Genomic DNA, 288,358 nt, shown 5'->3' on the forward strand with positions numbered 1-288,358 from the left:
ATGGGGACAACAGCAGTGGGGAAAAATGGTTGTCAAGTCTTTTTGGTATGTTGGTATATTATAAATCATTTCACAGGGAAAAGGGAGGCTTCTGATAAATCATTTCTCAGGTTTTTGTTTTCTTCATTCCAAAGATTAAACTTTGAATTCAAGTTTAATCTTTTTCCTGATTGTTTTTAAATCTTTCTTAATGTTGTCGGAATACAGTCCAATAGAAAACTTTTGGTAGAGATTCAGTATTATTATTGTCTTCCCATTTATGATCCACAAATGTATTTCTGCATTTTCCAGTTTATGTCTCTGTTAACAGTAATGGTCTTTTTAGTGGTTTTAAGAATGATTATTCTCAGAAAAATGCTTCATTCTCTATGAAGCTTTCCTATACTGAGTGTTATTTCTGATAGGCTGGAAAACAAATGGACACAAAGAGTATCCTTACTGAGATAGCTAGAATTAATTTTCCAGTAACAGAGGTGAACCACATATATGATATAATGCATGCTTTTGTACTATAGTGAAGCATTTGGCTGATAAAAGATTGGAGACATTTTCTTGATCAGTAATAAACCTAATTCTGGAGTCTACCCTTCTTTTAATAAAAGGAAACTGCGATTGTCTTTGTAGATCTTTTTTGTCTTGCTTCCGATTAATTAAATTTATACAAATTGTTTTGTTCAGATCCTCTGCCTTTTTTTTTTTAATAAGTCAAATTATCGCTTCATTGCTTTGCAAGTTTTTTTCCTGCTGTGTTTTTCTCAAGGCAGAAGATGTAACTGCAGCTTTAATAGTGTGTATCTGTGTAATGGATAAAAAAAGAGATTGTGAGGAAATTGGTACAAGTAAAGTTGTAATTCTTTGCGCTGTTTTTCTTTGCTTATCTAATGACAGCTCTTTCAGCAGAATAGACAAGCTTTTATGTCCTACAGCTGTATCATGTGACTGCCTTACTACTTTTAGCATATTTCCTGATAAATTCCCAATATTACGGAACAGCTTTTGTTCTAGAATAAAGGGGTGTAAAGGCTACATGAATTCCAAACCAATTTAGAGAGGATTTTTCTTTGTCTACATCCTGCCTTTTTAAGCCAAGTGTGCATTTTTTTTTGTCATAGCCATTTCATTTTGAGGTTTTGAAATTGATTTATTGTGAGGCTTATAAGCTCTTGTGATGGCTGAGACTTTAAAAAAAAAAGAAAAAAGAAAGGTATAGAAAACAACATAAACCCAAACCAAACCCCAATGAAACAATTAACAACAACAAAAACAACAGGAAGAAAGGAAGTTTTTCAGCCTGGAAATCTTGCAAGTTAAATGAGAGACTAATAAATACAGACAGGTAAGAAAGAACAAAGAGACATGGTGATGATACTGATTTGCAAAAAGGGGCAGGGGGTAAAAAATTGGTTCAGGTATTTGCTGCAGCCTCTTACGTTCTTACATTCTTGGTGTAGTTTCATACACTGTTTATAAAGGATGTGGCATTGGATTATATCTGTTTTTCATTTACACAGGGAAACTGAATCGGTCTGGTATTTAGAGAAAAAAAATGCCTCCTTAGGGAAGAAGTGTTACTTCAAAATTCCCTCCTAAGACTGGATCATTCATGGTTACCTCATATTCAGTCATTTGAATGCCGTTTTTCTTTCTGTTTTAGTTGTTGGGAGAGTATGGGTTAAGGTAAAAAGAGGTCAGTATAACTGAGTGGAGGAAGAAACCTTAACTCAGAGGAAGAGGCAGCCATGAAAGCAATCAACAGCTGATCGTGTAGTGAAACACAGACACTTCTGCTGGAAAGAGAAGCAAGGGCCATCTAGCTCAACCTTCCAGCAGAGCTGGGCTATGGCCAGCACTAGTGCCAGTCTCCAGGGCCCCTGGCTGGTCTTGGACACTTTTGAGGATGTGGAGGTTTCATAACCTCCATGGACAACCTGATCCAGGGATGATGCATTACTGTCTGAGGGAAATGTTATGTCAGCCATATCTTCCTCTTCAGTGTCATCTGTAGGTTTGCTAGGTAGAAGAGTAAAGTGTAACAGAGTGATTGAAAGGATGCAAGAGATCAGCAAGAGCAAAAGGCTGAAAATTTTGACATTTCTGAAGTGAATTTGACCATGATGAGAGTATTGAGATCATCTTTTGAATGCACAGGAAAATAGTTACTGCTGCTTTTTTCCAGATACAGAACTTAGGGGGGTGGGGGGGAACCCAAACCTAGGCTAGTGTATTCTTAAGGCATTAGTATTTATTGTAGGGAATAAGATAAAGATCCTGATCTCCATCCATAGGTTCTTACTTAGTTTACTATGTTTCAGAAAAATCTGAAGTGACTCTTGGGCTCGTGTTCCTTAGTCCCAAACCAAGAATCTGTGAATAATCCTCAGACCAAGCAATGCAACTTGTAGTAACTCTCTTCTCTGACTGATGCTCTGCCTAGGTGTATCTAGCCCATGTTCTTGCTATGCTGTCTCAGTGGGGCTTTTTTGTTTCTTTGTTTGTTTTTTAATTATTATTTTTATTTCTGTCAGCACATTTTCAGAAGCCTGCTGAGTAACACATTCTGCAAGGATGTGAAGGATGCGGACAGCATGGATTTAGTCTCCGCAAGTTCAGGAGGCAGTTGAACATGTTTCTCTTTCAAGCTAAGCAAGTTGTTTTGCCAGGTGTTACACGAAGTGAGGGTAGTGTCTTCTGTCTTCAGAGTTCTTATGGTAGTTTTAAAAAGTGATTGTCCCTATTAAACAGGAAGGAGTCCTAAGCACGAAGAGCAACTCACTGAAGTCCTAAGTGCCTAAGTTTTGGCGAGGATTTGAAACGGTACTCCTCCCCTCTTGGCCTTGCAAATACAGTGAGGTAAATGTATTAATTATTATGTTGAAATTATTTCAGAAGCAAGAAGTGTGTTAAACCTCTCCATACTTGCTTATCAGTCCTCAGATTAGCATAATATTCTCATGTGCTATTCCAATTGTTAGTGTTAAAACTCACAGTTGATCTGCAGTTTAGCAGTTGTGATTATAGGTAAGCACCTTGTCTTCAAGCTTAAATTTTTAAATCCATGAAAAATCAAGGAAAGAAGTAGAACTTTTCAACACATCAGCTCTGTTTCCGAGGGAGGCTGTTCTGTGACTGTCAGAATAGTATGATTAAGTACCCAATATGTATTACGGCCATAAATGTAGAAATGAAAGAACTTTTTCTGTTGTGTGTTGTTGAACCTTTCAGGTCTTGGTGGAAGAAAAATAAAAGACATTTAGTAATTAGCTGTGTACCAGAAGTACAACTTTGTTTGCCATAGTACTTGTTAAACAAACCCACGTTTGCCAACTCTTCCGGATAAGGAGAAGCCTTCACTGTAGATGCTGATGGGAGTACTTCTGTTTGCAGAAGACTGAAATTCCAATGTATACTACTCAGAAGATTAATTTTGTCAGAAACTTACATGATACTTTTCTGTTCCCATGTAGCCTTAACTTTGTAAGTTAACTATTTATGCTTTTTTCCCCCTAATGTAGCACTGTCATTTGCTGTCCGTTTCTGACCTGATGAAGGGCTTGTGAGCCAAAAGTTTCTCTGTGGGGTCACTTGCTATCAGTTGGCTTAACAAAAATAATATTTTTTCACTGCAAACTTCGCTTCATTATAAAACACAGTCTTTGTTCTGCTAGGGCAGTGATTCAGTGGCATTGTAGTAGGATTCACTGTACTGCCACAGCAGACAATGAGAATATGAAAGCTTTGGGTGTGTACAGCTAATTAGATGACATGGATTTGGACAGGCACCTAATAATTAGAATTTAAAAGTAATATTTTTTCATATAATTATGTTTTGTTTTCAGTTCTTTGCTGAGAAGCTTTTCATTGGCTGTTAGTAGTTTAGATTCTGGAATTTCATGAAGAGATGTAAGTCATGTCATCATTGGCTTTCACACATAGAGCTCTCACTATTTTTATAAAATGATCTCCAAGCTCAGGATGCTACCTGCCTGTGGAGTAACTTGTTTTAAGAGTCAATTTAAGCAAAGGAAAGAAGCTCTGATTGCACATGTAGCTAGCCATAATGCTCTACTGTTATTTCTGCTGCCAGGGCTACAAAGATGTTGAATTAAATATAAAAACATGGCAAGTATTTTACTATCTCTACCTTCATTTATAGTAAAACCTACCAAAGTGTAATACTTAAATGCATTTTTTCAGTTTGATAGTTATTTAGATCAACAATCTTTTGTTGATGGTCCTTTTCCTTCCCAAGTACTCGTGAGAACTTGGTACTGAAACTGTTCAAGTTACACTTGTTTCTGTTTGATCCACTTATTTAAAAACAAAACCACTGCTGTGTGTAGGATTTATCCCTCTTACCTGCTTTTTTTCAAGTTCCTGACATGAAACTTAACTGTATGAAGATTATTTTTACTGTGAAAGAATTGATTTGTAAGATTCCTATCACACAACACATATCCTCCCATGTTGTTCCCCAGACAGTGTTGTAAGATGGTCATCTCACTGTTAACCTCCTCTCTCAAGCTGTGGCATAGCTTTTAGGGGTGTGTATTTTCTTCTGTGAGTTCATTCTCTGTAATATTTTACTGTGTTGATGGATGCAGAAGAGGCAAAATAATGTGCATGCGGTGAAGCTTCTAAACTTGAACTCATTCCTTGAAATACCAGGTTTTCTTCCATACTTGATTTGTCAGGATTAATAAGCAAACCTGTAGGGTTAGCTTGTGAGCATTAAACATGAAGGGAAATACGATGACTAATACATTAAAAGGTAGATAAGGAGCCATATGCTAAGCTGTCTCTTCGCTGTAACCAGGCCCCTTTCCATTTTATCTCTCCAGTTCGCTCTGGAGCACTGAAGGCCAGGTGGTCATTAGGACCTGTCTCACATGCCTCAGGCTCTTGCGTTTGATCTGCTTGCTTTATTGCTGTGGTCTAAATATTGTTATAATTTTTTATGTGTACTGATTTTTTTTTTAATTTCTCTTAGCTTGTTGATTGGAAATTGTGATAGTGAGAGTATAGTGAATTCAAGGTTTGAGACATTTAGAAGTCTTTCTGCTTTAGCAGTATATAGAGCAAAACCGAGCAAATGTACCTGGAAATGCACAGTATTTGTTTGAGTTGCTGTGGGAGCTGAGTGTAAGGACTATTAAAGAACAATGCTGGCAAAGAAACAGCTCTTCTGGGGTGTAAAAATTATTATAGCCTTTTATTAAAAAGTCTGTCTGAAGATCTTTGCTGAGATTTTTATATTGAGCTTGGCCTGAAGAAGCTGAATCAGTGGAACTAGAAGGATCCTCGCCATGCTTATGTGAGCAGGGAAGAGGGGATGTAAAATATGTTGCCTCGGCCATAATGCCTGGGTGATTCCTTACCCTGATGGAGGGAAGAAATCGGATCATACCTGTAAGACTTTTTTTTTTTTTTAACATCTTATTATTCAGATTTGAGTGTTAGTACTGCCCTTCATACTGGGGAGGGTTTTTTCTTGCTTGTTTTGTTTTTGTTCTGGAATATCAAATATGCTGTTTGCTTTGTGAAGTACTCAGGTTTGAGGTATTTTTTAGTTGCTTTTATTGTTGTTGTTGTGTTTGGTTTTTTTTTTTGGTGCTTTTCTTTTTTTCCCTCTGATGGTTGGTTGTTTTTTTTTTTGTAACTTGTATTGAGATGCAAACCCAGGATAGCATTGAGAGATATTTCTAGGTGTACTCATGGTGACAGTTTTATGTTTGCTTCTTCATCATCTTTCACCATTCTTGACATAAGTAACTTGGGGGGGGGGGGGGAACCTGAGCCATATAAAGGAAGTGCACACAGGACTTAATTGACTGTACACTCAGAAATCAGCAACTTGTTTGTAACAGTGATGTTATGAACAGTAGGATTGCATCTATGTCAGTATTGCAGCTTGCAGTACTGTTCTTGCTGGCATATCTCTTGGTTCTGGCAGGAGAGGAATCCAGATGCAGCCACTGGAAGTAGAGCACAGTTGATGACAGCCTGTGGTCATACACAAGATGTATTTACAGGATTACTCACAAAGCCCTTAGTTTGCACAGGTCAACAATGTTATTTTTAATTAAAAATGTGTAACAGTATAAAAATAATTAAACCATAGCCAAGACAGTTGACTACAGGCCATATTATGCTGACAGTAAATATCCGCATGCTTGTAAGAGTAAGATAGGTGTCTGATTTAAGTTATGTCTTGAGATGTCAAATTTTACCACTTTCCTTGCAACAGGAGTGGAAAGATGTGACAACATTGCTAGAAAGCTGACATGAATGTTGTCACTGCAGTATCATCTGTCAACAGGAATTGTCTTTGAAGGAATACACTGGTGTAAGCAATTTTGCGTAGTTTTTCTTTAAACAAACCACGAAGTCCTACCCCTAGTGTCAAGACAGTTTTTCACTGTTTCTACCTTCTGCAAAAAATGCAGTTTTATGACTAGCCGTATTTTTTCATTAGATTCTAGAACTTAGCTCTTTGCCAACTGTTTTTCATTTACATATACCATATTTCAGCAAAGCAGGTACTGTCTGAATTTCTGATTTTAGCTGTCAGATGTGAAACCACCAGAAGCTACTATATATCTCCATAGAACACATATAGGAAAATAGCTAACAATATTTTTGAAAGAGCTTTGCAGGAATGCATTACTAGTAGTAGATACAAAATTAATAGAATAATAATGAGTGACCCAGAAGCAATTCTGGGAAGGCAGTAATCATCAGCACCATTTAAGTTGCACCTTTTCTCCTTCCTGTTTCCTGACTTTTCTGGCAAACTAGGTCACTTTGTGTAGATCAGGTGCACTAGTGACGATTCGTTATTCAGCACAATAGATGTTTCTCAGCTCTCTGGAAGCTGTGCAGTGTATAGATTGAGTGTGGCAGCCCTTAGTTGTTTTTTCCATTAAGATTGACAGAAGTAAAGCAGTATTTACCTCTGCTAAATAGAAAGTTAAAATGAGTTACAGAAAAAAAAGCCCAACTTGTTGGTTGTGTCTACTAACATGGTTTGAAGCTGAAGCTAGTTAGGTTCTCCAAGCTGGAGAAGAATTATACTGGCTCCTCAGCTGCAGGGAGTAATCTTGCTGTTGGAATGATGGAATAGAAATAATGTTGTTATCCTCCATGGGTATTGCTTTGTATCTTGATCATTAACTGCTGCTATAGAATTTCTAGCAGTTTCCCAGCAATGCATTTAGTTAGTAGTTTTAATTTCTGAGTTAATCCTGTATTTTTTTTAACTTGCTTGTATGTATGTATTTAATTCACCAGGGTGTATGTTTCTTTTATTGTAATCTGAGCATAACCTAAGGTTTTCAATGAATGTATTGCTGTTTCTTGTTTCTGAAAGCTGCCCTTAGCCTGTTTCTCCAAGTCAGCTTCCTTTTAACTTTTAGTTAAACCTTTCTTCATAAGTGATGCGCACTGCACTACTTTCAGTATGGTGTCTTTCAGTGATGTGCACGATGTCTCAGGGATTTAATTCTTTTAGCAGTTCTTTTTTTCTTTTCTCATTTCTGTGTCATTTTCCTTTTGGAAGTCACATAGAACTGTGATGGATTTTCTGGCTTTTGTAACTCCTGTAGGGATATTGAATCTGAAAGCGTTACTAGCATGCCTTTCCACAGAAAAAATTTGAGCGAGATCCTGCATACTGTTCGACACCAAGTCTGGGACTGCATTTCTAATGGCTTCCCTAACCGTCTCTTCATGAAATTATTATTGTAGCGCTGAAAGTTTCTTTTCTGCTTTATGTCCCAGTGTGATACTTGCCTGATATTCACGTATATTTGCCGTTACAGTTCCGTTTCCTCCCATCAGTGCCTCTGTGATCTCTTTCAGTATATCATAGGTAGTCAGAGCTATCATTCTGTTAAGTCAATTGATAGTACAAATGAACTTTGAGCTGTTATGTTTGGATTCCAGAACACAGAATGATTTACTTAAGTCTTCCTTCTTACCAAAATTCAGTCGGAGGCCAAATACTCCCCTGGACCCTTAATACGGACACCTGAGAGCTGAAACTATCTACTTACAAGACTTCATTCAGCTTAATACCCTATTGTAATTCCATTTAAATAGCAATGTATCAAGTCTGAAGTCTGTTACAGCTAGTTTACAAGATGTGGCATTTCACAGGAACTGGACAATAATTACAAGGTACTTCAAGTTTATCCCTATTCTGTCACAATTGATTATCCATTTTCTTTTTGAACACAAACTCTTGATGTGGTGGGGAAAAAATGTACTCACTGTGGACATCTTCTGAGCTCTTCTTTACTGTAATCATGTACTTGTAGATTCTTGTCATCATGCTCAAATAGTACAGCTATCTGAAGGATGTACAAGGTGAGAGTGAATTGCATCACTAATTGAAATTAACAGGAGTCCCTGACTCTCTTTATTCAGACATCTGTTGGCTTCCATGCTCTAGTTAACTCTGCATGTATTTGTTCAAAGTATTGTCCATTCAGAATGATATATTACATCTAGTAATAATTGACTGGTATTTTAATGCTAATCTGTGCTATTCAGCTCCTGGGTCTAATTACTTATTGTTCAGGGACTAATCAATGGTGATTTTTCTCCACCTCTCCCCTAGATTATATGTACATGTTACAGCTCTTTAAAATTCAAAAAATTGCTCAGTTCCAAGAATAGGATGCTATTATTGTGCTGTTGGCTACTTACTTTCAATATATATTCATTTTCGTGGTGTAAAAGTACACTTTTTGAAGCATGGTACTTCTGCTAGGGTTTTTGTTTGTTTTGTTTAGCTTCAGTTTAAAGTGTTAATATTGGTAGTAATGACAGCCCCTTTCCTGTTTCTACATTTGACACATACAGAATTTGTGAATAAGAGATTGCTGCAATCATAATGTGATATAAGTATTGGCATGGGGATTTAGAGGGGTGGTAAAGAAATTTTCCTAGTACACCCCTATTAATTCAGTGGAAAGTACTGGTGTGCTCAGCTGAGAAGCCAGTAAAATGAGCCAGTATTAATGAGCCTACTGCAACCAGAAGGTATAATAATAGTTATTAAATAAGAAACAAAACAAAACCAAAAGATGATGATAAACAAAAGACAAAGCAAACTTTAAATGCACAAATAGCTCCAATGCTTGACACTTTAAGTGGCTCTATTGACAAAGTTGGACTGTACACGAAAAATAAATGGAGAAAACTCCAGAAGTCCATAGTTCTGCAGAACTAATGGGTTAGGGGTAACTTTTTCACAGCATTCATATTTGAGTCGGCTGAAACTAGCCATATGTTTTCTGTCTTTGGTAATTTGTTCTTTGCACAAGAAAGCCACCTACGTTTTTCTGAGGAAGAAATCCAATGCAAAAAAGATACTATTTCATGTTGGAAATGCTGAAGCCTAATGCTCCTCAATTGAAAATAGCATACAAAAAAAAAAGGCACAAAGTTTTGACATTTACTTCTGTGTTTTTAAAAAGCCAGACCCCTCCTTACACCATGCCACACTGAAACATAGTATGCTAAAGTGAATGTTCAAAAAACACTTTGAGAAAACAGGCAGATTTTTTCTTTTTTTAATATGTTTGTTCTGACTGACCAAAAATGTTCTGTATTTGTTTTATCTTTTTGGGAACCCAAAAGTAATATTTGCATGTCTGGAGATATAAATATTTGTAAATTGAAATTTCCTACCTTATTTGCTAATTTTTCTGCTTATAAATATCCAGTGCTTTAATACTGTCTTATATAATATATTCACTGAAGTTTTGCACAGCACCGTATTCTAAACTGTGTTATTCTGGATCCCACCTCTATCTTTTCTGTCATATGTCTTAATACATAGTGAGCCCACAGACCTGTGAGTTTAGAAAGGAAAGCTATAACTTCTATTTTTTGCCTTTAAAATATTTTCAGTTATTTTTATACAAATTAAAATTAGTGTAATTTTCTTTTCAGAATTACATGACTTACATGCTCTTGGAATGTTTCTGATGCTAAATTTCTGCCTGAGTAGTAAATGTTGCAGTGTGATAAGTGTTCCTGCATTTTTCCCATGCACGTGTTTTATTCTAATTCGTAACTTTTTGAGTACTTGGGAGTGAAACAGATTTATGATTTTGGAATAAGAAAATTACTTCTTTTTTTTTTTCCTGCTTTTCAAATATTTACTTCAACAGAAAATGTTGGAATGAATAATAGACGTAAAAGGTGGGAAATAAACTTATTAAGCTGTAATTTGCACTTTCCTGAGTATGTCATAAAAGTATCTTGTATATTTATTTGCTTTGTTACACTTTAAATGTCCTAGCTGTTATAGCTACATACCTTTTAACAATTGTTGTATAGCCTAATAAATATAAATATATGAAAGTTTTCCTTGGCATCCCATTTGTATTTTTGTCAGGCTGTTATTTCTATTCATAGTAACATCCTGAATAACAGACCAATTTTCATTATATATAGCAGTAGTCCTTTCCTATAATCATCTTATTACTTTTTATTCTGAGATAAATTGCTTCTTTAGGTTACTTCCTAAAACCTTTCTGTTGTTCTGGTGACTAAAAAACTAAGTTTTAGCTTCATTTGTTAATTTATCAGTGAAACTTAGAAGCGAAAGATACGTGGTACATCTGTCCAGTAGTGAAATACTGTGGTTACTAATAATACAGACCTTTGGAGGGCCAGGTTGGAAGTACATGCCGCTGTTCTGTGCTGCTGCTTACATTAAAAGTTGTAGTTGTGACATATAAAGCTTTTGGAATCAGTATCCCATGGATTTTCTCTTTGTTGAATACATCACTGTTCTCAACAAAAATTCAAAAATTCAGAAGTTGCACAATGACTATAGTGATGACTTGTCAATGAATCATTGTGCTATTCAGATACTTGCAATGATTTTGACTGCTGGTTTGTGAAGAGTTAGAAATTTTAAATGGCAAAACTTGCTTTTTTTTTGTATTTCTGTCTCTTTGGGAGAAGTTTTTCACTACTTGAAAAACAGCTGAGGTCTCCCCTAGCTTAGGTGCTTTCTATAAGCCTGAAAGTTAGGGCTAAAGAAATTTTTGATTATGAAGGATCCATTTACTGCAAAAAAGCAGATTTTCTTCTGAATTAGCCTTTTATCTTAAAACTTTAACCAATGCTTAGTAGGTTAATAAGATGGGCAATGAGCTCCCTCAGCAGGTTGCTTTCCTACCTTGACCCTTATGATTTCCCTGTATATAACCTCAGTACTCTTAATCTAAAATATCAAGTTGGAATCTATATCACAAAACTCTGAGAATCTTTTACAGCTGATAAGCGTGATGGCAAATATGTGAATACAGCGATGACAGCTATAAAAGTGAATTTAAAAAAAAAACCCTCTGTAAGTCTTTCTCTGACATGAAAATTGTAATATGCTGATAAAGCAAAAAAGCATAATTGTTTCCTGAAACAGTGCACACGATTTGGGATTACTCTGAGAACTATTGATTTTAAAGTTCATGAAGAGTGTATGTAATCAACGTAGCAATTTGACTTCTTAATTAGACTAGTCCTGTGAGAATTGTGCTCCCCATACAGTATGTTTATGAATTTAATCAACCAGGCAGCAGAAAGAAGAAAAACAATTACAGATACTATCTATTTTTTAACTCACAAAGGAGCAAGAACTGAAATACTGGAGCTCTTGCTTCTGTGGTAATTAAAACATGGCTCTAAATGAACAGAAATTAAAGAAAGTACCCTGAAGAAATCTATTCACACAAAATAAGGTCTGTGGTAGCTAATATATCAAGAAAGGACAAAAGAAACACTTGGACTTTAGGACTGTGCCATCAAATACTAGCTACCCGCTGGACTAGTATGCATCACTTTCATTTCTTTTTCACTGGGGATATATCAAGTCACACGCCATATGTGGGGTGTTGGAGTTGTCATGGCAAGTCAGTCTGTTGTCCACAATTAAAAAATAAAATAGTTAAAAGTGCTGTTGACTATCAGTTCACATCCTTAGATTTGTCTTGCTTCTGACTGACATTAATGTTAGTAATTTAAGTTTGCCGTTTGTCCTTTGTGTATGAAGTGCACTACATTTTTGTAGTGAAAACAGCTGGAAACAGTAGTTAGATTAAGCAGTACCCAGAACTTGGTTTGTTATTTCTTCCATTTCCTCTGTTTTCCAGTGAGTCAGTTGTTCATTCAATATCTGCTTATGACTTGAAGATTTCAAGCTCTGCGGTTAGTATTAAAACTTACTGTGTTGGTAATTGTACTGTGTTCTGTGAACATACTGCTACAGTGGTTGAGTAGTAGTTAGTCTGCCAGGTGGCTAAAATCTGTCTATGGTTAATTATTGCCTTTCCTTAGGAGAGAGGTTTGTGCATTGGATTTCTTCTTGTCTTTGATAGAGAAGACTTAGATTTTTGGTTTTACAGTATGCTTATGTTGAAAGCTTGAGTTCATAAATGCCTGTTGAGTGAGTCTGGATGATTTCTAGGTTGGTCAGGAGTGTATGCCAGAACCTTTTACAACTAGAAAACACTGGTTTTGCACAAGCAAACCTATATCCTGGGGCAGACAATTCTACTTTGCTTTTGGAGTGGAGTTGTTAGTTATGTTAATTTATTCCAGAGTTCTTTTACTGTCTTGTAGCTATACTTAAGCTAGACCACTGATCACCTAAAGTTATGGACTGAAACCTGCTACTCGATACTATGCCAGATACAGAGCAGAAGACAAAATTTACATTCTCATAGCCATCATTGACCTTAATCTAAATACCCAGAAGTCCAGCTGTAAATCAAGCCTATGAGTGGTTTTCATTCTACCTTTTTTTCAGTTGTTGAATCCATAGAAAGTAGTTGGTATTATATGTGAAGGGAAAGATATTTATTAATTTATTTTTTTTTCCTTTGTTTACATCTAGAGTTTTCCTTTTCCTTATTTAGCAGTGATTTTTGAGAGGGAGTGTTGGCAGTGATGGGGCAGTTGTACAGCAGGCTTATGGGGCCTTTCAGGAAGCACCTAATCAAAATGTAATTTTTGGATGTAGTATAATCTTTGCCATATTTGAAGCAGTTTAATAGTCACATTCTATTATTTTTCTTGGTTACACCAATTTTGCATAAAATATGGACATTCCCTACTAACAGTTGGAGAGAGGCTTTCAGAGTTTGAAACAGGAAATCTGGTATAGTATTTTGAAAGTGTTTACTGTGAGCGATGAATTCCTCTTTAAGTAAAAGGCACCTGATGGCAGCTCTAAGAATTAGAAATATTTTGTTAATTTGACAAGATCATACTGATGTATGATGCTAGTCATTGACACAGCCACGTGATCATGAAACCTGCATGCCTATGGACATGTATGCACTCACTGTCATGCTTGCTCTCTGGTCCATTGACTGGACTCTGTCTTGGAGTTCAGAAGCAAGTTTTTGAATATGGACTATATAGGCCTTTTCTATTACCATTCCAGGTAGGTTTGCTTTAGTGCCAACTATGTTAGTGGTGGGTGTTTGGGTTTTTTTTTTTGTGTGGGTTTTTTGGGGGCTTTATTTTTTTATTTTTTTATTTTCCCAGTGGTTTTTACTTTTCAACTGGGACCTGTAATAAGATGATAATTTCATTTCTCAATTTAGTTCCATTTCAAGTGAACTATAACAGGAAGACAGCTTTCAGCCTCTACAGATGACGTGGAAAATATGCTTGATGATGTGTCTTGAGGATATTTACTTAAGTGCAGCACAGTGATGGAGCTTTGAGAAGCAAAGCTTTGAGATGCAGAATTTGATGTCTGAAGTAATTAGTGACAAAAGCCTTGCAGCTTTCACTGTGGAGAATATTAGCAAGCTGTTGTGCTCCAGTGAGGCAGAGTGGAAAACTACTAGTAAGTAGTAAAGAACAAATGCTCTTTAGATAGTGAGAATCCACAAAATGTGGATACCTAATTGCTGAAGAGTCTGCATGTGTGATGGTTGGTCTGTGCAGTTTATTTGCAGTTTATTGCCTGCTCTGTATCCTCTTCTGTTGAAAGAGACATAGCTGGAGCTATGTGGAAGAGGGCTACTTTCCTCCAGATGCTAAAAAGTAGCTTGGGTAGAAACCCTGGGGAGGAAGGGAAGACTGCTCCATCAAAGCAAACAGCATCACATATTTGCCTGGTGAGAGGTTTTGATAGTGCTGGTAGTTGGAGCAGGTAGCTGGGGACTGTAACTTAGCTGCTAAAAAGGCTTAAAACAGGTGGTAAGAGGGGCTTTTGGAAGCAGGCAGGCTGTGTGTCTGTGGGTTCAAGTTTTAAAGGTGGTTAGAAAAGTCTTCTGGAAGATTGAATAGAAATGGCCTGGAATTTGTTATAAACCAGAGGGTTGTTGGAAGTTCAGGCTTGGTCTGAGACCTGTAAAAAGAAACTTGCTGTGCTGGGAAGTGGCACAACAGAAGACACCTCTGCAAAAATTTCCATTCAGCTTACTCTATAGAACAAAATTGCTTTGTTCCAAGATTTCATTCTAGCTCACTTTCAAGTGAAACCCTTTCATTGTAATTGATGACTTCAACTTAAAGCAGTAGGGCAGCTAAATCTGCTTAAATCTCTGGTAAATTTAATAGGCCATTACAGTGTGCAGTAGTAGTTTTTAGCACCCTTTCTTAATTCTAGTAAACCTCTCTTGGTCTTCAGAAGCCAGCTACAGGAAAAGGTTTAAAAAGCCCAACTATTGATTGTATTGCCATGTTTTCAGCGGCAAAATAGTAACTTCAGTTAATGAAACAGAATATATGCAGTGTAGGAGCAGTTTGAAATGCTGGTATTCCTTAAGTATTTTTTAGGTATTTGTTTTTTATTTTGGTTCTTCTCCTGAGAATGGGGAAAGTTGTAAACCAGTCTTCTTGTAAGTGGGAAATACAAAATGAGAGGTACAGCTCACTTCATAGAGAACTGCAAAATTTGAAAATTTTTTTCAGCTTGAGTGACATGCAATGTCTATTTTATATAGTGAATGAGGGTGGTTGAGATTGGGATTAATTAAAAGCAAAATTTACCAAAACTGGGAAAAAAGCTAGTACTTTGAAAAATCTACATACTAAAATTCAGGTGATCACATGAAATCATTTTATTGAAAGGTAATTGAAAAACAAGTCACAGAATACTTACTCCTGTAAATCCTCTTCCCTGGTTTTTATGTTAGCTTTAAGATTTATTCTTTCCCCCCACAATAAATAGGGCATTATCGGTGCTGATGAATGAGAGAATTGTTACTTTCAAAGCAACAGGCATTCAGACAGTACTATGCAATGACTTTGTGGATCATAACAAAATACTGTGTAGGCATTTCAATTCTCAGTGTTGGAGAGAAACCTCATATAGGTCCCCTATTTTAAAGCCAGGGATTAGTCAGTTTTTAACATTATGACAGAGTTGAGTTTGGAAGGGAGCTCTGGAGCTTGTCTAGGAGAACTCCCCTGCTTAATGTTACCATGAGTAGATTGCACAGGGCTGTGTCAAGTGATTTTTTAAGTATATATGAGGATGAAGAGTCCATAAGCAACCTGGGTGACATTTTCTGATGTTTGACTAAACTGACAGTAAGAAAAGCTTTTCTGATGTTTAACTGTAAATTCCTGTATTTCAGTTTGTGCCATTTCCATGTGTCCTGTGACTGGGCAAGAGCCTATCTCTGCCTTTCTTTTATGCATCCCATCAAGTATTTATAAATATGGATAAAATCCTCCTTAGCCTTCGCTTCATGCTACCTGCCCCCATCTCTCTCAGCTTCTCCTCATACAAAATATGCTCCATTCCTTTAGTCATCTTTGTGGCCCTTTGTTGAACTTGCTTCACTATGTCCATGCCTCTCTTGCACTGGGGAACTCGGCACTCCAGCTGTTTCTCACTAGTACTGAACAGAGGGAAAAGAGCACCTCCTGGCTACGTGCTGTGGGCTACCTTTGCTGTGTGCTGAGCACATATTGCTGGCTCATGGTCAGCTTGTCCACCTGGACCTTTGGGTCCATCTCTGCAAAGCTGCTTTCCATCTGGTCAGCCCTCAGCCTGTACTGGTGTCTGGCAGTATTCCTCTTCAGGTGTAGGAAGGACTTTGAACTTCCCCTTTGTTGAACTTCATAAGGTTACTTTTGCTCTTTTCTCTAGTTTCCTGTTTTCTCTAATTGCTCTGCCAAGTTTCCTCTGAATGGCAACACAACCCTCTAGTGGATCAACTACTTAGTCTTGCTTTCAGGTCATTCTCTCTCACCTTGCAAGTTATCAATGCAGATGTTGAACAGTATTGGCTCTCATATTGACACCTGGGATGTGCCTTTGACTGGGCTCCAGCTGGACTTGGTGCTCCTGATCCACAAATCGTTGAGCCCAGCTCTTTGAATGGTTTTCACTGCTGATCATTACTATTTTTAGAAGGAGAATTTGATTAATAGTAGGTGTTTGTTAGTGTGAGAAAGGGTTTTTGAGTACACATGCAAATGTGGCAGGCCATGCATAGAGACCAAAATATTTTGCAGAAGGCTATAGTATAGTGTTAGCATAATTCACCTAAAAAACCAATCAGCAGATGCAGAAACCTGGCTTCCTCACTTCTGAGACACATGGGAAATACTTACATCTGCTTCATCTGGCCCCAGATCATCCACTGATCCACTGATCTTTCAGTTTGCTCTTGTTCTCATGCCAGGCCAGGACAGGACATGTTGGAAAGAGAAGAACACTTCTAGTTGCTCTGTGTACACTGAAAAAATCAGCCAGGTTACTGTCATCAGAACAGAGGCTTAAAAAGTTTTAGCCATATATAGGTGAGAATGATGCCAAATGTACCAAGTGGTTAAATAAATGCATTGTAGCAAAGTGATGGGTTGTCACAGATGGCTTTTTGTCATTGTTATTGTAAAATTAAAACCAGTGTGGAATCTTCAAATATGTTCACATAAGAGTTGCAAGAGATAAGAGAAAGGGTGATGTTGGTGTACATATGAAAGATAACAGGATTTCACAAGTTGAATATGAAAATAACCTCATGCACTATGATCCTTAGTACAAACTTCTGAGCTAGTGATAACTGTGTGACTAAAACTCTGATTTGCAAATTCTATATATGCTAATAAGTGGACAGATATGATGTTCTTATAACTTAATTAGGTCCCTTTGCAATTTAGCATCCTGTTGATGTAATCCACATGGATTTTTGTCATCATGTTCTCTTTTGATTTGAGGAATAGGAAACACGAAAGAAAAACTGAGTGTTGACATGTAAGGCATCTGATCTAATTGGACAGAACAAACTGAATGGGTTGTAGTTTATTCTCATTCATTAAAAGTTGTATTTGAAATTATTGGATCTTTATACTTTTTTTTTTTTTTTTTCCTGTGACTATCGTGTATTTGGAGGTTAGGACAGTTTCCATAAGCTGTGTGTGCTTTCATCTAGGTGAAAAGTAGGGAAAAGAGTTTTCTGTTGCATATTTGTGCTTATAGTGGGGGCACAAGGATTCAACACTTCATTGAGTAAACACAGATTAATTTCTGCTTTTTGAAATTCTGCTTTGGGTCGATTTAATGTGTACCTAAATTTTATCTATCAGTCAATAGACATTAATCTGTATTGCATGAAAGATTTCAGACAATTGGTCAATTGCTGAGGTGAGCAGCTCGAGGGAGGACGCCTTCAACACCGGAGCCGGGGAAGCTCAGCGTCCAGGAGCCTCACCTCAGAGCGGCAACAGCCACCGAGGGAGCCTCAAGTCCTCGACAGGACCTGCCCGGGAGCCGGCAGCTCAGCTCACGGCAGCAGCTGACTCACACGGGGCGGAGCCAGGAGGAGCGGCACCAGCCCTGGCTGGGTAAAAACCTGCCCCAGGGAGCGAGAGCGGCCAGGAGTGGGGCAGTTGGAGCGGTGTGGTGGGTTCTCGCCTTATGACCAGGGTCCGGTCCGGGAGCTCTGCTCTGGCTGCCCCGGTTGTGGCCAGCGTAGGCACCCAGACAGAGCCGGTGAGAGGGGAGGCTGCAGTGCAGAGCTCGGGGTGTAGAGAGTGCCTGCACCGGTCTGGTGAGGGGAGGGTGCGCAATGGGCAGGGCTGCACTCGGTGCTCTCTGGTGGAGGTCCTTCTGCCGCAGCTTCACCTCTACCTCATGAAGGAAAGAAGGAGGCCGTTAACCTGGGAAGCTGGGAATTAGTGACAAAAAAAAACAAAACAAAAACAAAGAAGGAAAAGGACAACCAAAAGCAAGGGGCTTCCCCCTAAATCCCGTCTCCACGCAGAACCGCTTTGCTGTCCTGCAGGGGGCTAATGAGGAAGCGCACCCGAGCCAGAAAGAGCCGGCTGATGCACTGCTAAAGAAGATCTCTACGGGTGCTGCTAGGAAAAAGCGGCGGGTCGTAGTAGCAGGGGACCCTACACTGAAAGGGACAGAAGCACTTGTCTGCCGGCCAGACCCCATCTCAAGGGAGGTGTGTTGCCTACCAGGGGCACGGATCAGGGATGTGGCAGAGAGGCTGCCTGCTCTAGTAAGTCCCACGGACTATTACCCACTCCTGCTGATACATGTGGGTGCTAGGGACATAGATAGTAGTAGCCTGGGGAACATAAAGAAGGACTACAGAGCCCTGGGGGAGGTGGTTAGGGGCTCTGGAGCTCAGGTGGTCTTTTCATCAATTCTCCAGGGTACAGGGGAGGACCTAAAAAAAGCTAGGAGGATTGGCCAGGTTAATAACTGGTTAAAAGGGTGGTGTCATAGTCAGGGGTTTGGGTGTCTTGAACACAGGACCCAAGCTTGTAGGCCAGGTCTAGTGGGGGCTGGTGGAGGTGGTCTGATGATCAAGAAGGGAAAGAGCAGTTTTGGTAGGAGGCTTGCCAGACTGGTCAAGGAGGCTTTAAACTAGATGTGTTGGTGGAGAAGGGCATCATTCCATTCCAACACACTCAGTCAGTTGCCAGAACCTATAATAAATGCTCAGAGCAATGTGGAGATATCCCAGCCACTCCAGTCAATAAGCTGGCTTCAGTTGGAGCTCGGCTCAGATGCCTCTGTACAAATGCCCATAACATGGGGAACAAACAAGAGGAATTAGAGATGTGTGCACGTCTACAGGGGTATGATATAATAGGCATCACAGAAACATGGTGGGATGGCTCCTATGACTGGAGTGTTGGAATGGAAGGTTACAGGCTCTTTAGGAAGGACAGGCCTGGCAGGCTGGGAGGGGGAGTTGCCCTTTATGTTAGGGATAGGCTGGAGAGTATGGAACTCTGTCTGGGGACAGGTGAGCAGTCCACAGAGAGTTTGTGGGTCAGGGTTAAAGGGAATATAGCTATGGGAGACATTACTGTGAGGATCTGTTACAGACCGCCTGATCAAGGAGAACCTGTGGATGAAGCACTCCATAGACAGATAGGAAAAGCCTCACGCTCGCAGGCCCTTGTTCTCATGGGTGACTTCAACCACCCTGACATCTGTTGGAAGGACGATACGGCCCAGCACAAGCAGTGCAGGAGGTTCCTCGATTGTGTAGAAGACAACTTCCTTCTGCAAGTAATAGAGGAGCTGACAAGGAGAGGTGCCACGCTTGACCTCGTGCTCACCAACAGGGAAGGGCTCGTTGGAAATGTGACGCTCCAGGGCAGCCTTGGATGCAGCGATCATGAGATGCTTGAATTTGAGATCCTCAGGACAGTGAGAAGAGCGTGCAGCAAGCTCACTGCCCTGGACTTCAAGAGAGTAGACTTTGGCCTCTTCAAGAACCTGCTTTGGAAGGTTCCATGGGATACAGCCCTAGAGGGCAGAGGGGCCCAAGACTGTTGGTTGATATTCAAGGATCACCTGCTGCAAGCTCAGGAGTGTTGCATCCCAACCAGAAGGAAGTGCAGCAGGAGGGCCAGGAGACCTCCTTGGATGGATAAGGAGCTCCTGAGGAAAATTCTGTTGAAAAAAGAGGCTTATTATAAGTGGAAGCAAGGACAGGTGGCATGGGAAGAGTACAGGGATGTTGTCCGAGAAGCTAGGGACCAGGTTAGGAAAGCTAAGGCTCAGTCAGAATTAAACTTAGCTAGAGGTATAATAAAGATAACAGGAAGGGATTCTACAGGTACATAGCAAATAAAAAACAGACTAGGGAGAATGTAGGCCCCCTCAGGAAGCTCTCAGGAGAACTGGCTACACGGGATTTGGAGAAGGCTGAGGTTCTGAATGACTTCTTTTCTTCGGTCTTCACTGCCAAAGGCTCTGACTGCACCACCCAAGTCTTGGAAGGCAGATGGAGGGACTGTGAGAATGAAGACCTTGCACCCACTGTAGGAGAGGATCTGGTTCGAGACCATCTTAAAAGTCTGAACGTGCACAAGTCCATGGGTCCTGATGAGATCCATCCGCGGGTCCTGAAGGAGCTGGCGAATGAAGTTGCAAAGCTGCTGGCCGTCATATTTGAGAAATCATGGCAGTCAGGTGAAGTTCCTGATGACTGGAAAAAGGGAAATATAACCATTTTCAAGAAGGGGAAAATGGATGACCTGGGGAATTACAGACCAGTCAGTCTCACCTCTGTGCCTGGCAAAATCTTGGAGCAGATTCTCCTGGAAGGCATGCTAAGGCACATGAAAATCAACAAGGTGCTTGGTGACAGCCAGCATGGCTTCACTAAGGGGAAATCCTGCCTGACCAATTTGGTGGCCTTCTATGATGGGGCTACAGAACTGATGGACAGGGGTAGAGCATTTGATGTCATCTACCTGGACTTGTGTAAAGCATTCAACACTGTCCCACACAACATCCTTGTCTCTGAATTGGAAAGACATCAATTTGATGGATGGACCACTCAGTGGATAAAGAACTGGCTGGATGGCCGCACGCAAAGAGTTGTGGTCAATGGCTCAATGTCCAGCTGGAGAGCAGTAACGAGTGGTGTTCCTCAGGGAGCGGTGTTGGGACCGGTCTTGTTCAACATCTTCGTCGCTGACATGGACAGTGGGATTGAGTGTGCCTTCAGCAAATTTGCCGATGACACCAAGCTGTGTGGTTCGGTTGATATGCTGGAGAGAAGGAATGCCATCCAGAGGGACCTTGACACACCTGTGAGGTGGGCTGATGCCAACCTCATGAGGTTTAACCATGACAAGTGCAAGGTCTTACACCTGGGTCGGAGCAAACCCAGGCACAGCTACAGGTTGGGCAGAGAAGAGATTCAGAGCAGCCCTGTGGAGAAGGAGTTGGGGGTGTTGGTTGATGAGAAAATGAACATGAGCTGGCAGTGTGCGCTTGGGAAGTTTAGATTTATATAAGGAGGAAATTGCTTCCTGTTAGGGTGGTGAGGCACTGGAATAGGTTGCCCAGGGAGGTTGTGAATGCTCCATCCCTGGCAGTGTTCAAGACCAGGCTGGACGAGGCCTTGGGTGATATGATTTAGCGTGAGGTGTCCCTGCCCACAGCAGAGGGGTTGGAACTAGATGATCTTAAGGTCCTTTCCAACCCTAACGATTCTATGATTCTATGACACAGTTCGGAATTACTTTGAGTTTTTCGTATTCTATATGCTGTAAAAGCAAGGCCGTGGGACTTCATGCAGAAATCCAATATATCTATGTTTGTTCATTATGGGATAGTAGTTAAGGAATCAGTGACTTGGCAGCTATGAGCATGACACCTAACTTTAGATTGTCATCACTATGATTTCATTTTTGTCGTGCTTCAAGCTTATGAGAGTGGTTGCTGTTGGTGTATTTTGTACTCCTGATGGCTGTGTTTGAAACCATGTGGAGAAGGTTAATCGGTAAATGCTATAGGAAGGCTCAGGTTCTGCTTGCTGTGTTGTGGACTAGGAATGTTTTAGGATTTTTCTTCATGTGATTTTACTGAAATTTGGAAATGGAAAATCTGCTTATAGTTGAATCACCTTCCTTATTTAAAACCATTTGAGTTATAATGGAATTACTTGTATAAATTGTCAGAATGTAATTAATGGGTCTTTTCATGGTTTTCAGTTCATGTACCTTCATTCAGTTCTTATACTTTTGTTGTGTCTGAAAGTTTGCGGTTCAGCAAATAAAATATCCAGTCTTCAAAAAGAGACTTTTGCTTGAATGGCCTTGGCACCCCCTAATCCAGTAGTGAAATTACATGGTAGAATTTCTGCGCAAATCTTGGGCTATTTTGCAAACTTGAAACCTTTGGGAATTTATTGAATGTGCTGTCATTATTCACAGTATGGTCATGTAAAATGGTAACTATGTCAACTGCAGATTGTTGGAATGGAGGGTGAGGAGAGAGGTTTATGTGAAAGTAGTAATATCTTTGGCATACAAAATGTCCTTGCAGAGCCTCCTCAGGTGAAAATATTATATAGGTATTTTATTTGTGTGGTGTTCTTCTGTTTTCTGGTGTCAAGGAAAATTAAACTTCCCATGGCTAGTCCACTTCTAAGTTTATTTTAATTAGTGCCACAGGTTTTAAAAAGAGGTTTATCCTATGTCCCTCATAATTTAAGGCTTGTGGAATATTCTTAGTACTTTAAAGGCATTAACCCCCTAGAATTTAATGCAGTGAAAACTGCAGCTATGAAAATATGTGGCTTAACATCTTGGTGTCTCTTTTAATTTTATTATATTAAATTAGAAAACAGTAAAAGATCAATGAGACAAGGAAGGAACAAAAGCTTTTGAATTTTGAAAAAAAACCCATCAAATAAATGTAGGTAAGTGGTAAAGTTACTTAAACAGAAATGTACAGAGAGAATATTTCAGTGTGAAGCAAACACTTGCAAGTCTTTTGAGAGCTTCTACAACTATTGATACTGTATTAGATATCCAGGTTTTCCAAATTTTTTTTGTTGTTGTTGTGTGTTGGGTTTGGGTTTTTCTAAGTGGAAAGGTTTGTGTCTTTGAGTATCCTAATGCATAGAACAAAATTGTTCTAAAATTTGTTAAAAAATTTCAAAATTGAATCTGAATATCTAGTGTCTGATCGAAGTGTTCTAACTGTTAAGATTATCTTTGCCTTCCTCAGTATGCTCACTGTGTCTTAAAGTGTTTTGTGCATCTTTCTTTAAGTGTTAAAGTCCCAGAAGGGTTTGGGGCTATTATTGAGTTTTACACTGTGCCTTCTAAAATGTGCTGCCATTCTGGTTTATACTGGGGACAAGCTAATGTTCATAGTATCATTGGCCAAGTCAGGCGTAGGAGCTATGATGACATGACACAGTTCTCTAATGTAGTGATAGGAATGACCTTTAATTCCCTTTTACATTGTCCTTGTTAACTAGGAAAGCAGTGAAAATTTTTAGTTAAGGAATGTGGTATCCAGTACAGAAACTCCAGGCATTCTTTATTTATAAATTAGTGAACTGTGAGATATATTCCAACACTTTGCAGGTTCCAGCTATGGAACATATTCCACCTACTTGCAGAAAAATGTAGCTTTTCCTAGTTGTCAGTTGTAACTCCTGGTAATAAGGATTTGAGCAAACAGTGGTGATGTCATTACCTCAATTTACCTGTAACCAGTGTCAGCACTGAGCTGGCATTGCAGTTGCCCAGGGCTATGGTGATAAAACCAAACATTTCCAAATAGGATACAGTCTAGAGCTTATCTTCTGAAACACCTGCTCCTTCAAAGTTGTCTACATAGATTAAGAGTCAAAGATAGACTATAAATAATCATTGAATCTCTACTGCGGAAGAATTCTATCAGTATGAAATGGACTATCATCTGTACTGTCACACAAAAGATACTGTAGGTCACAAAAGTGGTTTTTGTCTATTGCATGGGTTTGTCCAAATTGCTATGCTCTCTTCCTTTCTAATACTCTCACCTTAGTCTGCTGTCAGAAAGGGAGTGGCATGGTGAAGTTGAAAGCTCATCTATTGAGCTGTTTTCTTGAGGGCCAGCCAGCAGCACTGACTTAATGCAAACGAGGGTTAGTTTTGCTCTGAGATCTAGTGTGAAGTGGTATTTTGTCATACCTGATGGTAACCAAGTTTTAAGATTCATTTTGAGTTTTTCTTTTGATATCCTTTTAACCTTTGGGTTTCTTTTGCTGTTATGTATAAAGCATAAATATGCATAAATTGCTTTTAAAATAAATGCTTGTCATCAATTATCTCTTTTTTATCATAATTTTTTTTTAATCTTTGACTTTGATTTTATGGTAGCATTGGATCCCAGATTGAAACCAGCTAATGGATTTCACAGAAAAAAGGCATAGTTACTATGGCTACACAGCAGCCTGAAAGCTTAAAAGGACAAAGGATAAATGAATACAATGCTGGCTGCTTAGCCATTTCTAGAATAGATTCTAATAATTTAAAGGCTTTGTGGTCTTTCAGACACTGTCAGAAAAGACGGGATGTTAGTCCTTTAAGAATTTGTATTTTATTTTTAGTTTAAAGCATTACTTTTAGAGTAGCATAATTGAAAGTTACTTTTGAAAACATCTTCTTTTAGCCATATATCTGTCGCATTTAATGAAACTGACAATTGCTGATTATTTTATCACTGATATCTTTCCTTTGGTATTTCAAAATGAGTGGAAATCTAGTCCTCCTATGGTCAAATAAACACAGTAGTTGTGGTTTAATGAAAACTTGAAGTAATGTACTTTTATAGCTTTCACTGTAGTTTTTCCTGAAATGATTTTACTTTTGATTTTCTTATAAGCCAGTCTGCACCTTTAAGACAAACACTTTATATATAGTAAAGAATAATATCACACATGCATGGTTAGGTTCATACAATTAAGAAATTAAATTACCAGGTTTTAGTATCACCTTAGTGACTGGTGGCAGAACTGCTACAGCATGCCTTTGCTTGAGAAATAAAATGCATTAGAAGTCATAAATTTACAGATTACCAACTCAAGGGCATATCTTAATGACCTGTTAAAATAATACAGAATAAATTTTTTTTAGTGTGTAATGATAAAATGCATGTGTTGATCACCATGAATAGCTAGAAGTTCTATCTACTGGTAATTACAGGCAGTGGACTTTGGCCAATGGGTAGTAGAAAAATATTGGGAAGGCAGCAGGCGAGCTTATCAGGTGGTTTTGTAAAGAGGTATTTCATGTACTCTTTTTTTTGAGGCAGAGGGCTCTTACTTTTTGTATTTTGGATTTATCTGTCCAGCAACATCTGCATGTGTTTGTAAAACAACCTGGAGTAGCTGCATATGGAATGGACCAGCTGAGCTGTCCTACTGTAAGATCTGTACTGTGCTCCATAGAAATGCCACATTTGCTACGTTAGTCCATAGTGTCATTTATGTCTAAGACGTGCAATGAAGACTTTCTACCTAAACATATCAGAATTATTGTACAGAACTTCACCATACGTATCAGCAAACTGGACTAATCTGTAAAGCCTGTTTGGGCCAAATTCCAAGATGAGCAAATTCCCTTCAAAAAGGGAATGCATGGGAAAACCCAAAGAGTAACCCAAGTAAACATATAGATAAAAGTAGGTGATGACAGTAGAAAACTACTATGGGAGTGTCATCCTGCTGTTTATTGTTGATCTGAGATTGCATAAATATGCAGTAGCCCTTAAAGTAGCTCTAGGTTATAAACTACTATAAACTAAAGTAGAAGTAGTGTAGAAACTAAGTAGTGTTCTAAACTAAGTAGTGTAGAAGTAACACAGTAGTTCTGATTACATTTTAAATCTCCATAGGGTCTGCTTCTCACTGCTTCTTGTGGTTTTGGACAGACAAATCTAAAACAGAGATACCAAACTTTGAAAGTCAGTAGGCCAGTTTTCCTGACTTAAGACAATTCTTTAAATTACAGTTTGAGCAACACCTTCTGTTACAATTTCACTGAGAACCAGCGTGATCAAGATTAACATGGTATTTACTAATGGTTTGGGTTTTTTTCTTTTGAGTGCTTTCTTTAAGAGAGCTTTTCAGAAGATCTTCACTTAAAAATGAATGTTGTGTATTTCTACTGCTTCTTAAAATAGGGAGAGTGAGTTCTTAAGCTACTCAGGTAAAATACAAGTTACTTTTAGGAAATCGCTCTTATTTTATCTTGCATGAGAATATTAAGAAATTTTCCTCTTATATATATCTGACTATTGTAAAACTGAGGATGGGTATTGGTTTCATTCATGTAGGTTTTTTTGTTTGATGAAATACTCTATTTATTTATTATTTACTTAAGTACTGAAAAAAAGACGCTTGAAATTCAGGAGTGGATCAGTTAGAAGTGCTTTAACACAAGGCTGGGGCTATGTGATATTTGATGTTGCCATGGGAAACTGCTTTGCAAGAACATTTGCAGAGCAGATGGACCAAGATAAATAAAACAGATACAGGTAGTGAATAGAAATTGTGTAATGTTCTGTGAAACAACAGGAAAACATGAACTCTGTGTAACACAGTGCTTTGATTTGTCCTTTTTAATGGGTACACTGGTAGCTTAATTTTCAGAACACAGTTCTTTATAGCAAACTTGTTTTCCTTTAGATGGGGTAGTATATATTTGTGCTGTTTGGTCTTATGCCATTGATAAGCAGCTGTCTGATATGAATAGTTCATTAGTGAAGGTTTCCTATATATTTTGATTTTTCTACTAATCAGAGAAAATTTCAGATTTATCTGCCTCATCTCCTCTGTTACGTGAAACCAGTAATCTCCTATCTTTGTGCTGTACTACCTTTGGGCTAACTTTTAAAGTTACATCTAAGTACACAAACATGGAATGAAAAATCTTTGCATTTCATATTGTTATAATTCTGTTAGCTTCACATGTTCTTGGCTATTGAGAGCTCTTCTGTAACCTTTACCTTTTAGCTTGATTTTAAAAATAGTTGAGATGCGTACTCAGCTTTTTTTATGACTAGAGTATCTTTGAGATTATATGTTTGGCACAGAAGTTTATTTCCTTAACATGAACACAGAAGATACTAATGTAGCTATATACATGCAACATGCCTTTGTAAGAGTACATATGTATAGAAATATATACACTCTATGTTTGTTTAACATGTATGCTTTGTTGTCTCAGTGTATAAAATAGGCATGTGCTGTTTAATTTTCTGTAAGAAAATAGGTAGAGAATTGGAGATACAATTTGTAGTCATATCTTTTCAACAACTGAAATTCAAACTTGTAAAATGAAAAAGCTTCTGGAAAAGTAAAAGCTTGATCTGCTCTCTTGAAGGTGTATGATTTAAACTGCTGAATGATTTTTTTTTTTTTTTCCTAAGTAATATATTGGTTTTAAAAAATCTCTTTGGACCCTTAATTTACAATCCAACTGTGCTTATGTTCTTCATGCATTACAGAACTTACTCCGTGGACTGATTTCTCCGCATGCAGTGGAACAGCTCTTTGAGTGTCATATACACATGAATGCCAGCATAACTGTGGGTGTTTTTCATTCAGTATGAAATGCCATGAAAATACCATACCACTGAACACCATACAGTTGATTCATGTTTTTAGAGTGCTTGTTGACAGATTTCTTTTGAGTGGTCAGGGTAATGGTTCTTTTTTTTTAGGTATATATTTCCATTATGAAAGAAAATGCGTTTCATGTATTTTTTGTTAATCCGTTTAAAATATCACATGTGACAATCTGCCTGAATTGGATACTAGTATCTGAATTTCTTCTATTGCTTTTACTCTATGGTAGTAAAGTCTTGCCATTAATATCAGAGAGGCCAAAAGGCATGTTTGCATTCATTAGAACCAGGGTTACTATATGTTGCTAGTTTTCAATGTTAACCTTTCTATGCCTTTTATACAGCTAAAGCACAATGAGGTTGATTGTATTTTTTTATTTCCCATGCATTGTGGAGAAGAGATTTCATAGGTGATTAATTTAAACTTTTTTTCAATTTATTTTAAGTAGAGACTAGTTGAATAAAACACTTACAGAATCACAGAAGTAGTGAGGCTGGAAGAGGGACCTCTGGAGATTGTCTGGCCCTGTGGCCAAAGCAGGATCACCTAGAGCACGTTGTTCAGGACAATGTCCAGTTAGGTTTTTAATGTCTCCCAAGGGTGGAAACCCTTCAGCCATTTTGGGCAACCTGTGCCATTGGCTGATAACCCTCACAGGAAGAAAAACCCCAACTCTGTTTAAATGGGATATCTTGTATTTAATCTGTGCCTGTTGCCTCTTGTCCTTTCACTGGACTCCCTTACTCTCCCCACCATCAGGTATTTATAAGCATAGATAAAATCCTTCTGAGCCTTCTCTTCACAAGGCCCCATCTCTCTTAGCCTCTCCTCATACAAAAGATGCTTCAGGCCTTTAATTACCTTCATGCCTTTTTGCAGGACTTGCTCCAGTAAGCTCTCTTGAACTTTGCAGCCCAGGAACTGGGCACGACATTCAGGAAGGCTTGCCAGTGCTGAGTAGAGAGGAAGGATCAGCTCTGTAAATCTGCTGGTGATACTCTTCCTAATTAGTCCTTGTTGTTTTGGGCCTTCTTTGCTGTGAAGGCACATTGCTGGCTCATGGCCAGCTTGTGGACTGCAGGTCTTTTTTTGCGAATGTGCATGGGATTTTTCCTGCCAGGGCTTTGCAATTGCCCTTTGTTGAACTTCAAGAGGTCAGTTTTTGCTCTTTTCTCTAGCCTGTCAGGTTTCCTCTGAATGGCAACACAACCCTCTGGTGTATCAACTACTTGCAAATGCATCTGTGAACTTGCTGAATGTCCATTCTGTCTCACCTTGCAAGTTATTAATGAAGGTGTTGAACAGTATTGGCTCTCGTATTGATGCCTGGGATGTGCCTTTGATGACTGGCCTTCAGCTGCACTTCGTGCTATTCATGCTCTATAGAATATTCTTATTCTATTTCATGTTTCATCAGTTTGTCAGGGAGGAGACAATGTGAGACAGTGATGGAAGCATTGTTGAAGTCAAGCAATCCTTGTCAATTGAGTCAGCCTTCACATTGTAAAAAGTGATCAGGTTGGTTAGACACAATTAGCCCTTCTTGCTTCCACACGCTTACTTCTCCCAGACACCTTCTTGTCCTTTTTGGCAATGCTTTTCAGGGTTATTTTCTCCACACCTTTTCCAGGGATTGAGGTGAGGCTGTGACTGGCCTGCAGTTTCCTGGATCCTCCTTCTCACCCTTGCTGAAAGTAGGGGCGATGTTTTATTTCTTACAGTCCTCAGTACGTCTGGGGGGATGGATCTGTGTGTGTCCAGTTTGTTTAAATGCTTCCTGACCCGATTACCCTTCATTGAGGGAAAATCTACCTTGCTCCAGGCTTTCCCACTGGTCTCAGGGATGTGGGATTTCTGGGTAGTGGTTTTAGCAGTAATGAGTGAGATGTAAAAGGCATTCACTGTATTGGCCTTCCTCATATCCTTTGAGATATGTCTGCATCAGCAGACGGTCACCGTTTTCCATAGTCTTCCTTATGCTGCAGATAACATCAGTAGGAACATTTCCCATTCCCCTTCAGTTTATGTGAGCTATCCTGCCTGTGTCTCTGATCCCAGTGAAGTTTCCAGCTGCATGCAGAGCACTTAATTCTTCCTGTTCCCTAATCTGTGTGCATTAGGATAGAGGCTCTTTGAAGAAGTACAAGAGCATGCTGATTTCTCAGAAAAGATAGGATAGCTTTCACCATTATTCTTCATGGTGGGCATTTCCCTGTGCATGTGGACACAGTTAGGGTGGGACCCCTTTAGCCCTGTACTTTTTGTTTATGAATTTCCTCCTGTTCACATTGCCCCGTACTCTTTGCTTGCTAACCTGATCCTTTACTTCCTCATTTCATTGCTTGTCATCCTTTCCTGCTCCTGATAATTCCTACTTTGAAACTGTCATCGCTGGTTTGGCCAGCCTGTTGGAAAAAAAGAGGTTTTTCCCCTTTAGGTTGATACCATGTCTGCTAAACAATCATCTGTCCACAGGTTTAGCTGGCTTGGGTCTTTCTGGACAGAGCTTTTAATTGTTGCCGTCACAAGACAACTATTTTTACATGTTTTTGGTATTTTACTCTTTGTTTTGTGAGCAAATATTTGTAAAAACATTGTTAGTGAACAGATTAAGTGTTTTGGGATTTTTTTGTTTTATGAAGTTTTATTCTTGAATGGTATTCAAGACAATACCATATGGGTTACTGGCTGTGAAAACGCTTTTTCCATTAGTGTGGCTGATAGAAGGAAAATCATTTATGGTTTTCCTATGCTCAGGTAGATCAGGGATTAATCTTGAATTCACCTTAAATCAGACTGAGAGTCTGTAGAAAAATGAATGGGAATCAGTATCTGGTATAGGATTTGATAAAGGTTATTTAAGACTACCTTTTAGTTCCAGAGTTGCTATTTTAGGTTGTACCATCTGGAAGATACCAGCACTTTTTTCTTTTATTAAGTATACAATATTTCAACATGATATAACTGGTTTTACATGCGACTTGTTTCTGTTTGTTCTAGGAAATGAACCCAGGAAGTAATGTGAAGGGCCATGTGAAGCTCTGTCATAGCAGAAATTTTCTAAAAGATTGCTTTACCTGTAAGTTCTTTTTAGTTATTAAATGTTAAATTATATTCATACTGCTGGAAAAAAGGGGGTTTATTTTGGCATTTTGACTTGCAGCTTGATTGTGAAGAAAACACTACCAAGTGCCTTATGTTTAATGCCTCCTATTATTAACTTGCTGTATTTTAGTAAAGAGCAAACAAACATTTTTCCTCTTCTATTAAGGTTTTAAATCTAATGAGCAAGATTTTCATGTTGAGTCACTATAGGTTATGCATCCACTGTGACGTGTGTAAAACTGCAGTAGGTAATTTTTCAGAAATTCTTTTAAAAATGAAAGAAAGGCAGAAAACATCCAAACCTGTATGACAGTGTGAAACTTTTACACTAAAAGTTCTTTAGAAAAGATTGCCTATGCAGATGCCTGCTATGACTCAGACCTCTTTGGGGGTCGTCGTCTTTTTTCCAGAGTTGTTAAGTTATATAGTAGTGCCCTTTACAGTTGTGCCACTTCTTGTGCCATTGCACAGCAAAGCCCAGTTAGGAATTTAAACTATTTTTTTTCATATTGACTGTAATTATCTACATCAAAATACTTCAGCAAGTGAGAGGCATGAACTTGTCCTCCTAGTAATACTGCAATAAAAATATTAGAAGATCTCTTTTACACAAAGAACCAAAAGCATTAGACTATGGCTTTTGGCATATTTCATGTAGATGGTGGCGGGGCTGACAACAGAATTCAGAATTTGGTAATCCCAATAAAGAGTTATAATGTGAAAATATATAAATATATGCTTAGAAAGTATATCTTGACAAAGATTGGTAGTTTACAAGCTAGAATTTAACCAGTAGATTAATTTTCTCCCTTGTGTAGGTAATTAATGTAGCTTAACAGCATCTATTTTGCAAGTTCCTGTAAACTACAAAAGGGAAGGTACTAATTAAGACTGTTTGAAAGCTGATAGTAGCTGTTTAATACTTTAAAAATAACAATTTCAGATTTTTTTTTTTTCCTCATTTAGTAGCCTCTTTTTAAGTAGCAGCAACTTCTATACCTGGGCAGCTTAGGTAATTTAGTTTGATATTACCTGCAACCAAATAAAAAATTTACAAACACTAGTCTTCCACTATTCAAGCTCTTCATGAAGTGTCAGAAAATGTCCTGATATTTATTTCTGATTTTCTTCTAAAAGTGCTTCTTTGACTTCATAGTTCTTTACTATACTGTTATAACTTGAAACGTCACAAATTAAGGGCAAATACAAGAACATCTGTTAGAAATTAGAATCTTAGTTCGCACTTCATGTTGTAAAGTAAAAGCTGAACAATATTGGCTTCATTCTGTTAATAATCACACAGTACTGATGAAACTTCATCAATTGCCCTGTGTTATTTTAAATGTATTAAAATGACTGAGATGATGAAGCATTTCCTTTGGTTTTATCAAAGAATTTGGGAGAGGATATTCCAGGATATTTCAAGGAGACTTTTATGATTAGTCAAGGAAGAGAGATGAGGAACTGCTGCTCTGATAGTGCTGCCTTAATGACTGGATTTGTCAGATTTTCAGTATTATCTGGTAGGCTTAATTATTTAGCACTAGTCAGGCAAGTGAATTTCCATTATCCTAACAGTAACCCAAAACCAAACAAACTGAAGTGTGATTGAGTTAGAACTGGCTAATTCATTTCAACTTTGTCTTCTCATTCAGTTGCTCTGTTTGTCTCTTCATTTCTCTCTGAGAAATGCAAGTATTTTATATATGTGTGTGTGTATATATATACATATAAGTTTGAATGCATGAGTGTGTGTTTCAGAGCTATTTATACTCAATGAGGATAAGACAACATTTGGGACAAAAGTACAGAAGTGACTGAGAAAAAACTTAGGTGAGAACATGGTGAAAAGTCTTTGACAGGATGCAAAAGCTGAGTGTCATATTGCATGCTGAGCATTGAAGTACATTTGTAGCTTCCCGGATAACAAATGCAGTACTTTGAGTCCTGTAAATATGCTTATTTTCATGTGATTTAGTAGCTGGACTGAATTTGAAGACAAAACAGTAGAAAAATGTTTGGGTTTTTTTCTGATCTAAATGTTTGCAACATTGTCTATTACTGTATAGTTACAGGCAATTCTGAAGTCTGGTAAAAAACCTGGCAATATACAAGTACAGAGGCATATTTTATTCCCTTGGCATAAGAACTGACATTATATTTACTCCTCCCAAGTGCCAGTGAACCTCTTTCTGGTACATGTATTGAGCAAATATTCACGTACACCAAAGGTACCACAGTCCTTAACTTCATTGCCAGAATTTTTCCTATTATATAAGGCATTCTTCTCTTGGTATAGCTTCAGCTTTCAGAACCATTGAAGATACTTGTGTACTTGATGTAAAAATTGTTTATGTGGTACCACTCTTATATGGTGTAGCAGGTTGCTTTGAACCCCAGGAATCTGAGAGTTTTGGTGGGCTAGAGCGAAACCCCCCTGCCTGTACTCCTTAAAGAGATTCACATAGGCCAAGAAACTGTTGGTTTTTAAGAAGTACTGCTACAGACTGTTTTTGCTAAGCCTGTTGCTCAAGAGTTATAATAATTTGTCATTGGTCCTTACCACTAGTGGGCATTTATGCATTTTAATCTGCACTTGTGGTGTTTGTGCTGTCTAATGCCCTGGCAAGAGTGATCAGAACTTCTACTATGTCTCTTTGCCAACACACTGACTGTGTATTCTTTCATGCATCTGGATCATATGCAGTGGAATTATACTGGGAAGAATGCACTTCTGCTTCTGGTATATCTGTATTGAAATGCTATCAGTACCTTTATTTCTTTATAAATTTTTTATTTGTGCAGTTTTGACCATAGACATTTGCAGATGCTGAGGATATTATTGACAGTTTCTGCAGAAAATTCTTATGGGGTAATCTGAACATGAACAAGCTTGTAAGCACTGATTAGACATATATAATAGTGGTTTCAGAAGATTGACATCAGTTAATACAGATTTCTTTTAAGCATTAGACATACAGGTTTTCAGTAAGTCTACCTACTTTGGCAGCATGCTTAAGAGAGAAATACTGAGAAGGAGACAAGGTTCTAGAGATTGTTGATTTAATAAGGGCCTGATAAAAGTAGTATAAAAGTAATAAAATAAGATAGTTCTTGTTTGGAATAACTTCTGACTGGTACTATGTGCAAGCTAGAAAGAATAATATGCCTTATTCAATTAAATAATGCTTGGAGAACTATAGACAAGCAATTCTGGTTCTGTTTTCTTTGAATTCTCTTCTGAATTGGTTGTAAATAAGCTAATGAAGCTGTGACATCACTGTATTTTCACAGATGGCTGGAATGGCTTATTTCAAGTCCTCCTATACACCTCTATATTTAGTGCTTAATCTATTCTCTTCTTGTTAAGGAAGTGGGAGACAGTATCACCAAGAAATGTCTGAAAGCAGTATAGATGCAGCTTCCTACTGAAGTCTGCAACTGACTTTATACTTCACATACTCAATTATCATACTGGTGTAAACAGGCAAGACAACATGAGGAGGAAAAAGGGTATTGTTGCTACATATACTGAGCACAGATTGCTACAAGAGACAGAAATCTAACATTTTTTAATGACGAGATAGTTCCAGCTAATTTGTCTCAAGTCTTTGATATAAAGAACTCCATGTCATTAATTGTGATATTCATAGACTCATGCAATAGTTAGGGTTGGAAAGGACCTTAAGATCATCTAGTTCCAACCCCCCTGCCGTGGGCAGGGACACCTCATGCTAAGTCATATCACCCAAGGCCTCGTCCAGCCTGGTCTTGAACACTGCCAGGGATGGAGCATTCACAACCTCCCTGGGCAACCCATTCCAGTGCCTCACCACCTTTACAGTAAAGAACTTCCTCCTTATATCCAATCTAAACTTCCCCTGTTTAAGTTTTAACCCGTTATCCCTTGTCCTATCACTACAGTCTCTAATGAAGAGTCCCACCCCAGCATCCCTATAGGCCCCCTTCAGATACTGGAAGGCTGCTATGAGGTCTCCACGCAGCCTTCTCTTCTCCAGGCTGAACAGCCCCAACTTTCTCAGCCTGTCTTCATACGGGAGGTGCTCCAGTCCCCTGATCATCCTCGTGGCCCTCCTCTGGACTTGTTCCAACAGTTCCATGTCCTTTTTATGTTGAGGACACCAGAACTGCACACAATACTCCAAGTGAGATCTCATGAATGCAGAGTACAGAGGCAGGATCGCCTCCTTCGGCCTGCTGGTCACGCTCCTTTTGATGCAGCCCAGGATATGGTTGGCTTTCTGGGCTGCAAGTGCACACTGCCGCCTCATGTTCATTTTCTCATCAACCAACGCCCCCAAGTCCTTCCCCGCAGGGCTGCTCTGAATCTCTTCTTTGCCCAACCTGTAGCTGTGCCTGGGATTGCTCCAACCCAGGTGTAGGACCTTGCACTTGGCATGGTTAAACTTCATGAGGTTGGCATCAGCCCACCTCACAAGTGTGTCAAGGTCCCTCTGGATGGCATTCCTTCCCTCCAGCGTATCAACCGAACCACACAGCTTGGTGTCATCAGCAAACTTGCTGAGGGTGCACTCAATCCCACTGTCCATGTCAGTGACAAAGATGTTGAACAAGACCGGTCCCAACACCGATCCCTGAAGGACACCACTCGTTACTGGTCTCCAGCCGGACATTGAGCCACTGACCTCAACTCTTTGTGTGCGGCCATCCATCCAGTTTTTTATCCACTGAGTGGTCCATCCATCAATTTGATGTCTCTCCAAATTAGGGAAAAATATTGATTAAAGTATTTCTGTTACACATTTACTTTATATGGGAATATTCCAAATAAATCAGTATTATAAAATTGGCTGTCACAATACACAGAAAAGTAACTGTATAACTTACTGAGTAACTGTATAACTTACTGAGATTTGTAGATCATGGTAGCAGTTACTTCATGTTAGTATCAGTTTTGTAATTCTTATGTTTTTCTTTCAAAATGAATTTGCATGTATTATTTTAATTAATGTTAGCTGGTAAACAAATAAGAAAACAGAAACCTTGTCATACCTCTTTTTTTCCCCATGGGTGGATTGTTCTGTGTTCAGCTAATCGCTATCAAAATAACATTTCTGTCTGGTGCTTAAAGTTAAAATTTCAGGTATCTTAACATGTTCTATGAAAAATAAGTAGTAGTGCAAATTCTACTTCTATTTATAGATACACAAAAATTTCTGAATATAGCCATTCATTTTGACAAAGTTAAGAGCACAAGTGTTCTGTTTACACAGACAAAATGGTAAATTAGTCCTCTTTATGAAGGACATGTTTGCTGGTGCAGTGACAAGAGTTGGTCAATTTCTCTGAATACTTGCCTTGCTGGATTTCTGGAGCACATAGCGTTTTCTCTTATTCTTCTCATGCCCTCTGAAAAAAAGATTCGACTGAGATTACAGGGTTGGGTCACTGGTGAGAGTCCAGTGCAAGTATGGCAAAAGGTGAAACTAAGACAGTTGAAAACCAAAAGACGCTAACGAAATCAGTAGTAAGAAGGTAGAGTGCTGTATATAGGAATTGGTGAAGAATAGCACAGTTTTTTTTTAATTTTTTTATTTTTTGTAGAAGATTCCAAGACCCTAAGAGCACATTAATTTCCAAGCAGTGTCTTACACAGCTTTAAATAAGGTTTCAGTTATCACTGGAGATGAATCTTCCATTGCACTCCCCATGCCTTTCTTTTATCTTTTTGAACTAAACTTAGAATTAACTTTAGTATTTTAATGGGCATATGTTTTTGTGTCAGCTTTTGTGAACATATTTAGGAGAATACAAGTTTTAGTTGTATCATTTTTTAATATTGTAAACATCTTCCTAATCATAAGCTATGACTAAGCTATCTTTGCCATATAACAGAATTATTGTGAATGTCTTTTCTCTTTTGCTTTATTACTAATTTTTTTATTAAAGAATATACTGAGGAATATAAATTGATATATCTGAACCAATGACCCTAAGAAATAACAACAGCTATCCCTAGTGCTGCTTGTTAATTTACTTTGCTGAGGTATAATTTCATGCCTTGTTAAAATTAGTCGTAACTGATTTGCTGAGGATGAAACAAGGGGACAGGCTCAGTGTAACAATACTTAATACCTAATTTCCAGCAGTAGTACTGAAAGCAGTGGTCAGGAAAAAATGTCCTGTAAGTTAAGTGTGATGACATGGGAAAGAGTATCGATACAACTAAACTGAAATATTTTATCCTTTAGGGTCAGTATGCAGTCATTCATTAGCTGCTGAACATAAGGAAAACTGAAGAATTGTGCAAGCTGCCTTGGAAATTGAGGTTGATAGCTTATTGTGGAATAAGCAATGCCAAATTTGAAAAAGTACTGGTCAGAAAAAAAGAAATAAAAGACACACAAATAGAAGAAAATAAAGTGATTGCAAAGAATTCTCAGGAACTGAAGATAAGGTACTTGATTTTGTGAATAGAAACAAAACTGAGCTCCGTTGGGAGAGAAGGGAGGGAATGGTATAAGGAGTACTTCTGACTAGAGTGTTTTGGGTTTTTTTTTTGATTGGTCTAATGTTTTTCATATTTAACTTAGTTTATTTTCAGTGTTCTGAAAATACACATTAATTCTATAATTCTTCTTTATCAGTAAGAAATTTCTGGTTAATTATGTATTGGTTTACAGAATGTGTGGGTAGGAATTACGAATGCTTTGATTCCCTCGTTTAGCATGGTATGGTTATAGTATATGGTTCCAAATTATGCAACAAGATTGGGATTCACAGCCCCTCTCAGGCTGAGCTTGTGCCTCTCCCTCTTGAGGTGACTGTCTTGACTATGCTACAGAAGTAGCTTGGAAGGGAAGGAATGAGTGCTGTTATGCAGCCTCTCATTTATACTCCACTTGCTTATTATACTTGTAGGATATTACTCCACAATTAGTCTGTTAGTAGGAAAGGATACCTGGAATTTAGAGCCAGTGAAAATAATCTTTGCTGAGTCTGTTTGCCCATAAATGTTTGTCTTGCAAACAAGATTAACACACTTTAAAGCAAGAGTCATAATGGTCTTGGAAAAAGTGCTGAGAGAGTCCTCTTTAGCCTAGTTCACACCACTTAACGGGTACAGCAATTTTGGATGAGATACAGTATTGTTATACTGTATACATCTCATACTAGGCTTCGTGCAAACCCCTCTTGTTTAAGCTTCCTAACAGATGAAAGGTTTGGCTCCTGTATTTATAATCTGCACAGTGTAGAGGCATTGTACTATTATAGAGGTGTAAGAGGTGCAGCAGAAAGCCCTCTGTGGAACTTTGTGAAGAGCTTGTTTTGACCCACTGAAAGCACAACACCCCTGAGAAACCTCATGTGGGTGGCGAAGCACCTTACAGTTTCTTTCTTCATGTTGCCTATAAGTTGGTGTGTTTTGTGTCTCCCTCCTCTAAAGGCAGGTTTAAGGGTGACCATCTTGGGAGATGGCATTCTTCAAGGTCATTCTTGCCATAGTCTACTGATACAGTCTGGGTGACTCTAACTATCTTGGCTCTCTGTGCCTTCCCCATAGCTACAGGGGATAAATACAAGTATTTATTATGTAATGAACCAAAGACAGCACTGTTTTTGTTTGTGGCTGATTCATACAAGAATGATCTAAGGATTCTCCATTCCTGCTGTCACCTCAGTAGTTTCCTGGAAAAACGTCTTAAGTTCATGGCTCTAAACTCGAATGTGAAAGGCAAATTCATACTTCTGTAATGATTTTGATTGCAGTTTATTGTTGTAGTCTATTTCAGATAAACTTACACTGTATGAATCATGAAAATTTACTGGCTAAAAAGGAGTAATAATGTGAAGAGGTGATTTTGCTCCAGAACTAGTTCTGCATTAATGTCAGGTCTTATGTGGCTGGTTTTTGTTTGGTTTTTTTTTTTTGTTTATTTTTATATCATGCATGCATTGTAAAAACACTGCCTTTCAGCTATGCAGTAATCTCTGATAAGTTGCGTGTATTTTTAGATTTTGTATGACTTCTGTGCTCAGGCTTTAAGGTATCATTTTTATACAGCTCTTTGTGAATAGTTTCAAAGTGACCATGAGTATAAGCAGAAGGTTTATTTAAGCAGAAAATAAACTGAAGAACAACATCAGTAATGACCGTCAAACTGGCAGGAGGAGAGTGGAAATACTGATACGTTTCCTATGTGCATTTCTCTTTCTGTGAATAATCACAGTAAGAAGTCAATAATCTAAAGGTAAGCAAGCAAACAAAAGTAGTCTGTTCTGCTATCTACAGTTTTCTGTTAACTAGGAGCTAGGAAGTATTAACAGTTCATGGAGTTTTTTGCTTGACTAGCCCAGCAGTGTACATAGTATGTATTGTACAGAGCTGCACAGATCTTGAGAAAACAAGGTTCTGTGAATTACTGCCACCTCTCATTACTAGCATACTGGGCCTTTCCAGGTTCTGTTATCTTGTTAATTAGCGGTAAAACTGGAAAAATACTGTTGGTAGGTGGTATTTGTGTTTTAATAGCTAAAATAAATAGTTCTAAATGGTAGTTTGTAGCTAGAATTTCTAGAAGGTACACCCTGCAATGTTCCTTGGTCATCTGGTTGGGGTCATGGCTGAATTACATCTGTGCGTTTCCCGCCTGTATGCAAGGGTACCCTGCCAAGGCACCTAGCATGTGGAAGAGAGGAGTGGTGGGTTTTTTGAAGGGAGAATCTGGGACTGTTGCTACATTCCCTGTAATACACAAGTGGCCTATATACATTGAACCCTTATCTGGAGTGCTTAGGGTCCTGAAGGCAAACTCTAGCAGTTTTTTGAATGAACACCGCTGAAAGTTTGAGCTACAATGACTTGAATCCTTACCTGTCTCTCTGCTGTATCTCAATCTAGTGATCTGCTTTCATTGCAACTTGGAGAAGATCATGTAGGGCTGCATTTACATTTACGTTTGCACGGAGAGACAGATGCGTATACAGTTTCATATAGTTCAGGTTTAGAAGTAGTATACTGCTTGCAGGTGGTGCCTAGTGTCTTCTGACCAGATGATCTGGACTCCAGGATTAGGTAGATTACACAGATACTTCTTTGTAGAAATTCGGAAGGTACTGGTCCTGGAATGTTTTTTAGCATTCATTCAAGAATTACTACTAGAGTGAAAATTTCCATTGATTAACTCTTGTGTAAAATGTCCATAAGGTTAATTCCTGAGGCCAAGTTAGCACTGATGAACCGCTGTTAATTTCACTGGGTATGAAATTTGTCCAGACATCTGGTGTAATAGAGGAGAGTAGTTGCTTTGAAGTGTAGGCTTCATGCACTTTAAGTAGCTAAGGTGAGATGGTACATATATACTTTCCCCAGTGTTTATTAGTCAAAGAAAAAGGATTGCAGCTCTTCTGCCGCCAGGTATACTCACTTGGTAATGGAAGTATGGGTGTGTTGTACTGGAACTGGTTTTGTGTAAAATAAAGTTGAAAGCTGATGTTCAGTTCTTAAGATTACAAAAATAAAAATGAAAGAACATTTTTCTAGACTGAAACTTTTGTTTTGGAAGAGGTTGTGTGTATTTTCTTTTACGTTTTTTGATATTTTTCTGTCTAAGCAAATCACACTTTTAAAATGGAGCTAAATTTACAAAATATAGAAGACCTTTGCTTAAGCAGAATTATCATGAGAGAAATGGATGTAAAAAGAAGCCTTTTTTTTTCCCTGGAAGATTTCCATAATTTATGATTTTTAAAATAATCCACATAAAGCAATTTTCAAAGATGTCACCATGAGTAATAATTATATTTAATATATACGTTTAAGTACAGCTGTGATAATAATAATATTATTGTGAGGTGAAGTGTCATGTTAAAGACTTTGAAGCAGGAAGATGTGAACTCATCTGGGGAGATGTGTTCATAACCAGTAATAATTAAAAAATATTTTATTAGCTCTTACAAGTCTCATCTGAGATCTAAATTTAGATTTAGCTAATTTATCCTAGAAACTCTTCTTGCAACAAAATGTCTAGGCGTCTTCTAATTCTTAATGGTTTTGTGGCCTTAACTAACTTCAACTGAATTCTTTGCTCTAATTTTGTGCCTTATGATAATTCCAGTATTTTACAATTCATGAATTTTCTTCCTTACAATTTCTTTTAATAGGCACTTGCTTTCTGTCCTCACAAAGTTCTTAATCTAGTTTTTCTATGTATCTTTTGTTACTTTGTCGTTGTTCTTAATCATTAATCTCCTCCAATTAAACAGTCTGTCCTTTTCATCTCTTGTTTCTGCAAGTGGAAGTTTTGAAGATTCCTTACTCTTTTAGTGAACCTAATGGGGTGGGAGTGTCATGGTGAATATTTATGACTTTGTAGCAACTGTCTCTGTGAAACTGTGACAGTTTTCTCAAAAAAATGGAGAAAGCGAGTACATTAATAGTTTTACGTTTTGTTTTTGTTTTTTTTCTGTCTTGTATGGGGTTTGGTTTGTTTGTTTGGGTTTTTTTTTTTTCTTTTTATTTTTGTTCATTATTTTTGCAGATTCATCTGCCTGAGTATCCCTTCCTTTTGTTGGTTATACAAAGCTTTGATTTGGTACTATTAAGCTGTACCTACAATATGCTTACTTTGTTTATGCTAGAATGAGTCATAGCAATAGTTTGTCTTGTTTATTGCAATAAAAATACCCTAATACTCATGCTAAGCATTGAATGCTTAAACATGCAATTGTTTTCACAATTAATTGTGGCCTCTGAATGGAAGAAAAGATAGTATTTGCATAGATTGAGCACTGTTGCTATTGCAAGAAATGGGAAGTGGGAAGGGTAATAAAGCTTCTTTGAAATCAGTGAATTTGTTCTCCTTTTGATATTTTTAACAAAGCATTGGCTGTTCGTGGTGATATTCCCTAAAAGTTCAGATTTTAATAAGACCAGATTTCTAATTTTCTAGATATGACATGCATATAAAGGTATTTTCTTTTCCTGTAGGAGTGCCTACTGTCTAAATACATAAAACCCACATGGCTGAAAATAAGGTTTTACAGTTACAGAATTTTCTTTAAGCATAGCTTATTTGCTCGCCCTTTTATCCCTTGTATCCTGATTGAAAGAATATTTCTGAAACACCAGCTTACAATGAAAGTTGTAATGAAGTGCAAAAAAAAAAGTGAATACTAGTTAAATGAAGAAATCACAACCATAACTGAACAGATAGCATACGAAGGCAGGCACTCATATGTGCATCCTACTTACCGTCATCCACTCTAATTCAGAGGGCCCCTTTCAGCTTTTGCTTACACATATACCACTGGGGACTCAAGCCTGGGGGAAAGTGGGGAACTTCAACACTTTTCTAAAGCAAATATAGTTCCAAAAACTGCAGCGCCAGGGCTCCTGATCTAAAAACAGATTTGTACCTGCTATTAATTGGATCCAGGGGTGGACTTAACAGCATGCAGCCAAAAGGGAAAATTTTATCTGTGCGTCACAAATGTAATGAAACTTCTTGACCCAGTGCCACTAATAGCTCTGGCTTGTTTGACACAATCTCTCATAGCTTTTTTTTAGGCTAGCAGGACAGCAACATCTTACGGCTGTGAAAAGTATTTCATTCTTAGCTGGGTAATGGGAGAGAACAAAGCTGCTTCATTCATTGCTTTGAGTCTTGTAGACACCAGCTTTTTAGTCTTGCTGGTAAATGTGTGTTATTGTATTGTTATTATGAGTCTTACTCTCTGTTGTGTCCGTTCTGGTTTCCTTATATCAGTAAGCAGAAATCATCTTGCGAGGAGTCATTTTTTTTAACTGCATTTGCTATCTGAAATGAGAATTTCAGTGGGATGAGAGAGCTATGGGTTTTCATTTAAGTTTACTGCTTATGCTGGAAAAAGCCAGTGGAATAAGTTTAGGTGATAAAATATGTCGTTAGGGGGCTGTGGAATATTGGAGGAGGTGAGCAGGAGCAAACTAGGAGAAAGTTCTACAGTCTATGAGATAGAATGTTATTTTAAGGTAAATGATCCTTAAAATACTAAAATTTGCAAAGTGCTTATTAATGGATGATGCTAGAAAAAGTGTTAATCAGAACAAGATGTGCTTCATTATTTTTTGTAAATATTTAAAGTTGTGGTCTTTGTTCAAGGTGCTTTTATACTTACCCTTCTGCAAAATATGGACATGTTGTGTATGCATCCTTTTCTTGAAGGAATTTAACAATTCAAAAATACTTTCCCCGCCTAATGTTTGGCTGAAATGGAGATTTTGTTAACTTTAGCAAACGTTTAGTTTCTATTTCAAAATTATTATTTTTTTTTAGTTTTTGTTTGACCTGAATTGGTTTCATTGTTTTTATGAAACATGTTTGATATCTAATGTGTCTTTTTTTTTTTTTTTAAGGTAAAACTGATACTTACTGAATTCTGTTTAAAGATAACCATATGTTGTTTTTTACAAATATCCGTTGGATTTCCCAACAGTTTCAAATAGTTTTCACTGATGTATTCAATGGTTATCACTTACGTATACAATTGTTTGAAGACATCACCGATGTATATGCCTATTTTTTTGTGCATTGAAGAAACAGGTTTTCTACACTTACTAGCTGGAGTTTGTGTAATACGGTCTGATATCTACATATAGTGTGTGCTTTTGAGATCAATGCCACCCTTGTGTTTTTGCCATACTGAGTATCTTAATGACAATGAAGATACATTCCCTGTTTGCAATATTTATTAGTAGACATTACTAGAAAATATCTGTAAGCTTATGCTGTGAATGTGCAGCTTTTCATAGTTTCCCACTGAAAAAAAGCTTCTTAAGGGGGAGAGGAAAGTTAGAATTCAAATACATATGCCAGTTTCCTTTTGCATCATTTTCAATCTGTGTATTGACCCAGTGTCAGTGTATTTTTAAGAGTAGACCTTTGCTAAGGAAGAAGCCTGTGATGCTCATGCCAAGGCTGTGATTTTTCTCCCATCTTCAAGAGTGGATTTTAAAATTCAGAAGTTGATAGATTGGAGTGATTTTCACCTTGGATGTGTTACAGTGTAATCGAGCTTTTAGAGATGGGGTGTCCATGTTGCTCAGAGAATAAGAAATAGCCTTGCAATCTGAACTAGTGTGAACAAATGATTAACATGCTTTGCAGTCCTACAATAAGTTAAGCTGATTAGTGTGTAGAGAGGCAAGTATCATAAATGCCCAGTTTCCAAGTAGCTGTTTAACCCTGATGCTATGATGATAAGAATCACGCAAACTATTGGAAATCTTATTTTCATAAAGCTGAGCTTCATAAAGGTGGGTTTTCTTTAGCAGAGCATAAATGGTAACTGAACTGTTGCTAGTGTTGGAAGGCGTTGTAACAGTAAATTTGAAGAACCATGAAATTCAGGGTTCTGTGTATATATATATATATAAAAATATATGTATAGGATATATGTTTTGTGTTGTATTCTTACACTAACTTCTAAACAGGGATGAATTTTACTCTTTAGTGATTATACGTGCAGAAAACAGTTGTCAGAGTTGTGTCATCTGTCCTTTTCTAGCTACCGATTGTATGCTGACAGAGGCTTTAAAGGCTTTTATAACTGTTATTTTACACCCCAGCTTTCTAGAGATTCTTAGAACTGTCATGCTGTAAAAATGTGTGTGTTAGCTGCTAATCTGGTAAAATACTCAACAATGTAAAATGAGCTTTTTGTCAATATGTGATGTGAAGAAACTGGTTAGCATTATGGCATATGATGGGGGTAGTATGTCTTGCTTCAATCCTGAAATTGTTTTTATTACCTGTTTTTAAGAAGGAGATTGACAAATCTGATCCTTTGCTAATTTAGGCTTTTAATAACCTCTTCTGACTCTTTAAAAAAAGTGCAGTATTCAGTGAGACAAGAGAAAACTTTTATGTGTCCGAAAATGTTCTTGGGAAAGATGTCTTCAGAAAGTGTACTGGAGAGTGACTATAATATTTTCCTGATTGTTGTTGATTGACATGAGCAAACTTGTGCTCACCAAAGGTAAAATACTTGTGCGGAGAAGCTTGGCACCCAGAAGTGCTTAGTGGAACTTAAAGGAACTGTAGCTAGTACTGGGTCTTCTCAGGTTGGATTTATTTCCAGTGCTTAAGCATTGGTGTGATTATAGAGCTTTTCACAGTATCCTTACACTGCACAGGACATTTCTATAAAACTTGTTACTTTTATGAGGTATTGAAGAGAACTCAGCTATTTGTTGAAGCTTGAAAGAATGGATAAATGTAATAGCGTATCCCATTTAATCTTACCTTCCAAAGCAAAGCATCCAGGTAGAGATAAGATGAAAGTATGATTAAATTAATCTTGCAGTGTTTAGAAAGCTGGTAATGAATAACACAAAGAAATATATTAATTAAATCTGCGGTAGTATTGTGTTAAGTGCTTTTAGGTAAGATTATAAACTTAATCTCATGTTTTTTCTCTTGTAGTTTAATAACACTTTTGAATTCTCTCTATCTGGGGAAAATGAAGAGGGATGAAGAAGAAAAGGCTTGTTTATGTGTAGGAAAATGCTGTATCACACATTCTAAACTGAATTATTTTTATTTAATCATAAATGTATTCCATGTTTGTTAAAGAAACAACCTTTTCTGATTTCATTAAGCTTCTCAGACATGCAGACTTTCAGCCAGGGAATGTGCTTTGTTTTGAACCCAGTCAACGATCCCTATAAAAATGTTTAATTAACTCTTTGCCAATGTCAATATAGTTCTATTATACTCAGAAGGCAGGATAAGCTCCCTCTGGTGGCTCATTTACATTGACATTCTGTTCTTTCCTTTAGTGCGAAGAAGGCTGCTGACCCCAGGTATCAGTCAGGTATCAGTTCCTTGTGGGCTTACGTTTTAACTGAAAAACATCAATAATTCTTTTTACAGAATGAAATAAGAGCATTTAAATTCACAGCAGTTTCATTTTGTTAGCAAAATAAATGAAGTGGTACAAAGTAAACAAATAAAATCGAATGACTTCCTTCTAAGTCTAAATTGCACAATACGTGAGTAGCAGTAACTTAGGAGTGGCACCCACTTACAATATCGCTTACTCTTAAACTTAGGAAATATTTGGATACCAAAAAAATTATTCAAGAATGTGAAGTCTATGGTTTTAAAATGGTTTAATCCTGTAGCTGAACTACAATTTTGAATTAAAATGAATTCTGGCATGAGAATTCATTTAATCTATTTCATAGCAGTAAAGAGAAGCATTTAAAGAGAGTGAGCATACCTGTCACTTATGTGTAGTCATCTTAAAATTATGAAGCCAGGAGACTTCATGGCTCAAAAACCACCGAGTTTAAAGTGAATTTGCCACCTCTGTAATGTTAATTTCCAGAGATCCTTTCAAATTCCACATTGTTGTAATTTAATGGGATCCTTATCATACTGGCAATGAACCGTTCTCTCTCTGAAGCAGTGAGAGAAGTATCAAAGCCAAACAACATGCAGACTGCGCAGAATGTTAAAAATTTGGTTCGATACAGATTAATTCTTTTTTTAAGCTATTTTCAATAAAGCTGATTACTGAATAGAATATAAAAAATTCAGAGAAATTATGGTTATTGGATTATGAATATTTAGCCAAAGGTAAAATTCTGTCCAGCTGTTTCTGAAGTAAAGGAAGGAAGAAGGGATCACAGGGGATGGGAATAGGAGGGAAATGGAGGTATTGTAGGTTTATAAAATAGGGATGTAAAAGAAAGTGACAAATACAGCATAATCAGCAACAGATACCTGTAGGAATTTGAGAAGAAATGTATTATAAAATGTTTTGAATGAATATTCATTTGCATTTTTAAATTAGTATCTTACATTTTTGTACGTTAAACGTTCTAGCAGCTGAGGCTCACAAAGCAAGTAATCTTTAGCAAACATGGAGAATCTCTAAAAGTAGACTTTCAATATTCACACAGATGGACATGTTTGTAAGATTTTATTTTGATGACAAATTGTGCGTTTTTCTTCATTGACAAATAATGATTGAGAGCACAGTTCATAGTATAATCTCCAATATACTGTGCACCTGCATGTCTGTGTTAAAAACAAACAAACTTGGTCTTTTAATTATATGTTGCCAGTAACAAAAGCAGTTGGGTTAGCAAATAATAATTTCCTATTGTGCAGGTTTTTTGGAACAGTTTCCCACTGTGTCCAAGTTCAGCATCTCCTTGATGTTGGTGGTCAGAACTTCCAAGAAGTGAGATGCCTAATTTTTTTGTAATATACTTTTTAATGGCATAGGTTCACTGTGGAGGAAAAAGGCCCACACCACTTCATCATTTAAAAAACAACTAAGCATATCACGCTCTTTAAGGTCTTTATTCTGGGTAACTGAAACAGACATAGATGGGATTAAAGAGATTATTGGTTAACCTAGAAATGTCTGACTTGAATCTCAAATTCACATGATTTAAAATGCAGAATTATTGGCACAGTGTCAAAAGGCAGGTTGACTTGAAGTTTAACTAGACAGGGAAATACACACTACAGAAAAGGTCCATTTTAGTACCTCAATACCACTAGTTTTCTATCAGTGCTTTTATCAAAGAGGTAAGTGATTATCATGACAAAGCAGAGCCAGGTTTCGAGATTCTTAATCCTGTTGTTCCTCAGAGGCAGGAAAAGAATTTTTCTATAGCTTTAAAACTTTATTAAACTTGTAGGGATTTTCTTTTACATTATAATATAGTTTAAGACTAACAGCTAAACCTTGCCAGTCTGGTATCTGAGATTTCTTGTCTTTGAATACTCTTAGAATAAATTTTTGAATTACAGCTGTCCTCGTAAACAGGTGCTTGTCTTTTTTGCCTGATGTATATTTAAAATTCAGAAAAATCTCCCTGTGTATGTTGGCAGCTGTTTAAACTTGCATTCAAACTAATTTTGGAATATCAGAGACTAAAGATGGAATAAACATGTCAATTATATATTTAAAAATTTGTAAAGGAACTATGTAAATGGCAATAGACTTAATTTTGTTCTTTGTAAATTATTTTGTAACTGGATATATATACAAAAAATACAATAAATACAAAAATGTGCACACATACACATGCCTTGCAGCATCTGTAAACTCCTATTACAGTTATGATTATTAATGCATTTAATAAACTTTTATGTTAGAGCACGTAGTAAACCTTAGTTTACACTGCCATCCCAGTTTTACTGGGTAAACCACAATGACCAGTGATGTAAAACTGGGATGGCAGCATGAAGTAGATCCTGGTTTATATCTGGCTAGTCTCCTTTAAGCTCAGTTAACTCAGACTGAGAAACAGAAACTATAGTAGTGGAACAGTGAGTCAACAATATTTTAAATCTTTCCCACATGGCTTTGCAAGAAAATCCAGCAAAAGAAAATAAGAAAACTGTATATAATTCCATTATTTCCTGTTAGAATTCCAAGTGCAACAGCATACAGCTAGCAATAAACATGATTTATTTCAAGGCTAGAGTAACTTTTTTTTTAATTGACCACATATTAAAACATTGTTGAATTTAACTTCTGATCTAATTATTTCTTTACTATTATTTTTTTTCTTGTTTTCTCAATATTTGTGAAAAATACTAAACTTTCTAAAGAAGTGTTAAGAGTTTACTTTCTTCATATCTATTTTTGTAATATAGCATCTGGGACATTCTTATGTTGTTTTGCATTTTAGGGGGAGGAAGGAATGCTGAAACAGTTTTCCTTCACATTTTGCTTCTTGTAACTGAGAGAACAGAAACTGTTGGCTGGGACAAGCTCACAAAAATTAAATTACTGTAAAGGCATGCTGTTTGTCTTTGGCTTCTCCGCCTGAGCTTGCTTCTGGTGATGTCTTGGGAAAGAAAGAGCACAGCAAAGAGTTAACTTTTTACTATACACCTCAGAAAGGCACATTTGCAATCCCTCCCAGCCTTGTCCTCCTTGTTACACCTCATTCGCTCACCACTGCTCTTCAGTTCAAGGCAGATCCTTTGACCTAAGCAGATTATTGTAGATGCATGAAGGACACAGCAAACTAGCTGTGCTTTTGAAGGAGGAGGATTTTGGCTCCAAAATAGGACACTAAGCTTTTCAGCCTTATGCTGCTTTACCTAGTCTGCACAAGGCAGTGTCTCTGGGTGCTTTGTGGACTCCTGTGGAATCGGATGGGAAACAAAAGCAGAAGTGGCAGCTGCTGCAAATGTGGGAGCCTGTGCCATTAGAGGGAGTCAATTGCTAATGAGGGCCTGCGAGACCTGGGTTTCCTTGGTTTCCTTGACAGTTATTAGGTAACACAGAAATTGAATTGTCTCCCACAATGCTCTTGAGTGATAGTGAGGCAACGGGGTGCTCCAGGGATGCAGCAGAGGAGTTATGACTTGCAGCAACTCATCACTCTAAGCATGTGAAACCCTCTGGATTATTGTGCCTTACTTCTTTCTTTGCTGTTTCTTGTTTGTTTGCAATTTGTTTTGCTTTTTTTTTTTTTTTTTAATGGAAGACCCTGGCATGTGCTGCATGGTTTCTCAAACAATATTTTCCCCTTTTTATTTAGAGCTGAGCTTGGCAAAGCAAGGATATGAACAATTATACAGGTGGGCTACTCAGGGGGAATGAAGATATAAGGCATCCAAACAGGTACTGGCAATCTGAAGCACTGTAAAAATGCCCCTCCAACAGATTTCTGTAGTTCCAGTGCGGGAGACTGCCAGCAATGGGAGAAGTTCAGTGGGCAGAAACAAAGAGAAGAACAAGGAAGTCGAGGTAAGAGGAAGGTTTCGATTTGCTACGGTACAATGAGTCTGCTTTTGGTAGCCAGTGGGTTTGGCTGCTCAGCAGGATGCGATGTGCTGTAACGTTACGCAGTACACATGGGTGCAGCGTGCTTCAGCACACTGGAGCAAGCTCCTGTGATAGCATCTTAACATTACATAGAAAATTAGTGTATTTGAAAAAAAAGGAAATTGCAAACTCCATTGGGAGTGTTTAACATTTTTATTTAGTTGCATGTAGTCTGCTAGTACTGACAGTCATTGTTATAAGCTGTCAAGTAGCAGCTGATTTAGAAACGGTTGGATAAAAAAGTAGTTTTAATGAGATTCCTATCTCTGTTTCAAAACAACAAAAATACCATGCTAAAGCCTTTCTAATGTGTGTGTGGCATTCCTGTATGCATGAGCTCTAAAACTTACTCTTTATTAACATTTAAAAGGCATTAGCATTTAGTTTTATATTACTTGACTGACTTTCTTTGATTCATAAACGTACAAAAGTGTTCCATCAGTAGAAATTGTGTCCTGTTTTTCAGTTAGGAAGACACTGTAGGTTCATATTATATTAATAGGTAGAACAAAAAGTACAGGAAATCAGTGCAATTTTAATGGTCGTCTTACCTGTAGGAATCTCTTTTGCTGTGTGTAGATTAAACGTGCATTGTGCAAGACCAAAAAAAAAGAGGCATCCCTTTGCATCTGAAAACATAAGTAGTCTGTTTATAGACATAGCAGTAAATGTACATAACATAGACATCTGCTTTTTACAGCCATGTTTCTTGTCTCTTGTGTTTTTCTTACCCTCTTGCTGAATGGAAAATAAGGAACTATTGGGAAAACAAACATAATGTCTTTTAAGTATTATCTAAGAGACTGTGTGACAGACTCATCCCTGAAGAAAGAAGTGGTGTTTTAAGTTTCTTGGTTTTTTTTTGGCATGGTTTTCAGGATACTAAGTTCAACAGATGATTGATACTTATACCATGTCTGTGTGATTGGGGAAAAGTATTAGTAAGCTTGCAGGCTTTTTTTTTCTTCTTCAAGATACCCTTTTTTGCTCAATATTTGGCTTCAACATGTTCACTGTGATTATTCTGTTTTTGGTTTGTTTTTTTTTTTTGTTTGATCACCTATGTATAAGCAATGCTTTTCTGAAGTAGTCTCCAGTTGCTTATTGGTAGCACTGTTTTCGGAGTTCATAAAATCTAGGGATTTATGTTCTGAAATGGGAACTTTTTGCTCTGGTTTGTTTTTATTCTTCCACTGATTGGTTTAAGATGAAGGTTCAGGTGGAAACTGTTCTTTCTATTAAGACTCAAGATGTGGAAAGCAGAAGTGTATAATGTTACCTAGCTTAAAGTGCTTTCTTTTTTTATTTGAATATGAGACATGCAACATTCACATAGGGGTAAGATGAGTGTGATAGTTCATTTAGGGGGATGGGAGAAGCGTGGAGCTTCTTAATTGCAATTGTCTTGTGCTTTTGTAGGTGTTTTTCCCTGTGAGGGCTGGGTTGCATAATTTAAGCAAGACCCCAGAAAACAGTCTTCTCTTGAAAGCTGTAGAAGTTACAGCAGAAATGAGCAAATTGGCTGGGATAATTAATTTCCAGAAAGGTCTCTTCTGAAATGAATATTAAAACCCAAACAGCAGCACCAACAACAAAAAATCAAACACACACAAAAAGCCCACAAAGCCAAAAACCAAACCAACTCCACAAAACTCCTAACCAAACTTAAAGTATATGCTGCTTATTGAAATGTATTTGCCAAAGTTCTCTTTGCTGGGCAGAGCCTAATCATCCTGGTCGAATATCTGCTCATCCATTAAGGCTTATGGCTATGATTTATACATTATAGAACAAGTGATAAAGACTAAAGTTTCTGACATAGTATCTATAGTTTATGTAAATTATGATGATGTCCAAGGTTGTTTTGTGGATGCAATTTGGGAGTAGTGAACCGGCCAGACAGAGGCCATCTTATTGTTCAGAAAGAGGTTACTCAGGCTGATGATGGTCTTCTATGCTTACAAGTCCTACACAGTATGGTCCTCATAAAGAGAAACGTCCTTGCTTGTACTCAGTGTTTTCTGTCTGTGTTATTTCTGTGATTGCTTGCTTTCTCTCTTTGAGTAGCAGGCTTTCTGAGGTGAAAGCTAAGTGAAATAGTTAAATCATAGAATAATTAGGGTTGGAAAGGACCTTAAGATCATCTAGTTCCAACCCCCCTGCCGTGGGCAGGGACACCTCACGCTAAATCATATCACCCAAGGCCTCGTCCAGCCTGGTCTTGAACACTGCCAGGGATGGAGCATTCACAGCCTCCCTGGGCAACCTATTCCAGTGCCTCACCACCCTTACTGTAAAGAACTTCTTCCTTGTATGCAATCTAAACTTCCCCTGTGTAAGTTTTAACCCATTACCCCATGTCCTATCACTACAGTCCCTAGTGAAGAGTCCCTCTCCAGCATCCCTATAGGCCCCCTTCAGATACTGGAAGGCTGCTATGAGGTCTCCACGCAGCCTTCTCTTCTCCAGGCTGAACAGCCCCAACTTTCTCAGCCTGTCTTCATATGGGAGGTGCTCCAGTCCCCTGATCATCCTCGTGGCCCTCCTCTGGACTTGTTCCAACAGTTCCATGTCCTTTTTATGTTGAGGACACCAGAACTGCACACAATACTCCAGGTGAGGTCTCACAAGAGCAGAGTAGAGGGGCAGGTTCACCTCCTTCGACCTGCTGGTCACACTCCTTTTGATGCAGCCCAGGATATGGTTGGCTTTCTAGGCTGCAAGTGCACACTGCCGGCTCATGTTCATTTTCTCATCAACCAACACCCCCAAGTCCTTCTCTGCAGGGCTGCTCTGAATCTCTTCTTTGCCCAACCTGTAGCTGTGCCTGGGATTGCTCCAACCCAGGTGTAGGACCTTGCACTTGGCATGGTTAAATGGGCTTCCTAGAGCAGTGAAAGCATCAAGCTGTTTTAGGTCCAGCGAGACATGAAAAAAATGAAATGTCTGAAAGGTCTTCCATTTGCTAGGATAACAGTTATTAGGATTGTATGCCAAATTCTGTTATTTCTAGAGAATTTTATATGATGTCCTTACAGCATCATGAAAATTTATGAAGAGTTCGTCTTCTATCAAATTGCAGAGCTTGCTGCAATGAATGATTTCCAAGTTCACAGTGAATTACGCAAGTCTAGCTGACTTAAGATCCCAGTTGCATATGATTCATGATGCAGCTCATTCTGTAATGCTTTCCTGTAGTTTTTGATGCTCAGACATGCTTTATCTGAAGGTTTTAGTATGTACCTGTGCACACTTACAGGTGATTGCCAAATACTGGTCTGTTTTTTAAGAATATTAAGTGTGGTATGGATTATGAGCCCAAAATGGATATCTGACCAATATTAGGAGTAGAGGCATGATAATAATGGATAGAGGGAGCTTTTTAAGGCAATTTTCTTATGCAGTATCACTTGCAGGAGCAAAAACAATGCAGTCTATTCCTGTAATTTTGGGGTGATTTGCCTCAAGATTTAGTGGAAGTTGTAGCTGACAATGAATTTTGCATCAACTTTAACTATAGAGCTTCTTTGTATGTAATCTAAAGATGTAGTAGGTTTTTTCCGCAATGAAACAATGAAAATGCTTAGGTATAACCAATTGCAGCAGCTCTGCACTACATTCCATATGCAGGTATAATCTTCTGCTAGCTTATTTCACTGATTTTAGGAAGGCTTAACTGTCATTAATGCTACATGTTTTTCTCATAACATTTAAGTGAACAAGCTCTCTTTGTTTCTTATTCTTTTACTGATGTTCTTGGAAAGGGTTGTTGCAGAAACAAAGACTAAAGTGCATAATATGCGATGCATTTGTAGCATGGTGTGAACTATTGAGTAGTTCAGCTTTCTTTAGTAGTTGAGAAAAATCCCAAGTTTACAGTGAAATGTGTAATTGTGTTTCTCTGATGGATAAAAACAGTTGGGTGTCTGTTTTCAGAAGAGCTTTTTAGTGGAACTGTTGTTCAAAGTAAAAAGTCAGTAACCTAAAAATCAAATTATGCCATCCGGACTCCAGATCTCTAAAGTCTTTGAAAACAGGTTTCAGTGCCTTAAGACCAGTGCCGTATTAACATTTGTACCCCATTATATATGCATATAATATTTCAACAGTTATGTTGGACCTCTGGTTGGTTTTCTCTACTATGATAAAAAAGGCTAAAGAAATATATGATTATTGAAGAATGTGGTTGATTAAATGCCTGCGCTGGCTGATAATTTCATTATTTATTTGTGAACATATACAGTGAAGTTCATAAAGTAGCCTCTGTTTAGATTGTCTGTGTACATGCATAGTTATTCTAAAATGAGTTAAGTACAGAAAGAAATTTTTGTACAGTAGAGAAAACTGAACAAGGTGGCAGCTAAGTGAGAATACTGATTAATGTTAACCTTGAGTTTGCAAGGGTCATAGAATAAACTGCCATGACTACTGTGGAAAAAATACCTTGAATGTAGTCTACTCAGAGTGGTACAACTAAGATTATAAACCAAAAAATAATTGTCATGGTATGGCAGATACTTGCTGCCAAAATAAATTTGTAGACACTATGCTTCTTGAGCTTAAGCACTGGCTTTCAAAATGTGTTACTTGAAAATTCATATGCTGTTTTTAAAAACTTTAGCATAATGAACTCTTGTCCGTGGGAAGCAAAAATTAGGTCTGTTTATCTAAGTGTAATAATTTCAGAGTACAAGATATCTTAATAAAGGCACTGACAAGTATGAGTCAATCTCAATTTAGTTACCTTGCAAGAATTTTCATTAAAAGATAAAAAAAATGCCTTTGCAACAGTAATACAGTTTTTGGACACACTCATATGGTAGTACTACCGGCTTGTTATAGTGATGAGTGTGAAGGTCTATTAACCCAAACCTGATATCCTAAAAATGTTGTAAAATTTTATATTCTCTACTTACCATTAACAAATAATGAATTTGCCATGCTATTGTTGCTTTATTTTTAGTTTTGCTTTTTTGTTTGTAACTTAGGTAAATGTTTTTTTGACTTATGAGTGCTCTGTTTCTATAGACACAGTGTATATTGTTGCTCTGGCAGAGGTGATGATTAATATTAGTTTCCTTCACATAATTTCATAGAATGTATTAAAATGTACAGAGGAATTCTCTTTTTCTCGAACACATACAAAAAAATAAGTGCTGCTACTGCTGGGGAGGGGTGCTGGGAAGGACTCTTCATTAGGGACTGTAGTGATAGGACAAGGGGTAACGGGTTAAAACTTAAACAGGAGAAGTTTAGATTGTATATAAGGAGGAAATTCTTTCCCGTTAGGGTCGTGAGGCACTGGAATAGGTTGCCCAGGGAGGTTGTGAATGCTTCATCCCTGGCAGTGTTCAAGACCAGGTTGGACAAAGCCTTGGGTGATACCGTTTAGTGTGAGGTGTCTCTGCCCATGGCAGGGGGTTTGGAACTAGATGATCTTAAAGTCCTTTCCAACCCTAACTATTCTCTGATTCTATGTGCCTCTTTCCCTGTCAGATCCTCACTCCAGTTATTGTACTTTGGCATGCAATTTGCTTCTGCACATTGCACAGGTCTGTTCTGTGAAGGAAATACTGGATCTGTATTCAGGTTCTGTTCTTCAGCAGTGTTTTCATGTTCTACCATCTCAAAGGCAGCAAGACAGTAAGAGATCTGCAACTTTTGAGGCTTTAAATGTTATCAGAAAAATACCTTGACATTCATAGAGAGACTGTGGTCAGTTAGACTTGAACTTGGTGGTTTTGCTTTGTGGTTTGTACTTTAAAAAAAATTGAGTATGTTGCTCAAAATTATGTACGCTCATTTTTTGTGAAGAACCTGCATTTTTTTGTAAGCAGATCTTCTCTTCAAGTCAGAATTGAGACTGAAACCTAATGGTTATTTCAAATGCCACATTAGAGTAGCTGCTATAATTTTTTTTTAAACACCAGACTAGAGTTACTGCTAACATTTACTTTAAAGCTTGTAGATAGTTTGGGAGATGTTGACATGCTTTTTAAGAAAAGGGGCAGTAGCTGAATGTTCTTGATAGAAATGAATTACATTTACCTCTTATCTCACTTCTTACTCGCTTAACTTCAAGTAGATATAACAATAAATTAAATACTTTTAAAGGCAAGTACTTTCTTGTGTGCTAAAAAGAAAGCAGGGCTTATACATCTCTATTAAATGATTTTTGTGGCAGTTGTGAAGTACATACAGGGATATTTGATACTTGATACATGTCTGTAATTAATAAAAACAGTAAAGGTGTTACATGTCTGTTTATGTTGGTTTATTGCCTTTCAACCTTACAGCTAGGCAATGTACTGCCTTCACACTCCCCACCTCCCCTGCCTCCACCACCCCCCCGCCGATTTAGTGCAGAAACATTTGTTAGTGGCTTTGATCACTTTACCACAAGGTGAAATAAGAGTAACTCCTGCTTTGTGAAAATGTCACATGCACTGAGAAAATAACAGATATTTCTTGTCTGGATGGCTTGAGGCATGTGATGCAAGGAATAAAAGCCTTAGAATTCCTGGAAATTGACAAAATTATTCTTCAGCCAGATAGCAGACATTTGTGATTGTGGTGCTGTTTATCTTAAATTCTCTTCTTGAAGTTTCTTAGGTGTAATTGAACAGATAAATAGACATGCTGATGTATTACCTAACATACAGGTGTGGGGTTTTTTTTTGTGGGGGGATGTTTTTTGTTTATTTGTTCTACAGGAAGCATAAGGATGCTTGTTTTTAAGTATAGCTGCCTGGAAAGAGTCGTGTAATTGCAGTCTTTTTAGGAGTTATAATTTTTTATTCAACAAGAGATGTGGGGGTGGGAGAATGGGGAGAGAGAGATCCAGCATATGAATCAGATTACTGATGTACTTTGGCGCATAGTGCTTTTTCTTCATAGTTTGTCTCATTGTAAAGGCCATGTTGGAGATGATTTTACATACAATATATGACAAAATCTCTAATCCTGTCTATTGTCAATACTGTATTTCTCAAAAGACATCCAAGGTTACTCTTTTTTTCTTGAAGTGACCACAATTTGGACTTCTATGCCATGTTTGCATGGAAATCCGCCTGTGTCTGCAGTTATAAGACACTGCTTCCTGGTAAATTCCTTTCATGTAATTTTGTTATGATAAATTGCTGTTGTGTTTAATTGTTGAAGTGTTCCCAAAGTATAGCTGTAAGTCAGTCTGTGATGTGCTTAGTTTTCTTTAAGATGCTTTAGAAAGTTAACTTCTTTATCAGTAAGTCTTCTGACTCCTGTTTGGGAGCTGTTATTATCTGGTCTGCTATGTGGTTCTTGTGACAGTGTGAGAAAGGAGGAGTAATACCTAATACAGGCTAGGTTTGTGCTAATAATTTTGGATCCTTGTTTCTTTTTCATATTTACTTTGCTGCCAGTAAGAAAAAAAAGAGATTGCTTGCTGTACTTCTATTAGCATGCTGTAAGATAATGCCAGTTCTTCAGAGGCTGCTTTTCTGATAGGGTTATGTAAAGGCTACTGGCTACATAGAATGATTGTCACACTTTTTATGCAAAGATGACAGTAAAAGCATATTTCACCAGTATGAGTTGCTGTGTATTGACTATGCATCAAATAACAGTATTGATTTTAAAATTGGTCTTTTCACTGATAAAGGATTTGAAGCTCAATATTTGATATCTGAGTAGCCTCCTTCCTCTTTGTTTCTAGCCAATACTTGCAAACTTCTGGCACATGTCTTCTGATGCTGCTGAAGTTTGACTAGAGAAGTGTCATGAAGAAAGGTCTTATAATTCCTTTTAGTTCTGGAATTATCAGTTCAAATAAATTGAAGGTTTGGACTTGTGGGTGTATTTTCTCTTGCCTACTCTGTAATGGTTCTGAGTTTAAAATATTAGGTTTCAGATTTCATTTGATTTAGATTTCCTTCTAACGTTAGCCTGAGATTTTACAGAGGAAGCATTGCTGTATTAAAAAACGATTGTAATTTTTTCTTGTTGTGTTTTTTTTTTATTTTTTTTTAAAAACATGTAAAACTCCGAGAAACCAAAACCACACACACAAATCTAGCTTTTTTTAATTAGTGGGTAGTTGTCTTGTATTCAGCTATAAGCTTCCATAGCTAACTTAGTTTTCTCAATTACTTAGGTCCTGAATTAGATTAAAACAGTGGCTGTGATTGAAACAGTTTTCAGAATGTGTGTAGTGCTTAAGCCTGGTAGCTGAATGGAGCTGACCTGGAACTGGAAACAGTTCAGGAAGCTGAAAAACTGATTATTTGTTCTAGGTAAATTTCATACTGAATTCTATTATGAAAAATGTTCTGTGACCTGTTCTCTGTTGCAGATTAATTTATTTATTTATGTTTCTGATTATGACATATTGCAAATAAAGTTCAAATGAAAGTTATCTAAGGCAGAACTTTGTTGTCAGCAAAACTTGTGCTCCAAGAATCATTTCAGAGAAGTACTCTCAAATCTAGATAGTGCCTAAAAAGCACATATACCCCTAAAGACAACTCTCAGGCATTGAAAACTGGTTGATTGCAACTATTCGATTAGTTAAGGAACAACATTATAGAGGCTCAAATTGCTTGAGTGTACCGCTAGGTTTGCAAAGCCTGTCGTGCTAGCCCTGCAGGTGTATCCAGTTTTATCTGAATCTAGTTGTCTAAAAAAAACCAAAACAAATGAAAATCAAAAAAGACTGTGTATTTAGGTACATAGTCAGCTGATGCATATAATTATATATAAGTATTATTTACAATAATATTAATTCTTCATAACAATGAACAATACTGAATTTGACCTAATATTTTATTACTTTTTTTACCTAAGGCAGAGCAGACTTTCCCATCTTGAAGGTCTTTCTCAAAGACTCTTTGAATGTAGCTTGTTCTTGTTGTGAAAGTGAAAAATTCTGTGTTGCACAGACAACACATTCAGCTCATGTTATAAGCTTTGGAAGGGGGTGTCCATTATGCTTGACTTCGGTGAATTGTTATAAGCATATTAAAAATACGATTCTAATTTAAATATGTGCACACTTCAACTCAAATGGTGTGAAATCTGTTGTTTCTCCTGCTTTTAAATGAGGCGGTTATCGTGGATCTGCCGAATTGGGATTCTGCTCACAGCAGAGTGCCTCGGTTCAGCACCACGGACATCACCCGGATCCTGGGCTGCCACGCTCCTTCCCGCAGGGGTTGTGCTCGACTGTGGAAACATGGTTTGGAAAACACACATAGGTCCTGTTTAATATTTGAATTTAAGTTAATTATTTTGAAGTTTTCTTCCTTGAGTTTTGTACTATTTCAGTAAAAAGAGAAAAGGTAAGATTCCATACTGGGGAATGGAATTTGACAGTGTAACCTTACTTTTAATGGCAGTGCAAATATTGTCTGTTTCATGTCCTAGAGTGGGATGGCTTACCTTTAATAAGAAGATAGGGGATGGTTCTTAGCCTGCTTTCAAATATAGTAGATCTCTCGACTCTTCTCCTAAGCTTTGAATACACAAGAGTCATGGCCTTCATTTCCCCATCAGCGCATCTTCTTAAATTGTGGCAGCAGTGACACTATGCAGGCAATGGAAGCATTTCCTTGTTTTTTCACTTTATCCATACTGTGGCATGAAACTTTTAAGTCATTAGCATGAAGTCTATATCTTCATTTATCTCACTTATTAGCCATAGTTTTCCAGCTGTCTAGTAAAGGATTATTTGAATGTTAGAAGGATGGGATTATTTTAGCAGCAGTAATAAGAAAACAATCTCTTGGACCAAGTAGATTAATTGTCTGGCTCCATGGAAATGTGATCCAAAAAAAAACATTTTTAGGTACTTGCTGGATATATTTGGGATGACATCTGTATGTTGCTGCAATGTCATGCTCCAGCAGTTGAAAGCAGTTATGGTAATGTCTCATATGACCACATATGAGATAATAAGACAAATCAATTTATTTGTCTTATTAGAGAGATTTTTTGACTAGTGGCAGGCCAGTCAGAGAAAAAAAAAAAGCAAACAAAACTCACACGTGCTGTCTACCATCATTTTTCTTAAAAAAAAACTACCCAAACACAAAAAAAAACCAAAAAAAAACCCACCTCTTGTAGGTTCTTAAAAAGAGACTTTTATGTTTTAGTATTTCTGAGTTTTAAGTATTTCAAATACATTAATTCCATTTGCTTAGGAGAATCCCTTTTTTTTTTTATCTTTTAGAGAAAACTCAAATTCTTGGTAATATTCCCAATCATTTGACTTGTCTAGTTGTAGGCACAGTGCAAATAGTTAATTGGTCAAATCTTGTGAAAATAGTGCATCTTGTTTGTGAAATGTATTCTGTTGATGTGTTTGCCTTTTTGTGAAAGTGAACTGAACCATGCAGTGCTGGTGACTAGGGACCAAGATATCTGAGTATGCCATACCACATGATAGATATAGATAGAGAGGACTGTGATAAGGCCCAAAAATGAGTTTGATAACTGCAAAGACTGTGTGCCTGGGAGGACACTATATTTGTAATGCTGGGTGAGAGATTTAAAGATGGTGGAGCTGCATGAGTGTTGTGAAAGAGCTGTGAAAGCTTTACTGCTGTCTCCCAGTTTTCTAACTGCCTCCAGCCTTTTGCTCTGACTACAAGAGATCAGAGCCAGGGGGGTATGTATTAGCTTTCCCAAATCCTATGTCAGGGCTTTATCACTGTTACAAATAGGCAGCAATAGGAAGGCCTGTTAAAATCTTCTAATGCTGCTGTTGTCTCCTACAGTGAGGAAAGGAGGTCACAGAATGCATAGGGGTAGTGCTGCTGTGAGCTCAGCCTTAACTGCATGCCTTGTCTGAAATGTATTTCAAGTCTCATTAGTGTGGAGTCCTCACTGAAAGCCAGGCTCTGCAGGTAGTGTTGTTTGGCCCTCCTGAGCTCCAGTGAAGGCATGAAGTTATTGCTGGTACTCTGATGGTCCTCTTTATAGAATCCATGACCAATCATTTAATGCATGAAAATAATTTTCTCTTGAATGGTAGGTTTTCTGCTGATTTTTTTTCTTCCCCCCTCCATAATCTATAATGCTGTTCCTGGATTCATTATAACAAGGACTGACTTTGATGTACACCTCACAGCACCCTGATTTGGTTCTAATTCCAGATGTATTTTTCTGTGTTTTCATTTTCCTCATCTGAAATTAGTGATACTGCTTCTTCCGCTTTCATAGAACATTCTAAAATCCCCCAGTGAAGTCCATTTTCTAAGGCATATGGATGCATTGTGTTGTTTCCTGTGTTTGGATCCTGTAGGTAAAAAGTTTCCATGGAAACATTAGACAATTCAGGTTTTACATTTCCCATGTAATCATGAAAGTTCTGTGCATACAGTGCTACTTGGCTTAACCTACATCTCATCTGAAGGCTCCCTATTTTTCCATTTTAAGCTTTGTTTAAAATACAAGTGTTAATCTATTGTATATTGAATGTGGTTGAGAGTCTAGACTACTGGTGTCATTGTCCATTTAAAATTTCTGAATATTAACACATCAGAACTAAAATCATAAATTAGGAGATGTTGGAAGAATAAAAATAGAATTTGATGCAGAACTGTTAAATCTTTTGCAACATATTGGTTAGTATTTATGACCTCCAGGATGTAATTTTGCATTCATGAAATTTTTTGTACCTTTTTCATTGTGTGTTTAAGGATTTTCTTTAGTAATGCAATATTTATTCTGTATTATTTATATGACCATACATAGTATTGCTGGTCTATATATTTAGCAGATAGGTAAAAGTGCAGTTTACCTTAGTTTCACAAATTATTTAAAGATTCTGGTATTCCAGTCACGCTCACATTGCTCATTTCTGATAAATTAAAATTTAGTAGACTGGTCATTACAGTGCTGTCAATACCAAATGCATAAGGAGGAAAAGAGAATCACTGTATGAAAAATGGTGGACTCAAAGATTGTCATTCTGGGTTGTCTGCTTCAAAATATTTCTATCTAAAAAGACAAGTCAAACCATTGAGAATGTTTTTTTTGTATATTTTTACAGATTGTATTATTGAACTTTTTCTCTGCAATCATAATTACAAGACAGTGCAATTATGATTTTAAGCGAAATTTGACATTGCATTCCTTACTTTCAGAGATTTCTTAATACAGAATTCTCTATTCTCCTGAACTGCAGCTGTCCAGGTCTTATAGAAATAAGACAATCAATTTTCTCTCTGAAGCTAATGCAACCTTTATTATCAAATAATTAAGCTCAAATAAATAATTATGATATAACTGGGAACAGTTACTCTGCTGTCGCTACTTGCAATACAGTTCACAGTGCTGCCATACACAAGTGACAGACCTGTATTATAAAATTTTAAGGTAACACTATATTGTCCATTCTGGAAAAAATGGTTAACCTACAACATTTTGCTGAACTCATTTTTTTCCTGAATTAAGAAAAGAAATAAGAGGGAAATTAAATATCGAATGATTGGATTGTTGATTCATATAATGTTTTTTGATAAAATGATTACTTCAAGTAGTATATGTATCTGTGTATGGTATCTTAAAGTGCAGATAAGTCAAGGTTACACATGTATGACTAAAGTTTAATGAAACCTTTTATCTTCAACATGACATCTGTTTTTTTTCTTGGTTGCTTTTCCCTTGGCAGCCCTATGTTAAGACTTCATACTTTTTGATGTGCACAAGCATATTTTGTTTGCCATTCACTTTGTGGCAAAATAGCATTTGGCACTGGATAGAATCAGAAAAGTGGAATATTTAAGAAACAAATAACAAATTATCTATGTCTACTAGTAGTGAAGTATTACTCTTTAAAATAAAAGCAAGCAAACCCTGCTGATGTTGTAGCTATTCTATGAAGTAATTAGTGAAAGTATACTTAGTTCTGAAATCAAATGCTGTGACTGCAAAATAGGGTTTATATATGCTCACATTACGGATAATGAACACTTTGGTAACACTGAAAATGATAATATAATATTATCTCATGGAAATGCAAGTGGCTTTATGTGATATAATAGGATCTTGGAGTTCTCAGGTCTGTAAGGTAAATGCCTATTTCCAATTTTATGCTACTTTAGTTTAATGAGAGAAAACCTAAACAGTATTTCTTTGGTTTTACTCTGCCTGAATTGCTGCAGTCAAAGACGGTTTATGTTGAACTACCATTTCAGATGTCATTTACTGAAGAAGATTCACCTATCGTCTTTTCCCATGATGAAGAAGAAAATAAATAAAAAGTAAACTGTCATGGTGATTTGGCTCTCTTTTTTTCTTTCATTATTTAATTTCCATTTGGTCTGTGTGCTTGGGGCTTCTCTAGTTGTTAATTGTACTGCCTTTTATTATCTAGATTGACTGCTATGTTGACTGCTTGAGTAATTAGGCTTTTTTTAAACGAAGGGGTTAATAAAACCCCCACAACCCCAACTTTAAAATGGTCATTTATTAAAAAAAGAACAAGGAAAAAAATACAACTTAGTATCTGCAGCAGACTAACTTCCTGACAACTTGGTTTCACTCTGAAAGAGGTTACAATTAACTACAATCTGTGAGGTAAAAGTAAATATTCCATTGGCCTGCAAGGGAGTTACAGTGCGAAACTTTCCCTGTTCTTCCTATGGTACAGTAATTTTTCCTCCTTCCGAATTTCTGGTTAGGAATATTGAAAGCTGGAATAATTTATGGAAGAAAGTGTCATGGAGAACAGAGAGCAAATAGAAATTTTTAAGGCCCTCTAGCTCTGCCTACTTACACTGGCAGATTTCAAGGAATTCTCAAATTGTGGAAGTGTTCACAACCTTTCCAGTTTGGGGTCTATGCTTTGAGATTCTACTTATAGTCCCTAAGGTGATAACCTGGCTATGGATGAGGGGTGAGGGGGAAGGTGACATTGCTGCAAGCCTTTCCTGATGAGAGACCCACTGATTCAGGATCTACACTAGAACATCCTAGCTACAAAACAACACCTTCAGCTTTTAAGTGCTGAAATTCACCATCTGTTTCATAATAGGAGAGCCTGAGCTAGAAAGAGATTGTGTCATGGAACAGGTTTGGCGCCCTTATTTTGCCAAAGCTGATCTAAGCGCAGCATAGAAGGTTTGTACTCTGTAGAAGAGATGAGTATTTTAATAAACATTTATATTTTAGCTGGTGCTTCTGGGCATTTCAGCCGTTTTACTAGGGAGAGATGTAAGAAGAATAAGTAAGTGCAATCTTGTCAGGAAAAAATTGTGAGCATTCAGTTGACTGTATTGGTAAAAGGTATGGGAATAAAAAATACGAAAATATACTTAAAAGGTATATAAATGCCTAATTTTGAACTTCACTATTTTGCAAAACAGCAAAACACTTTCACTGGTTTTCTAAGAGAACTGGTCTCACTGTGTGCTGTTTCAATAAAATGCTAGATATTTTCAGATGAGGACGTTTAAGAAATTCATCTGTCATCAAGCATCCCTTTCCCTACTAGATTCAAGTCCCAGTTGATATTTCAACTGAATAAATCTTAGCTGAAGGTAGGCTGAGGTCCTCTTTCTGACCAGAAAGGTGTTTGGATATGAAACACAAATCTGCATACTGCTTCTGTTCTGTACATACTGAGTCTCCCAAGTTTCCTAGGGTTCTATCTAAAGTTAGAAAAGTATGTTGCAGTTTTATTAGTTTGATTTGGTTCCTTTGCTTGTTTGTTTGTTTTCTCCCTGATGGACTTGGGCTGGTTTACATCATTGGTATCTGTTTTTTATCTCATGGGCCTGATCATTTCTGGTTAGTGAGTACTGTATTTAGGAGCTGCTTTGCCAAAATTTGGTAAAATTAGTTCTATAAAAAACATTAGGTCTATTCCATTCCAGGAGTATCTGTATATGTCATATGGATTGTTTTTCTGTTTCAGCAATTTGTAGGGACTTGTCTTTATGGTGATCCCAATGGATTTTTTTTTTTAATGCCTTGTGCAGCTACCTAGTGATAAAACTTCTCTCAAACTGTAACAAATTGAGGCTGTTGGAGATAGAATAAAAGCACCTCCAAGGTAATCATTGGTCTGTATGAGCAGTGTTTACTTGTGAGTGACAGAGAAACAAGTTTTGAAAAATCTGAACCTCTTAAGAAGTATTGTCCAGCTTTACTGCTGATGTAGAAAGATTGAGTTTTCAAAAAAATGTGGGGGAAGGATGGCTGCTTCAGGGTAAAGGACATTTCATTTTATGTACAATGCAACAGGGAACTTTCAGTGGGTGTCATCACAAAGTCAGTTGCATTTGGTATAATATTAGGGCCACCAAAAACCACTTTATGAAACATCGTCCTTCACTTCTGCAGTTGAAAATATTATATCTGAATAGCAATTATTCATCATGCATGTAAAATTGTGGATACAAAAACAGCAGTGCGTGTCACTATGAAAATCAATTGTAAACACTTTATGCACCAAGTACATGCTCCATAAAATTCATCTAACACAAAATAAATGCAGGGGCCATAAAGAAGTGTGCAGGAGAAATATCAGTTCTAAATTTGTGGGTTTTTTTCTGTGTAAGAGCAAAAGGTTTAAAGCTGTCAAAAAGTCCACACTTTGGAGAGCTGGGCAGCTGGTAGAAGGTGTCCCCTGGTAAAAGTGGCCATACTGTTCATGTTAATATTATGAGTTTGTACAACTTTTATGGTTACTGAAGAGCAAGAGTCTGTAGCCTGAAAATGCGAAATGGGTGAAGTATGTGTATGTGCCTACAAGTCTCCAGAGTCTGACTTCTGTATGCAGAAGTCTCTGTCATAGGTCAGAGAATATAGCAATTGTGTAGTATAATTAGAGATGTCCTGATGTCATGGGCATAGAATTATAGAATAGTTAGGGTTGGAAAGGACCTTAAGATCATCTGAACATATTTCTGCAATTGCATTCAACCTTTAGAGGGGGCAAGGGGATGGTGTGGTGTTTGTTTAAATATGAAACTTCAGCTTGAAGAAAGACTGAAATTATGCATAAAAATAAAAACAAAGCAGTAACTCATCAAATAATTAAGAATAGATTGAAAACTCCAGACAGAAAAGAAGGTCATGATCAAACATTTAGAACATCAAATTATTTTTTGCTCATTCTCATCATGACTGCATAAAGCCTGTACCTTTCTTCCTATTTGACTGTCATCAATTAAGCTTCACAATACCTAGTATGTTCTTAGTTTTCAATTTTGGAGTATGAGATTCAGGAAGGAAAACGTGCATATGCTAGTTGTGAAATATTACATAGCTGTTAAATGCAGAGTTGTATTACAGCATGCAGTGTTTGCAGAATTTTCAGTTAACACTACCATTAACTCAATGTCAGATGTCTTTTGACTGCACAACTTCAAATGAGAAACCTATAGACTTGAAATAGGGAGAGTTTATGAAGATTTCTTGATCGTAGCATTTGATGATCCAGTTGCTCCCACTTTTCAGGAAGATAGTTTAAAATTCAGTGGTGGCAAAATGTATTTAACCTGAATGATTTCTCAAGAAATGTTTTATTGCACTTTGAGGTCCCCCAGAGTGCAACTTTTTATTGTTATTTACTAGAAATTACTAATGTGGATTTATGGGAAAGTTCTGCATATAATGCAGGGATCCTCTAGAGAGGAAAAATATGTATTTCAGCAGGGTACCTGCAAGGACAGACCTGCACGCTGGCTTAAAACCATTTAGTAAAAAGCCTGTAAAATTGCTAAACAGGATGGCCATAGTGGTTTGACAGTAATTTCTGTTGTATGATTTATCTTCTATGAAATTTGCACATTCTGCAAGGACACATGCTGACCAAGGCTTCTGCTCCTCTGGCCCTGTTGAGCAGTGTGATAGGCTGAGGGGAGAGGACCCTCTACATGTGCCTGAGTCCTGGCTTACAGCTGTTTTTGAGTAGTCAGCTGTTCCACCTCAGACTCAGCCTTCTGCATGTTTTCTGGCACACACAGATGGTTTCCCACTGATAGGCACCTTTCTCCACTTTTTATTGATTTCTGACGTAGGTGATTGGGTCAAGCTGCCAATTGCTTCATTGCTGCATAGCCCCGAGCTAATCTCTTTGAATTTTCCCCATGTATCTGAAGCCCATTAGTGGTTGGTACCTGGGTACTTTGACTGCCTGGCTTTTCACCACAAAGATGTTACAAGGACATAAAGTCGTATGACTTTTTTTTTCTTTTTCTGTGCACATCTAACCCATGGACCCAGGATAGCCTCACATTTGGAAAGGATTTGGGTCAGCCTCCTCCATGCCAATTATCAGTGTGATTGGTGGACAACTGTCTTTGTTTTTCCAACTTGTCATCTAATTGGTGGGCAGGTATGTTTGAGACCTCATTTTGTCTGAGCAATGCCTTCAGGTTAGCTTCACCCCACGACATACATGCATACATATGTGTGTAGGTATATGTGTGTGCATGCAAACATAAGCAAATTGGCAATTACCATAACTAAATGTTGCTTAAAACTTTACATTATGAATATGGTTTTGTTGCAAACAGTTTTGCTGAACTTCAACTGTTTGGCCCACATGGTCTTTGCTATCTCTCAGCTGAAAAATTCAAGTATAATGGTACAGCTATGCCCCTGAATGAAGTTAGGGAAATTGCTTGGCTTGATTTTGTTAAAGATTTAAAATAGAAACATGCTTAGAGTTCCTAGACTCTGCTTACCTTTTGTCAATAGTACTTGTTAATTAAATCTGCTGTAAACCCCCCCCCCCCCCCCAAATTACTACAGTAAAAACCCTCCAAACCTAAAATTACTGCTTTCCCCTCTGATATGATTCATTTTGAAAAAACATGCAGAATGCCTTGAAAATATATACCCTAAGATTGTCTTGATTGTTTAATTTTTTAGTTCCATCATGCAGTGGCAAAAAATTTAATTTGAGAATGAATTATAACATTATGATTTTTCTTGTGCTCTGAAGTTACCTAAACATAAGGGGAGGTGTTTAGATAGTAAGGAGCTCAAGGTGTATTTTCTTTACTTTTTTTTTCCTGTATGATATCTGCAACTTCTGAGATTATATGTATTTTGATTTTTCTGGCAAGCATCATTTAGTAGTTGTCCTTTCGTAATAGTTTAACATTGAAATAAGTTGTGTGTGTGACTTCTAAGGTCTAGCAGCTGTTAAGATAGCACTGTTAAAATTATTGCATGAGGTAGAAACTATTGAGTTATTTTCATGCTATCCCTTTACTTTCTTACCATTTAATCACAGTAAGTCGTGTACCAAAATTTTGTCTTTATTCAAAAGTTTCTCTCTTCAGTTTGGTCTCATTTCAGTATATTGGCTGTTCTGATAACACAGAGTTTTGTAGTGCTGTGAATTCAGAATGGTGATATCTGCTGTGTAAAGTACAAATTACTGGCTGATAAGGCAATACCTGTATGGAGGTAATTGGTAGGCGTTATTCGCATATATTTCCTGACATAGATTTCCCATTTGAAGCAGTTTTAATACTAAACTGTAGTTTCAGTTTTCATTTCTACAGTGAGACCTTTCATTTTCCATTTTGTCTAATAATACATTTTAATGCTGGTTTTCTAACACAGAACAGTAGTTTAGCAATTTTTCTGACTAACTTCAAATTTTCATCATCTGTGAGACATAAAAGATACTGAGTAGCATAAATTGTATCTGATTTCCCTGTCCTTCCTCTCCTTTCCAATAACTGTGGGAAAAGGCTGTGACAGTAAGCTAGAAGCCAGCAAACATTTGGCCAGGTACACATTTTACTTCATCTTTTATTTTACTTACTAAAATCAGGTGAAGAAGTTGTAAATCAAGCCTGTTAAAAGTCCAAGTGTGCAGATCAGTGCAGGGAGTGCAGGTTTTTATGTTTGTTTCATCAGACATCCTATTATTATATACAAAATCTTACAGTATTTGGGTAGTCATTTGGAAATACTGTGTGACTTCTAAATCTGTTTCAGTATTACTAGCTGTAAAACTTCTGCCTTGCTCTCTTCAGTTGATGTGATTCAACAACTTTAAACATCATCTGCTTCCAAAATGCAGTTTGAAGTGAATAATAAAAATGTAGTTGGACAGGTAAACCAGCAAAAGTTACAGCCCTAATAAAGTGAGAACACATTTGAGAGGCTGATACAGGTTTTACTATAATGCATTAGGAATGTAATACAGGAATGTAATACTGTCATTCTTGCAGCAGTTCCTTACCATGAATCAGAATCACAATAAACAAAGAATGCAATTTTTGTGGTTTTGTGTGCCATTTAATATTTTTTTAAGTATGAAACTTATAGTGGTCTAGATAGGGAACAGATGCATAAAGGTACATTCCTGTTAATTAAAAAAAACCAAACTTTCTGGTTTCTAAACGCCAGATACTGGAGAAAGAAAACTACTGTGGATGAGAAAATAATAGAAGGCTTTAAATCTTTAAATCAGACAGAAACTTTCTGATCATCTTAGACCTCTACACAACAAGTGTAGTTTCTTGAATTCTCTGAATCCTTTTTTTTGTGTATCCAGTGATAAATACAATAAAGTTGATACTACACGCATTTTCATCATCTTCCTTTATTCATAATCACTGTACATAAATACAATGACACAAAGATAAATACCAGCAGTTCTTGCTCAGAAACATAGAAGCAATTAATGAAGAAAAAATGATAGAACAACAACAACAAAAACAATTTAGGGGCAGGAGGTCCATTGTGGCAGGTCACACAATTTTCTATAGCTTTGCTTTAACAGGATCGATCCATTTGTTCTTATATGTGAACATGTATTTATATGAAAACAATCCAGAGCATTTATACGAAGCATAGGCTTGGTCTTAGTAAATTTGTTGCTTGTAACATTTCTTTATAAGAATTTCTATTTTCTATTTAAATTTCAAGTGCTCTCAAGCATCAAGGTCATGTCACGTTGCTACTAAATCATCCAGTTAGTTACTTACTGTCCTAATTAAAAGGATTAAAAGCATAGAAGTTCACTGTTCATTAAAAGAATGTGTTTCAGCTGAGAAAAGTAATGGTGTCAAGTGCAGGAATATTACTTCCTTTTGGAAAAGGTTGAAGTCCTGTGGGAAAATAACTTAGAAAGGATTAAGTGTAATTAGCTTCTTTGAAAAGTGATGAATCTTAAACAATTTACAATATTCCTTTCTTTCCCCCTACACATAAACAAGTAAATGTGTCAATCAGCATCTTTGGGAGTCAGTGGCAGCAACAACTTTTTCATTCCTCTGTTGATTAACAGAATGATTTTACTGAGGCAGATGAAGGGAATATTCAGTAATCCCTGAAGCAGTAAGTAAGGGTAAGAAATATGTAAGGGTAAGGAATAAGTAGAAATTAGGTAAAATATGTTTCTTGAAAGTTTTCTGCTGTTGTTGTTTGGTTCTACTTAGTTTCATTTTGAGTTGGTAACTGTAATCCATAATAATTTATTTTGTCATTAATATCCCATTTTCAGTAAATATCATTACAGTTAATACATAGCAATATCTATGCTGCTGTTAAATATAGGTAGCATAACAGATTGCTGTTAACAACTTTGTTATTGTGCCTTAAGCATTCCTGCTTATGAATTACACTGTTAACCACATTCCATCCTTTCTGGTACTGTACTCATTATTCACTGTTGCTTCTAACATAGCTGTAGAAGCAGCACAATTTATTTCTCAAAACAGAGTAAGTAGATCTCTGACTCTTAATGATTGTGTGAATATGGAGTCCACATGGAATGAAGTAATGGACCAGAAAAACAGTTTCACAGCTAATGCAGAATTCAGCTTCTGCAGCCTCACAAAGAGCATCAAAGTTCAGACATGGAAAGTGTGAAGTTTGGGCCATCATTGTAACGATTGTTTTGTTGCCTTATATTCAGAATGTGATGCGATCCCAAAATCTAGACCAGAAGTAAGATAATAGAATAACAGAAGAATAAGAGGAGTAAATAAAACCCACAATAGTGAAGACATGAGGGCATCGTTTGACTTTGTATTGCTAAGTTAAGTACCTGTACCCCATTTTCAGGAGCTAATGAAAGTTAGCCTCAGATGAGCCAAATACTTTGGTGCCCAAATACTTTCAAGTGCTCTGACAGCCATTTAAGTACTAAATCCCTTTAAAAATCTAAAGTTTTGGCATAGCCATAGTGATCCATTATGTAAAGGAGTAAATTTCATTTGCATTTTCTTTCCCTTTTCTGAAAGTAATGAACTGAATTCAGCAGAGGCATTCTCCAAGCCTAACAGTGCTTAAGATATAGCTTTCTTCATAATGCTAGAATTTAACAACCAGAAAATATGAACAGAGTGAATAATTAAAGAAAGATTGATGCTTATCAGGACACTAAATTCTTCATTTCTAGGCTACTCTGAAATACATTTGCTTCTTTGTTGAAGAAGTAGTTCAGCATGTGCATTCTTTATTGAAGGGGCATATTGAAGAGATTGTATAAGCAGGAAAACCAGTGACAATCTAATTGGTTTGTGGTAGCATATTTCCAGGAAACTAGATTAGATATAAGTACCTTGGGAGGTTAAGCAACCCTCTTATCCCCATTAGTGTAGTTACATAATACACATTTTAATACAGTAAGGCTACTGGTAAACTATAGGAGACATGCAGATTCCTGATATTGCCTTTTCTTTCTAAAAGGCTCAGAAGAGATATATTCCTGGAATATACGCATCAGAAGAGATGTATTCCTGAAACTATAGTTTTCTTCCGTGTTCTCAACGTCTCTTATTGTAGGTAGTTGTAATTTTCTCACTAGCTTGACCTCAGGTTTTTGGCTGTTCTAAAGGAAGGAGAAAGATGTGAACAGTAAGAAATTTTCCTTCCCTTAGAAAGAAGGTGCACAGTTGCTGATATCTGGTCAATCTGCTGTTGGAAACGGGAGGAGGAGAAAAATCATAATTTTATATATTTTATTTTTTTACCATAGTAAGGAAAAGTGAGCTTCTGGGCAAAATCTGATATGACTTGGAGAGGTGTCACAAGTTTTAAGTCCCATGCAAATTGTGATATCTCTGCCTGATGTTACCATGTAAACATTACAAGTAAAATTCATATTCAAGAAACCTCTCATTAAATCTTGTGAGTACAGCTCATACTGTGTGTGTATTAAGACAAAGAGAATAATTGTCTCTGTGTACTGTTCATGCCCCCATGAGTGCAATACTGTCAGAAATGTGTGAACTTCTTAAAACGCCTTTCAGTGGCTCAGTGGAATTATTTTTCTTAATTATGTTTGTCTCGGTTTTAACACTGGCAGTTTTAGTGATCTGACAAACAAGTGCTGTCTCCTTTAGTTTCAGCTTTATTGCTAGGGTTTCACCTATTCAGTTTTTTTTTTCCTGTTTTTCCTTTTGTTGTTTTTTTTTGGATTTGGGTTTTGTTTTGGTTTTTTTTTTTCCATGATAGGACAAGAGGTAATGGCCATAAGCTGTGCCAGGGAAGGTTTAGACTGGGTATTAGGACAAATTTCTCCACAAAAAGGATAATCAGGCATTGGAACAGGCTGCCTAGGGATGTGGTGGAATGACTGTCCCTGGAAGTGTTCAAAAGCCATGTAGATGAGGCCCTCAGTGACATGGTTTAGTGGTAGACTTTGCAGTCCTGGGTGTAACGGTTGGACTTGATGATCTTAAACATCTTTTCCAAACTGGTTGATTCTGTGATTCTGTGTCTGAATCATTTAGAGGGATAGGCATCTGGAACAAAATTTCTTGTATAAAATTAGAATCATTACCTGGCACTGAAATGAAAATTGACATTCAGGTTTGGAAATGTTTTGTGTTATACATTTTAGAATACACGTTTTCCTGATATTCTACTTGATGCTTAGTCATATGGCCAATGGCCAAAATAGTGATAAAGAGGCTATCAGGATGTATCATGTTGGTCTGATGAGGAAGGACTAATAAAACCTGTTTTGATTTTAAAAAGCGGCAGCAGCAAAACCTACAGCCACAAAAACCTGCCCAGGTTGGCTACATTCCACAATACCTTAGAGTGCCTATCTGAGAAGCAGTTCTTGAACATGCAGTCTTCCATGATGGGTTCTTTCAGTATGTATTTACTAGGCTGAAGATGGTTTCCTGCCCCGCTGAGGTCTGTGCCAGCTAAAGTTATTTCAAGTAGTCTGGATTGGCAGAGGGTAAATCATTAATGTTAATGCCTTTACAACTTTTTAATTTACAACTGTATGCATCATTTTGGGGAAGAGTACTGAATTTACCATTATAATCTTGAGCTCTGTATCCATTATGGAATGTATATATGCTTATTTAAGAAGCAGCTAAATTCTTGAAGAGCTAAACTGAACCTTTAAAACCAGCCTGTTTTCTGTTCTTCTCTGATAGATTGTAAGACAGACATATGCTATTGACAGCAACAGCTGTTGATAGTACTAGAAAATATAGGAAAATTGTAACATATATGTAAATTTACTGATTTGTCCTCTTTAGATATGCAGAATTGTACGAGAGGTAACCAAAGATTACGAGTCAACAAAAGTAATTTTCAAATGGGATTGCATATTTTGTGAGTTTGTCTAATTTCACTGTACTGTCTGTGGGATTTTTTGTTTGGGAAAATACCGGATTTTGTATTTAATTCTAAGTTGTAATTTTGTAGGAAAAACTTTTTTTTCAAAGAGGTGTTCAAATATGACAGTGGATCAATGGTTGCTGTGTTTGGAGCTACTGAATTTATTGCTTTAGAATGCAATACTTTTTTTTATGTTTGAAGCTCTCTTAAGACATTTCAAATAAAACTTAGGACACTGCTTCAAGGAGTTTATGTGAACGTTTCTTCCTTTGAGTTCAGTATTTGCTTTGATTTTACAGCTGTATCTTTAAAAAAAAGAAGTTATGCTTTGATTGGCAGAAACAGTTTCCCTGTTTCTTACCAGATGAAGATATTCTCTGTAACCACATTTAGATCAGTAACAGTATAAGAAATGATCTTAAGGAAATACAACATTTACCAATGCATCTGGTTTTATGAGGCTTTGGAGGTTTTATGAAGGGTAGGATGCAGATGTCAAAGACATTAGGCAATTTACATAGTGTTTTTGGTACTTCCGAATAAGAATAAGATGACTTACTCATTTCTGGTGGACTACACTTTTAAGAAGTGGAGGAAGATACTATGTGAAAGGCTAACATTATCCAAGATTTTTTTAATAATGAACTTGTGATTTTGAAGAGTTTATTTGTAACCACATTTTACTTTGTGTTGGAATGAATAAGCCGTATAGCAATCATGATGGTAGTAATGTTATTATCTATATATTTTTTCATCTTTACTTCCCTGCCATTGATCAACATTGTGGCCAGCTGGTTGACAGAGGTGATTTTCCCACTTTAGTCTGCTCTAGTGAGAGCCCACCTGTAGTACTGTTCAGCTCTGGGCTTGTTCAGCCTAGAACAGAGAGAAGGCTCAGGGGAGACCTTAGAGCAGCTTCCAGTACCTAAAGGGGGCCTACGAGAAATTTGAAGAGGGACATTTTATAAAGGCATGTAGTGACAGTGCAAGGGGGAATGGTTTTAAATTGACAGAGGGGAGATTTAGATTAGATATTAGGAAAAAATTCTTCACTATGAGGTTAGAAAGACACTGGAACAGGTTGCCCAGAGCTGTGGCTGTCCCATCACTGACGGTGTTCAAGGCCATGTTGGATGTGGCTTTGAGTAACCCTGTCTTCTGGAAGGTATTCCTGCTCATGACAGGTGGGTTGGAACTAGGTGAATTAGCCTAGCCTAAATATAAAACATACAAAACCTACAGAAATGTCTGAGAATATTATTCCGAATAGTTAAAAACAGTTTCAAGTGTTTGCTGAGCCTCTCAGTCAATTGCTTACCTTTTATTATGAGCTCTGTATTGACTGTCAATTTTACATTGGCATATGCAAACTGATGGATGAGTTCAATCTCAGAGCTTACCTATAACTGTTCCTATATATGTAGGGATGACTGCATTGGTATATATCACTTAGAGTTTTCCAGTCTGTGCTTGCCCTGTTACCTATGATGCCATCATCTATCACACAGTAACTTACTGTTATTTTACAAGTCTCTTATTTCAGCCTGAAGTTTTGTTTTATTGAACTACAAGCCTATGTAGAGTGCCACTGTGCTTTGCAGTTGAAAACAAATTTCTTATTCCTGTTTAATTACTTTAAATTACACTGTTAGAAGACAGTATAAATAAATAGACTTGATTTTGGTCTTTGTGTGCAATTAATATTTGTTTAATACATTCCAGACACCTTGATCTGTGTGAAAAACAGTGGAATTGCAAAGGTACGAAGAGAGCGCTCTGGGTAACATGTTGGTTTGTTAATGTTTTTTTTTGGGGGGTAATACGTGAGAAGACAGGAGTTTCTTTTCAAAGCCCAGGCTGATTTGTCAGCATTTGCATTTGGAAAATTTATGTTATATTCAACATTTCATAACAAACACTGGAAAAGAAATGCTGAGCCTGCAGCACCTTTTTTTATTGCTACTAATCAGAAACAAATTGCAGTATAGCTAAACTTTTTACTACTTAAGTATTTACTTTGTGATACTTAACTGAGCATATCTGCCATCTGAATGTTTAGAGTAGGAGAATATAGGAAACAGGAGGAAGTAAGAGATTTTTAAAGGACGTCACTTTCACTATAGGACTGGCTTGCTGCTGTCAGCATGCCGAATTTGAACACAGATTGCAAGTTGTGGAGTGTGTTACAGATCCTATTTTCGGCAATATTCGTCTACTGCTGAGAAAGTATTAAATAAATCCTCATGGAGGGTGACAGAGAAACACCACAGAAGGCATCCACTAAATGTGATCACTAAGTAAAAAGCACACACCTCTTCCATTTCTGGACTAGTCAATTTTTTATCTTCCTTCCTCAGTTTCTTACCATAAAACATTGAGTAGCACAGATTAATAAAAAACAACTATGAATTTTATCAATCTGTAAATCACTGAGGTATTAATGTACACTTATGACTAGTACTTATAAAAATTTGCCTTACAGAAGTGGCTGTATTATTGCTAAAAGTGCTTGGAAAACAGGTTTCTTGTAAGCTCTGGTACTTGTTTTTCTCACTCAAAACTGTCATATCTCTGGGCACTAACAGAAGTGTTATCTCTTTTTTCCCTTTGTAGTCGTGCTGTGTCCACACAGAAGCTTGGATTTCTTTCCTCATAACATCTATGTGGACATAGTCATGAATGTAAGGAAGAACGCAGGCAGCATATGCAACAAGGGAAAAATAGATCTGATTGTATATACTGTTCCTGACCATTCCTGATTCTTTTACAGCTGGGCCTCTTGGCAAAGTATTTATTTTCCAGGCCAGATTTTAACTCATTTAAAATCTAAGTTTCTCCCCACCAAAGCTGTGCTTTCCTGACAAATCTCACCCTCCTTCCGCTGGCTTTGCATTTGTTCAAAAATATGCCATAAGAAACTGTATTTCACTACTTTAGGGTTTTAAAACTTGAATTAAAGGATTTCAAGAGAATGACAGACAGGAATTAAGCATCAACTCAAAAGCTAAGTGCTCCAAATAATCAAGACTGCCTTAAAGAGCAAGATATTCCAATTAAATGCTTTCTAAGGTGTAGTTTTAGGTAATAATTCTGTTATGATGCTGTCCAGATCATCACACAAGAGGTGTTGTATTTGTTGTGTTTTAATTAGAGTAGCTAGATAGAATCTTTTCAGAGGTTGTCAAACAATATTAAAACATGTAAAGTTGATGCTGCTTCTAGTATTGAGAATGTTATGTCAGTCTATGCCTTCTACTGCATATTTGCTTCCAGTCCTTTTATAAAGAGAGGTTTACCATACTGCAGGCAAGCTAGGCTTGCTGAGTCTTGCGGTTGTAGCAGAGAGAATATGGAAGTCATTGCTTAGAAGAGTGTTCAGGCAAGAAATTTTAGTGTTATCCCATTGTGATACAATTTCTGTCTTTTTTTTTATATTCATTACATGAATACAATTTTTTACTTTGTTAAAATCCTTGATTCTTCAAATGTTGTTCTAATGAGTCAGTGAGCTAATGATTGACAGCATAGGAGAGAGGCCAAGTAACTTTTTTAATGTGTTATCTGAGGCTGACAACCTATTCATTTCTAACTTACATTAATAGAAATGCTTATTCACACAAAACTGAATGTAATTGTTTCACCCTGGAAAAGATTTTGTGTTAGAAAATATTTTTTTTTTAACATGAGCTGAAATCAGGCATAACAACAAGGGAAGGTACATTTATATGGGCATATTAGTCTTTTTTCTGAGAGGAATTGTGGTCTCAGAAGATTATACTCTATGCTATTTTTTCAGCGCTACTGAAAAAATAATCAAACCATAGATGTATCGTTTCAGAAATTAGTGGATGTTTGGTTATAACTTGGGGGGTGGGGTTGTTAAGTTTTTGTGGGGGGGAAATGATGTTGTTGGTTTGGTTTTGTTTCAGTACAGAGCCATAAGCTTAAATTCTGTGATATTAGATGTTTTTAAAAGTTATTGAAGCTGGAGACTATTCAGATTGGTTACTGACTATTTCTCCTGCTAAGCTGAGAAATTTCTTGGCAAACTTTACTGTGGTTTTGTAGTGAGGTGCTTCTTGTTTAATTTTTGGAGCAGATGTTTGTCTTCTATGTGAGACATAAATTGTAGGATGTGGTAGAGGTGATGAAGTTTACACTTTTCATAGCCTTCAAAAGTTTTTGTAAAATCACCAGCTGTGTTCCCATGGGTTTAACACTCAAATGTCCTATTTGTATGATCCTTGAAATTATGGGAATGACAGATTTCATTGAGTCAGTTCTTGAACCAAATAATACAGATTTTCTTAATGAGGTGAAACATAATCTTGAAATATGAGATTTCTGTTTTTTTCAGACTCTTAGAAACCCTTCTTAAATGCATAAGGCCATATGTTCCTCATGCTGTGCAAAACTGTGCAGAGGGAATAAAGCCCGTTAAAAATTGAGAGATCTAGTGGAACTAGATAGCTGAGGAAGATACATAATATTTGTTTGCAATAAGGTTTTGATCTAGAATTAAGGATTAATGAAATTCCTAAGCCACGAAACTTTAAATTTCTATTGATTTTTAGAGGATTACTGACAGCTTAGGTCAGATCTCAATAATGACACATTGCAACCTGGCAAGGACAAAGCTTTTGGGCAAAATGAAACTGCAAGTCTGTCACCCTCCTTTAGGCTTTGTAAATCATGTATAGGGCTGCTTTAGCCTTCTGAATATGGTAGAAGTGGTAAGAAACAAATGTTATTAAGGCAGTTTTTATTCTCCTTCCTTGCAGTATAAAGTGCAGTGTGTTGCAGAGGTGAAAAAGAAAATAACATGCTATACCTATGAAAGACCTCACAAATAAAGTTTATGGATGTCACAGGTTTAAAATGCTTTACCATTAATGAAAATGCCATTAAGGTATAAATGTTAATATCTTTTCTTTCCCGTAAAGGAACCAAAGAGAGAATACTTGAGGGAGAAAATTTTTCTTCCTAATTCTCATGCTATCCAGTCCCAGTAAAGGTCGCCTATTGCATAAATCCAGGAGAAATACCTATCAGAAGCATTTTTCCCTTAAAAGGTGTACAGGAGTGGAAAGAGGCAGACATCTATATTTCACATGAATCAGAAAAAAATAAAGAAACTTAATCCTGAGCTGTTGCCTGAATGATTTTTGTGGAGTTGTAAAACTAATTTATGAAAACTTTGGCATGTAACAATCAGTTTTTCGGTCTGGAATAATGGAAAACCTAGGTAATATGTTGCTAGGACATAGCAGAATTTGATCTACGGAGAACTAGTAATCTCACCTTCGTTCAAATGGATTCACCCAGGAGTGGTTGGGCATCCTTTCACAAAGTTTTCTGGTGCCTCAAGCATCAATTAAGTTTTGCTCAGGTGCAGTGTGGCCCCAGCTGTCTTCATGTGCTTATGCTGTGGCTTTACTAGCAAACCTTTGCAGGCTGTGGCTCCTGGGAAGGGCAGTGCTTGCATGGCTTTTCAGAAGTCAGCTTGGGTGTGGACTTGCTTAATAACCATTTCACACCTAAACTGCTTCAAGTTTTATAACCCATATGGCTACAGTCATGTAAAAAAGTCATGTCAGCAAAAGTAAGTGTTCAGAGCCAGGCTGTCTCTGCACAAAGACCAAATCTGTGACTGTCACAGAAGCACAACTAATTTGTAACCTACATGGTTAATGGTGTGTGGACAATGAAGAGTTTTCTGTGTGCTTATTAATGCTATAATAAAACTTATGAGGAAATTAAAACTCGTATTTTCAAGAAGGATCTGGACAGTACAGTAAACATCGTTTCATGTTCTGCTTTTTTCTCTTCTCTGTTAAGTGATTATTTTGCACTGTGTGTATGAAGTAATGCATGGAAAAGTAGTTTGTGACACTAGAACTAATGAGGTTATAGTGCACGTATAATAGGCTGTTACAATTTTGGTGAGGTTTCTTTTCAACTTATTGTTTGAATTGTCAGCTTCAGTGACTTCCTTCAAATGACAATTTCCAATTTTCAAAACTGGAAGACCCTAATGTAAAACCTTGCAGCTGTCTTCTTTTCACAATAGAAATAGCTCTTTTATTCCTGGCTACTGTTGCCCGAATGAGACATATTTTTGTTCAAGACAGAACTTTCCCTGCTGCTCGTGATTACTTACTTAAATATATTTTTCAAGAAGCTATGACCTGAAGTACTTTGAGAGTCCAACTAAATAGTAATTTCTATTCTTTGTTCATCATACTGTTGACTTTCCACCAAGAACTGTAAGAGGTCAAAGAAGCAGGATTTAGTTTATTAGAATTCTTCCCATTTTCCCTATTACCTGTAATGGTTTAACCCCACCCAGCAACTAAGCAGCCACTTGCTCACTCCCTGATGGGATGGTGAGGAGAACAGGAAAGAAAACTAAACACCAGTGAGTTTAAATAAGAACATTTTGGTAATTGAAATCAAGTAAATAATAATAGAGAAAAGAGAGGAATAAAACTCATGACAGACAAGTGATGCTCAATGCAATTGCTTGCCACCATCTGACTGATGCCCAGCACATCCCCAAGCAGAAATTGGTAGCTCGCAGCCAGCTCCCCCCAGTTTATATACTGGCCATGATGTGCTGTGGTATGGAGTACCCTTGTGGGTAGTTTGGGTCAGGTGTCCTGGCTCTGCTCTCTCCTGGCTTCTTGTGCCCCACCTCACTATCAGAGCATGAGACTGAAAAGTCATTGATTGGGATAAGTGCTACTGAGCAACAACTTAAAAATTGGTGTTTTATCATTATTTTCATGCTAAATTCAAAAGAGACCACTGTACCAGCTACTAAGAAAAAAACCCAACTCTATTCCAGCACAAAACAGGACATACCTCATAGCTATCTGTTTTGGTTTAAACTGATTTCGTTCTGAAGGTGCCTAGCTTAATAATTTTGAAGAACTTTACTAATGTTTTTCCTAAAGGTAGTCACAGCAGAAGTTGCTTGGGCAATCTCCAGTTATTATGTGAAGCCAAAGAGTCAAGGCCAGGTTTCATCTCTGTGTGAGTACTAACTGATCAAAACCATGCATGCAATAGTGCAGAGTAATTTAAGATTTTCTTTTGGCTTTTGTTTATTGTGAATGTATTTATGCTTCACTATTAGCAAACAGTACTGTCAAGCAAACCTATTTCAAATTTTCAAAGCTAATTAAGCCAATTTTCTGTTAATCTGAGATTCCTCATTATAAAACAATAAGAATAGTCTATGGATATCTTAATTCATGCTTGTTGGAAAATAGAATTTGAAATATAAATATCTAGATATTCTGGATCTTTAGAATTAGGTTAAACATATGGCTGAAATTTAGATTTGTGACAACAATAACTCTGTGATGACTTATTTTACAATGTTTTTATCACAGTTACTTCATTAGCAATGTGTAGTTCATCAGTTCTGAATGTATGATTATTTCAAAATCTACTAGAGAGATAGCGATAACTATGGGTTATTTCTGTTAGTAGCTTAGAAATGTTTTGAAGATCCTAATAGATTTTCCTCCAAGAGCTATTGTTCTTAACAGTCACAAAGCAGAAGGATAGAGAAATACCTAAGAAAGATAGAGAAATGGCTAAGAAGTCAGTGGGGCACAGGTACTGGGAGAGTCTACCTATCTTACTTGTCACCCGCCAAGCAGTCTTGGTTTGGTTTGACACAAATTAGAAGATTTACTTGCTGCTTCATTTTCAGGAGAATGTTTAACATATTTACCAGCTGCTTGATGAATGAAGGAAAGAAATTAATTATTCTGTACAAATATGGACTGAATGGTGAGTCTAAACTTTCACAGGGAATTTAAACTGATGCCGTGCTAGGAATGCGACTGAGTATTTCCTGTTAGTTCTTTATCTGAAAAGAAAAAGATTTAAACTTTGCAAACCAGAATTCCCACTACTGTAGATGAATTACTTTATGATAGAAATTTTATTTCAACTATCTATAATCTTAATAGAAGGGGCAAAAATGAGTGAGCATAACATATTTCATGGTTTGGATAGTAGGCTATTAAGTAGAACTATTTTGTTCTGCTGACCTGATAAATTGCCTGGACTGATTAATGGTTATCAATAAAGTATGTCTGTGTAGTATTGTCTTAAAATTTATTTAGATTTAATACAGTCAGCATCCCCTGACATTACTGTGGTAACTACACCGAAGAAAACCTTGATTAGTAAACTCCAGTAGTGTTTAAAGTAGTGTGCTTGATATTTTTCATTTTTGTACATTTTGATTATTTTACCAGTCTCTGAATGTAAAAAATGTACATTCTAGTACTTTTTTTTCTTCCCAGTGTGGGAGCAGTTAGTGGCAAGCAAAGAAAAATGTGTAATTTTCACACTTCTCATACTATGCCTCTTCATACTTGCACTGAGTTTACATGAAGCAAAACATATTTTAATTCCAGTGTTGTTTCTATTTCAGGACTTTTTTTTATACTCTTGTAACTTTAAGGACTTCATAATGCCTTCTGTAAAACTGGGAAGTATTCCTTCTGTATTAGAGGCACTGCTCTGCTGAAAAGCAAATACGAGCTGGCAGCTTCATTCTGCGCTGCCACTCATGGGCTTTTTACTTGGTGGGAGAGGAACTTTGAGATGAATTTTTGCATGCATGATAACAGAAAGATGTATTTCTTTCTGTCTTACGTTCATTTAAAAATCATTAAAAAAAAAAAAAAAAACTATTTCTTTTGCATGATGATGTGATCTTAGATCAGGTAGAGTTATATTCTTAGTTCAAAATCTACTAGCGAGATAGTGATAACTGTAGGTTGTTTCTGTAAGTAGCTTAGAAATGTTTTAAAGATCCTAATGGATTTTCCTTCAAGAACTATCATTCTTAACAGTCACAAAGCAGAAGGATAGAGAAATAGCGAAGAACACAGTTGCTAGGAATAAGAGCCTACCTGTCTACTTATCTACAGCCTCTCTACTGTAATTTCTATTACAGTGCAGGAAATGTAGGACACAAAATACATAATATTAATCTGTATTAACAACAACCGTTAACACTAAGCAAACTACAGTCCCTTGTGTTGTCAGTGAAGACTTAAGTAAATATATACACATGGTATAAATATATTCTGTGTCTGAGAATAGTCTGTCCCTTCCTGAGGACACCCTTTATGTAGCACTTTCTTGGCACAGATAAATGGGTTGTCAGTCTAAACACACTGGCACATCTCTCCTGTCAGTCTGGGGAGGTTCTGATTTTTCAAAATATGACATAGCTTCAGCATGGACACAGGATTAAGAGACTGTCCTTCACTTCTTAACTCAGCCATAAAGAATTGTAAAGTGGATTTAAGAGCTCTTAAACATGCTTATGGAAGTTCAGCTATTAGAAAGTGCCCAAAGACCACTGTCATCTTGGGCTATAAGATTTCTCTTCCTGATGCTTTATTACATACTCTATGAGCATTTAATTTTACCTTTTTTTCACATCACAGATGAGTGTGTTTGACCCCATTATTTGAGTATCTTGTCTGTGCTTTTCTATTTGTCTTTTTCTTATTCCCATCTATTTCCACCCAATTATCAGGGGTCTGACCTGAATTTGCTGTACCTCAGGTGCTGCAAAAACTAAGAGAGGGGCTAAGATCTTCAGTTTTTGCTTGGAGTCTTTTAAAATAAGTACTTCAGTAGCAGTAAGAAGCCTGCCTATATGTAATTATTTTCACCAGCACATTTCTTTTTCCCCATAAGACTACTTGAAATGCTCCATAGTTTTACGAGTGGCTGGCCTGTGGTTAAATACAACTTTTACTTTCAAATTTAGTTTCTCTCTGTTTAGCTTTCTAAATAAGTGTTGAATATGGGCCAACTACCTAGATGTGCTTTTGCATTCACCTGTTTTCTATTATTTCATGTTTCCTGAAGCAATCTTGTTTTCTGTGGAACTATATACAGAGACAGGATCCTTAATAAAATATCATTTGTTGAACTAGTACTTAGCAAGCATGTTTTCAGTCCACTCATACATTTGAGGCAGAGATGATGGAATGGGATTGGGAAATAGTGTACTTACTCCAATTAACTCATTGAGACTTGTAGCATGGCATACATTTCAAACTTGTAAACAAGTTTCCCGATAATGTGCTGAAAATCGTTTTGTTCATATTATATGGATCTGTTGATATATTTTTATGAGCACTTACTTAATTTTGCGATGTGTTGGTTCTAGCAGCTTGCCAGAATTATGTTGGTGAAATTTATTAGCTCTTTCAACAAACATTTTTAGTTTAATAAATTTTTCTGAAGAGGGTTAAGAAAAAAACAAAACAGCACTAGAGTGGAAGGTTGGTTGCTTGCTTGCTTTAAATGAGACAGAGCTTTCATGTAAAAATGCTGTGATTAGAGATGTATATGATAATTAATGGTATAACAAAGTGCTTGAAATGTCAAAGTACTACAAGCGTTAATTAAACCTTAAAAAAACCAAATCTGAATTCAGTGTAAAATATGTGCATGTCTAAATAAAATTTGAATGTCAAGGAACTGGTCAGCTAAAGAAAAGAGGCACAACCTATGTCTCAGCTCAAGAGGCAGTTTTCTATAGGAGAAATGCTAAATGTTTTAATGATTAGAAAAAGGGCACATAGGTTGGTGCTGAAGGCAGAAGCAGACAGGGTCGTTAAGTGAAAAGGGACAAATTTTCAGAAAATAGGGAAAAAAGTGCATTGGGAAAAAAAGATGAAAAAAAGAGGCAGCCATAGCAAGTAATTATGCACAGGAGAGATGCTGCGTCAGTGAACTATATTGCCTGTCAAGGCTGTGGAAGGCTTTGATTACAGATCTTGCTGAATCAAAAACATGGTTATCCTGAAGGCAGCATTTAATATTCAGGTCATCAGTGGTATAATGTATCTTTGGAAAGCTAAGGCTTGTCTGTTACACCTCGTCTTAAAAGGGAGGGAATAGCATATTCATATCACAGAGATTATGAGAAAACACATTATTGAAAATTATGGGGTGCTCAGGTATTATGGGGCACAGCCACACTAAATAGATGAAGGTAACTTATTAAATGACACTGCAAAGCTACTCAAGTTAGCACTGAGCTTATATGAAAAGACGTGACTGCTTAAGGAGGTCTCACACCGCTGTGAGTGCAATAGTTCTCATGAGGGCAAGGCTTACGGCTTAGCCATGTAGCTGCTCTTTGGTACAGCAGTTAAACAGCTTTGGTACCTTTGCACAGGACTGCACTGGCTTACATAGCTGTGCTAGGTCACATCCCACTTCTGCCATGGGCATCGCTGTGCCATGCTATACTGTGTACTGTTGTTTCAACTTCAGTGCTGGTGTTCAGTATAGCCTAAAAGAAAGTGGTATGGATAGTAGCAAAGTTAGAGAAGCTTGTTAGAGCTTGTTAGAGTTAGAGAAACTCTTCAGGGGATTGTCAGAAGCAGAAGTCAAACTTTCTGGGTGGCACATGGTGAGATTTGGCTGCCTGTGCTGCTGCACCACAACCGCAGCAGGGTTGTAACATCCAGTCAGTAAAGGGAGCCAGGGAGCAATGCTGAGCCATTAAGCTTTGTGTTTGTCTTCAGCTGTACGCTCAAGATCTTAGTTTTATGATGTTACATTTTGTAGGTATCCTTGCTGATGTCTTTCTCTGAGGTTCTTTGGGAATACTTGCAAGATGGTGGATACATATTTTGTGCTTAGTGTTTTTTTGAAGTAGAAGAGAGAAGCTGATGCTGTGCCTACTTTGACACTTTAATTAGCAAACACAACAAATAGTACATCTTTGATTTTTTTTAATGGTTTGTGAAAAACGGTGTGTTATAGATGTGATGTGTATGTGACCTGTGTGAATTTTAGCTCGCCGACAGCCATGAGAATTGTGGTTATGATAACTGCATGTCTTGCACTGTTTTCATCTTACAAAGAAGCAAACGCCAATAATTTAATGGGGGGGGAAGTAAATCATTATGGTCTGGTAATATAATGTTTTTATTTCTGTTCAGCTCTCAATATCATTAGTTGTATTCCCTCATATTCCATTAGGTAAGTTTTTATAAAATGTTATTGTTGGATTGGTTTCTGATTGTGTTTAGCTGATTTTTATTTTTAATAAATAATGTTTATAAGGAATTTACTACTGATTAGTGAACAATAAGGTCACATCCACCAATACATATTTGTAGGTATTGTGTAACTGATCAGTAGTCATGAAATAGTTTATTTGAATGCTAGTTGACAGAAGAGTCTGTCACTTCTGGAAACTGAGGTGCAGCTATTTCCTTGTTAAAAACTTACAGACTTGAAATCAGAAGGTGAAACATGATACGCTGTTGGAAGGCGCTTGTTAAAACACTTAGGAATGTTAAGTTGTATGCATCATAATCAAGAAAATTCTGCTATATATTTTGGAGAAGGCTTATGTTGTCATCAAGGATTTACTGTGTATACTACCTAATAGTTGATAAAAAAGCTAAATTATGTTTGATGAAAACTTGTGACAGATCTCCTGAAGGCAGAAAACTTGGATTCCTTTTTAATAAAGATTAAATAAGCTCATTAAATAGTTACAACCCCTGCCCTACTTCTAATATATAACATGAACAACATGGCTTAAGGTCTGACCTCTGCTAGGAAGAAGTCATGGCAGGTGGCCTATTCAGGTTTTTCAGGATAAAGGGATTCCGGTTATTTAAGTTATAAATAATTACTGGCCTACTGGCCTAATGCTGTAGTTACTGGCAACAGCTTAAATAACCGGTCCCTTACGTAAGAAGTATATGTAAACCTAAAGGCTTGTAATTTTATGACTAAACTTTTGAATCATATTACTCTGATAATTCTTGTCTGCAATTTCCAGAAAACAAATAGAAAGCAGGCTTTAAAAGTGAATGCGTAAGTAAAAAAGTATCACTCAATAGCTGAAATAATACTTTACCTGAATGGCATTCTCATTAGATAATAATAATAATGATGGCATAATTATGGGAAGCAATTATTGTTGTGCTGGCTGCTGTAAAAAAGTAAATTGGGAAATAGCTGGAGAAATCGAGTAGAAAACAAAGTCGAAGGATTAAACCTTTCAGGTTTTATGTTTAAGTTAACTTAGTGAAATAAATAGAAAAGTTTTGCTGAAAAAGATAAATCTGGAGAGGTGCCAGCAGATTGGGTAAATATCAGTATGGCACTCTAAAATTAGTGGAATTCTTAAGAGTTCCTTCAAATATTTTAAAATTAAGCCTGAGCCTAATTAATAACAGAACTTTTTAAAAAATGAGGTGAAACATACCTAAATAATACAAAAGAAATACCATTTTAAAGTGTTAACCTACTACTCACCATTTGATGAGTATTTTTTTAATGGTAATGCTTTTATACTATGTTTGTTTGGGAAATAAAATACAAAAAGTCAAATGCAATAGTCAAACATGCTTTTACATACAACATTTATTTAAGCACTGTGAATTAAAAAAAAAAAACACAATAATGTATAACCACATTTTCTTTCATCCTTAAAGAGCAGAAAACACCTTCAGAAAATATTCTGGGTGTGATGGCTCAATTATTATTCTCAAGTTTTTATAAAAAAAAATTAAAAACAGTTTTATCTTGTCTGTATACAAAATGAACCTACTGGAACAGGTAAGAATTTCATAGAAGTGTTTCTGTTAATTTAATTTGCATGCAATGATTGCATTCCTGTTGTTCTGATGTTACTTCTTTTAAAAGATATTCTTAAGACTATTTGAAATTGGGTAAGAAAAATTTAATTAAGAGACCAGCAAAGATAAAGAAGCAGTGGCCTTCTGATATATCCTGTCTTGCAATGGAGTTGTTACAGAGAGCATTATGAAGAACAGTAATATCTAAGCAACAGCATATGCCTTTTTTTCCCAGCAGTGATGATCATCATGTAGTGTAGGTGCTGTATGGCTGAGCTATCACAAGGGCCATATCTGAACTGCTCACAAGCATTAAATTTCTGTGCTTAGGGTTATCAAAGGAGGATGGTTTATGACTGCCCAGAACATATTATTTGGTAGAAGAATGTCTGTTAAAACTAACTCTCTGACAAATGGGAGATACTTCTGTTAGACCAAGTGTGGTCTTAACATGCTTTTGCGTGTGTGCTTCTGACAATCAAATGTGATTTAATGCGATTTTCCTTTTGCTCTTAAAAATTCATTTAATTTCAGTATTAATTATCTAACCTTTAAAATAAGGGTGTTAGTGGTTGTGTCTTTCAGACGTATTAACCTTTATTGGATTAAAAAGAACCCCAAACAATTCTGTCTTAATATTTTACTTTAATAGCTAGGTCTGCCTAATTCAAAGTGGGTTTTATCTTACACCGTAAATACTCTTCTTCTCTAAATAAGCCACGTAAGAGTGAGGTAAAGCTTTGTGAGATAGACTTTTCCTTTTACATGTCCAGAACAAAGTCCATTAAAGACTTTAGCTTCTTATGCCCTGTGCATTTGGGTAACTGCATGCATAACTTTCTGAGTTAGTTAATGCTTTAGTTTCTTGTGGATTTTCTGCTATTTCTCTGGCTTTCCTGAAGAAATCTGCCAGCTGCTTGGTGTGGATTTAACACATGCACTTACCAGTCATGACTTTATTGTTGACTCAAGCTTTGGTTTAAGCTTCTTGGTAATTGTGTATGGCTAAATATATACAAACTCACAAAGCGTGTACTTTGTTCTTGTTCTCAAATCTATGCTTGTTTCAACTTCCTTTGTACTTGGGAATCTGATGCATCTGGAATTTGCATGGAGAGGTCCTGAGGAAAAACTTAGGCACCTTTTCATCACTCACCTGGAGACAGGAACATGCCAGGAGCACATACTGTTGCACTGCTTTTGAAAGTTCGGAAGACAATTCAATGGAGACAGCAAACCTTGGATAAACAAAGTATTCCCAGGAAGAGTAGCTGTGGTATTAAGAGGAAGAGCCTTTTAGAAAAAAAAGTCAATATGATTTCATTGTGAAGGAAAAAAAAGTGAGATTATAAAGGAAAACATGCCCATAATTTTTATATCTTTAGTAATCCAAAAGACTTTTCTTAGAAAGCTTTCTTGTCACTCTTTGAGTATAGTGGTTATGGAATGTTAGCTGCAATAATTTGTGTGCCTATCATGCTAAATTGATTTGTTTTCAATTATTAAACTGTTTTAAGTAATGAGTGAAATTTGCATCCTTAGTTATGACAAAAAGGAATCAATGTCTTGAAGGGCTAAGTACAACTTGAAATACATCAGTGTAACAGAAAAAAACAAAACAAAGATTGTCTTTGGTTGGAAATAATGATATGGTTAATTATGGTATAGGAGCATCAAAATAGCCACTTTATAGTCTCTGAAAATTGATTGGGTAATATAGGTTGTAATTTAAGAAGATGCTATAGTTGTAATTTAAGAAGATGGTATAGTTGACACATTGCAGGCTTAAAAAACAGTTGAAGCAAGTTCTAGAAAACTTGATTACAGTAAAACTAATTCTCTAAAGAGGGGTGCTGATACTGTGGTTACGTTTTTGTAAAGAGTTGATGAAATGACACTTTTGGTAAAGATAATGAAGTTAAATGACAACTCTTTTTTTATCTTTACAGCTAGGGAAATTCATTTACTTGTGCATAATTGGGTTTACTCCTCAAGTAGTGCCATAGAAGCACTTCTTAAATCAGTCATTAATGAATAGGAGAATATGTCTGAATTCAGATTTTTCCATCAACTTAATGCAGAGGTTTTTGATTGTGTATATCCAGTGTATATATACAAAAAAAACTGCTATCATTAGAGTCCTCATTGGTACCATGTTTCTAGGTGTCAGATGGATAATTTGTGGGCGTGTCTGCTTGATTTCTGTTGGTTTCTGCATTTATTTTATTTTAATGAGACTAGTACATAACTTGCTGCAAGTATTAGTCAGGGAGATAACATTTTACTAGCTTGTTGGCCTTTCAAGGTACTGATGTTGCAAGTTTTTTTAATTAAATACTGGACTCAGCAATATCTTAGTTTAGGAGGGCAGATCCTACTCAGCACTTCTGATGAAAAAAAAAGTTATTTACAGATAATTGTATCCTTTTTATGTAAAAACTAATTTCCCCCCAACTTTAAAGAACCACCACTGAACTGTACTTGACTCTTACAGCTGTTGATACAATCACATAAATTCTAATATTAATTCTTTTAATAGATAATTTTCAAAATTGAGGTTGAGTTTCTTATTTGTAAACATACAGATTTAAGAGTTATTGTGCTGTTAATCTATGGCTGCAGTGAATTGTCCTTGTGAAACACAACAGTCACAGGATATTATTGACTAGCTGGTTGAGAAATGCCTTTGACTCACTTGTGACACAAAACGAGCACAAGCTATCAGTGCTTCCTAATGCATTCAGGCCATGAATTCATGTGTGTGTTCAGATTAGAATAACTGATTGGAAGTCACAGGAAGACTCAGGCAAGAGGTATGCAAAGAACAACAGGGACTTCTCTTACCAGAGCTCGGCATTGAAGGCTATTTGCATTCCAATATTTCTGCAGCTCTACTCCAGGAATATTTTGATGATCTCCCAAGTCATACAGTGTGCTTGTTTAGTTGCTGGACAAAGACCAGCACTTTGATTGCTTTTGGGAATCTTTGAACATGAAGAACAAAACTATTTAGCTTAGATAAAGAACAGTATGTTTTATGTTCAGTTTCCTGCTGTTCTGTGGTAGCTCTCGGATCCTGGGAAGGATTGCAAAAGCATAACCTTCTGATGTACTTCATCTTAATGCAGCCTTTGTTGAGGTCTTTGTTACCTGAATCTAATAGTGTTCCTGAATTAAACTTAACTGTTCTTTTCTCTTGCTAGATTAATGGACTTTTTTGGAGGCACTATGCTTTTATTTCATATAACTGACTATTGTTAATACATGATCCTTAGCTAAAATAGGATCTATTTATTTAGTCTTAATATTGTACAAGATGTACTTTAATGTGTAATTCTCAGTGTCCTTTTGCTTGCCTAAATTAGAAGTAAAAGTTGTCTCCCTTGAAAAAGTACTAATAAAGTAAAAATTTAATTAAAAATATTATAGGGGATGATTATTTTTTTTTTTCAGGCAGTTTGAGGTGGTGGTTCTTCAACTGTATGCACAAATTAAAAGTCCTCTTTTCAGTTATGAACTGTACAGTGATAGTCATCATTTTGATTCCTCAGGGCAGAAAAGAATTGCAAATGTTTCCGGAAGGAACAGAATAGGACTGTTGCTATAATTAGGCAATTCCCTGTTTTCACAGGTACAGGCAGCACAGAAAGGATTGATTGATCACTTACAAAAGGGTGATGGTGGTATCACTTTGGAATGGTCTTGTAGATCTTTGGAGGACTGTTGCCGCAGGTAGATGGCATGCACTGATCTTGTACATCAACTGTTCACTACACCTGTGGGTCAGGTAGACGCTGTGGAGCTCTAAACTAACAGGTTTTTAAAAGGTTGTAAAACTTTGAGTACTTAAACTTCTTTCCAGCTGATATTATAGAGGATCTGTTGCAAATTGTTAAAATGCCTTATACCTGTCTTGACTGTGTAGAAACTCATAAAAGTTTCAAGTAGTTACCTTTGTCATACTGAACTACAGCTGTTGCCTGGGGTTTATGTTTTTGTGTTCTCAGGTACTAAGTTCTAAGGAGCATCCAGCTGTTCAATGTAATTTTGTAGAAGATTTAGAATATTCCCTAGACTAAGTTATTTTTCCATTTAATCTGTGATCAAACTCCAGCTTTGCTGCATAACACATTGTATGGTTGTATTTGATATGTTGAGTTGTATTCTCAGGTTAAACTGGCTTATATCCACCCCAAGTGTGAGGACTAGACTCTAGAGGTGGTGGAATTTACACTGCTTCTCCACACTAAGGACATGTCTGGAAGAATTTGCTGTCCACTGAAACATGCAGCAATACTGGTTCATTTCTGCTAAAAGCTCACTTGAAAATTTGGTAGACAATCAGAACCAAACTTAGTAGCCTGACACATAAAGCTATATTAAAATACAAGCCTAAAATAATAAGATAATAATTCATCAGAATTAATAGAATATGAGAAAGGCCCTTCCCTTTCCCTCTTAGTAAATGATTTTTAGAGTATGATGGTTCAAAAGGAAGCCTTAGCTTACTACTCCTGTGAACAGCTGCTCATCAGTAGGTGTAGAAGACTTTTAAACTGACCCTAGAGCTCTAGGAACTTGGGAACCCTATGTTTTATCCCTAGGGTATCTTTTCAGCCACATATCTTAAATATACTAGGTTAATTTTTCTGCATTTGCAAAAAGCATGTTTGTGTGCACTTGGTCCAGAGAAGGAAGTGAATGAGTGACTATTTAAAGTTTGGATTTTGCAGGTTTTTTTTAGTAATAGAAAGTTTGGAAATTTGTGTCCAATTTTGGGAGAATGGTCAAGAAGTTTTCCATCTGAACAGTGCACTGGGGAGAAGTATCTTTTAAATAGTGGGGGAAATATTCTGTATGCATTTGGGGGTGGGGGGGTGTTTGTTTGTGGGTTTTTAATTTTATATTGTAAGAGTTGATTTTGTTGGTTTTGGTTTTTTTCCTACCCAGCTTCAACCTAAGTTTCTAGGCATCTGCAAAAAAAAAAAAAAAACCAAAAAACTGAAAAAGCACAACAGGAACGTACTGATCATGGGAGAACGCAGACCAGCGCTCATAACAAACGAGGGTTTGCAAGACAGTAGATGCTTTGAGTCAGTGGGGATTGTAACTGCTGCTAAATTGGTGACAAGAAGTTTAGTTGGTGTTTCAGCTGGATTTCTCATTGTGAAGCCTTTGCCAGGTTGTATTCATGCTCTGGAGGGCTGAATTCTTGTAAGTCTACAGCTGAAATAATTTATAGTAGAAACAGGCTGCGTTGCAATGTTACCAATGCTTTACTGTCACATATTTTTATCTCATGTTAAAATTTCAAGAGACTGAAAAATCTGTGATTTCACCTGTAGACTCATTCATCCACTCATCTAATAATCTCCAGTGCAATAAAGCTAAGGCTAGTTTTCACTTACTCCTTCCTATCAGTTCCATGAGATTGTGTGGAGAAATACAGCTTTCTGCGTGTCATACTTGGAAATTCTTATGGTAAAAGTGGAAATGGTAGAGTAGTACTTAAAGGAGGGGCTGTACTTCGTGAGAATCAAAACATGAGAAGATGAAAGCCTGCTGTAAACACTAGCATGTCTTGTGTACAGCATGGAGATGTATAGCAGAAAAAAAACCAAAACCCTACTGTCAAAGTACATAAAACTCAATGACATTAAATAAGTGCTATTTTACCATGTAAGGTCTTACTGTAAGGCATTACTGTATGTGTGTTTCAAATCTATTCAGTCTAGTAATAACCTCATTTGGGGTACTGGACACTCAGTCTGGTAAGTTAATCTTTTTGTTTATTATGTTTAATAGTGTTACAGAATGGCATATTTTAAATTTAAAAATGTTATAAATAACCAGATTATAAATTGCTTCAGATGTTGTGGAAAAAAAAAATGCTTGAAGTTATTTTTTGTAATTTATTAGCAACGTTCTGCACTGAATGACTGCATTACCTATTTCAACTGGGAAAAGTAGACTGAAATTTTAAAAACACTTAGGAGGGTTTCTTACACTTAAAAACCTTCTTAGTACTGCTGCATTTGCAGAATGCGTTAGTATTACCTTAAAGGTATTTTGTTACTGTTGCAAACTAAAACTAAGTTCACATGCATCTTACAGTCGGCGTGTAGCATTTACTGCTGGGGTGTGTACATTACTTTGTGCCATTTACAATACATCCTAGTGTAACACTTCAAGATAAGCCAGGTATTCTGATTGTGTGGGCGTGAGTATATATGTGTATGTGTTGATTTGTATTTAATAACTGCTATTGCTTTACAGTTATTTCTAGTTGTTTCAGGGGATGTTGGGTGTTGCATCCAGATGTTATATAGTTTTAGGAGTGGTGCTAGTCTCAGTTATTTTATAATAAAATTCCTTTAAAATGACTTTTTTTTTTTAATTAAAGTGACAACTTGTGGATTTAACATGGAGAAAAGGCACTGTATTTGCTGACACTGAAATAGTATTAATGCATGCAAGGTGTGCTGAAAGTGCATAGTTCTTTTCTAACCTGCATGGCATAACCCTTTGGAGTACTTTAAATAAACATGTTCTTCTAAAAATATGTTTATTACTTTGTTTAGATGTAATTTTAAAAGCTGTTTTTAAAGGCATGCCTCCAGAGACATGCATGCAATAAATTCAAAGTGTCAATGTTTCAGGGAATCTAAATTATTTTCAGAATTTCAGCAATTAAGAAAGGATAAGTGGAAGGAGAAAATGTTGGGCTGGTGCCAAGCGATAGCTCGTAACCCTCACAGACTTCCAAACAGCACAAGAACACCCGAGGTCTCAGGTGATGCTTCACGTAACTCTACTTTGGTGAGTGAAAAGTTGCATTTCATGATGGTGGCATGCTAAGATGAACCTCAGAGGTGTTAACAATTTGTTTTTAAAAAGCTTAGTGTTTGCCATTGATTGCATTACCTCAGTGTGCGTTTGACATTCTAGCTATTTACCCCTTTTCATTGTTTTTTTTGTTTGTTTTTTTTTTAATCCCTTATGTTATGCATGGTCCATTCTGACTTGCATGCTATGTGTATAAATCAGTATTGATGTTTTGTGAATAGTAAAGTCTTTAAGCAGGAAATGTGTCCTAATATGGATTACTTATATTCTTTGTGATCGTAATCAATGTAGTGGCATTTGGTCCCTGATTAGTGCAGCTGGATTTATCTAAAGGTATCTTGTTTGTTCTTTACTCCTGTCTGTAACAGGAACAAAGTATAGTATGCTGGCACTTGTGTTAGGCAGCTGGATTTTAAAAATATCTTCATATAGTTAAAATGATGCTGCAAGAGATGGTTGAGTTTCTGCATGCAAAGCCTTTGATAGTAGATGTTCAGGCAATGTAAAGTCAAAAATTTATGTAGTGCAGTTATCATGAATTGTATGAAGCTGAATAAAGTGACTCATTGACAAGAATGTTAATCCTGCACTTTTTGCTCATTCAAATAAATCTATTTACATCAGTAGACCTCCCAAGGTGAGTAAGAACTGATACTTGAATGTAAAGGCTTCAGACTGCCCTGCGTGTAAGAGCAAATATCATCTTTTTACTTGTTTTTCATCAACTGTATTGACATTTTTAGGCTATGGAAGTAATTATTTGAAACATATTCAGTTAAATATGCCTGATCCAATTTCATGATTGAGTTTAGAATAGGCACAGCATTTCCTATCCTAGGAAGTGTGAGGTTTCAGGAAAAACTGCCCTCCAGTTGTTGAAACACAGACATGATGGCATCTAAGCAGAAAGATGAACAATTTCTTATAAACACTGATGAAATGTGATATTCCAAAAAGTGTAAAGAGAGTTATAAATGAAGAGGCAGTGGTCTGTTTGAAAGTTTTTGAAGTTCTGGTGAAAAAAAGCCCCTATTTAATGTGGCAAAATTATCTTATTAAACGGTAGATTATATAAAATGTAAGTTTCTGTTGAGATAGAGAACACAAAAAGGCAGCACTAAAAATTGCCTATTTTATAGCTTACTTAATATCCTAGATTATTATTATAGCACACTTTCATCTGGAATTCTTTTCTTTCAGAGAAATAAAAGGAAATTAAAAAGCATTGAGTCATGAAAGAAGAAATTTCAAGTATGTTATCCCCATATTTAATTACTATTACTATCAGTATTACTATTTTCTTTTTACATTTTATTTAATTACTATTAATGTTTAGGTATTACTAGTAGTAGGTGCTGATTATTAAGGAATATATTTAGATATATGGAAATTCGATATTTTGATTTCTGCTTGACTGCTAGTCAACATTTAATTCAGTTTGATAGTCCAGAGAGAAATATTCCAATCTACTGGATGGGATTTAGAAGCAATTAGCGGGGAATACAGTTCATAACAGTTGAATATGTAGAATTAGAATGTTTTAACCGTATTAATATTAAAACTTGTTAAAAAATAAGTGCATGAAACTGTATACACTGCTGCTTAGCTGATGAAGTGTGTAAGAAAGCGAAGGATATAAACAACTGGGGAAGATACTGTTTCCTTTAATGATGTGATTGACTATAGAATGATAATCTTCACAATAGGAAATAAAACAATAATATCTCTTGAAGCCTGTCAAGCTTTCCTCTTCATTTTCTTTACTTCCTGCTCTCTTCAACCATTAACTCTTTCTATCTCTCACTTCTGAAGTAAGTGACTTTCAGCATAAGATTTTGCTGGCAGTGTCTTTCCAACTTGTGGGCTGTAGGCTAAAAATCCTTATTTTACTTATGAACACTTCTAAATTGAAATGTTATTTCAAATCAGTTTTGATTTTTCTTTGTAGTCTTAGCCTTTCAATATGGAAAAATTTTCCATTTGCTTTTGAGCATACAGATTTAGCACTGGAAAATGAAAAATAATGAAACAGCAGAAATGTAAGAATATAATAAATTATTTGTAGCAAGTGTACAAAGCCACTTCTGATGACCTATTTAAGTCCCTTCTTTCTGAATTAACCTTCATTTTTCAGTGCATTGCAGTTCCTCTGTGAACGTGGTTCCATTAGTAGGGTTTATCAGGTCTATCTATCTTGTGAGCATAGTTATGGTAGGAAGACACAGCTCTTTGCTTCCTCAGGCTGTAGGTCGCAAGTCTGGGTTTGGTGGGAAGCGAACTGGAATGTACAGTGCATCTTTTTTTTCAGCTCTGCCGTATGCCTTATTTTTCTTGGTGAAAGAAAGAAGGAAGCTTGTGGAGTAGGAAGCAGGGTGTGATCATTAAAAGGTTACACTTTTTTTTTTTCATTAAACAACTAAATGGAATACTGAACAGCAGTGCAGAAATGAATAAAAAATAAATTCACTCACGAAAACACTGAAATAAATTTAAGGATTTTAATAAAATCAGTTATACTGTTTCATTTTATTTGATGTCAAGATGTTCTAGTTTCATCCAAATCAAATAAATTCTGAAATATTTCAGCAAAACTCAATGAAAAATTCTTGGAAACATTTTTCCATTATTATTTTTTCTTTAGTTATAATATTATCCTCAGGCTTTATCATCTTAGCATGCTTTATTTAAAGATTAAATCCTTTGTGTTCAGTTTCAGGTGGAACTCTAGCTTCTTGGTTCTCAGCATACCTCAAAATTTTTAAGCAAATCTATAATGAAAAGAGGCGTAACTTCTCAACAAATACTGTTTATTCTTACAGTTTGTTGGATAATTTTAGATTCAAAAAGGTAACAGCTTTTTTTTTTCTTACTCAAAACAATTTCATATAGTCTATTAAATTGAAGTGGGACATAAAGCTGAATTCACTACTTTTCTGATAGCTAGAAATAATCTGTTTTTCAAGCTGAATTTATTATCTGCTTGTGCTTGTTCACCCTGTAAACGTTGTTTTTCAAATTTGAAGGTTCATCCTTCCTAATATTCTTCCTAAGATTTATTTTTAGAGACCTCTAATACAGCTTTTCAACTTTCCCTTTCCAACATACTGTTCCTGTGAATATCTTAAAAGGTTTTATTCTTGCTCTACTTGGAGCATGAGTGACCAGTTGTACACAGCATTCCAGATCAAGCTTTTTGTTCCTAACTTTAGCACTAATTATTCCCTATCCAGTATCACATTTATCTTAATTAATATTTAATTTAACTAATTAATTTACTGAGTAGATTTAGAATCATTTTATCAATATATTTTTTGTAACTGTTATTTTAGTTTTGAGATGAAACCTCTAGACTATGTTAAGTTTTGATCAGTATATTGACTGCATCAATTCCAATTATTTATTTCTCTGTTCTTTTCCATTCAATTTTTTTTAATTTATTCAGCAAAACCACTTTTTTTTTCCATTTCTCTGATTTTTGCTAGAGTTGAGGAAGAATAGTAATGTTTTCTTCCCTAATTGAAAAAATTCCAGATCTTGAAAGATCATAATTCTGTGCAGTAGTACTTGCAGGATTTCTTTTCTGAAAGTATAATAGGTGTAACTGAAAACATACAATTTTAAATCTTTTCTTCATGAGTCACCTGTCTTTTTACTGACAGTGTCTATACTGTGATTCTGTAAGCATATATATGTATGGTTAGTTCAAACGATTTTGATGTGAATACATTCGTATGTATTAACATCGATTTAACAATTTTACTAGAAGCAGTTCTGTGCCTGCCTACAGTTCTGGTGTCTCAACATAAAAAGGCCATGGAACTGCTGGAACAAGTCCAGAGTAGGGCCACGAGGATGATCAGGGGGCTGGAGCACCTCCTGTATGAAGATAGGCTGAGAAAGTTGGGGCTGTTCAGCCTGGAGAAGAGAAGGCTGCGTGGAGACCTCATAGCAGCCTTCCGGTACCTGAAGGGGGCCTGTAGGATTGCCGGGGAGGGACTGTAGTGACAGGACACAGGGTAACGAGTTCAAACTTAAACAGGGGAAGTTTAGATTAGATATAAGGAAGAAGTTCTTTACTGTGAGGGTGGTGAGGCACTGGAATGGGTTGCCCGAGGAAGTAGTGAATGCTCCACTCCTGCCAGTGCTCACGGCTAGGTTGGATGGAGTCTTGGTGACATGGTTTAATGCAAGGTGTCCCTGCCCACGGCAGGGGGGTTGGAACTAGATGATCTTAAGGACCTTTCCAACCCAAACTATTCTAGGATTCTGTCTTTGCTCAGTGTCTAGTATTTCTTGGTATCCTAATTCAGAACTTGAACATGATCTTAAAGACATGATATTAAGAATCTACGTTCTTAATAGTTATGTACAGCCTGTTCTGCGTAGGGTATGGAATAGTCCTTGATTCAGTACATCATGTTAAACACATGAAGCTAATGGACATGAACACATACTTAATGCTGAGTTGTAGTCATTAGTGCATACTGCTTTTCCCTGTTGTATTCCCCACTAGAATATATGTGGAAGTATAACCATGTGAGTAACTAGAAAATTTGTGTTTGTATATGCAAATGGAGTGCAGAAGCATCAAATAGGTAATTTAATTCTAAGAAGGATTTTTTTTTTTATTTTAATGCAAACAAATGGTACCATTTGCTTCTCCAAGAGAAAGTAAAATATGTTTATGAATCATCTGGTTTACATAGGCAGATCCCAGGTTGCCATGTCTGATCTGCAGATGTTGACTGAGCAAGTTTATAGGAGTTGGTGGTCATTCTAAAATATAATTAACAAACAATGGAGAGTGTTTTTGTTGTGTTTTAAACTTGGCAGGGGAGAGGAGGATCCTAAATATATTCTCTGGTGCTACATATCTCAGCTGGGCTGATTGCCTCCATTTTTCTGGCACTAAAAATTTCTAAGTGACAGGGGTTTTCTGTTTGCTGCTCATGGACATATGAAACTTCTGCAGCATTTCTGTAAAAGACGGCATTTGTTCTGATATTCTTGGACTAAAATTCTTGTTGCCATTGTTCATTCTACTTTTTTACTCACCTCACCTGTTCTTCTTTCCTCAGGTGCTCTAAGGCCTTTTGAGGAGAAATTTAATTAGATGCATATTCATTTTTTGTATTTGTCGTGGTTTAAACCCAGTCAGGTAACTTGTTCACTCACTCCCAGTGAGTGGTGCCGAGCTGACAACAATCGAGGTCCGTGTCCCCTCCCCACCAGGGCTCTCCGCTTCCCCGCTCCCGGAGGAACAGGGAGGAGGATTGAAAAAGTGCAACTCCTACGGGTTGAGACAAGAACAGTCCAGCAACCAATGTACAACACAAATCACCACCGCTACTATCAACTACAACAATGATAAGGGAAAATAACAAGGGAAGAGAATACAATACCACCGGCCAAGAAAACGAGTTCCACCCAGAAGCCCGTGTCCTTCCGGGTAACTCCCAGTTACCCCCCACCCCGGCCATGATGTGCTGTGGTATGGAATACCTCCCTGGCTAGCCCGGGTCAGGCGCCCCATCTTTGCTTCCTCACAGCTTCCCCTCCTCCCTGGCAGAGCATGAGCCTCACAAAGTCCTTGGTCAGGGTAAACATCACTTAGCAACAACTGAAAACATTGACTTCACCAACACTGTTCTCAGGCTGGAAGTCAAAACACAGCACTGCACCAGCTACCACAAAGGAAAAACATGACTGCTACTGCTGAACCCAGGACATTATCCACCCCTTATTCCATACCATTCACGTCGTGCTCAGATCCCACATTTTCAATACACCATCGCTCTCCCACATATATACATCTATATACAAACAGACCAAGAGGAAAAGATCATTTTCTTAGTGCATGGAGCAATCCCTATAATGCTGCCGAGTCCATTCGGTCCATGATGTTCAAAGTTCATTCTCTGTTGGGATGATGGCTGGAGGGAAGTCAGGGCCAGTCGCTGGTGACCTGGAGACATCTAGTTGATGGGCTATAAAAGTATTACACAGCAGGCAACAGCATACAATTGAGTTTACTGGCTGTTTTCCCCTAAAATCAAATCCCCTTGAGGTATACATCGGACTTCCCCATCTTCCCGCATTACCCACCAAGTATATCCAGGTCCCTGAGCAAAAGCAATCCCACGAGTGGGTTTGCCTTTACCTGAAGCAGGAATAATCCAGACTGTCTTCCCCAGCAAATTCTTCATATGCACCACAGGAACTTTTTCCCCCTCTACAATATGTAAAAGTTCTGACTGGGCTGGGCCAGCCCTGTTGGCAGATCCTCTGGTGTCGACCAACCAGGTGGCCTTTGGTAAGTGTGTATCCCAATGCTTGAAAGTTCCCCCACCCATTGCTCTCAGTGTAGTTTTTAACAGCCCATTGTACCGTTCGATTTTCCCAGAGGCTGGTGCATGGTAGGGGATGTGATATACCCACTCAATGCCATGCTCTTTGGCCCAAATATCTATAAGGTTATTCTGGAAATGAGTCCCATTGTCTGACTCAATTCTCTCTGGGGTGCCGTGTCGCCACAAAATCTGTTTCTCAAGGCCCAGGATAGTGTTCCGGGCAGTGGCATGGGGCACAGCGTATGTTTCCAGCCACCCGGTGGTTGCTTCCACCATGGTAAGCACATGGCGCTTGCCTTGGCGGGTTGGTGGCAGTGTGATATAGTCAATCTGCCAGGCCTCCCCATATTTATACTTCAACCATCGTCCTCCATACCAAAGAGGCTTTAACCGCTTGGCTTGTTTAATTGCAGCACATGTTTCACACTCATGAATAACCTGGGCAATAGTGTCCATTGTTAAGTCCACCCCTCGGTCACGGGCCCACCTGTATGTTGCATCTCTGCCCTGATGTCCTGAAGTGTCATGGGCCCACCGGGCCAAAAATAATTCACCTTTATGTTGCCAATCTAAGTCCATCTGAGCCACTTCAATCTTAGCCGCTTTATCCACTTGTTGGTTGTTCTGGTGTTCCTCAGTGGCCCGACTCTTGGGTACATGGGCATCTACATGACGTACCTTCACCACCAGGTTCTGCACCCTGGCAGCAGTATCCACAGTGCAGCAGCCCAGATGGGTTTACCTCTGCGTTGCCAGTTGCTCTGCTTCCATTGCTTCAACCACCCCCACAGGGCATTTGCCACCATCCATGAGTCAGTATAGAGATAAAGTACTGGCCACTTTTCTCGTTCAGCAATGTCCAGGGCCAGCTGGATGGCTTTCACCTCGGCAAACTGACTTGATTCACCCTCTCCTTCAGCAGTTTCTGCAACTTGTTGTCCATGACTCCATACAGCTGCCTTCTATCTCCCATGCTTTCCCACAATACGGCAAGAGCCATCAGTAAACAAGGCATACTGCTTTTCACTTTCTGACAGTTTATTATATGGTGGGGCCTCTTCAGCGCGCACCACCTCCTCCTTTGGTGACATTCCAAAATCTTTGCCCTCTGGCCAGTCCATGATGACTTCTAGAATGCCTGGATGACTGAGATTTCCTGTTCGAGTTCGTTGTGTAATTAGTGCAGCCCATTTACTCCATGTAGCATCAGTTGCATAATGTGTAGAGGAGACCCTGCCTTTGAACATCCAGCCCAGCACGGGCAACTGGGGTGCCAGGAGGAGCTGTGCTTCAGTGCCAATCACTTCCGAAGCAGCTCGAACCCCCTCATAGGCTACCAGTATCTCTTTCTCAGTTGGGGTATAGCTGGCCTCAGATCCTTTGTATCCCCGACTCCAAAAGCCGAGGGGTCGACCTTGAGTCTCCCCTGGAGCTTTCTGCCAGAGGCTCCAGGTAGGACCGTTCTCCCCAGCTGCAGTGTACAGCACATTTTTTACATCTGGCCCGGTCCGGACTGGTCCAAGGGCTACTGCATGAACTATCTCACGTTTAATTTGCTCAAAGGCTTGTTGCTGCTCAGGGCCCCATTTAAAATCATTCTTCTTCCGGGTCACATGATAGAGAGGGCTTACAATCGAACTGTAATTTGGGATGTGCATTCTCCAGAACCCCACTGCACCTAAGAAAGCTTGCGTTTCTTTCTTATTAGTTGGTGGAGACATTGCTGTTATCTTGTTGATCACATCTGTGGGGATCTGTCTACGTCCATCTTGCCATTTTATTCCCAAAAATTGAATCTCCTGTGCAGGTCCCTTGACCTTACTCCGTTTTATGGCAAAACCGGCTTTCAGCAGGATTTGGATTATTTTCCTCCCTTTCTCAAAGACTTCTTCCGCTGTATCGCCCCACACAATAATGTCATCAATGTATTGCAGGTGTTCTGGAGCTTGCCCCTGTTCCAGTGCAGTCTGGATCAGTCCGTGGCAAATGGTAGGGCTGTGTTTCCACCCCTGGGGCAGTCGGTTCCAAGTGAACTGCACACCCCTCCAAGTAAAAGCAAACTGTGGCCTGCACTCTGCTGCCAAAGGAACTGAGAAAAATGCATTGGCAATATCAATCGTGGCATACCACTTGGCTGCCTTTGACTCTAGTTCATACTGAGCGCGTCCGGTACGGCAGCACTCAATGGTGGTGTGACTTCATTCAGGCCACGATACTCTACTGTTAGTCTCCATTCTCCATTAGACTTTCGCACTGGCCATATGGGGCTATTAAAGGGCGAGCGGGTCCTGCTGATCACCCCCTGACTCTCCAGTATACGGATCAGCTGATGGATGGGAATCAGGGAGTCTCGGTTGGTGCGATATTGCCGCCGGTGCATTGTTGTGGTCGCAATTGGCACTTGTTGTTCTTCAACTTTCAGCAACCCCACAGCAGAGGGATCTTCTGAGAGACCAGGCAAGGTGGACAGCTGCTCAATTTCCTCAGTCTCCAAAGCAGCAATACCAAAAGCCCACCGGTACCCTTTTGGGTCTTTGAAGTACCCTCTCTTGAGGTAGTCTATGCCGAGGATGCATGGAGCCTCTGGGCCAGTCACAATAGGGTGCTTTTGCCATTCCCTCCCAGTCAGGCTGATTTCAGCCTCCAGCACAGTCAACTCTTGGGATCCTCCTGTCACTCCAGAAATATAAATGGGTTCCACCCCTTGACAGCTTGATGGCATCAGGGTACACTGTGCACCGGTATCTACTAGAGCCTTATACTTCTGTGGGACTGATGTGCCAGGCCATCTGATCCACACAGTCCAGTAAATCCGATTGTCCCCTACCTCCACCTGGCTGGAGGCAGGGCCCCTCTAATGGTCGTCACAGCATTGGACACTTAAGTCGTGTTGAAAGGGATTATTCTTCGTTATCACAGGAGCTGGAGTAAAATCAGCTCTTCCACTCCATCTGGGAAACTGCTCACCAGAGACTGAAGCCGTAGCTCTCATGGGACGATCAGTCTTGGCCCTTGCTCCCCTCTTCAGTTCACTCACCCGTTCCTCCAAAGCTGAAGTAGGTTTTCCATCCCACTTTGTCATGTCTTCTCCGTGATCCAGCAGGTAAAACCATAGGGTACCCCATGGCGTATACCTCCTGTATCTCCTCTCTCGAACAATAGGACGCCTTTTGTTAATAGCTGAGACGTGTGTTGGTACACGTGAGGAGCTGGATAAATCAGATAGATCGTCCCTCAATTGTTCAAGGTCCTGGGACAGTTTTTTCACAGCTGAGATGATGGAAGGGGTGAGATTGTCTTCGAACTCTCGGAGTTTATGAACCATTTCATCCACTGTTAGTGGTACTATGTCATTCCAGGTTACTGTTGCCAATGAATGGGCATATGATGACGGTGCATTCCGTGTAAGTTTTCGCCACATGGGTCGTGTACATTCAACTTCATCTGGATCTATGGGTGTATCCCCGTTATTCGGCTTGATGTGATAGATCATCTCTACGATGGCCGATTCCCTCAGAGACTGGATGCCTTTGTCTATAGTAGTCCACTTGGCCGAACGACTCGTAACATTGTCCTTGTACGGAAACCTTTCTTTCACAGCTGCCAAGAGCCGCCTCCAAAGGCTGAGGGACTTTTTCTCTCTTGCAATTGCTTTGTCAATTCCCCCTTCTCTAGCAAGTGATCCCAGCTGCTTGGCTTCTGTACCTTCTAGTTCGTGACCATCGGCCCCATTGTCCCAGCATCGGAGTAACCAGGTGATGATGTGCTCCCCTGGTTGACGGGTAAAATCTTTTCGCATATTCCGCAGCTCGGTTGAGGTCCGAGGTCGAGAAGTTACTTCTTCTTCTTCTTCGTGATGTGATGATGACTCCTGATCAGATTCTGGACCGGGTGAATTCATTGGTTCTTCATCTCGCTTCACCCTTTTTGCCTCCTTTTTGCTTGTTCTCTTGCGTACAGGGGCAACCGATACTGGTACGAATTGGTCCTCTGGTTTGGCTGCAGTGATTATCACTGTGGTTTGAGTAGCAACTGTACTTGTTGCTGGGGGTGGTGTAGCTGCTGTGCTTGGAGCTGGGGTAACCGCGCTGTCTGTTGCAGTTGAAGTTTGAGCAGCTGCTGAACTTGCCACTGGGGTAGCTGCTCTGTTCATTGAGGCCAAAGTTTGAGTAGCGACTGTACTTGTCGCTGGGTTGGTGCAGCTGCTGTGCTTGGAGCTGGGGTAACCGCGCTGTCTATTGCAGTTGACGTTTGAGCAGCTGCTGTGCTTGCCGCTGGGGTAGCTGCGCTGTTCATTGCAGCCAAAGTTTGAGTAGCAACTGTCGCTTTGCCCTCAGCTCCGCCGACATTCTTTTCCTTTTGAAGGTGCTGGATAGTGTTGAACAAGGCCCTGTAAGCATAGGCCAAGCCCCAGCACGTTGCCGTGATTTGTCCATCTCTGGTATGGCCAGAATGACCACACACCTCATTTAAGTGTTTTACTAATTCTTCTGGATTTTGCAGTTGTTCGGTAGTGAAATTCCAAAGTACTGGAGGGGCCCACTGACCTAGATACTTGCCCATACTATCCCACACACCCTGCCACTCATGGCTGTCCAGCCTCAGGGAAAATCTCTCGGTCCTCCTACATCGTCGTTTGACCCCAGACAAGACCCAAACCTGACTCTGCTTAACTCTTGAAATCAGTAGTGGGCAAAACACGCTCTGTATGCGTGTTAGCATGGTGATTCCCATCACCATCAGCAAACAAGTCTCAACAGCATTAAAAGGCTATTCAAAAAATTCAAAACTCTCAAATGTAAATGGTCTGGGGGGATGACTGGGAGGGTAAAAGGATGTCTCCTTCACAGGTTGAGCACCTGAGAAGGAGAAAAAAGATGTGTAATTGCTAAGCACCTCCATCATATACCTCCCAAAGTATAAAGGTGGTGACCACACTGGGAACATAAGCCAGATCAGTTTCATGATCAGTGATTCTATTGTATTACAAGTCATTACCATAAAGTACAATGGGACAAAAACCTTAGCCCAAGCCCCACACTTGAAAAACACTAATACAGCAAATACCAGATGGAAGTAAGATACGATATACTGAAACTGTGAGATCAAGAGGAACAACCTTGAGAGCCAATAAATCAGCATTGTGACGAGTGACTATCAATCCAGTCAGATCTGTTCTTATCTCAACCCCTCGTGCCCCACGTTGGGCGCCACAAAGAACTGTCGTGGTTTAAACCCAGTCAGGTAACTTGTTCAGTCACTCCCAGTGAGTGGTGCTGAGCTGACAACAATCGAGGTCCGTGTCTCCCCCCCACTGGGGCTCTCCGCTTCCCCGCTCCCAGAGGAACGGGGAGGAGGATCGAAAGAGTGCAACTCCTATGGGTTGAGACAAGAACAGTCCAGCAACCAATGTACACAAATCACCACCGCTACTATCAATGACAACAATGATAAGGGAAAATAACAAGGGAAGAGAATATGATACCACCGGCCAAGAAAACGTGTCCCACCCGGAAGCCCGTGTCCTTCCAGGTAACTCCCAGTCCCCCCCCACCCCGGCCATGATGTGCTGTGGTATGGAATACCTCCCTGGCTAGCCCGAGTCAGGCGCCCCATCTTTGCTTCCTCACAGCTTCCCCTCCTCCCTGGCAGAGCATGAGCCTCACAAAGTCCTTGGTCAGGGTAAACATCACTTAGCAACAACCGAAAACATCGGCTTCACCAACACTGTTCTCAGGCTGGAAGTCAAAACACAGCACTGCACCAGCTAACACAAAGGAAAAACATGACTGCTACTGCTGAACCCAGGACAGTATTTTACAGTGGGTTAATTTTTAGCTTCTCATTTAGTAAGTTGTATTCAGTATCCATTAATGTTAAGCTGTGGAAACATTTCCTTGTAATGTAGATGTTCCACATTGGGCTCATCATTCTGCATGATGCTGCATGCTCCCCTGCAAGGTAATTGTCTTAACTATTCATTGCTTTCTAATTTACAGGACCAGCCTAAGCTGTCAGTGGCCTCAGTAGCCATGCCACCCTGGGCCACTCTTATTGATTTTTCCTACATTTAAAGCCAATTAGCAGTCGTTACCTGGGTTACCATCAGTTTCCATGTTCTCGCCACAAACGTGTTATAATGACGTAAAGTTCTGAAGACTTCATTTGTGTTTCTTTTCTGTGCATACATAAGCCATTAGAGCAGGGCAGATGTGGCCAAAGCTTTTGAGTAAGTCTCCCCCCAGTGCTCAGTTTCTTCCTCAGTACACACCAGCGTCATTTAATAGTTTAAAAGCAGGGCAGATATTCTACTTACTTGACCAGTGATTGTAGGTAGGCTTCCCTTGTGACAGGCTTAAAATGACAATCCTCACTTCAGTAATTTTTATTTTACTTGTGAAAAGGATGACACATTTCCTGACCAAAAATGTAGGATACACAGAAAATTACGATTACTTTGCATCCGTAGAAAAAACAACTTAAATAGTGGAGGGAAAAAAAAAAGCTTACCTGAAAGGTAGCTTCAGTAGAGCAATTTATTATCAGTAATATTAGTATTATGTTTAAAAAAAGTATTTTTTATTTAGATTTATAACTTAAATGATATTTGTGTTTTCTAGTTAAGTGTCCAAGTGTCTACATTTACAGCTAATTTTATCAGTGGAATTGCAAAGAAATTATTTTCTATAGAGCAGATTGCTATAAGAAGACATTGACAATATTTATTTTTTTATATTCTAGTAACTTTTTGAATAGACTGTACTCAATCCTTTATCCTTTCCCCCAAATAGTTCATGCACCTTGTCTCTGAGAGCAACATGTGTTCATAACATTGGTTCACATAACGTCTGACAAAAAGCTTGAGAATTATTTTTCCAGCAATTTTTAATATGTCCATAGAAAGATTTAGTTAAAAGTATGTAAAGCTCCAGGATATATGATGTAGGGTTATAGACATCAAAAGAAAGAGAAGATTACCAGATCACCATTCAGTTTCTAACTGGAAAATGAGTTCTGGAATATCATAGAATCAGACAGGGCCAAGTAATTAACCTAAGTTTTTTTTAAGGTGAGATGGGTTATTCTCATTTTAGCTCAGCAAAGCCTTCAGTCCCATCATTAACTGAACCCCTACACTGTAATGGGGAAAACAGCATGACAGGAAATATCAAAGAAATGTCTGTTCATTCATTTATTGCCAGAGTAATACCAGCAATGAAAGCTATGAAAAAAAAAAAAAAAAATTCTGTAACTTTATCTTGTAAAAAAAAAAATTCAGGGTTTTACTACATGTTTAAATAAATTGCAAGTTTACATAGTACTCGCATTCCTGAAGACCCATATTTTTTTTTGCATGGTATTTTGCATTCCAGTATTTCTTGAATTATCTCTACTGTGCTGACGGCTATGACAACTGGTCTGATAGTGAGTGGTCTGTGCAACTCACTGCTGTAAATGGAAATGTGTATTCCTAATTTGCTTGAAGAGTCCATACTAATACTATATTCATGTTTAGAGTAAAATATGTGCATGTAAGTTTGTGAAGCAGCAGTTTAGAGCACTGATAGAAAAAGGTAAGAAACAGGATTTCTCTCCTGTATATATGTATATATTTCTTTCAACCCTGCTAGTTTAAATTGTGCTTAATCACATGGGTTTGTGCAGTGTCCACAACAGAATTCATTCTCACTGTTAAGTGGTTTATAAAGTAATTATTACTGCAAAATATACTTACAAAATACTCAAAAAAAAAAGATTAAGAGGAATATGGGGTTGTATGTGTGTAGAAGTGATTTCATACATTCATATTATTATATAAGTTTTGCTACAGATAGGGGTGAAGAAAGAAGAAAGTAGTAAATTAGAGGAAGCTCTACCTCCCTCTACATATATTCCCTCATGTATTCTTTTGCTACACTGCCTTCAGTAAGTCTTTTCAGTGCTACAAATGGTTTGGTGTTGGTTTTGTGGCATAAGAGGCTAGGCAGTGCACCACATCTCTGCATCTAGCTGTTCTGGTGCAATGGGTATGTCAAAGTGTCATCAAGCCATTTCAACCCACATATTCAGCACCGTCTTCCACCCAGCTGTTGGCCTGGTTTTCCTGAAGCATAATGAGTCTGCAAATATTAGGGCTGTCTTGTGAGCACCTAGCTTGTGTAGAAAGTCAGAGTCCTCATTGCATTTCATTGTGGTTCCCTATTTAACAGAGGTATGCTGTAGCACAGAAGATTAAGTAGGGCCTCTTGAAATCTGCAACACATATGAGTCTCCCTTGTTACAAGATTTGAGCACTGAGCTAAGAGAGGCTCTGGACAGAAACTGGATTTTCAAATAAAATATAACATTTGTAGGGAGGCTATTCCAAAAATACTCTGTGTGAAGATTCTGAAATCTAATGTTACTACTCTGGTTTCCAGTTTGCAGCGTCACTGAATACCTGCCATTGCACTGCAATTGTGGTGTCCCTTTTACAAGAAAGAAGAGTTCATCACACATGCTGGAGTGATGCACTGAGGCAGAAAAAAGATTATAATTATTGTGTGGATTAAAGTGTTGACTTGCATTGTATGTAACTTCCAGATAATTTTGTGAAAGTCATTTCTGCTTTGTGATTTCAGCCTCATTAATATGGATAAACATAAATGTGAATAATAAACAATATCATGTGGATAACACTCATTATAAAATTTCACTTACAACTGTTTGGTGCTTAAATCCTGTAGAGACAAAGGTATTAGACTTGTTCTATTGGTAGTGAAATGATTAAATAAAATTGGGTAATGAATATAAAGGAGGAGGAGAAAATATTGTAGAAGACCTAGTAGCTTTCTAGAGATGAATCAACAGATAGGCTAAAGTTTAGTGTTCATTCCACAGGACATGGAGATAATATCATGAACCAGGTGCTGCAGTTTCAGTGGAGTTAGTTCAGATCTTGGTCTTGGAAATGCCAGTCTTACCAATTTAGTTAAAAATGGGTTTGTCGGCAAAGATGGCCATGTGTGGATGCTGACCATATCAGTTTTGTCGACTCTTTTGATTATGAAAGGAAAATGACTATGACCTTGTTAAGCTAATTACATCTGGGGTTAATCTTTTAGTTACTCCCCTTGCCCTTTCATAAAGTACGAGATGGGAGTAATAGGATGAGATTAAGAAGCAGAAATTTAGGCTGAAGGTAAAGAACATACCTGTGACAATGAAATGCCTTAGGCTGCTATGTGATTTTGTATTGAGGGTTACAGGAATCCCATGCCTGAAATTTGGAATGGAAACATTTGCAGATGATATTTATGTAGTTTTCCCCCTGCCTCTGATTTTTTGTGCATGTAGTTTTTTTCCTGTTTCTAAAAGAGATACATCCTCTCTTTTCATAGAATCACAGAATGGTTAGAGTGGGAAGGGGCCTTAAAGAATACCTAGTTCTAACCAGTCTGCCATAAGCAGAGACACCTTCCACGAGACCAGGTTACTCAAAGCCCTGTCTAACCTATCCTTAAACACTTCCAGGGATGGGGCATCCACAGCTTCTCTGGGCAACCTGGGCCAGTGTCTTTCTACCCTAATAGTGAAGAATTTTTTTCCTAATATCTAATCTAAATCTCTCTGTCAGCTTAAAACCATTCCCCCTTGTCCTGTTACTGCATGCCCTTGTAAAAAGTCCCTCTCCAGATTTCTCATAGGCCCCCTTTAGGCACTGGGAGCTGCTCTAAGGTCTCCCTGGAGCCTTCTCCAGGCTGTACAAGACCAACGCTCTCAGCCTGTATCGACAGGAGAGGTGCTCCACCCCTCTGATTATCTTTGTGGCCCTCCTCTGGACTCACTCAAGCATGTCCATGTCCCTCTTGTTTTGGAAGTGCCAGAGCTGAACACAGTACTCCAGTGGGGTCTCATGAGAGTGGAGTAGAGGGGGAGAATTGCCTCTGTCAACCTGCTGGCAACAGTCATTTTGATACAGCTCAGTACATGGTTGGCTTTTCTTGCCCTGGTAGTCCTCTTATAAAATCAATGGAATGAATGAAATGTCCAGCTTCTGGACTAGATCAGTTGACTGACTATGATCTGTCTAACCATTAAGCTTTATTTAACTAGAAGTGTTTAGATTTCATCCTTTGTGAATATTTTGCGATAAAGTGTCTGGTTTCTATTTCTGTGCCTCATATTTCAGATTTTTCTGATTTTCAGTGTATGCCGACCCTGACAATATTTATTTGTTAACCATATAGGTTGTAATTTATGTAACTGAGTTATTGCTTTTCCTAAAATATGGTCAATAGGGTCTTATGTTTGGCTCACCTAGACAAAGAAGCCCCTCAAGACAAACAGAAAAATCTCCAAACCTGAGGTAGGTGCTGCTCTTTGTGTTTCACAAAGAAGCTGTTGAGTACTGTCTAGTGTAATTTTGAGGGTGAACAGAATAAATTTTTGTGAAGTGAAATTTATAGTAATGAGATCATTGAACCAGGAGGCATGTGGATGTTGGTCCACCCAATGGAATCAGACTCAGTGTAGATGAAGGCAACGGAAGCAGTACAGATGCTTCCTAGAGCTCTGTCCTGGGTTCAGCAGTAGCAGTCATTTTTCTCCTCCTTGGTAGCTGGTGCAGTGCTGTGTTTTGACTTTCGGCCTGGGAACAGAGCTGATAACACTGATGTTTTGGTTTGGCCAAGGACTTTGTGAGCCTCATGCTCTGCCAGGGAGGAGAGGAAGCCAGGAGGAAGCAGAGACAGGACACCTGACCCAAGCTAGCCAAAGAGGTATTCCATACCACAGCACGTCATGCCCAGGATGTAACTGGGAGTGCCCCAGAAGGGCTGGTAGACTGTGGGGTTGGAGGAGGTATCGGTCGGTGCTTGGTTGGGTTGGGGGGTGGGGGGGTGAGTTATCAGTCGGCTGGTGATGAGGTGTTGTATTCTCTTCCCTTGTTATTTCCTTTATCATCATTATTATTATTGGTGGTAGCAGTAATGATTTGTGTTATACCTTAGTTACTAAACTGTTCTTATCTCAACCTCTGGGAGTTGCATTCTTTTCGATTCTCTCTGTCCCTCCGGGAGTAGGGGGAGGGAAAGAAGTGGGGGGGGAGTGAGTGAACGAGCTGCCTGACTGGGTTTAAACCATGAGAAGCTCTAAAAGTGCTCTGTGGATAATCTGGAAGTGCTGTGCATTAGAACCATAACTCAGACTTCATGTTTAGTGGGGAAATACAATTTTACTTATTCAGATTTAGGCATATACTATTCTTGGTAAGTGACATTAATTTAGACTACAGTATTTCCTGATGCTGAAAATAATTGAATTTATTTTTTTTATTATGGAAACCTGTGTTTATTTAATCATGTTTGATGTTTGTTTTCTCTGGGTAATATTATTTCAGAATGTGCTAATTGCTTCTCGTAAACTTTGTAATCTATAAATATTAATGCTCATGAAATGTTAATAACAGCTGATAAAAGTGAAATGCAGAAAAATGAGTGGTTCAGTTAATCAATTTAAATTATTTTATAACTGCATAGATAATTACTAAATTGTGAAAACATCAGTAATGATGCCTGTTGAGTGGATAGCCAATTCAAGATACTCATGTCATTTTTTAAGAGTTGATTATCTTCTAGTAACTTTAAATGGCTGTTGATGCTCCCTATCTCTGAAAATAATTTTCTGTAGTTGGAAGAGGTATTTTCACATATGTGAACCTAAAATTTACTTTTAAATCGTTACTTTGGGATTTTAATAAAAATAAGCTGTCTCCCAGAGGAATCAGTTGAAGTCATATGTTTAGAATACCTGAAATGATGCATCTCAGAGTTTGGTGATTTATCAAAGTGTGATTTATAGGTGCAAGGTCTACTTCAGATAGCATCAGAAAATCTGCCATTACTGAAATCTTGTAGTAATCAAGGTTCTACGTGTTCAGGAATTGTTTGAAATAATGAGAGCATGATTCAGGCAGAACTTTTTTCTTTCTTTTTTTCTTTTGCCATCATGTTTAATTCTCCATAAAAGCAGAGACAAAATGAAATGGGAAAGAGAATGGAGGGGGAAAAAAAAGGTATTATTTTTCTTCCAAATACTCAAATATACACCATATTCACAGTTCACCTTAGCTTACGTATTGAGCAGTACTGATGCGTGATAGCATCTGTAAGGCTGAGTATTCACTGTGTTGACACCTCCAACTAAATGCACTTTTTAAAGTGTTTTGTGGGTGCCTACCCTTCTAGCATGCAAGTATGTTTAAAATACACTGTAAAAAAAATCAGACATCCATCATTAATCTGCTGGTTTTGAAGATATGTTCTAAGGAAACTGAATTTTTACTTGCACCTTCACTAACACGAAGCAGAAATAGTCATCTAGTTTCTGATTTTTGTCCTATAATCATAGAATCATTCATTTTTCCTGGATAACAGGTCATGCTTTGTTTCTAAATATAGATATAGGGAATATACAGTATAACATAATAATGTGTGTTTCTTGGAAAACCTTTTTCCTATGATTCTGAAGAAGTGATTACAAGGCAAATAATTCTGCTAAGTATAACAGTAAAATTTGCTGTGGTGCTGCAAGTGACCTAAAAGCTTTTTGTTTAACATGTAGAAAAAGCTTTCATGTAATACGTGTCTACACATAGGGTTGAATCAAGAAGCTAACTCTAGTGCCAGTCTTGAAAGTATGGTCTGTATTTCTTTATAAAAATATTTTTTAGAGGAGCTTTATTATAAGTCCATATACAAAAGAATTTCAGCATTATTTAAGAAATCCTCTTGGAGGTTTTTTTTTGGGGGGGGGGTGGGGGGGGTGGGTTGGGTTGTTTTAGAAGGAAGAAACAAGGTGGAGCACTTGCACCCCTGCAGGATCATGTTGCTTGCTCCACAGTGCCCTTTCTGTCACTGAACTGTGGAAATTTGAAGAACTATTTGCAAAGAGATACTTTTTTAACACTATGTATTACAGTAAAGTGAGTTAATGCTTTGGTCAGTTGGTGCCTGCAATGGAAAATGCATTGCTTATCAGCTTCTCAGATGCATGAGATGTGCAATTAGCTTAGTAATTTTATATATTTAGTAAAGGAATTGGTTTCTTGTAGATTAAAAAAAAAAAATTGAAAGCAATTTATTTCTGTACATGAGAAAATCCAATATGCTTTGGTTATCTATGTGTTTAGTTTATTTTGGGGATGTAATTAACTGCATAAAGGCCAGTCAAAATAGCATCTGTTTGTGCCTATCTACGTATGAGTGCATTCAGAAGTAGCTGTCAAATCGTCCGCGTAAAAAAAAAAAAAAAGGTCCAAAATGTATTTTAATTAAGAAAAAAAAAATCAGTCATCTAAAGATCTACTCATGGTATTAGGAATTTTGTTTCTAGTGGCTGTTGTGCGGAGGGGTTTTGTTTGTGTTTTCTTTTTCATTTTATTATTGCATCGTTCAGTCAAACTCTTTTTTTTTGCCAAAGTATGCACAAAAATGTGGAAGAATATTTTAGAATTTTGCTTTCTGTTAGCTCACAGGGGATCAGACCAAATTCACAACTTATTTTTTTTCCATTTTAAAGCACTATAGTGGGATGAAGGTGAATTTACCTGTGTGTTTTTTGCTCTAAATTGACAATAGAAACCTGCTATGTGAATTTTCCTGTTTATGAGCTTGTATTTTGCTTTAATACAGATTGCCTCCTTCTGAGAAATAGACTAAAGAGCATTCTGGCAAGCTTTCAAACTAGCAGCATAGCTGTCTTAGGAAAGGTAAATATAATTTCGAACTTAATCTGTTAGAACTCTTTAAAAAATTTATATATTCACTTTAATTAAAGTAATGCAGCTCTGAGCTTTTTCATGCATTTTTTTGTATTAAATATAGTTTAAAACCAAAGACAAGTGGAATAGACTCCACTGTATAAACTGCTATTGGGCTTTATTTAAAATAATAAGTGGAATGTATTTGTTTACACTCAATATTGCTAAGAATGTTTCAAGACAGTTCTCTAATACAGCTTAGTAGGCTTCTCTTTTTCCCTACAGGCAGTATCTAACTTGATGCACAGCATTTTATTTTTTCCCAAATAATTACAACAGCTTTCCTACTAAATAACATCTGTGTTATAGCAAAACTGTAAATGGTGGTGGAGACATTCTTGCTCAGGCAAGCTGATCACTTCTTTCAGAGCTTACTGCAAACTGTAAGTCTTAGTGCTTAGACTTCTTTGTATGCCTTTGTAATGAAAACCTACACTATGGAATCTCTGATGTCATGATTCACAATAGATCTTTGTGCTTTTTTCTGCCTGATTACAATTTTTAGGTAAAAGTGTTGTAAATAAAAAAAAACTCCAAGATGAGCAAACCAAAAATCAGTAACTTGTGATACAGCAGAATAGTGTAAAGCTTTGTGGGGTTCGTTTTCATTATGCAGAAACATTTCAGAATCCATTCAATTGCCTTGGACTGATTTCAGCCACCAGAAAATGTAACTACTTCAGGATTTATTAGCTGAGTGTTTACATTAATTCTAGACCATCTGAAGCTGCTTCAAGGACTACATCATTACTTTTCTTTATATAAAACTAACAACTTAGACCATTTGCATTATTATTTTAATACTTAATTCATAAATAGCTTGGGAAAGGACTAGTATTTACATTTCAGGCATGAGAATTAAACTACCGTTAAGTTTCCTGTGCTATGATAAGAAATGAGGAGATGAATACTTTTTCTTTCTTCCTAAATGGGGTGTGTGAGGGGAATCAGCTATGTGAAACTAAAAATCAAGGCTGTTCTACATTCACTCCTTTCCCCTTCAACCCCAATACTAAGTGAAGCCCAAGACTTTGAAATGACAGCTTTTAAAACACATTATTTAGAAAGCCGAGAGTGAAGATTGAATGTATTCCAATGCATTTGACCTGTAGGTTATCTTTAAAACAGAATTTAAAAAAAAGATTCAGCAGGGTGTCTGTGAATAACATGTTTGCTCAAGAAAGCTTATTATTGTTCGCTAATAGCCTTCCAGCCACTGCCTTTGGTTTTGAATGGCCTCAGGTAGATATATTAATGAAAATAGTGTAGTTGCAACTGCTTTTTTATCTTCAGTAAAACCTATGATGTCAAGAGATTTCTGTGATGAAAGCTTCACAGTCATCAAGTTGGTTTTGACATTTATGCAACTGCCTTTTTCTAGGAAACATCCAGTTTTGTATTGTGTTCTATAAGGCTCACCTTTTGAAGACAAAATGGATTTTGCTTTGTCTTGTATGGAATTCAGTTTTTTACTAAATGAAAGTCCAGTGATAGTTCAGTTCCTTTGCTTAGAAAATGTTTTTTAATTGAATTTCGAAAGTTCAGGTTTCTCTTAAGATTTTAAGTTTTCAGAATGGTTCTAAGTTCTTGTTTTAAATAGTAAAAACTAAAACCTTCCAGTACAGTTTGCACTCGAAAAATCACATTCAGAATATGTATATGCAAGAGTGTCCTTACTGTTTTCTTCCATTTCCTGTAGTGTAACACATTTGCAATTGTGTGCATCTGTCATCCCGGTTCTAAAGGTTTTTTCAGTTAGGAGGGAAGTATTCTAGGATTTGGCCTTTCAAATTTCAAAGCCTCAGTAATGATCAGCATAGATTCATAGCTGTCTTTTTTGGGGAGAGAGAAGGATTTTCAACACAGTTTTCTACTATTTTACCTTTCACCTTGTCAACTATATATGAATTTGAAATATGCTTAAGCTCACAGTTATGCTGGTTTTAAGAGGAATAAAGTTATAAAAGAGCCTTACTTGTACTCAAAGCTTAAATACTACACTTCAGAAAGATTTTTGTTCTGATTTGAAAAATCTTGTCTAATTATCAGAGTAGAATAGATTTGGGCAAAACTGTTATTTACAAAAATCATCTGTAAAGGTTCAGTGATTAAAGATTCATCACTCATTCTCATGGTGCACCCAACTCTCCTTTTTCATCCAAGTAGTCTTCTTGGTTGCAAAAGGATTAATTGCAACCAAGGATGATCTTGTCTGATCCAAGAAAAGCAAACCTGGGCTTAATCAGTATTTAGAGATCAGCAAGAGACAAGAAAGTAGGTCTACAAAATAGGTCTTTTCTTATTATTATTTTTGTTTTTTTTCCCAGCAGATATTATGATGTGGTTTTTAATTTATCTTTTTCAAATACATTGTTCTGAAAATGCAAATCAAGACAGTTCACTATTCATTACTGAATTCTTGGACATACAGCAGTTACAACGTTCATTTTCATCTGTTTCACTTGTTCTCATGTTAGGAAGTAGATACAGCTTATATATAAACACTGAGAAGTATCTAACATTACTCAGTATTGGAACAGGCTTCGCAGGAAAGTGGTGGAATCACCATCCCTGGAAGTATTTGAAAAGCGTGTAGACAAGGCCCTCAGTGATATGGTTTAGTGATGGTCCTGGCAGTCCTTGATCTTAAAGGCTTTTTCCAACCTTGTTGATTCTATGATTCTGTGTAAGTATGTAATTCAGATGAAGTTTTACTTCTTGCTATAGCTGCAAGTGTCATTTCTTTATGAGGCTCATTATTATACAATGTAAGACATAAACTGCATTTTTGGTAGTAAAGGATGCTGCAATATGACTGAGGTTTCTATTATTTACTGTACACCTAAAATTGGAATATTATGCTGCTCCTGGAATTGTTTTTCTCTTTTGTCAAAGGGTTGAACTGGAAAGCAATAATGAAATTCAGATATGAGAGCTTTACATCTCTGTTGCCTTAAAAAAAAGTTGACAAAAAAATGGTTTCTGAAGCTCAATTCATGCAAAATCAAATTATTTGGGTGGTTATCGAATGAGGTGGTTATCAAATGATTAATCTAGCCCAGTGTCATGCCTCCTTCAAAAATGACCGATGCCTGTAGAAGAGCACAGGTATCAATACTTCCGTGATGTGCTCCTCAAACCTGAAGAGATATGTGGTAACAGGCCCTCCTCCTCCATATTGGTTAATATAGGGTATTTAACATTGATAATATTAATTGATAAATATTTTCATTAATTTCCCTAGTTGCATTCCTTTTAATGTCCATTGAACATTAATTTTTAACATTGACCAATTTCTCTGGCAGAGTTCCAATGTTTAATTACTTGACTGTGTGAAGAACTATTGCATGTTGTTATTATTAATGAAATCCCTAGGCTCTTACTTAGATGCATATTGAAATAAATTATCAAACCTGATATGGGTTCTTTACAAAGAGTGCCCTTTATGCCTCTTTTATAGCCCAATTAAAAAAATTCGAAGAGCCCCTGAGGCCTAGCATGTTATTTGCTGTTTCTGAACAATTTTGAGGCTACTGTGTGAATTTTGCAAAGGAAAAAAATCATTTTAACTTGTTGATGCTACCTGAAAGTTTATGCCTTCTCAACCTTTGACAGTCACAATTAAAGAAATTAAACTATGTTTAATTAGGCTTTAATTTCTGTTCTTCCATTCTGTCAGAAGTCTAAAGAATATGAAATTCCTTCAAAAGCATATCAAGCAGAGTGCTACTGCTAACTTCAGGTTTTCCTGCAGCGGATTCCCAAATAACCAGAGCAGGAGGATATCTGTCAGCACATTCACGGGTGCTGAATATTTAGCTGAGTGGAAGGGTAGAAGGTGGCGTTAACTGTTCCATTTTGGCAGATCCCAACATTCTCTGTAGTCTTGGTGCTGTGCCTAGTGACTTCAGGAATGAGAGGCAAGGACATTGTGATGATCAGTCAGAATGCTCATCTGGGATTCCCATCCAGGCATGTTCTTGTTCAACTTTCATCTTCATAGAGGTTGCTCTGATGTTGCTTCCACTATTGTTTGCAAAGGCAGAAAAGAAGAGCAGCTTTATCCTAGGCTGCTGATTTGATGGTTGAGGGGCTTGAGGAAGGGAATGGTAGTAAATAAATATTGCTGAGTTTAGTGTAAATATAAAAAAGAATTTTAGAAAGGTTCTTGGAATAAGGGCAGAGTCTCTAGAGGAGTGGGTTGTCCTTGAATACCAAAAGCTTTGTCTGAATAGATGCAGAAAGTTCAATTCATAATTTTATACCCAAAATTGTTTGCAAACTTCTGTAAAGTTTAGCTCTTTAGGTACTTGACAGTAGCGTTTCTCTCATCAGGCATAAGCAAAGGTGAAATTAAAAGGTTCATGTTTCTACCTGAAGACATATCTTCTGTGATTCCCAAACGTGGAGCTATATTTGTATGAAAAGCAATGCTAATACAGATGCTCACTTGTTTCTGTAAATTTCGCAGTGCATAATAATCATAAGTGTTTAAAAAGTATTTGGTGTGCCTCACATAACCTGATTTTGGGATGTCTCAGCATTATGTACCTTTTACAGTGTACTGGATTTTTTGGCATTGCACAGTACACTTAGCTAAAAGTCAAATTTTGGTTTTGAGCTAAGTGAAATTTTGCGTTTGGTGTGGAGCTGAATTTGACCTGTAATTTCTGCAGGCTCTCTGCAATATGTGAGTACTGTAACACTTGCTAGGAATTTGGCTTTATGCTTTAACTACCAAAGTCTGATCTAAATATTACTCTGTTTCATTTCAAAGTAGTTATTTTTCTGCCTGACATATTTGCATGGGAAGTAGTCTTTCATCTGTCATCATGAATTATGCAGACAGCTGAGTTATCGTGCAAAGGTAGAAAAGGCTTTATGTTCAAAGGCTTTAGTGGAGTCACATACTATCATTGCAACCACTTTGTCTGGAAAATAATAATTAAAATTTTTGATGTGATTTTAATGTGATAAAAAGCTAAAAGGGTGGAGATCAAGATGTGTAGTTGTGGAGGGGGAAAGGACTGAATGCAGGCTGTATATGAAAGAGTATTGTCAGATTAGTCCTGAAGATGGATCTGCAGGTGACCTGTTTAGCTTACACATTTTAACTTATTTATCTCTTACTTGGAGGCATGATATTCAGGCTTTTTTTTTTTTTGGCTAGCAGTGCATAGAGAATGAATATGCTGTCACAGGACAGAGTTTTTGTACGATTCCATATTTATGTTCTTTTTTGTGCCTGTTCTTAGTTGTGCAGTCCTCTAAGTGGTATGCTTGCATTTAGAAGCATATTTTTACTTATGCCACCTATTAGTTGTGTGAATAATTGTATCTTTTGTTATCTTATGGCAGCAGCCTCAGAGTATTTTAAAGTAAGGTTTCTAAGTGGAATCGTACATCCTCAGAAATGAGATGCTTGGGTTTTGTCAAAGATTCTTCAAGCATTTTTGAAACATTCAGCCTGTTTCAGAAATAGCTTGAGGCTTTAAATATTGGGTCAAATGTTAATGTGTTTTTTTTCTGTTTTCTGTCCCACAGACATTGGGATGTGTAAATGCAGCATTTTCAAGCAGTTATCTCATTAATAGTTTACAGTTGGCAATCACATAATTGGGTTTTTATAATTGTATAATTATTTGATAATTTCTTGTTCTCTTGTATGCAGGCTGAAGTATGTTAGGTTTCATCAGTTCCGAATTATCATGTCAATGTTTTTGTTAAGCATAATACTAATTTTATCAAATACACGGTAAGAGTTTATAAAAATTTGTAATTCCAGTAACATAGTGAATTAAAAAAAATAAATTAAAACAAACATATTAAGTTCCTGTTAAATTGCTAAATATGAACATATACCAGGTAATTTGTGTATATGAAAATGTCAACACTGCAGGATAAGTAAAGCTACTTCCAGCTGTATGATCAAACACCTTCTATTTTAGGTCATGTAATGCCTAAGTAATTTAAAAAGAACAGTATCATTAAACTACTTAGGTATATATTACTTTTATTTATGAGTTCCCTTTTCTAATACTCAGGTATTAGCTGAGAATAATAAGCTGAGATAAAAATTTTACATCAGTTACTACTAATGGGGAAATTTACAAGTGTCCCCATGGGATAAGCAAGAGCATCTGTGTTTCCAAATTTATCCATGCAAATAATGAGTAGTTTTGAAATATTACTCCCTACCTTTTTAAGCTCAATCAGCACAGGAATTTGCAGAGTGATTCATGAACATGGAATTTCTGAAGAAGCAAAATGAGCTTTTTACAAAAAAAAAAATTAAAAATCAACTTTAAAAATGACTATTCTTATTTTAGTAGCTGTCAGCGTGCCAAGGATGTCTGTCTAGGGGTAGGCTGTGTGCAGCATTGCTATATTTTTTTTTTTTCTTAAACAGAGGTTGACTTAAGAATAGATTTGAGAGCTTTCAGGGCATGTGCATGTTCCAGGTTTCTGACAATAAGCTGCACGTGATGAACACTGGTGGTAGTATTCACTAGGAGCAAGAGCATATCATCAGGCACTTTCTATTAATTCTTGTATTTCCAGTATTACAAGGACTTCATTACAATTACGTGGCTATATATGCCCACATAGCAGGATTCAATTTACTAGTGAAATAAATGAAACTGAAATGATAGGTAATTTAGGTCATTCAAGCTGGGGCTTTACACTAAATGTGTAGATTTGTGTTGAGCTTTTGATGTTACCAAATTGAAGGGGAATTTTAGATGTTCTTTTCTCTATTGTGAATCAAGTCTGAATGAACCACCAGTGGCACCATTGCATTTGGTTGATAACAGTAAGCAGAATGCTGAGCACAGAAAGGACATAATACAGTAATGTACAAATCCTGCACTGCAATCAGCAGAGCCAGTCTCAGTGTCTCAGGTGTGTAACCAAGATTCTCTTAGAAGGGTCCAGTTTGTCATATTTACTCAAATCGTAGTATTTAAAAATGAGCAGGCCATAATTGAATTTATTTTTGTACCTTTAAATATTAAGATCTTAGAGTAAAATTCAAATAACAGAATTAACTGTCACTTTCAAAGGAGGGGAGTCAAGGATTCATAGTGTTATAAAATTTTATTAGAAGCATCTTAAATGTGTTTTGTCATAGCTGGGAATAACAGGTTGTTATTATAGGGAATATTTTGAATGAAAACAGTATCTATATTGTCATAGTTTGACCACAGCCAGTAACTGAGTACCACGCAGCCATGCTCTCGGCTGCCATCTAAGGAATGTAGAAGACACAGGCTGAAATAAGAACAGTTTAATAACTAAAATAAAGAACAGTATAATGCTAATAATAATGATAAGGGGGAAAACAAAGAAAACGACATAGAAAACTAACAGGGAAAAGTGAAAAAAAAGCAATGAACAACTGTGATGCGCAATACAATTGCTCACCACCCACTAACCAATGCCCAGCCCAACCTGAGCAGTGATCTGCTTTTCTGGGTAACTTCCCCCAGTTTATATACTGGGCATGACATGCTGTGGTATAGAATACTCCTTTGGCTAGTCTGGGTCAAGTGTTGTGTCTCTGTTTCCTCCTGACTTTCGCTTCTCACTGAAAAGTCCTTGATTGGAGTAAGCATTACTTAGCAACAACTAAAAACATCAGTGTGTTATCAACACTGTTCTCAGGCTAAAGCCAAAACACAGCACTGCACCAGCTACTAGGAAGAAAATTAACTCTATCCCAGCCCAAACCAGGACATGTATAAAACCACTTTTATTGACAGTTATGATAAAGAAAACCTGGAAATTAATATTTATTAGAAATATTAGTAATTAGTTTTAAAATTTAACAGAAAATCACTGATTTTCTGTTAAAGTGTTCTGTAATCTGATATTCTGTAAATACCAGATTCATTCATCAAGAGAACAGTGTAACATAATTAAATCACACTTGAGAACCTGCTAGATATTTCTCTGAATCCTCCCTAGCAACATACCATGTTTAGAGACCAGCCGAAGCAATATAGAAGAAGTGCAGAAGTATTTAATTTGCCTGTGAAATGGAGTGCACAAAAAACCTGAATTGTGTTGAGTGAAACTCCAGCAGAAACTTTGCGTTAGAGTGAACATTCAAAAACACAGTTTTGAAGCTCAGTTCTGTTGCAGCGGTTAGTTTAAGAAAGGCAAGATGAAAAACTCACAAATGTATTTGGGAAAGAAAAACTAGCGATGAATGGAAATAGCCTTTTAGATGGGCAGTGTAATGCCAGATCAGAAAAAAAAAAAATCTTTCTGTGACTAAGGTCCTCAAGTGGTTTTGAAAACATTGAGGAGATATGAAGTCAAGGAATATGCAAATGATGTGTTTGTGAATTATTTTGAAACTGGCTAAGGAAAGGGGTAATTTCTGCTGATACTAAGGGATTATTCCCTGTAGTGACAGGCGAGAGACGAAACGGCAGGTGATAAGGTGCACTGGAAGCTGCAGACCCAACTCTGCATGCAGGTGGTTCAGGACATTGGTCGCTCAAGATTGACCCAGGAGGTGACAGTCTTGTTTGGAAACATCCTGAATGACCAAGCACCCTTTTTTCCAACTGGACTTACCTATCTTACATTGCCCTAAGTCATCATCATTCAGTGTACAGGAGATAATAAATTATAGAATCATAGAATAGTTAGGGTTAGAAAGGACCTTAAGATCATATAGTTCCAACCCCCCTGCCATGGGCAGGGAAACCTCCCACACAAATTATGAAAAAATCAACTATTAATCTCAATTTTGATTTAGTACTAGATTTACAACTCAGATGCAGTATGTAGTTTTATATCATGCTTCTGAAACATTTTCTTATCAAAATATCTGATGTTAAAAATTACGGTTTTCTTGCTAAAAATATATGTCTAGAGGGAACTTTCTCCATCATTGAGCCCAGTCACCCATGGTTACAATTTTCATATTGTTCTTTAACTTATTGGTTAGCATGTAAATTTTTCTCCTTTTACTGGGAAGTTGTTTTTCTAGCTGTTTTCTAGCTATTAAGAATCTTTTATGTCTAGCCTAAATTTACACTGTGGATCTTTTATACCCATTTATTTTATGTGAACTGTGGCTTATCTTAAATTTTCCCATCTCTGCATATCTACTTATTTATTCATAGCAGATATCCAATCTCAGCATCATTTGCTAATCTAAACCAGTCAAACTCTTTAAGCCTCTCTTGGAGAATAGGCTTTCTACTTCTCAAATTATTCTACTGGACTTTCTGCTTCTGTTCTAGCTTCAATTAATCTTTATGTGTCTGTCCTTGTGTATGCTATTAGAGATGTGATCTCATCAGTATCTAGCACATTAGCGATAACATTTTCCTGATATGTTTCAGAAAACATTCATCTTTCTTTTAGTGTCTTTTAAGAAAAAGATTATAAAGAAACCTGCTATTGATGATTTTGGATTTAAAGTTGCCTTATAGAAAATACTGTGCTAAAAAATATATCTTCTAATAAGAATAGCAATTACCATTTTAATGTCAAAAGAAGGAAAGATCCAGGCAAGTAAAATACCAAAGTTTTGATCTAGAAATTAGTTGCTCTCTGTAAAAGAAATGGAAGCTGAAATTTCCTTAAGGAGTTTTCATGGTACATGATAAAAAAAAAGTAAAAACAACGGTGCAAAGGCAGGTAGGGCTTTTTTGCTGTTGTTACAGTTTGTTTTTTTGATTGATTGATTGGTTGGTTTGGATTTGTTTTTGAGGTTTTTTTCACCAATGAAAATACAGGAAATTAGATATGGCAATTTAAAACAGGTTTTATTCTTTCAGAAAAATTGTCAGTGTGCTGTTATGAGCTCTGTGGGGAAATTTTCCTCAGGATTAAAAACCATATTCAGTGGAACTAATAAATGTAAGGGTAAATAACACTGCAGATACTGTAATAAGACTGTGTAAATCAGTAGTAGACCTTAAACAAGGCATCTAGAGCGCTTTATATATTTTGGCCACATTTTAAAAATTATGACTTGGAAAGACCTAGATTAAATCTTGGGGCCTGAGCCTACTTGAAGGCCTGAAAAAAAACCTGCCCCCCCCCCCCCCCCCCCCGAGTAACAAAATTGGAAATACCATTCAGCTCAATCAGAGATAAATGTATGTTACTTCAGTAATAAGAGAAGGCAATATACATACTGAATGGTATAGTAAGCTGGTATAGGAGTATTCTGACTTTCTGTCCTGGATTCAGCTATAGCAGTCACACAACACTTTCTCATAATGCAGTATTTTCTGCTATGATCTAAGTAAGAATGTAAAGATGATATTCAGCTGGAAAGGACATGAAAATTTAGAATTCCAGAGGGGTCAAGTTGACTTAACAGGATATAATTTAGTTTATAGAAAAACAAGCATGATGCTATGTACGGACTGCACTTCCAGATTTCCAGTCCTTGTTGGAAAATATATGAAATACTATTTGAAGAAAATAATATTCTGCCACTTGTATCTGAAGCAGGTAGTTAACTGGTGATCAACACGGTGTCAACTGGAACTAGGTCCGCTGAGGATCTGACTCATTCATCTCGGGTAGCAGTCCATGCTTTGCAATATGATGCGCATAGAATGTCCTCAGCAACATGTTATCTATCATATTTTAAGGAAACCAGGCCTCCCAACGCTGGCAAACACTGTCCTATACAGCTATAAAAATGCAGGTGGTATTTATCTCATCTCCTATTTACGCCTAAGGTATGGGTTTTTTATGAGAGCCTTTGACTTATTTATAGTTTATCAAATTTCTCATGGTTTACTGGGCAGTCTCTTCTGGTAATCAGTAATTGAGACAGATCTTGTTATCAAGCACTAAGTAGTGGGATCATACTGTCAGAGTTGAAGTATCTTGTGTAGCAATATGCTTAATGGTTTAAAAGGAAGAAAATAAACTTCTGGAAGCCGTGTTTGGAATAAATGGAAGGCTAATGTAAATGACAGAAGATGAACTAGCCCTACTAAATCTGTATTTTCCATTAGGAGCAAAATAGCCATCTAACTTGATGCTAAAAATGCAATCAAAGATAATTCAAGTTCCATTATGTGTTTTTGCAAAGCTATTGTAAATGGCTGAATTTAATTCTGTTATGAATGGTAATTTTTCAAAATATTATTCAGCACAGGTAAGGACTTACTTTTTCATTTACTCTGAACTTATTCTGTGAGGAAAAAATGTGGACAAAGCTATAGACAAAGGTCCAAGTCTCAAGTCCTTTTAATTTTTATTTCTTGTATACATGGACTCTCTTTACTCGCCAGGATTTTTTCCAAATGCAGATGAATTAACAGTCTAGGATTCAGATCACACATGATTTCGTCTTACCCTCAGACAGTCTGAATTCATAAAAGGTTTGTTATACTGTAGATTTTCACATTTACAGTAAAAAAGATATCCTTGTAGTTTTCAGAGCTGTTGATTTTCCAGGAGCCATTATTTAAATTAGTGGGAGCTAAATAAGTTGCTTTACATGAAGTGATGATATCTTCCAGGACTGAATTAGTGAAATGCTGTCATACATAATATTGTACAACAGTTCTATTGAATTGTGTGAAATGTCCTACCTTATCCCCATATTGGTAATTGAAGTGGCAAGTTTCAGTCTTATAACTATCCAGTTTATGTCTATTAAGGTAAGAAGGTCCAAATGAAGACAAATTTAAAAGCCCATGTAGGCTGATATACTGTCTCAGACAATGGCTAATTGTGAATGCTATAGGAAGGATTAATATTGCTGTTAATTTTTCTGCAGTTTTCAATAGGTATATGTATAGTCTGGAATGTTAAAACTTGCTGTAGCTGAATTTGAGTTGTTAGTGGTAAGCAGGATATGAAGTGCTGCAGAAGCATGGTCAGACCTGGGTAGGCCACCCATTGCTCAACAATTATTCCATAACTGTTGATACCAAAGGTACCAAAAATGAATTTTTGCTTGCCTTGGTTAGCTCAATTGATGAACTGTCTCACAGGAAGCTTAGATCCATAATAGAGGGAAAGACAACAGATGGTCAGTGGTCAATAAGAAAATAATTTTTCATGGGAGCCAGGATGAATTTGCAATGGCAAAGAACCTTTGAGAGGAAAGTGTTTCGTTCTGTTGGTTGGTTTGTTCCCTTTGTGTGTGTGTGTGGTTTGTTTTCTTCTTTTGGCTACCCTAAGTATACAATATACTGTATCTCAGATTTTCAATACAGTGGTTGTTATGGCGGAGCTGGCAGTTTACAATACATTGCAAATGCATACTTAATACACTAGCAATTCACGAGCTAATGTTCATTTGACAGGTATGATTTTTGTCATAATTAATTCGTTGAAATAAGTAACTCTGAAAAACACTGCCTTTTCATGGTGGTTCTGGTTTGTGTCATTTTCATCATGAAAAAATATCATGAGCTGTTTATTATATTTCCTTTTTTTTTTCTTTTTATGCATTTTAAAGTGCCTGAGAGTAAGAGAAGAAAGGAAAATACCCTCAATTTACCAGGATTATTTAGTTGCCAAATATACAAGCTTGTTGCCATGGAGATCAGTGCACAACTCTGATGCCTGTCTCACAGCTGGTAAAGGGAGCACCTTAATGGATGCTGGGCTATATTAAATAGCTAAATAAACTACAGAGATTAGACTACATTTATTTTAGGATGCAAGGGAACCTAAGATATCCCAACATCTGCTCTCAAATTCCAGTAAGTACGTGTAGAAGACATACAGCTTTTAATTCTCTGGTCCTGTTTCATGTCATGTTTTTTTTTAGTACCACAAAAGAACATGTACCAATTCTAGCCCTTGGAGAAGTGCACTATAAAAAGTGAAAAAAAAAAAGTTCATATAAATATGAACTCAAAGTTGCATCCACTGTGGCACTTAAAGAGCAGGAGTGCACGCAGAAGTGATTTGAAGTGGTGTAGAAGTATCATTTCTTTTCATGCTTAAAGTGGAAGAACAGATTCTTGCTACTGACAGACCATGTCAGAGGCAGGATGGGAATTTCTTCCTTGCATCAGGTCTCATAGCTGATTCAGGGCCCCTGGTGGTGGTTTTTGCAGTGAGAGAACTGAGGGACTGACAGCAAGGCTCATCTAAGTTTTTTTTTAACTGGAAGTGTCCCCTGATGTTTCTGCAATTACAGGCTAATCTCACTTCCTTTCTCCTTAATATTGTGGAGTTTCTTACTGAGCAGCTCATATACAAACCTGAGAATGGAAGAAAATCCAGCTGTGCTACTTCTTTATTCCAGTTAATTGCAGAGGCCAATTGTACCATGAGAAAAAATCATAACAAGAGAGTAGCTACAGGGATGTAAGATTATCTATTGTATGAGGGAGAGCCAGGGCATGTACATGACTTCTCTCCCATATGCACCTCTGTATATAAAGAGCCACTTTATCTGTGTATGCAAAAGAAAGTCACAGCTACAGTCCCCATGAACATCTCAGCCATCCAAATTCTCTCAGCCTATCCTAGTTAATACAAAAGAAATCTCCTTTTGTCTCATTCTGGACAATTCCAGTGTTTCCAGGTATCAGCGATTCACCATTCTTACGTGGCTCCCAGAAGAATTTAAAGCATATGGTTTCTTGCATATGTTTCAAATATGTATCCGTTTGGGAGGTTAATTAAACTATGATGCTACCTGTTTTTCCAGTTGCAAAGGTCAGCATTCAGATGTAATCTACACTAGAATGAAATTAACCTTTTGCATTCAAAGAAAATAGATGTGCTAAAACCACTGAACTGTGATCCAGACAAGCACAACAACATATAACTCATCCACATTAGAGACAAACTGAGCAGGGAAGATAAGGATGAACTGACAGAACTTCTGAATATAGCCTGAAACCAGGACAACCTCACACTGTGATTAGATGGAGAAATTTTACTATCAACAAAAAATGAAAATATACTCCACAACAACAACAGTTTTTTATATGATTCCTCTTTTAAAATCAGTGCACACACAGTTTAGCTGGAAAGGACACTGAAAGTCTCCTCCCAGATTGTGAAAGCCCTGTTCTGCTTGTTTACAGCAACAATTGGTAAGAGTACTGTTTCTGTATGAAGGAAAAAAATTCAGTTTGAGCTAAAGATGGGGTTTTTTAGATCTAAAGAGAATTACGCGAATACCATCTGTATTTTTGTAGCTGTATAAGACAATGTTTGCCAGTGTTGGGAGTCCTGGTTCCCCAAAATATGAAAGATAACATGTTGCTGAAGACATTTTATGAGCATCATATTGCAAAGCGTGGACCACTACCTGAGATGAATAAGTCAGATCTTCAGTGGACCTGGTTCCATTCAACACTGTGTTAGTCACCAGTTAACTACCTGCTTCAGATACAAGTGGAAGAGTATTGTTTATTTTCTTAAAATACTATTATTGTACTTGTTATCCTTTCCAACAGGGACTACTGGAAATCTGGAAGTGGACTGAAAACTAAAAAACCTGGAGCATTTATCACTCTGGTGACCTACGTTAGTGAAATGAGGGAAAGTGTGGTATCCATTTTGGAAATGACAATAGTGATTTCTGTATAATGTTATTTCATATTACGTGTTGTGACTAAGCAAAGCAGGATTCCTTGGTGAGAAAGCACTGAAAATAATAGAAAAGAATGGAGTAATGGAAGGAAGTGCAAAGCATAAGGTATTAACTACCGAGACACTAATTAAAATGCTTCATGAATAAAAGACTAGATAATTTCAGTGGTGTTTTTAACAGCTTGAGCCTTTGAAGACAGATAGACGTAAATGCACAGAATTTTGTGTGCAAATATTAGTCAGTTAGTGTCAGGATGTTACTTCCAGCACAGTCTAAATTCTTTGCAGTAATTAACAGAATAGTGTATTCTATAATCTGCTGAGTAGTTATTTATAGCCACTCTCAGAAACTTTGAATTATTGTCTATCCAAATTATGCAGGGACTTTTTTTATTAGTCTTGAAGGTCTGACTAGTAGGAATTTAACAACTGCCTACAATGTCTTTGCATCATAGCTAACCAGATATCATGGCAGAGCCACTTATATTTTGGTTTTATTTTTCTGTTTGTTTATTGATCACATCTGGAATCAGAAATTATGCTCTGCACAGTAAAACCTTCCCTCACCTAAGCTAGGGTGGCATTTTCTCTTCCCTAGAGCAGTCTCCTCCTTATCTGTTTTCCCCAAACTTTATCCTTCTTTCCCATTTGGTGTTCCTCTTTCCATTCAAGAGATTTCTGTTATAATACAAAGTCTGCTAGAAGGAGTAATCAGTAAATGGTGTGCTGTACAAGTCCATCTCTCAGCACATCTTTGATATGGAATACATAGGTCGTGTTTGTCTGGGAATAAAAGACCTTTAGAAGGCTTCTGTTATGAATATGTATGACTTGCTGTCAAGTCTGCTAAGAAATAAGTGTATACTATGTTCCACACTTCTTTTTACTTGAATTATTTGAAGTAGAAGATACAATCAAGAATTAGGTTTTCAATGAAATATTAGGGTAGCTACAAAGAATAAACAAAAAAAGCTTTTGTATAATAGCTTCCCTTCATTCCCTGACAGAATAAATTAGTATATTACAATAGGTAGGTTTGTGATAAGCTCAATTTAACTGTGATTTCTACAGCATCCGTCTTCTAAGGAACATACTATTTCAGAAAGTGGAGAAAAACAAATTGTGTCCCGGATCCTGAGCCCTGCTGCCTTAAAATATTCCAGATGTAACTGAAGAAAGATTCTAGTCTTTGTCATGTGAGCTCTTCAAAAGATTGGGGTAAATGACACTTTTTTATGTTTGTGCAGTAATATACTACTATTGATTTATGAGAAGACTCAGTACCTCAGTGTTGGGTCCTGCACTTGGGCCACAATAGCTCCATGCAACGCTACAGACTTGGGGAAGAGTAGCTGGAAAGGTGCCTGGTGGGTGTTGGTTGGCAGCCAGCTGAACATGAGCCAGCTTGTGCCCAGGTGGCCAAGCTTGCCAGCAGCATCCTGGCCTGTATTAGCAGTAATGTGGCCAGTAGGGCCAGGGCAGTGATCGTACCCCTGTGTTTGGCACTGGTGAGGCCGCACCTTGAATCCTGTGTTCAGTTCTGGGCCCCTCACTACAAGAGAGACATTGAGGTGCTGGAGTGGATCCAGAGAAGGGCAACAAAGCTGGTGAAGGGTCTGGAGAACAATTGTTATGAGGAACGGTTGGGGGAACTTGGGGTGTTTAGCCTGGAGAAGACTCAGGGAGACTCTCACTCTCTACAACTACATGAAAGAAGGATGGAATGAGGTGGGGGTTGATCTCTTGTCCCAAGTAACAAGCAATAGGACAAGAGGAAATGGCCTCAAGTTGTGCCAGGGGAGGTTTTGACTGCATATTAGGAAAAAATTCTTCACCTAAGAGCTGTCAAGCATTGCGACAGGATGCACAGGGAAGTGGTTGAGTCACCATGTCTGGAGGTGTTTAAAAGATGTGTAGATGTAGTTTTTAAAGATGAAGGAGTTGTAATGTTCAAATTTATGTTGAAAATGACAAACTACATAATGATTAAACTAATAGGTGCATAATTAAATCAAACAATAAGCCCTGATCTGTTTAATTATTTGTTAACCTCTGTTAATCTAGCATCAGAATGAATTTTGGGATTTCCAGAATAGTGAGGAAAGACGCTGATGAATGTATCTGTGAAATCTATGTGCATCGTGGAATCAACTGGCATAAAATTCCTTCATGTGCTGTGCTTACATTTGTTATTTCAGCTTGTGATTGTAAGGGTCATGATAAGCCTGTAACACTAAGAATTATGGGCCTTTCAATATGGGTACAGGTACATGTTACAGAATTAAATTGTTCAGGTGGTAACATCTCTAATTTTTCATCTGCATCTGGCAGTAGCAAGGGTTCAACATAAATTCTTGTAATCCTGCTCTTACCTAATATCAGTATTCCCTGTGACCTCTACTGTTCTGCTTACATCTCTGTTATGCACATGGAGATTCTCAAGATACAGGTTTGCTGGATATTAAGAGCCAGATGCATTGTCAAACAGTATTGTTCTTTGTTCAGTTCTGTTTATTTTTTTTCTTAGCATTATTACTTAGCACTTAGGACTTCTGATCCAGTACTTACTTATGTATAGTTTTGCTCCTATTCTTGTTACAATTGGAGATCAGTGGATTTAGGCTCAATAATGAAAAAAATTGGCCAGTGAAAGGTGGTACCTGTACTTTAAAAGATTTAGTTGTTTAGATGTCCTTTAGAGGACAGGGGAAAAAGATATTTCATTGTCCATTTTACTCAGAGGAGTTTGAGTTAAAGGGACACTGAAGACATAGAACTCCAAATAAAAGGTATAAGATTGGTGATATTTGAATATAAGCATATATTCAAGTAACGTTTTATGGCTCTGTTGTAATTGAGGCACTTAGACTTTGTGTATTTAAATAACCTTTTGCCCTTTGATAAACATTTGGCTGTTAGACAAATACTTGGCCACACAGAGTCTTTCATCTCTGGTACTAATTGACTGGAATCCAGCAGGTCACAATAAATGGCAGACAACAAAATGACCTCTGAATTCCAGCTTCTGAAACAAGTTAGTTTGTCTTTTCAATTAAAAAAAAACCCTGCATATAGTCATACTTAACAGAGAAAACTGAATGCATATCTGATTAAAACTCGGATGACATGGTCCACAGACCATGTCCACTTTCTTGTAGAGTAATTCGTAGTCATCACTTCTTACAAGTGCTTGCTGAAATTCACATACGGACCACCAAGAGTGTTCTTACAAGAGAGGATCATTGCAGAGACCAGGAGTTTGGGGAAACGTTCCGAAATATGAGAGAGGTTGTCACTCTTTGGGAAAAATAATTAGAAAATATTAGAGAAAAACATTCAGGAAAATATTAGAGAAAAATATTCACTCATTAGAGAAAAATTCAGGCCCATAACTGAACAAACATTAATTGGAGCTCAGCATGGTGATGGAAAAAACCAATTGTCTTAAGTCTCAGTCTTACAGAAAAGCAAAGTTTTGTGATACACTGGGAGCTTTGGAAGATAAATATAGTGGCTAGTGTACTAAAGTTCTATCATGCCGTACAAGACAATGAAAAAACAGATCTTCATTGATTGAGGATGGAAACGTGTAAATACATTATCTGTAAATGATGGCAATGTGTAAATGACAGAACAATTTGACATGAGTGCTGCAGTGAAATTTATTGTGTTCCATTTCTGTTCATCGCAGAAGAGAGACAAAAAGATAATTTGATGTCATAGTGAGAAGGACTCTATTTCACTTTCTTGCTCTGTGTGTCAAACCCATTTAAGGAGGGTAGCACTGTGAAAATAAGTGATAATTAAATAGTTGGTTTATTTCATATTTGAAACCCAAGAGATGTACAGTGACATGTGTCACACCTATGTAGAAGTAATAAGACAAAGCTGAATTGACAGTTGTTCATTAGCAAAACAGATTGACAAAGTAAAGCCTGTAGAATGTTTGCTGCATTTGTATTTTATAGGAGGGGAAATAAAACCGGTCCTTATCTTCATTTTCTATACCTGAATAATGCCAAGAAAAAAGGATATAAAAATAACATTTGCAGTTTTCCCAGGTAAGGTATCTTTATCAACAACACCCAAACACAAAATCCCCATAAATGTCTCCAGTAACAAATGAATGTAAATCGTTAGTGCAATCATGCAGGTTGTTTATAATTACCAAGTAGCAGAAGGTGCTTTTGACATGTGGGAATCTATCACAAATTATATTGCTACCTGTTGTATCTAAAGTGCTGTGACTAATGTAGCAGGATGGTAGAAATTAAGCAGGCTGTACTTAGACATTGATATAGCAATAATAAAAACCTCTGTATTTTTGCTGAAGAGAAGTATCTTGGCAAATAGCAGTGGAAAATAAAAACATTAGTAAGATGTTTGTAGCCCAAGATTTGTTTCTAAACGTGACAAGTATATCTTCTATAGACACTGTGTCAGAGAAGTCAGAGCCATGTATTGAGTACCAATATGAGAACAGTTCTCTGGTGAGAAACTAACAAGAGTGAATTTATGCAATTAATCTTTCTCCCTGTAGGTTACCTTTTTGACTCTAAATAACTATTTCTTTTAAATGCCTATATGCCTGAAGGAAAATTTTACTTTTTATATGGTTCTATATTTTGACAGAATCTGGAAAATATTTTCCTATGTTTATTTTTAATTCCATCTGTTTTCCTTTGTATTTGTCATGTTCTGTTTTTATTTATTTTGTAATATTTTCTTTGGTTGTAATTAATATTATCCTTCTTTGCTTTTTTTTATATAATTCCATTTGCAAATGGAATGCGTCTCAGTCAAGCTAAGGTATGTCATTAGAATACAGACTAATGTATTAGTTGATTTTTAAATTATAGTCTTCGTATGATTTTCCCAGTGACTTTTTAATAAGAAGGTAATGGCAAGTTTCACTTGTCCATTGTCTTATTTTTGCAGCTTTTAATTTTTAACTGTGTAGTCAGCATTGGATAAAGACAGGCATCACTCGTATCTTGTTAGAAAAGTATTACTAGAAACTATCGTTTTGGCAGCCTTTTTCTCTTTTTCCCCCAAGGTATAAACTGAAGATTAAAGGTAGCTAATTACAGCAGATTATTCACACAGTGTTATGCTTGATGCTTGGTTACACCAAGCAGTTTCTGAGTCAACAAGGACAGATACTATTTTAGATGTGTATTTTTGCATACTAAGTGATTTAGAATACCTAGTCATAGAGAACAACCTTGCATTAAAATTTTGTTATTTTTCTTAAGATTAAAGCAAGAAAAAAGGGTAAATGAAGGCTGGTTATTTAAAAAAAAAAATAACCCTGATATTGTCAGTCAGCTGAATAATTCAGTGGTGAAACTAGGAATATATGAAGTTTCACATTGACTTAAATAATGAAACCATTCATGTGAAATTATGTATTGCTAAAGTATGTTAACCTAGAGACTGGTTAGGATACTGGTGGTCATAGTTTCTGACTGATAGTATTATTTGGAAATGAGCTGGGTGATATAACACAGGTTTGTTTTTGAAGAGTTCTATGAACCTCTCTGCCAGTAGGTGCAATCAGTATTGACCTAGATCAAGAAGGTAGAAAGATCCACTGGCACCAGGCTGTTGCCACACACAGTGTATTGCTTATTGCCTGTCTATCCTGAGAAACGTGTATTTCACCACCTAATAGAGGTCAGTGTAGAGATTTATCAAAAATGTGGTGCATTATAGTGAAGAGTGCAAAATCCTGGTAATTCTTATTCATGCTTATTTCTATGAATCCCTTCAATTCTCTTTGGTATTTTAGTGCCTCAGACATAACATTTTGTTGACTTGGATGAAGAATTACATAACCTGCAGCAGGAAAATGTGGAAGATGTTTCTTAGAGCTGTTTAAGATTTAAGTTATTTTCTTGCCTTGCATTCAGTGAGGGAAAGGATGTGCTCTTCAGCCTCTGAACTGAATCAAATGGCTCCTCTTAGTCTACAGGTGCTGAAGGAAATGAGAGCCACTTCCAGCTCTTAGTTCCTGGTTATCTTAATTGTAGTACGAACAAGTTCATTTTGCTACTAGAAAGCAGGAGGTACTAATGAGCAAAACCCTTTGCTGTGTGTGGCTTCTTTGTTGTACAGCTATTGCTCACCCTTACATATTGATCTTGTGAAATCCCAGCCTTTTTTATATTGAGTTTTGTTCCTTTAACCTTTATATGCTGAGCATGACACCATACGATATAGAATATCTGTTTGGTAAGTTGGAGTCAGCTGTCCTGGCTGTGTCCCTCCTAACTTCTTGTGTACCCTCAGCCTTTTCACGGGTGGGGCGAGATGAGAAGCATAAAGGGCCTTAACTGTATGTAAACACTCCTCAGCAATAGCTAGAACATCCGTGTGATATCAACACTGTGTCAAGCAAAAATCCAAAAGATAGCCCATACTAGCTACTGTGAAGAAAATTAACCCCATCATAGCCTGTCCTGGGTTCAGCACATACCTCATTCTCGTTAGTATTAGACATTTATACCAATAAAAGCTTCTGGATAGCTGCTTATGTCATGATCAAAGGCAGGTATGTGACAAATATTGTTTGTTTACTAATTTGTGTTGTAACATGGAAGTTGTCCATGTAATTGCAGGTAGAATCATCACTGTGAAACCCTTATATTGTCCCAGCAAGCATACTATTGACTCATCTTGGCCTGTGATGGATTGTAATTAGTATTTTCTACTCAAAAGGATGATGGATCAGATTCTGATATATTTATCATGTTTATTAGCAGTTTGTACTAAAAAAATGAAAGCAGCTGCACTGAGTCCATGGAGACTGATGTGAGCGAGCTAGTATGAGATATGAAAGGAAAGGAATCTAGCCCGCTAGAGATAAGAACCGGGTGATAAGTGACTCATGTTGCTAGTTGAGATCATCTACATATCTGATAGCTCAAGATGTAAAGTGAAAGCAATTTCTGCTCCCGTTTAAACTCCAGAAGTGAAAAAGTGCTGAAAGGAGACTCCTGTGTCAATGCTGTGACAGGGTACTAGATTGAAAGGGACTTTAGACGGGCAAAACCACATTTGTTTGGCTTGTGTTGTGCTTATATTTAGAAGACATTTATTTTTGTGATATATTGCTATATCACTTCTAGAGGAAAATTTGTTTCTCCAATCATTTATGGATTCTTAAGGTTGAGGACTGTGTGCAGATGTGTGAAGCGGCACGTTGTACCACTGGAATGCAAAGGTTTTTGCTCACAGAAAGAAAACAGAGGTGAATTATTTTGTGCAAAGTTTTGTTGGTTTTTTTTGGTGGTGGGGAGTAGGTAGAATGTACGTGTGTGACAAGTTGTTGCTTAAGATTCTCTTGTAAGCTGAGGTACTGTGATTAGTTCTTGATGGTGTCTCTTCAGAGAGATGGAGTGCAATCCGCTAGCAAGCTGCTGGGTCAGGGCCAGAGCAAAGCAAGGGACAGCTAAAGGGAAGAAACCAGACAAATGACTTAGTTTGTTTAAAATGCACTATGCTATCTAACAAGAATTAAAATCATTAACAATGTGGATAAATATTTAGTGCGAGTCAGAAAGCAAGCAGCTGATCTACCAGTTTGCTCTTTAGAATGAGACTGAACAGTTCACCGCAGCATTTATGAATTTCTTATTACTACCTGTTATGTTACACAGTTGTTTTCTTGGTAGGATGTGGTTGGACAGGTACATGTAACGTTCTTCTCAAAGCAGTTTCATTAATGTGTCATAATCTGAAATTTCATGCCATTATTTCTCTTTTGTCTTCCTCACAGAATTCATATTGAAGGCTGAATTACATCTTACTGAATTTTCAGGAAATTTACCAACACAGACTGATTTTTCTTGATATTTGAGTGGAATAGTTACAGGAACCGAGTTTTGAAGAGATACCTGATGAGTGTTTGCATGATGAAACACAAGAGAGATGACAAGTTGGTGATATAGGATGTCTGTAAATAAGGAGAGGCATTTCAGTCTGGACTGCATAATACAGCATACAACCTGAGAAGCGCGTATCTATCATGGCCAGGAGAAGTCTTGGGAGCAGTTGTTCTGTTATTTTGTTGATGTCCTGGGTTCAGTAGTAGCAGTCATTTTTCTCCTTGGTAGCTGGTGCAGTGCAGTGTTTTGACTTTCAGCTCGGGAACAGAGCTGATAACAAGGATGTCTTGGTTTGGCCAAGGACTTTGTGAACCTCATGCTCTGCCAGGGAGGAGGGGAAGCTGGGAGGAGGCAGAGACAGGACACCTGACCCAAGCTAGCCAAAGACGTATTCCATACCACAGCACGTCATGCCCAGGATGTAACCGGGAGGGCTAGGGACTGCGGGATTGGAGGAGGTATTGGTCGGTGCTCGGCTGGGCTGGGGGGGCGAGTTATCAGTTGGCTGGTGGTGAGGTGATGTATTCTCTTCCCTTGTTATTTCCTTTATCATTATTATTATTGGTGGTAGCAGTAGTGATTTGTGTTATACCTTAGTTACTAAACTGTTCTTATCTCAACCTGTGGGGGTTGCATTCTTTTTGATTCTCCTCTCTGTCCCTCCGGGAGTAGGGGGAGGGCAAGAAGGGGGGAAGTGAGTGAACGAGTTGCCTGACTGGGTTTAAACCACGACAGTTGACTGGAGGGAAAAAGAGATTGATAATTTTAGCAAGAGAGATCTCTGCATATTAGCTAAAGGGCGAGAACTCTGTATGTGTATTCAGAAAACTCGGGGAAATCAAGAACCAAGACATTGTAGACATTAAATAAGTCCTTCTGAAAACTGTTAATTCTAAAGGGTGCAAATCTATTTAATTTGAAATAATCTGATTGGAAGAACGTGCTAAGGCATTTCCCTAATGCACAAAAATATGTATAGATGTTTAAACATACGTTTCTTGATAGTGTTTAGCAAGCTTGTCGGAAAAAATGTTCTTCAATGTATTTCCTCTTCACTTACAGTAAGAAAAGGAATCAGTTGTTCTTAATGATGTGAATATTTTGTAAACATAAACCATTAAAACAGAAGCACACAGACATTCTTTAAAGACACATTCATAAGAGATTTTGCCATAAATTTTCTATTCTGTTCTTTCTTTGTATGAACAGTCATGCAAGTTCAATGTGAACTCAAATAAAGAATTCTAGCTTCAATTCATGTATGGTAATAGGGCAACAACATTTTGTGGTTTATTTATATGCTCTTTAGAATAAATCACTACAAGATACCTGAACTTGGAAATAATGATTAAATTTTTTATTTATTTTTCCAAAGGCTGTAGAGCCAGCCAGGTCCATGTAGACCATTCAGTGTATGAGCTAGTACTTTGCAGAGTGTGGGTACTGGGAGTCAGAAAGTCAGGAGCTTGTGGTAACTAAAGTGAAGAAGATATGTGCCATAGTGAAGAATGGATCATGTAAAAAGCCTAGAGAGCTGTAGTCAGGAAACAGATTTTGAAAATTAATCTCAAATGGCAGATTGTTAGAAGAAAGTAAGTTACAGTTCCAGAGTTCACTACGCTGTCAGAAAATACAAAACATTTCTTCAGTCCAAGTGATGGAGCATAAAGGTTGCATGGTTTTAGCAGGGAGTTTCTCAGCTATGATCCTTGTTCATAATTTCTAACCACAAAAGGGAAATTAATTTCATGGGTCCATAACTTCTATTATTTTGAGGTCAAACCAGAGCTGCCCTGAATGCTGACCCAGTATATCCGAAGTGTATTTTCTGTAGATATAAATGAAGACATTTGAAACTTTATATATTTAATGTTGTCTAGAAAGGATAAGGAATTATTAATTTATTACCAAAGCTACAGTGGTTAATATATCACAGAAGTAATATTCGAAGTATAGAATGCTTCAGGTGAGAAGGAATCATTAGGTTCACTTCTCTGTTCAATTCGGGGCCAACTTCAATGACGTGATGTAATAAATGTATAATTTGAAGAATTATTTTTGTGGGGTTTTTTTAATTCTTCCTAAAAAAGAAGAAACCCTGACACAAACCTAAAGGTGGTTAAGTCCTGAGAATTACCCAGTATGGTAGAATCAAAAGGAGAGTGATGTATGGTCAGGGAGTTCAGCAGTGCTGTTTTTTTTTGAGGGCAAGAGTCTGTTGTGTGTCTTAGTGCTAGTGAAGGCAAAGTAAAAAGAGAAATAGTTCAGTATATTAATATTTTCAGTGCAAAAAAATGATGGTGCTTAGGGATGGAACAAAAAAATAAACTACCTGAAGTCTGAAGGAAGAGAGATACAATAATGTGTGGAACAGCAAGTAGTTTTGAAAATATCTTTCGTATGGGTGTGCTTACTGGGATTGAGATTAAAGCAGTTTTTTAGAGATAAAAATGGCAAAGTGTTTTTTTTCCAAAACGTTTGCTGACAAATTGCCTAAGGCTTGTTTTTTGTTTTGTTGTTTTTTTTTTCTGTCATTTTTGCCCTTGCAAAACTGTCATGTGCTACAAATTATTGGGGAAATACTAATTTCTAGACTAGATATGCACAGTAATGGAGCAGGAAATTTTAGCTTCTGTATTTTTCTGTAGTTATTTAAATGAAGGATGAGGAGGGGTGGATCATAGTCAAGTTGTAAGTCTTCAATAGACTTGTATGCATGCACTGCAAATTCAGCTGCGCAAGTAGAAGGTCTACTTAGGGGTTTGTTCCCCCACATAACTTGTCTAACAAACTTGCACCAAAGGTATCTATTTCAATCTCTCCTAGGTAAAAATCAGTCTTGTTTGTATGACGATTTCACCGGAGTGTTTGAATCTGTATTCTCAGTGTTGAGAAAAACATTTCCATGACCTCATTGTGTGCATTTACCAAGGGGATGAGCGCTGTTTCTGAAATACCTTTTACCATTTCAGTGTAAATGAAGCTGAATCTGTACCTGGAGACGTATAAATAGTGAACAAATTATTGAACAACTGCTTTACTTCCTATTTTGCTTTACCAAAAAAAAATAAAATTCTGCTACAGAAATGTAGCTGTTCAACATCTACTTTATTTACGTAGGATTTCAGCCGATGGTGTTGGTTTGTACGGTTTTGCATGAGTGAGAAGGGATGTGGGGTAGGTGTTAAATTGAACTACATCTATGACTGGTTACAGTTTGTTGTTCTCAGAACATGTCTGGCCAGGAATTCATCTAGTTCCATTTTAACTTTCCTGAAAGGAGGAATTCAACTTTCTAATCAGGGTTGTGTCAGTGTAACTAGGTGGGTTTTTTTATTTGTCATGAAACATTCCTCTTCATACAAGAATCCGCAGGTTTCATGAGAAGCTGTGATGATACATTAATCTTTCACTCAAAATGTTGTTAAAAAACCCTGCAAAATAAACCATCAGCAATTAAGTGCTAACATTTTGCAGAACATTTTTCAACATTTACTGGTGTAATTTGCATGAATCTTGTAATGGTTTGTTTGTTGAGCTGTCTTCCATTGTCCAGTCAGTAGCCATACTGAAGAAAAATAGAGGAAGAGAAACTGTGCGCACTCACAATCGCAGAAAGAGTAAATCTGCTTAGGAGGAATTTGAGTGACATAACTTTCTTCACCTTTTAATTTTGTTTTCCAGAATGACAAATCCCCAGGGCGTTCCACAAGTCGATCAAGCAACATTTCAAAGGTGTGTGAAATGTATTTCCTTTATATAGAAGTTAAAGAAAACAAAGTTTGTCAAATGTAATACAGTACTTTACTCCATTTAACCACACGTATATTCTGATGTTATCTTTATACACATCAGATTTGATGTTTTGCTGCCTAACATGATGGTTACCAGGTATAGTCCATCTTAAAGTATAAATACACAATTAGGCATTACTGTAATATGTACACTAAAAAGCAATAAATGACAGTTTTTGCTCTTTATTCACCTGCTTTCCACAACTGCTGAATGATATGTTAGCACTTTGACTTAAGATAGAATTACTGCTTGATTTTTGTCCCCTGCCTAGCCAAATAATAACGGTAATGTGTAGAGCTATGAGTGTGTCATCATTTTGGATTGAATTCTGAATTCGTTTTACAGGGATTTATGATTCACCAAAGCCAGAATTTTATATCTAGATGCTTTTTAGTTTCTAGGAAACAGAAGGGAAACTTTAGGAAAAGGCAAAATGTGATTTATACTGGAGTTCTTTAGTTTTAACCACTTTTTTCTCTGCATTTTTGGTTCAGATGTGGCTGAAATCTATGCCAAAAAGCCAGGATGTACAGGAGGTAAAAGATGAAAACTCAATAATTGTTTGAATCCCAGCCTAAACCTCTGCTATGTATTATGTTTGTGTCTAAAGATTAAATATTTTGCATTCAGTGCAAGCACAGTATCCTTAAGGCCCTTCCCCATAATATTATTGTATGGGGTACACGCTGTAAAACTGTTTTCTTCTCGTAGCCAAAAATAAACCCAACTGTAGTTTTTTTAATTAAAGAAATGTTATGTTTTATTGTGTTACAAGTTGTGCTCTGCTCTTTTACATTAAGAAGGAAAAAAAAATGCAGGAAAAAAAGGACTGAAATATGTCCAGCCTTTTGTAGGATATGGCTGAATCCCTTCCTGACTTGTTCCCTATTTTTAAAAAGGAGATATATATATATATGTATGTATATACTTATATGCTTGATCACAGTGAATTGCATGTTTTATTTTCTCTAAGGGTTTTAAATGCAAGACTAAGTTACAATTCCTGTAAATCTATGTTGCCTTGATATTACTCTTTCTGCTTTTTCTAAGTCAGTTGCATGGGCTACACAGTGACAAAGCATAAATATATTCACTGACATGAGAAACATGGAAGTGATTAGCATTTATTTTTAAGTAAATTCTGCAGAAATGAGTATAGATGCTTATTAGAAAGGAGTACTTTCAGCTTCTAAGGTAGTAAGTTAAAAAGCAAGGTGTTCAGGCACGCGCTTAATCTTTGTCTGTTGTATAGCATCATTCATTCTTTTGGATAATTTTTCTATGTGAACCTACCTGCCAGTGAAGATTTTCAAATGCTCAAAGAGATTTGATTGGAAATCCAGTTTCCAGTTTGATGTCTGATTCAAAATGCTTCTTTTTATAAAACAGGAGGTTATATATATGTGTATGCATAGAAAAGCATACAACTTTTCAGGTTAGTATTGCATGGCACAAAGTAATAGTAACAAATACTGCACCTGAAAACAAGATTGGAAGCTTCTAGGTGATGTAAACTGCATACCAAAGGCAGTCTTTGAGTTTTGTGCTGTGCTGGATCTTGCACACAACAGAAATTCCAATAAAATAAAAAAGTAGTGTCTTTATATAAAAATAGGAATTACAGTAATCAAAACATTGTCTTTTACTGCCTTCATTTGCCAGTATGAATAAGCTAAAAAAAAGGTCAAATAGTTAGTTTTTAATAGTTACTGCTTATTGTGTGTGCCACCATTGGTTGTATATGGAGCTCCTGCCCTAGAGCAGGATAGGTGCTCCCTGATATCATTCGGTTTTGTACCACCCTATTTCTGAAAAGAAATCTAATAAAGATTCTGCAGATACAGATGCATAATGCTCGTAAGCTGTTTATTCAGAGAGGGCACCTAAGCTGTGCAGTATATGCTTGGGCAATTTTACTTACTAGGCACATTAACTCCGAATTACACAGTACTACAAAGTGAACTGAATTGTTGAACACTGGATATGTTTTATCTAGACATAATGAGAAGCAATGGCTTTGGTTTGTTATTTACCAGAGACTAGTTAGCATAAGCCTGTTCAATTTATAGACTTTAAAATCAAACATTTCCTAGCGGGACCATGGGGCAAATCACTCCAATTTTATCACTCACTTTTGCTGTCTGTTGAGAGTGCATGTAAGTTCCTGGTTGGAATTTCAGTAATAAACTATTTTAGGCTAATGCAAGGACAAAATTTAAAATATTTAGATATGATTTCAATATGAAATTATTTTTAAATTCCACCTTAATACATGTTACTAAGTAAAAGCAGTGGCTGGCCAATATGTTTCTATATGTGTACAAATTTAAAATTAAGCCAACTGGAATATTTACAAATGCTTTTCATGTAATCATAAAATTATGTAGCTCTACCCATTTTTTTTTTTTAATTTTTTGTTTTTACGTGTATAGTGGAGTGTTTCATCACTGTGGTAGGAGTAAGGCAAAATCCTACACTTCCAGCACTGAATCAGTTACTGTTTTATTTGTGGGAAAGAGTATATGAACAGTGAAACCTATTTTAGCAGTGCTGTAGCTCCCACTGCCCCCGTAAGACACCATGCTTTACCCCACCTGCCCTTAGCCCTCCTGTACCATACCTACACTATTTTGGTCAGTGGGAAGGAGGGAGAGCATTTCCTCAAACTAATTTGCTGATCCCTCTCTGGGTTCTTTTCCAGCTTGTTACAGTGACCTTAAATATCCCATTCTTAGGGTAACCACTAAGTTAATTGCAGGTGCTTGAAAGTAATCTAGTGTTATTTTGTACCCTCATTCTTCCATGCTATGTCCACTTCTGTCTGCCTGTTTCCTGGTACTCCTGACTGACAGTCAGCTGTGGCTGTCTTCAGGGAACGTCCACCTGCAACATCTGTTTATATGCTTCAGCCTATACACCAATAAAACTGCTTTGGGAATCCAAGAGCAAGTACTTCAGTTGGTTTTCCAAGCAGAGGCAATTAGGAAAATGTACCAGTGTCTGATTTCTGCTGCCTTACCAGTAATAAGCTAGATTTTTCCTGTAGAATCAATAAATCAATTAACAAGCCTTCTTTGCCTTCTGCCCTGCTAGCACTAGGAGTAATAGCTCGTTCCTGGGACTGAGCTGCATTGCACTATTCATCACACAGTGACAAAATGGAGCCTTGGTTACTAACTAACTATGGCTTTCAAAACTAGTCTACTGTAATACATATAAATAAATACATAGAAGTATTGAAACTATGAGTTTTGAACCAGCCTTGCTGTTTTCTAATTATTATTATATTTTTAACCCTTAGACTTTCCCACTCATTTTCCATGGTCTTGGTAGGAGAGACAACTTTATTATTCTGTGTAAAAGATAGTCTTGTGCAGTGTTCTGGATTTCAGAATTAATATTATCTTACGTGGGTGTGTTAAAAATCTAATAAATTCAAAACTTGACCTTGTTCATAACCTATTTTCCATTGCTTAGTTCTGTGCACTATAGATTTTTTGTTAAACTTGTTATGTCTTCCTAAAAATATGTATAATTTACCGGGAAAGCTAGTCTGAGAAGGATCCAGTGGATTCATTTCTTTCTGTTGTGGTTAACCAGTGGAACAAATTGAGTGTTCGAATTACCATGGAGGTTATGCTTATGTGTGTTTCTGAGGCTGCCTGGTTATGTTAAAATGCTTTCTAGAAGAAACATTTCTAAAACATTGTAATTATCTTTCTGCATGTTAATTATGATTCAAGAGCTCCTCAGAGAAGGATGCTCTCTCAGCAGTAAGTTTTGAAATTCTCTGATGGTAACTTTGGGCTTATTTTTCAGTGCAGAGAAACTCGGGCTTGCCTGATTTCTGTTTTGGCTCAATTGCTTCTCAAAAGCCTGGAGCAGGTTTTAGAACACTTTTTATTTACAAGTCTCTGAAGCATCCATCTAATAAAATTCCATTGAGTTACATTAGGCAGAATTGGGGGTGATTGTTTTGGAGTAGTTTATGTGATAACATTCATTGGTCTAATGTAGAAATGTTAAAAACAACAGAGAAAGGAAAGAAGGAAATAATTGATTTTACTATATCTTTATGCAATTTCTGTACTCATTTCTTATGTCAGGTTCGGCTCCTGTTGATAAGGTACAAATCAAAACCAAAAGACACCAGCACATCAAAATAGAGCCACTAATGTTTTACATGAAAAATTTATTGTTGCCAATGTTTGATTGTTGATTTGAGATACTCAATTTTTGATTTCAAGATATATTTCACAAACCGAGTATCAATTTATGCAATATGTAATATAATGTTTTATCCTTCTGAATCATAAAATTCCATTTAATCTCTTCCAATAAATTGAACCTTCTCTCACATGGGTTTTGATATTTTGTTATTTTTCATCCTTTCTCAGTATGAGGTGAATGTATTAAGTCCTGTATCACAATCTGGGTGATTTACACAACATGAAGCAGAGTTCAGGATTATATTTTAATGGGTAGAGATACCACCATGTCTTTAGCAATGATATCAACAAAGAATGCATATCATCTGTCTGAATTACTGTAAGCACAAATGATAGGCTTTATGGTGGAAAAAGAATAAAATAACTTAAAATGTTCTTTTAAAAGAAATTAATATCAGCAACTTTCATAGCCTGAAAAAGGATTGCAACATCTCCAAGATACCTTTTGTTTGAATCCTAAAGGGCAGTTGCATAACCTTTGCATTTTGCTACAGGGGACTGCAGTGCTATAAGTCTATTCACGTTTGTTATGCTTACTGGTCTTTTCCAATTTCACACTAATTATAAATTACAGTTCTCCTCCAGACTGGTAGGTTTTGTGGTTTTGGTTTTGATGTTTTGTTGGTTTATTTTTTCAAAAAAATACCCCACATAGCTTCCAGATTACTGTAATGAGCAGCTGAGAGGAAACATTAGAGCTTTCAAAACAGAAAATAAACCAAGAAAAAAAAAAGTCCTTGCTCTTGTAAACTGTAAAATGTCAGCCTTCAAAATTGCTGTTACAGTGAATAATACCATGTATACAAAGCCAGTATTAAAATTGAGTGTAAATGTTACGTTAGTCATCTAAATGATTCTTGCTCCTAAAAAGAATCATTAATATCAAAGGTGAAGACTAACCAGGCACTTAACTCTCATTCATGTAAAAGACAACAGCACAAAGTAAACAACTTAATGAAAAAAAATTGGTTTATCTAAACATAAAGCAGGGAAAAGAAAAAAAAGAAAAAAGAACTAAATACAATGGCATAATTACTATTGCTGCACTTTTTTTCTCTGAAGTGTAAAAGTTTGGGGGGGGGTTGTCTAGAGAATACTCTGTGGCTTGTCCCTATTGTTTACTCATTATTTGCAATAAGTTTAACAAAAAGTGTAACTGCAGAATTTATCTAAGTCTGCCTGAAATTTAAACTTCTGAATAAAATTGCATTAAATCTATCTCAGTTCCAGGTGACAAGAAGTAGAAAATAATAAATTTTTAATTTATTTTTGGATAAACTTGACCTGTTTTAAACTTGTGTTATAATAAGAGGAAATACATACAAAATACAATTATATGTCTACAACAATACATATAATTATACAGATTCTATTTTACTCAATTACAGTTCTTACCAACAGTGTATTCTGAGTTTACCTAAATATGCCACAATGACACATTCAGACAAAATAGCATATATGGTTGAAATGTGTTAAGTACCACAAAATTTATGTTTATACATGCTTACTTAGCATGTAACGCCCATATAGAATTTCCATTTTTGTAAAGACATTGTGTTATCACAGATTTCAGTCATATCCTGCGATATGCAATACTGTACAGAAGCAGCTTTGATTTGTTTTCAATAAACAGGATATGCACCTTATTACATTTGCTTATTATTGAGTTTTCAACAAAAACTATGATCTTTAACATACCAGCTCCACATAGACTCCTGGAAATTTTTATATGTCATTTATTTTTTTTTTGCCATGGCACTCAGAAGCACATTTCAAGTGTTTGTCCTAAAAAGAATGAAATTAGGAAACTGTATTTCTACAGTGATTGGATATGGCATCTCCTGTTTTCTGTAATGATGCATTGTCAGGGTTCCACTTCTTTTAGCTTAGTTATTTCAATAGTCTTTCTACAGCTCTTTTGCTGGTTTTGTACTGTAAATACAGCAGATTGAGGTTTCTCTTATCCTTAGGGCTGGAATAAGTAGGTATCAAATACACAACAGAGTTGTTGAAATATACTGATATCCTCACAGATAGGATTTTATCCAGGCTGTCTCCTGCATAACCCAAACAAAGCATATGGTGAGTGTATGCACTCACACACGTAAGTATGGCAGGAGAGTGACAGAATGTCATATGATTGAAAACTGCTTAGTTTATAGAAACATTTTGAGGCTTTAAGTCTTGCAGACAGAGGGATATATGAAAACAGATGCCCTTTTAAATGGAAGAGAAAGTCTAAATTATGCTCTCTCAATACTGAAACTGACTACCTTTAGAACTAACATACTGTTATCCAGTACCAAAGAAAATGCATGTTTTGTGCTTCACCTTTCCTGCAGGCTAAATTTGCATTTAGCTTCTTCCAAACAGTCAAAAGCTGCTGGTCTTAGGTTTCTTCACCTTTTGTATAAAGACCAGCACATCCTTTGTTTCAGTTGTCCACATCTCTGTAATTTTGCTCAGAACTGCAAATAAGACAGTGATAATGCCTAGAAAGACGCATTCTTGAAGAGACTCTTGGATCAAAAATTTTGCATTGCTGCAGACCAAAGACTTTTACAAACTATAGTCCATCTGATAATTCAAAGTTTAGCCAACAGTGCTTCTACATCTAAAGAAATGGATTTTTTCACTAAAGCTTGTACCTTTTAAATAAAGATTAACATAGATCAGTAAAGAGAAATCAAAAAGCTTATCAAATCTACAAATCAAAGGTGTAATTGCCTTTCTTTTTTTCAAACAGTAGGATAGATTTGCCACTTGCTATTTTGATTTTACTTCGATGGAAAGTAAACCTGCTTTAGTGATTTAGATTTCAAAACATTTTCTACAGAATAATATTTTCAAAAGTGCTAAATGGTATTGTTCCGCTCTTGTGAGACCTCACCTGGAGTATTGTGTGCAGTTCTGGTGTCCTCAACAGAAAAAGGACATGGAACTGTTGGAACAAGTCCAGAGAAGGGCCACGAGGACAATCAGGGGACTGGAGCACCTTCTGTATGAAGATAGGCTGAGAAAGTTGGGGCTGTTCAGCCTGGAGAAGAGAAGGCTGCGTGAAGACCTCATAGCAGCCTTCCAGTATCTGAAGGGGGCCTGTAGGGATGCTGGAGAGGGACTCTTCATTGGGGACTGTAGTGATAAGACAAGGGGTAACGGGTTAAACCTTAAACAGGAGAAGTTTAGATTGGATATAAGGAGGAAATTCTTTCCTGTTAGGGTGGTGAGGCACTGGAATAGGTTGCCCAGGGAGGTTGTGAATGCTCCATCCCTGGCAGTGTTCAAGACCAGGTTGGACGAGGCCTTGGGTGATATGGTTTAGCGTAAGGTGTCCCTGCCCATGGCAGGGGGGTTGGACCTAGATGATCTTAAGGTCCTTTCCAACCCTAACGATTCTATGATTCTATGATATTTCGTCTCTTCCCCTTGTGTTACTTTTCCCTTTATTCCTTCTCTTCAGAAGCAAGGCGAAGGAGGACAGAAGGGAAAGAGAAAGTTTGGGGGAGAAATATGCAAGGAATAATCTCAAAAAAATATGTGTAAGAAAATGTAAGATAAATTGAGTTACCAATTAATTTAGTGTTCCTGTAAAGCCATCAATCAGATTATAAGAACCTTGAAATCTGAGCACAAAGCAGGAACTCCATCATAAAGAACAAAAAAAACCAAAAACAAACAAACAAGCAAACAAACAAAAACAGCCAAGAAAGAAACTCAAGCAGCAACAAAAAGCCCACCAAGAGCCCTCCTTTAACCAAACCCATTTTCATTTGTCATCAAGACACACTTTGTAAGATATACCCGTCTTGGGTCATTTCCACTGTGTTTTTGATCTTTTTAGACCTGAGAAATAATCCAAATAAAAGTTTATAAAGATGGATGTTTTCCATAAAAAGTTGCATTGTTTACAAAGCAGAATTTTTCAGTTGAGAATACACAGACTAGATCTCCTGCTGAGCTTATTGCCATGCAAACTGTTCTAATCTTTGAAGGTAACCATTCCTTGGTGTGCCATTATTTTAATAGGATGAAGTTTCAGCTTTTTAACTGTACTGGCTGGTGAGATCTGGAGGATTCTGTGATGCATCACCGCTATAAAGCATATACTTAGTAGGAGAATAAAAGCATTATTCATATTCCCTGTCTGCCCTATCATCCCTCAATTTTCTGCACCTTTCTCTTAAGCAGTATTGTAATCTGAGCAGCTTTTAGAAATGCCTCTGGCCTTCCTTATTCAGCATTAAAGAAGCATTAGAGGATTCATTAGCCTTTCTGGTGACATCTGTGAGGCCATTTTTTATCAGCTGTCCTTTACATCTGGTTTGTTAGTTTAAAGCTGGACTCTATATACGATTGCTTTACATTTGTGGAATGTTTTTGCTCAGCTTTTCTGTTAGGTCAAAGTAGAGCCCTTTTCTCTTTTTAAGAAAAGCACAATTTGACTCGTTCTTGGACTAGTTTTAACAAGCAGCATTAAGCAATAGTCAGTGAGGATTCTGATTTCTTGTTATTATCTGGAATATTCTGTCAGATTCTGAACACCAATGTAAAGGCAATCTTGATTTGAAATTCTTACTGTTTTAATCAGTTGAACTTCATTCTGACCCCCATTTCTGTCTTTGCTGTAGTCTTTAACATGGATACGTGTGTGATACCGAAGTCTGCTTGTGTCAGATAAATGATTATTATCTTGCTTGTCCTGAAAACTTTGTATTTACCAATATTCTGCTTGAAAAGCAAAATATTCTGCTTGAAAAGCAGAATATCAACTCCTGTTGAATGTATCAAAAGTAATTATGGATAAGTACCCTGTCATGTCAGTTAATTGAATTCCATATCCTTGACAAGAAGGTTCATCAAAACTGGCCAAGAGAGCAGAAGGTGATGACAGGGGAATGAATCTCTCTCAACTAACAATGTTTTTGAAATGCCAGACTTAATCAGCTGGAGTTGGCATTATCCTTCACTCATCTTTCATGGCACAGATAAATTAGCTGCCTTGCTTATAAATGAATTGTTAAACAACTTTATTTTGAATTGCCACATTTAATTATGCAGATGATATAATTTGCTTTGATAGAATTAGTGCAGTGCTAGTTTAGTTTTCCCATTCAGATGAGCTGTGCAATATAGCTGTCTGAAGTAGCCATACATTCAAGGAATTTTATTGTTTTAAAAAATCCTTATTCTGCCTGCCAAGTGGAATTGAGTCCACAGCACCACTCTGATCTTTCTATTCAATAAATACAGTATCTCAAAATATTCAGTGTGCTAAATAGCAGTGTAGCAGTGGGATAGCAATTATAGCAATAAGATCTGTGTGTTCGATACTGTTTCTGACATCTGTAGTATATAAATTCCCAAAAGAGCTGGACTGATATGATGTGATCAGAATATATTCATATGATCATGTTTTGGTTTTTCAGATATGCCTCTAAAATAAACTTGATACCACTTAATAGGTTTTGTATTTTGTTACTAAAATTAATCTTAAAGATGATTAAAAATAAAAGAAAGCCTATATTATGATCAGGGGTGATGGACCAGTGTTTTGTGGCATCACGCTATTGCAGAGACTCCAAGGTAGTGCCGACTGAATGAACATGGAACTTGTTCAGTACTTGGTTGGGTTCATCAGCCCACTCTGTTGCTCAGAGGAAGCAAAATGCAGCACTGATAAAACTGTATCCCTTCTGGAATCTAATCTGGAACTTCCATATAGCTGTATGCTGTGCTCTGTAAACACAACACCTGACTAAATGCTACTTTAGGTATCTTCATGGTGAGGCTGAACTTAATAAGTATTTAAAAAATAAATAAATATATTTGCTTGGAATGTATAGCGTGTAGGTGAGATGGCTAAGAGGGAATATTACTGAAAGAAATGAGGTAAGCCCAGAGGTGGTGCTGGCAGCAGAAAGCAGGTGCAGTTTATGCTGTCAGAATGTGGGTAGGATGACAAAGCAAAGAGGTTTTGGAGTAAAGGTCTGAAACAAGCTTCCTGCTGAGTTGAAATTTGCAAGTTTTTGAAAACAGCTTGATGAACTGTGAATGATTATATTCATATGGCATGTGGTAGCAGGAACACACCTGACATTAACAGGTCCTTCCACTCCTGTTTCATTTACAGAGATAAGATGGGAATTATTTACAAAATAAGGCCCTCTGCTATGTGTAAGTCCATAACTAAACATCAAATAATGAATATCAGGAGCACAAACTTTCTTGGTTTTAGAAATCACTTTATCAGTTCATTTTCATTTCCCCAACACTGGACATGTTAAAGATTCAGCTGGATGGGTTACTGGGCCATCTTGTCTAGATTGTGCTTTTGCCAAGAAAGGTTGGACCAGGTGCTCCTTGATGTCCCTTCCAAATTGGTATTCTATGCATCTATGATTTAACCATTAAAAGCTATTTTAGGGTAGATAAAAATCAAAATTTATATTTAAAAGTTGTAGAAACCTATTGAATTAATGTTGCTTACAGATAAGAATCTGAATTCTCTTGTGCATAACTTGGCAGTTTACTTGCTTTGCTTTTGAAGATTTAAGTGGTGCATAGGCTTTTTGTCTGCCCAGATATCAGGCTTGATCCAATAGGGATTATACAAACAAGCAAAAAGCATTTGTTTTTTTTTTTGGGGGGGGCGGTAAGATTTTGATGTAAATTATTTTAGAAGGAAATAAACCTTCCTCTGAGTTATGTGCAGCTAAACATAATGTCATTATGCCAGTTCAGGGGAACTAGAAAGTAAATTTGACTGAGCAAGGCTGAAACAGTCCAGACCTCTTTACAGCTGAGAGTGAAATGTAGGATTTAAGCAACCAAGCTGGTAATGTAATTTTTATCTAAAAATAATTAGATTTCCACCTGTCTCCAGTCCTAAATAATACGTGTAAAAGCTTTTCAAGGAATTTGTTTTAATTTTTGGCTTGATTTCAGCCCTCTGAAGTAATGTCTAGCTGACTTCCTACCTTAATAGCTGCTGAAAGTTTCTTGAACTTGTGCAGACCTACTGTATGGTTACTGGGCCAGCTTAGTCATTCTTCTAATCCCTTCAAAGGGTATAATGAATACTTGTGGCAAGGCAATACAAAACTTGTGTTTACAGCATGGGGATGACCTGGCCACTTAAGATCGAGATGAACCCTTGTAGTACACAGATCCTGAAAGAAGCAATGGTAAGAGTCCTGCAGCTGTGAGGGGGAAAAAAAAATGGAAGCTAGGCACAAAGGATGCATTTGGGAATCCACACTTTACTCTAGGGCTGGATTTCTTCTTCAGTTCTTCACCTGTGGTTTAGTCTGGAGGGACACTTTTTTACACAGCAGCAGCATGTAGCCCAGCAATGTGGCTTGTGCTGATGTCTACATCTTTCCTCATTAAGTAGCTTAATTTATGCCTAATCACTTAAAAGTAATCATGGAGGCTGAGATGATTACATACCCAACCATACATATGCCATCTGTTTCTAATATGTATGTAAGAAAAATTCATATTCCTTTATAGTACATGCAATTGAAATGTTGCTTTTTATAGAAGAAACAATATTAAATACAATTTCTGTCACTGATATTTGTTCTTTTTCCCAACATTAGACTGCATGTAGACACACTAAAGTTCCTTCTCTGTCTGGTTGACGAGGCATTGCAATACCATTTAAACATGAGGATTGTGCCCAAAAATGCTATCGATTTACCTTCTTGTGTTTGCTTAGTTTTCATACCTCTGAGTTTCATTTCATGGAACTGCTAATAAAGAATTACTAATATTTTTGCTGTTGTGATATTAATCAAGAGGTAAAAAGTTTTTGAATTCCAAAAGCTGTAAGAATGGAAAAGCACTGTTCTTAAGTCTCAGATGATATCCCATAAAAAAAAAAAATGCACATAGAGGTGACTATGATCTATGCATGAAATACAATGGGTAGAACCCAGGATAAAAGTGTCAGCAGGTGCTTGCTCTTTTTATTTATTTTTACTTGTACTATTAATTTTCAAACTGACACCACAAAAATGTTTGTGAAAGGTGAGCTAGAAATAATTTTCATTACGGACTCTACATGTGACTGAATTTGATTTACTAGTAAAAAAACCTGGGATGAGAGCCTTTATGTCTTTTTATTCTTTGTACTTTGTATGATTGCTTAACAGTCATTGTTCCCTTGTATCTGGTGTGTGATCTTGTGGAATCCTTAGGTTTATAGTATTTTGTCTCCATTTGGTAGTGGTGCTTATAACAGAGTAGGGTTGCATACTAAAAGATAATGTCCTTACCAGCTAAAGGAAGGTCAAAGCCTCAAGAATTATTTGTATGGAATGTTCTTCCCACAATACTGTACCTCATGGGTGATCCTGAATCCCAAAGCCCTTGATTTAAATTTGGATTCCATACAGCTATGCTGCCAGTAGACTGGGAGGCAGATTGAAATGGTTTGCTTTTAACACCATCAAAATGTATTTTTAGTAGAAGTATTGAGCAACTGAGACTACAATTTGTATCAACAATCTGATAAGCAAAATGTCACATACTAAATGTGGTTTATATCTCTCCTGCTGTTTGAGAATGTGATCAGCTCTGTAGAGATGTGTCTGCACTTTGGTCTTCTCAGGCTCATCAGTTTAACATTTTTCAGCTCTTCTAGAAGATCAGATTGCCTTGGAAACCTTTTAAAACACACTTTAATTTCTGTGCCATTCTGTCAGTCCACTCAACATAGGTTAGCTTTGTTCTCTTCATCACTCAGCATAATTTAAATGCACTTCACTCCATTTTGACAGGAATCATCATGGTTTGATTGCATGAAATAAAAACAACATTCTTTCCCATCAGACATTCAAAACCCAAATGAAATTTAAATGTTGAAAGCTGCTTCCTCAAACAGTGACAAAAAGTAGTCATGAGTAAATGAGAGCTGAAACACTTCAGTCACACTTAGTTCCACAAATAGGTTTCACTTTTGGTCAGGCTTCCTGGATTTTGTGAGCTTGCATGTGTTCAACAGTGCGCTATGAACAGCAGCAACAGTTACTTTAATTTTTTAATCATGTGGCAAAGCACTAAAATATCTGCAATGTATTTCATGGACAAAGATTCCAAACTGTCTAACTTATTTCAACAGGCAAGCAGTCCTACAACAGGAACAGCTCCCAGGAGTCAGTCACGGTTGTCTGTCTGCCCTTCCACTCAGGACATTTGTAGGTATGTGTTGAGAAAAATATACTCTAATCTGGTTGATACTTTTTAGTTGTTTTTATTACATTATACGTAGCTCTTGCTTCTGCTTAATACTATTCATAATTTACATAGACTTTAGTTTTCTTTTGATCTCTTTTTGGTTTGGTTGTATTTTTGCTTTTCAGTCTCATGTTTTTCTATTAAAATTCATGTTTTCATTTTCATTCTTTTTTTTTTTTTTTGTGATTTCTCTCCTTCCACCCACCCTTACCATTTCCATCCCTTTCCTTTGCTTACTGCTTTGTCTAGATCTACTACCTTGCATGATTTGTCAGAAGATGAGCTTGAACATGCAACCCCTGTTATGGTGTTGACCCCTTCCAATAGGGAGTCTGGTAAGAAACAAGTAAAACGAAGGTTTAGGCGGAAAAGAGAGACTGGAGACACTGGTGAGCATGCAGAAAAGCAAGGAAAAGGGAAAGACTGTAAATTGCATCCTGAGCCTGCAAGGTCCAGTTGGAATGCATCTGATTCATCATCATCTTCAGATGAGAGTCAGTGGGCTCAGGCTAGGAGGAGAGCAAGAGAAAAGGCCAGAATACCCAGGAGAGGGAGAAGGAACACTAGATCATGCATTAACCAGGATGGGTCCTCAAACAATAATGCTGTTGAACTTGTCACTTTGGGGACAGTGGGGAAAAACAAGCAAGAGGTATCTGACCCTGAGAATCCTACTTTAAATCACCGCCGAAGAAGGGTTCCAAGGCTAAAGGAATCACAGTCTTCAGTGTCATCTCAGGAAGCAAGGATTTCCTCAAGAAAATGTGGAAAAAGCAAAGGAAAAGGCTACTATGGAGATCGGCACCCTGCATCTTTCCTTAGACACAGTAAAGATTTGAAGGACTGCTTTGCAGAGGGAGGCTCTGGGAGTGATGCTCTGGCAGTCCCCAATAATGGAGCACCTGCTGGGGCAGGGCCCAGTGTGACTGATGATGTTCAGAAGCCTTCAGTGTTGTATGATGACTTATCTGATGATTTAGAAGTATGCAGGTTAGTCCCTAATAAGAAAGATTTAAAATTCTTAACAGGAGTTTCACATTGCCGTAGGTTGAGTGCCCTTCTTTTGACTGCTTTCTGTCACTGTTTCTCAGTAATAAACTGCTAAGCAGACCATAAGAAATAACACAAAAGCCTTTGCTACAGGGAAGTTAGCATCTCTGAGGCTGGAGATATACTTCCCTAATTTAAAAGCAGTAATCCTACAAGGGAACTAAATTTTTTTTTGCTCCATTTTTCTTCATGAAGACAGACACTCTGTGTCCTGTGGCAGCATATTACTGCGTTCTAAATCTCCAGCCAGAGGCAAAGAATGAGGCAGAGTTCCAGATAGCTCAATGCAATGGGATATGGAGTTTTTCCTCCTTAGGTGATCAGTTCAAATCCAGCTTTGGTCCCTCATTGTTATTTTTCATTGACTTACATGAAATAAATTTATGGTCTTGATTCAGTGTCCTCTAGAACTGCCATTATCGCAAGGTGACGGTCGGTGCCTACACGCTTTCCAGTCAGGCATAAGTTGTACAAGACTGCACTGCTGAGCAGCTCTGCACTGTGAACATGTAGGGGCTCTTATTTTGGTACCCATGATAAGAATCGGAATGGTACAAAGGATGAGTGGGTAGAATAAGCATTAAAATAGAGTTTGGGATAGAAAAAGCAACACCAGCAGCTCTCTGTTTCAGAAGTTCAGGCTTCTGACAATCTGATACCCCTGGTGTGATGCATGCAATCAAAAGGTGAGCATTTTCTTTTGGAAATGAGAGCAAGCTGGCTTCTGAGCAAAAGTCCAAATTTAGACAGCTGGGTGTACATGAGTTACTTAACGTAGTGGTAAATGAAAATGTGCCATCCCGTAAGTTTAACAGAACTGAAACAAGTATTTCTTTCCTTTTTTTTTTTTCCTTTTATTTTTTCTCCCCAGACTTGTGACCCAGCATCGACTTTTATCTACAAAGTATAAAAAGAGGATCAGGCTTAGTTTCTTTATTATGGTAACCCAACATTTCTCACTTACCTTTGCTGAGAAAAATTTGCATGGAAATGTAAACACAGCAAAATGAGGAAGTTTGTGATGCCACATCTTGCAGTTTGACTGTATACTTCAACTTAGTAACACACTACAAATATCCTAGTTTTAAAATGGAAAAAGATGACATGTAGGCATGGTTCCTTTCACAGCAGGACACATAGCCATTGCTAATACAGCTACTGCTATGCACTCCTTGTTGCACTTGTCAAGCAATAAGGGATATTTCAGTTGTCTGACCATTGTCAGTCATGATCATTTAAGACTATTCAGAGTAAAACCCTGCTGTATTTGTACATTAGTTTGTATATCAGGACCATACTGCTGGCTTGGGACCTCTTCATCTTACACAAATGCAGAGAAACAGCAGCAATGGTAATAATATTACACATTTTTTAAGCACTTCATATATGTCTACGTGGTATGATGCAGAGATGTGCTCAGATGATAACTACTTCAACAACTTCAGAGTTAAGACTACGAGCTACCCAAAACATGAAATAAATTATTTCAGCATGGGCTTTTATATAGGCTTAACTCTACTGTGTTAATAAAAAAGAGAAAATAAAGTCAAAGTTTTGTAATTGTTTCAGGTAGATTAATCCTAATGGTTCCCCAAGTCCCCAGACTTAGACTTTGCTGTCAGATGGAAAGTGGACTCTAGTATTTTATATCATCTCAACCCATTTGATTTTATTATGGTTATTTAGGCTTTTTTTGTAAGACTTGAAGCTTAGTTCAAGAGTGGATTTTTTGGATGTGCATGCAAACTTTTCTGGTAGGCTTTTGTCCGGAAGAGGAAGGTTGAAACCTTTTGATAGGTATGTGTTCCTAGGCTTACTGTCAGTGGAGATGCTCCTTGAACAACCAGAGTTAAACTCAACAGAGTTGATAACCTGGCCTGTTGTGCAAAATTTGTCAAGAAAACCATAACCCATTTTTCTCTGTGTCAGGGATAATGCTTTTTTTGTTGTTGTTGTCATTAGTAGGTATATCACGGTGATGATAATGCAGCTATGAAAAAATTTTAAAAATTGAAAGCATGTTAATTTTTTATCACTGGTAAGTTGTCTTAATCAGTTTGCAGACAGCAGAAGACAAAGGAAGACATGTTTTTACTACTGATTCATTATAGAATCATAGAATAGTTAGGGTTGGAAAGGACCATAAGATCATCTAGGTCCAACCCCCCGCCATGGGCAGGGACACCTCACACTAAACCATGTCACCCAAGGCTCTGTCCATCATCAAATTGATATCTCTCCAATTTAGAGACAAGGATGTCGTGTGGGACAGTGTCGAACGCTTTGCACAAGTCCAGGTAGATGACATCAACTGCTCTACCCCTGTCCATCAGTTCCGTAGCCCCATCATAGAAGGCCATCAAATGGGTCAGGCAGGATTTGGCCTTAGTGAAGCCATGCTGCCTGTCACCAAGCACCTTGTTGTTTTTCATGTGCCTTAGCATGCCTTCCAAGAGAAGCTGATCCAAGATCTTGCCAAGCACGGAGGTGAGACTGACTGGTCATCCATTTTCCCCTTCTTGAAAATATTTCCCTTTTTCCAGTCATCGGGAACTTCACCTGACTGCCATGATTTTTCAAATATGATGGACAGTGTCTTATCAACTTCTTTTGCCAGTTCCTTCAGGACCCACAGTGGGATTTCATCAGGTCCCATGGACTTGTGTACATTCAGGTTCTTAAGATGGTCTCAAACCAGATCGTCTCCTACAGTGGGCCTAGGGTCTTCATTCTCACAGTCCCTGCATCTGCCTTCCAAGACTTGGGTGGTGTGGTCAGAGCCTTTGCCAGTGAAGACCAAGGCAAAGAAGTCATTCAGAACCTCAGCCTTCTCCAAATCCTGTGTAGCCAGTTCTCCTGATAGCTTCCGGAGGGGGCCCATGTTGTTCCTAGCCTGTCTACATACCTATAGATTATAGATTGCAGGGTCTGTTTTTCAGGATGGGTCCATGCACTTAATCGGCTCATTATCTGTGGTATGGTTTCCTTCAGATTCACAGTCTTGCATCTGAAGCAAAAGAATAATTACATTTCAGTGCAGATGTGCACATACGCAGTAACCATTTTTCTGCATGAGAAATAAAAAAAGGAGATTTTTGTTATGTTTAGTTTAAGACTGGTTTAACAGAGCTGGTTGCGATGTAGAAAAATAGTTTTCTAGAGATGTGTTTCTCCAAGCTTTTTATCCTAGATATTCATATCTTCTAGTTGTTGTGACCAAGCTGGCTGAGACAAATGGCTCTTGCCCAGATGGGATTGTGTGGAAGTAGCAGGGGAACAGGGATCTTAAACATCTCCCACTGCCAGTTATTTTGTTTCAAAGTGTTTGGGTAGGCAATTTTTTTCCATTACTTCCTCATGAATTGCTGGCAGTGAAACGCATTTATATGCACATGTAAGGGAATAAGCTGTTTCCTCAATGTGCATTTAGCGGAATGCGTTGGAATGTGACAAGGCACACCCAATTCTAGCACAAGCACATATCAGATGAAGTATAGTACCATGGCACAATATATACTTCAGCTAGTTTTAGGCCTCTTGGTCACTTCAAGTGAGAAATTTCCCCTTCTAGTGTCATTATTTCTCTGTTTCCAAAATGTTGAAACAATGACATCAATGATGACCTTTACAATCACTTCCTTGAACATACTCCTTCCTTCTGTAGTCCATTAGAAGGCAAGCTTTCTGCTTCTGGGATTAGGGATGCATACATAAATTCTGACCATGCTAATTTGTTGGGATAGGCTTCCTAAATCATACAGTTGGATCACCCTCTTCCTAAGTTGCCCTTTGTCTGAGACTTTCTTTTTGTGTACTTTATTCTGGAATTTGCCACGTGGCTTGAGACACAACCTCAGAAATAGCTTTCTTTGGTCTGCATGAGGGTAATCTCCCTGAAGGGAAAATCTGTGTGTGGAACATGATAAAGTGAGTGGAATATGAAGATTTAGTTCCATGGATTTTCATGTGGGAATTACTAAGGAAAGAAAATTGCTTAGTGATATTACCATTAGTGTATCATAAGTGCTTTGTGTATTGACTCTGAATTAATCTTATGGTCTTTTTATTATTTATGATGGGAGAACAGAAATATATTTTCTCTTTGACTACTTATTCTTTTGGTGTGAAATATTTCTGTAGTAGATGCAGTCATTTCAGCAACAACACCAAACTGTAACTAGCTGAAAGAAACCACACACACTTAAATAAAGTGGAGTTGCTCACTATTAAAAAGATGCTTAGAAGAAGAATCATTTTGATTTTGTTTAATCACAGAATCATAGAATACCAGGTTGGAAGGCAATGGTCCAGCCTTTCTAGGCAAAGCACGACCTAGACTAGATGTCCCAGCACCCTGTCCAGCCAGATCTTAAAAGTGTCTAGTATTGGGGAATCCACCACATCTTTTCCATGTGACTCCTGGTAAAACAGGGAGTTTCCATCTTCTTTGTAGCTACCCTTTAAATACTGAAACATGGTGATAAGGTCTCCCCTGAGCCTTCTTTTCTCAAGGCTGAACAAGCCCAGTTCTCTCAGCATCTCCTCATACAGCATCTTCCCTAGTACTTTGATCACCTCTGTGGCCCTTCTCTGGACCCTCTCCGACCTGTTTACATCATCTTTATAAATCGGGACCAAAACTGAACGCAGTATTCCTGATGTGGCCTGACAAGTGCTGAGTAGAGTAGGTTAATGACTTATCTCTGCTGACATTGCCCTTATGGATGTAACCCAGCATCCTGTTGGCTTTCTTTGCCACAGCTGCATGCACACTGTTCACTCATGTTGATTTTGTTGTCAACCAGAATCCTCAGGTCTCTTTCCACAGAGCTGCTCCCCAGGCAATTAGATCCCAGACTGTGCTGTACTATTGAACTGTATTTTTGCAGGTGCCAGACCTTACACTTGTTCTTGTTGAACTTCATCAGGTTCTTGTTAGCCGAGTCTTCCAGCCTATCCAGGTCTTCATGTAGGGTGGCTGTCTCTTCTGAAGTTTCCACTTCCCCACTCAACTTGGTATCATCAGCAAATTTGGTCAGGGTTCACTTGATCCCATCATCCAGATCACTTATGAAGACACTGAACAGCATTGAGCCCAGTATCAATCCTTGGGAGACCCCATCAAGAACAGGTTGCCAGTTTGAAAAGGAACTATTTACCATTACCGTGCAGCATGTCAGCCAGTTCCTCACCCTGTGAATGACTCTGTATGCAGTCAGAAAATGGCAGCTCCTCATTTGAGCATTAAAAGAAGAGTATGGCATGCCAGAAGACTGATAGGAACAGGGGGAAGTAGTAAGGGAGATGATGAAGTTGATTCATGAAATCTGCAGAATCTACTTCAAGTATAATTTTTTTACAAATCATCTTTGAACTGAAAAGACCATTATAAACTTAGGAAAAGACTATAACGGGAATTTCTATGTGTTAGCACAAGAAAGTGTATATTGCATGTGATGAGGCAATATGATTATGTAGTTTCTCTCTGTGAAATAGTGTTGTAATGGGTTTGGTTTTTTTTTTTTTTCATAATGTAACTTAGTAGGACCTGCAAAAGTAGTGTCTTGCAAGAAAATACTTACATCCTGAAATATTCATCTAGTAGACTGTTCATAAAGTCAACAGAAAGCCGCTTGGGAGGAAAAAGTCCTTATAAACTTCAGGAAAAAAGAGAAAAGTGAACAGAAGATAGATACATAGGCTCAAATTCTACCACTGAAATTTAACACTCATTTTAAATAGTTATACTGAAACCATGAAGCTCGATCCAGTAAATAATTTAAATTGTAGAATATGTAGGTTTAAAATACAATCCAAAGTCTTCTAAAACCACCAAAAACTGGAGGTTGCTGAACTGCCAGAATGTAGTGTTTGGCTGAAGAGGGTTTTCACCTGTTTCTCCATTTTTGGCTCCTCACCCCTTCCTTTTAAAGAGCTGTGACTTCTGTTTACTCTCCTCTTCAAAGCCTTTTTGCAAGGTGACTTTCCGATAGGAAACTCCTGTGTTTTGAGGAATCTTCTCCTCTGTATGATGGTCTACTGGTTCATCAGTCTTTGAAGCAGTATTAAATCCTGGTTAATTCTATTCTCTGCCTGATGGTTCAAAGCCCCATCTGTCACCTCTTTAGCCATCTGGCTATGAAATCTCTTTTGGAAGCTCTCCATGATTCAGAAGGATGCAAGGAGAGCGGAAACAAGGCAAGCATGTCTGTGTTGTGGTTCAGGTCACTGAAATGGGGGAGAACTGAATCTTGGTTTCTACTTCTTTTTCTCAAAACCTATTATTATTTTTAATGCAAATAGGTGAAATGGCATCACTTCCTGATAGAAGGCTTGGGTGAGGAGGCATTTGGGTTTGAGGGTCCTATTATTAAATATTTAAAGCTTGCTTATGTTTTGTAGGGAGTTTAGTTACTTAAAGCTTTGACTTTCACTAGGTGGGTGGGAGGAAATGTAAATTCCTTTTCAAGTTGCAATCCCTAGTACTTTGAACTATGTTCAGTGCAGTAAATCTTGTCTGGCATGTATCTTGACTTGCAGTGACAGTGCATCTGAGGCAGGAGTTACTTGTAACTGTTTAGATGGCTAGATATCCTATTTATCACCTATTATGGAAGATTAATAGAAGGACAAAAAATGTTGACAAAAGAAAAGAGTAAGTGTGCCTTTGCTAATGTTGTTTGCTCTTGGGTCTCTTAGGAATTCTGATCACGTCTGCTGAAACCAAGAGAAAGCTTTACCTAGGCCATTATGAAATTCCACTGGTGTGGTGCAACATTCTGGAAATGTTTTTTCCTCTAATCAGATAAAGACAGCTGACTGCATGGCGTAATGGAAGGGCAGGAGTGACAGGGAAGAGGTATACAAATTGATAGCATTCAGCATGGAGAATTAATGTGCTTCATTCACACTGTGTTTAAATTGAGAGAAAGGCCAATTTGTCATTTAGATTACTTTATCATTTAACAGTGGAAAGAATGGAAATGAGATTTAGAAGAAAAAAAAAAAGCCTGCAAAATGAAACCAAGGGAAACATGGCATGCTGTAGCCTATTGCAGGGTGAACATATTTAGTGAATTTAAATTTCTTTTTTTTTTCCCACAAGTATAAATTATGCAGAGGCAGAATTGTTTTGTTGATTTGATTTGTTTTTTTTCTGTCTATAAATGAGTTAATTATTTGCTCTGAGTTGCTCATAAAGTTGTTTGCTTTAATTTTAGGTTCAATATACCTAAAAGCACTGTAAGCATTTTATAAATTGGCAGAAAGAGAAAATGACCTTTTTGGACAGGAGGACAGTTTTTCTGAGATGATCAGACAGCAGCAATGACAGCAGTTTTGTGCATCCTTTTAGCAAACCTTTTGCAAAAGGAATTGGTTCCTTTTGGTCCAGTTAAGATAACCTAGGAGCTTATGGTATTTCATGCTGGCAGCTAATAATCCTCATAGCCAAAATCAAAGCCAGGCATTCACTTGGTCCAACATTTTCCAGCTATGCTGCTTCTCCCTGACTAAGCTCCCTTTAGAATTGTGAGCTATAGCAACAAGATATACCCTCTGAAACAGGGTAAGAATTTATTTTCTCATACTCATTATCAGTCCAGGTATGCTTTCCAGTGAAGGGCAAGATTTTAACTGCCTTTGCAGTCATTTCTCACTAAAAATAATGGGTTTGGAATAGGCATTATCCTTCTTGACCATATTTATGTGGAGAAGATATTTCCCCCTTTTGTTAGGGAGATCTGTTAAAAGTTCAAAAGCATTTCTATTCTGATGGCATAATTCCATCTGCAGGAAAATAACAAAATGGGTATTGTGCAACTGCATTAATTTAGTTCACAGTGCATAGAAATCACATCACAGTGCTGGTAAATATGTCACAGTCACAAGGCAGTGTCTCCTCCTAATTTTGTCAGTTAGCATAGACATAGCTGCATAGCTCCCAGGAATGTTAGAACACAATACAGTTTTACATAATTATGTCATTTATAGCCCTTAAACATTATCATACCTCTTTATCAGTATGCCCATGCTCCCATATATACTTCTACCTTTGAATGCGTCACAGGCATTCCCCTAGGTTTTACATTTGTTAATGAGGGTAAAATTTGACCTGTCGTATTTTTAAGTCTACAAAAAGCTATCTGCACAATGTTACTGTAGCTAAACCCTGTCTCTACATGTAAAAGCCAAAAATCATTGAAAATTTTATCAGGTACCTATCTGAAATATGGGATCCCCTGAAAGAGTTCCAATGGTGCAGAATTACTGCAAACTCTTTTCCACCAGTGCTGCTCCTAATGACAAGGCTCTTACATGGCTTGAAGCACAAACAGGGACACACTGATTCATTCTTATTCTTAATCACCTTCCTTTGACAATAGTCATCTATGGATGACTATTTCCATCTATGGAGATCAGCTGTACAGATACTGTCATAGAAGGAGCACTTGCCAGCTGGGTAGGGGTCAAGCACTAATTTTCACAGTGCACACAAGACTCCTACAGAGTGAATGCATTTTCTACTTCACTACAGCAGCATAGAGATTGGCCCATTTTCTTAATTATGGAAGAGTAAAGTGGATTAGGGAAAGACAGGTTAGGATAACTGCTGTTTTTCCAATGAGGGTAGAGATAAGCAGCTATTCTCTTTAATGAAACTAAAATTGTTACCTTGCATATGAAGAAAAGCTACAAACCTGCTGGAATCTACCCATATTTTTTACAATAAGAAGCTTAGATGATGACTAACCATCTAGATTGTAATTTTTGTTGCTATGGTTTTGCCAAAACAGAACCACTATCAGGAAAAGGCGAAAATTCTCCATGTGAACTCCTTACTTCATACTGATTTTAGCTGACCTTTTAAACTGAGATTTTGTAAGACATGTTTGTCTGTATGGAAAAAATTATAAAACCTTAATTTGATGAGAAGTGAAGGACAGTCATCCAGGATAGCTCTTGCCGTTTTTCTGAATACCAGCCTAAATCAAATTAACATATGGATGGCTACAAGCTATAGCCATTTTGTTTCCTACTTTCCATCCTGCTAACCTTTGCAATGAACAGGACCAGGGAGAACAGTTCACAGTCATGGAATTAAACACAGCATGACAATACTACATTCTGAATATGCCTGATTCCTGAGTGCTTGGTTTAAAAGCATCTCACGATTTTAATCCAATAAGAAATTTCTCTCTTTTATATACGTACGGTGTCAATATGCCCTTTAGTGAAGGAGATAGGGTACCTTAAACTACTGGCAACTTTACTTACTAATTTTGAATACTCATTATGGTACACAGTTTAATATGTCACATTCAATTTCTCAGTGAAGCATTGTATTATCAGTGAGTTTTTCAGCATCATTTGAATGTGCCTTAAATTCAGTTAATACTTTGAACAAAAAAGAAATGCTGAAAAATAATTATAAAATGTTCTCAGAAAACTTTAACTTTTCATTTTTACATAAATTGTTCTCTAAAAAAATTCTAAATTGAACTATTCTGTTTCTGTTTGAGAATTATTTTTTCTGTAGGGAACATATAAGAAATCTGCAACAATTTTTATATGAATTATGCAAAAATATTTCACAAAGACTAATTTTGTTTTCAGTTTAGCATTTTTGATTTCTCCTGAAAAGTATTTTTTTCTTTTTGCTAATTTATTGCATCATAAGTGAACATGCTATTTAAGAACATCCTTTAACGAATTTTAATGGATTTTTGCTGATACATGCACAGTGTTGGCATGAATTTCTCTGTTTTGTACATCTGTGTGCTGAAGGTTGTAAAAATAATTCAGTGGTAAAGATATGTGTGCTGGGTAATTAAAATGCTGGCATGTAAAGCAGAAACTTAGCAAAAGAGTGACTGAACTGTTACAGCAATATTTCATAAAGTTTCATAGCCAACTTTCCTTAAAGAAATATATTCTGTGATCTCAACATGTAGGATGTGTATATAGGAGTATATTATACACACCAGAAAAGAATTTTGTATATCTATCTGAAACAGAAGATTATCTAATAGTTCATATATGCTATGTTGTCTGGTGATGATTAACAGGGCAAAAACTCCTTTGGAGCCTTGTATTCATCTTTTCCCCTAGCAAAAACGAAGGTCCTGTTCATAGGCAGGAATCTTGAAAGCACTAAGCTGTCAAATTTACAAAGAAAAGAAATATCTAATCAATCAGGCTCAATTTGTGATAAAGGGCTTAGAACTAAAAGGATTTGGTCAAGTAGCAGACATCCTTCCTCTCCATTTCCAGATAGCCATAAGTATTGTTCTGTAATGAAGGCCATTTATCTACTAAAGGACTAGAAAGTTCAGAAAAGCTGTGTATGTACATTCTGTAGGTGTCTGAGCAGCTGAAACTGCAGCTATTAACCACAGACAGTGTTGGGCTACAACTTGTAAATAAATCAGTATAGATTTAGCAAAGTTTTCCTAGTGGGGTTTTTCATTCAACTCATTTCTTGTGTAAACAAATTTTACTCTAAGAAGTAGTTCAGCCCTGTAAATAGTCTGAAGGGGGAAAATTTTGACAAGTTCTGATTGTGTGAAAAAAGGAAATCAGAATGGAAGTTCTGACTTGGTTTAAATACATTAAGTCTATACTTTGTATTCCTATCTCAGTTCTGTTTGCACAACATATTTTGCAAAAACATTATTTACAATTTATTTTCTATAATTTGTGATAATTATGTTGTACACATTGGATAAATAGAGCAAAGGACAAAGACACACAGAATTCTGATGGCTGAGCAAGATATTACAAGTTATCCTGCCCAAGTCTTTAAAAGTATTTGAGCAGTTAGCCAACAGTCTGTTTCAATAGCTGTCAGGCACACATGTATCTTAAAGACTGTGATTGTGCATTTAGGTAGCACTAATCTCTTTTAAGCTAGTTTCTTCTGGCTAAACAAATAATGAAGAGCTAAGTTTCACCAAAGAGCATTCAAGCTAATGAAAACCATGCCTTTGGTTATTTTCTCTGAACTTTAATCCCATTTGAAGTTTGTTTTTATTCTCATTACATATGTCATGGTAATAAAGTTAGAAGAGGCCATTCGATTATTTAGTTCGAGCTTCTGTATAATGTAAGCTCTTAATGTCTCCCTGTTATTTATATGTTTACTTTGTAACTTCTGTACAATGAAAGCACAAATAGAATGTATAATGCATATAGTGTTTTTCTGTCGAAGTATAAAGAATCCTTCATTTCAAATTTGCAGTATCGCTTTATCTGAGGATCACAATGGAATTTTAGGTTTGCATTTTAGCTCTTAAAATAATTTTAAACAATTCTGGCAGTAGTAGAAAAAACACTTTTGGGTACATAGATTAATTGTCTAACTCCTAAATAGTTTAAATCCTAAGCCTGTAAAATAAATTATGTATAGCTTGAATTTAAAGGAAGAAAGAATAATAGTTTTCCTTTGGGAAATAGCTTTAATTTTAAAAGAAAATTATTGGGTTTATGTAACTCTCAGCTGGGAATGCATTTATTAGCAAAACAGCTATTCAGTGTTTTGAAACTTTAGTTCTGCCTAAGCTACAGGCTCAATAAGAAGTCAGCATACAGCCAGTTTACACTAAGGAACTAAACCCCTAATGCACCTTGTTTGGCTTGGTTAGTAAAGAAATGACTGCAAACTAAGTTCTTGTAAAATGTGTCTCGAAAAATTAATGTGTGCAAGATAGTTGTGTGTATTTTCTTCTCCCCTCCTCTCCCATGGGATATAAGATGCTCTACAGGCACCCCCAGACACTGAAACCTGGCTTTTGTGTAACAGCTTTCCAGAGCTTCATGTATTCCTTTTTTATTCAGCAAAGCAGCTTTGTTCTGCTTTCCCAATGTTGTAGATTCATTTTCTCATTGCTCTAGGCTACACCAAGGAAGAATAGTGAAGCTGCTGGTTTTGATCCATAGATCTTCTGCTTAAGTGTCCTCCTCCTCCTGCTTGTAGACTTGGCAGCCTCAGTGCTCTGCTCTAGGCAATCTTGCACAGGGTGTCTGTGCCAGGTTACCTCCTCGTGACATACATCAGGTGCTCCTGTGTTATGAAGAATGTTGCCCTTCTTCCCTAACCTGGTCAGTAGGAAGCCAGCCTCACCAGATGGGGCTCCCCAGCCCTTTTCCTACCCCAGGAATGGTGTGGCAACAGCTTTCTGCATACAGGGATAAGTTATTCCTCAGATGCATTCAGACTCTTATGCACACACACACATCTAAGGGTGCCTTTTCAAAGTACTAAGTTGCTGTTGCTGCTACTTCTCTGTTTTGAAAAAACATTTCTCCCCACCCCCACCTCTCAACCCCCCCATGCCAATTTGACACCAGAAATTCATTAGTGCTTGGGTGCTTTGTTGTGTTTTTCTGGGGTAGGGATGGAAGGGAGTTGTTCTTTGTTGAGGTGAACTTCCTTAACTTTGTTTGGTTAAGCCTTCTGCTCACTGTAGAGCTTTCTCTGCCTTCACAGAGATGCTTGCCAATAAATCTGTCATTGGTTTCGATGGGTGAATGTTTTCCTGATGTGATCAGGGGTCTGTTTGGAAGGGGGAGGTTTGCAAAGATATTTGGACATGTGTCACAGAAGAAAACCATCACATTTTGATGTTAGGACACTGATAATTTAATGCAAAATCACAATGTGAAAAGCTCTGTATCCCATTGCAAGGTAACAACAGTTCTGGGACCAACCTCTATCATAGCGTCTGCTTACATCTGTAGGGGTATTTTTTCTCCTAAGTAACACAGCTATCAGCTTCAAAGGGACAGTGAAGAATGAAAAAGAGGAAAGATCATGACTTTTTAACACCTGCCTCCTAAAAAGTGCGTGCATGTGTGTATACACTGTCCCATACGCATGACTCCACAGTACTCAAAACTGTTCTCTAATCCTTTTAACTGTGTAACTCCAAAGAGGTATCCTATGAACTTCTTATATTTTTTTATACTGGATATTTTCAGCTTGGGTTAGATCCTGCTAACTTTGAGGTTTTTATTTGCATTACTTACAGGCCAAGAACTATTCAGCTCTTAGAAAGAGCTTAGAAAGAGCACTGATATTTGTCTTAAAGGTTTTGCCATGCATAAAAGGGAAAAATGGTGTTATTTCTATTGGTTCACCTTCAGACCACACAGCAAATTCAAACAGAAATAACTAAGTGAAGAGAAACTGCTAAGTGGAAGAAGGGGATAAGGAATATGTCTCTGAGCCTCAATCTGAAAGGTCACATACCTGGCGTCTTATGAATGTCAAGTCTGAAAATGAAAAAGCAGTGAAAATAAACCAGTGCATTTGCATTGCTGGTTGGCAAGTTCCCTCACTAGCTCTTGCTGTCCTTCCTGTCAGGATCTGTCACTGTGAGGGAGATGATGAAAGTCCCCTCATTACACCGTGTCGCTGCACAGGGACCCTGCGCTTTGTTCATCAGGCCTGTCTGCACCAATGGATTAAAAGCTCAGACACACGCTGTTGTGAGCTCTGCAAGTACGACTTTATAATGGAGACCAAGCTCAAACCTCTTCGGAAGGTATGTTGCTTTTGAATTTCATTATCCTTCAGTGTCAAATAGCCACAATGGCAGTGCAGATCACTGCCCCAATTAAAGAAACATCTGCTTGTCCAAAATAGTTTTGTATTTGCTGTTGTTAATTCAGTCATGGTGATTTTATGTCTACATTTAAATTAGTTGATATGCAGCAGCAGAGGATTTTGACTGAAGACTCTTTCAGAGCACATGCAATGTAAGTGCACAAATAACATTTTTTAGTGTTTAGAATTTTTATCTGCAGCTTTTTCTTATTGGCTCATCTGCCTATTTTTAAGTCAGAAAGGAATCTTTCTCATCAAGTTTTGCTCCTGGATAACAACAGACAGTTCACTCAGTAGTTTTTACATTGAGTTGAGAATGACATACCAATGTGGAGACAGCAATTATGAAGTAACGACGTCAGTCAATTTAGCTGCATCTGTTCTAACTGTTACACTTGCGGGCAAATTAATCACTCGTACATTAAGGTTAGTTGATAGAATATAAACTACAGGGTGACCTTACATCCTGAAAGTCAAAGGTAGGTTATCTGTGCTCATCTGTTGTCCAGGATAAATCAATATAATGGTACACAGGTTGTCAGTGTAGGGATGGTAAGGAGTTTGTTAAACAAATGTGGGGTTTATTTTCTTTGGAGTGAATTATTTCTCCTTTAATTTTTCTTTAAAAACGTTCTCATAATTTTTTGTTTTCTTTTATCTTTGAAGTTTGAGTCAATCTAGAACAGGGCAAGTTTTGATTTAGAATAAATTTCAACGTGAGAGACCTTGAAAAACGTTGAAACTATTAGCTTATATAACTAGTATATGGCTACATACTAATGTTTTGATGGAAAAAGACATTTTGATTTTGTCAGCCTCACGCAGGTAGCAGCAGTTCAGAGAAAGGAGAGCAAATGGAATTCCTTCTCATTTCCCATTCAGAGAAACTTTCTAGTCAGTTCCTGATGATAAACCACTTTTGAAGAGAGAATTAGGATTGATTTGACGAGCAAAGCTTGTGATAGGAAAGGACACAGTTCTCAAGTGCCAAGTAGATCTTTCCAGGGAGACTGAAAATTGAAACAGATGTAAATAAAAAAAGGATGACTGAAGACTTAATCATATTGACTTAGAGTTTAGTAATTGCAGATAAATTTTAACTAATGTGACAGGAAAGAGATAACTGTATAAAATCCCCTGCCTGTCGTATGTCATTTTTTTTTCTGAAAATAGGTTTTATTTCAGTGTTTTCTAAACAAAAGACCTCAGATTTAGTTCCTGTAGAAGAGTACATATTCAATTCCATACAAAACTTATTTTATTAAAAAAAAAAAAAAAAGAAGGCAACTATTTTCCCTACAGTGTAAGTTTCAGGCCTGCTCCAGAAGATGCCATTTCCATGACCATTAGTTCTGCACTGAAGTGACATTGTAGAAGTGAGAGGGCCACCTCTCTCAACCAGTTTTCATTTTAATCTCTACTCTCTACTTGTGATGTGAGATTCTAGTTTTGTTCTTTCCTGTGCATTGCAAAATACAGACTACAGAACTTAATTACATGCATCTATACTTTTGTTTTTGCAGTACCACAGAAGCAGAATTTAAATATATACCGAACTATTTGATTTGAGTGGTATATTACCATCTTTATTCATGCCTCAGCCTTTCATATACCCTCAATGTTTCCTAACAGCTTTTTATCATAGCAAAAACGTTTGAATATCGTATCATACAGCTGTTAGCACCCATAAGTGATAATGTGCAGCATACTGTTAGCATAAATCAAGATACCTTTACTAAATCAATAGGCCTGTGCCAATATGCTGCACTTATTTAATTACAGAATCCCTGAAAGAACCAGACATCAAATAAAACTTAGTTTAATCATTTTAGTGAGTCTCTGCCTTGAAGTAATCCTTTTAAGCATTGATCAACAGGTATTGCAAGTGTTTCATATATTTGAGCAGGTCCAATTACTTGGCTGAATACAAAATTAGAAATTAAATATTAAGCATTGCTTTGTGTCTGTTTTATTTCTCATAGTCTGTGTTATGTCTATCTATCGTTATAGTAATACAGTTGCATTTGTAGCTTTACCTTTCAGCATTTGCAACCCATAATGCAGAATTTCTCATTTATAAAGTGACTTTATTTGTTATGAGTTAGAAAGTGGCAAGAAGCTTGTGGGAGTTCCTTACTGAGCTTTCTCAGGTAATAGCTTCATCCTGAGAAAATCACTTCTTCTTTAAAAAGGATGTAATCCTCGTAAAGTAACAACCTGCATTTCATATCTTTTGAATTTGGTGTTTGAAGCGTAGTAGAAACAGGAACTGAATGAAAATACTGTGAGTATGAAATGGATTAAAGTGTCAGATTAAAAGATGTTCAAAATGCAGGAGGAATGTCTTCAAATGGAGATTTCTCCACAGGGTCTCGCTAAACTTCAAAATACTTTTCGTATTTAAATTTTGCTGTCCAGTTAAGATGTGTGGTATCTGATGAGATGTGTTACTTCAATGCATTATCCCAGCAGATTATTCTGTGGTGTTGGATGTCTATTTCCTCTCCTGATTTTATTTAATCCTTGATAATAACTTGGTTTTGTGAAGCATTAGCAATATTGCGTATCATAGCCATGCAGTTACTCTTGGTCATTAAGGAAGAGCAAGTTATTTTTTTGTTTAGGGAAGCATTATGTACCAGTTAAGGTTGATTTTCTTTCTGAAAGAAAGGGTATATGAATTCATCCCTTTCAACATTGGGAGTGTTCTTTTAGAACAGAGTGATAAGTTTCTGTTAAACTAAACAGAAGCAAAACCAGTGTTAAAACACTGATAATGAAAGAAACTTAATCTTGTTTATTTTGAATGTGTAGATATATCTTCTAAGTGTTTACTCTGCTTGTATTCTGTATTTGTATTTATACTGATAAACAGCACTTCAAAATTTGATATGAGGTTTCACACAGGAGCCTCAGATACAAGCCTGTCTTTGGGTTTTACACCCTTGAACTCTGTGGAACTTCTGCTATCATAAGAGGAGAAGGAAGGAATGCTCTGTCTCCTCTTGTATCATTAACTTTATAAATAATCAGATAGTAATAAGAGTGATAAAATGTCTATGACAGCTTTAACTCCTTTACAGGATCAAAAATTTTAAGTCCCAGCTGGAGATAACGTGGTTCAGAACTTTCCAGAGCGGGGTATTTAGGTTCTGGAGAGAAGTTTCAGAACACACTAACTGAGATTTCCATGCAAAGCAAAACTCGGTTCAAGCATATCGGTGCCCCTTTGTGGTCAGATTAGTGATTAACTGGTTAAATCAGTTTGAGAAAGATTTCAAAGGTTTGGTGTAATGCTGATTATACTATTGGATCAAAAGCAAATATTTAGTTTTACTGTAGTAGGTTAAAGATACTCTGTTTGCAACAAGACCATCAGAACAGTAAGAGCTGTGTATCCAATTAAGATGTATAGTTTGAGCCAACAGACAGCTTGTGGGTAATGCCCAGCTGCAAAGCAGAGGAATCAGCAATTCCACAGGCTCCTTAATAGAAATAATAAACTGAATCACCTATGGAAGGAACGGAAGAAAATCAGAATGCTGCTTTGAGAGGTTTGATAGATGAAACAAAAGTCTTAATTAAACCTTTAAGTACCATTTCTCTTGTAGACTTACTGTTTCACTTTGGAGCAGGGACACATCTGTTTCTGCTCTCCCTGTTGGAGTCAAAACTGCATAGGGGACTATTTTTTACAAAAGAGTTGTCATCTGCACCACTTTAAATCCAGTTGTCAGAGCACTTAGATAATGTGTGAGAGAGCCAGATTCAGCTCCCTTCTCTATGCTCAACATAGTCCTAGAAAAAGAATAAATCTTTAAAAACATGACTGCCTGGGGGAGTTCATTCATAACTGGATGCTTTGTGGATAAATCTTGGTTTTTTTTTTATAAAATCTGGTAGCGTGCAGGGTAAGTTCAGTGACAGCAGTTAAGTTAAGGGTGTTAATTTATTTTTGGTTCAGTGCTACCTATGTAATTCATATTTACATTCCTTACTTATGAATACGGTGATCACTGCCAAAAGTGATGTAGCCTGCACAGACATCTTCATGAAATCCTTCTATGAAATCAAAAGTGGTCGCCTTTGGAAACCATTTCTCCTACCAAAGTAGACTCCCAGAACCAGAAGCGACCTGTAGAGTCTCTCAGGAAAATAAAAAGAGAAACTTGAAGAACTCGTTATTGTAATGCTTGCTGTTCACTTCTTATTGCCCTGTGCTGTGAAGTATAAACCATCTGGCTTTTTCATCAGTTTTCTAATAAGGCTCATGATAAGAAGTGATAGCTAATATTGCATAGGTCAGGTAGCATTGACTTGCTGTGGGATTCATTGCCTTGTAACCCAATTTGGTGGATACTTTGCAATCTTTAACATAGAAGATCCTACATTTTCTTTTAAATTCTGGTGCAGCTACACAGTGTTGTCAAGGCAACCTCCTCTAGTCTTATCTTTTTTCCAGTAAACTGTCTCGAAACATTGCTAGCTGCAAATCATTTCTTGTAATATGTGGGGTCAGACACTTCACTAGTATGCACAAAGGCACAAAGCTATTACTTTCTTATTGGCTATCATGTCATTATAGTGAATAACTTTGTGCTCGAGGGAGAATGTGTATATTAAAGCTTTTAAAGTAAAAATAATTCTATAGCATTTATATCCTATTGTGATGCCTCAAGGATGCAAAGGACTACATTGTTCAGACAGTTGTATGTCCAATTTGTGAGAGAGAGTAATAGAACTCTACCGCTAATTTATCTGTATATAGACCGCATGTTGTAGTTTGCAGAGTAATGTTGTCGTGCATTTTGTGCCATAACAAGAATAATAGACCTTAGCTTTCTTGTAATGGTAGAATTTGGGTTAGCTTTCAACCTCTGTATTTATTTCTCTTCCATTCAATATGGCTTTTATTAACACAGCTCTGGAACTTTGACAACAGATTCTGACCTCATGTGCTGCATACCTTGGAACCATCATAATATCCCCGTAGGTTTGCAAAAAGCTGTCTTCCTGTGATACTTTGCTGGTGTGATACTATTGTCGTTGCTTTGAACATGCATTCTTTTGAGAAGCTGTCGTGGTTTAAACCCAGTCAGGCAACTTGTTCACTCACTCCCAGTGAGTGTTGTCGGGCTGACAACAATCGAGGCCCCCCCCACACACACACACTGCCACCGGGGCTCTCCCCTTCCCCACTCCCAGAGGAACAGGGAGGAGGATCGAAAGGAATGCAACTCCCATGGGTTGAGACAAGAACAGTCCAGCAACCAATGTACAACACAAATCACCACCGCTACTACCAATGACAACAATGATAAGAGAAAATAACAAGGGAAGAGAATACAATACCACCGGCCAAGAAAACGAGTCCCACCCGGAAGCCCGTGTCCTTCCAGGTAACTCCCAGTCACCCCCCACCCCGGGCATGACGTGCTGTGGTATGGAATACCTCCCTGGCTAGCCCGGGTCAGGCGCCCCGTCTCTGCTTCCTCACGGCTTCCCCTCCTCCCTGGCAGAGCATGAGCCTCACAAAGTCCTTGGTCAGGGTAAACATCACTTAGCAACAACCGAAAACATCGGTATCACCAGCACTGTTCCCAGGCTGGAAGTGAAAACACAGCACTGCACCAGTTAACACAAAGGAAAAACATGACTGCTACTGCTGAACCCAGGACAAAAGCAAACAGAAAAAATCTTACACCATAACATGAAATTAGAACTGTCATCTAATTAGCTGCTAGTAATCAAATTTGCTCCTTCTGTTGTTTGGTAGCATGTACAAAATCAAAAGGAATTCAGGAGATTGTCCACATCTGGACAAAAAAAAGTGTTACCCACTTTTGCACAGTACCATGAACATCAGGTCTGGAAGGTACAAACCCTTTTGTGCTTTCTGAGGCTGAAAGAAACAGTTTGGTCTGAGCTGGTTTACACCTTGGATCAAAATGTTTCATTTCCATTTCAACTTGTGGGTCCTACCCTATCTTGCAGTTCAGCAGCCTCTCACTTACTTTGTAAGTGCTTGGGGTGTTCTTGTCTCCTTTTCATTTTTTACACAAAAAGTATAGCTATTAATATAACATTTGAAAAGCATAATCAACCCAAGCATTGACCTAAACCAGTCATTGTAATTCATGGACTTCTGTAAAAATTACATTTCTGCTGTTTCATTTTGAAGCTAGGGATTTTACCAGCTCAAATGGGACTGGGCTGCTACTCATGATCTGATCTGATTAATGTAAATATTAATTTCTCACATAACTAGCATGTACATTTTTACAATGGTATTTGCCTCAAATTTATTTTACTGAGACTTATTGATGTGAGATGATCTGAACGGAGTTCTAGTTCACAGGCTGATGCTTGCTTATTGGTGGAAGGCATGCAAAAAAAAGCCTTCTCTTGAACATAGGAACATAGTGATATTCTCTTGAACATAGCAGTGTGGTACTTGATCTAAATTATGATCTAATGGAATAATTATCAGTTTATTCAGTATATTTTATTACTTTAATGTTATTTTAATTTTATTCATGTAGCTTTTTATTAAAATTATTTGGAAAAAACAAGATTTTTTTTTTCTCCAGGAATTATTCAGATCTTTATTCATTTTATTGATTTATATCTGTCAAAATTGGAATGTAAAGCATTTTTTGGAGGTCTTCCAGACTGAATAGCTTCCATCAGCTCTTTGCCAGAGCACTGGACTGTAGTTTTATGTTAATTACCATAGTCTTTCCTCATCACAAATTTTCTTTATTTCATTTTTATTTAATTGGATCAAAAGAATCTCTCTTGTGGGAAAATTAAAAGACAGGGAAGGTAACTGTAGCTATTCAATGAGAAATCAGTATTCTTGTTAAAGTCATATTACTAGACAATGAAGCACATTGGCTCCTTTTTTTAATCTTTGTTACATGGCAATTCAGATAGATGCATATATACTGTTTATGCAGTTGCAAAAATAAGATGCATCTAGATATGTTTAAACAGCAATGTATTTAAAATTACTAGGGTTTTGGTATACATTTAAATTAAGCTACATCTTTGTGATGATTCAGACTGTTTTGGTTAAGGGAAGCTCAGAAGTCAGGTTACATTGTCTATACAATGTAGGTCAGTTGCTTTTACAACTTCAGGAAAAAAATGACCATTTAAAAAGAATTAGTATTCAGCTTCACTCGTACTATTAAATTAGTGAGTGATGGGGGAGAGGACTGATAAAAGCATCTTTGATCTATAGAGATAGAAAATGAGTTTAAAAAACATGCAAAATGTTCATGAGGTTCATCCAACAGTACCAAATGGCTCTACTTCATTCAGTGACTTTCAGATATGGCTGCTTTCTGTTTCCAGGCAACTGTACTCCTTTTCTCACAAGAGTCCTTAGCCTGCAAGGGGACCTTTGTGCCCTTCCTTCCTCCACTTGCTGCTGTTCTCTCTGTTCCTGTTAAGTTGTGATGCTGAAGGGCTTTGGGCTGTAGTGATGTAACACACACTTCTGTAGGCCAGGTTGCGCAGCAAGTTCCCCAGGTAGTTCCCCTGGCTTTAAGTTTTTATTCTGTACGACACAAATTAGATCTCTAAGGAATTTTACATATTAGAAAGATTGTTTAAACTAGTTACGTATTAAATGGGAGAATCAAGGACATGATCAGTAAAGAAAAAGACAAAGCACACATAGCACAAGGCAGTAATAAGAATTTTCATGCTTGCACTGTTTCAAGAGAAAGCAAACATAGATGAAAAATATTTTCTAAGTAAGTGGAAGATGGAATAACTAATATTCTGTTATAACTCCCAGAGAAGACTCTGTACACCATTTATAACTGCAGCTAAATAAACAGAAAGTGTATTTGTTGATTTACCTTTTCATGTGCCACCAGTTTTATTTCATCAACTCTAATTTCAAAATGCATGCTTCAAGATACTTCTCAGCAGGCTAAACAATTTGATATCGAGGAAATTAAGCAGTGTGATAAATACTGAACAGAAGGTGATGCAGGAAAAGACTATAACAAAACTGTGATCATATAATAACTATGTCTTAGGTGCCTAAGAGGAATTTCACTTTAATTGGACGGGACTAAAGAAATTTGGAGAAGTGTGCAAGACTATGTAATAGGATGTTGATCTCCAGCATGTTGCTATATCCATCTTTCTGTCTAATTCCTCTTCTTTTCCTATTTCTAGCATGCTATCCCAGCCTTCTGTCCACATCCATCACACTGTTTAAGGCGTTTAAGATATGCAAAGGGAGCCCAGGCTACTTTGTGTCTGGAGACAGAAACTTTGGCACAGAATGTTGGGAGATGGGTTGTTATGGCTTCTGTAGTGGAGGAAGGGCTCATCTTTGCTTTGACCCGAAACAATCCATCTCAAATACAGCACTGAGCATGTGTCATGGCTGCTCTTGTATTGCCTGTAGAGTACACGCTACAAAATGCAGCACTCCCACCTGCTTTGTCTGGAAAACGGAATCTCAGTTTAACTGCTCTTGCAGCAAAATTATGATCTGTGCTTTGTGGTATGGTAGTTAGATTGATTGATTCTTTTTTTTCATGTGCAGTTTTGGGGGGATTTTTTGGTATGCCTAAGTTGTTATTTGAGAGCTGGACTGTGATTTAAAGGCATTTACTACTTAGTGACTGCAGGAGAATGTCTGGCGTTCAATTAGGTGTGCTGCTCTTTTGGAAAGACAGAGGAGAGAGAGGTCAAGATGACTAGCTACAAAGAGAATAAAAGTGACACACAAACCAGATCCTTTCAATAGAATGATTGTAGAAATACTGTAGGAAGAGCAGGTAAAAGCATCTGTTTCTGTCCTTAACTGTGATAGAATTCAGTGGAGACATAGATTCTACCCCTTTTTTTCCTTGCTTCTTTATGGGTTGCCCATATGTAGCTTGTTTTTTTGTTTTTTTGAGTAATAAAGGCATATGCCCAGGCACCTAACATAAATATTTTCTAGAGTTCTAGATGTGTGTCTCATGTTTTCAGTACCAAACATTATCTATAGTTTTGCATTGTGGTGATAGTTCATTCCTGACCAGTGGTTTAGTGTTTCACCTGCAGTTTATCCGTCAGGATCATCTTTTTAGATGAGGTAGATGAAATGTACTGTGCTAGGAGATAATGTTCCTTTTCTTAAATAGCTTACAAGGCAAGAAAAGAAACAGCAATTGTAAAAGGGAAGTTCATGATGATAGGATCAAAGTCTGATCATGTAGACTTCTAATGAACAAAGAATTGGTTAATGTTGTATCAGCATTCAAAAAGGATGCTTGGAAAATAAACATTTGGTAGAGTACTTTCACATTCTATATGTTGATGTAATAATTTCTAGCAGATGGGAGCTAGGAAGAAGTACCCAGTATGGAGAGATTATGCTATAGTTACTTGCCAGGGGATTTCTTGCACATTTCTCTGAAGCACCTGGTATTGGCCTCTGCCTGAGACAGACTATTGGATGAGAGGGACATGAGGTCTCACTAGTCCTGTATTTCCAAAGCATAGTATTTTTTTTTCTTGTTTAGTCTGTGTTGGGATGATGAGGATGCAGACACTGAAGTTCTAGTTGTAAATGACAAGTTTCCTCAATGGTACTTTCAGATTGCAAAAACAGCTACTTCTTTTTAGAAATTGTCTTCTCTAATTGCTTAATACCCCCATTTCACACTTTTTAAGGGTCTGCTAACTGATGACATACACAGCTAAAAAATTGCCTTAAGTTTGTGAAGAGTGCATCATTCAAGTCCAGCTCTTCTAACTGTCAGTTAATAAACACCAGTTTTCATAAAACTGAATTGTTAGTCTTTGCAGATGATAATCTTAAAGTATTTATCAAAATGAGATTTTCCATTATGTGGTTCTTTTATTACTCTAGGCTTGCATATCCCACATAAAGGCAAATTAAAGTGTGCTTGTCTTTAGATATGCACCCGTTTCTGGTTCAGTTTTAAACTTTTAACAGGTGTTTTAAATACACCAAAGACATTCATTTGAATTTCAGAGAGCTTTATTTAGTGTCACCTGGGGACAGAAATAGATTTTAGGCAAACTTCAGACAGGTTTGCCAGAGGATTTGTACCAGCTCATCTAATGAGCTATATAGATCAAGGTAGGGTTGTGCATTGATATGGCTCTATGATGCACCATACAAGTTGGATTCTTTTCTATTGATTTGACTTTTGTGTACTATGGCTAATATTGCAGGTCTTCTAATCTTGATCCTTACAGGATTTTTTTTTTCCTCTGGGATGTACCTTTTGATGACAAGCAAAAACAAACACCTTTTTTTTTTTGCTTTTGTGAGCCTGCTCAGTTCTTCCTCTTTAAAAGTGCTCTGGATTTGTTCGGGGAAAAGAACACAAAGGAGGTGTTTTCAGAGGCCAATCCCTTTTCCTTTCAGCCATCAGACCTGACACATTCTGTTGGACTGCATGAGGGGCGCTTCTTGAAGAAGGGCGCAGTGAGGCATGCATCATCACTCAGGCACAGGCTGTAGCCACATGTTTAGGTGGCATGGAGTGGCTTTTAGTCAAATTACAAGGTTTGAGGTCTCATCTCTCATCAGCACTTCAAATCTGCACGAGGCTATTTTGTTCTCCCAACATGTGTGGAGCCCTGTTGTCCTTTATTGCTATTATTTCTCCCTCCTCCACCCACTGAACAAATTCCATTCCTGCAAACTACTGTTGGCAGCTGCTTTCCTCCAGCTGGTAATGAACAGTTTACTGTGGAGACTGAACCAATTAGCACTGCAACGAGTGACCAGAAAAGCCTGCCTAACCCACTCAGTATACTCTAAGCTACATGTTCAGACTACTGACATATCTTGAGTGCTTGGCTCACTTCATCATACACTGCCCCAGTTCTTTAAAGCTTATCTCAGAAGTGTGTATTCCTAGTTTGTGTGCAGAGTGCAGTTTCTATGACAGCCACTAGTAAATTATTTTAGCCTTCATTTTGCAGGCATGATTATTCCAAGGTAGAGGTTGGCTCAAGGTCTTTCTTTAGATTGTAGAAAGAATCCAGAAAATGTTGTGTGATGACTTTAGCTCTAGGTGAGAGCAGAAGGACGTCCTTCCAGCTGTGGGTACTGTTTACATTCCGTTTGTTGTCATTTTTTTGCTAAATGATGGATAGGGAGAAATATGTCAGAACGGGAAAAATATTTAATATTAGCAATGTCATGGCCATATAAGATTCCTCTGTCAAGTCTCCTTGCCTGCAATTTTTAAAATCGGGGCTCCTGAAAATACCCAGGGGTTAGAAGTCGAAGCATTTATAGCATGTTTCAAAACAGCCCATTAACTTCACCTTCAATTTAGCATCGTCAGTGATGAGCTCCTACAAGAGAGAGACCTTCGGCTGTAAAGGTTTGAACCTACAAACCTGAAATAGATATGGAGTTGCTTCAGGACATCTATGTAGACAAAATCTCATGGCCAATGTGAGGGAAGATTACTGCTAGCAGGAGGCAATGTGTGAACACAAAATGGTGGATGGGGTCAGGCAGGCAATCAATCTACAATCTGAAAGGGGGGGAAGGGAACACGAGCAGCAATCTGCAGAGTGCGATTCTGTGATGTGGCAATAGCTTTTGTGTGTGGATCAGTGAGAATCTTTTGGTTCTGCATTGGGCAGTCATGAAACCACTTTGCAGAAAGCTTAAGTATGGGAGGGAATTAAAACTGCAGATTTACTTCTGTTAAGAAGAGAGGCTGTATTGGGATCTCTAGAATATGAAGCAGACAAACTGTTTTCAGAGGATATTAAGAAAATATCCATCTTTATTTGTTGATACTGATTAACCAAGCTTCTATTAGAAATGACATGCAGGGAGGTAGATTTTGGTCCTTTAAAATAAACACCAGGGATTTTATGAGACTATGTTATAGGAAAGGGAAGTGGTTGGCTGCATGTGATTTAGATGTTCCCTGTGGGTAGGCTGTATTTTATTTTGGTTTTGTTTTGATTTTCTTTTTCTTTACCCAGAAGACTCATGACTGCAATTTGTAATTGCAAGAGTGGGTTTTGAAATCAGTAACCATTCTCTTAAAATTTCAGAGTCTTTAAGAATCAAAACCAGAGCACGAGGTAGAAACTTAGTGTTTTACAGCTGCCACTTTCAAGATTATTACAAATTTATCCAGCAGTAAAGCACAGGAACTCAGGCTGAGGTGCATATCGTGCTTTAGAAGTAGCTGTAAGTGGTGGTTGGGGTGGGAGGAGTATTTCTTGTCACATTTACAATCCACCTTCTTTCCTTTGACAATTCATTCTTTCTTCCTGGTAGGAACCTCTGAAGCAGGTAGACAGTCTTCTATCACCCTCCAGTGGTTTGCAGAGCACACTGCAAGTGTAATGTTCAGAAAGCTTATTCAGAAAATAGAAATGGGGCTGGGGCTGTTTCAAGTTTTCTTCTTGGGATATGCACTGTTCCATTATGGAGGTTTTTTTGGGGGCGACTTGTGTAAAAGGTGTTGCAGTCTTCAGATGTTACAAAGGGTCTTGGCACACCTGTTCTGGCACACCCATTTTGTGGAGCATAATGGTGTTCATGCAATTGCTTGCATTTGCAAGACATTAAACCATCTGCATCTCTCATGATTTCCTGTCTGTGTCTGTATTGCTGTCAGGATTAAGGAATCTGTGAGTGAGGACAATCAGATGTACAACAGTGAAGGGGTGCTTCAGAGGTGGTTGGGCAAAAGCTAGTGTTTGGGTGTTTGTCTACAAGTTTAGAGTCTCAGTAATTTGTAAGTCATTATAAATGTCTCCTCTGGCTGTTATTGTCTCTTCTATTTCTTTTCTTCCTTCCAGTCTCTTTATGTGTATTAACATATGAGTTTCCAAGGAAAATTGCATTTGGGCACTTTTTTTGGTGTTATTTTTCTGTTCTTCGTGGCTCTGCTATTCTATCCATGGCATGTCAGGGTGTCATCAACCTGATGGTTGCACACTTTTTTGGAGTACTGATGAAAATGATAAAAGATGATGCATTTTATTTTACCTTGTTATCATGAATGTAGAACTTATGCCATGAGAACTGCAGAAGCTTCCAAATACAGAAGGGGTGAATTTCTGAGTGGTTAAGGAGGCATTGATATGCTGTGTGACATGGTAGCACCTGCCAAACTTATCCACATAACTTTTACTTGTACTTTAGGACTCAATATAGCTTAAAGGGGGTGATGCTTTCACTGCTCAATATATTGTGGACTTTGCTATGGATTTTCAAGCGATTTTTTATTTCCCTACCTATGCTTTTATCCAAGAAAGTCTGTGCTAACAGAAACAGTCAAATTTTTGATTTAAGCCAATTGCAAATATCCTCAAATCGTGAAATGCACTTTTTTTCTGCTCCAGGACAACATAAATTGTTGGCTTATCTACTAACATCAGTTGTCTACTAGAGAGTGACAGTGGTCATGTAGAACTCTCTGTTCTGCCAAGATAAAATACATGAGTAGGACAAGAAAATTGCCGTAGCTACCACAGGGATCACCAGGAGTAAAGCACAAAGTTTAATTGAACTTCCCCTTCTGAGTTCAGCCCATCATGACTAGAGTTGGAGAGGAGAACTGGGACTGCAGCTGGGGCAGGGCAGAACAAAAGCACAACTCTCAAGAGCTTTAATTTCTCCCAAGTACTCTGATCTCCCTGTGTCTGTGTGAGCAGGTCTCTAGTTCCTTTCTTGTATCCCAGCTGGGACTCTGCACAGTCCTCCAGTTCCATAATGACCCATGTCCTGGTGACCTCTCCAAGTCCCCTGCCAGCCTGCTTATTTCTGGTGGTAGACTAGACACACAGGCATGCTGTCTGGTGGGAGAAGGAAAGGGGCCAGCAAAAGGAATCAGTCAGGCAGGCCTTGGCTTGCTTTCTGGCTGGATCTGGTCACGGGATGTTAGCATAAAAGGTCTGCTTTAGCCCATTTCTGCTAGCTTCCTCTCCTGATATATCTTTCTTGTCAATCTCAGCAGAAGTCTGTGAGCTTATTCCTTTATTTACCTACCCTGCCTGTTGGTCATTCAGGTTTCTTTTTCTTTGCCACTTACAAAATGTTTGCATTTAGAGAAATGGGAACAACCTTCTTGTTTGACTTTAAAATTCCATATGCAATAGCTGTATTTGTCCAGGTGTTCAGATAGATACTAAAGCTTTTGTGTATGTTGCAGAGAGTAAAATGGTTGTAAGGAGACTGGAGGTACACATGACAGTGGAAATTTAGCTCAGAATCTTCTCTCCGGTAGACCAAAACACACAGCATCAGAGTTGAGACTGCAAAAAAACTTCTATTTATGAACACAGTTCATTCTTTATTATGTTCAGCTTTGATCTCTCACAAAGCATCCACAGGTAAATGAAGGGTTAAGGTAAAATCCCTTCTTCCATGTGGACAAAGACCACTTTTTCTTTGGAAAGAAAGCCTTTTGCAAGGCTTGAATTGAATTTTTGCTGCAAAAAAGATAAGTCTCTAGGTCAAATGCTGTGTAACCTGGCGACTGTAATGATATGATAAGACTGATGATAATGCCACAGTCTGTCTGCTCAATACTACCTACGTGAACTACAATGAATATAAGGTTCTGGGTTTTTTTGTTGGTTTATTTACTTTTTTTAATGCCTCCCATTTTCCCAGACTGCTGTACAGAACCCAGTAAGCTTAGTTTTCATTCCTAAGTAGATGTATCAGAAAATGAAGTATTAGCTAGGAAATAGTAATAGACTGCTAGCACTGTCTCTTTGTATATAACTCAGGAAATATGTCAGTTCTTCTATACAGTTATTTAAGGCTTGTGATTGTAAAACTTTAGCAAGGGCTAGAAAATGCTCCAGAGATTTTGTTTTGAGGTGACAGCTCTGAAATGTGCAAGTTTAACTGCCACTAAAGACTGAAACTTGTTTGGTCCAGTAAGTACTGTTGTAAAACTAGGGGCAGGAAGAAGCATTTTTGAAAGTTAGCCCTCTTGGTGACATTGCATTAACATTTTAGGACAGTTGTGCTCCTTCAAAATGTGACAGGACAGCAAGCAGTAGTCAGACAAGAACTGCCATACTGGTTCAGGTTAAAGCGTAAACCTCTATCTTTAATGCTAACTATCTCCAAAACTATACATAAGCAATTTAGGGGAAATTTGCTATTTCCCTATAACAAACCAAAACAAAATATAAAAACCAAACTAGCCAACAACAACAACAAAAAAGCTCCAAAGCAACCCAAAACAAGGAAAACAAAGCCAAACTCATACCTTCAAAGCAAATTTATACCACCTCGGTGCTCTGAAGTGGCCAGTGGTTTTGAGCCAGGTTTAGCACCTGGAAAAGACTAGGAACCACTGCAGGAGTGCAGTAAAGGTATATGTAGGCAAGCAGCAGCTTTGCTGTGCCGGTCGTCTGTGCTGGGGCCTGCACACTGTAGCACAGTTCAGTCTTGCATGAGCACGGCTGCAGGGAGGTGGCACTGTTGTACTGAGGTTCGTACTTGTTCCATGTATCAGATGCTAGCGACCGGCTCTGAGATTATTCATTGGAATTGAGGCATTTTGGTTTTAAATGTCATTCTTTCATCTGTTTTTCAATGTAAGCGTTTTAGTAGGGAAGGGGTTTATTTTAAAGAAGTGCTGAAAAAAACCTACATCTTCACAAGGAAGACGATTAAAAAGTTGGCCCAAAGAGTTGCATTGTTTAAATGCAGAGAATAGCTTATTTCATCTTAAAATAGCCTTAAGATAGGATTTATTGCCATAATTCACAGATGTATGATGGATTTAGGGCCATAATTCACAAACGTGTGCCTGGAAGACCCTTCTTGCATTACCAAGGCCAACTGCTTTCACGTACAATTATTTCCATGTAATCATCTTTTCGAGTTTATTGAATTTAATCCTCAATGCTATTGCATTTCTTATGCTCTTAATTTATGGGAAGTCTGTTCCATAACTGCATTCCTCTAAGTCTAAGCAACTGAGAATAGCTGAGAACAGTGTAAGTATTAAAAACTAAAGTCTGGGTTTTTTTAATTCTCTCATCACCAGAGGTGTGCATCAGGTAAGGTTAAAATGAATATTCAGCTTCTTACCTGTCTATTAACATGTTTTGGCTATGCTGCAATGAGATTACTTCAGATGTCATTTGCAAGCAGACAGAAACAGAACTCTTGATTCCTCTGAATCTGTAAAAGTAACATCATTATGAATTTTACAGTGACGATGCACATACTGCTGTAATGTGTATTATCAAAATAAAAGGATTTGTTAATTTTATTAATTACTGCTTTTTTTTTTCTTTTTGGTAGAAAGAGAATCAGTTTATTGTACTATTTTAAAATTCTAACTTTTATTTATTTTTTTTCATTACAGTGGGAGAAACTACAGATGACAACAAGTGAGAGGAGGAAAATAGTTTGTTCAGTCACATTCCATGTAATTGCAATTACCTGTGTTGTTTGGTCATTGTATGTTTTAATTGACAGAACCGCTGAGGAAATTAAACAAGGCAATGATAATGGTAAGTATCTTCTACCTTCCTCAGTCTTGTTGATAATGCAATGGATGGCTTTGAGAGGCAGGTATGTAACCAGTCACATTCTGTTCTTAAATGACAGCTCACTGATACATGGCTATAGCAATTGCTTTAATGCAGAAGTAATGAGTGCGTCAGTGTTAAAAGCTTGTTATGCCCTGCAGAGAGACCTCTACTTAGTGTAATCATTGCCATGGCTTAACTAGCCTGCTGTTTTTTCTTAGGTTAATCTCCCATTATCTAGATATTCTGAAGTTCAGACAAAGAGCTGAGTCAAATTCAAACAGCTCAGTGCAAGTTCAGGTCAAAAAATAGTGATTTGTTTATATTACCCACTTGAACCTTGATATCCTGTAAAACACGATAGAGCCCCTTCATCAACAAGCTTCCTTATACAAAGTTCCAAGAGACTGTGTTCCAGTTGTGTTAGTCCTTCATGTAGGACTTAAGAAATATGGAAAGCCATCCCTGCATCCTTTTGAATAGAATTTCATTGTGAATGCCGGTTGCTTTTATTTTGAGGGTGGTCAAACACTGGAGCAGAGAAGTTGTGGAGTCTTCATTTGTGGACATACCAAAAACCCAACTGGCCATGTATAGCAAAACGTGTTTAACACAACTAGGTTTCTTTGTACCCTATGTGGAAACTGTGTTCCAAACTGAACTACTGTTTTCCATTTCAAATCTGTTTAGTCTTAAATTTAGTCTTAAATACGATCATGATGATAAAAGGCTTTTGAGTTTCTATCTGAATTAACTTTAAGTGCAGTAGAAGGACAAAGGTCTGTAGCTTTGTACTATGCTCTCAAGTTAACACAGAAAGCAAAACAGGCAGAGCTTTGTGCCTTGGTAAATATTTAATGATACTCCTGATGCTTGCCTTTCTTCCCTGTGAGAGGAAAATATGTAACAAGCCTCAGTAACTCACAGATGAATGTGTACTGTATAGTCTTGTTTTGCCTCCTTTCTAGATGGGTAGCCCTATTTTCCATCTCTCAAAAAAAATGGCCCTAAGGACAGGACTAGGAATGGCTTTGAACTTCTATTTATAAGTACAACTAGGTGATCCTACTCATTAAAAGGGGGAATGTAGTTCTGTGGATTAGCTGAATTCACACAACAAAACAGCTGACATGAATTTTTGTTGTTATATAGAATGCATAATAATCATATTAATTAATTCCTGGTAGGCTGAAAATATTTATGATTTCCATAGAATTCAGTGCCTACCAAATGTAACGGATGATTCTCCACCCTAAAAAGTGGACAGAGATACACCTTGAAGCTCCTTAAACCATGTAAAAATAACTGTTTACTGAAGAGAAGTCTATTGCCCCCATGTTGGCAGGGGTGATACTTTTACAAAATCAAACCTCTAGGAGGAAGAGGACAGGGAAGAGCCATATCTGTAGTTTGCTTTTCTCTTCATTATCTCCCTTCAAATGGGAAATGCTAGGAAAAAGACAGTGAACACAGGAGGAAAAAACACTTTATAAACACCTTTAGAGGAGAAAATCTGAAAGCCCTGAGCACTAGTACTGTTTGTTAATATTGTGTAAGTTTAAAAACCTCTTTTTAACATGTATCTTAAAATATTTAAAGGATTTGGTTTTTTTTCCTCCTTATGAAAGCATATGATAGAAATAAATGAAAGTGTAAACCTTGTCATTGGTAAAACTGTCACTGGTCAATAGAAAGGACAATTTAAAACCTATTTAAAATATTCTAAAATTTATATGGCACCACTGGAAGGGAATCAAGTTTCACATAAATTTGCTCTGCGTGAAGAAGCAGGTCTGAGCTTTACCTCTCCTAATAAATCTCAAATTTGTTAAAATACAGCAATTCTGGAATATACTGCATGATGCAAAATTCACTGTGCCATACCAGTTAAGCAACAAATGACACTTTCTGTATAACCATGGATGAAGCAGCAGCAGCACATCTTTAATTCTAAGAAGTGGAAGAAACTCTGAACGAAAGCGGAGCTGTTTATTCAGCCTCTTTCTTCTGAGCTCAGCACTCCAGCTGTGACTTGCCGATTCTAAGTGCCTTTACCCACTGATAGGCTTAGTCAGATGCTAACCGTACTGTTTTCACCTTTAAAAGCAAGAAAGAGACAGTGATATTTAAACCCAGTTATTAAAGGGGGAAATGAGAGAAAGAACACATCACTGTATATGACACCTTGGCAAAGTGTTCTTTGTTACTTCTTCTGATTCCAGGAACAGGGAATTGAAGAAAGGTTTGACAAACATTTTGTGAACAAATTTAACAAATACATAAGGATTTGTCTGTGGCAAGTTCAATTAAATAGAGTAATAGCAGTTTAGGCAGATACAAAGTGATTTCAAGGTCTTTGTATGCTTTCATTTTGCTGCAAATTAAAAAAAAAACCAGCACCATCACTTAATAGATTGTTACTATTTCAAAGTACTGCTATGACAGAGAACACTACAGCTATCAGTGTTACCAAGCATTATACTGCCTTTGTGCAAGTGGCCTTTCACTTATTATTTGACCAGATTGTGGTGAAGTCAGTTGAAAGTGGGAGGCAGATGTAGTTTCTTGTCTGGCCTATGGGACAGGAAACTGCTGTTATTTTCTCCTTGAGTCACAACTGTCCCAATAGCATGTACATACCCGGAATTCTTAGCAAGTAAGTGGCTTATTTTCAAAATATTTTACTGAAATTCAGTGCTTGATATTCAATATATAACAATGGTAATTTATATAAATGTTTTATTTTAAAGGTGTCCTTGAATGGCCATTTTGGACAAAACTCGTGGTGGTGGCCATTGGATTCACGGGGGGCCTGGTCTTCATGTACGTGCAGTGTAAGGTGTATGTTCAGCTGTGGCGCAGGTTGAAAGCCTACAATAGAGTGATCTTTGTTCAGAACTGCCCAGACACCACCAAAAAACTGGAGGACAAGAACTCTTTGTGCACTCAGACCTCAGATATCAAGGACGCAGTAGTGGTGCCAGTAGCACAGACAGGTACAAACTCTCAGCCAGAAGCTGAAGAAATGATGTCTGAGGTCATGCCAGTTTGACAGAGGCAGCACTGTTTCTTCCTTGCAGAATAAGGCGTAGTGTTTTGTACACTACAGATGCTAAAAGAGAGCAGAAACGACTGCATTTTTTTCAGTTAAAAAGAACAAAAAAAACCCACACAGAAAACAAAATCCTACAAGGAAAATGGATCCAGCAAAGCAACTTGTTACTGTATGGAATGTGACCGTTTGTGAAGTAGTTCCTCAATTAGTCACCAAGTGTAGTGAAAGTGGAAGTAAGTGTAGAAAGTGCAATAGAGAACAGGTTTAACAGACAATGCCAAACCAATGTGACAATAGTACTTTCTTTTTTTTTCTTTTTTTCTTTTACTTTAAATTTGATGGCTGGGAAAGTAGGAAGAGACCTGATAGAATCATTTTGTTTACAGAAAACAAAAACCTTTAATCTGTTTACTACTAAGAGTTGTGTATTTGCTATTTATCTTCTTAAAGATACACCTCAAGAGGGTACCAGTCAAGTTATATGCATTAACTGAAGCGAAGTACAAAGAGCTGTACCTCAGTACTCATTCTCTAAGCCTCATATGGTAACAAATATTCATGTGACTGCAGTGGAGCCTGAAAGTTTGGACAGCTGTGTCAACTGAGGATATTTGAGACATTTGAAGGGTAGTATTGTTCTGAATATGCCTGAATTTTTGAAAAGTAAGTAACTCCAACCAGCATAAACTCATGTCTCCATAAGCTACAGATATTTTTTTTAAGTACAGCTGTTTGCAGAACAAAAACAGGAAGGAGAGAATGTGTAGGTATGTATTTAGAAGAGCGGCTCAGCTGTTCATTTTGCTTTGTAAGAGTGAATTAGACATAATTTGGATGCACAAAGATTTGAGGCAGAACTATAAATTAAAAAAATGCAATTCAGTGAAGAACTACACAAAAGTAAATAGCATATTATCCAAGGTCTGAAAAAGGATGACACATAGGGAAGACGGAAGCCAATTTTGGTTTTATTTTTTAAGATTCATAATACAGGACAGTAGACGTAAGAGAATATACCTACATATTTTAACAGAACATTAGTTTTTATCTCCTTGTTCTGAAAAGTTAGCTTTTTTTTTTCCTGACTGAAAAAATAAATCAATGGTTTCCCTCTGTACAGGTAAACTTGAGGTGTTAGAGATTTACAGTTCAGTTAACTTCGTGTTTTGAACATCCTCATATAAAAATAAAGTGTGAATAGCATTAAAAGGTGCAATAGATAAATGAATGTAGATGTAATACTGTGTCCAACAGGGTGAATTATATATAAAGAGCCATTTTTGTGATTCACTTTTCATATCTGTGATGTTTACCATCAGGACACAACAGCAAGTATTGACCTGAAGTAGTTACGTACTGGCATGGACAAGTCTGGGGCCTGAAAGTAATGTATATTTTAAAAAAAAAAAAAAGGATTAAAGTTGTTTTGCTTTTTTTTAATCTTTTATTTAGGTAAAGAAGGAAAAGCAAACAAGTAAATAAAGAACCAGAGTAAAGAGGCTAGGAAAGGACAGGTTCATTCAAAGAGGGAAATCTGCCACAATTACAAGTGGATATTCTTCTACAGAAGCCTTGGTAAATTTCCTCTTTACACACTCAAATATCTGTAATTAACTAACAGAATCAGTCCATTCTTGCAATTATCCAGGGTGCTGGGCCTAAAATGTATTAGAGTTCATATATTAGGCATTCCTTTGTGAATGCGTTCACTGGCTTAAGGCTCAGGGAACACTGGAAGTTGCAGTATTAGCAAGAAATGTGGCTTTTATCAGACCATTATGTTCTTTTATATTGGAATTGCTTATGTAATTTTGCTGTGACTAAGTGATTGTCATCTGGCTAGACAGAACACAAAATCCTGGGGCTTGAACAGGCCCTCAATACATGTTAATATTTACTGTAAGTTACTCCAGGTAAACTGGATTCATGTTCAAGTTTGGTTTTTTTTTTCACATAACAACACATACTTTACATATAAAATAACTTCCCAGTTATACAATTTCAAATTAGAATTCTAGCAGCTTCTCATTTGAAATTACAAAGAACAGTAACCAAATAATTTCTCTGTTTGTAATTGTGGAGAAGGCTTCAGAAGGCCTTCAGAAAACAATTACAGTACTGAGGAATGCTTCATAACTGCACATGTTTAAAACAGCCTGCAAAGGCATGGTTTTCAAAAAGTGTAAATTAACTTGCTAAAAAGTAAATCTTAAATCTGAAGTCAGACACTTAAAATTACTAGCTGCATCTAAATGTTTGGGATGATGTCTACAATAAAACCTGATGAACCACATCAAAATTGACTGACAAGGAAAATTATTATGGAAGAAAAATTAACAGCTTTATGAAATAATCAGAGATTTTCTTACAAAGTGACAGTAACCCTGCTTCCTTAGCCAGCTTGTTCTTTGACCTGCTATAGCATCATGACCCCATTGAAAATACATTATCCCCTATTTTGACAGTTTACTATAGACCAATTCACATTGGCTTTTTTCTTGAACAAGTATAAAATTTAACTCAAAGAAAATACCTGAGGCTTCTGTAGTATCCAACAAGATTACTGTACAGTTTTTAAAATATACTGGAGAGTTCGCCACAGAACAGACAACTTAACCTAAAAATTTTATACTGATGCCTTCAACTTCAAAATGCTATTTTGGCACTCATTTCAATTACATGTGCAACCAAGCTTAGAGTTAGTGAAATACAAGAACAGAGAAAGACTTCAGTTGAAACTCCTCCTCTCCCTTTGAAATATTAATTTGGATAGCAGGAAAAGGAGCAAAATGGGACACTGTCTGCTAAGACAGACAGCAAGTCTGCAGCTCAAAGCAGTCTTTAACCTTTTAAAGCATTATGGTATTAGCCTGTGCATCCCTTTATCTTCTTAGGTGCACTGGATATTCTAGAGCTTTCAGGGATTTCATGCAGGATTGGAATTTGCTTGTGAAGCAGGATGCTACCTCTTCAAGAGGGCAAGGAGCTATTCACACCACCATGCCTTGGATACAGGTCTGCATGGATAAGGTGCACAAATACAGACACCAGACTGCTACTTACCAGCCAATGTTTTTTCATTCCTACACAAAGCACAATTTTCTCTATCAATTTAATAACCACAGGATTCTATCCTGCAAAAAAACAGTATGCTGAAACTTTTAAGATACATTCTAAGATTTTTTAATGAAAATGACATATTAAATAAAGATCCATATCAAACTGCCTGTGTAGCCACAATGCATTCTCGGGCAAAGATGCTGGCAGTGGAATTTAGCCTTGGCTAAAACCACAAGGGCAGAACCTTGCGCTGAGCAGCCATTTTTACCAAAAGCAGCTTAATCTGCATTCTTGTTTAAAAAGTTTTAATGAAGGTAGGTAGAAGTAATCTGGTTTCAGATCAGATCTGGAATTTTAAAAATACTCTTAACCGTGAATAAACACATCTCCTGTTTTAAGTTACAAGCATTATGAAATTTATTTCAAACTGGCGTAAACATACCACTTTTGACTATCATAAGCATTACAAAGATTCTCAACTAGTCCAACTGTGCCATTCACACACTGCTCTGAAGGCAGTGTTTATTTTTGTTGTGTAGAAAAAAACAATAATTCCCCATCACCAGAACAACCCATTTATAATTAATTTCTAATAATGCAACGAAACTTACTGTAAGGTGAAAATATTTTACTGTGTATAATATTTGGAACTACGAGTTTGTGTTACTTGTTTAACTCCCTCTCTTTTGCAAAAGAAAAATTGTGGTTGAATGTGTACTGAAAGAGAGAAAATAAGGGAAACAAAAGTAATGTATCGCTTATTGTTGTGAAAAAAAAATGTATTTGTATTAAACAAATGACCTAAATTACTGTAGTATTCTACGTTTGTCACTTTTGTTATAGAGAGCATCACATGCTGAACATGAATTGTCAAGATCAAACTCTTGCAAGAAAGGTGAATAGTACACTCAGCTATGTACTTAATGTTGACAAACCTGCTAACTCAGAGTGGCAATTCTGGGTACCATGCCTTGGCAGAATGCTCAGGAAAATACCTCACAGTACAAAAACACTTGAAAAGAACTACAGTTGTTTAACTTGCAGAAGGGAAGACTGTGAACAGGCTTCAACTGGATAAAGAATGCCCAGAAACAACCTGTTTGCATCCATAGCAAAATGGAAAACTAGTATAGGGATTCAACTGTAGGAGGATAAAAGGAAAAATGCTTCCTAAGGAAAGCAGTGCTTTGGAATGAACTGTTTGTGTGACTGCGGAATGTCCAACAAGTTTTAAAGCTGGGTTAGATGGTTTAAAGCTAATCCCACCTTTGATTGTCAGAATGGATCCTGTTCCCCTTTTTATTATTTTAGACTTCTACTTTTCCAAAAACCCTAAAGATGCATTTTTTTTAAATGTAAAGAAATATTATATGTCTGTATTATAAAAGAATCTGTACTTTCAGTCAGGTGTAAAACCAGAGAAAGTATCCTATTATCTCGATAAATACACAGTGTTCCAACTAAACTACAAATTTAGCTTTCTTAAGAGCATTGTACCCACCTACTCCGTATCATTCCTTTACATTGTCAGCCTGGTAGAGAGTGGACTAAGTTTCAAAACTTCACAGTTCTAGCTGGAATAAGTCATCATATGGCTGCTAAGAATATACATTCGAAACAGATAAATGAGAGAATGTTCTAACACATTACATTCCCTACATCCAAGGCCAACAGATTGTTAATTTTGATAAAATTGTCCTAACTAGCTCACTGTGCAAATCAAAGATGGATTCACAAATCCCTACAAGACATAATACAGAAGAAACAGCACAACCAAAGGAGTTCTAGTAATAAAGATCTGTTCATTTTCATTTCTTAGCATATGGAAAAACAGAGCCAAATTTAGTTTTAGAATGAAAAGATGAGGGGTATATGTCACTATGCCTTCTTGCTTTGCACACAAATGTTCGAATCTCTTGATGGAGGGCACCGTTAAAACACAAAACACATTTCTGTCCAGTTTGCTCTCTATATACACATAAACACGAAAATGTGCTATATGGTATTTATTCACACTCTCCTCTTCTCCTGCCCCCCAATAAAATATTGAGGCTGCTATGCATGAGCTTTACCTAAAAGTTTTAAAAAAAGTCAGTTAACAAACAACTCGCCAAAAGTACTTCGTATGGTGTGCTATATTTCCACCGCCTAAGACATGGAGCTCAGAAAATAACCTTGGATAAATTTTACACCATGGTTGAGAACAGCAGGATTCCAGTCTGCTGCAGGCTTTGGGCTCTGGGACAGACTTGCCTTTCTATTACTTGCAAATACTTATGACTGAGACTGAGTCACAGTTATCACACTGAATGCTTTCTTTTTTAAATGGCTCAGAGGTAGTATACACAAAAATATAATAACCAGCACTATTCCAAATAAAAAACAAGTCAGAGTAATTTTTAAGCGTGCTAACTAAATTAGGTCTAATTTTAGCAATGGATAACTACTTTTGAAAGCCACATGGGAAACTGTCCAGCCTTTATGGCACAAAGGATAACTTTTCTTTAGGGTCATCTAGCTCAATAAATGGCATGTTAATTCTTTTTTTCCTTCAGAACTACCATACAGTTACAATGCCTTTCAACCTTGTGCAGTTTATTAATTTAAAGAAATAAGGCTAAAATGAAGCATGGATCATTACATATGTGTATGCATATATCTGAGAACATGGTAAACACCATGTTCTACAAAATTTGATAATGGTTCACAAACAGCATAGAAGTGGAAAGTAAAGCAGCAAGATTTAGATGGGTAATATTAAAAAATAAACTCAGAAAAGAACAACAAACAAACAAACAAAATCTTAATGGCTCTGAGGAGCAAGACTGCTACTTACAAGAGTCGTGAAGAATGCAGTCAAAAGAACAAATCAGTCTAGAAGAAAGTTCAGGCAAAGGTTTTGGCAAAAATTCAAGTACCACTTTACCTGAACGCTTGGTAATACGTTTTGAGAGCTGGAGAAAAAGAGGAATATTTCATTTTAAAAAGTATGTGTGAGAATTTGGGGCTAGTTCATATCCTAATAATGGCCATTGTCACTTTACAAATTTTCAAATCAGCATGTTACTGTCCTTCTTGACTATATATGAAGTTGAACATGAGCTGACATTAGTAGAACGCTGCCACCTTTCTATATTTATTTAGAAAATGCTTCTGGTTTTAGACTAATGCTGGCATTTTGGTCTAATAGCTCAGTTTAAAGTTTATATAGTTTTATTTTTCATTTGTAACAGGTAACTAGTTACATATTAAACTCCTCCTTTTTATGAAAATAAGGCAGTATTTTCCATACAAGCAGTTAAGACTTAGGGAACTCGATTACAGGACCTCTACAATAAGTCTCCCACCATCAACTTATTTACAGAATTTCATTACGGGAACTCTGCACAGGATCCTACTTAGCTGTATTTAAGGCAACAGCTTAAACTGTTACGCATAAATCACAATGCCTCATTGGCAAAGTTTCTTACGTTCATAAAACTTCTGGGAGAAAGTCTGGAAGTCAAGAATAATGAATTTTTACTCTTGAAGGAGCTAGAAGATAGAAATATGATGTAGGCATTTTTTTGTTATTATTAAATTGTAGTCTAAGATACACATTTTTGGATCCCAGATTCTGTCCTCACACACAACAGTGTCATTACAGAGATAAGTAAATATGCTATTCCAATCAAAGACAAAAAAAAATGAATCAATCACACATAATGTACCGGTTAAGTATCTTCCTTGAACTATTTAAGAATGGCTTATAAAATGGTTCGTATACATTGCCTTTTTGACTTTCTGCATCCCATTGCACATACTGGAGTTCCATAAGGATACTTTGGCATAGGAAAAAATACAACATGCTTTGGCAGAGGAAAAAAAATAACAAATACAATGCTACGGCTAAGTGCTTCGCTGTATGCTTGTTTCTCCACATCACAACTGGAAGTCTCATCCCTTTAGAGCCAACTTTTTGGAGCAGATTGCAAAACCATGAACAATTCTATTAATTCAGCCGCATTAGTTTCCAACACTAAAAAAATGTAAATTAGTCAATCTACTGCATACAGCCAGCCTTGAGAAGGACAGTGTTTTCTGAGTTTATGGGGCGTTTTTTTGCTTGGTTGGTTGGGTTTTTTAAAAATCAACACTTATTTTGTTTACATAAAAAAAACCCATACTGCTACTGGAATTAAAGTCAGCTGGTTCTTTCCAGCTGAGACCATCAATAGAGTAAGTTTCAAAATCAGAGCAATAATAGCAACCCAAATGCTACTGAAAGTCTGAATGTAGTTCAACCAGTTCCTTAGCAAAGTCTTAGCTCTCCAAGGCTGGCTGGAGTAAAAGTATGGCTTAGTAAGTACACTGTAAAGTGTAAAAACTTAGAAAGCACATTTTAAAAACCCCAAAGTTCTTACATAAAAGTGGCTTTCCATGTTAAAGTGTTCCATTTTTGTTTGATTTTTTTTTATTTAATAGGAGCCTTTACAATTAAAGAAACTTGAGTTTTAACTATTACAACTTTTCAGTTAAAAATGAAAAAATATTGTGAAGCAATATGACAATTTAAGAATTAAATTTCCATAACATTAATCTTTGACCATAAAAGCCCATCACAGAAAATTATAACAGAGTATTTAACACTGAAGTCTGTAATCCTCAGTTACAAATGAACAGAAGTTTGAGACAAGTTTTTAAGAACTATCACAGAAATACTTCCCATTCCCACCTTTAAAGCACCTGCTTTGTAGATTCTAATTTTAAAGAAACAGAATAACGATTCTGAACTCCTGAGATCATTCATCATTTTTTTCCACCATAGGGAAGAAACTCATCAGCATACAGAACCCTAATAGCTGACTTTAAAGCACAGGCATGATTGGATTATGAAACTGATAGAAGAGATTGCACTACCTTGTCTCAGTAACACATATGAGGCAAAAGACTCCCTCCAGGCCTCTTGGCACCAAAACTCTGAGCACAGAAATTAAATTAAATCAATAAATACATGGCTTTTTTTCTCTTTTTTCTTTCCCATTGCCACATTAGTATTCTGCAACAAAACTCATCCGGTAAACTGGCACATCATCAACTTAAGTCCAGATTACTTTTCAATTCAAATATGAATATTTGACAGCCGCATATGATTTTTTCTGATAATTCAATATAAAAAGTTCATACACAGAACCTGTTCTTTGTTCATTACTTATGCAGCAGTTCAACGAAACATTTTAAAAGTCAGCTAAACAAGCAGAGAAAACGTGGCCTTCAAAGGAGAAAATCCACAAACTCAACAAAGTCCAAATTGTAAACATGTTCTTGATGTATGAATAACAAATGTTAAAAAAGAAATCACTTCAAATATTTGACTATCACATCAACCACACAAGCCATAATTACTTTTTTGTAATGTCTTATAACTGAACTGTTTCAAGGAATACAGAACATCTTATTCTGCATATCTCTCTGATATGATCTTTTTTAAAGCATTCACCTGTCATTACTGTGACAAGTAGTTATCTTACTCCTCGTTTTCCTTTTGTATTTTACCCAGTGTGATGGGAAAGTGACATTTTCTGCAATGTTTCTGCTTAAAACTTCAAAGCACATCAGATGCTGTATACAAGCAAAAAGTTAAGATGAACCTTCTGAAAAGCAAAATCTGTCAAAGCACTGAAAAACACATACACGGCTTTAGTTCAGGCTGATTACCCTGGCTCACCTTCCGCTAGAATTATAATCACATAGCGATTTCAGTTGGAAAGGACCTTAAAGATCATCTGGTTCCAGCCCTGCTGCCACAGGCAGCAACACCTTCCACTAGACCAGATTGCTCCAAGCCCCATCCAACCTGGCCTTGAACACTAGCCAGGGATGGTGTCATGGTTTAAACCCAGTCAGGTAACTCGTTCACTCACTCCCCCCCTTTCTTGCTCTCCCCCTGCTCCCGGAGGGACAGAGAGGAGAATCGAAAAGAATGCAACTCCCACGGGTTGAGATAAGAGCAGTTTAGTAACTAAGGTATAACACACATCACTACTGCTACCACCAATGATAATAATGATAAAGGAAATAACAAGGGAAGAGAATACGATACCACCGGCCAAGAAACGAGTCCGACCCGGAAGCCCGTGTCCTTCCGGGTAACTCCCAGTTACCCCCCACCCCGGGCATGACGTGCTGTGGTATGGAATACCTCCTTGGCTAGCCTGGGTCAGGCGCCCCGTCTCTGCTTGCTCACAGCTTCCCCTCCTCCCTGGCAGAGCATGAGCCTCTCAAAGTCCTTGGTCAGGGTAAACATCACTTAGCAACAACCGAAAACATCGGTATCACCAACATTGTTCCCAGGCTGGAAGTCAAAACACAGCAGTGCACCAGCTACCACAAAGGAAAAACATGACTGCCACTGATGAACCCAGGACATTATCCACCCCTTATTCCATACCATTCACATCGTGCTCAGATCCCACATTTTCAATACACCATCGCTCTCCCACATATATACATCCATATACATACAAAGAGGAAAAGATCATTTTCTTAGTGCATGGACCAATCCCTATAATGCTGCTGAGTCCATTCGGTCCATGATGTTCAAAGTTCATTCTCTGTTGGGATGATGGCTGGAGGGAAGTCAGGGCCAGTCGCTGGTGACCTGGAGACATCTAGTTGATGGGCTATAAAAGTATTACACAGCAGGCAACAGCATACAATTGAGTTCACTGCCTGTTTTCCCCTAAAATCAAATCCCCTTGAGGTATACATCGGACTTCCCCATCTTCCCGCATTACCCACTAAGTATATCCAGGTCCCTGAGCAAAAGCAATCCCACGAGTGGGTTTGCCTTTACCTGAAGCAGGAATAACCCAGACTGTCTTCCCCAGCAAATTCTTCATATGCACCATGGGAACTTTTTCCCCCTCTACAATATGTAAAAGTTCTGACTGGGCTGGGCCAGCCCTGTTGGCAGATCCTCTGGTGTCGACCAACCAGGTGCCCTTTGGTAAGTGTGTATCCCAATGCTTGAAAGTTCCCCCACCCATTGCTCTCAGTGTAGTTTTTAACAGCCCATTGTACCGTTCGATTTTCCCAGAGGCTGGTGCATGGTAGGGGATGTGATATACCCACTCAATGCCATGCTCTTTGGCCCAAATATCTATAAGGTTATTCTGGAAATGAGTCCCATTGTCTGACTCAATTCTCTCTGGGGTGCCGTGTCGCCACAAAATCTGTTTCTCAAGGCCCAGGATAGTGTTCTGGGCAGTGGCATGGGGCACAGCGCCAAAAAGAACTGTCGTGGTTTAAACCCAGTCAGGGAACTCGTTCACTCACTCCCCCCCTTTCTTGCCCTCCCCCTGCTCCCGGAGGGACAGAGAGGAGAATCGAAAAGAATGCAACTCCCACGGGTTGAGATAAGAACAGTTTAGTAACTAAGGTATAACACAGATCACTACTGCTGCCACCAATGATAATAATGATAAAGGAGATAACAAGGGAAGAGAATACGATACCACCAGCCAAGAAAACGAGTCCCACCCGGAAGCCCGTGTCCTTCCGGGTAACTCCCAGTTACCCCCCACCCTGGGCATGACGTGCTGTGGTATGGAATACGTCCTTGGCTAGCCTGGGTCAGGCGCCCCATCTCTGCTTCCTCACAGCTTCCCCTCCTCCCTGGCAGAGCATGAGCCTCACAAAGTCCTTGGTCAGGATAAACATCACTTAGCAACAGCCGAAAACATCGGTATCACCAACATTGTTCCCAGGCTAGAAGTCAAAACACAGCACTGCACCAGCTAACACAAAGGAGAAACATGACTGCTACTGCTGAACCCAGGACAGATGGAGCAGCCACAGCTTCTCTGGGCAACCTGTGCCAGTGCCTCACTGCTCTCATAGTAAAGAATTTTTTTCCTAATACCTAATGTAAATCTCTGCTCTGTCAGTACATGCACTTGTAAAAAGCTCCTCTCTAGATTTTCTGTTGCCCCCCTTTAGGCACTGGAAAGCTGCTCTAGGGTCTCCCCAGAGCCTTTTCTTCTCCAGGCTGAACAAGCCCATCTCTCTCAGCCTGTCTTCACAGGAGCAGTGCTTCAGCCCTTTGAGCATCTTTGTGGCCCTCTTCTGGACTTGCTCAAGCAGGTCCATGTACCTCTTGTATTGGGGCCCCAGAGCTGAACGCAGTACTGCAGGTGGGGTCTTGGCAAAGTTCCTGAGGGTGCACTCAATCCCACTGTCCATGTGTCACCGACAAAGATGTTGAACAGCGCCAGTCCCAGTACTGACCCCTGAGGAACACCACTGGTCTCCACTTGGACGTCAAGTCATTTACCGCAACTCTCTGAGTGCAACCATCCAGCCAATTCCTTATCCAACAAGTGGTCTACCTGTCAAATCCATGTCTCTCTGGTTTAGAGACAAAGATGTCGTGTGAAACAGTGTCAAATATTTTTCAACAGTCCAGGAAGTTTAACACCTCAAATTTTATAAATCAAAAGTTAAGACCGGTCAATTTAACAAAGTTAAAAAAAATAGCAAAGCCTGACCTGAACTGCAGTACACTTGATTCTAAAACATGAACACAAAGCAGTGATGTGACAGTACGGAGATATGGCTGGTATCAGAGGACAAGACCTCTAGCCAGGTTTAAGATTTACAGTCCATCTGAAGATGCATTAGATCACTCACACATGCTTCAGGTCTGTTAAATTTTTCAGGCTGCTTCTTCACATTAATTTAAAGAGGACAACAGTTATTTCTGTATTACAAAAACATACTGGTTCTCTAAATCAGGAAAGGATAGCACAAGCCTATATAGTAACTTAATATAGATATTAATAGAATAACATCAGTTACACTTATCGCACAGCTAAGAAAATACAAACCTAGAAAATTATCTGTAAAAGAAATCTGGGAATCCACATTATCTACTTACCATGACAATGCCTTGCTGTTTAACACACAGAACTGTACTGGGGATTGAGTACTAGAAAGATTATCCACCAGGAATAATTATTTCCATGTAATTTACAAGCAGCTGAACTGTGACTGCTACAAAGTATACAGATAGTGCATATGAACTGCGACTTCTGTACCCAGACAATCTAATCCACACTAAGAGATGCCCTACTTAATTCCTGGTGTGAAATTAGCCCTGGCTTTGCCCTTACCCTTTTTTTTTTTTTTTTTAACTTATTTTACAGTATTAGAAGTGAGATTCAGCTAAGAACCTTCCTGAAAGACACATTTAAATGCATCTAAAAAGTTGCTTCATAAAGCAAGGCTGCTATTTAGAAGTCCTAAGCAACTTACTTTAAAAATGCAGAGCTTTCTCAACAGAGGGGGCAGAAAAGAAAGAAAAAAAATGGACAAAAGATATTTAAAAACAGACTGTAGGGATTTCAATTGGCTTCTGACCTGAATTCTTCAATACAGAGTGGTGAAGACAGTGTAATTCTCTCAAATTCTCTTGACAAAACATAAAATACTCAATATTTTATTGAAGCCTTTCCAGCTTTCTATGTTCCTGACACAGATTCTCAGGACAGGTACAATATAAGAGTTCTTCAGAATTAACTGACTCTCCATGTACCTCATATTCTGCATATACATTTCCACCAAGTGGGAGACCATTTCTTACACCCAAGCTGAGTGTTCTGGATTTTGTGAGATGAGGCCTACTACTGCTCTCCACAAAACTGCATACAGCCACAGGCATCCCAGCCACCACCACAAGTGATGAATAAAAGTTTATGCTAGGTGGCCCTACTGTTTACCAGGGTACCTGCTGTTTATATACAACATGACATACACTCTTGCCATTATTAAGACAATCTGCTTTGTCAACTCAGGAGACGGCATCCTAAAGTGAAGGTACAATATGAGAAGGACACAGTTAAGATTTTTCAGATTTTTTTATCCAACAATATACAGCTTTACCCAGTAATATACTGTTTAATGTTTACCACAGGTACACGATAAGCTCATAAAAAGTGCAACTAGAAAAGCCTTTGCAAATACAGTTAGAATTTATTCCTGTTTCTAGTGATCATTAAAATAGTTTTTTTTACAATCTCCTTCAGCTCCTTCAGCTCTTGAATCAGCTGGTGCTCATTAGGCCACCTCTTCTGCTTTATTCAATTCTTCTTTAGCTTCCACATCTGCCACCTCAGGGTTACTGCAAGCAGCATCCCTAGCTGAGAGCTTTTTCATTTTGATGTTTGGCAGTTTCCTCAGATCACCATCCCATTCTCTTGAAGAAAAAAGTAAAGAAAACCCATTACCAATAAAAACAGCAAGAAGGAATGTAGCAGAGTTACTTCACCTTTCTTCAGAAGATGTAACTCAAGTGAGGCTGCTTTTCTAAATTCTACTCAGTCCCTGAGTATTCATACTGCAGGATGAATAAGGACCAATGTTTTCACCTGATCTGTATACTACAGCAGCTGTAACATCTCTGTGAAGAATTAAATGCTTTCAGATTTGACATTCTGAACAAAAAATCTGATTCACTTTATTCCCACAGACTATTTGTTTCCTCAGCTACTTCATGCTGCCTGCTTTTCGATTTGACAAACTAAACTCCCAAACTTCTTTTTGGTTTGCTTACACTGGGAGAGTTTCTTCATCTGGATGTGCCATTTGCAGAGCTGATACCACATGTACATAAAGTCCTTCATTATGATTTATGGTAACTGTTAAAATATTGTAGGACTGACTTCAAGAGGACACAAAATGTTACTAAGCATTAATTCACGTAAGTGTATTATTTCAAAAGGCTGCATGAAGGAGGAAAGGTTCATTTATATATGACAAGTCAAATCCAGTACTCAATGGAATGCCTTCTTGATCACAGTAAGTGCACTGCATGGATAATTTTTCTCAAGGACAAAGCCAGTATTTGCCAATTAGGAGATAGGCATGTTTTTGCTCTACCAAGATAATACAACACCACTTCCATCAGACATCCCAGTGAAAGAAGTCAATAGTGTATTTATAAACACAGCAGCCAGAGGTCTGTTGCTTCATTCCATCATCCTCTAAGCATGACTTTTTGCTACATACCACCCCTAGGAGTTAGTGGTATAATGGTATATCTTTCCTTGCAACATAAGCATTCGTAAGGCTCCTTTTTTTCCCCTTAAAGTACCTTATTTGACAGAGCTGTCAGCAGGAGTGTTCATTCAATCCATTACCAAGGCATACTGGCTTACTGGCCCAAATGTGCACAGCTCCCAGGTCTTTTAACTGGATGCAAGTCCTCAGTTGGCTTAAGATTTACAACTAGTATGTACACAGAAATACTTACTACACTTAGAAAATACGACTAAGAACTTGGTGCAGGTTTAGTTACTTAATGGTAAGTTCTGACTAAAAATATCTAAAGTCACTATGTTATATGACTAAAATTACTATCTGAAATCTCATTTTGATAAGAAAACAGTGTAATTCAATTTATCAATAAATTCATGTCTTGATCCTTGAACATTAAGAGTAAATGCTAGGTTTTTTGTAAATCAGTGAACAGCTGAGGTCAGAACTCTACGTAAAGAGAAAATATTCTCTAAGAATACTGAAAAAAAGATATTTAAGTTACAGAAATGTAATTCTACTTTTTGAAGCTTTCTAACCTTCCCAATATTTTAATGATTAACTGTCACCAGCACTTAGCTTCTAACAGCTAATAAATGCTGAAATAGCAACAGCATACCTAGTCTGCTTTTTCAAATGACAAATCCTTTGACACTTTTGCATAAATTCTTTTTTTAAGAAAAAGGACATATGTCAAATTCAGAAACACTGTTTTCCATAAACAGATTAGTAGTGATAATAAAAAGAACTTACCTGAAAAATTTAAGATGCTTTCTGTTCATAATGTCTGGGATCTCTAATGGGAATGAAATTAAATTCTATTAGATACGTTACATTATTCATGAGTCTCATTTCAAAGAAAGAAATGTGAGCTAAAGGGCAAACGTATTATTTCAGAGATTAAAAGCCCAAGAAAATGAGAATTCATTAGAAAGTTTATAAAGCAATATATAAACAGGAAGACTTCTCACTGCTTCAGAAAAAGTGAACTTATACCTAAGAACCTGTCCAGATTTCAAATGTACCATTTACTGAAAATCCTACCTGACAAATAATAAAAGAGCATGCTTCATTTTCTTTGACACATCTGAGAAATAGCAGAATTTTAAGCACTTACCGTTTCCCTTTAGAAAAAGTCCAGTGAAGAAACTAACAATTAATTTATTATTTGATTTAAAAGCATAACTAACATCCTCAACCAAGATCAAGGTCTAGTTATGCTAGTTTTTAACAGACATTCACTCACTCACATAATAAGAAGACAATTACACTCCTCAGAACTCACTATACATACACAACAGATATAAGGTAAAATAAGAAAACTTAGTTTCAAAGTGGCCTAAATATACAGGCCTCAAGCTAAATTAATGAGCACTAAGTGGTCCATAAGTATTTTGAAATGTTTTTGGAAAAAAACTTCAAAGTACTGAAGTCACCACTGCAAGAGAGATCAGCAATAGTTAGGAAAGTAAATCTGGTAATTCAAGTAAGAAAATGTAACCAACAGTTAAATACACTTCATTAAGTTTACCATGCAGTACAAGAACGTGTGTTTAAAATACAAACACTGGGAAAAGCACAGCAAGATATCACGTGTTTAAATAGAACACATTCTAATGCACTCTTGGCAGCTGGGTGCCAAATGCTGAAACATCCCAGCCCGCACAAGAGAAAGAAGTTCTTCCCTTGTCTCAGGTTATTTTACAAGGTGCAATGACTACTTGGTTTGCTTCTAGGACACAGCTCAGTGATGTAAACAGTCAGTTTTGCAGAAGTGGCACCATGCTAATTTGGGCCAACTGAAATATGTGCCAGCTGAGATTTGTATTTGTTCCCTCTATTAAAGCACTGCTCCAACATTCAGGCCAGTGTCACTCTCAAACTAGGATGAAATGACGAAACTTTCAACTGTCGATTGCTTTTTTTGGTTGGAAAAAAAAACAAAACCCCAAACAAACAAACCAAAACAACAAAAAAAAAAAAAAAACCAAAACAAAAGACCTTGTAAAGCATTGATACCTTTTATTAACTTATGAAGATCTTTTTCCAAAGAGAATATTCCAATAGTTTTATCTAGCCTGTCTCCCAGGGCTCACCAATATCATGAGAAAGCAGGCATTCTGAAGGGGAGAGATTCAGTGACCAAGATTTTGTACTGAATTGCTTTTTACTGCTCTGGCAGTGGCAAAGTTTTTTGAAGTTATGCTTACATGTGTGTTTGCAAACCACAGAGTTGCCAGATTAGGAACAGAACTAGAAACTCTAGTCCTATGTGTAGGAATAAAGTAAATGACAACATTAGGAAGAAAACTGCAGTACAACTAACGTAGATAAACTTCAGGAATAAGGAAGTGACAAGAAGCTGCTAACAACACAGACAAACTGAATATTCTCTGTATAGGTGTTTTTTTTTAAAGAAAGACTAACATTTACTATGCTTTTGGATATCTACCACTTTTGTAAACAGCCAGTAAAGAAGAATTCATTTTTCATTTACATGTATCTGATATAGACAGCAAGCTTCAAATTGTAGAAGACTTTCCTAAATGTAAGTAATTCATATCATGTAGTCTTTTCATAGCAAATGCATATGCATACAAAAAATAACCAAGTTCAAGAATAGAGGGGAAAAAAGCCCAACAAATACTAAGTCATTATAACAGCTCCAGTCACTAGTTTTCAGGGATAATAATGAGCTTGAGCATAAAAGCACAGTTTCCAGCTGTTTTCCATTTATCCCCAACCTCTAATTACAGTATCTAGCAGCAACTATTTTCTCTGAATTAATACTGTCCTAGACAGAGAGCAAAACCTGCAGCAGCTGTGATAACAAATAATGAATGATTTGAGAGTGTATTTAATATGTGAAGTTGCACCATGCTCTCTGAATGATTTACTTAATACTATAACACCTCAAATTTTGCTTACAATATTTCTAGATTTTTCTTTATTTTTATGTTGTGCTTGTGCATTTGACATCTTTCTATCTTTCCTTTTTTTTCTGTCAGCTTTTCACAAAACAGCATGGAAAAAATGGAGAACTAAAATTTAAAAGCAAACCCAAACAAAGAGATTTTCTACAACTGAGCTATTTGATGACATTCATAGTATCTATCTCCTATGACCTTTTCACCTTTCTAAGAAATCAAAGATTATGCATGAAGTCATACAGATTATTACTGAATTCCTCTGCCACTGCAGGCTGTGAAAGTACTAAGTATCACTGGCAAAATTTTGAAGCCATTGATTTTCTTTATTGGTCAACATAAACTAGGGGAAAGGGAAGTATGACACACAACCCAAACATTGCTGTGCTCTGTATCCTAACCACAAAACAATGTAGATTTTTACTCTTCCATGATGTACTGCTAGAAGGTCTCAATAATACTTTAGCACTAAAGTCAAGTTCATCACTCAACTCCAACATGCTTATTTATTAAAGTAAAATACATCAATTTCACTATTTTGACTTGATTCTACTCAAAAACTCGCCTTTTGCGTTTTCATTATCCCTTTGTCTTTCTCCCTTATTTCACCAGATTACTGCTGCTTCCCTTCAGCCTAGTTCTAGCTATCTAATTTTCAATCTTTCATTTCTCTTTTTCATATGTAGCCTGTTATCTGTGGACTACCTCCAATACCAGAAAATACTTTCAAAAAGAAATTGTTTCTTCTTAAAGAGATTATGCACCTTAAGAGGAAATCTTCAACTCTAATGATTCTGTTGTGGTTTTCACACAACTGTTTCTCAGAATATTTTATTAGATTATCTGCTGGCATAGATGGCTACCCAAAGGAAGATAAACAGTAATAAAAAAAGAGTCAACAAGAATATCTGGCATCATCTTACTCAGACTTGTGATAATTGCCAAGGTGAATGTTTAAAAACTCCAAGTGCTTTCAACTCCTTTGCCCAAGAAAAACAAAAGGCAAAATTTGTTGTGGGTTATCATTTGTCCTCGGTTCAGCAGTAGCAGTCAGGTTTCTCCTTCTTGGTAGCTGGTGCAGTGCAGTGTTTTGACTTTCAGCCTGGGAACAGAGCTGATAACAATGACGTTTTGGTCTGGCCAAGGACTTTGTGAGCCTCACGCTCTGCCAGAGAGGAGGGGAAGCCAGGAGGAAACAGAGACAGGACACCTGACCCAAGCTGACCAAAGACGTATTCCATACCACAGCATGTCATGCCCAGGATGTAACCGGGAGGGCTAGGGACTGCGGGATTGGAGGAGGTATTGGTCGGTGCTTGGCTGGGCTGGGGGGGCAAGTTATCAGTCCGCTGGTGGTGAGGTCCTGTATTCTCTTCCCTTGTTATTTCCTTTATCATTATTATTATTGGTGGTAGCAGTAGTGATTCGTGTTATACCTTAGTTACTAAACTGTTCTTATCTCAACCTGTGGGAGTTGCATTCTTTTCGATTCTCCTCTCCATCCATCCGGTAGTAGGGAGAGGGCAAGAAGGGAGGGGGGGGGAGTGAGTGAATGAGCTGCCTGACTGGGTTTAAACCACAACATTTATGCATGTAGAATAGAGCCTGTACAGCAGATGTGTCACAACAGCCCAGGATTTCTTCCTGGAATACCTCAGTTTTAAATGCAAAGTCCAGAAATTTTGGAAATTTCTGGAGTTTTGGAAATACGTCAATACTACAATTTCTGCTGCATCATTCTCCCACACGAAACTTCTCAACCTTAGTAGAATGAAAGGTCTCTTTCTGAAGAGGCTTTGATTTAAGTTTATGAACACTCAAGTCCACTCTCTCATGATATGAAACTTGCTGAAGTTCCTCGTGCCACTGGTCCACGTTGGTCAAAAGGGGCAAATCAGGCTACAGATTTATCCCTAACAATAAGTTCGTATATTATCAAAAGAATGACAGAAAAAGCTGCATATAAAGATTTCATTATCACGAGTCCAGGTAATTAAGACCACCTAAAAAAACTAATTAATTTGTAGAGAAAGTGATGCTGGCTATTCTCTACATGAGCAAATAACGTCTTCATGCTACGTATGTTAAAACATGCACACTCACTGAAATGTACTTGTAAAATAAAAAATACTTCATATATAATTAAGGTCAAAACAAGCTGCTGAACTGTATTTGCATCAGACAGGTACATCAAATCTCACTTTAGTTTCAAAAATGGGTTATAAATGCCTGCACTAAAGAGGCAGTACTAACAAAAATGCACAAAAGTAATAAACGGGAAATCTGAGTCACATCTCCATCATCTTTTTACTTCTTTTCTTTACACTGCCCCCCTCCCAAAGTCATCTGCAAAGTGTAACTACCTAGCAGTTAGTTAATTCCTTTAAAGAGAAAAATAAAGACAATACCTAGAAATTTCACCTAGATTCTAGCCTTGTAAGCAGGAGGAAGTATGACCACAAGATTATTTGCAATGCTTTTCCATACCCATTCCATAGCCTTCATAGAGTTGTCTTTCACGTTCAATGGTCTGCTTGATGACAGTTTCTCGTGAACCATGCTGTCTGCCTTGTCTACCTTTAATACTGTTTTGTAATTCAATCTGCTCCAACTCAGCATCAAATCGACACATATAACTGAAAGAAATAAAATGCATTAATGCTAGATGTAGTCATGCAAAACTTCTGCAAAACAGAATTACTTTGATAATCTAAGGAGTTATTTTACTAATTGTATTTATTTTCTAAATTAGCCAGAGATGTTTGGTAGATTTGAACTACAACTTTAATCTTCAAAATGGAAGCTCCATTTAGAATTTCATTTGAATCATCTGTGGCATCCAGAAGATTATGGGTTTTTATTTGCCTTTTTGCTGGTTTGGTTTTTAAACTGTATTTGCATAAAACAAAACTCCCACATTATTATAATTCACCTGCTCTGGAAGACCAGTGTTAAATCTGAGTATTCCTATTTTTCAATTGCTGAATTTCACCACCTCAATAATAATTTTTAAAGTAACATTCTTCTTTAGCATGTGTTCTAAATCATCTCAAAAATACCTAACCAAAATCCAAAAAGTAAGCTCCTATTGCCTTTGCAGTATCGCTAGCATTAATTAGCAGTTTACAGGTTCCATGAACAGTGTAAGCAATATTTCAGAGCTTCTGAAAGGGAACGGATATAGTACACCTGTGTAAGAATACATATTATGTTATTTAGTTAGCAGGTGATAAGCCACAGGTACATACATCCAGCAATAGAGAAATAACTGAGCTGCTGCTTAGCAGATTCAATTTTGGTATTTATTTCCTGCCCTAAAAATTGACCCACCTCAGTAGTGTTTAATCTTCTCAGCAAAGAATATTAAAGCATAAAGGACTAAGTAGAATGAATTCTGTGCATTTAAATGTCATCATATAACCCAGCTAGCAAATTCATGCCTTTACTACTGTCCAAATAATTTTGGGTCCTTCACACGCTACAAAAGCAGATATATTTAAATAATAAAAAATCTCCAAACATGACTTACATGAGTAATTCTAGTATGAATATATACACCTTTCAATATATAATTCACCTCAGTTCCAACAAAAGCAACTACTTGATATTAGTAATATATAAAAAGTCCTCCTCTGAGTCACCATCACTTTACAGATCTTATTTAAGAACATTATTTTAAGACAAATCAAGCTTTTCACACCAGTCTTACTTTTCAATTAGCTCGCCAGCTTCCTTCTTTGTGTACTCGATTTTAGTGGGGTCCAGGTGACTTTGAAACCATTGCAATTTTTCTCCTATAAGAATAAACATCAACGATTACATCACCACTGTAGCACCAACACAGATTAAAGTTCTTCCAAACTTTTAAAGTAACCCCCCATTTTTCAAGATTTTGAACGGCATCACAGACTCACTGATATTGTGTGTACCAGGTATGAAGGCAGTTGTAATATAAATATTCTCCCATCATTTCAGATGTATTTTACATTTTTCCTTACAGAAAAAAAAGACATTACACTTTGCATTACTCAAAATTAGTGTTTAAAATATCTCTGTATCAACTGCTTAAGTTGGAAAGCTCAGAAGGCCCCAAGGGGAAGAAAAAAAAAACCCAACACAATGGGTCAGTGAGCTCTGATCATCACAATTCTTAAACAGATTAAATTGAAAAGGTGCGGTGTCAATCATAAAAGAGGAAAATATTCCAGGTTGTGTTTCAAAAGTTTTGTATTTACTTGCTAGCACCATATATCTGTTAACCTGCGTATATTATCGTCTTTTACAAACAATTAAAAAAACATGGAGACAAACACAATGAATACATGCACAGATGTAGAAAACAGACATTTGGTCTGTATTGCACTGTTGTAATGTATGCTGACTAAAGATGAAGTTAAATTCTGCCTCAAATTCATTCCTGTATATACTACTTGAGTGACCGTCTGGTGTTTTAGCATTTCAACAAAGTCTTTAAAGATTACAGAGTCATCATTATAGAGAAAGATACTCTAACTAGAGTATCTATAAAATTGGTAAAATTTAAAATCTATGCTAAAAAGTTAAATACTGTATTCAGTAACGGAAGTTTCTGCTTACCAATGATACTCAAACGCAAAGCTCTGTCAGTCTTCAACCTGGCAGAGAAAAACAGCTATGTTGGTCAGGAATGACTATTACACAAATAATAAGTTTCTTTCTCCAAAAATCATTTTTCTGGAATCACAATGAAAGTCAAGGTAAAGTTTCAAACAGAAATATGTGCCTAATTCAGAACAGTGTAAAACTCATTCTGCTTCATCTAAAACAAATCTACTTTTTGGTAAAATTACTATCTGAAATTTGTCCAGTTTACAGTTAAACAATTTCTTGGAAGGAACTGGGACACAACACTTCTCTTAGAGGACAGCAAGAGGAATTTCACAGAAGACCTGCACTGTAATAATTTCCTTAAGTATTACTAATATTCTGCTGGTATGTTTAATCAAGAACATTTAATTGCACTGCATCCTTGCAAAACAAGCATACAATGTGAAAAATACCATTCTAATATCTAATAAACTGGTAATAATTAAAGTTTGTCCTTAGTGAGCACTAAAAATTAATGTGTTAAGAAACCAAAATTAACAACTTTATTAAAAAAAAAATAAAAAATTAAAAATCCATCTCAAAGTATTTTTAACTCCACCTCAGTCTCTAGTGGGATACTTGAAGCTTCCTGTACTCTAGGGGATGTGTGTACACAATTCATTTTGGGATTGATTTGCATCCTATTGAGCAGCTATCAGAGAACACAAGTTTTCTAACAGGTAATGCAGTGCCTCATATGTTTTTGTCTTGAAGCTATCAGATTAAGTCTGCAGCAATGAACATTACTGAATGTCACTTTATTTCCAGAAAAGAAAATAATACATTGTTGGGATAAGTATGAAATTTGTCGCTGGAAGAAAAAGCTTAGCCACCCCTGTTCAGTGTATATATGCCAAGGACCTCTGATATTATTATTATTATTATTAATCATCATCATCACTGTTGTTATTATACAGTTTAATAAGAAAAATGATAAAGAAAATCATAACTGGTAGCATCAACAAAGAACAAATAATGCCAAAATCCAACGTTTCAAAGCTCATGTGCTCCTTCATTGAATTCCTTGTACTCTAAATTAATAGAATTTAATAAGCATTTTAGAGTAACTGAAGTAACTCAAAGCATAACAATCTGTTACCTGTCACAAAAATTTGGATCAGAAGAGAAAGCCCTACTTTCCAGAGACAAACATACTTGTTTCACTTGACCATAAACCTACATTACTAAAATAAAGATTAGGTTTTTCAAGAAGTATTTAATCATCTGAAAGCTGTCTAAAATCCACTTTAAAGCAAATGTACAGCATGTGCGAGCTGCTAAGAATTCCACTAGTGCATTCAAGGAAAGCCTTTTCACTTTTATAGATATTCTAGCATGTGGGATAAGCATTTTTAATGCAAAAGTGTATAGAGGCCAAGCATGGGGTTTGAGTTTTATCACACCTGCCAAAAAAAAAAAAAAAAGAAAAAAACAAGCTGGTTGATTTAATTAAAAGATTATAGTGTTAAAACATAAATTACTTTTGTTCCTGTGGGTTAAGGACAGCCCTGGATAAGACTATGTAAAAAGAAGTTGGATTAGAAGATGCCTTAAGTAAAAATTGTGGTAGGTAGCCTACACAGGGGCTTAGACTAAGCATGGAGTTCTGAAGGGTAACAGCAACCAAGAAAAGGACACATATTCCACACAGTGGAACTCCGCACCAGCAGTCTTTGCTGTGAACCTTGTATGGCAACACAGCCAGCTGAGCACGTCTGCAAAGCGTTGCCATGGAGAAAACTACAATGCCATCTAGAAAAGCTGCCTGATTAGAATCATAAATCATGTCATGTATCTATGCTTTAAAACACTACAAATTACCATTTGCACCTGCAAGGGTCACTAGATCAGTTATTTATCAAGGCAATTAAGTATATAACCAGTATTCTCTCCTGCAAGAAAAGCCTTCAGTTTCTAGGTGCACACAACTTATCTCACAGTATGAGAAATAATGAATGACAGGATCAGATGTTGCCTTCTTGTACATTTCATAAAAACCTCACCTTGATGACTACCAGAAGGTAGTAGTATTAACAGGGAGGCTAATCAAATAAGGTAAGCCAAAGAAAACTCTTCTCATCTCCTTGCACACAATCAGTAACATCTTTTGTTCATGCCAAAGGGAGGATGAGGACATGGATACAACCTTGTGGCAGACTGTTGCTTCTTAATGATTGACACAACATATTTCCTCATTTCCTGTTTCAGGTTGCTAAATATCTTCAATATTTCTCCCTACACGTCCCTTTTTTGTTAGCTTACACTCCAATCAGTGGCTTGGTTAAGCCTTTTAGGATACTTCTATATGAAAATCCCTTTTTAAGAATTAAAAATCCCGATTATCTTGCAGTCATTTTTTTTCAGCTCCACATAAAATCTGCAAGAGCACATCTCAAATCACTGTTACAAACCAACCTATTTCATTTCTGTCAGGATGACCTTCTGGTGCTTTTGACATTGAAGGATAGCAGTGCATTGTTTATGTGAAACTGGTGGACATATCTAGCCCTGGATCTTGGATATAAACCAGGAAAACTGATGTTGCAATCAAGAAGGCTATTCCAATAGCACAAAGCTGACCAATGATTGACACTTGGCAAAGAACCTCTGGGGGAAATCTCTTTAAATGACCACTGATGACCATCAAAGGCCCCCATAGAGCATGTGATTAGGAAAAATGACAGCAAATATTATTACTGTATGTAAATTACTGATCAATCATTCTAACTGAGAGCATACTACCTTGTAACTTCTGTATGAATCTAACAAAGAAGCCAGCACGTGCTTGACTTGTGGAAATCCACCAAGCACCCAGGCCTGAATAAAAAGCAATCTCTCTTCTGTTCCTGTGCCAGCTGGCTTATTGCACAACAGGTAACGAATCTGCTTTTAGGATAACATCACTGCTGCAAACAGCACAAGCAGAAGTATGGTGGCTAAAGTGAGATTAAAAGGTTAAACAACAGAAAAGCTAAGAAGAAACAAAGAGCTCCACTAGGAGTTATTTTAAGGTTACTGCTTATTCCTATGCGGTTACTTCTTGCCAGACCAAGAAATACTGTATAAACTCCTTAGCCCTCTATCTCAGAGCATGGCAGTATTAGACTGGTATATTTGTAATGAAAATCCACAGACTCCTAAAAAATTTACAATATATGCACAATAGAAAAGGTATATTTTGACTCTGGGGGAAAATGACAGGAAAAATAAAAGACAACAAAATAGTGATAGCAACTTTAGCTACCAAAGTCAGACAGAGATTTCAGCAGCTGCAAACAAAACATGATTGGTGGTGGTACATCACTAGTAAAAGAAGTTCCAGGAATATCCCATTATGATCTGGTTTCCTAAAGTGTAGAAAAAGCAGTGTTCTGGCTCCAGTGAACAAGCTATTGCTATTTCATAGAAATGTCTTTGTAATTATTTAACAGAGCAAATAAGTTGCCTGTAGGAATATGGATTTACATGTAGATTAAGAGAATAAATTGGTAGTAATACCCTGGAATTTGCTCCTGCTCATTAGACCTTGAGAATAACTGAAAAGAAGGATACAGGAAAAAAAATTTAAATAAATAGTGTGATTCAAGTGAACAAGATGACTCAAGATTATAGTCAATTTTTTGAAACTAACTAGTCTGTCTCCTCCTATTATAATCAAGATTGGTCTTTCATAGTGCAGCCACAGTTTCTGAACAATAAACTTATTATTACTGTCTTATTTCATTGGGAATGCTTACATTGAAAAGTATCTGGACAATGGAGGCTGCAAAAGACTTCAGCAATTTAGAGCAGAATTTCTCCTCCCTTTTTCCTGCTGATGCACTACGCACTGAAATTCCTTGTGGGTAATGTCTTCCCTTTTTTATTGTATTGGTTGGGCAAAGATACTAGAATATGCATGTCATAACTAAATGCAATTTCCTTTCCTGTTTTAACATAAACAGGAATGTTCACAGTAGCTATTTCTCTTCCTCCATCACACAGAAAAGTTGAAAAGTAAGTATAAGCCTATCCCAAGTTCTGACTCCTGTCTCCAGCCAACAACCCCAAACCCAAATCAAAATATACAACAGAAAAAAAACAAAAGAAACAAACCACACAAAACCAATGCAAACATTTACTGATACCTCTACAAAAGACATGCTCACCTTCCAGTAACTTGCCATTCAAGGACTTCCTACACCCAACATAATACCCTTGTATTAAGTAGGAAACAACAAATTAGATGTACATATGCTCCAAAAGTATTAGTGCACGAATTTAGCCAACCACAATTACAGCATCTTCTGGCAAGTAAACCTACAGCTTAATTAAAATAATAGAGATGAACCGTATGAACTGCCTAGATTCAATGACTGTTTTTCCATGCTGCAGAAATGCATTAGCCTGTAGAAACTACTCTGTTTACTCAGGGCTGGTGATATACTTAAAACACTGCATCCAGTTTTGAGCCCTACCCACACTGAAGACAACTTGTTTGTATATTAAACGGCAAAAAAAAAAATCAGATTTGTATACAGGATTAACAAATAAAATATTGTAAAACTTATAAATACTGCTACTCATAAATTTTTGCAGCAGCTCTGCTTGAGCCTACACAACACAGCTATGATAGCAAAGGGCCCCTTTCTAGTTAGAGCAACATTATAACTTTGCTGTGGATAACATTTGTACATCCATCCCCAACCATAAAATTGCAGCACCTGAGGAATTTTTCAGCTGCACCAGGAGTTCCCAAATCAACACTTTCAGGTATTTATGAGTATCTGGGCTCAGTTCACATGGTCCATCCAAATACTAGTGTACTTCAACATATAGTGATTTAAGTGTACACTAATAACTTTCTAAATAAGAAATCATAGCATATCAACTAGGAAGCTGTTGTGGTTTAAACTACACCAGCTACTAGGAAGAAAAAAAATAACTGTCACAGCTGAAACCAGGACACAAGCCAAGACAGAATGGAAGTAAAGGCCAGTATTCACCAGCTGTCTTTTCCCTCTGTAGAAGGTGAAAGTAAAACTTAAAAGCAGAAAACCAAACTTGCCATAGAACAGCAGGTATCACCAAAAAGGAGCTAACTATTCAGTTTTATTCAGAAGTCTCTTCTGCAGAAAGGTTTCTGTTTTTTTTTTTATTATGAACTCAGCACCTCAGCTGAAGAAGCTAGACCCTAAACTGGATTCTTACTAAACCTTGGAGTAAAGTCCAACTAGGTGACTAAGCTTCATGTGTAATCACCAGCATCATGCCATTCATGCCAAGGCTGTGGTAAGAAGAAACCTATCTTGTAAGAAGAGTACTTAAAATTGAGTAGCAGAACTATGTACTTTGTATAAGCTGATTTCATGAATTTAAACCTGCCAGTTCACATGGCCCAGCGGTAGTTACACAAGCCCGTTCCCTATGCTGAGATTCCCTAACCTCAGCAGTAACAGTCCCTTTATAGCACCACTCCCCTCCTCCCCAGACAAGAAGTATTACTGTGGTATTATCCTTTGGTCTGTACACAGATTTTGTACAGTCAACTTACTTTTCTTTCTTTTCCTGTTTGTGTGCTTCCCTTGCAAGTTGTGCAGCTTTTCTGCTGTAAGGATGGATAGCTTTTTTCTCTTGCTTCCCCCCTTGGTTTTTTCGTAACTTGGGCTGAAAAGAAATCAAACATACTATCTTAGAATCATAGAATGATTTGGGTTGGAAGGTACCTAAAAGCTCATCTAGTTCCAACCCCCCTGCCATGAGCAGGGACACCTACCACTAGACCAGGTTGCTCAAAGACCCATCCAACCTGGCCTTGAACACTTCCAGGGAGCCACAACTTCTCTAGGCAACCTGTGCCAGTGTCTCACCACCTTTAAAGTTTTTCCTCATATCTAATGTAACTCTCCCCTCTGCCAGTCTAAAGCTATTTCTCCTTGTCCTGTCACTACATGCCCTTGTAAAGAGTCCCTCTCCAGATTTCTCATAGGCCCCCTTTAGATACTGGAATGCTGCTCTAAGGTCTCCCCAGAGCCTTCTCTTCTCCAGGCTGAACAAGCCCAATTCTCTCAGCCTGTCTTCATAGGAGAAGTGCTTCAGCCCTCTGACCATCGTTATGGCCCTCCTCTGGACTCGCTCAAGCAGTTCCATATGCTTCCTCTGATGGGGGCCCCAGAGCTGAATGCAGTACTGCAGGTGGGGTCTCACAAAACTCTAATATTCATTAGTAAAGTTCAGTAAATATTAAAGGGAAGGTACAAGCAGACTCCATAGTAAAGACTTAAAAAGGTCATGTATCAGCATCTCAGAAAGCCCTTAACAGTATCAGCATATTAATTCCAGCAGTTAGATCTTACCCCCCTCAGTAACAAATAAAATTATTTTTACATGGCATATGCCATAACAAAACTACTGGAGCACAGAAAATGCTGTAAGAAATCTTACACAATGAAATACCGATTTTGTAGAACCCTGCAGCTAGGAAACGAAGATTGCCTCCCTATACCTTTACAGTAAATGTCCCCATTCAAGCTTCAACCTGATTGTTACATCTGGGTTTCTGACAGAGGCCATATGCAATTTGTACAACATAACAAAAAGGATTTTCTTGCCCCTCCTGGCTGACCATGAGAATATCTTGCATCAAGGAGCAGCCAGTGGCTTTCCTTGTCTAGCCCTTCAAGCAGCATAGCAAGGGAATATTACAGTGTTTTTTAAACTCATGAGTAGAAGATTATTACAAGATTATCAAACAATATAAAATCTAAATTCTTTAAAGCCTTTTACTGTGTGTAAAATAAACACCTGAAAGTAAAGCAGCTCTATGCGACGCAGAAAACTGCAACTGATAAACAGAGACTTTACACATCCAAAATTTGTTAGAACCTTAGAATGGTTTGGGTTGGAAGGGGCCTTAAAGACAATTTAATTCCAACCCCTGTGCCACAGGCAGGAATGCCTTCTATTAGACCAGGTTGATCAAAGCCCCGTGCAACCTGGCCTTGAGCAGTGCCAGAGATGGGGCATCCACAGCTTCTCTCCGCAACCTCTTCTTCTGTGGGCTAGCAACTGGTTAGAAACAGTGTTTACGGTGGTGAATAAAAGATAAAGCCAAAGACAAACCACGCTAAAGACCACAGAACTCTCGGGAGGCCCCTGCACTAGCTTCACACGTAAATCCCATCGGCCCGGAGGTGCTGGCCGGCGATACAAGCCCGAAGCTGGTCCAGCTTCCCCCGACCGTCCTGCCGGGAAGGGCTCACCCCTCCGGGAGAAAACATGCCCATACAATAGGCAAGACCACCCCAAACTCCGCCAGAACCGCCGAATGGCTAAGAGTGAACAACTTTTAAACCCAGGGTCGGTTTACGACTGCTAGCAGCCCAAAGGGCCGCCTGCCGCATTCCAGAGGCCCCGCCGCTGGGAAGCCCAAACTCCTCTCCTGGAACGCCGGGAGGGCATTCCGGGAGCAGCGTGCAGGGACTAAAGAGCCGGGAGTAAAGGACCAGGAGCAGCGCCTGTGAAGCACCCCACCGCCCCAGACCCGGACCCCTGTCCCTATACCCATGCCGCCACACGCACCATGGCGACCTGCAGTCCTTCCGCCGCCGCGGTGCACCAGGAAGAGCGGTCCGGGCTGGCAGGCTGGCGGTGCGGAAGGTGTTCCGCGGCGAGCCGGTGCCGTGCCGTGCCGTGCTGCGGTGTGCCGTGCCGTGCTGTGCTATGCCGGGCGCCATCCGGTTCAGGGACTGGTACAGATTAGTATCTTTAGCTTGTAGACTTTGGAGCATGCAGATCTGGAAATGTTGATAGCTATGCTATTCTCAGCAGAATACCACAGGAAAACTACTGTAGTCTCCATCTAGTTTTTATTTCACAGAGATGCTGGGTGGGAAGCAGGGAGAGGCGTGTAACCAGCGTTACCTCTGAGCTGGAGGACATGGTTGGGACACAAGTTGGAGCTGAAAGGTACCCACCATGCAGGATTGCTGGTATTCATTCTACCAATCATTACACTTTTAATCGAGACGTTAAGAAAGCAATGTAGACTCGGCAGATACTTATACTTAATGGGCAGCTCCAAGGGGCCATTCAGCTGCTCTTTTGCCAGTGACTATAATGAGACCCTTGGGTGATGATGGGTCTAATTTGATGACCGAGTTACAAACCCAAAACTATTCAGTGTAAATGTGCACTGATTTCTAGTCCAAGCTTGTTCTTTAAATAGTTTGTAATCTGGAAAGGAAAAGAAAAATGTTGCTTGTTAATACTTCACTGTCTCCATCTACAAAGGATCTTTTGTAAAATGTCTTCACAGCTGTGTAGAATAATTGCAGTATAAATTCTCCTAAGCCATGTGTTTATCCTGGGGTTGGGGGAGAACGTGAGTTTGGCATGTTGATATCCGGATCTTTATTTGCATTTTTGCATTGATTTTACTGATACTATCTCAAATGCATAAATTAAAATAAGAGATACCTGTCTGTGATAGTGTTTCGTATGGTGTTCTGTATCAGTGAGGCAAAATAAAGTAGGTTTAGAATCATAGAATAGTTAGGGTTGGAAAGGACCTTAAGATCATCCAGTTCCAACCCCTCTGCCATGGACAGGGACACCTCACACTAAACCATGTCACCCAAACTAAGTATTTTAAGTATTTTTGTATAAATTTACCAAGTATAGATTAAATATTTTTATATCCATGAGCCGATTTGCTATTAAATTCTAATTGCTATGGAAAATCATACTACATATCATAAAGCAGTGACTACAGTACGGTGCTTAAGAGACAGTAGCCGTACAGTTCTGAGAAGGAGACCCCATTATAATGACTATACCATGTATCAGTTTTTCAGAAATTCTGACATGTAAGAATTAGATCAATTGATGTGTAAGAGGCTGATCTCAATATTCTTGAAAATCTCATGTACAGTGTTACAACTGCAGTAATTAGAATGGAGGTTAAAATGATGGTTAACTTAGTTTTAATAAAATGCATATTTCCTGAGTTCAAGGGAATCAAGTAAAGGTTAAAGCAATTAACAGCTGCGTTTAGAAACAAGAAAAAAAGTAATGAGCAGGGGAAACTACATCACTGAGGGAACAGTGAGAAGTCAGTCATAGCTTTGGCAGAAATTGCCTTAGTCTGAAATGCATCTATAGTAGAGCTTTAGTGGAAAGACACATGTAGGGTTTCTTAACTATATTGTATGTTATCAAGCAGACTAAGCAATACAATAGAAAGAGAAAGCTGCAGTTATGCTTACAAAGATTTTATGATTCTTTTTTTTTAAGCTAACATGATTTACATTTGTGATTTTCGTATGTGCTACTACCTTAATGAATGAAGATATAGCTACATGATTGTAATAGAAATAGTAGAACATACACCACTAATGTTAAATTATGTTGGCGCTTGGTTTCTTTGTAATTAATTTTGTTTGAGTTTTGGCTTTGGTTTGTTTGGTTTTGGTTGTGTTTTTTTTTCCTCTGTTTTACTTAATGTATATTTAGGCAAAGGTCTTTATGAACGGTATGCTCTTAGGAATACCAGTTTCTGAAGATGCAAAGTTCAAATCTGCTCACAGCAGTGAGGGTGTGAATAAAACTGGTATGGTACTGTTCCAGGGATTGTTTGGATATAAATAAGTTGGGTAACAATAATAAATCACCAAAAGTGATGCATACTCTAGGTTATCTTTAAATTAGCCCTTAGCAGAATAGATCAGCTAACACTGAGCTCAGTGTTGTCACAGTTAGGTTTCTGTCTGAGCTTCAGCAAATCCGTGGATGCATTGACTGGTTTAAAGACATACCCTGATATGCGATGTATCCTGATCTCATAGATACAATGCCATTGCTTCTAATTTAGCCAGGTTTATGCTTTGAACTTACATTCCTATCAATTCAATGCCGTTGTTCAGGCCTACATTGTGAACTTGTTTACACAGCTAAGGCAGTATTTCAGCAAATTTAACTTCCATGACTCAACAGCTATAAATGAAGGCAAGAGGGTCTTTCTTGAAAACTTGTTTTCTTCAGCATGGATTATAGCAGGTTTTCCAGCACTGGTCTGAAATTTTCTTTAAATTGGTTATATTCAGCAAATTTGGATTTACTTCTTCATTGATTCTGGTGCATTTTGCACTAATTTCTTAAGTTTTCTGCTGAGAAACTAAAGAAAGGTATGAGAGAAGTGCCTGTTTATATAATTAACTTTTCCCTTCCTCATTTACAGCTATATCTAAACTATACTGCACAAGGAGCTATGAAGAACACGTAATATGCCCCTTTGATTATGTTTCATGCTACCTGTTCCTGCATTTCCTGATTTTTCTAAATGCTTCTACTTCTTTTTGTTTTTTAATCTCTCTTTTCTAATTACATTCAAGCTCTTCCTAATGGATTTCTGTCACTAATCAGGGCAGCAAAATATCACTTATTCCTTTTGACAGAGCCTCCTAGACTAATGCAATTACCTGACACAGTCAACCAATTTATCAATCCCTTTAACCTTTTAAAATAAGTGCTCTTGCCACTTTGTTTAGATTTTTAAGAGGCTCTCTGATGCACTATATGCTTACAGATATTTTAAAATTCTAAATAGGATTTAGCGACTAAAAATGCTAAAAAATTAAACAGCAGAAATCACCCTCTATGCAAATAACCTACAGTGTTTTGTAAAATCACCCTCTTCTATCCCATCTGCTTCCTCTTTTCTTTTCCCCTTCCACCACGATAAAAACAAAAAAATAAAATAAAATAAAAGCCATACGTGGTAAAAAAAGAAATGTTTCAAGCAGACCACAGACCAACTCTGCATGTTTTGAAAGCCTTTGGTAACACGGCAGCTATGTAGCATACTTTGTAAGTTTCCAATTTCAAGATACTGAATGTAGAAGTATCTATGTTTAAAACTTTCTAGAGTAATGAACCTGAAATAAGGTTACAAACTAGTAGTATAACGTGCTGCTGCTGTATTGCATGGCATCTTCAGCAAAGAAAATGAAATCTCATATATTAGATCATTTAGATACTCTGTTTTGCAGGCTCCCTTCTGAGCCAAATTCCAGTCAGAGTGCGAGTGTGTAAATATGCACCAATTCAGCTCTCTGGAACCCAGGATTTATTTCTTTTGGGCCCTTGGTATGCCCAGTGGCTTAATGCTCAGCTAAAATGATTGCCAGTTCAGTATGTGGGCAGATATATGTGGGCAATTTGCCTGTAGTTTAAAGAATTAACTGCTTCTGCCACTGCTTACACTTTCATTCAGCCTGTCTGGGCACCCATCTGAAGAATTCCTCCTTAAATGTACCTCCATTAAAATGTACCTATTTGTGAAGTTGCAACCAAAAGTTGCAATATAATGACTTCATTTTATTCTTGTATGACTTGATCTATCATAACTTTTTTCTTTAATAGCAAATAGAATCTACTGCCCAATATTTTTACCAGCTCTATCAGGTTATTTTCACTATACGTACACCAGGAATGGAAACATAAGAAAAAAGAAAAGCAACTTTGACAATATAGGAGATGCTTATTGAGCTAATCTAAAAATTCGTTTTGCTGTGCGACATGGAAAAATATGAAATTATTGAAATCTCAGTGGTTTGTGTACCATTAAATTTGAGTGACAGTAGACAATTTCTTAGTCCTATCTGTTGTCTGGTTTGAGTGGTCTTTTTCTTTCTTGTCCTTTTCAATTTCCTTCACTTCAGGCCCTGTAGCTGCAAGCAGCTGAGGCTATTGTATGAATGTATAGTATAATATCTTAGGTGAGGTGACCAGAAATTCAATCTTGTCTGAGAGTCCTGGGAACAAGTGTCATCCATCAGGTCTCAGGAGGTTTTCTCCAGCTCCTCCAGCATGCTTACTGGAGTGTCAGGTGACTGTGAGGCTACAAAGAATTTCAGATTTTGTTGTTCATACTGGGTTTTTCCCCTTTTCAGAAACAAAACCAAAACCAACCAACCAAACAAGAACTTGGAATAGATTTTCTCATTACTGCAGTCATAGCATGTCACAGTATTATGCACAGCTAAATTATGCATATATACAACCCTTTAATATTTCCCATTTAAAATCATGTAATCCCCATATCTTCTGTAGCATTATACCACATTATAGTAAGAAAGCACCTTTCCTACAATATTGTTTTTTCATTAGATAAGCCACATACATTTGAGTTTCAAACTAGGTCTACATGAGCAATCTGGGGATAGTCTAGATAAACATGTTTAAGCTCATTGCGATACGCCTATATCACAAACTACATCCTTTTACATTTTGTTTGACTGATTTAGCTGATCACCTAGCTTTCTTTAATAGTTCTAACTTCTCCTTTATACTGTCCACCATCCTGATAATTCTTTTGGTTATCTCTGTTTTCTCTTTTTTTCTGTCATTTCATTAGTTTGTTTAAAGGAATTAATCTTTTAGAAGAAGAGCAAGACAGTGATGAACTTGGATTGTTTTCAGCTTTTGTAGTGTGTAATTTTCAGAGACTGGATCATTTCATCCTCTGCAAAGTGTAAAAAAAAATAGTTTCTGAAATTACTTAGACTGAGAAGTACCATGACCTGTATTCAACAGCATGTTTATTCCTCAAAAAAATAATCTGATTCTACTTAATGGTAATATTTGTTTTGACAGAGGATCTTCAATCAAGAAAATGGGTGATTAGTTTTACAAGTCCTTATTAATAATATAAATATCAAAAAAGTAATTAAAATGTGACTCAGTTCATCAAACGTAATCTTGTTAGACTCATTTTTGTACGTATGTTCAACATCAGGAACACAGATCATGAATAATGCTGTGTAGGAGAAAATACAGATGGGATTACCAATGGATACAATGTCATTTGCTGAACTACGTACGATAAATTAAGAAATCGAGGTCTTAGAGGAGGGAAGTTATGCTTCATTTATGATTATGGTAACCAGATTGGTCATCATGAAAATATTGCAGGTTTTACCATGGATAAATAGATATATAGATGTATCAATCTGTGAATTAAATGTACTTCACCTATTGTAAGAAACACTGGGAACACAGACTTAACAGTTATTGTGATCTAAATTATTACTGAATGCAATTAGTGTAAAAGCAATCATTGTGTAATATAGTGACTGCTGTGTAATGTATTCTGTTGTATGAAACTAAAGCTGTCTAAAGACAAAGATCTTCAGTGAGCTCTGTGTAGGTTAATGGCACTGAATGAAGGTAATGAAATCCCAGAAAGCTCTGCCTCTGTATTCAGAGCTCTCCGTATTCAGGTTGATGCTCTGCATCAACCAAATCAACCATCAACCCATCAACCAAAGGCAATTTTCCTGCTAGCTATGGCCTGACACAACACATTTGGCTATATTCTCTGTGCTGTGGCTATTGTACTCTTTGCACGTTAAAAATTACTTTGGAGAAGAAAACTTGTTGGAATCAAACTTGTGTAGCTGCTGGTATTTAAAAGAGGATAAAAAGAAATTATATTTACATTATAACATTTTCACAGTGTTGTGGTTTAAACCCAGTCAGGTAATTTGTTCGCTCACTTCCCCCCCCTTTCTTGCCCTCCCCCTGCTCCCGGAGGGACGGAGAGGAGAATCGAAAAGAATGCAACTCCCACGGGTTGAGATAAGAACAGTTTAGTAACTAAGGTATAACACAAATCACTACTGCTACCACCAAATATAATAATGATAAAGGAAATAACAAGGGAAGAGAATACAACACCTCAGCACCAGCTGGCCGATAACTCGCTCCCCAAGCCCGACCAAGCACCGACCGATACCTCCTCCAACCCCGCAGTCTCCCCGCCCTTCCGGCTAACTCCCAGTTACATCCTGGGCATGACGTGCTGTGGTATGGAATACCTCTTTGGTCAGTTTGGGTCAGGTGTCCTGTCTCTGCTTCCTCCTGGCTTCCCCTCCTCCCTGGCAGAGCATGAGGCTCACAAAGTCCTTGGCCAAACCAAAACATCGCTATCAGTTCTGTTCCCAGGCCGAAAGTCAAAACACTGCACTGCACCAGCTACCAAGAAGGAGAAACATGACTGCTACTGCTGAACCCAGGACACACAGTATTACGAAACAGCTGTGCTAACTGGTATGCCTGGTAGGCTATGGCTCTGATCCTTGGTGTTGTTCTATAGAATCGGTTCCCTTCCCTGTGGAATTCTGAATTTTATAAAATCATAGAATATTTTGGGTTGGAAAGGACCTTAAGATCATCTAGTTCCAACCCCCCCACCATGAGCAGGGACACCTCCCACTAAACCATGTTGCCCAAGGCTCTGTCCAACCTGGACTTGAACACTGCCAGGGATGGAGCATTCACAACTTCTTTGGGCAACCTGTTCCAGTGCCTTACCATCCTCACAGTAAAAAACTTCTTCTTTATATCTAACCTGAATGTCTCCTGTTTGAACTCATTACTCCTTGTCCTATCACTACAGTCCCTGATGAAGGGTCACTCTCCAGCATCCTTATAGGCCCCCTTCAGATACTGGAAGGCTGCTATGAGGTCTCCACGCAGCCTTTTCTTCTCCAGGCTGAACAGCCCCAGCTTTCTCAGCCTATCTTCATACGGGAGGTGCTCCAGCCCCCTGATCATCCTCGTGGCCCTTCTCTGGACTTGTTCCAACAGTTCCATGTCCTTTTTATGTTGAGGACCCCAGAACTGCACACAATACTCCAGGTGAGGTCTCACGAGAGCAGAGTAGAGGGGCAGGATCACCTCCTTCGACCTGCTGGTCACACTCCTTTTGATGCAGCCCAGGATACGGTTGGCTTTCTGGGCTGCGAGCGTACACTGATGGCTCATGTTCATTTTTTCATCAACCAACACCCCCAAGTCCTTCTCTGCCCAACCTGTAGCTGTGCCTGGGATTGCTCCAACCCAGGTGTAGGACCTTGCACTTGTCATGGTTAAACTTCATAAGGTTGGCATCAGCCCACCTCACAAGCGTGTCAAGGTCCCTCTGGATGACATTCCTTCCCTCCAGCGTATCAACCGAACCACACAGCTTGGTGTCATCGGCAAACTTGCTGAGGGAGGACTCAATCCCATGTCACCAACAAAGATGTTGAACAAGACCAGTCCCAACACCGATCCTTGAGGGACACCACTTGTTACTGTTCTCCACATGAACACTGAGCCATTGACCGCAGCTCTCTATGTGCAGCCATCCAGCCAATTCTTTATCTACCAGGTGGTCCATCCATCAGATTTATATCTTTCCAGCTTAGAGACAAAGATGTCCTGTGGGACAGTGTCTAAACCAAAATAAGAAAAAATATTTCTTTTCCAAATAAAGGAAATGCTTTGTAAAGTTATTTTAAAATAATTTTAACTCCTTTCCGTAGAACATTTCTATATTAAATAACATTATGTACCAGAAAATCAGGCTTTGATGCTTATCACTCACATCAGGACTCTGAGTGAGTCCCCTTGTTCACTGATGCACAGACTTGGAAGCTGTTTTGGGGGGATTCTGGAAAAAATATGTCCCCTTTCCCATAGTCACCATTATAGAATCCATGGGCAATGTTGCCTCCAGCATCCATTTTCTGCAATGCTAAGGAAGAGGTTGCATAACAGTGGGCGTTATTTTTTGGTGGGTATTTTTTTTGGTGGTGGTTTTTTGGGTTCTTGGGTGGGGGGTGGTTTTTTTTTCTTTTTTCTTTTTTTCTTTTTTTTTTTTTTCTGGCTAAATGGCCCTCAGAGTGCGAGCTCATGTAAAAGCCTTCACATCAGTATTGAATTCTGCATTATACTGATTGTAATCTGCATGACTAAGCCAGAAGCCCAGACGTTCTTGGTTTGACATTGATGAAAAAAAGGCAAAACATTGGAGCAGAAAGTGTCTGTTCCTAAGATCTCTCCAGCCAGACCCTCAGCTTTTATAAATTGGCACAGCTGTGAGGCTGAATATGATTTAACATTACTTCTCTTTCTTCAGGGACAACAGTCATTGAAGTCAGTATTTCAAGTTAAAGCTCCTGAGGATTCAGATCTTTATTACTTATCTTGTAATACAACAGCATAGGAAACATAATTCTACTGTTTTGGCTAAAGCAAAGGGAAAAGCTCTGTTATTTTTAAAATTAAATATTGCTACATAAAACTGTACAGAAATAGCCAAATAATGTCTGTATTTTGTAGTCATTCAAAATGGCTTGGGAGCTAAACCAACTAGAAGGCAGCCACTAGCAACAGTATTTTGTAAGTGAATATAGTTACAGTTTTATGTTGCTAGTTCCTCTACCTTGTCCTTTGTTCTTGGCTGTCAGGAGAGGAAAAGATAATTAAAACCAAGGAGAAGAAACAACTAAAACCACAGTGACATTAGCTGAAATAACACAATAGGCACTTACATATCTAGAAATACAAAACCATTTTTGCATATCATTGTTTCCAGGTGTAAATGCAAATTTGTAGAATTAAATGATATATTTTTGACCTGTTCAAAATGCTAATAACAATTGCTACATTATAGCAATTATTCTATCAAGGCCTGATACAACTGGAAGTTACAAGCCACTATGTAGCACTGAATCCTGACCCATCAGTCAAAAAGTCGTAAAGTTTTCCATGCACATATTCTTCTTCCCTCCTTATTTACTGCCTATCATGTAAGACCTGTTCACACGGTAGCTTGTCAGTGACTGGATCACAGAGAATTTTTTTGTATGGCTAACAAAATGCTGTTCATACATGGAAACAGAGGGCTACAGAGAGCTGAAAGGGTCAAGTTCATCTTATTAGGAAACCTTAATGTCCCACAAGGTGATAATCTGTAATGTGTTTTAAATACGACCATGCATCTTCATGAAGTTGAAATGTATCCCACAAGAAAGGGTTTTTAGGCACCATTCTTTATTCTCTGTAGGCATCCATACATCTGGAAAATATGGGAGGCTTTTTTATATCCAGAGATGCCTACAGCTTGCCCAGGGTTTCAAAGGTCTGCTGTTACCATGTACCAACAATCCACAGAAAAGCCCTATGGTAAATCTGCCATGAGATTTGCAAGACATAGACTATTCATTCCCTGCAAATAACATTTGAGCCTTGCAATTACATTCATGCCTAGAAACTTGTCACTGAAATTTGCTAGTAAACACTTGAAATCACATTGTCTATAGTGTTCCTGGTGTGTCAAGAACACTGAAAACTGCGTTATCTCCAAACCATACTAAGCTTCTGTCAACTTTATTGAATAATAAACAAATTGGTAGCATGTTTTTCCTGTATCAGGAAGGAATATAACCCGGGTTCCTATAACTCTAGCTGAACTGTGATTATGCATCACAATTACTTAAGCTCAAGCTGTAGTACAAGTCTGGCTTGAAACTGTCAGCTCTAAAATTCAGCAAGAAGTTGTGAACAACATACACATTTGTTGTGGTTTAAACCCAGTCAGGCAACTTGTTCACTCACTCCCAGTGAGTGGTGTCGGGCTGACAACAATCGAGCCCCCCCCCCCCCCTCCCCACCCGGGGCTCTCCCCTTCCCCGCTCCCGGACGAACAGGGAGGAGGATCGAAAGAGTGCAACTCCCACGGGTTGAGACAAGAACAGTCCAGCAACCAATGTACAACACAAATCACCACCGCTACCACCAACGACAACAATGATAAGAGAAAATAACAAGGGAAGAGAATACGATACCACCAGCCAAGAAACGAGTCCAACCCGGAAGCCTGTGTCCTTCCGGGTAACTCCCAGTTACCCCCCACCCTGGGCATGACGTGCTGTGGTATGGAATACCTCCTTGGCTAGCCTGGGTCAGGCGCCCTGTCTCTGCTTCCTCACGGCTTCCCCTCCTCCCTGGCAGAGCATGAGCCTCACAAAGTCCTTGGTCAGGGTAAACATCACTTAGCAACAACCGAAAACATTGGTATCACCAACATAGTTCCCCGGCTGGAAGTCAAAACACAGCACTGCACCAGCTACCACAAAGGAGAAACATGACTGCTACTGCTGAACCCAGAAAAGCATTTTAGAGTGTCCAACATTCAGTGGCTGAGTTGTATAGTCACTTAGCTCTCCTGTTGTCCTCCAGAAATCCTGAAGTACTTCATCGTGTTGGATATCAACATTTTCTTTGCTTTACTGAGAATTGAACAGACACAGAAGTCTTTGATTCACGCAGTTTAAACTATATTTGGAATAAAATTCATTGCTCCTGAGAAAGAGAAGCATTTATTGTGAAATCTGCCTTGTCTTTCTGAATGTCTCCCAGACATAAAGTTTGTCACAAAGCATATTAATTGTACAGCTCTTGGTGGATTTTTTATGAAAACAACCAGATCTAGTAGTTTAACAGTACGACCAGTGTTCTGTGGCTACTTAGTTACATGAAGCGTACAATCTAGTCAATTCACATTAATTATTAAAAGTTGTTATTAAATCATAAATTGTGTGGGCAAGTGTAGACATAGATAAATGGATTTGAATTTCACAATTATTTTTTTTTTTTTTTTACCTCATAGGTAAGGCCAGTCATCTGGGTTGAGTCTTCCCTCCTTTGGTTTGCAGGCAGCTACTTCTCCTAATGAGCTCCTGGAAACAATCTCATTTGTATGAAGACAAGCAAAACAGATCAATTAGACTGCAAGTTTTGTACTACAAAAATGAGAAGAAAAAGGCAGTTCATCTCATTCTGATTTTGCTTGAATTTTGTTTTTCTTTAATTTCCCAGAGGAAATTGGAAGGATTTCAAGATGACATGTGCCATACTGCAGTCTCAATTAGTTTATAGCACAACAGTGCTGGAGTAGGAAGATACAGTTTTACTGCATGGCATCACATGGAATCTAGGAGCTAAATTACCCTGCCATTCTTGTCTGTAATGATCTTTAAAAAAAAAACCAACACAATAGAATTAGAGTGTGTTTAAAAGGAGCGTTCCTTTGCTTACTTATGCTTCAGTGTTACATCCTGCTGCACGCATTTAGAATTTAATCTGCTTTCTTTTTCAGTTACAACAAATGGCTTAATAAGATAATAAGATAACTGTCTTAATAAGACAAAATAATAAGAAGAATATAGATAGTGAGTAAATCTTATGTCCCTTCTAATGCTGGACACCCTGTGTTCATGCAGCATCAGACAGAGCCCAGATGGATTTTCTCATGGGGTACTGCACAGAGCAGATCTTGTCCATGGAGGGAAGCTCTCTCCTTTGGTCATTGAAAAAAACTACTCTGTTTCTAATGAATGTCCATATGAGAACTTTTTGTTGGAATTTCACCTAAAGGCATAGCCACCAGCATGGAGTGGGAGCTGCCTGCAGGTTCCTCTGCTACAACGAGCTGCCTGGGTTCGTCCTGCAGCCAAAGCATTTGTGCAGCTGTGTCTGCTCAGGCTGTCAGATGAGCCACGTTGATTGATGTGCAGTGGTCTCCCGGTCATGGTGTACGTTAACCCAGAACATTTCTTGGTACTTCAGCGTATGTACATTTATCATGTCATCAGTCAGCTGATGTGGAAGTTCACCATGGGTCGCTACTGGAAAAAGTCAGAGCAATTGCTTATTAGCATTGTGTTCAAGATGGTTTTTAAGTGAAAAGAAAGTGCAGAGAAGAGGTATCTTCCTGCCCTGCTTCCCCAGGTGTCCCTCCGTAATAGGTTCGAGGCCCTGGATCTTGAAGGAGGGGTAGGTGAGAATGTGGGGCAAGGCCAGCCTACAAGGCCACATAGGAAAAGGGGGTTGACTTTGCACCTCAAGACTGCCTCTGTTAAGAAAGAAAGAAGGGTCATTGTAGTAGGGGATTCCCTTCTGAGAGGAACAGAGGGCCCGATATGCAGAGTTGACCCTCATCATAGGGAAGTGTGTAGTCTGCCTGGAGCCCGGATCAGGGATATCACTAGGTCGCTCCCCAACCTGGTGCACCCAACAGACTATTACCCGCTGCTGGTCTTCCAGACAGGTGGGGAGGAAGCTGCTTCCCGCAGTCTGAGGGGGATGAAGAAAGACTACAGGGCCTTGGGGCGGATGGTGAAAGAGTCTGGGGCTCAAGTGATCTTCTCCTCTCTCCTTCCATTTTCCACTGATGATGTGGGAAGGAATGGGAAGATTCAGTCCATAAACGATTGGCTTCGAGACTGGTGCTACAGGCAGGGCTTTGGATTCTTTGACAACAGCTGGTTTTATAGGGCACCATTCTGGACAATGACAAGTGGGAAAGGTTTATCTCACAGAGGCAAAAGGATGCTGGGGCACGAATTAGCAGGGCTCCTTTGGAGAGCTTTAAACTAGATTCGAAGGGGGATGGGGTTGTAGCTGGGCTTGCCCCGGTGGGGCAGCACTCCAGAATTGATGAAGACTGGGAGGCCTCCTATAATCCTAGGGTGAAATCGGTGTGCTCAGCTCGGCTCGCTCCCTGGAATGTCTGTACACCAATGCGCGCAGCATGGGAAATAAGCAGGAGGAGTTGGAAACCTGTGTTAAGTCAGGAGATTATGATCTGGTGGCAATTACAGAGATGTGGTGGGACAGCTCACATGACTGGAATATAGTCATGGAGGGCTATGTCCTTTTCAGGAAAGACAGGCCAGCCAGGAAGGGTGGTGGGGTCGCTCTTTATGTGCGGGAGCAACTACAATGCACCAAGTTCTGTCCAGGGACAGATGATGAGCGAGTTGAGAGTCTGTGGGTGAGAATTAAGGGGCAGGCTGGCAGGGGGGATACTGTTGTAGGTGTCTGTTACAGACCACCAGATCAGGGTGAGGAAGTTGACGAGGTCTTCTACAGGCAGCTGAGAGCGGCCTCACAGTCACAGGCCATGGTCGTCGTGGGGGATTTTAACTTCCCTGATGTTTGCTGGAAGGACCACTCAGCAACCCAGCCGCAGTCCAGGAGGTTCCTCCAGTGTATGGATGATAACTTCCTCCTGCAAATGGTGGATGAGCCGACCAGGAGAGGAGCGCTGCTAGATCTCATCCTCACTAACAAGGAGGCTCTGGTCAAAGCAGTAAGGGTTGAGGGCTGCCTTGGTTGCAGCGACCACGAGATGGTGGAATTCAGGATCTTGTGTGGTAGGACCAGTAGAATAACAAGTAGAATTGCAACCCTGGACTTTAGCAGGGCAAACTTTGGCCTTTTCAAGCAATTGCTAGGGGAAATCCCATGGGCAAGGCTGTTTGAAGGTAAAGGGGCCCAAGATAGTTGGTTGGCATTCAAGGATTGCTTTTTCCGAGCTCAAGATCAGAGTATCCCGACACACAGGAAGTCAAGGAAGAGGGCCAGGAGACCTGCGTGGCTAAATAGGGAATTGCTGGGTATGCTCAAGTGGAAGAGGAGAGTTTACAGGTTATGGAAGGAGGGGCTGGCCACTCGGGAGGAATATAAGGCTGCTGCTAGAGGATGTAGGAAGGCAGCTAGGAGGACTAAGGCCTCCTTAGAATTAAACCTGGCGAGAAGGGTCAAGGACAGCAAAAAGAGCTTTTTCAAATACATGGCAGATAAAACTAACACCAGAGGCAATGTAGGCCCACTGATGAACGGGATGGGTGCCCTGGTGACAGAAGATACAGAGTTACTGAATGCCTTCTTTGTCTCTGTCTACTCTGCTGCAGGCAGTCCTGAAGAGCCCTGTATCCCTGAGACCTTAGACGAAGTCAGGTCAACGGAGCGGTTTGCCTTAGTCGATGAGGAATGGGTTAGAGACCAGTTGAGCAATCTGGACCTCCATAAATCCATGGGTCCAGATGGGATGCACCTGCGGGTGCTGAGGGAACTGGCGGAAGTCATTGCTAGACCACTCTCCATCATCTTTACCAAGTCTTGGGAAACGGGAGAGGTGCCTGAGGACTGGAGGAAAGCAAATGTCACTCCAGTCTTCAAAAAGGGCAAGAAGGAGGACCCGGGTAACTATAGACTGATCAGCCTCACCTCCATCCCTGGGAAAGTGATGGAACACCTTATCCTTGGTACCATCTTAAGGCGTATCAAGGATAAGAGGGTTATGAGGGGCAGTCAACATGGCTTCACCAGGGGGAAATCATGTTTGACCAATCTCTTAGCCTTTTATGAGGAAATAACACGGTGGATGGATGATGGCAGAACGGTGGATGTGGTCTACCTTGACTTCAGCAAAGCATTTGACACAGTCTCCCACAGCATCCTCACAGCTAAATTGAGGAAGTGTGGTCTGAATGATCAGGTAGTGAGGTGGACTGCGAACTGGCTGAAGGAGAGAAGCCAGAGAGTTGTAGTCTATGGGGCGGAGTCTAGTTGGAGGCCTGTAACTAGTGGAGTGCCTCAGGGGTCAGTACTGGGACCAGTATTATTTAATATATTCATCAATGATTTAGATGAGGGAATTGAGTGTACTATCAGCAAGTTTGCTGATGACACTAAGCTGGGAGGAGTGGCTGACACGCCAGAAGGCTGTGCTGCCATCCAGCGAGACCTGGACAGGCTGGAGAGTTGGGCAGGGAGTAACTTGATGAAATATAACAAGGGAAAGTGTAGAGTCCTTCATCTGGGCAGGAACAACCCCAGGTTCCAGTATAGGTTGGGAAACGACCTGTTAGAGAGCAGTGTAGGGGAGAGGGACCTGGGGGTCCTAGTGGACGACAGGATGACCATGAGCCAACACTGTGCCCTTGTGACCAAGAAGGCCAATGGCATCCTGGGGTGTATTAGAAGAGGGGTGGTTAGTAGGTCGAGAGAGGTCCTCCTTCCCCTCTACTCTGCCCTGGTGAGACCGCATCTGGAATATTGTGTCCAGTTCTGGGCCCCTCAGTTCAAGAAGGACAGGGAGCTGCTGGAGAGAGTCCAGCGCAGGGCAACAAAGATGATTAAGGGAGTGGAGCATCTCCCTTATGAGGAAAGACTGAGGGAGCTGGGTCTCTATAGTTTGGAGAAGAGGAGACTGAGGGGTGACCTTATTAGTGTATATAAATATATAAAGGGTGAGTGTCACGAGGATGGAGCCAGGTTCTACTCAGTGGCAAACAATGATAGGACAAGGCAAGGGGTAATGGGTACAAACTGGAACACAAGAGGTTCCACTTAAACTTGAGAAGAAACTTCTTCTCAGTGAGGGTGACAGAACACTGGAACAGGCTGCCCAAGGAGGTTGTGGAGTCTCCTTCCCTGGAGACATTCAAAACCCACCTGGACACATTCCTGTGTAACCTTACCTAGGTGTTCCTGCTCCGGCAGGGGGATTGGACTAGATGATCTTTCGAGGTCCCTTCCAATCTCTGGCATACTGTGATACTGTGATCTGAATTTACTGCTACCAGGAAATTTTGGACTATAGTGGAGTACTATTACTTAACCACAGATTTCATACAACTAGTTTTAGTTGTCAGGCATTCAACTTGATCCAAATTTCCTTCTCAGTCAACTACTCCTAACCTAGCACTTGCTAAATAGAAATAGTTGTGGTCCCACCATTGCAGTGGTTGTAATATTTGCATGTATTACAGAAAGAAGTATGTATATGTACAAAGGGTAATACTCTCTAGAGGATGGTTGTGAGGACTGTCCTGGGAAACAGGGTGGTGATATCTCTCTCTGCAGGCATGCTGTCAGGAGGAGATGGACAAAATCTTACTTTTATGACCTAGGAAAACCCTTTAAAAACCCCAGTCTAACTAACTCAACAGAGGAGAGCTTTGCACTATTTGGAGGAGAAAGTTGGTCAGATTTTGCTGTTTGTTAAACAAAATCTTGCTGAGACAACTTATGAATATGTTTTTAGGAGTTCGTGCTGGTATTAACATCAGCATAAAGGCTCTGTTTTACTCCAAATAGAAAACATAAAATTATCTTCTTAGGGGATATTTTCCATAACGTTTCACACAATGTCATGCAGCTATTGTAATTGCCTAGCAATTCACTGGTTTTGCATCTTCTGCCTTCTTTTTAAATTTTGTAGTGCAAAAATAGGGATATTTGTGAAGGTTTTGGTTTTACCATACTTGACAGATCACAGTGTTTTCCTTTTCAGACTTTCAAAAGAAATTGTATTTCTGAATGGGACAATTTCTATCAAGAGGAATTGGTTTACTTTATAAAGTCTAATGTCTTGAAAAGCAGTTTTATACTTGGTGGGCATTTTGCTGCTTTCATTATAAAATTGTTCTTTCTGTTCATCTGGCCCTTCAAATAATAACTCATTTATCAACAGCTAATGCCATCCACTATTGCAACAGAAAAATTAAAGTGCTACCTAAGAACATGGCAAAAGCAGTCTCTTGAAAAGGAAAGCTTTAATGAATGCTATGACCAGAATATTACCTTTAGGGCTGCAATTTTTATGAATTAACATCTAACAGATTTTAAGCAACTTTAGAATCCAGCAAAAATTCTTTTCAGCTTTCACAGAGTGGAAGCCTGCAACTCCAAAATAAAGTGGGTTTTAAAATGGGCTCTAGCGTAACTAGGAACACGAGAGGGCGGTAGCATTGCTGTATGCAACCTGAATGCTCAGGGAGGTGAAGAAAGGGAAAAGAAGTCTGGGCAGCTGGGTCAGTGTTAGCACTGCAGAATGCTGATGAGTGCAGGGAGGCAGGAGAGCTTTAGGGCTTCCTTCCATTACCAAGGAATAACTGTGACAATAACTTCTTTAAGTAAATGGCATTTTCCTGCCCACTATGACTTTCCCCTGTTTGGTCCTTGATGCTCTGTTGGTGATGTATTGCTAACCAGGTGGATATATTTCAGTGAGGAAAATGGGAAGACAAGCTGAAGCTGTTTTCAATATTACTTGATCCTTCTCACGGGAGTACTATAATTGGAAAAACTGACCTGAAATATCTGTTGATTAGGAAGCGAAAGTCTTGATATGAAGAAAAATGCCTCTACTGGATGAGGCTCACTCTTTGGGAAAACTAGGGTGTTTCTCTTTTCTCTGTTTGTGCTATTGTTCTTCTGTAATGAAGCAATTTTTGTGTGAAAATTGAGCTGTCTTTACTCATACACACTTGATCGCTGTTGTGTGAAGCTTCACAAACGTGTTTTTAGGTGGATCTTTGATAAGGTATTTTTTTTCCTCTCCACTATCATGTAGCTTTAAGTTATTCAAGATATTTAACAGTAGTGACAGATCTCAAACTTCTTAAAAAACATCCAAGGGAGCTGTTCATGTTATCCCTATTTGACAGTCTGGACCATAGTAGCTAGTTCTTGTTAATACAGAATTACTGAACATTAAACTTCTTTTTTTTTTTTTAAATTAACAGGACAATACCTCAGTCTAATTCAGAACTATCCTCATGATAAATCTGAGGATATTTTACTAAATTTATTTTAGCCAGTTACTGCACTGTCATCCAGTTATAATGGTTTTTACAAGACAAATAAACTGTTAATGACATATCTTTGTGTGTTATTTTACTCTGGAACTAGAATTATTTTGGTTCTAATGTGTTACATTCTAAACCTCTGGCTAAACTAGCAGGTCTTGTTAATTAGGTATCATGAGCAGCATATCTGTTTGTTTACTGTAGTATCTGCATAATTATTATCTTAAGTGAATTGGTTCAGAGAAACTGAACTCTGCATGCAGAAATAATTCATTATCATTGTTACAGGTTTTCTTTTGATTACTTATTGTTAGTTTTTGGTAAGCATTATATCAGAAAGAACTACAGATGGGTTTTTTCATTATTTGAGGATTATTTTGCTTGGTTGGTTTGGTTTTCTTGGTTTTTTTTTTAGCATGTTGACTTAAAACTTCAGCTTTTGGGGTGGAATGTTGTAGGCTACACGGATAGGCCAGGGACTGGTGGGGCTCAGAGCCTCGAAAGTGGCAGTCAGAGAATATTTATTATACATATGTTTTTAAAAAAGGTTTACAGGGAAGCCTGTGGCCTCATAATTATGATTTTTATCACTTAGCAGGTGTAGAAAGATGTTTCTGTTAAAGTGCTGGTTATGTTGTTGTCAACTGATACAGTTTGTGAAGACTGACTTTTCCAATACCTTTGTCTACAAATTTACAGATTAATTATGCATTGTGTTAATCATGTCTTTTTGAAGTCTGCAGTTTCAGTCCAAGAGCTCATTTCTGTAGGTATCATTTTGGGGATTAATTGGGGCTTCTATTACCTTTTCATTAAAGCTGCCTTTTTATGAAGTTCACCCACTCATCTTCTCGCTAGTAATGTATTTGTCAGCTGGAGATCATCTGATTCTTTGATCATCTTCTGTTCTTCTCTATTTAGATACAGATGATTAGTATCACACATGCAATCACAGATGAAAGCATACCATTTATTTAAAGGACTGCATGACACTTAGATTATTTACCACACCTTAACTGATTAAATTAAATAATCATCATGTCTAATTCCTTCTAAAATTACACACCTCATCAGTCATTAGTTTTGTGTCTGTGTGGTGGGATTTTTTTATTGGTGTTTGTTTGTTTCATTTTTAAACCTGCTGCCTAGATGAAGTGGTGCTTCCACTGATCAACCCAAAAGAATAAGCCTTTTACTAGATAAAATAAACTAGATTAGAGCTAGCATTCTTGACTGTACTTAGAATTGGTGCAGTAGGTATCTGAGAAATCATACCTTGTGTCTTGTTCTCCTGTTATTCTGGATCACCTTGTGTGCCTGGTTCTTGCTCCAGCCTCGAATGGGAAGGTGACAAGAAGGCACCCACAGACTTGGGAAGTGCTTCCAGGTGTTTCATCTTAGATGTATATAAGAACAGAGAGAAAGAGGGAGAAGGGAAAGTTTTTACAGCTATGCTTCTTTTCTCCAGGTCCTCAACGTAAAAGTAGAGGTTAACGTGCACACCCTGCTTTATCTGCATAGCCCCAGGAAGCCAGCAGAAGCCAGCAGAACCCTCCTCAGGATGGGATCCATCAGCTTTCTTTCCACCTCTTGAGTGGAGGTAAGCAAGAAAACGTGTTCTCTTTTTGAGGCTTTTCTATGTTTTGTTTTGCTCCTGATTATACTGGCATCTCCACTGCTGAAAACTTGCCCTAATTTAGGTCTGTTAATTTAGGATACTTAGGGCTCCTGTGATAATTAACCAATTATTCAATATTATCAGTGGTCTGCCAGTTACTTCTTTGATACCACAATGCTGGGCAATGGCTGCCAGAAAGTTCTTGGACTCACTCAGCTAGTGATACAAGTCCTCAGGCCAGTCGTTTTAGCTTTGCAGGATACATGTCCCAGTTTCCAAACTCACAAATGCTCTGAGGTGGTTTGATTTGCATATCATTCCACTGCAATTAGTAATTTCTAGACAACAAATTAGCCCTCTACCTGCTGGTGTTATTTAAACTTACCTTTAATCCATCTGACTTGAAAGATAAAAATATATTTGTTTATTTTATTTAAGCAAAAGACTGGGTTAAAATAAAGGGGGGGGGGGGGAAAGGCACTGAGGAATGAAACAAACAAACAAACAGTCTTGAAGTCTGTTTCATGCAGAAGTATTTTCCTAGCTGTCACTTTGAATCTTTACAGTGCATTTCAGCCATAACAGCCTTGGGATCAACTTGGCTAGCGCTACTCTGCCTTCAAATATTATTTCTCCCAGTTGGACCCTATACCTCCTTGGCATATTGGATTCTCGCTGGTATATCTGAAGCTGGAAATAGTATTGTTGATGTGCTTTGCTGTTACAAAAAAAGAGGGGGAGGTAAGAACTTGTATTAGGTCATCTGAGATGGGATTGAAGCTAGATATTTGTATAAAAAGATTTCCTTTTTAACAAGGAGGCCTCACTGTATTTCAGCTTTTTTGAACTTTTCAAGAGATAGCCATGCTGGTGCAAGCTGAACTGGGAGCTCTTGTCTTCACTCACAAAAAGCTTTTCAAAGTGTTAATTCTCTGTTCATGTTTTCCTTCTTTCTGAGGAAAGCAATTGTATTCTGGCTGCAAATTAGGCCTTTCCTTTTCAGTCAGAAAAACCTTATACTGTGAAACACTTGTTTTTCTAACTGATTGCAAATTATGTATTGTAAAAGTTATCCACTGAGTAATAGTTTTAGTTGTATGTAGCTTTTCTGATTCTCTAAAGTCACAATACACACCATCTTCATTAATCATATGTCAACATTAAGAGCAAAGATGTTTATTAAAGTCCTTATTTTCTGAACATTTCTTCTCCTGACAGTTGCTACACAGCCAGCCTCTGCTATCTCCACACAGACCCTTCAGATAAGCCAACACAATGTCAGCTACTGCAGAGAAAAACAGACCCATAAACCTCTCTAAAAAGAAAACACCTTCAAAGTAGTGGTACTCTTAAGCTGGATAAAGTTGAGATTCATTTGATGCAAATGAACAGTGAGTTCATTTTAGGCTACCTCGGCTAGCATCACTTCCCAGAGAAACACTTGGGAAACTGTGCTGTAGTGAGGCTCCTGCTCCCCAGGGTGTCAGACCACTACCCTAATGCTTATTTTCCACTGAAATTGAAGGGTATTGGTTCGCTTTCTATATCCTGAAGCTCTCAAACTAGGAACTTAGCTTTAGGCATATATGTATTCATATCTAGTTGACTTCTTTTAAACTTCCTCTGCTTCTGACCTGAGATGCTATCTAGTTACTAAGCTGAACAGGCACATTTGGTAGTTTATCAACTCAGTATGATTTGAACTTAAAATTAATGTTTTCAGACCCTTAAAACTGATGGCATAGAGAGACACAGAATCCTTAACGTTAATACAGTAACTCAAACTGTCTTATATGTAAAGGTAGGCAGGACAACTAAGGCAAGTGAACATTCAGTTCAGTGTTTGAACCTAAATTAAATGCTTGCTACTGAGAAAGAGGAGAGCAGAGCAGGAGAATATGCCAAATTTATATTACAAGTGTAGGTATTAAGAAAAGTCCAAAATTTTATAATAGCAACATTTGGGGAAAGGTAGACGATGGGAAAATAAATTGTGTTTAATATACTCTCTTCCTGCCCCCTTTGTGAATAATGAGGGCAGTCTATGTCATACGTGCACTATCAGTGAAGGGGAATGTGTAGAAAAGGATTAAGCTTTGTTAGCATTAAAGAAAAACCTGTGCACCCAGCACATTCTGCCTCGTCTTGGTTACAGAGGAAAAAAATGTGCTCCTGCCAAGAGCCTTCCTCTTCACTGCCCTTCATAGTGGATCCTAGGGCATCCTTTAGATGTGACGGGATCTTCAGACTGCACCTGCTTATTCATTCTCTGCCTGGTGAATGTCTTTGTGCATACAACCTTTCTCAATACCCGCCACTAAAAGGACAAACCTTTAAAGCAGCTTTATTTAAAACACCGCAATGTTCCAGTGCCAGAAGGATGTAAATTTCAACCATGAAAAATTTGCACTGGTCTGGGAATATTTTGAAGCTTGTATTTATTAGCAGATACCAGGGTTTGGGAAGTATTTTCCTTGCCTTTCTGCTTCACTTTGTAAGGTATTTGGAAAATACAGCCTCTGTTTTGCTTTGGTATTTTTGTTGTTGTTGTTTTTTTTTCACTTAAGAAAAGTATTAATAATTTTTAAAAAATACTTAAGAGTACATTCATGAGGGAAATAACATTAAAAGCTCTAAACGCTATCTATACTTTTTTACAGCTGGAGCGACTATCACAATCTCTGGTCGGGAAACAGCAGCTGGGAGATAAATTGCGTTCACCAGGAGAGGGCTCCCGCAGTCTTCTGATATTGCCGAATTTGGGAGCTTGAAGACCCAGCCGAGACGCTACAGAAAAATTTATGCAAGAGCTACTCAAACCAAATTATGCTCACCAGTATGCCATAGGTGCCATACATGTAAAAAATAAATCTGATTTTACTTAAACACTTAAAAAAAAAAAGTGAAAAATAAGGATGCTGTTGCAACTTGGCTTGATTTTTTTTTTTTTTTTTCCACTATAAGGCTGCTGTTAAATGTTGTTGCAAATCATTTAAACTATATTATAGAAATCAACTTTGTAAACAGCACCACCACCACAGTGCAGATTAATACTACTGTGCTTGGCTTTGCCAGGAAAATTCCAGAGACTTATGAAATCCTTTCATTTTGGGGTGCTTAATATTATTTATTCATTAGTAAGGGAACAGAAATTAATGCTTAATAAGAAATAGGATTTTGTTTGGTTTTTTTTTTATATTGTTTATGACTTTCTGTTGTCTATGTATCATGAAGGATAAATTTATATCATGATACAAACGCAGAATCAGCCTGGTTGTAACACCTCTTACTATATCTCTGATTTCTTAAAAATAAATGCAGTAAGATCTTTATATGAATGCTGTTGCATAAGTAGTGTAGTAGATGCTGTCTTCATTTCTACTTCAAACAAAAGAAAGCAGGGTTATTTGTATTGCTAACTGTGTAAATGAATTCTGATTTTTAGTTCTTGTTTATCATTGTTAAATTACTGGTTTAGCTCTGCTTACAGTGTACTGTAAGCATTATCCCATGAAATTCATGCATGGAAAGTAAAAATCAGTTTATAACAGTGCATGCAGTCAGTACTATAAGCAAAGGAAATAAACCATTGTTAATTTATGGTGTGTTCTTTAAATGAAAGCTTTTTCTAGCTTGGTTTGAGGCATTCTTTTTTGGGGGGGGGGGGGTGGTCATAAAATCCTTAGTATAAGCATGTCTTTTATAGATACTCAGAATTAACGGGAAAGTCTGAAGTTCTATGTCAGCAAAAGCAACTGCCAAAACCATCTGCCAAATTGTGGAAAAGAGACCTTTACCTTTCACATGTTTGAACAAGTGTCAGTGAAATATGCCTCAGTGTTCCCACAGCTTTGCAGGGATACTTTGATCTAGTCAACCTCTCATTTGGACAGATGTGCTCCTTTTTTTTAATTGTTACTCTCTTTAATCATTTTCGTGGTTGTAGTTCAGCAAAATCTTTCATCAGGATGAGACCTACTGTAGCATATAATGGAACAATAAAAATGGAGGGACTACCTTAACAGGAAAGGGTAGGTTAGTGCTGGAGCCATCTTACAATATGAAGTAGCTTGGGTCAGAGCACATAAAACAGAGTCTACATCCAGTGAGTTAAAATAAATTTGTCCTAAAGAAAATAAACAAAACTTTGAACCAAACTACGGGGTGAGGGGGTTTTGTCATACATACATATTAGTAAGGTCCTAGAATCCTGGATATATTGAATTAATCAGCCCATCTGCACTAACAGATTTCTTCATTCCACTTCACCTCTGGGAAATGATTCCTTATTCTCCCTCCCAAAAGTCTCACACAGGTGTCTTCCACAACTTTCTGGAAGGTCTCCAATTTTAGACTCTTTCAGATCAAGAGGGAAAAGAAGTACCATAGAGTTTGCAGTCTCATTCACTGCTTTTTTCAGCCAGCTCCCCTCTTCTGTGAAAGGAGCAGCACTTGAGAGCCCCTGCTGACTGCAGGTGTGATGATGTGCAAGGGGGAGATCAGTATTACGTGCCCCTGAGAGCTCCTGGGAACTAACTGTAATTTTCCTGACATTAATGGCCTTGGAGCTGCTTTTCTGAAGAACGGACTCACACAAAGCCAGTAAGAGATTAACTGCACCTTGCATGAGCTTCACTCCCCAAGTGACCTGAAGGAGTAGTCTCAAGTAGAGCATATTGCAATTTGGTTCTACAGTAGGAACAAGGTTCTGAATTTCACCCATCTGATGAGTCTATGCTCTCTGAAATGTGCTCTCATGCTCCAGGATATTAATTGAGAGAATGCATCATCAAGGCTTCAAACAATTACCTTTATAAGATGTGTGGTGGAACTCATGGAGTCTTAAAAAGCACATAATTGTTTTGCCTGACTGGGTCCCAGTAGTTACATAAAAATGAGTTTAATTTTGCTGCAGTAAACAGCTTGCACATCTCCAGTTGTGCTAAAACCTCAAAAAAACAAAACCAGCAAAAGTAAAGATTTAGATTCTATTCTGACTTCTTGCACAGAATATTAATCCTTAGGCCAAGAAGTCAAAATCCTTATGACTACTAAATGAACCCTAATTTGGTGGTGAGGCTCATAAAGCCAACTAGGAGTTAGAGTAAGATTATCATCTCGTTAAACATAAGTAAATCTGGATGTTAGGTACAAAGAGGCAGCAAGATTAATCATAGTAGGGATGGTCTTATTTATCTTAGCTAATTTTCTCTTCACTAAAAAAAGATGCAGGTTTATAGTTAAAATTATAATTAATGGTCTGGTGGTCTGTTGTTAAATGGATTTTGTATCCTTGTGTTTCCTACTGAGTCTGAAGACATGAACAACTGTTTGCTCAACACCAAGTTACTCCTCTGGAGAAATTTTGCACCAGAAATGCCTTTGAAATCCTTTTGTACATTATTTTGTTCACAGGGACAGTAATAAATGTTTCAAATGCTCAAAATGTCCAATTAATGTGGCATCCAGGTAATACAGACATGAGCCTTCTGCTAAGACAAAGCAAACATTTGTTAAAGTGGATGTAAGAGCAGGGACAACCTAGTTTAGTCTTGAATGTCAAATCACTATTCTGATAATTTCCCAGGGGACTATTTTTAAGCCTTATTATTAAAAGGATCATCTTAATGTGACTACAAGGGCAAAACGAAACATTCATATTTGTTAAAAAAACCTGAATTGGGATTGTGGCAATGTTTTCTTTTAAAGTATTTTGTTATATTAGTGCATAATGAAGTAATTTCATAACTTTCAAATATTTTGCAATATCTTGTCTTCAAAAGCAAACAAGATTAATAAAGGTCTGACTTGTATAGTTACACTGTATAACAGCAACGCTAGCTGTTGCCCCTTTGAAAAACACTGCGACCACAAGTTCCTTTCTCCAGTTACATTATTTCTGAGGAAATCAGGATTTTGACAAAGTCTCTGTCAGATATCAATAAGACTATTTTTGCCAAGGACATGCTGTATTAGGCTTTTAATTTTTTTTACTATATATAATGAAACAAAATTTAATAAGGAGGCAAGGGGATCTTGGTAACCTTTGGAGTAGAGCAGATGTCGCAAGTATCTCTGAGCTTGCAGGGATTTAAAAATAGATACTGTGGTAAGACTCACTGGTGTTTGGATACCATCATTGCCTAGTATGATGACACAGATTGTCTTAATGGCACGGAATGATGCATTATGAGTGATCACAGACAAAGCTATCCTTATCAAAATGGTCAGAAAGAAAATGTTTTTGCTTTAAGGGAACATTTTGAGAGGGTAAGAGCACATGTATCCATACCCATTTATTAGCTGTTACTTCCTCAGACTGAAAAATCTGCAATAGTCTTCCTGGTCACATGTTGGATTAGCAACATTCAATGTACTGTCACAAACTCTTGTCACTGGCAGATGCTTGAAAAGGGTCTGTCTCTGATGCATTCCTTAGTCACTGGCACAATGTGGTTAGCTGTTGTTAGTGTGGGTATGCTTTTATTTCTCTTTCTGTCTTTTATTTCTTTTCCTGTCAAAAGTCACTTCAACTGAATATGTATAATAAAAATAGCTCTACTTACCTTCAGTGGAAAGGCAACTTTTAACCAATTAAATATATGTACGATAAGAATATATACTGTTGGATCAAAACCAAGTAACATCAGAAGTCTTCATGAGATATTGTGTGCAAAAGGCCCTTGAGAAAAAAAGAGGGGTTTGGATTCAACAGTATATAAAATGACATGAAATGGAAGAAGAAGAAACCTGACCTCAGAGGTTATAAACCATATATTATGGTAAAAAATGGTTCAGAAATTTACCTGTCTTTATAGAGACACTTCAGGGGGATCATGATTTTATACCATCATTCCAGTCATGTGAGGGAAAAAAGTCTTATGTAGGATCAGAGTCCTGTCATTGCCCTAAGACAGTTCCAGATTGTAATAATTTATTTTCTGGCTAGGACTTTTTACTGTAAATAGTATAGGCATAATTTGGCTTTCATCAAAATCAAAGGCTAAATTCCTGGGCCCAGTGGTATTTATGAAGGACGTCTTTCTGGAGACTATGACGTTTAATACTGTTTATCTTGTATGCTGCAGACAGATACTGGGACTACTGTGAGGAAGCTATTGATTTTTTCTCAAAAGCGCAATGAAAGCTGACAGACCCCTATAGATTTCAGAAAGGTTTTTAATCTGTTAATAATCTTTAAGTAATGAAGTTTTCCATGCCACCTGGCCTATACTTCTCAACAGGAGAGCTGGAGCCTATCTCAGCATTATTAGGATCAAACACTTCTTCCTGACTGTGCTCCTTGCATACTTCAAATGTGAATTTATTTCTTTTCACTTTCTTCAGGTGTTCATGCTACTGAGAAGAAAATATTTTGTCACAAGAACTTCCAGACTCCAGGAACAGGGCTTTATGCCTAGAAAGGCTGCAACCACCAGCAAATAGAGCACCGATTGTGTTTTTCCTCTCCTGCTGTGTCCCTGCCTGCTCTCTGGTGCCCACAGCCCTGCCCAGGGCTGGCTCTTCCTCGCCAGCCATCAGGCATCTGCCTGTGATGTGATGCCCCTGGCTGCCTGAGCCCAGGCAGAGACTCTGCACTGCCTGCTGTGATTACAGCTCACTAGATCTATGGGAGCCATACACATCTGTCTCAGCCACGACTGCCACTATGGAGAACACAGAGGCTCCAACCTCTCCCCTACAACCTAAATAAATATACTCAGGTATCAGCCCATACTGAGCTCCTGGCATCCTCAGCCCCAGTGGCCTGGCTGGCTCAGGAGTGACCTGGCCACACCAGCATTTAATGGGCATGTGTTTCTTCTCTGCTGAAAGGGAAGGGACCAATACCAGCTATTTTATTATTTTATTATTTCATTATATTATCATTACTATTTATAGAGAGGAATCACTGTACCATTACAATCCTTCATTCTTCAAACTCCAACAGATAGATAGATGGCTCTGCAGCTGGCATTTCCTGATTGCATTTAGCAGATGCTATCAAAATAAACCTCCCACCTGCACATTTATTTAGATTTTTAATTGCAGAAGGAATTGACCCAGAGTAGTTTAACTGGCCTAAGGACTTGCTTATATGTACGTTTTGAAAATCCATTTTAATGTACTTCTCTTTCTAGGAAATGCATATCTCTATCTGTTTCTCTACATACACCTGTGTACATATAAGAATGATAAAGTATCATTGGATATTGTGGTGAGATTCATCTTTCCAAGACATACTGGCATACATAATGGAGACAACATCACACTGCCACTCACTGTGGTGCATGAAGCCCGTAGGAATAGCTACTGCAGCTCAAACTCAGCAAGCGTGGGGTGGAAGGATCCTTGTGTTTGGAGTATTATTTTTTTTTAATTTTCTAGACTGGGAAAATATTTAATGAATGGACCAGATGTTTCCTCTCCCACTCATAGAAGCTACTTTTTTTGGAATTACCTGCTGCCTGATTTCATTTGCTGCTGATACTGTCTGCTTCTTACCTATTCCTTACTGGTACTAGGACCAAGTTGTACTGGCTGTTGAAGGAAGGTGGAAGATGCAAAAGTTATTTTATTTAACATTTCAGAGGAAAGACAGTGACATTTTGGAGAAGTCAAAATATAATGTTGATGACTGGTCTATAAATAAGAAGAAAATACATATTCTCCTACTATGATCATCTTAAAAAGGAGAAGATGACAGATTTAGATGGCATAGGACTGAAGAAGTTCCATAGATGTCTTGATTTAATTCTCTATTGCAAAATTATAATTTGTTGTGCTTTGATCTGTGTAAAGAGTAGGAACATTATTATTGGCTTCACCAGGGAAATGCTGTAACATCTGTAGAACTACATCACTGTGTTCTGGCTGTGGATTTAGTTAATTTTTTTCCTAAGTTTATCTACAACAATTAGCCATAAATATTTTTAAATTAAGCTACTTAAAACTTTTTAAAAGCTATTTTAAAATCTATTGTTCCAATATTCTGTATTCTGTACCATTTGTACTCTATAAAATGACATACTGTAGGTTTTTAGTTGATAATAATCAGCAAAATGCAATAGTCAGTGCCCAGGAAGAAACTATTAAAGTATATCACTAGCAAAAACAAAGAACAATGGGTTACTGGGAACTAGACTTCAGGGAAATACCTTAATGATAGAAGCAAAGATATTACCCACTGGTATGTAATAACTCCTTAGCAGATGATGGCTTGGGCAGAAAAGGTCTCAGAATTGTAACAGTGTAATAAAAAGAATTTGATGATTCTTCAAAATAAAAGAACTGCTTTTGCTTTTAGTGACTAACTGGAAGGGAAGTATCTCAAGGCAGAAAATGCACAATGAGCCTTCCCATCCACTCATTTATAAAAGTAATAACTGCATTTCTTAGCTTGGAAAGGCTAAGTAAAAAAGACTATTGGGTGAGAAATATTAGTGGAGAAAAGGAAACAATCATCAGCTAGACCCAGGGAGAGATTTTACAGCTTAAAACTCAGGGCAGAGGCTTTGTACATTTACTGAATCCTGAGGGTGGAGATGAGCTAGTAAGTTAAAATAACAGGGGTGGGGAGGTGAAAGGGAGGGAAGGAGAGGAAGAAGGGTGAGAATAGTATATACATACAACCTTTCCATTTGTGCTGTGAGAAGTAACATGACTTCCTTAGGGAATATGATTTAAATCTGGAAGGAAAAGTACTCATCTAGTCAAAAAGGAGAGAAGGGACACAGATGCAGGAAGCATGCGTGTGTGTGTGTGCACGTGTTTTTGCACACACATGCACATGCATGTGTTTATTTGAAAGCTGTTGAAGCACCCCAAAGCAAATGGGTTAGCTATAATGAAGTGCAGTAAGCTTTTGATTTTCAGCAATAGAAAAGAAAAAATCCTGCTGTCTTTCAATTTTCTTTTTCTTTCCGTTATCACTTACGTAATGAAGGCTTACTCTGATCAGAAACATGACTTACGTTCAGGGGAGTCATCGCTGTAAGAACAAATGCGTAACTATAGATAAGTTCAGACCCGTCTGGAAATTACATAAAATGACAATCCAGAGTAAAAATTGGCAAGGAAATCAGAGATAGGTTGTTCCAGGTAAACACAGTGAGATGGAAAAAATGTAGACAAGAACAGCTACCCACAAATCCTTTCCAAGGGATAAGGCAATCTGGGAACAAGCAGCAAAACATCTTGCAAACATGCTACAAAATATGAGTCAAAGAGCTAAGGAAAAATATTTTCCTAATCACATCCAGAAACAGATGTTTAATTATCTTAGAAAACAGTCAAAGTGGCACTGAAATAGTCTCACCAACAGTTATTTAGGAAATGGTATGCATTTTATTATAGTTTTATGACAGTTAATATGCCCAAGTTGTCTGTCTCACATTTATTACTCATTAAATATTCTGTATCATTCCAAAGTACAGATTGCCAATATTTCAGGTAATGAAAATGGTACACTGCTTTGGTACACTTGGCAGGATTTCCTGTGTGTTAACAGATAGAAGAATATTATAACATATGTATATATTTCTGCCCAATGCAAGAAATACATGCAGCCTTAGAACTATCCTTTGGCACAAAATGCTACTAATTACAACCATGTCAGACTAACTAAACTAAACTATTACAGCTTTTACAGCTACACATGTCATAGGCTTGAAAGCCAGACTTGTTTGTTTGATATTATCTTGGGGCACATAAAATCATGGTATTTGGCAGCATGGAATAAGAGACATTAAATCAGCCTTTATGCTGTTGTTAAGAAACCCATAGAGGATGGGATTCAAGCAGCAGGACATCATACCCAGCAAATGGCATATGCAATACACTAATTTAAAATGCCTGTTAGAAATGAGAGTGGCATTAAAATCCGTCACAATGTGGAAAAGGTGAAGAGGCATCCAACTGAAACCAAAAACTAGGATTAGCACTGTCAATCTGCAAAAAACTCTCCTAGATCTTGTCTTAATTCTGACAATGGATCGGGATACCATAATCGTGCTCTGGATCTCTGTATTTTCTTCTGGTTTCATCTCAAAACAAATAGGTATCCCAGGGATGAATTTACTAGAGGATGAGAGCTGGCTTTTTTCTGTGCCAGAGCTTTCTGGGATGTCTCTGGAATGAGTATCCTGATGATGCCTTGAAATAGCTGGCATCACACTTGAAAGCTTTCTACTGTATCTTCTGTGGTGCCTTCTGCCAAATGCACATCTCCATCTAGAATGGCCAGAGGGCTGTACCTGTGTGCTGGTACTCTTAGAGGGATGAAGAGTTAGGTTTATCATTTCCTTTTCTTCAAACTTGTTTTCCTTGTTTGACAGCCTGGACCCTATGCTCCTGCAGACACTGGTGTGGCTAGCAGTTAAACATGCCAGTGGCAGTATGTACTGCATGAACAATAAAGCTATGGTAAAGGCAATTCTGTACGAGTCGGAAGGCCATGACTCAATACACAAAAGCCTGTTCTCCAGTGCCTCTAAATTCAGAGTTTCGCTGAGGTCCACTATTTTGTGGAATACTGGCAGAGGGGAGCAAATTGCAAAGCCGAAGGCCCAAATGGTCAGTATTAAGAAATAGCCTTGTTTTGGTGTTAAACTGCTGGAAAGGGGATATTTTATCATACGGTACCTGACTGCAGCAATGGATATTAACATCAAAGTTGAAACTAGAACCGAGGCGCACTGGAGGAAGGGCATTACATGGCACATGACAGTGCCGAACATCCATTGGTCAAGCAGGACTGATGTCAGTGTGAAAGGTGAACAAAACAGCACAACCAAGATGTCAGAAAAGGCCAAGTTACCAATGAGTATATTTATTATTGTCTTCTGTTTACGCTTTAGTAGAGCTGTTAATATAAGAAGATTTCCCATAAAGCCAGCCAGACTTATAAGTGTGTACAGCCCGATAAGAAAGTACTGTATGTCATCAACACTACTCTTATAGTCTTCCCAGGCAGAAAAATTCTTTGTAGTAGCAGAGGTGTTCTTGGTAGGTGTCCTGTTGTTATGGTCTTTCAATCCTAAATCCATTTTACAGCCCTGTTTAGAATGAGAAAGGCATTAATTAGCATCTGAAGGAATGATGATACTGCTATCAGAATGTAAAGGATGATAAATTTACCTTGTATCACCTTAATGCAAATAAATTAATTAGTGATGTTATTCTACTGGGAGGCAGATCCTACACAAAATCAGGTCAACAAAAATTAGTTTTGTAGGTTTTATCATGCAGTATTTAGCACACCTAAGCCTCCTAACTGGCTGCTTCTGACATGGGACAATGGCAATTTAAGGTTCTGCATTATGACACCAGCTTTTAACAATGCTTTGCTACAGACCATACTGTCAGCCTTTCCGTGAGGGAGCAGATAGCTGCAAAAGCAATCCATTTAGAGTCAATGAGATTACTCATGTGAATATACAGTTCATTGATATGAGTAAGGAGATTACAATCCCCATCTGGACATGTGCCTAATCATTACATGACGGGAAATTATAACGAGAGCACCTGAAAATATATGATATTTTGACATACACTAACATTTGCACTAGTATTTCTTAACCTCGGTAGTAGAAAACTAACACAAAATAGGTGAGAGCTTTCAGAAAGAATCAGCTTATAAGGAGATCACTGTCAGTGATCCAACATGTAATTCCTAGTGTGTTGCATATACAAACCATCTTCTATTAAGTGTTAAACATATTTTAACTGTTGCTCAAGCAGAAGGAAAAACTGCCTACAAAACATCCAAAGTTACTGGACATAATACAGAGAGGACTGTTAACTGGAAGGAGACCCCATATAGCCATTTGAAAATTCAGGGGACTGCTAATTATTCAGCACAGAAATATCTCACATTAAAACCTAGTTTATCACAAAGTTATTCTGTCTACAGAGTCGTCGTGTATTAACCTTGTGTTAGAAGAAACAGAAAGATAAGAGAATTCACTTTAAACTCCAGTTTACCATAAACACCTGCATGTACTAAGGTTTCAAAGTCAAACTTTCCTCAGAGTGCTAACATCCTGTACAAAATTGCTTAATGTTTAGAAATCTTAGTAAAGACAAAACAAGAAGATCTGCACAAACACAAAGCATACATAAACAGAGCAGAAGGCTAAACCTGTCAACTAAAAAAGGCAAGGCTCTTCAAGAATGTAGCTATCCTCAGTGAGCTGTATTGTGCTGACTTCTTGAAAGTGCAATAATATTACATGGTTTCCCCTATATGTGCTGATGTGCTCCTTCCTCCACATCACAACATGTCCATTCCTATTGTCGGGTACCAAAGGGAAACTCAAACCATAAAACCACCTCAGAATATTCACTGGCATTGATGGGAAGGCCCCTCAGATAAGATTAGAAATACTTATTAAAAAAAAAAAAAAAGAAAAGAAATGTTTTTGTGTCTTGAAAGTCATGTGTTCAGGAGAGGTGAAATGAACTAAACCTTGCCAACTTCTCACAATGTTGAGTTACAGAGTTTTTCAATAGCTAAAACAGAAGAACTGGATATGTGAATTTAGATAATCTAAATATTACAATTGTGTTCATAACAGCAGGGTGGCATTAATACAAATTATTTCTGTTTTATTTTCCCCAGTCTTTAATGAAATGTTGGAAAACTATATAATAGATAAACAACGTTATCTGGGACTACCCTTGCCTCTACAGCAGCTTTAATGAAGACTAGAGATTCTGTAAGTGAGATTCTCTCTATTTCTATATTATCATAAGTTTTCATTTTGGTGGACTTCTTTTTATAGAACTATTAGCTGAAGAAGTAAACGGTCTTTTAAGTATGCTAATGTCTCTGAGTTTCTAATAATCATCTGAAATCAGTATGCTCTGCAGACCACAGTGACTTCCAAAATCAGCTGAAATGTCTTTGTGTTCTCTGAATGTGACTCAACACAATTTTTTCCCTGAGAAAAGCACAGCAGGCCACTGCCCTGGATAAAATACATTCTCCTACATCAGGCTTATGGAATTATGTCCCTGTTACATCATACGTGCATCATTTTTCCCTTTGTTTAGCATGGAGGAACAATGGGGTTTGCTATGACTTTTGCTTTTGCAGATTTCAGTGTGTGCATGCATCTGAAATCTGCACTCTCTTTTGATTCATGAAAGCCATTTCAATTGTACATTATGTTTCAATATGAAACAGTATCTGCCAAATATTTTCAGGATGAGCATTCTATTATCTATTCGCTATCACATTCATCTTAGCTGAGAAGTGTGTAGGAAAAACCCTTTCATATAACTGAGGAGTTAATAATGAAAAAGCCATTAGTGTAATTCTGGACAACTTTCTTTTTGTTTGGACACCTTCCTTTGCCATTTTATATCTTGCACAGAGTAAAAGAGCATTGCTAGTTGAGCATCCCATTGCCTGACAGCAGGTTTGAAAATAATCAGGAGTTAATTGAGAAAGTGAAATAAAACTTAACTCAAGAGCTAGATCTGTCCAACTCTTGGTTACCAACCAAGAAAGGGGGAAGGAAATCTAGTACCATCTTGTGATTTAAAAAAACCTCAAAAACTCTCACAATGGTCATGACCGAAGGAATGAGTTTTTCATTTATTATGTGTACCTACACAGGTAACTGTGCTAAGAGGAATCATTTTGTGTAGTCTTCTATTTTAACTGATGCTGAATTGAAGGACTAATCTGTAAAGAAGAAACAAACCGCAGATGATGTTTCTCAGAAACCTGGAGATTAGGTTTTCTTTTAGAGCATCTACAGGTATTTACACAATCTACTGTAATAGTTTAATTCCCACACATAGTCATATCTGTCCAAAGGTCATACTGAGTACCACCAGTGCACACTGATGCTTAATTTATAATTATAGCTACAAATATGTGAAAGTTCTGTTGACCTATGCATGAAAACTACAGCTTCTTTGTTAGATTATTTTTGCGATACTGTCTGTCATTGGAAAGATTGATTGTAGGCCATAGGTTTATCAGTGCATGGAGAAAAAGCAGGCATCCCTACTGGTAGGAAAGGCTCTCTATCTAGTTAGTCCAATCCCTTTCAATTACATGGTATGGTCTCAAGAGAAATCTGTGTATTTTTGTCCAGCTTTGCTTAGTTTTAATCAATGGATTCTATGAAGAGAACTGAAAAGTATCTGTTGGTGTTGCTGTTATTTCCTATTACCACTTTCAGCTCTGGGTGAGCAAAAGTGAAAAGAAAGAGAAAAGAAAGAGACTCTCAAGTCAGATGCACTGTAATTATTTTCTTTTCTAGAAATTCATATTCCATAGAGGTAATGCTAAGACTAGGGCCAAGGAACAAAATATTATGTGTTATTATACTGGAACATGTTTACTAAATGAAAGTTTACTGAGTTCTTAAAAAATTAACTGAAAGATTGTTGCCAGGTTCTGTGGATTTCTACACCTCCAGTACGGATTCAGTAGAGTTGTTCATCATGGCTTTACGAGAATTCTTAAAAAATTCTTTTTTAAAAAAACAACCAAACAACCAAACAAAAAAGACCAACAAAAAGTGAATATGCTGGTTTAGCTAAAGTAGATATATTCTGTTGAGACACATCAGTATTGAAGAAGCTTCCAGGAATGCCTCTGAAGTCCAGCGTGGGCTGATTCCATCCCCCCTGTGCTATGGCCACCTTTTGCCATGGGTGAGAGCTGAGAAAGTGCCATCTCCCCTACCTCATGTCCTGATTTACATGAGGAAGGAGGACTGGAACATTAGCTACAATATGCTCTGGTTAGGCCCTGGCTGGACACTTGAGGCATCCCAAGAGCGTAGTGCTCTGCAGGCATTTCTGCACCATCTCTAGTCACAGCTGAAAGACAGAAAGGAAGGGAGAAAGACTCTAATCTGCTGGTTTCAACAGAGGACTGCTGTGCTGGTAGAAGCTCCCTTTGCAAAATGTCCCAAGATAATTTTATTTTCATTTTGGATGTGTGAAATGAAAGCAGACTTTTCCCTCCAAATTTTAAAAATTGAGTGGATCTCTTGCTCTCTGATCTTCCTCTCCACTCAAAAGAGGACCAGTTGCTCTCTTAGCTTGAGCGCCAGTGGCAGTAAAGATGCAGACAGGAGTGTTTCTCCAGGATCATTGATCTTCAGTCCCCTGATTTCACAGGGCTGTGTGTACTTATTGGCATTTATCTTCCTGCTTTGTTTTAACAGCTGCTTCTATTTTGGGGGATTCACTCACTCCCCCACTTGTTGTTTGGTCAGCCTCAGTGCAGCATGTGGTCATAGCTTCCAGGGAAATGACGATTCCTGAAAATCCCACTGTGGGAAATAGAATGAGATAATACAGCCTCATTTGAAAACATTCTCCTATTTGAAGTGTGTTTCAACCTGAATGCACCACAGTGCCAAGGTGCTCTTGAGCCTGTTTTCAAGATAAAATTTAATCAACCTGAAGGAGATTTTCTAGCTGTCAGCTCCTAAGGTTGGATCTTGTTCATCTCCTACATCAACCAGCCAAGCAAATGAGGTCCCTTTTCTGTATCCCTGGTCTATGAACACTCCCTGAGACTGTGCTCAGCTACATCTGTATGAGCTCACACCCTGTGAGCTTTAGACAGGTTTGTTTATATCTCTTTTAGTTTCAGTGGGATGCTTGAGACAGGAAGCTAGGCTGTACAAGGCAGGAGGGACTGCAGTTTTATGGCAGGATCCCAGGCAGATTTGAGTGTTTACTGTAAGAACCACACAAATGCAGTTAACATTAAATACTAGTATTTATGGTTACCTTTTACAGTAAAATGTATTTTATGACAGCTGATGTACCTTGATCTTCCAAGATTTCAAGTAACACCTCCTTAAATCACAGTCATTTGTGATATATCTCAGTGTAACTCTGATTACTGTGATTCTTATTTTCACCAAAATCATGCTTCAGAGGAGTTTTCAGCTCCAGTTGATCTGAGGCCTGAGAGTGACAGGGATGGCTTAAACCATTATTCAGGTTTAGCCAAATTAGAGGTACCACATAACCTAAAATATGCTTTAAAATCTTACCGTTAAACTCATTATTTCACTTAAACCTATAATTTAAAATACAAAATCCATAAAGCATAATTTAGGAGAGTGATTCAGCTAAATATTTCTCTTTCTTTACCTACAATTTGAAAAACACAAAGGTAGGCAACCATCCTCCTCTGAAGGCAGTTGTTCATTCAGAAAATATTCCTTCTATTAGATGAGATACTAACATTAAGGTTTATTCATGGATAAGAGTTTTTATCCTACAGTAGCAGTACCTATTAAGTTAACTCTGACTGCTGGGTCCCTGTATAGTCTAGTCAGTTCAATCTGTGTAGCAGGAAAATTAGTCTTTAGAGCTGTGAACAATTTATAGTCTCCAGCTCTAAGGAAATGTTATGCAATATAATGAGGGATTTGCTGGCCAGAGCAGAAAACTTGAAACACATCACTACATTTTATGCTGGGAAGCACATTAGCTCCTGGCTTGCAAAGGCAAAAACCCAAACCAAAACGGGAAAGACTTGTTTTCGCCCTTCTACACCTGTATCAGCACCGCCCTGCGTCCGAGAGACCGCACCCTTCCTTAGCCAGGAGCCCTGGGCTCCCCGCGGCTCACGGCCTGGGCGACGACGGCGGGGATGGGACGGGACGGAACAGAACGGGGACGGGACAGGACGGGGCCAAACCCTCCCGCGGCTGAAGCGCACCCCGACGATTTCCGCGCACACGCCGGTAGGGCGCTGCTCCGCGCAAACTTGCTCCGCAGCCCGCGATGGAAGCTCGGCGGCTCCGCGCCCCGCGGAGTATTACCTATGCGCATCTCCCGGCTGCGGGTGTCTCGTGGTTTCACGGCGGTGGTAGGCGGAAAGTCCCGCTCTGCTTAGCGCGGATGTATAGCGCGGGGCGCGGCGCGGCGCGGAGCCCCAGCGGCACTCATGGCTCCGGCTCTCTTGGGGAGAGCGCGGCTCCCCAGGAGAAGGGGGAAGAGCGCATCCCCCAGCCTGCCTGGAGGCGCATCTTACGCGACTGCTGCTGCTGCGGCGGCGGCGGCGGCGGCGGCGGCGGCGGCCGAGAGCCGCGCCCCGGGACGAGGTACCGCTGCCGCTACTCGCCCGCCGCCGCCGCTCCTCGCCCAGCGCTGCCGGCTCGAGAGGGGCCGCAGCTGGAGTCGCCGCGCGGGCGCATTTCGGGCGGCTGCTCCGGGCGGTATCTGGAGCCCGTTCTCCAGCGCTGCGCGTTAAGACACTTAAGAGTTTCCATGGAAATAGAGCGGGGCTGTAAACAAAGCCCCCGCTCGCCAGTTACGGATGCGCTCGATTTCTCACCTGGAATCCAGGACACGGCGTTTTGCAAAGGTGGAACGCTCTGCGTGCCTCGGGACATTGCGGACTGCCGAGCAATCATAGGGCACTGACCTGAGAGCTCTCTAGCTAGTTCCCCTCACTTTGGCTGGAGTGGAGCTCTGGTGCTACTCGAAAACCCTTTAATTTTTACCATTCTTTTAGAAGAGGTGGGAGGTGATGGATTTCCCCCAAACAGTTTTCCTTTCTGAGCTGAATAACTCACTTCTTACAGAGGCAAGTATCTGAAGGGTGGTTTTAATTTTACCAGTGGGAAGTCGGGACATTTTTTAAAGTAAGCACAATTTTAAAGCATAAAAAATGTTGGGTATGTTATAGCACAAAGCATGAAAAGGTGCATTCTGCTGTTTTCACCAGCTGCTATCTTCTAGTGCAAGAAGAGTCACTGATCATAGCCCAATTATAGGGCTGCTGGAGAACTGAGTGACATGAACATCTCTGGGAGCACAAGTGGCAGAATTTGACACGAAAATATAATGACTTTTCCATTTGCCAAGGCAAACTCCTTCGACAGTTGATATTAACAAAGCACCGCAGAAAAGCTGTCAGTATAATTAGCCTTTGAAAGACTCTACCCAACAGATGGATCGACCATTCTGTAAGACAACTTTCAGAAAGTTCAGTTAGATTCCTTATTTAACTTAGGTCAAAAAAACCCCCCACATTTTAGGGTAGATGATAAGGGAACAATTAACCTTAGACTCCAACAGATGAGGTCAGGATGGCGAGGAAGATTAAAGAGTGTGTTCCATCTTCTTGTACATGCTTCTGTATTATTCCCCACCCACTGCTGGTGAATCACCGCATGTGCAAGTGGAGCACAGGGAGCTGCCAGGTGGAAGTGATGTGCCAATCCATCTCATCATTTTAAGACATCTCTCCTGTTAGTCACAAAGGAGAACATAATTAATCCTTTTTAGGCCTGATGTTCTTTGCATTTTTGACCATTTTCCCACCTAACAGTGATGACTGAAGATTTTCATGCAAGTATTTGACCTGGTTCTAACCTGCTGTGGGGGTGATTAAGACCATCTGCCAGGGCACCAATTTACCTGCATGTACCTTGTTCCAGTAGAGCTTCTCGCTTTGTTGGCCCCACTGCTCAAAGCGGAAATTCCCTCCTGGACAGAGTGAAGTTTCAGAGACACTATACCTTTCTATGAAAACTTTTGGCTACAGCACACTGACATTTTCTCAAAAAAAAAGTCTAAATTTGCTGGCAGAGCCCACAGGTGGGAAATTATGCTTTCTCACATTGCACAGCTATGATTTATGTGGGATGCCATTGTACCTTTGTAAAGGTACAAACAGCCTACCTCTTATTGACCATTTCTAAGGTGGGCAGTCACCTACTACATTTTCCCAAATAGCCTCCAGAAATTACATGCTTTTTAGAATGTTCCTCCTCAAAGCAATTTTCTCTAAGAATAAAATATCATACTTGTTTTATTAGTCGTCTTATTTCAGGAGGGTTCACTAACCAATAATGTACTGTGGCAGGTGTGGGTTTGTGTGGTTTGTTTTTTTTCCCCTAGACCTGTAAATAACACCAGATTTCTCTCAGCTGTATTTGAACGATTCATTACCGATACTTGCGCACATCAGAGGCAATTACTATTCAGACCATTAACATTTTTTCCTTTTCACTGTTTGTGTACCTCTGACTTGCCAGTAATACTACTGAATAATAAAATAGGTGATCTAGAGATAGGAAAGGTACTGACATTAGAGGCATCTAATGCCAGGAGTGACAGCAGATGCTAGTACAAGTTCCCTAGAAACCAGCCTCCATAGGGTCGTTGAAATCATACAGGAGTCCTTGAGGAAGGATATATATTCCTTTTGGGAGTATTATCCCAGTATCTTAGAAAATTTAGCCTCTAAAGGCTAACTGTGAAAGACATGAAGACTCAAAGCTCCAATGGAAGTCAGTCAGAACTGATAAATGTCAGAAATAACACAACGTCTACACCACCTTATGTCCATGCAGTCAATCATCCTGAGTCAAAGTTTCCCATGTGTCAAAGTCTAAAGTTATTGTAAAGTCTGCTACCAACAGAGCATCTATCCACAGGCAAGAGAGGCTAAAATGTTAGGACATAGCTTCTACAGAGTTTGAGGCATTTTGTGAGGTACATATAAAGCATTTCTGTTGGTCAAAATTTTTCATACATAACAACCCACCTGTTCATTCCACTCAAAAATACTATTAAAATATTATTTAAAAGATACTATTAAAAATGCCACTAGTGTCTGGGGTTTGCATGGCCCATCTTTTCCACAGATTCTTACCTCACATAAAGCAGCTGGGCATGAAGTTAGCAAGCCTTGGACTACTAAAAAGGTTGCAATGCTTGAGATGTCTTTGCAATGAAAAGCAGGATACCTGACAGTTAGCTAACAAACTACTTCCAAGGGTGAGCTTGTAACTGATCATTTTTGCTGCCTATCACGTGTCATCCCATTTGTTGGCTTGTGTTATGCACATTGAATGCTTCTTCTGGATGATCATGCTGACTGAAGCACAGGGCCTATTTCTGCTTCACCTGAAGCTGGGTGAGAGCTTGTGTATCAGTGTACATGAATTTGAACCCTGAGTGGACAGAGTGGAGTAGCTGTAGCAGAAAACATGACTTAGTATTTTAGCCAGATGGACATAATTTAGGTTATATATCAAGCAGTCTTTAAGTAACATTGCATATGATCAGGATAGCTTGGCTGCATTGTTGAAAATGGAACTGCAGCAGCAAAACTCTCAGCAGAGATTAAGCACATAATCATTCAAGCAGCTTCTTTAGGTTTGTGAGATTAGTAGTCAAACGAAGTGTTATGTTTGGTGTCAGTTGCAGTCGCTGCAGAATAAACATGCTCTTAGACAAATGAGAATTTGCTCCTATTCTCATTGTACTCAACAGCAAAATGCCAATTTAGTCTATGGATGGCAAGCTTTTGCCCCAAGGAGCATGAGTTCTCTTATCTGTAATAGAGTAATATGAAAGGCAAGTAATTCAGGGGTACTGACATTCATTACTAGAAAAGGAAAACAATAAAAATAAAGTTAAAACCTTCAGAGAGTGGTTCCTCATTTCCATAGTGGTGACTTCAGTTTGTTTTACATACAGCAGAAACCACAAATCACTTGGTGGATTTTATGATTTACAGAGGGATTGCATTGCCTGAACACATGACAATACATTGTAATGAAAGTGACAGTCTTGTTGCATGACATCTCTTCCATTTTCAAGAGTTACAGTGAGAGAAATTTTAATGGGTTGATATCTTGGCATATTTTTCTCATGTGTTTCTTAAAAACATCTTGTTCCTTTCTTAATGCTTTTGTTTCAAAGCAGTTCTGCATTCTTTTGCTCCGGCTGTTCTGTTTCCTTAGTTGAGATACTTGTGTTCTGTTTATTGTACTTATATTCTCTTTTTGCAGTGTCATGCCTTCACACAAATAAACATCTGCACACAAACAAACAGTCTTCCAGTCCAGAGTGCCTTTGATGCACTGAAAAAATTTACTCCCTGGGAGAGGATAATCTTTAACCTGATGGCTATCTTCCTACTCCAGTGCTCCTGTGACCTGATAGTGGTCATCAATAGAATAAGAGTTACTGAGGAGTCATCTGACATCTTTGTGAGATAGATGCTCCAGCTGGAGAGACAGCTTGGTGTCAAGACTTGAGATGCACAGAATAGCTCAGAACTGCTAATGCCTCAATTTCCTACAGAATGCCTGAGTTTCCTACAGAACGCCCGAGTTTCCTACAGAACATAACCTGATGCTATGTGGCATTTACTGAATAACATATATTTTATATAGCTACAATGGAAAAAGTTTGAAAAGAGCTTGTTTGTTAGAGTGATTATTTACTGGAGTGTTTTAGTGTTAACATGTATGTGAAATGCTTCAGAGAAGATTGATATAGCTTCAACAGATTCAGTCATCTGGGGTGGGCACACACAGTATGGCAGAGCAGGAAACTTGTAGTAAGGCTCAGGTTATAGCATGTGTGTATATATATTTATATACATACACATACGTATAGCATATTGTCGTGGTTTAAACCCAGTCAGGTAACTTGTTCACTCACTCCCAGTGGGTGGTGCTGAGCTGACAACAATCGAGGTCCGTGCCCTCCCCCCACCGGGATTCTCCCCGACTCCCGGAGGAACGGGGAGGAGGATCGAAAAAATGCAACTCCCACAGGTTGAGACAAGAACAGTCCAGCAACCAATGTACACAAATCACCACCGCTACTATCAACTACAGCAATGATAAGGGAAAATAACAAGGGAAGAGAATACGATACCACCGGCCAAGAAAACGAGTTCCACCCGGAAGCCCGTGTCCTTCCGGGTAACTCCCAGTTACCCCCCACCCCAGCCATGATGTGCTGTGGTATGGAATACCTCTTTGGCTAGCCCGGGTCAGGCGCCCCATCTCTGCTTCCTCCCGGCTTCCCCTCCTCCCTGGCAGAGCATGAGCCTCACAAAGTCCTTGGTCAGGGTAAACATCACTTAGCAACAACTGAAAACATCGGCTTCACCAGCACTGTTCTCAGGCTGGAAGTCAAAACACAGCACTGCACCAGCTACCACAAAGGAAAAAAAAAAAACAAAAAAAAAAACATGACTGCTACTGCTGAACCCAGGACACATATACATTGGAAAGACTTGGTGACTAAGGCAGCCCTTTCCATTGCGCCGCTGCACTGGAAAAAGCCTGACCTTGCATCCATCTGCAAAGTGAATAACTCTATGAATATTTGTTGCTGTCACTGTGAGTCCAGGTCACTGAGTGATATGTAGGATCTTTGATCTCTTATTGTTAATAAGTATATTTACACAGTATAAAAGAGGCCTCGTGAGGCTTGCTTGACCTGTGTTTCTATTGTGTTTAAAGTTTTTGTATATGCTAACCATTAAAATGTGAAGTATTGTAAATTGCTTCATTTACTGCTGAAGTGGAGATCCTCATGACTAATGACAAAAAGGAGGAGAAGGAAGATCATACCTATCTGAAACTTTGGAAATGGCAGAAACACTGGCATTTTTCTATTTGGGTTTTGCTAGGTCACAAGTCTGCTCCAGCGTTGTCTTCTCTCCATGGATCACAGCATGGATGTCTGCTGCAACATGGTCCTCCATGGGCTGCAGGGGAATAAGTGTCACCATGTTTCTCACCCAGGGCTGCAGGGGAATCTTTGCTCTGGTGTCTGGAGCACCTCCTCCCCCTCCTTCTTCACTCACTTTGGTGTCTGCAGAGCTGGTTCTCTTGCATTTTTCTCACTCCTCTCTCTCACAACTCATATGCAGAATTTTTTACCCTTTCTTAAATATGTTATCAAAGGGGTACCACCAGCATAGGCTTAGCTTTGGCCAACAGCAGGTCCATTTTGGAGGCAGCTGAAAATGGCTCTAACATGGGGGCAACTAGTGGTGTCTTCTAAGAGAAGCCACTGCTGCAAGCCCCACTGCTATCAAAACTTTGTCATGTAAACCCAAGCCTTTTATTCTGAACCAGACCTAAAAATACGTCTCTGCTTTGGGTACCTGGTGGCAGAGTACTACAGTGCTGTATCACAGAATGCTTATTTTAACTTTTAAAATAGCCATCTTGCCCATATGGGTAAGAACATTACATGGAAGTAGTGGGATTATCCTGACATAAAAAGTCTTTTTTCCCCCCTGCCTTAGAAATACATCTATTGCCCTTAAAAATCTCTATATTGGACAATAATTCTTTTTTTTTTTTTTTTTTTGCAATGTGAATGGATCATTCCACATCCATAGCAATGAGAGTCCTTAGTTCTACATGCCCTAGAGTGTCACTGCTTCAGACAGCTATATGGTCTTTTGGGGATCTTCATCTTAGATCTCTGCCTGAGTGTATCCACCTTTGCTCTGCTCAGGAGGAGACTGGTGCATGTTAATGACCCACATATGACTGAAGTTCTTGAAAGACATTATATACAGCCTGCACTTACCTTCTGGCTGCTGCTGTTAAAATTTCAGCAGTGCCCCAGCTTCTGGTTTACAGCAACCTTGAGGTATGCCTGCACTTGCCTTTCTCAAATCCAGGACTGCAGTTGCAATGCAGTTGAGCCGAGCTCCTGGAAATACAGTGTAAACATCAACCTCAGTGCTGGGTTCTGAAACCTTTCCATGAGGCTCAGGCTGCAAAAAATGACACAATCTTTTATTATGTGCAACTGATTTTTTAGCTATAATTAACATGATTCCTCACTTGGAAGTTATCCATGATGTAACAGTGTTGCTGTAGAATAGGAATATGCCTGGATGTCATTCCTTACCTTGAAAAATTAATCTGGAACCTTGGGAAGAGTCTGGGCACTTCTGTTTTCCAAGAAATCCAAACTCCTAACACAGCCTTCAGGGTCTGTCATGGCATTTTCAAAGTGCTACTTATCTGGATAACTCCTGCCTGACTTTCAAACTCGCTGGATTTTATGCCTTTTGAAGTAGATCTTCTGCAGCAGTGTTTTTTGCGGGTAAGAGAGGGCAAAGTATTTTCTGGATCATGAAAAATAGTGACTGGAAAGTAAAATTTTCCATTTTGCTTTTTATGAATTTGTTCAAGAAACAGTAAGTGGAACAGGATGCCCAAAGAAGTTGTGAATACTCCATCCCTGGCAGTGTTCAAGGCCAGGTTGGACAGAGCCTTGGGTGACATGGTCTAGTGTGAGGTGTTGCTGCCCATGGCAGGGGGGTTGGGCCAGATGATCTTTTAGTTCCCTTCCAACCCAAACCAGTCTATGATGCTATAGCTGGTAGCAGTTTGCAGAGCTAGTCATGCCAGCTGCATGAAAAACCCCATCCTATTGCTGGGAACCAGAGTTTTCGAAAGAAGTAGAAGAGCTGACCAAGACAACAGCCACCACCCTTCCAGCTCTGCATCTCACCATGGAGATTTGTTGATTTTCAGGGGTCCATTTTCTTTCCAGATCTTTGGAATATCCCACTGCTGTGTATGAACCTGCAGAAATGCCTTTTTCCATGGGCCATAGAGGATGGTGAACCAATTGGCTAGGGTAAATCAGAAAAATACCCAAAAGGGCTGTAGTGATAGCTGTATTTTCTCAAGGTTTGATATTTTATTGACTTAATTTACTTTTTAAATAGCTTTTTATTACTTCCAGCTGAAAAAATAAATAGCAAGAACAGCAACTTGACAATTTTTATCAATCTGGTTATTTCTCTTCATGATAAATACAGAGCAGAACCTAGTTGTACTGGTTTAAAAACCCAAACCTGAACTTTGCAACTTGCTTCTTAAAATCACTTTCTTGTCCCCTTTCCAGCAAAGATTCTATTTCCATCTTTAGTTTGGCCACGAGATGGCAATAACTTGCAGACAAAATACTGAAACAGCCAGACAGATTTGAAACTCTCCCTTCCCAAGCTCTTCCCTGTGCTCTTCCCCCTCCTCTTTTGTTTCAATATTTAATTGCATTTATTTCGGAATTACTAGGCAACCCACCCCCAGATGTGGAATTTAAAGGTGATGTGCTTGCAGTGAGATTTTCAGGATCTGCTCAGCAGAGCACCATCATGTGATACTGGGATAAGGTGGAGTTCGGCTTTAAGGGGGAGTCTCCAGCCTTCCTCACCAATCTTTAGGATCTCAGCTGGAGGAATATCAGAGGATCTTTCCCTGCTCCTACTCCATCCAGCCTCCTGAGCCAGCCCCATAGCAGACCAAAGGCAGACAGAGCAGTTGCAAGGTGAGTTTCCCCTGAGGTTTCTTTCCTGTGACTGTGGGTGGCTGCGTCCGGTTTGGCCGGTGTTTGCTTGCTCTCTTATGTGCAGATGACAAAATCCCAGGCAGGGGCAGGCTCCAGGTTGGACTTGAGAGTGGCTGGGTTAACCATCGCCTTGGACAGTTTTGTGCTTCATTTCAAAGAGCTCCAATAGCTTTACAGTGTATTTCCAGTCACCTCACAAAACGTTATTTCACCCTTTCTGTCTCTTGGTGCTAAACTTTTGACTCCTGGAGAGTAAGAAAGGTGTGTGTGCTGGGGGAGACTGTGCAGTCCCCTGGAGGGTCTGTGGGCTCTTCTGATGCCACTCCGGCATCCAGCATGGAGAGGGATCTCCCTCCTGGCTTGGGAACTGGTGGGACAGGGGACAGGGAGCCATGCAGCTGCCCAGAAGATGCAACTTCATCCCCCTCCTGATATCTGGCCCATTTTGGAGTGGTGGGCAGGAAGGAAGGACATCAGTGCTGTGTTTCTGAGCCGTGCCGTTAGGTAGCATCTCTGCTACAGGGCGAGGCAAGAGAAGAAGGAGCAGTGGCATTTTCTGATTTTGAGTCTGATATTTAGTAAATAAGGAAGAGCAGAGCTTGGCTCAGAGAAAAGAAAAATTAAGAGCCTGAAACATATGTCACCTCATTGCTGGGTGCAGTCCAGTCCCAGCTGGTGAGAAAACCTGCCCAGTTCTCTCCTTGCAGCACATGGCTCCTCACCCACTTTGCTCCTGCCACCATCCCATCAAGTTCCAGGTTTGGACTGTCCACCTCATGCTTTGTGAGTGACAGTGGAGGTCATGATGTAATCCACATGCTGATTGTCAGGCTGGGGTAAAGTCATACTTTCGGAATTGAGGAGTCCTGGCTCTCCACATCACCCACATGCTTCCCCTTCTGCCTCTGGCTAAAGTGATGTTTCAGGAGGCACAGGGGGTGGGAGGTTGTTTAGCCTTTGTGGACTAGGGAGGCAAGATAAATGTAGTTAGCAGAGGCAGCAGGTCTCAGAGATAATGCTCAGGTGTACACCTATCCAGCTTGAAAACTAGAGCAAACAAACCTTAGCAGAAATGCCTTTTGTCTGAAATCACTGATATTAACTTTGACAGTAAAATGTCAATGTCAAGCTACACCGCCTGTTGCAGTTTTGTGTAGCCATGTGGTGACTATAAAGAACCAGCACAGTTAGCTGAGGTGAGGTCATGATGCCAGTGAGAAGACATGGCACTGGCAAGGACATTATTTGCCTGACCCTCATGAGGAGATGCAGCTGCAAGCCCAGCCCTCACGTATTGACTCTGCCCCAGTGAGGAGGCAACCCCAGCTTTGGTCTTCAGCAAGTGGCTGGTTAAAAAGGTGTCTGCCACGCTAGAATCATAGAATGCCAGGTTGGAAGGGACCTGAAGGATCATCTGGTCCAACCTTTCTAGGCAAAACATGACTTAGACTAGATGTCCCAGCACCCTGTCCAGCCAAATCTTACGTGTCCAATGTTGGGCACTCCACCACTTCTCTGGGGAGATTATTCCAACGGCTGATTCTTCTCACTGTGGAAAATTCCCCTTTGGTATCCAGTGGAAATCTCCCCAGTAACAAAGCAAGTGACAGGCAAAGATCATTCTGCTCTGGAGACTTAGAAGGCACTGAGATTTATATTGAGTATTATTTAAGACCAAAAGCTCACCCATTCAGGGTAACTTTTAATGAAGTACATTTTAGTGGGCAATGTTTTTACAGCTTCTGTGATAACTGCCATATGGAGCCGGGTTTGAAACCCACTTGTGTGAATTTTAAGTAGCATTACTTTCATTATTTTAACCTAAGGTTAAGTGAGCCATAAATTTGGCTCATGGGAGAGCGTGCACAGAGGGAAGGTTCCAGATTCAGCGCAGCTGCCACTGATGAAGAGTTGGAGTAAAGGTGTGCCAGGTTACTTGATTTCTTTCTTTCTTTTATTTTTCTCCCTCCTGAACAGGTATGCCCGAGTTTCTCTGCTATTAAAATTCAAGGCCTTGCAAAAAGGTTGTCATTTAGGCAAGTCTATTTGTGTTGCTTGGATAAAAAAAAATCTGAGTGTTTAATTTTTGCTGTTTTATCTTTCATCTTGTTTTGTTCTTTCTTTGCTGCACAGTGCTGCTAGCTGAGATTAAGGTGTTCAGAGTTCCTGATTTGCCGCTGACTCAGTGCCAGTGTTGCTGTGGGCACTCAGCCGCTCAACATCAAGTGAACATTATTAGGTAAAAGGGAATGCAGCAATTTTTCGAATCGTTTTTCCAACCCTCACATTAGTCAGATGGGTTTTCCCCCCTGCTTATGTGATTGCTGGTTATAATTCCACTTAGGTAATCTTAAGAAAGCAGACCTCTGCAGTTTAAACTTGTACAAAGGAGGTGTAAAACGTAAAGTAAAGGCTACGCTGCTGGAAGACTGACATTGCTTCTCAGCTTATTTCGGGTAACTTGTGCCGGCGGGAATGGGTCTGGAATAGTTCGGGAAAGGGTCGCGTTCCAGCCTGCAGACCCGCAGTTTGATCCCGCCTTCTGCCTTCCTTCCCGCGGACCGTGGTGCCCGCTCCCACCTCGGACCAGACGATACGGACGCCGCCGTCCTCCCGCGGGGTTTCCCTCCCCACCCGCAGGGCTGTCTCTAAACATCCCACCCGCGGTCCGGGCCGTCCCTCGGCACCGGCGGGGGGAATGGCGGCGCGCATCCCGCCGGCAACGGGCGGTTCCTCTCCCCGCGGGACCCGGGGGCGCCGCGGCTCCACGCCGGGGGGCAGGCGTGCGTGTGTCGGGGCGGGCAACGTGCCCGGGGTTGACGGGCCCTGCTCCCTCCCTTCTCCCCAGGTGGTGCGAGGGGGATGCGGCACCGAGGAGCGGGCTCGGCAGAGGGTCCCCTGACGGGCACGGTTTGAACGCCGGGAGCGCTTTGGATGCCGGCGGCGGCAGCAGCGGCGGCTGTGAAGATCGTGGAGAGTTGGAAACGACATGAATTCTTCGGTTCTCACCCCGCTGGGAAATATGACCGGTCTTCTGAATTTTTCAGAGAAGAACTCACAGTTCTTGCAGTTTGAGGATGAAGATTGCCATGTGCCTTTGGCCATGGTCTTTACTTTGGCCTTGGCTTACGGCACTGTGATAATTCTGGGAGTTTCTGGGAATCTGGCCTTGATTGTCATTATTTTAAAACAGAAGGAGATGCGCAATGTTACCAATATCCTCATAGTCAACCTGTCCTTTTCTGATCTTTTAGTGACCATCATGTGTCTTCCCTTTACCTTTGTGTATACTTTAATGGACCACTGGATTTTTGGGGAGGCCATGTGCAAATTGAATCCTTTTGTGCAATGTGCCTCAATTACAGTCTCAGTCTTTTCTTTAGTCCTCATTGCTATTGAACGCCACCAGCTGATCATTAATCCTCGTGGCTGGAGGCCAAACAACAGACATGCGTACATGGGGATTGCTGCCATATGGATTTTAGCCACAGCTTCGTCTTTGCCTTTCCTGATCTACCATGTGTTAACAGATGAACCCTTCAGAAACCTAACATTTGATGAATATAAGGACAAATATGTGTGCTTGGATCTGTTCCCTTTGGACACTGCTAGGCTCTCTTATACCACAACGCTTTTAGTGATTCAATACTTCGGACCGCTTTGTTTTATATTTATTTGCTACTTGAAGGTAAGAGACAATCCTGTCGCAATATGTACATTTTCTGTCTGTTTTTCTGTTTATCCTTGCAAAGTTGATGGCTGTAGGTTAAATTATTCCACATTTCTCTATTTTGAATTTCCTGCAGATATACATACGGCTGAAAAAAAGGAACAACATGATGGACAAGATAAGAGACAGTAAGTACAGATCCTCTGAAACCAAAAGGATCAACATCATGCTGATCTCGATAGTGGTTGCCTTTGCAGTTTGCTGGCTGCCCCTCACAATCTTCAACATCGTCTTTGATTGGAATCACGAAATTTTGCCTGTTGCTACCTGCAGCCACAACCTATTGTTCCTGATTTGCCACCTCACTGCCATGATCTCTACCTGTGTGAACCCCATCTTCTATGGGTTTCTCAATAAGAACTTCCAAAGGGACCTGCAGTTTTTATTTCACTTTTGCCATTTCCGCTCCCGTGAGGAGGATTATGAGACTATAGCCATGTCCACCATGCACACAGATGTTTCAAAAACCTCTTTAAAGCAGGCAAGCCCAGTCGCATTTAAAAAAATAAGTAGTGATGATGATGACAAAATATAAAGAAGTAATAAATATTCTACACCCAACTGCTGGAAGTGTGATTGCAGGTGAAACATGTCCAAGGACAAGCACAATTACATAACAAGAACAGAATGGGTAGTGTTTTTCTTCTTTTTCCAAGGAACTTTGATTGTTGTCACTTTAAAATTGGACGCTGTGCATTTTTGCCCCTTTTACTGCTTTAATGTTCACAGCAGTTACATCTGAATCTTATTATAAGACATAGTCAGACCTGCTACTACCTATGGTTTTCATCAGCTGTTTTTTGTTCTCTTCTCTTTGTACAGTTATGAGCTTTAGCACAAAGACATATTTATTGATTTTTTTTCTTTCAAAGAAGTGCTTTTCAGGAGTGTCCGTCTAAGACCATTAGAAGCAATATGAACCCCAGGAAAGCTGTCACTACAGAGGACACACATCCCAGCATAAAATTAGGACATTCTGATTTGAAGAGTTTTTTTTTTTTTTAAATCCAGTTTTTGGTTGATGTAAAAATCCTGTAAAATCAGCCTAGGCATGCAGAAAAATGATTCTGTGAAACCTGTAGAATATGTTAAATGGGGACATGCAGTTGTCTCATTCATAGAGTCAATTCAGGCTGTAATCACTTAGGTTCAAAGACAGGATTGAGAGAGAGATTTTGTTCTCAGTTAAGAGAATAAAACCCTACAGTAATTCCACAGAGAAGGAGATAACTCTGATGTTTCACAGCAGCCAATGAAAGCACAAACAGACCTTCAGTCCCAACTGATTGCAGATGATTGCAATATTACAGGCTTTTTAATTTAAAAAAACCAAACCCCATTTTCATCTGCTGTCACTGACAGGAATTAGTGTGGCTGGGATTATTTGTATTATCTATCCCAATCCTATGAACCATGTAAATTCGCCTTGAGATGTGTGTCCAGAATCTAAAGGGAGATGGGACTACTCACTGTCTGGACAAGGTGCAATTAAATCCTCACAGGTGGCAGTGAAAAATCAGGTATGGTATTAAAAAAATTAAGCTTTAGCTATCTGAGGCTTTTCACAATAATTAGTGCTGATCTATATAAATTATGTATAGGCTTATAATATTGTGTGTTCAGATGCAATGGTATAAACCTGGATTATCTCCAAGACAATGAATGGTTTAATCAAGATCTGCAGAATTTAAAAGGAGGATATGAATATAGTTTGGGTGTAATCGGCATGTTTAGCTTCCAAACTCACAGTGGTTACAGTTGGTTGAAGTGCAGAAATATTTGACAAATACACAAAATAGAGCTCTGTTATTGCTTAAAGTATATGTACTTTAATTACACGAAATATACACAAGTAGATCCCCACCTGAGGGAAACCCACATAACTTGATTGCTGTAAGTGAAACTACAATATCCACCAGCTGAGTTTCTGTGTCATACAGTGTACTTTGCTGTATAATCAATGCCTTTTTGAATAATCAGCTTTTTAAAATACAACGTAGACCTTACTGTCTTTTCGCAAGGTCACTTTAAACCATTCTGGCAGAGAAGAAGGTCTTTGAAATGTCTATAAATGTAAATGTAGCACAAATGGCAATCTGATCTGATGTCTCTCTGAACAGAAACCATCTCAGGATGTGACGGTAAATTTAATATGTTCTAAATTTGACAAGGATAAATGCCTAAGAAATGAAAATTATTTGGTTTGCCAGTATTTAAAAGTCAAAAACTGTGCCTTGTGCTGTCCTATAAATAGTGTAGAATATTGAAGTAGCAATGTGTTCTTGTGCATTATAATTCCATGTATTTCTCTACTGGCAGGTAATATAATTAAAAAGGAGGTTTCTGTGGTTGAGGACAGACAGGGAATGTAGAAAATGAATTATAAGACAGAACTTTCTTTTAGAGCTTTGCAATTTTGTATTTTATGAGATTTCCCTTTTCTTTGTGGCTCCCTATGGAACATGTTGCTAATAATTTGACCATGGTCTCCTGAAATTATTTCCTTATTACTTTACAGTAATTTTCACATGCTAAGGGGGGTGCATTTTCACAAAGAGATACAATGTAGAAAACCAACCAGGCTTTTCTATTAAGAATTTCACAGATGGCTTTTCCCATTAGGAGTAAAAAAAAAAACCCATCACAGTGAATTTTATGTTTTGGTGTTTTTTTTTCCCCACTTTTTTTTTGGAAAAAAAAAACAACAAACCCAAGCAGAAAAACAATCCTCTTCCAATCCAATGGAAGAAAAAAACCAGAATTATTTGCAAAAGCTCCCAGTTAGTTTGCTGGAAAATATTTGATGAGGCTAAACTATGTATTTTTACAGAATAGGCATAGGAGCAACTTTAGATAACTGCTGGTGAGCAGAGATACGAAACTGGTGTGTCCTGAGATTTGGAGATATCCAGTGGGTTAGCCGCGTAATTCCTAATGTGTCAGACTTTCTCCTGTTTGAGGCACAGTCTCAAATCATACAGCCAAATCTTATACCATCTCATACTTTCTCCCGAGGTTTTTTTTTTTTCTCCTACATTTCTCCTGAGAATGTGTGTGAAGTGTTTTTTGCTACTAACGCCTGATAAAGTGAGGTATAAACAGGAGCATTCCCTTGTATCAGGAGACATTTTCTGCTGTCCTAGGATGAGGCTTCTCTTATACGTTCCCTTACTTCCCTGGAAGAAGCCTTTCTGAGCCTCTGCTAAAGACACAGGCTGGCACATCACACAAATAGCACAGTGGATGCAGCCTGAAATGACAATGGAAATGAAAACAGTGGAAGGAATGTTCAGCAGGAAAACACACTTGGAGATTTTCAGAAGCAAAATCACTGCTCTTCTGAAGAATTTGTTGTGAGGACAAAGATAATAGTCTCTCTGAGGTGCTGCCCTGACATCTGCAGGGCATAGATGACATCTATTGAGAGCACTATTTTTGTCTTTGGTTTCATGACTTCACACTGGAGTCCTCAAAACCCACTGGAGACTTTCGCCTCCTGACACCTGGCTAGAACGCTAATCCTCTTTTTCACTTTCAGAGCTCCAGCATGGCTTCTCATCCTCTACATACTACATTCTTTTACAGGGTAAGCTGACAGGTTTCATGCTTCTCTATCATTTCTCAGTCATTCTGGTTTGATATTTGTCCCTCCTAGGTGCTCTTTTGTCAAACTCCCTACACTTCAGCACATGCTGATTCCTAGCTCAAAAGCCTGAAGATCCCTCTTATTCTTTCAGACTAGTAGAAAAGTTTTACTGATAGAAGAACAGAACAGTGAGGGATCTATAACCTGTCTTACTATTTATGTGCCATACATTTCATGTCAAATTTACAGCCTTAAGTCACAAATACAACTTTTTAATAAACATTACTATCTGCTTCATTTGTCAGTTATTTTGTCATCTTAGATTTCACTTGCAACCACCATAGGCATTTCAAGCTTCTGCATGATCTAAATACAACTGCATATTTGTATGTCTTTTTATCAAATACTTCTGTATTCCCATATTGCTTTTTTTTTTTTTTTTACATATTTCCTGGTTGTATCATTGTCATTAAGTACAGTAATCCACAACTTTCACATCTTCCTTTAAAAAAGGGTAATAGTGAAGAAAGTAACTAATTGACAAAAATATCTGCTTTTGGTAGGCTAGGAAAAAAATGGATATTAAAAACAACAACAGCAACAACAACAAAAAAACAACACCCCACCCCAAGATCCCCACCTATAAATCATATTTCAACCAGAAAAAGGAATTAACTTGATAGGACCCCTCAGGTCACTTGAACTGATGCTGACTGCATCTCAACACTGTTGAAGGTGTGCAGGGCTAAGGGTTCACATATTCTAACTCTGATATCTTGCAGTACAGTACCAGCTATTATTAATGGATGCTAAAGGCAAAATTTGATACCAACTCTCATTCAGACTGCAAATCAGCATATGTTTAAATCCAGACCTGTTCATCAAATTCTGATTCTGACCTCAGGAAAATGTTCTGAGATCAGTGAAACTGGAGAATTTGCTTAATGTCAGTCATTTGCCTAAGTGCTCTATTGAATAAAAGTACACTGCTGTCTGACAGCTCACACTCTTTCCTAAAAATCAGATTCTGGATTTCAGCTTATTAAAGAAATAAATGGTCTATAGTTTTTCTCAGGATTTTTCTTTGGATTTTCTCTGGAATCCAGTACCTGACAATGCTTCAGTTTAAGGCTTTGCTTCCTAAATCTTTCTATCAAAAAATTCACCAAACCATTGCCTAGAGAATTAAGATAATAAGGAAACTTTCTTTTTAAAATTATTTTCTTATTTTTAAAACATACTTAATAGCAGGAAATGTGATCTTAAATAATACCTCTGTCTGGAATGGATTAAATTCATTCAGCTGAGTAGAAAGGGTGGAGAAATAATAATTGTAAAAAAATTATAAATTTTGTCGCCAGCCATTTCTCAGCTGAGGGATACATATAACTCAAAGCTCTACCATGTCCTCTCCATTACTGTGTTCTTTAATATGTGGTATTTGCTTCCCTGAGTCATTGCTAAAGACCCAAGCCATTACCAAAGTTGATGTAAAAGAAAATTCTTCTGTGTTTTTCTGGATTCCAGTGTTCAAGGATTACATGTAAGAAACAAAAATATGACCAGTTTTGGTCTCTTACACTTTAATTACCTGTGATCAGAAATAACTTCTGTTCAGTATTTCTGCTCTTGCAAAACAGTGTTAATGGTCTAATTGAAGTTAATGTTTCAAATATTAGTGAAAACATTCACAAAGCCTAACTTCAGGATGGCAGAATTTATAGCCTTCTCCAATGGCAACCTGAAGACACTCACACCTGATCTACTTCAAGTATTATACACCTACCAAAACGTCTTTCTCTCCCTTACCTGTGCAGGCTACTAAGGGACGGACAGCTTCCCAGACCTAGCACTAGGCCTAGTGACTACTGCCTTCCTTCTTCCATCCTCCATGGTGCTTCTGCAGTCACTTCATGTTTCATTCCCTTGGCAGCTGGTTTCTGAGGAAGTCATAGGAATTTATGTTCTTTGTAAAGAGAAGATGGTAAAATTCATCTCTATTCAGGACAGTGCTTTAAATAGTTTCTTCCATTAAAACTATCTTCCGGCAAGTTTCTGGTAGGCAAGTTTCTCAAAATTTGCACTCCATAGAAGTATGTAATTTACAAAGCCTGCACAGGAATTATGTCTATACAGAACATCCAGCTCATTGCAGCAAAATTGGCAGCACACACTGTCTTATGTTTTCCAAAGACCTGGGTTGATGAACTGGTTATCTGACATAGGCCAGGCCTAGTTGCAAGAAATTTGTACTGGATGTAAATGGGTTTGAAATTACTACACAGGAAAGGCTCTGCATGGTTAACTTGCCGCAAAATATGCAAAATTTCAGCTATACAGGGGAATAAATAGACCAAATTCGCAAAAGAGCAAAAAGCAAAAGATCTAGATAAAATTTTGATGCATTCTGTAAGATACACACAAAAAGGCTCAAAGGGAGACTTGGGACATCTATTTAATTTGGGGGATAACAGACTGACACATAAGTGTTTTTAGGGGTAAAATGGTGGTCAAAAAAAAATGTATAATAAATAGTTTCTCTGCTCCTGTTTTCAAAAAAAGGACATGAATCTTTATAAATTACTCTGAATATGTATTTTAAGACTCTTCACCTTAGATTAATCTAGATCTCTTTTTGAGACAAAGGAAACAAAATGTTTTTGGCACAATCAAAAAATAACAGCTTTTCATTGCACCCACCCACTACACATGAATTCATTTGCTTCCAATTCTGTACAACATGGAGAATATTTGTTTGTGTCAGGAGGAGTAACCTGACCAACAAATCTCTCCTTGTCTTTCCTGATTTGTGTTCACACTGGTACTGTGCTGCTGTTTGTCACTTTTTCACACCCTACCACACAAGCTATGACATTGTTATTATGCTATTTTTATTGTTTCTTAATAAAAGCTCTCTGTGAAAAGATTTCTTGAAAGATCCTATTCAATGTGTGCTTGAACATATGGGTGAAAGGACATAAGGATTTGTAGAAATGTGACTGGCAACAGGATGATATTTCAGGGGGTAGAGAAGTAGAAAATATATTTCTTGCATACTGTTATTCAGCCCTTTTCATTTTAAGCTTTTGTTATAATTTTAAATCATGTAATCTAAAGGTCAGCTGAGTCTACATATCTAGTGTTTCTCTTGGTGATCAGACTCCAGAGACAGCCAGCTAGAGAGAACACTGGGTAACACTTGTTTCCTTACCTATAGCCCTCATGTTTGCCCTTAAGCTTCACATTGTTTATAATACACTTGAAAATAGGTATGAAAAAGTGTTCACTTTTTTCTCTTTAAGACTAAATGTACATTTAAGAGATTTAATAGAAGGACTGGATTATCTCTTCTTTTTTTTTTTTTTTTCCATTGTTATGATGACTGTAACATTTCAAGCTCTTCAGTTAAGCCTTCATTTATTAACATTTTGGGCACAGGGGTAGACCCCTGAATGTCAATCACCATGTTCATGTGCTTATAATTAGGTGCTAAAGTTAGAGCATTAAAGCCAGACCTAAACCACCACAAGGTTAATGGAAAGCTTTCCACTGACCTCAATGAGCTTTGTGTAAGGTACTTGTTTCAAGTGACATTAAGGTGTGATACATATCTGAATATCAGCTTCCTAGAGAGGGCAGCAGGCCATAAAAAGACCCATTTTTCTATCTGTGTGGACTCAGCAGTGACACAACTCCAGTCTTCCATTTCAGTCCAAGGGACATACCAACAACTCATCTTCAGCTGGTACTTACAGTAAGGTTGTCCTCTTAGGTTCTTCTGTGAGTTTTCCTTGATGGAATTCCTTGACATAGTTACAAGATAAGTGTGTCTACCAAGGTGTCTGGTTTACAGATTTAAACCCTTTTGCTTCACAGAAAACTGAAGAGGGCACTAGCAATTCAGAATGTAGTTTTGACTCTTGACAGGTATACATATTTATAAATTTCCACTACTAAAACCATGGGGTTTGTTTATTATTATTATTATGACTGCTGCTTTTTTCACTTTGTCAAAAAACAAACAAACAAACAAAACAAGGACTAACAGCATAGTTTACATTAAAAATTCACTCCAAGCAGTAAGAAGTCTCAGTCTGCAGCAAAAGCTGTGGACTTGTGTGGTGCTTCTACAACACAAACATCAGCATTAATGAATAAAACAAACAGTCGCTTACAAAAGGCTATCTTCAGAATTAGGAAAGGCCACCTTCAAGTCAACATATAGAAACTTGAATTCAAGTACTAATGTTTTTGTGGTGGAAATTATGCATTGAGATAACCTAATGACTACATGAAACTATAAACCTTGAGCCTGATCTTGCTTATATTAACCCAATGCTGAGGTAACATCTCTAATGTTCAGAAGATTATGGTGTAGATGAGGCAGGTAAAAGAGATGTCTGTGAAGGCTGTCAGACTGGTGTTTTAGACACATAGATTTTATATTACCTAGGATCAGAAGAGCATCCTGAATATTTAACCCTGCTGTTCCTTAAGGAAATGAGTTACTTTGTCTGCCCTTTTTCCATTCTTTTCTTTGGCTTTGGAATTCCTTGATAATTTCCACTTAGACATGAGAGATTTGCCAAATCAGCCTTTTTGAGGCTGAAATGGTATTGGATAAGCTGAGTACCTGTCCTTTAAATGTTCATTCTTTTAAGCAGGACATGCACATTAAAGGAGTTATCATCTGAAGTATTGTATGCTACATAGTAAAATATAGATATATGTTTAATATCACTAAAAGAAATATTTTAAAATGCTGACTTTAAATGAATTTTATGTATTTATAAAACAGTGCTAAACCTTTAGCAATTCTTATGCTCAGGGTATGTTTCTGGAAGGAACAAACCAAGCTGCGCCAGTTGTGCAGATATGCTGTCTCTGCAGCTGGTGTTGGAAACAGGATTTAGGTTTCTGTGACCATGGCACCCTGTCTGAGGATCAGCGTCTGCTTGGTAGAGATAGAATCCATCTCACAAATGAGGCAAAGGTATATTTGCCAGCAGGATGGCTGACCTGGTAAGAAGGTCTTTACTTCGGGAGTGATGAGAGATGAAGAATATTACCAGCAGCCTGTAAAGGAGTGATGGACAAGGCTGACAAACAAAGGGCCTCAGGTGGTATGAATGAAGACAAAGACAAAACCAACAAAACAGAGCTTAAATGGGGTTGCCTCAATCATTTGTAGGTAAGCAAGGAAGAGCCTACAAGATACAAATTGTGGAAAATTCCCAGACCCTTTCTGGGAAACAGGCATGCTGGAATGCCTCTCTGAACTGCCTGTACACTTATGTGTGTAGCATGGGGGATAAATGTAAGTAGAGAGCTGTGTGTGATTGCAGGGTATGGTCTTGTTGGAATCACAGCAATGTGGTGGGATGGCTCCCCTGACTGGAGTGCTGCAGTAGAGAGATACAGGCACTTTAGGAAGGACAGGACAGGACGATGAGGAGCTGGAGTTGCCCTTTTTGTGAGAGAGCAGTTGGAGCTCTTCTGAAGATGGATAAGGAGTCAACTGAGAATTTATGTGCCCTTCTCACTATCCTGAGGATCCTGAACTACCCCATCTCATGATCACTGCAGCCAAGGCTGCCCTGGAGCGTCACATTTCCAACCAGCGCTTCCCTGTTGGTGAGCACGAGGTCAAGCATGGCACCTCTCCTCGTCGGCTCCTCTGTTACTTGCAGAAAGAAGTTGTCTTCCACACAATCAAGGAACCTCTGGATTGCTTGTGCTGGGACACACCCTACCTCCAACAAAATCAGGATGGTTGAAGTCCCCCATGAGGACAAGGGCCTGCGAGCGTGAGGCTTTTTCTATCTGTCTATAGAGTGCTTCATCCGCAGGTTCTCCTTGATCAGGCGGTCTGTAACAGATCCCCACAGTAATGTCTCCCATCGCTGTACTCCCTTTAACCCTGACCCACAAACTCTCTGTGGACTGCTCACCTGTCCCCAGACAGAGTTCCATACTCTCCAGCCTATCCCTAACATAAAGGGCAACTCCCCCTCCCCATCTGCTGAGCCTGTCTTTCCTAAAGAGCCTGTAACCTTCCATTCCAACACTCCAGTCACAGAAGCCATCCCACCATGTTTCTGTGATGGAACAAGTAGCTCCTGGGAAAACTCAGACATAAAAATTAAGTATACAGAAGGGGAGGAAGTGACAGGTAACGTGAGAGGAATATAGAGACAGTGCTTGAGCATGCAATGGAAGGGAATGCAATGGTTCCGGAAGCCAAAGACCAACTGCAGCTGAAGCTCCCTCTGATAAAAGAAAAGAACAAGGCAACAAGAAAGGCATCAAGAAGAGCTTCTGCAAGTACATAAGCAGCAAAGGAAGACTAGGGAATATGTGGGTCTGCTGCTAAATGGAGCAGCGGCCTGGTGGCACAGGACACTAAAAAGGCTGAGGTACCAAAATCTTCCTTCAGTCTTTAGTATGACCAGCCTTCAGAACTCCCAGGGCCTGGAAACCAGGGGGAAAGGATGGAACAAGAAGGGCATGCTCCTGATAGAAGAAGATCAGGTTAGGGAATACTTAAACAAATTGGACACAAAGTCCATAAACTGGACAGTCCATTGGCCCTGACCGGACACAGCTGTACCTCATGATGACTGAACAACTCATGCTGAAAACCATTTTCAGCCTCATGAAGGACAGGAAGGTGATCAGGAGTAGTCAGCATGGGTTCTCAAAGAGGAAGTCATGCATAACCAACATGATAACCTTCTCTGATGAAAGTTAACTTACTAAGCCATCTACTGGCTTGGTAGATGAAGGGAAACCGGTGGATATTGTCTTTCTTGACTTCAGTAAGGCTGTCGACACTGTCTCCCATAACATGCTTATAGAGAGGCTGATGGAGTATGGGCTGGATAAATAAGCAGTAAGATGGATTGAAAATTGACTAAATGCTCAGGCCTTGTGGGTGGTGATCAGTGGCTCCTTTCAGTGGTGCCCAGTGGCAGGACCAGAGGCAATGGGTCTGAAACACAGGAGTTTCCCTCTGAACATCAGGAAACACTTTTTTACTGTGAGGGTGACTGAGCACTGGCACAGATTGCCCAGAGATGTTGTGGAGTCTCCATCCCTGGAGATATTAAAAACCTAAATATGGTTGTGAGCAACCCTCTCTAGGTGGCCCTGCTTGAGCAGGGGGTTTGGTCCAGATGACCTCCAGAAGCCCCTTCTAGCTTTAGCCATTCTGTAAGTCTGTGAATGACAGCATCAGAAATTTATCCACACAATAGAGCTTCTATTTCTCTTCTAGTACAGCTTTCAGAAAAGCTGGTTTTGTTTCCAAGCTGTGAATTATTGTGTGTTTCTAAACCATATCTTTTTGCAATTATATTTACTATGCTTTAGTTAGTTAGATTTCCATTTATTTTACTCCAGTGTTATAACAGACAAAATGTTCTCAAATATCAGTTCTGTAACCGCCTTGAAAACCACAGGCTGATTTCACTAATCTCTTAAAAGACACTGGACGCTGAAAAAGCCCTTTTACTTTGTAAAATACATCACTAACACGTTAAGTGTTGTATTGCTTTTACTAATCCATTAAGCTTGATCCAACTAACCTTTCATACAGAAATGTTGCCACTTACTTCACTCTGATGTCCAAATTCAGTATAATAAACTCTGAGACAGACCTGTTAAACATTTGCTTTATATAAGCACTGTTAGAAAAGCACTGAATATCAACGTAACAGGGTACAGTTGCACTTTTACAAATTTCGGGAAGATTGGCAGCTACACAGATAAAAGCATTTTTATCAATGCCTGAGTAAGGAAAATAATGGAAAACTAACTCTTGCCTGCTATGTTTGGCAGCAGCCATCCAGCCAGCATTATCTGGGCAATGAATATGCTCTTATGTCTGAGCCAGGCAGGGCAATATGGGAAGGAGGACCGTGGGATTCAAGGATTATGGACCACAACCAAGAGTTGTGGTAATACAGCATCAGTCTGCATGGGAATAAGAGGGAAGACCTGAGGCAAATGTAGTGGGCTGAGGAGCAGATATAGAGAATAGAGATATGGAGTGCAAATCTTAGTAATTTTGTTGTTTATATAACCTGTGGTAGGAAATATATGACAATTATCTGTTTCTGGGTAAAGCTATAGTATATGTGTTTGTCAAAGTTTGGGTTTTGTTAGTAAAGCTCACAGTTATTTGAATAGTAAAATCCAGTTTAGTATGGTTCCTGTGTTAGAGAACTTGTCAGCAAAGGTGCTGACAGTACAAATTATCCTTTTGCAACTATAAAACTAACTGAATTTGAAAGAGTTCTGATTGCTCTAATATACTTTGCTTACTTGAGCTAACATATATATATTTAAAAGCTACAGATGAAGCAGTGTTTCTGATGAATATATATGCAATACTAGTAGCTGCGTAATAAAACCACAAGTGTATTAATACATTTTTACTAAAAACTGGTGCTGGCCCTGCCACACTGGATATTGCCATTTGATTTCTCACATGTACTTAGAAATGCAGCACTGTTTGTACAATAACTATGATTGCAGCTAGGAAAAAAAAAAAAAGGAGCCAACCAAAACCTCTCTCCTCAGGAGGTGTATTTTTACACAAATTTTTAAACCCTTCCCCCTCTCTATCAAGCACCTCTCCAACTTGTGCTTTTAATTCTGGGTAGCACAAAGAGAGAGTTCTGATGACTTTAAAACTCTCACTGAAGGCCTCTACCCACACTGACCCAGTCTGAAATCTAGGCTGAGTTTTTTGTGCACTCTAACAGAGGATGCCTGCTAGCAGGTGTATTTAATTAGAACTCAAACTGTTCTGCTACTGTGCCCTAGTAGTAGCCAGAATTCAAGAGCAGATAGGACTGCTTTCATTAGACAGAAACCGATACAAACACATTCTTTGTGCAATGCTTATTTAGAAACATCTTATATATGCTACTTTTTCCAGAACAACAAGAAACTTAATGTAAGAGAAGTTCTAAGTGGGCCTGGGTTTAAGAAGCTCTGTTTCCTTTCAGCATTGTGTTTGCAGCTCTTTACACTGATCCTCTCTATTCCCACTGCAAGCATCTGATACTGCAGTCACAGAAATGATGATCAGGCAGACCTCTTGTAGACGTGGTTCAGGATTAAGCAATCCCTCTCCCCACCTTCCTCTCTTCCCATGCCTACGTATCACAATCACTTGTCACACTGAAGGGTAAATTAAGCTGAGTTAAACAAGGTTTATTGTTAGGTTTATTTTTTAAATAATAAACCTAACAATAAAGAAGGGATTTGAATAAGGGAATCGGTCCAATTTGCCACCTGGTTACACAAACACTTGTTCTGGTGTGAAGGGCAGAGGTTAATGGGAAGAATGAGTGAATGACTAGGGTTGGGAACACACAGTGAGTGCTTAGTCTGGCATGGCCACATAAAGATGCTCATCAAACTGTACTCTAACTTTTTTAATAAGAAAAATGCTTGTTAATCCATCAGTGTTAGCTCTGACCTCTTATGAGGTCTACTATTTTGGGTGGCCACCATTGAGTGAACAGCTGGTTTTGCTAAACGAAAAGACTCAATTGGACTTTGTCTAGTGCTTACTGCTTTAAATGAGTCTGTGCCTGTCTTTTAATTTAAACTTTGCATGCTGACAGCCATTACTGCCTTTCTATATAGAGCCGTCTTTCTATATATAGCCACCTTTCATGCATGCCATACTGTAGAAGCTGCAGGCTCTGTTTCAAGAAACGTAATAATCACGGAAGTGCACATTTTCTAGTAAACTCTACAACTATGGGCAGTGACCCATGGTGTGGGTCTCTAGATTCCAAAAGCTGGTATTTCTGTGATTTTTATTTTTTTTCCTTCACTGTGAAACTAAGTGGAAAAACAGATTGTTGCAGGGCTACATCCAATGAGTAAAAAGTTATGTCCTTGAGTCTACAGAACTGTATTCAGGAAAATGCAGTGGCTAAGATTCTGATTGAGGAATAGGCTAAGCAGTACCACTAGCCCTGATGTTTGAGCTTTCTCCAAATATATTCTGTTATGTCAGCAGGTTCAAACTGTCTTGCTTAAATCAGTGTGGGATGCTTTTACCAGCAATTACTGTGTTGAACTGCTGCGAACTCTAATTTTCAGCTCACTTTCAAAGTTCTAACTAAGAGGGAATTAATGTGATTTAGCTAAGCTTGACCTATGAAATCATATATGACTCAGCCTGTCTCCTGTGTAAAGTGCTCAGAGACTATGATATGTGATACTAATAAAATGAGAGAGCCTAAGTATGAATTTATTTACTGTGTTCACTGAGGCTGCTTTGTGTCACATTTAAGTTTGAACAGCAGCATTCTTGAAAGAGAGAAATAATAATTAAAATCTGAAATGTGAAATTGTTTTAACTGAGCTTCTGTCCAGTCCCTAAGATACAGATATCTACATTAATACCAAGTGCTGAGATCTTTTAACTGACTATATTAGCAAATAATTGCAGGCACGTATATCTGCATTACACATCACAACCTTTGCATGTAAATGTGTAATAAATGCATACAAATCCATCATTAGATGGTCTGGAAAGATTGCTTTGAGTAGAAAGAGTGTGACTGAAATAAAAATCTAGAGGTTTTTAGAATACTGTTACTTCTCAACTTTTCAGAATTTTCACACCAAAATAGAACTTCACTTTGATGCAGAGTATTCTGTCACTTACTTGAAAACACATTCTAAAAGGAACTCAGTATAACCTGGTATTTTGACTAATATCCTTTATCTAAGTAATTTCTTGTTCATAAGATGGATATAAAATCTCTGACATCAAAATGGAGTTCCTGTGTGGGTTCAGTACAAGTTTTGCCAACAGAAAGCAGCAGGTAGGGATTGCTGCTCTTGCTCTATGTGCCATGCCTATTGGTTATGTGCTAACACAGGTGTACTCCCATGTATTCTCTTTTTCTTCTGTGGAGTTTGTTCCATCATTTTCCTTCTGTTCTGTCTCTCTTTTTAAGCTATTTGTCTTTTTGTGCCAAGACCCTCAAATGATCTTACTAGCTCTCTCATAACATGTAAACAATTCAAAGGCATCTTTCTAAAGCTTGACAGATTTTATGATGGTCATGGAAAATAATGTTGTCTGATTTGTACAATGTATGAAATAAGCCCAGCACAGTATTAACATAACTTTTAAAGTGAAGAAATTGATCAGTATTTTCCAGAAGGACTATAGCTTTTTTTTTTTTTTTTGCAGTACCAGGGCTTTGGGTTCTTAGTTCTTTTATTTAACAGTATTTACAGGGTCCATTTATGTTTTACACTGTGGTCAGCATGAATCCTGGAAAAGCTAACCCAGAAACACAAAGGTTTAAGTTCTGGAGACACAATAAAAACTCAGACACCTAACTCTCATTAAAAGGCAGTATCTTGTGCATTTGAAATTCTTTTTGCTACATAAACATAATAGTGATGAAAATAAAGAAGCAGAAAGTAACCAGAGCAATGTCATAAAAAAAGACCTTGGAATCCATGTTTATCTCTGTTTATCTCTAGCCTTGAACTATTCTGACTGCTGTACTCATGAGAGCTTAATGGAGCTAGCAACCAAAAAGCCATACACAGGGTAATTATCCAGCTGCCTTTCCCCAGTATCTTCCCCATGTTTATTGTTACGAGTATTAACACATGGCATAACCCACACTGTCACGAGCAAGGAGAACTGCAACAAAATGAACCGGCATGAACTGTAACCACACCTTCAATTTCTTAGGCAGATGTTAATCACTAAAAACCTTGTTTAGGTGTCATGTATGTCTGTAGAAGAATAAAACCTTTTGACAAGTCAAACTGGTACAGCTTGTTTTACGGTGGTGTTTACTTCCAGCTCTGTACCTTGCCTGTCTTTGGGACAGTCCCATTTGTGCTGCAAATGTGTTTCAGATAATTTAGGTAACAGCTGCTACATTTGTGTTTTGTAACCTGGGGGATTAAGATAATCAGCCTTTGAAGTCTGTCAATATACAGAACAGCTGACCCATTTCTATACCCACACTGTCCTATACTACTATTCCCTCCCCCAAACTCTTCAAATAGAAATGAAAACTCATTTATATTTCACCATATCCTTTATATGGTAACTTGATGTAGAATCAGCACAAATCTCATCACTAACTATTCATATTAACATCATGTTTTTCCCTGCTGATCCCCATCGGGCAACTTTTTAGAATTCCTTTAAATCTACAATTTGTGATACTGTTTTAAATATAATACTAAGTTACATTTGATTGACACAGTATTAAATATCAAGGCCCTGCTGTGGAGGCTACAGAAATCCATAGGAAAACATTTAATTGCAACATGAGATGTGCATTATTTACCTTGTTGAACATTCATATTGTTGCTGCATATGAGCTGTGATCCATGATGCATCCCACCTTTTTTTGTGTCCTGATGATTTCAGGAAACCTACTCAGAATTTTTTTACTCCCTTTCAATGACAACTAGGGCATGGCCCTGCAGATTCCTGGATTCAGGGTTTTGGAAGAAATCTTGGGCTGTCCCTCTCTAGACAAAGAGAATGACTCCTCTGGGAAAGACATGAGATAATTCTTTCTGCTTAAGAGACTAGCTTTCTGTTGATTCTCATAGGTTTTACTATCTTGCATACTTCTTTTGTTTTGTTGTTTTTTGGGTTTTGTTGGTTTGTTTGTTTGTTTGTTTTTTTTTGAAGGCCTAATCATCACATAAGTGTATTTATTCCTAGAACACTGCTGGCAGCCATGTTGGCAGGATGCTGTTCTTGAATTAATCACCTCATCTTGGTTAGAAACAGTTCAAATTGGTCTGAGATAAGGCACTGGGATATTTATACATATTCTTCTGTGTTGCAGTACTAACAACACCCACATTAGATATATAATAATATAATGTAACAGTATTGCAAGCAACCTTAACATATGGCACAAGCTAATATTCTTAACATTGGGAAGACAAAAGAAACCATTGTAGTGAGTACTGGATAATACAACCGCTTTTCCTACAGCCTACTGAGTAGATGTAATTATAGCTCTGAAATCCTGCCAGCCTGTCTGATAGTTCTTGAAGTAGCATTGGTTGTATAATTTGAGAAGAAAGCCTTCAAAATATGATGGAGGTAACAGATAGCATCTGGAAGTGTGAAGATGGGAGCTCCCTTCATACATAGGTGATTTATGGTATCTCGATCTGATGGACAGAATAGTTATTCAAGGCGCAGGGTGTCCATACAGCCAGCCAGCCATTGAAGTAACAGCTCTTTTAGAAAAGCTTTCTTCGTGAACCTGGAATTGCCAAAGTTTTGTGGCTGAAGGAAATACTTGTATATCCAAGTAAGATGAGTAATGTCAATCTGCCAGGGTAAGCACTGAACCTGCAATGTCCTATTACGACAGCTTTATGCATAATAAGGAAAAAATATCAAAGGTTAATAAAGGTGGCTATTAATAAGAAACTGATAAAACAGGATTAGAAAAGCAGCTCTGGTAAAAAACTTTTGGATTGAGTGCCAGTGTCCTTTTTGACTATGGGCTAGAGAGAGAAACAACGTTTGCATCTATCTCCCTTCAGGCACCAGATTGCTAATAGAGCCAACAGAGCTTGCAAATCCTTTGGTAAACATCCAGTGTGGTGAATGGATAGGAATGTGTGTAAAAGCTTCATTGGACACTGAATAATTACAGATCTTTGTTTTTCAGGATCAAACAGAAAAAAAAAAAAAACCAGGGAAATACATAGTTTGGACTGCATGAGAATTCTAGTTTTGGATTTTATTCAACAACAAAAAAGAAAGTTTTTATACTGTTCAGCATTATTTAACCTTTTAAAACATGTTTTTCTCTTAATCTTGATGGAATCTTAATGAAAAATGCCATAGTGAAACAAGAAATCTACATTCTGGATCTGAATGTTCAAAATGAGTTGTTTCAGCTTTTTTCAAACAAAACATTATATTTTGATAAGACCATAAAAGTAAGCACTAAGAAAGAGGCATTCAAAATCTTCTCAACCCCCCTGAAAAAAACATACTGGTTGAATGAATTCAAATTTTGTGAATAACATTGCTCCAAATAAATTACATTTTTGGTGGTTTTGTTACTTTATAAAGATGGACTGGTAGCACTAATCCAGTTCTTACCCACTCTTGTAACATCCTAGATGTTAAGTGTAACTTCATAATAAATTACAACCCTTTTAGTGTAAATGCAAACCATTTTTCTTCTTTCATAATTTTTCTCCATGGATTACCCTGTGTTCTGTGTTTGTGGCTGCTGAAATATTATTGTATTGCTACAGGAACAGTATTTGAAATATCAGACTTTAGCTAGGTATCCTATTAGTATCCAATATCATCTGAATAATGGCATGGGAGTATAAAGTCTCATTATAACAAACCTATGCAGGATTGGACAAGAAAGGATAAGGATACAGAAGAAGGAAAGGAGAAGAAAGGAAAGGATACCCTACTGCAACTTTTCACCTCCTCTTACTAAAGGAGTGGGTAACTCAAGAGAAACACAGCATAACCAGAGGCCTTGTGAATCAGAAATAGTAGAGAAGGTTAGGACCATGACTTTGAGACCACATTCATCCTAGAATCTGTAATAATGTTCGTAACTTTAAAAAATACATTTATAAATTGCCTGAGATTAATATGACTTAAGCAAATGAGAAAAAAAAAATGTGATGGATCTTCATTTTCCAAAAGTTTCTAGAAATATTTAAAAAAAATAGAAAGAGAACTAGAAAGTCGTGAATCCTTTGCAAATGCAGTTCTCTTTTCAGTAAGCTAACTCCTATCTTTGTACATTTTTCCTCAGTAACTCTCATCACACATGCAGTTGACAGTCTTTTCTGTGATTTTTCACAAAAAAACCAAAGTACAGTATCAACTGCACTTATTCTGTGGTACTATGTGTTAGAATGTTTATACGAGGAAGAATAAGCTGAGAGGTGTGTGGGCGATAGCTTTGTTACTGTAGAAAGACTAAGCTTGAGAAATAAGCTGTAGTCTCTATGGCAATGAACTTAAACTTGCTATGTGCCTTTGTAAGGGTTTTAAAATTCAGTTTTTCTTTTGTTTTTCTTTTTTAAAATGCAACATACAAACAATAAAGGAACAAATGAGTATTGATTTACATCCCAGTTCTGCAAACTGCACCAGGTTTAATGCACAGATACCCATGGTGCTGGAAAATTAAGAGAAACTGAGACATAAGTGGCAAGAGGAGGAAAAAAAAAGGAGAAAAAAAAAATGAGAGAGAATACTTGCACGATACTTTATCAGTCTTTCTTGACACTAGTTTTCTTAGCTTCAGCTGAACAAGAGTTAATTTTGTTCAGCAGATATTTAACAGCTAATTTTACTCTGAAGTTTGGTGTAATGCAGAAATGAAATGTACTTTTCTACTCATTGCTTAGTTTCAAGCATGTGGCTGAATGTTATAGCTCGCTCACTGAAGGCTACCATTCCCATTGGGATTGTTGACAGCACTGTTCATAGGCTTTCAATTATTTAATAAATTGTTCAGTTGTACACAAGCAACAGACAGGATGTAGTAAAAAATGCATGTTCTGTCTTTAAAGTTGAGCCATACTAATAATGAGTTGTTAGTGGAACAATAGCATCAATCCTTAGTCAGTAAAATAAAGGTGACTATATGATTTTATAAATCCTCATACATACATATACATAACATTAGAGAAGGGTTTTTCTTATTTTCTTTTAGGCAAATAACCATGGCTGCATAACCCTGTAATACAATCCTGTGTACAGAGATAATACCTTTAAATACCCACTGATCAATCACTGCCATCATAAAAACTTCTGAAGAACAATTTTTGAACTGTAATGATTATTCTATTAGTGCCACTTGCTCTTTTTGGAAACTGAATGCTTGTACAGAGCTAGTTTACTGCATCTTGCTTAATTTTGACCATACCTGTTGCTAACATTTAGATTTGTTTAATACCAGTGAAAAAATAGCAGTAAAAGGTTCCTAAAAACACAGCTTCCCAAGCTGTTGTGCGTTCCTCTGGGCTCTTTTGGGGGATACAGTACTAGAAGAGACCACCTGAGATATTGATTCAAGTCTTTTGTCACAGAAGAGTTGCTCTTTGTGTTACATGTAAGCCTTTCCTGCTGATACAGGAACAAATTTCTGTGGCTGTTATAAATTGAACCATTTAGTCAAAAGTTCTAGAAGTAATCAAAAGAAACCAAAGGAGAACAAACTGCTTTTGTATTACCAATAATTTAATTTCTGCTTGTTAGTGGGAAAGAAAAAATTAGATTAAGCACCCTAAGCATTCATGCCGACAAGCATCAAATGTTTCTCACTTTTACAAACACTGGAAGTTCTCCTTCCATTTTTTAAAGGGAGAGAGAGAACCAAGCTATGCTGGATACGTATGTGTGTGGGGAATGAAATGTAAGAGATTGCACAAAATATAAACTTTGAAGTCCACTCCTGAAATTTTGATGCTGGCAAACAGTCAGTTATGTTGGCTCCAAATGCAGCTTATACAACATTTTGTAAGGTCAATCTCTCTAATAATATAACAAGTACTGATCACATTTGCTGGCGGGATACTGGAAGACATTCAGATGATATAAGAATGCTATAATCAGAATTCAAGAAGGACATGTATAAATGTGAAATCTAATTTAATTCAGGAAAGTACAGTTTTTTATAGTATTACTTTCTGCTTAGACTTAAATGATTATTTAAACAAACAGAAGTGTCAGTTTTACTCAAATAAATGTAACTGCTCCTTAATCTCCTTTGTTCCCCTGGCTACTGTGCGTTCAGTGCGTCAGTAAGGACAGTTAATACCTGTATGCCCAAGCTACTGTCTTGGTTCCTCTTATCTCCCTTATTTGTGGACCCACAGGTGATCTTTTCATTTTATACATCAAACTGCATTTTTCATTACACTGACAGATGCCATTAGACAACAAGGAAACTGATTGCTGCGTGTGGTGAAAATAATTGCTTATGAGCCCACCAGGACCATTTAGAGGAAAAATTTTCTCTGTTTATCAGTGCAGAATTCAGATGGCAAATATTCAGATACTCTGTTTTCTTTAACTGAATAGAAATGATTGATCTGATTATGAACACCAGGAACTTTCCCAAAGTTCACCACCCAAAATCAGTATTTTACATTGGTTTTGACAGAATGACACACGTTTTTTAAAGTCTAAGTAAAACAGCCATTGCTTTTCTTTCAAGGTTGCAGTTCTCATTTATTATTTCAGGGTTGCAATTCCCATTTATTATTGTGTACCATAATCATCTAGATTATTTCTTCACAAAGCTTTTACTACTTAAACATACAAACACACCCCCAAGCCCTTGTGAATTGAAAGCAAGAAGAGGTTCATTGCAAATTGAGCAACATGGAATCCTTTTGTGATGCTGTTTTTAGGGCAATAGCTCATGACAGACACATGGGAAGCAGAAAATTGATAGTGGATCAGAGTTCAAAGGAAAGTTAAGATTTTGATCTAACGATACATACTTCTTTTTTTTTTCCTATTTTTAATTTAACATAAATTCCAATTGGTTTGACTACTCAAACAGTAAATTCAAAATCTTACATTTTTAAATTCATGAATTTACTAGCATTCAGGTAGGAAAGGGTAGGAAAGCAGGATGCCGCTAATTTAATACTAAAAAAAAACAAAAACCCAAACCACAGCATTTCCACAGGAATTCCTTCCTTAACTTACAACTTTTCTGAAAGCTTGAATAACTCACAGAAAAGAGCAAAGCTGAATTTATGGAGATAATATAACTGTCTCACGTGCCTCCATCATTACTAGATTGCATTAATCTTAGCTGCCCTCTCCTTGATTACATTTCATATTTGAAATTATTATTATCCAAAATTGTTTCCTGCTTGAAGTATAGATTTTTCAAGTCATTCTGACAGTCATGCATCTCACTGAGGTGCCTAACTGTCTTTTATACTGGAAGATACTGCTTGAAAAACATGCACTTTCTAAACCCAGCTTGATTCACACACAAGGAAACATCATGACAAAATTATTTTTCAGCACACAGTATAAGTTATTTAACTGGAATGAGATCCAAAAAATGAAGAAATTAATTCCCTGAGGACCTAAAAATCTGTTAATCCTGAAGGAAAAAGGCTTCTAAATTAGGATTGAGACCAAGTATTAGATGCTTCAGAAAAAAAGGTAAGGGTTTTGTGTGCTCAGAGACTGTGTTTTGCCTGGTCATCCCAGCTGGGACTGTACCCAACACAGCTGAAGAGCCCATCAGACAAAAGCACAAGACAGCCTGAAGAGAGACTACGTGGGAAGTTTATTCTTTGCATGTTCCTGTTCTATGAAGGAAAACAAGAGTTCAGTTCCAGGACTGAAATATTTTTCAAGCGTTTAGCTCATTTAACTGCTTTCAGTATTCCTCCAATTATTGAAAACCAACCACTTTCTATTCAAAGTGAATGCTATAATAAATCTTGGTACCGCCTGCTTCCTTTACTGCTGGGAGTAATTGATTATAATGTCACAGCAGGATTCAAAGAAGCAGTGCATGCAGCCTTTTCTGTCATGTCTGTAGTCTAACATCAGAGAGGGTTGAGGTACAACATCCATCAGCCCAAAGGTGGAGTTAAGCACGGGATATTTATGCCTCTGAGGCATTTTTTTCTCCCTTTTTTACACATACGGAGGAGTCAAAGGGGCCCAGAGGAGAGCGGGTCCCAAGCAGTGCATACTAGGCTAGGTAAGAAAGTGTATCTCAGGAAAGGAGTGGGCAGCCTTGAAACAGATGCGTAAGGTTCTTGTATTCTCTTGCAAAGAGTCTGTAGTTCAAATCTTAGTCTTGTGTAATATGAAG

At 38.1% G+C, this 288,358-nt stretch overlaps 4 protein-coding genes and 1 long non-coding RNA gene across 12 annotated transcripts; 2 read left to right on the plus strand and 3 right to left on the minus strand.

The window, feature by feature from the left end:
• The first annotated feature begins 30,374 nt into the window (after nucleotides 1-30,374).
• MARCHF1 (membrane associated ring-CH-type finger 1) lies at nucleotides 30,375-187,586 on the plus strand. 5 transcript variants are annotated; one of them, XM_061475515.1, is made up of 8 exons: nucleotides 49,152-49,235; nucleotides 93,198-93,337; nucleotides 139,645-139,695; nucleotides 153,109-153,188; nucleotides 153,474-154,214; nucleotides 167,638-167,818; nucleotides 184,251-184,398; nucleotides 187,167-187,586. In XM_061475515.1, the coding sequence occupies exons 2-8, from the start codon at nucleotides 93,236-93,238 to the stop codon at nucleotides 187,466-187,468; spliced, it is 1,605 nt and encodes a 534-aa protein (XP_061331499.1). In that variant the 5' UTR covers nucleotides 49,152-49,235; nucleotides 93,198-93,235; the 3' UTR covers nucleotides 187,469-187,586. The 5 variants fall into 5 exon arrangements, with proteins under 5 accessions (XP_061331509.1, XP_061331526.1, XP_061331499.1 ...); XM_061475532.1 differs by lacking the exon at nucleotides 49,152-49,235 and adding an exon at nucleotides 94,565-94,615 and having other exon boundaries at nucleotides 93,202-93,337; XM_061475525.1 differs by lacking the exons at nucleotides 49,152-49,235; nucleotides 93,198-93,337 and adding an exon at nucleotides 30,375-30,459.
• Nucleotides 187,587-195,000: 7,414 nt separating this feature from the next.
• On the minus strand, nucleotides 195,001-198,460 carry LOC133280648 (uncharacterized). The gene is made up of 2 exons (XR_009747258.1): nucleotides 198,347-198,460; nucleotides 195,001-196,380 (listed from the first exon to the last, which is right to left on the minus strand). It is a non-coding gene; the product is annotated as an uncharacterized LOC133280648 (long non-coding RNA).
• A 2,062-nt stretch (nucleotides 198,461-200,522) lies between these two features.
• TMA16 (translation machinery associated 16 homolog) lies at nucleotides 200,523-216,821 on the minus strand. The gene is given in 8 exon segments (XM_061475613.1): nucleotides 200,523-200,632; nucleotides 200,634-200,765; nucleotides 202,358-202,400; nucleotides 207,019-207,167; nucleotides 208,241-208,325; nucleotides 209,128-209,165; nucleotides 214,691-214,803; nucleotides 216,718-216,821. Coding segments are annotated over 8 exon segments (660 nt in total). The 5' UTR covers nucleotides 216,721-216,821; the 3' UTR covers nucleotides 200,523-200,535.
• Nucleotides 216,822-246,349: 29,528 nt separating this feature from the next.
• On the minus strand, nucleotides 246,350-254,490 carry NPY5R (neuropeptide Y receptor Y5). Of its 2 annotated transcripts, none has more exons than XM_061475580.1 (2): nucleotides 254,354-254,490; nucleotides 246,350-248,081 (listed from the first exon to the last, which is right to left on the minus strand). In XM_061475580.1, the coding sequence occupies exon 2, from the start codon at nucleotides 248,070-248,072 to the stop codon at nucleotides 246,741-246,743; it is 1,332 nt and encodes a 443-aa protein (XP_061331564.1). In that variant the 5' UTR covers nucleotides 248,073-248,081; nucleotides 254,354-254,490; the 3' UTR covers nucleotides 246,350-246,740. The 2 variants fall into 2 exon arrangements, with proteins under 2 accessions (XP_061331564.1, XP_061331556.1); XM_061475572.1 differs by lacking the exon at nucleotides 254,354-254,490 and adding an exon at nucleotides 253,839-253,980.
• A 7,301-nt stretch (nucleotides 254,491-261,791) lies between these two features.
• NPY1R (neuropeptide Y receptor Y1) lies at nucleotides 261,792-266,680 on the plus strand. 3 transcript variants are annotated; one of them, XM_061475597.1, is made up of 4 exons: nucleotides 261,792-262,137; nucleotides 264,292-264,397; nucleotides 265,007-265,846; nucleotides 265,965-266,680. In XM_061475597.1, exons 3-4 carry the CDS (start codon nucleotides 265,148-265,150, stop codon nucleotides 266,421-266,423), a joined length of 1,158 nt encoding a protein of 385 aa, XP_061331581.1. In that variant the 5' UTR covers nucleotides 261,792-262,137; nucleotides 264,292-264,397; nucleotides 265,007-265,147; the 3' UTR covers nucleotides 266,424-266,680. The 3 variants fall into 3 exon arrangements, with proteins under 3 accessions (XP_061331581.1, XP_061331574.1, XP_061331588.1); XM_061475590.1 differs by lacking the exon at nucleotides 264,292-264,397; XM_061475604.1 differs by lacking the exon at nucleotides 261,792-262,137 and having other exon boundaries at nucleotides 263,115-264,397.
• Nucleotides 266,681-288,358: the final 21,678 nt, after the last annotated feature.

This window comes from Pezoporus flaviventris, unplaced genomic scaffold, assembly GCF_033815535.1.
Source record: "Pezoporus flaviventris isolate CSIRO_AGI_PZ_B2104156 unplaced genomic scaffold, CSIRO_AGI_Pfla_v1 ptg000002l, whole genome shotgun sequence".
In the NCBI taxonomy this organism is placed as follows: domain Eukaryota; kingdom Metazoa; phylum Chordata; class Aves; order Psittaciformes; family Psittacidae; genus Pezoporus; species Pezoporus flaviventris.

Coding starts and splice junctions, on each gene's coding strand:
- MARCHF1 (XM_061475515.1), top strand. CDS start 93,236: ATGTTGGGCTGGTGCCAAGCGATAGCTCGTAACCCTCACAGACTTCCA. Junction 154,215..167,637: donor GATGATTTAGAAGTATGCAG/GTTAGTCCCTAA, acceptor CCTTCCTGTCAG/GATCTGTCACTGTGAGGGAG. Junction 167,819..184,250: donor AGCTCAAACCTCTTCGGAAG/GTATGTTGCTTT, acceptor TTTTCATTACAG/TGGGAGAAACTACAGATGAC.
- NPY5R (XM_061475580.1), bottom strand. CDS start 248,072: ATGGATTTAGGATTGAAAGACCATAACAACAGGACACCTACCAAGAAC.
- NPY1R (XM_061475597.1), top strand. CDS start 265,148: ATGAATTCTTCGGTTCTCACCCCGCTGGGAAATATGACCGGTCTTCTG. Junction 265,847..265,964: donor TATTTATTTGCTACTTGAAG/GTAAGAGACAAT, acceptor AATTTCCTGCAG/ATATACATACGGCTGAAAAA.